The sequence below is a fragment of the Lytechinus variegatus genome, chromosome 4 (genome assembly GCF_018143015.1).
Source record: "Lytechinus variegatus isolate NC3 chromosome 4, Lvar_3.0, whole genome shotgun sequence".
NCBI lineage: Eukaryota > Metazoa > Echinodermata > Echinoidea > Temnopleuroida > Toxopneustidae > Lytechinus > Lytechinus variegatus.
Window position 1 is genome coordinate 43937767 of NC_054743.1, and position 271818 is coordinate 44209584.

General features: G+C 36.4%; 8 protein-coding genes across 9 annotated transcripts; 4 read left to right on the forward strand and 4 right to left on the reverse strand.

Annotated features, from left to right (window-relative positions):
* Positions 1–633: 633 nt before the first annotated feature.
* Positions 634–30794, forward strand: LOC121414140 (nucleolar pre-ribosomal-associated protein 1-like). Its single transcript, XM_041607208.1, has 29 exons — positions 634–838; positions 2592–2734; positions 3211–3498; positions 4447–4543; positions 5543–5754; positions 6866–6996; positions 8046–8241; positions 9246–9383; positions 9903–10061; positions 10581–10719; positions 11263–11519; positions 11967–12065; positions 12217–12487; positions 13266–13454; positions 13979–14163; positions 14727–14930; positions 15404–16270; positions 16603–16765; positions 18494–18734; positions 19228–19414; positions 20280–20544; positions 21186–21360; positions 23296–23458; positions 24258–24360; positions 25493–25653; positions 26228–26446; positions 26968–27111; positions 27628–27737; positions 28777–30794. The coding sequence occupies exons 1-29, from the start codon at positions 643–645 to the stop codon at positions 28901–28903; spliced, it is 5829 nt and encodes a 1942-aa protein (XP_041463142.1). The 5' UTR covers positions 634–642; the 3' UTR covers positions 28904–30794.
* A 3104-nt stretch (positions 30795–33898) lies between these two features.
* Positions 33899–42851, reverse strand: LOC121414141 (smad nuclear interacting protein 1-like). The gene is made up of 2 exons (XM_041607209.1): positions 42671–42851; positions 33899–34804 (listed from the first exon to the last, which is right to left on the reverse strand). Exons 1-2 carry the CDS (start codon positions 42812–42814, stop codon positions 33914–33916), a joined length of 1035 nt encoding a protein of 344 aa, XP_041463143.1. The 5' UTR covers positions 42815–42851; the 3' UTR covers positions 33899–33913.
* Positions 42852–51662: 8811 nt separating this feature from the next.
* On the forward strand, positions 51663–107366 carry LOC121413006 (protein MMS22-like; the record flags this gene model as incomplete). The annotated part of the gene is made up of 34 exons (XM_041605768.1): positions 51663–51712; positions 53480–53605; positions 71556–71614; positions 72913–72991; positions 74162–74345; positions 75156–75246; positions 76135–76232; positions 77236–77349; positions 78128–78197; positions 79557–79654; positions 80737–80796; positions 82703–82825; positions 83254–83306; positions 84766–84825; positions 86496–86603; positions 87032–87143; positions 89558–89636; positions 91769–91862; positions 92394–92527; positions 93053–93143; positions 94190–94263; positions 95413–95533; positions 96450–96530; positions 97141–97351; positions 97873–97959; positions 98426–98596; positions 99145–99267; positions 100675–100773; positions 102417–102461; positions 103250–103296; positions 104173–104316; positions 104883–105017; positions 105815–106006; positions 106755–107366. Coding segments are annotated over 34 exons (3519 nt in total), but the record flags the coding sequence as incomplete, so codon positions are not given.
* Positions 107367–110886: 3520 nt separating this feature from the next.
* Positions 110887–138654, forward strand: LOC121414142 (citramalyl-CoA lyase, mitochondrial-like). Its single transcript, XM_041607211.1, has 7 exons — positions 110887–111344; positions 113289–113480; positions 114507–114702; positions 115464–115577; positions 116260–116313; positions 120328–120452; positions 138420–138654. The coding sequence occupies exons 1-7, from the start codon at positions 111069–111071 to the stop codon at positions 138519–138521; spliced, it is 1059 nt and encodes a 352-aa protein (XP_041463145.1). The 5' UTR covers positions 110887–111068; the 3' UTR covers positions 138522–138654.
* A 6190-nt stretch (positions 138655–144844) lies between these two features.
* On the reverse strand, positions 144845–169803 carry LOC121414143. 2 transcript variants are annotated; one of them, XM_041607212.1, is made up of 5 exons: positions 169615–169796; positions 162743–162815; positions 159863–159919; positions 153953–154099; positions 144845–146764 (listed from the first exon to the last, which is right to left on the reverse strand). In XM_041607212.1, exons 1-5 carry the CDS (start codon positions 169641–169643, stop codon positions 145619–145621), a joined length of 1452 nt encoding a protein of 483 aa, XP_041463146.1. In that variant the 5' UTR covers positions 169644–169796; the 3' UTR covers positions 144845–145618. The 2 variants fall into 2 exon arrangements, with proteins under 2 accessions (XP_041463146.1, XP_041463147.1); XM_041607213.1 differs by lacking the exon at positions 153953–154099 and having other exon boundaries at positions 169615–169803.
* Positions 169804–174476: 4673 nt separating this feature from the next.
* Positions 174477–204034, forward strand: LOC121414144 (moesin). Its single transcript, XM_041607214.1, has 15 exons — positions 174477–174586; positions 175207–175333; positions 178132–178215; positions 179519–179614; positions 193432–193536; positions 194723–194889; positions 195337–195420; positions 195777–195923; positions 196858–196954; positions 198691–198854; positions 199264–199373; positions 199756–200009; positions 201257–201487; positions 202224–202410; positions 203448–204034. The coding sequence occupies exons 2-14, from the start codon at positions 175322–175324 to the stop codon at positions 202389–202391; spliced, it is 1719 nt and encodes a 572-aa protein (XP_041463148.1). The 5' UTR covers positions 174477–174586; positions 175207–175321; the 3' UTR covers positions 202392–202410; positions 203448–204034.
* A 10527-nt stretch (positions 204035–214561) lies between these two features.
* LOC121414145 (cylicin-2-like) lies at positions 214562–239497 on the reverse strand. Its single transcript, XM_041607215.1, has 7 exons — positions 239325–239497; positions 226736–226967; positions 225291–225434; positions 221813–221905; positions 218762–218863; positions 217428–217520; positions 214562–215997 (listed from the first exon to the last, which is right to left on the reverse strand). The coding sequence occupies exons 2-7, from the start codon at positions 226922–226924 to the stop codon at positions 214744–214746; spliced, it is 1875 nt and encodes a 624-aa protein (XP_041463149.1). The 5' UTR covers positions 226925–226967; positions 239325–239497; the 3' UTR covers positions 214562–214743.
* An 11457-nt stretch (positions 239498–250954) lies between these two features.
* Positions 250955–265750, reverse strand: LOC121414146 (superoxide dismutase [Mn], mitochondrial-like). Its single transcript, XM_041607216.1, has 5 exons — positions 265602–265750; positions 255918–256117; positions 254994–255110; positions 253382–253561; positions 250955–252414 (listed from the first exon to the last, which is right to left on the reverse strand). The coding sequence occupies exons 1-5, from the start codon at positions 265628–265630 to the stop codon at positions 252266–252268; spliced, it is 675 nt and encodes a 224-aa protein (XP_041463150.1). The 5' UTR covers positions 265631–265750; the 3' UTR covers positions 250955–252265.
* Positions 265751–271818: the final 6068 nt, after the last annotated feature.

Genomic DNA, 271818 nt, shown 5'->3' on the forward strand with positions numbered 1-271818 from the left:
TCGTTCCAACTACATTTCTCTTCCGTTCTTTCTCTTTTTCTCCTTCCCCCTTTTTGCCAGAAAATTGCCCCCCCCCCCCGTAGTAACGCCACTGTCTGACAATGGTAGAAAGTTAAATTCCCCAGACGTTCATCAAAATTGTGGTAAAATTAATTGGCACAAATATAGCATAATCATAATATAATATAACATTATAATGAACAACAATTTCTTCTTTACAACTACATTTCTCTTCCGTTCTCCCTCTTTTTCTCCTTTCCCTCGCCACTGGATCTGACTTGGTACTTGGTAGGAATCCTCCAAAAGACGCCATAAAGGTGTTTAAACTGGAGGTGACAATGGTAGAAAGTTAAATTCCCCAGACGTTAATCAAAATTGTGGTAAAATTAATTGGCACAGACATAAAATGTTTCTTAAATGCAATATAGCATAATCATAATATAATATAACATTATAATGAACAACAATTTCTTCTTTACAACTACATTTCTCTTCCGTTCTCTCTCTTTTTCTCCTTTCCCTCGCCACTGGATCTGACAATGGTAGAAAGTTAAATTCCCCAGACGTTAATCAAAATTGTGGTAAAATTAATTGGCACGGTACGGTGCCAGGTAGCGTTCCATAAATAATTAACATTGCAAAATGGGTCGAGAAGATGGCAAACATGTGCGCCAGAAAAAGGCTGCTAGAAAACGTAAACATGCAGCAAAAATGGATGAAAGTGAGGAAAATGAAGAGATCAGTACCCCGGAAACTGACCGTAAGAAGATAAAGATAACTTTTGATCCTACAGACTTCATCAGCCAATTGAAAAAGGACAGCGTTTTACTCTCGGAAGGTGAGTGATCAGTACACGAGATGGTGAGAGAATCGAGAGGGCCAGACACGGGGTAGAAGTTCAGCTAGCTCCGCTGCGCTGGTGAACTACTGCGGGCGCCGGTCGTCCTAGCCTGGGGCTGGGGCGTTTTGGGGACTGAAAGTCATATACTGTACGTATGGTCACTCCCCACTTACGCCTGGTACTCTTACCTATATTTCCCCACATACGGGTACAAAACCAGAAACTTTCGCCCCCGAGAATTCTACTTTCTCAGTAGAGGTGCACGGCCAATATTGGAGACTGTCTCCAATGTGGGAAATTATCTCCAATATCAGAGACTTTTGTAAAGAATTTGGGTATCCAATTTCAGAGACAGTCTCCAGTTTTGGAGACTAATTTCCTTTGTTTACATTTGCGGTAAAAGGATTACCTTGGCGGCAAATAAAAATGTGATAAGCAGATTCCTCATGACAAATTACCCCTTTTCACCGTCTACTTTGAAAATTCACCGTCTACTTTTGTTTTGATAAGGATTTTTGTTGTCAATCACACACAAAACAAATGGGCTTCTGACCTCAGTGAGACAAAATTTTGGGTAGAAAAAATCATGCTTTTGTTGGTGTTGTTTCTTTTGTCCTTTTGCAAAGTAAGTCTCCAATGTGGGAGATTGTCTCCCCTATTGGAGAGAGTCTCCCATATTGGCCGTGCACCTCTACTGTTTCTCATTGACTTTCCCTCTAAAAGATCTAGCACTAAAACATGTACATGGGGTCCAACTTTATTTTATTTCCAACATTTCTGCGATATTATTTCATTTTTAAAGAAGAATTCATTAAAAAAACGAGAGATTAGTCATGGAAAGATGGGAAGAGCTTACGGCCGTGTTTACGTCGCCATCTTGATTTCTTTGTCTTCCGCTTGGTGACAGCACGCGATTTGCGTGCTGTCGCCAAGCGGAAGACAAAGAAACCTGAAACCTGGAAATCAATTTACTTTGTACACGTTGCGATTAACTCTACAAATTCCAACAAACACGATGCCATATCAACGCTAATTCATAAGATTTTGATGGAAAAGCAACGAAGTAATAACTGAGGATGCGATGTGAGGGTGCTATGATGACACAATACACATACATATACGATACGTATGACCGAGTGGTTAATTACAAGTACGACACTGAAAAGGGTTACGACTTGCAAATGGGTTACTGATGATACAAAACAGTGACAACAACTTACACTTGCACAAACGATGCCACACGGTAGAAACAGGAACATACTGTATCTGCAGACTTCTAATAACAGACCATGGCGCTGGTGGGGATGCAGCTGGGTGGCGTGCGCCCACACTCAATGGCGTCTCGGGGTCTTCTCTCTATGATGTCTGTCTCCAATCTATGTTATCCCAACCAGGCACCAACTTGTGTACATGCTGTGCAACACACAGCACGTAGAAGGCGACGCACGTAGAAGGAGTAGTAGCATATCAAGGCTGCTCCAATCAGGAGCGCTCCTCGCATACACACAGCACACACACAGACTTAATATAAATGAACATAGACTTATACATATAGGCTACTACAGGTACATGGCCCAATTATTATAGCAAGAAGTAATTAAAATTCGCTTACCTGTGCGGTATCGATAAACAGTTCTGCTCCTGTACTGTCTAGGTCTTTCAAACACCATTGATTGTGGCTCTTTACCAGCCTTTTGCTGCTAGATCTGAATTTAAATATCTTTTCTTTTCATTGCTGTGGCTTGTGCAGTTCTAGGAACCTTCGTCGCCTGTGCCAAGGCATTCACATGCGGTGAAGGTGACATTGACGCCGTGCAAGAATATCTTCAGCATTCACCACAATGTGCAGAAATCACAGAGCTCCTCACCACTGACAAGAGGCCGAATGCAGAGGTAAAGAATTCACCTTAGAAAATAGGTTTCTTTTAATGAAACTTGCCATCAAATCCACCCTAAATTTCAAAGATAAAATTAGCCCATTAAGTGTGAGTATGCAAGTAACTTGTACCATTAGTTTTATGAAAGGAAGCAGGTCTAGTTAATTTTAGAGCATTGCAACTTTCAAGTAAATTTGTAGAACATATTCCATTTTTTTTTACTTAAAAATTTTTGCCAAAATTACTGCAATTGATACAGCACCACAAATAAAAAAAAGTTTGGTATATCTGTCTCATCAGTATTTTGTATGATCAGAAAAGAAAATCAAATCAATTTTTTCAATTTATCTGTATATGATCTTGCATCTCGCTTTCATTTTCAGTAAATATACTTAATAATTGAAAATGCATGATTGCACTTTCAATAATTACTACCCTATTGTTCTGAATGTTGATGATTTTTTTTCAATTATGTCATTTCTTGTCTTGCAGCTTCAACTTATTTTCAACTGCCTGACCTCTATCATCCTACGGCTAGCCGATGACCTCCATCACTTCCGGTCCCTCTTCCTCCCATCCCTCCATGTTCTTCTACGCATGCACATGCGTCATGTCTACCGCGCCCTCAACCCAAAGAACACGGCCAAGGTCATCATGGCGGCCCTCCGCTTCCTGACTGCTGTGGTGGCGCTTGATACGTCTTCAGCTCATGAGGTTTTGAACGTGTTCAAGTTTGACCATGGATCCCTGACTCCACTGTATAACAGGCGAAATAGTAAGGTAAAGCTGGGAAGTGGGAGTTACTGGGTAAAGCAAAGAGTGAATGTCAGAATAAGGTATTATATATCCCCCCAGGAGATGTCAAGTGATATCTTCTTCTACGTAATCAGACTTCAAGATGCAAGGATATTAGTAGCTTTAAAGGGGAATCCAACCCAAATAAAAACTTGTTTTTATGAGAAAAAGAAAAATCAGACAAGTTGATAGGTGAAAGTTTGAACAGTATTGGACAAACGACAAGAAAGTTATGAATTTTTAAAAGTTGTAAATATTGGTAATCACTATACTCATGGAGACTTCAAATTGGCCGCATATGGGATGTCATAGTGATGTAAGGCAAGGACTACTCTTCCATGTACTCCAATACATATTATGGCTAAAATTTCATTTTTCCCAAAAGTTTTATTTCAAAGTATATTTTTCTTTCATGAGGACATTAAACAATATACTACCTGGGTTATATTTAGATTACTGCCCCAGGGGAACGGGTATTTAGGAGAAAACCACAAATCCCTGATAATAAAGTACATGGCCTATGGGAAAGTTGTCCTTGCCCCTTGTCATAATTTACTTACCCAGTTGCCAATTTGAAATCTACATACTATTAGTGATCGCAATTTTAAAGCAGCTATAACTTTCTTATTGCTTGACCGATTTCTTTCAAACTTTCACCATTCTGTTTAATTTATTTTTCTCCTTCCCAACACAACATTTTATGGCCAAGGCTGGATTCCCCTTTAACATGATGTCAGTGACTATCTCTGACAAGATATTTAATGAAATAATGTCGTGCATATGTTCACTGACTCCTGGGGGTGTTTTGGGAAAGGACTTGTTGCTTTGTTGTAACTATATGTATTTATCTGTTGTCTATCACAAGAACCTTCCTTTTTCTTCTCTTTGATTTGATTTCTTATCTTTTAAAAATACCATGTGTTCTTTTTGTAGGCGGAGGAAGATGTTAGAACATGCCTGATGAGATTTGCTGTGGCTTTCCTTGTTTCTGGCGACCAGCACACTACTACGCAGTTCTTGGCCAACAAAGGTAAGTTGATTCCTGCCGGGAATGTATTCGTTAAAACATGAAAGTGGGTAACAACTACTCTGCTAATTCCAGGGTAATTATGCTCCATAATTGTAGAGCATTTAAAGAATCATGATTAAGCAAGTATGATAATTAGTATTGTTATTGAAAATGTACACCTAGATATGTATTTGATTCTTAAGTTTATAAAGCATTTCAACATGCATGCTGTAGAGAGGGATTGCTTAATCAAGTAGTACACCCATAGTCTGATTGCTTCAGAATCAACTACAAATTGTGTCATCTTTGACTTTAGGACAGGTATAAAATAATCAAACCAGTAATATTATTCCCCAAAAGACAGAATTTCTTACTAAGCATTTTTTTTGCAAAAGCATTCAAATGAAGTTTATTTTCAGGATTTAAGCCATTTTTTAAAAGCCCATCATACTAACAGGGACATTTTTAATTCAGATTTGGTCAGTGACTGATATTTTCACACTCATTTGACAGTTGTTCATATACCATTTCTCCCACCATTGTACAAAAATATGTCTACTTGCTCTTACAGTGTAGTCAAACAGACACGTTTGGTATCACAGTAGCCAGCTTCACAGCTCTGCAGCATATACTTACACACACTGTCCTTTTTTTTCTGTGTGAACTTCATCTTTTTTTCATTTTTTTTGTACAGGTTTCCTGGTGGGTGTTTCATAAAGCTGTTCGTAAGATACGAATGACTTCACGCACGACTGGTGATCCTTTCTTGTGCTTAATGATATCCCTGTATAATGGATATATGACCGAAGAACATATTCCAGTCGTGCGTAAAGTTTTTCGTAACTTTACGAACAGCTTTATGACACACCCACATGATCCATATTTGGTTCATTATAATCCAAGCTGCTATTTTGTTTGTATTATCGTAGAAACCAGGTTGAAATTGCTTTGAAAGTAGTAGCTGAAGTACTAGTATAGTGATCTCTAAATTGAATTTTCATTTTAATCCTCCGCGATTAGATTTCTTGAAAGGTTTCTTCAAAGGCTTGGTGGAAGATAGAGCGTCTACTCTTCAACTCTTCCTCAACGCCCTCCTAGAGCATCTTGTGCGCAATCCTGATGTCACAAAGACTCAGAAACTACCGGTGTTGAACGAGTTCACACTTTTCCAGATAGCTCACCTCTACGGCAGATGGAAAGGAACGTATGATATACAGGATGAACAAGTAGAGGTAGGTTTTTGACTTTGTTCTCTTTTCTTTTATTTTCTACTTCTAGTTTTGTGCTAGGTATTGTATACTATGTAGTAGATACCTTGGTTAACTTAGTATTATTGTAATCAAACCCAGGATTAACCTGGGCAGAAAAAAAATCTTACACCATGTTGATGGATATTGCTATTCATCTCTCTCATCAAACATTCTTGACAAACATATTTTTCTTCAGGGCCCCGTCTTACAAAGAGTTGCGAGTAACGTCAACATCTTTTATGCATGTTTGTTCAAAATATTTTCTAGCTATGATGTATATTCATGCATTCATCTTTTTCTTGAAAATTCACTGTTTCTCTTTGTTTACAAATACAATGGACATTTTGCAAATTTCCTGTAGAAAAAATATGACCCTGGTGGATTTCCATAGAGGTACGATTGATTGGATCCAATCCAATCTTCCACTCTTTGTAAGACACGGCCCAGAATTCATTCAAATTCACTCCATATTCAGATTATCATCATCTTCTCCAGTCATTTCATTCTCTGTGCTATTTACCTCAATGATTAATGAATTTGGCAACAAGCAATAAAAATAGTTTGGTGTAAGGTTAACTAATCAGATAAGATTTATTAACTCTATGGACCCCCTTTCTGGGTATGAGAGTATAACAAAATATCGTAATTGCAATGATTTTATATTTATAGAATACGTAACACCAAGGCTGTGAGATCACACCCCTTGTATTTTTATGCTTTAGTCAAGTGTACATTGATACTCCTAATTGAAACAACATTTCCTATAGACAGAAAAGTAAACATAAAATCTACTGGTATAAGGAATGCTTTAATACAAACTGTATTGAAAATTATGTTCTGTTGATTGTTTTAACCCTCTATAGCCTACTTATAATAAGCATGATAATGAATTGAAATGACTTGGAATGAATATGCAACAATCTTACTCAAATCTGTTGATTACATTGTGGGTGATGTCTGTGCTGTTGCAATTTCAATGTAGCCTGGATGTCTTGGACGATATTGGGTGAAAAAGGATTTCAAAATAGATTTGGGTGAACGAGATCAAATAACACAGTTAAATACATCTTGTGAATCGCCCTCTATCTTGTAGGCAGCGGAAGACCCAGAGCAGGCCGGGAGAGAAGCTGTCCGGCGCAAGGTACATTCATTCCTGGTAGAAGTCACCACCTCCACCAAACATGGCATCAACTTCCTGGATAAATCAATAGGACTTGGTGGAAAGTAAGACATCTCTCTACTCTTTCTGCAACTTTGGCCTTATTTCATTTAGAAAAACTTAGTACATATGAACGTGGTCTTAGATAATTTTGCAATCATCTTTTAAGCATAAAATCAATGGAGAGTTTTTTCAAAGTACAAACCAAAACGACTTCTGATTAATCTTCCAAAATTGAATTAGAAACAACAATTTTTTTTTAGTCCAAAACACGTTTTTTGTATCTCACAATGTGTTGGCATTGGCACTATCAACTGAAATGGTGCAGTTAATTGATTAGTAGAAATCTTGTCATGAATTTTTTGCCTAAATTCATTTCAGATTTTAGAAAAAGATTACCGCGCTTTATAAATATATTGAAGAAAATACTAAAAATTTTAACTATGTAGTAATTTACCAAATTGAGTGAAATCATCTTCATTGATATCATCTCTATGGTAACGTAATAATAATAATAAGAATAAAAAGCATTTAATATGAAGTGCCAGTTATCTAGTTGCCTATTGAAATCTAACATTAGAAATTAATCATTGATGAGTTGTTAATGTCTGTCTGACATTTCTCATAGCAGCAGCCAGTTACCAGACAGTGCCCTTCAACCAATGATAAGTGTTGATTTCATAGAATTGCCAAAGAATTACATTTTGTCTGTGCCAAAAAACTTTGTGGAAATGTTGCCTATGGGAGCATTTGATGAAACCCCCCAATCATGGTTTTTTTTTACAAGCTACTGAAATCATTGCATCCGATTGGCTGAGAGCCAGCATAGTGAAAATAACTGCCCAAACTCTTCATGAGATTCTCCCCTGTCTCTACTGGTCATTTCAATTGCTCTCTTGTGATTCGAATTGTAATTGTCATTCTCCGTAAATTAACAGTAACAATTACAACCAAAGAATAGGGGTTTTATGAATATTTCAAAGAATAGCAATTTTTAAGTCCTGTTGACTTTTGTAAAACAATCCTTACTGTATTTTTGGTACATTTATTTAATTCTTTTTTCTTAAGAACTCTTCTATGAATTAGTTCTTTTGTACTTTGAATATCCAAACAGGAATTTAAACAGTGCCCTCTTGAAGTTCCTCCAGATGTTGAAGACCGCAACAACAGATGACCTTGTTGCAGACCTTGTGGTCCATATCTTGAAGACATGTCCGGACCTGTTATCCAAGTACCTCTCCTCTTGTCCTTTCTCCTTCACACCGAGAGCGTCCTCATCGTGGCTGGCCAACGTGGGTTTCATCGAGAAGGTAGGTAATGTTGATTGGACAAGATATTGGAGGGCTTAGCCATTTTAGCAAGAAGTAGAGGTAGATTATTCATTGGTGGATCCAGGCGGGGAGCAAGGGCTATAACGCCCCTTCTATATTTTTATAATTACCCATGAAACATATATTGATATAGAGAAACCTAAATCTAAAATTGTAATCAAATTGGCTATTTGGGGTCCCTCTATTTCAAAATCCTGGATCCACCCTGGGTACTTGACCTGTGGCAGATGTCACAACAAGCATTTCAGGCTACAGACAGCTTTTCAGTCTCTCTGATTGCCAAAGAAATGGCTAGTATTTGAGCCTGATGAGAATCCAATAAATTGGCCATCCAAATGTAATAGTAGGGCCTATATATCAATAGATATGTGCCCAGTGATTATGGTTAGAAAAATGTGTAATTGCTATGAAAGTAGTAAACTAAACATAACATTTTAACCAGAGTGTAGGGGACTTTCCCAAGCAATAATATTGCACGGTCCCTATTGGTGTGGGGGTCTTCATTGTGCTTGTTTTTCATATATTTCCTTATTACACAAAGTTACATTTTTGATAAAGTTATTATATCTGGATTTAGAATTATATGATGATAATTGACGTTGATTTTAAAGAATGACTTATGACATCATTTGGCACCACAGAAGTTTGTTTGAATTGGGTGACTTTCAACTTAGAAGATGTAATATTTGCTTTGCATTTTAGTATGAAATATTTCTTTTACTTGCAGTGGTTATTCTCATTTATGAAGGTCAACTCATGCAGACCCAACAGTATTGCAGTTGAAAGCCAGATATTTGGAGAAAAAAACATTATTACAATTGATTTCAATCTTTTGGTAGCCATTTCAACATCACAGGTTTTGAATTCAACACATAGATTTAGCATCTTACAGAGTACTCAGTATTTCCGCATATGATCACCTAGTTTTACTACCGTAGGCCCTCACTTTCTGTCTTGTCAATTATTTTTCTTTTACTTAATAGATATTTGATGGGCAGTCTACTGTGAGTCCTGCCTTTGCCAGGTCGGATAAAGTGGGTGTGTCTCGGCTGGTTTCCATGGTGATGGTGACTACAGTGCCTGCTGTGGCTAATCATGCATTCTTGCTGCAATGTATCAAGGTATATCAAGAGAAGGAATAAAATGTGATATCTGACTTCCACGCAGAGATTGTTAAGATATTAAGATATTGTCAATTTGGAGATTGTGATGGTTTTGGATTGGTGGTGATAGTGGTAGAGATGATAATTCAGGGAATAATTTTCCTGGTATTGCATTGCAATTTTCTCCACATTATTTTAAAGAATGCTACAGAAAAAGTATTTTGTTTAGCAGATTTCTACATAGAACTTAGTTGAGAGTGTTTCTCTGATGACCAAAAATGCTAATAAAGTTTGTAAAACAACATTTTTCCTTGTAATTGAATTAATGAAGTATATACATGTATTGGTGACATTCATGCTATTACCACGCACTGCTAAAACCAGAATTCGTATCTATCCACCTTTGTTATGCTCTTTGGTGCTTGCTTTCCCCATGACAAGCTGTCAAATCACCTACATGTATTTCCCAAACTTGATATTGATATATGATTATTGAATTCTGATTGAATTTGTTGTATAATCTCTCTCTTTCTAAAGCACCCGAGCCCTCTGGTGTGTCTGACAGGTTTACAGCTCATTGATAAAGTGATGCAGAAAGCAAAAGGCAACATGGAGCAGAGCAAAACTGCAGATGCATTACTTTCTCATACAGAGAAGCACATCTTCGTGAAGCAATATCAGGATTCACTTTTAAAGGTCAGTATTGCAAGGATGCATTCTCAGCCCCTAAAGTGTATTAAAGTCACACGATCTGTTGCAATCAAATTTTATAAGAAATTGTAATAGCATTTCATGTGATAAATATCTGCATGTTTTTTTTCTTTCTGGCATAAGACTGGTGATTTCAGGATCTAATCTTTTTGTAGCTGTCTGATATCCAGTAACTAAATTTGTAAGATAAGTGTGCATTTAAAAAAAGTGGAAACAGTGGAAACATAGATGCGAAACAATGCCAAATTTGAATTTCTGTTTAAACAAGATTCAATGGCCACCTTTGCACTGGAATTCAGATGATAGTTGAGCATAATTCACATTAATGCCTCTTTACCAAAGCTTTAGCAGGGCTTCAAGCAGTTGTTTTAACTTCGTTACTTATTATTCCCTGTATGTATTTTGAAATATCAGGTTCTACTGCATACATGTTCTCTTTAATGCTTTTTCATTTCAATCGTTTCTTTGGTACTAAGTTAATCAAATATTTCAAAATGTCATCAGGTTCTACCGGATGTTGATACCTTGTTGTCGTGCTGGGAGAGATACCTCATCAGAATAAAAGAGGGCAGCAAACACAACACAGAGAACATTGTGTCGGATCAGACGCAAGCTTCACAATCAGATCAGGAAATGTCTTCAGGTAAAAAATATGTCAGGATTAATTGATACTGGCAACTAGTTGTTTTTGTTGTAGCTAAAGGTTGGGTGCAATCCAACACAAATATGCTGTACATGGAGGTGTTTCACAGAGATTTAAGTGTGACATAGATTCACACTTAAATGCTGACATTTATATGATATGTAATGCACAATCTTACTGATTAATACGCAGTGCATGTCCTGTTGGCATGATCTGACCAATGTGGTCATGCCTTATATACTGCACACAACTAGGCATTTACCCCCCCCCCCAAACTCACTACTACATGTAGTTTATTATTTCTTACATTCAGTTCAAATATTTAAATGTATACAGATATAAAACCTCTCAGTTGAATATATGAAGTAGCAATTTGTAGAAGGATTCTGAAGTTTTGACTCCATTAAATGAGGGATCATGGTACAATGTACCTTTTCAATTGTTGCTCCTGCTTTATTTATCCCATTCTTTCACTTTTGGTTACATTTCTTAAACAAGGATGAATTAATGAGTACTTAATGTTTATTCATTTGTTTAATACAGGATTAGCTCAGCCAGAGCCGGCAGAGATTCTCGTACACATCATGAGAATCCTGGCTGCGTATACCATCGCTCTCCCATCGGCCTTCCTCCAAACGTCATTTGACTTCAGCCGGCTCCTTCACGGAATATTCCACTCTGATCACATGACTGCCAAAGAGGGCAGTGCTACATCTACCCATCATGCCTTGCAGCTTCAGTACGAGACCATGAAACTTTTGATGGGTTTTGATGTGGGCCGTTTCCGTTGGTTCAAGGAGGTTAGCAGTTTGCTTTTAAATCATTTTCCTCTTTTACTATGAGATCCAGATGATCTCTACATTAAAGCTAACTACCTTTATTTGCTGCAAACAAGGATTTCATTTAAAAGTCTGAAAAGTCAAGGTTACATGTCACTTTATCATAGTAGATCTATATCTGGTACAATTATCAAAACATTACCGTATGAAATCAAGAAATCTATGCTGAAAAGTGATCACACTGAAGATCACAAACACAGATAAGCACTTGTGGGACAGTGTATTATAATTGGTCTGAAAATGACACCTGGCTGGAATATGCTTATTTTGTCATTTTTACATACAAAAAAATGTGGTCGTCATTTTATGGGACTCTTTCAAACTAATTTCAGATTATTATTGCAATTATCATTCATGTTTAAGCAAGTTTCTATAAATGATTGCTATTTTTATTCTCTCTCTTTTTAGGTCAAAGGTGAAGGGTCAGCCATGGGTCAGCTCCTGACTGTTTTGATGACCTCTTCTGATTCTAAACTGATTCATGTATCCAAGCAATTAATCTGTCAGGTAAGTCTGTTATACTTTGAACCCTTATATCTTTTCTGAGAGATGAGGTGATTTGCTTTCATTTTGATAGAATTTTTTTATACTTTTTGTTGGTTTTATTTATATTTTTACCAGAAATTGAAATGGAATAGGAATCTAATCTTCATTCCAGGTCCTGAAGCACACCGGACAGTTTGACCAATGCCCCGATGAACCAATCATCTGGCTTGATGCGTTCTCCGCCCCGACCTCGGTGGCCCATGACCCGAAGGTCGTGACCGGCTTCCTGCAGCGTATCCTCAGCAAGGTGGTGAGGAATCCGTACCCTCACAATGATCGCATCATGGAAGCTGTCACTGAGATGGAGATGAATGAAGAGGAGGATGGGAAGATGGAGGAAGCGGAGGAGGATTCTAGGAGCGTCTCTGAAGCAGGATTGGCAGGTGAGATCAGGACCCTCTTTCATAAAACTTTGTTATCTGTAACAAGTTTTGCTAACTGTTTTAAGCTCATGCAAACATTGCACTTGGTTGGGGGATTGCAAGTTTTTCAGACTTGCATGTGTGTTAATGTTTTGATATGGTGGAGAGGATTAAAAGGAGGAGGGGGGGGGTAGAAGATGGATAATGATGATGATGATGATGATGATGTTGATGATGATGTTGATGATGATGATGATGATGATGATGATGATGATGATGGTGATGATGATGATGTTGATGATGTTGATGATGATGATGATGATGATGATGATGATAATGATGATGATGATAGAATAAGACAGATAAAAATGGATGATGGTGATGATGATATAATAAGACAGATAAAAATGGATGATGGTGATGATGATATAATAAGACAGATAAAAATGGATGATGGTGATGATGATATAATAAGACAGATAAAAATGGATGATGGTGATGATGATATAATAAGACAGATAAAAATGGATGATGGTGATGATGATATAATAAGACAGATAAAAATGGATGATGGTGATGATGATGATGATGATGAAAGAATAAGACAGATAAAAATGGATGATGATGATGGTGATGACGATGAGGAGGAGGAAGATAATGGTGATAGTGAGGAGGAGAAGGATAATGATGATGAGGAGTTAAAAAATGTTTAAAATATCCTCTCTTCCTTATTGAAGAGCAGTGTCTTGGTCTTTGCAACATACTAATTTACAAGTCTTTCTGTCCCCTTGCATCACAGCTATCTTAGACATGGATGAGATACCAATCATTGCTTCCCATCAAGATGATGATGTCATGCAAACTGACCAATCACAAGACAAAGAGGTGATAATGACCCCTGACCTGGGTCAATCAGGATCATTACCCTGCAGTGCCCTTGTACCAGCAGCATTAGAAGAGTTCAGTGCAATGGAGGAAAATGGAAAAGGTATTTGCTTTTAATTGTTCCTTATGGAGAAATAAGAGAAAAAAACAACAGTTATGATATGTTATAAGAATTTTAAAAGAATTTCACCCTGACATGCATGTACCGTATAGTGCAAGCTTAGATAGGAATGAGACAAAAGACAACGATGAGATCTTTTCCTTTGATATCATATTAGGACAAATGTTTCTGAAGGTTTGGTATAATTTACAATTGTAGCAAATGCATAGTTAGTGTAACAGCCTATATATGTTAGCTTTTGAACAGTCAAGGCTACTGAACAAAGGATATTCCTTAATTACTCTTCCGAATTCAGTGTCAAATGTGCACATACAGGGCTAGCTTGAATAACTTGTTAACATGATACCTCAGTGGTGGAGCACCTTCTTGTGGCAGGAGATTTTGGATTTGGGTCTCTGGAAGACTAGCATATAAATGCAAATTTGAGTCATTATTTATTGAATCTAGATATGTGAATAAGTCATTTTCTTTAACCAATTTATTTATTGCAATTTCTTCATTCTCAGTTGCTGACTACCTTTCCAGAGTCCTCACATCAATCCTCAACACACAGCATGGTCCGAGGGTCGTCTGTCACCTGGTTTATCAATCCAGCCAGAACCAGACCAAACCGGTCACATCCAGCTGGAACCGCCTGCTATCATATTGCAATGAATGGCTTCCAAAGTCAAGACAAATCAAATTATCCAAGGTAATTATTTATGCTATTATTTTGTGGTATAAGATGATGATGAAGCACAGCATTTGTATAGAGCCATATATCTGTCAGAGACGTTAAAAAGCGCATATTTATATACGTTTATTTTGCTGTATTTATATTTTGTGGGATGACATCATCTTGATTATTGTCATTGTGTTTTTCAATGTTACTTTATCATTAGAGGCCTATTACCTTTAAATTATATAAATATATCATAAATTTCTTGATAATACCAGTTCTGCCTTCTCAGGACAGAAGGAAGCAGTTCTGATTTTTTTTTCTGACTTTTTTCTTGATATAGGAAAAACTTCTATATGCTCTACATGATGCTCAAAGGTTAGAGACATATAGTACCCAATTTGTGAAATATAGACTTTTTAAAAGCAAGTATCTCTAAAACAATGACAAATTTTCCTAATTTACTCAAAATTTCTTACCACATAGTTGCATGGGACAGCAGAGTTATCTGTGAATGATGCATGTATGTATGTATATTTTTTTACCTTTTTTTAATTGTTTTTTCCAATTTCAACATTTTTTCTCTTAAATTTTAGCAAAAGGCCAAGCAGTCATCATTATCACCACTTAAGACATTATCATCTTTACTCCAAGAAAGCTTCATGAATAGGGCAAAGCTAGAGAAGGATGTGAACATAAAACAGAATATCATTGATAGTGTGCCCTCTATTGGTCAGGATGCAGTCCTTCCCATCATACAACAGTGTCTACTTTATGTAGGATCATGCACCAATCACGAGGTCAGTGACTTTTGCTATTTGTTATCAATTGCCACTTTTTTGTGACTAAGTGGAATAATTTGCTTGTCATCACATCAGTCATCCGCAATATGGGTTTGTTTGTTTTTTCTTAACCAAAGCTTGGTCAGGGACCTATGATATAAAGTTTAGCGACTGATCATAGGTCTGATATCTGCAATTGATTTACATTGATTATTATGTGTGAATAATTGAAAATTAGCCTTATGATCAATTGCTAAGCATTATGTGACAGGGCCCAGTTCTCTCAATGTAAATTGTCCAAGTTAAGTGTTCAATAACCATCATCATTCAAATTTGATTTAGGATTAAATAATTTTCACATTCACTATCTTGAAACTGAAATCCTTGATTCTTTCACTGTGATCATGACAAGAAAAATGTTTCTATCAAAAAATGAAATTTGATATGACAGTTATGATGCCATCTTATGCTTTCCTATTGTTTTGTTTTAGAACTCCAATGATGCTGCACAGTTCTACACTGACATATTTATAGCTGTACTTCATCAAGCAAAAGAAAAATCCAAAGATATCTGCAACAAGCTAAAAGAACAGTGTGAATCGGTACAGGAAAGTACTGATGCCATGGATATCCAAATAGACAATGAAGATAGCAATAGTAAAGAAGACTGTGATTGGCTCAAGTTGAGTACTGTAATCCTGAGGCATCCAATCATATGTGGGCTTAGATACGACCCATGCACAGAAAGGGTCAGGGAGGTGTTGACTGTGTTGAATGAATTTGTATCCCAAGTTGAACTTGAGAGAGAACTGAGGGTACTAGTTGCAGCTGCAGAGGAGATGCTTCGGACTTTGTTGGTGCCATCTGAGAATGAGACACATTCCAGAGTCGTCACTGATCTCTTGGTTAGTCTCAAGGGTTACATCCATCCAGGAAGATGTCTTAGTATCCTCAGGGAAGTTGTGTCCTTCATGAAGCAGGAAATCACCAAGGACCAAAGTTATGACTTTGAATCCAGAGGACTACTATGTCTAACAGGGGAATACCTCCTTAGAGCATCAAGGATATCATCTTCAGAGACCAATTACAGGAGCCTGGATCAGAGTAAAGTCACATCCTCCAGAGGCACTTTTGCAGCTGTCGATGAAGTGCCACACCAACATCCCTCAGGGTCAGACTGTTTGAACACTATAAATGTAAAGGATATCCTAGCCATAGCGGTTGAACGGAAGTCATGGACTTTGTTGAAAGCCATTGGTGAACTCTTGAAGGAGCACACTCACCTGTTGCCGTTAGACTCTGATATGAAGGGAGCCCTCTCACTTTGCTTGGAAGCTTCCAGACAGCAGCGTAAGCAGGTAAAGAGTTCTAATCCATGTTTCCTTTGAACTTCATAAGCAGAAGAAAAAAAGGGTTTGAAGATTGAAAAGAAAATAATTTGAAGATGTAATGTGGAATGTTGTATTAATCAACTTTACACTGAAAAGTGAAATTAGATTAAAGTACATGTATCATTATCAGCCGCTTTGTCCCGAAGTCCTTACAAGTGCTAACATCTTTAAAAACTAATTAGAAAATTTGATTTACCCTGTTATGAATTTTATCTGTACAAACTAGTTGTCTATATTCAATTTATGTATTGATATCATTTCCCCTCCCTCCATTTCTCTGCTTTTCCTTTTTTTTTCAGATGGGAGATGAGATCATTCCAATTCTTATCAAGACCAATCCTTGTCAATTTGAGGATTGGATTATGGAAAGCTCAAAGATGAAAACAAGAAAGGACAGCATAGCTAGTTTGTACCCATCAGTAGCAGCTTATCTGTCCAGAGCTGGAGATGATAATAAGCGAGGTAAGTTCAACCTAATACTGGAATATTTCTTTGACGATAATGGACACCTCTTGTGAATTATCTCTCTTAACCCTAAAAGGACTAGGCTATTCTTTAGGTTTTCAGGACTGGGGGATAGGGGGTTGAGCAGGTTACCCCCTTTTCGATTTTGACAGCAATTAGTTATAAATTCTTAACAAAAAATGCAAATTAGTGGTAAAAAATATTATTTGCACATTTGACACCCAATTTCACTTGAGATTTCCATTTTTTTGTCTCACCTGCGAAGCAAAGTGAGACTATAGGCGCCGCTTTTCCGACGGCGACGGCGGCGGCGGCGGCGGCGTCAACATCAAATCTTAACCTGAGGTTAAGTTTTTGAAATGACATCATAACTTAGAAAGTATATGGACCTAGTTAATAAAACTTGGCCATAAGGTTAATCAAGTATTACTTAACATCCTATTAGAGTTTCATGTCACATGACCAAGGTCAAAGGTCATTTAGGGTCAATGAACTTAGACCATGTTGGAGGAATCAACATCGAAATCTTAACCTGAGGTTAAGTTTTTGAAATGTCATCATAACTTAGAAAATATATGGACCTAGTTCATGAAACTTGGACATACGGTTAATCAAGTATCAATGAACATCCTGCATGAGTTTCACGTCACATGACCAAGGTCAAAGGTCATTTAGGGTCAATGAACTTTGGACGAATTGGGGATATCTGTTGAATTCCCATCATAACTTTGAAAGTTTATGGATCTGATTCATGAAACTTGGACATAATAGTAATCAAGCATCACTGAACATTTTGTGCAAGTTTCAGGTCTCATGATTAAGGTCAAAGGTCATTTAGGGTCAATGAACTTTGGCCGAATCGGGGTATCTGTTGAATTACCATCATAACTTTGAAAGTTTATTGGTCTAGTTCGTTAAACTTGGACATTAGAGTAACCAAGTATCACTGAACATCCTGTGCGTGTTTCAGGTCACATGTCCAAGGTCAAAGGTCAATGAACTTTAGCCGAATTGGGTGTATCTGTTGAATTACCATCATAACTTTGAAAGTTTATGGATCTGATTCATGAAACTTGTACATAAGAGTAATCAAGTATCACTGAACATCCTGTTCCAGTTTCAGGTCACATGATCAAGGTCAAAGGTCATGTAAGGTCAATGAACTTTGGCCATGTTGGGGTTTTTTGTTGAATAACCATCATATCTCTGTAAGTTTATTGGTCTAGTTCATAAAAAGAGGACATAAGAGTAACCATGTATCACTGAACATCTTGTGCGAGTTAGAGTAGTATGCAAAGTCAGCACTGCTGCTATATTGAACCGCGTGATGCAGGTGAGACGGCCAGAGGCATTCCACTTGTTTCTGAATAGAATTGAGATAAAAGGCATATTGAAATATGCTGTTTGTTTCTATGATTATCATGAAATTTCATCTTTATAGTCTACATATATGTATTTATGGATCACTTTGTTCTTCTACTTTTGTTTTGCTCTTTTTTTCAATAAAATATAATAACAGGCCATTAAATAACCAAACCTAATGCTAAATTGAATTAAAATAGTTACCCTTTAACGAATTGCATCTATCATTTACTCTGTACTTAAAGTACTAAAATGAGGCTCTTTTGGTATAACATGCCTTATCCCGATTTTATACTCGTATAACACAATTTTTGTTTCAAAATTTGTGCGCTATTTCAAAGATTACCTTGTTTCCTTGTCAAGGTCTCCGATGCAGGAAGCACCTCCAAAAACTCTGCTGGACACCTCTTGTGAATGATATCATAAAAGATCTTGGTAACCAGGCCAATGATGATGATGCTAGTACATCAACAAACAGAATTCCTGATGCAGCTTCATCACAAGTTCTGTGTCTTCTTTTACCATATGCACCCCAGGGGGAGCTGAGAGCCTTGTTTGATGCGATAGTGGATCTACCATCGTCTCAAAACAATTCACTGAATAAGTAAGTACTGGATTGAATGCAATTCCGAATTCTAACTTCATTGTTTGATTATTATAAATTTCCTTTCTTGCATCATTGCATGTCAGTACATGTATGACAAGGCTATTTGCCAGAAATGTAAAGTAGCTACAAAGTTGATGAATTATATTTTATGAATAGTAATAGTAATGCTGGTTTCTGCTTTTATTGTCTACAAAATTTCAACTGAACAACAATTGAATTGAACAGCATAACAACTTGATGTTAGTGCTTTTGAATATACATGTAAATAATGAATAATAGAAATGTAGCAAATGTGATGGATTGAATTGTTAAAAGTACATGATTAATATGATAAGGAAGTTTAAAAAAAATCAATGTACTTGTAACTGCATATCCTGGTGGTTCCCCAGCATATAAAAAAATTTAAGGAATTCAATAATACCCTAATCTTTAATCTACATGTAGTGTTGTTGCATATGTTTAATTGCCATCATTTTGTATGTTTTCATAGGTCCCAGCTAGAGGTCTTGAAAGGAGTCATAGAAATTTTACTGAAACAGGATATAGAGAGAAGAGAAGATCTGCAGCAGAAAGCTCTTAACTCTGTTCTTCAGAGCCTGGTCAATGAATTCAAGGGCCCCACAAAGGACCAAGACCAGTTCCAGGATCTGTTTACTCCCATCAAATGCATGCTTGAGGTGAGACTTAACCTTCACCTTGTATTCTGAACTAGGATTAATTTAACTCTGGGCCCCGTCTTTCAAAGACTTATGATTGATCCAATCATTCGCAACTCTATGGAAATCCATCAGTGTCATATCTTTTCTATGGGAAATTTGCCCAATGTCCTTTGTAAACAAAGAGAAGTACTGTGAATTTTCAAGGAAACATTGAATGCATGAATATACATCATAGTTAGAAAATATTTTCCATGTATGCAACAAACATGCGTTATAGATAATGACGTTGCTGGCCATCCATAGTTGCAATTGATTGGATCAATTGCAATTCATCTTAAGAAGGGGCACTGGTCTTAAGTTTTGGTTTTTCTATGGATAACCAATGGCGACATCAATCTCTAAAAGTATCTGTTTAAATTATCTGCCCATTGACATTTAAATGATTCATATAATCTGGGAATAATTACTAGAATGATTTTTTCACCATAAAATCACAGTGAAAGAACAGGTGAGACATAGAAAACATAGTGTGTAAACAAAATGTTCACACTTTCGCCTTCCTTTACTTGAAGTAAAAATTTTGACCATGGTGTGAGGTAAACTGAAACTTTAGAATATAGGCCACAATATTTATTTGACACTGCTGATGACAAACAACTCAAGCAGAAAAAAATCCTCAATAAATTGAACACAGCTTGAAAAAAAAAATATTTTGTTAAAGTTACAACTACCACTATTTTTAATGGCTCATTATCTGTAATGAAATCATTTTTTTTCCAATTAAAAGTTATATTGACAGTGTATGGCACATGGCATCAGCCTTTAATAGTTGATTTATTGTCATGTAGTTCATAAAATTTGAATATTTGCTCTCCTAAAATAGCATCTGAAAGATTTCGAGTCGAATCGTGACCTTGCGGTGACCTGGAAGCAGTTTGTGATCTCTGGATTGAAGACCCAGTATCACAACCCAGCCTTCTTGGATCTACTAACCCAGTTGGTGGAGCTAGTCTACTGTGCCAGTCACTCCGGTAGAAAGTTTATGCCATTGAGTAAGCTCTACCATGCAGTCGTGGGACATTCCAAGTTCCTTCCAACCATGTTGGGGCCTGGTCAGGAGTCTACTGATGTACCCATTGAAGTGAAAGGTGAATATTACAATTTTGAGTGAAGAAAAAAGTTTAGTTTTATTAAGCTGTTTTTATGCTGAGAAAAGAGGGTTACTATGAAACCTTATATCAGGATTTCAAGGTGCTTACATGGACAATACTGTATATTCACTTTTTTTTATATCATTTATAATATTAATTGCGATTTGTGGGCAGTCGGAGGGAAATTTGCACAGTCTTTTTATAATTATCTCTGTTTATCTATGTTGGTCCATTTAAGCAATTTCTCATGATTGATAAGAAATTCACATGTGGCCCTTACTGCAAAGAAATTACTTGTTATCACAATATGAAGTTAATTTCTTGTGGCAATGATATGCAAATCTAAACAAACACTCCATGTCTTTGCATTGAAATGTTTCTAACAAGGTTCAAGGAAATCACCCCCACTCCAAAAAATCATGATTTGCAGTGTTTTGTTATACATCTGTCAAGCAAATTCTTCTCAAATAAAGGAAAGTTGTTAAATGGAAAATGTATAATACATTAAGATTTGGAATGTGAACATCCAATGCAAGGCATGTACAGGCATGAAACACATTTTCCTCTTCTGAACAGACCTGCCATTGCTACCCATGTTTGACCATATTTTACCCCATATCTTCCTTGTGATTTTACAGGTGCACTGGTGAAACTATTACTCGCTGTGTCCCAGAGAGAACCGTCCTGTTGCAATACTGTCCACTTCACCATTCTCCTAGGTGCTTACACTGCAAGGAGGACACTTTGTGACAGGGGACTGCTTTCTCTGATGCATATCTATGAGAAGAACAATGCCCACATGTGGGAGTACAGGTAAGACCAAGGTCAACGACCTTAGTGATTTTCTTCTCAAACCTTTCTGTGCATGGTAGGAATTAATTAAATGTCAAGTCAACCCCAGAAAATATCGGTCTGAATAAATAGAAATTTCTACAGATTTGACAATAAGGACCAACATTACTGAACCTTACAGTGTCAAAAAATGCTTATTCCACATGTTCAGGGAGGAATTAATCGTTGTTTCACTTGACAATGGGGAGAAAATTATAATATTTCATATAATAAAATACAAAATAAATAGTGAGTGGATGACGTCATCAGTCTCCTCATTTGCATACCAACCAGGATGTGCATGTAACTATTTTGTGAAGTTAAGCGAAACTTAGATATGTAATAACTTTATTATTTCACATCCGATTTTGATGAAATTTTCAGTGTTATGCTTGTTGGATTTTTTTCTCTTTCAAATCAACTTTTTGTTGGGATGGACTTGTTAAAGAAATGAAAAAAATAGCCATTTAATATGACAGGGCTGCCAACTCTCACGCAATCTGTGTGAGTCTCTCGCATTTCACCCGATTCTCACACTCTCACGCTGATCATAGGAATTCTCACGCTGAACCCCGAAAATAGAGAGAAAAAAAGTTTATTAGCCTATATCGGATATTCAATAACATTATAACCCGGCCAGGCGAAAGTTTCAAAGTTTTTAACCACACAAGCGCAAAGCTAATATACCATCAATGCAAATTGGTTTCGGTTTGCCGCGCAAAGACAAGATATTGAGTTGCGATTGGCTTACTGTATTCCGCGTGTGAGTGCGGGTGGCATCGAAATTTTACTATGAAGCGGGGGTTTTGTGCGCACGAGGCACAACGAGCGATCGAGTGTCAATGCAATGCCAGCAGCCATGCCATGCGATAGCCCGCCGGCCCGGCCGGCACCGGCACGGCGCTGAGATGCCGCGCCGCGCAACTCAGTATACTTCTACTTCAGATTTCAGCCGGTAGGTAAGTTGTCTCTTGTCTTGTCTTGAAAATATGTTTTGATCAGATCCTTTATATGCCATTATTATGATAGTAAGAATGACTTTGGAAGGATGCTTGTATAAATTACAACAAAGCCCATTAGATTAATTTAACTGGATGAGAGGTAGGGAAATGGCTTTGCTAATTGACACCCAGTATGGACAGCCATCATAATGACCACTTGTTCTAGTATCGTCTTGGGGAGCAGCAGATAATCACAGGTTGAGGTTTCACTGCTATTATAAAGAGAGTTGATATGGAATAATGCACTTAAAAATGTGGATTTTTTTTCAAGGTAAGTGAACTTCATTAAAAATAATCAATTAACCTATTTGAATCCTGCCTTATGTATTTATGGAATCAGAGTTAAAAGTATGTGCCAGATTGCACCATTTAAATTGCAAAATTGTAAAAGCTCCCTACCGTGGAAGGGGGGACACCCCCCTTCCACACCATCCCCCCTCGGGCGCTCCGCGCCCTCGGGCTTGGTCGCTTCGCTCCCTCGCAATGTCTCACTCCAAACTCTTCTCAAAGGTTGGCAGCCCTGATATGAATACCAGTAGTTATTGATTTCATAGGGCATACGTGTTCAGCATTAGGGCTTTTAATTTAACTTATTGGGGCTACTCTTGGGCTCAAATCGTACAAATTAGGTAAGCAGATAGCAAGTTGATAGCCTCCTTGACCTGTACGTTGCATAATTTCCTGTTTTTTTATCGCCTTGTTCCTTAATAAGAGCTAGAAGGCAGTAGCATAGCATTCAGCCAAAAAAAAACCCTTTGGTAATATTCAAAGGTTGGATGAATTCAAATAATTATAGTCATAATTATACTTGCTTATATAGTGCTTAACACTAACTATAACTTTATCAGAAGTCTGTAAGTGCTCTTCAGTAATACAGCATAATTACATTACCGGTATTGATAATCATCCCATCCAGGCCTTACATTTGGGGCAAGGAGGCAGTAACGCAGCATGCAGCCAGGAAAGCCTTGGGGAGGACCTTGTGGAAGCAGCCAAGTGTGGAGGATGTCCTCAAGCTTCTGGACACCAAGGTTCTTTACGATTCCATGCTAAAGTTCCCACTAGACCAGACATTACATGTAAGTTGGTGATTATTTTTGTTCAATTTTGTCTATTCACTATATAAAAATATTCAAAATACAATACAAAATAGAATATAGAAATACATATACGTAGAAAAAATAAATACAATTTACAGATTCATATATTAGACATATAGTAAGAGGCAACCAATTCGATTCGAAATTACTTTAGCCTTTACTCCAAACAAGGGCTTTAATGAGTCACATGACTGTAGAATTAATTTTGCTCTAGGTCAGTGCTCTCCATCTATTGTGAATTACACATTCCTACTTGTTTACAAATTTTCATCCAAGAAATTACTTGGTAGATTTCACCCTTCCTGTAATCTACATCCAGTACCACCTGTTGTTCTGCATACCATTAATGTGAATTTCACATCAGTGGTATGCAAGTGTAATATACAACCTGTCAATCAAAGTCAGCTGATGAACTTTGTAACCTGCTTCTACTTCTTACCAGTCTAAGGGGGTGTTGCAAGAAAGTATTTGCAATCAATCACAAATATTCTGTTGCAATCAATCGCAAATTTTCTGTTGAAATTTTTCAGTTAATTGATCACTTTTAACTTCAGCAAATCAGATTGCACTCCTTTTTTCATGGAGCAGATTAGCAATCAATCGCAAATTTGTAATTAATTGCACGGCATATGCTTGATTTCGGGAACGAAAATAGACCTGCAATTGATCGCAAGTTTTTTGCAACACCCCATTAATCAGTTCAAATGTGATTATGTAATATTTTTCATTCTATGATTATCAATCTTTTTCCCCCCATCTCCCCTATTTCTTCTCACAGCCCATTGTGACAGGTGAATCATCCGGAGGGGATATTGAGATACAGTCACAGTTTTATGATCCTAGTTTTCTGCTTCCTCTTTTTAGTCACCTCCTCCAACCAGGTAATTTATCATTCTGCCAGTTTTTAGCAGTCCGAAATGATACTAGTATTTCTTTTCATATTTTGTGTAGTTGATTGCCATATGCATTTATGTAGCTTCCATTTTTAATTTCTCGTTTCATATGTTTGTTCACTAGTTCAGTTAATAATCACTTTGATACATGTCCACCTTTTGTAAGAGCACTACTTATGCTAATTAATATTTTAATCACTGTTTCTACAATTTAAATTTTTTTTATGTATGTTTAGGTTTTTGTAGCAAAGATTATGAGTATTATCTATTACAGAGATCTTGAACCCTGTTGAAAATATTATGATTATGGTAGCTTCACCATTAATAGTCATGGAAACCTTTATATTAATTGGTAGTTGAGTCCTATTGCCATTTTAGGTGTACTTGAAATTGCTTTGAAATGTGGAAAATTGCTCCCATGGACTTACTAATAAATATGCATATTAGACACTGGTAAATAAATGATATTCCTCACTTTTTTATTGCTATGGCAATGAAAATAGGGTAAAACATGAAGTGTTTTCCTGGAAGTCCTGTAATTTACTTTCATTGTTTTCCCGTGATGAATTGTGTTCTATAGATTTACAAGAATTCTGAGAATTATTGAATATCTTAATTCAGACATTTACTTTTGGTTTTCAAATTTTTTAATAATAGTAAGTCTTAGACTTTTAGCAGGCCTCATGAAATACCAAAGCTAACAACCTCATGAATTTATGTTTCAAAGTATTAACTTCAGGCTTTTCAGTCTTATACCAGTTTCCCTCACTTTCTTCTACTATATATACTCGGCCAGTCCGTTGTTAATTACGCAAAACCCTCCAGGCCTGGTCTGTCCACGTCATATATAATTGTTTTTCCATATAAGCTGCTTGAGTGATTTCAAACCGTGCATTCTTTGAAAGATAAGCAATAAATAATGGCACTTCGCATGATTATTTTTGTCTAAAACCCATATTGGGCAAGTTCCAAAATAGGCCTACTTTACCCCATAGATTTGTGAATTAAATGCCACTTTAAATAGCCATGTGGTTTGTAAAGAAAACCTAGGTACTGTTTCAAGTAACCTACTTGTGTATTGCCTGAATCTAATATTTTATTCCATCATTTATAATTTCAGAAAATCTTGTGCCTTGCCAGACCTTTGTGGAATCCAATGCCTTAGGTTTTGTGATAGCCTCTTTATCCAGTTGTCATGACGATGTCAGACAAGCAGGGTATCACATTCTCTCATGCTTTGTCCAGCATCTAGAGGGCGCCAGATTCAGAGGAAGGAGGGAGGTGGGTTCCATTTTATTTCATACTCAGATATTAAAAAAATAAATCATAACAATATTATATTTTGAATGACTTCATAAGGCATGAAGGAAGAAAAAATGTTCTGTGGGCTTGAAAGTTTGGCTTTCTCTAAGGTATTGTTGGTGATATATGAAAAAATGAAGATATTTGCTCTGCATTGTTTGAAATGACATTCTTGTATTGCTTTATTCATAAAGGGCAGTTATGACGACATAATCCTGCTAGATAAATATTGAAGTTTAATAGGTATGAGTATTTGTGTTTGAAAATTTTAAATACTATCCATTTCATGTCTTGTGATTTGTTGTTATGTTGAAAAAAAAAACGAGTTTGAACTGGACTTGATCAAGTGTCAGTATGCATGAAGTTTAACCTGTTACCTATGGGAAGCAGGTGTTCCCTGTACCAAACCAATGGGAATTACAGAATTCGGAAGTCAACAGGTTAACCCATTTCTTACTGGAACCAGGTGATCTATGCACAAAGCCTTAGGAAATTACAGAATTCAGTAGTTAACGGGTTAATATAATAAAATCCTATTAATCTCCCATCCCAGATTGCCTTCATCCTTGGAATATTCCGGAACTCGGTGTCCTCCTCGACCCAGTACATCCCATCTCTCCTGACGGTCTTCCTGGCTAGATCCATCCATCAGATGTTACAACCGGAGAGCGCCCTCTATCCGATACTTATCTCATATCTTATGTTTAAACCTCAGCTGAACCTCGCCAAGGTACCGCTCTTTCCAAGGCTCTTTGTTGGAGCAGAAATGCAGGTAATTTTTATCCGTTAACTTTTCCTCTCCCCAACTATCTCCTAGCCTTGACGGAGGCTTCAGTTTTTGTCTTTGTCTTATAAATCTGTTGCTGTTACACGAAACGTCAGCAATACGTCTGACTACTTACAAGCCACCAACTTTACACTCCAATATTGGGTATGAATGAATCCGAATAAATTAATGAATCAGTGGATTGATGGATGGATGGATAAATTTTTGATTGAATGAATTAATGAATGATTGCTTGCTTGATTGATATGAATGAATGAATGAATGAGTGAGTGAATGAATGAGTGAATTAATTAATCAATCAATCAGTACAATGAGTGATTAATTAATTAATTGATCAATCAATTGAATGAATGAATTAATTGATTAATCAATTAATCGATACAATGAATGAATGTATAAATGAAGTACTCAATCAGAGATTTAATCAGTAAATGAATCAATGAATAAAAACGAAATCAAAATAAAATATATTATTATCATTCCTTCTTTTCTGTACATATTCACAGCACAAGAGTGAGAAGACCTGGTTCCTGTCCTTTCTAACGGATGGTCTACGTAGCCCTACTGATTTCAAGCTTTGTGCCAAGTCCAACGTGTTCCAAACCCTACTTGCTTTCTACGCATCCCCTCTCTGTGAAAAGGCTATTGGGGTAAGCTAATGAACATACATACCCTTTATACTTATACCGTATATATGATACTTCCTGCATTAGGATACTAGGAGGTAACATTCAAATATGCTCATGAAGAATGGAACTATTTTCAGAATTATTGACTTATTTTCCCACCCATCTGAACTTTGATATCAGGAAGTATTATCTTTTATGTAATATTGACTGAAATAAATGCTGCTGATGATGATTACATACATGAACTGCAAATGTATTGCTACTGTGTCTAAGACATTGTAAAAACGAACCTTGCCTGGAAACTGTGTCTGCCATCAGTAATGACAGCTAGACAAGTGCTTTGATCACTGAAGAATAGATCCAAGAGCTTTTTAAGTTGGATAATTATCATTAGTAGTAAAAAAAAATAATATTTGTTGCTTCTTCTTGAAGAATGATATATGAAGTGAAATAACAAAATTGATGAATTCAAATGATGTAATTGAAATGTAATGTTAAAAGGAATTAATAAATTATTTATTTTCTCTTTCCAAACAGGACTTGATCATAGGTGTATTAGTGAAGGCTTGTGAGATCCCAGAGGGCGCTGTTCAACTTGTCAAACAGAACAAGATTCTAATCTGGATTCAAGCCCAGAAGGATTTGAGGTTTGTAATGTACCCAAATCTCATTAGCAAGGATTTTCTTCTCTTCTAAGATCTTCTAAGATGTTAAATCCAGCATATTTTGATATCCTTATGTGTTAAATTTTACGGACAAATACGAGAAAGCTGATAATAGAAGGTTACAAAAAAAATTGTAAATAAGAATGGTTCTGAATGTTATAGACAAAGCATGTGTGAAATAACTAAGAATCGCAAATTCACAAACAAAACACATGTAGCTGTGCCCACACAACAAGATTATAACATTACAGGACAACAAATTCAAGCAAGAAAATTAAGAAATCCTACTCAGTTCTATTACTTTCATAACTCTACTTGGATGGTAAAAGAAGTTTGGAAATATATTATGTGAAAGTTTTGATATAATAATATCATTGATCTAAGAAAGTATAGATCTTAAAGTGGTTGATTTTTTCAAATCTCTGGTGAACTGAATTTTGTATGCAATTTTTCTTTATTTCACTGGTCCATTGATCTCTGCCCCAAAAATCACCTGCAGTCACCTGTCAATGGAAAAAAAATGTTTTGACTCGGTCCTAGATAGCACCATGTTCACATCTCATGCTTGGATGCAACCCTGAATTTCATTCCTTGTTTTCACCTGTTTTTCTTCAAACTTCACTACTTTTCTTTTAATTTCAATTATCTACCTGTATAGGTCATTGTTGATCAGTGTAAACAATTTGTATATCATTTTATGCACTGGTGGATCCAGGGGGGGGGGTCAAAGCCCGGCCGTGCCCCCCCCCCCCCCTTTAGAGAAGCAAAATTAAAATTTGTAATGTACAAATGCCGTTAATATAGAAGTGTGCCCCCCCCCCTTGAAAGTGAAGACCCCTTTTTTTTATTCTTGTCCCCCTTTTGGAAAATCCTGGATCCACCCCTGATTTTAAGCTCAGTACATGCTTTTTCAAGCTCAATGGAAATATAAAAATTCATTTTCTGTGACTTATTGTTGGTATTAGATGGCAGGTCACGTTTATGCATTGTATGTATTTTTCCTTTTCTTTGATGTTCACAGTGCTGTTGAAGGTGTAGACAGAGTGCTTCATGCCTTGGAGAAAAGCTTCATCAGTCTAGACAGTGAATCAAATGAGATAAAAGAAGCCCTTCATCAAATAACACTTCTCAAGTCCAGCGTAAAATGATAGAAATATGTGAATTTTCTATGCTACCCATGATCAAAGTGTTTGTTTTCACAAAACCTGTGAGGAATGTGAGAGGCCAGTCTTGTGTTAAGATCTTAGGATGATGGTTGCCAATAAACTGATTGGTGAGCATATGTCAACCAATGCTCCTTTCTTCAAATTTGCATTGCTGATGTTTTCCATCGTGCTGCACAGAGATCTGGTATAAAAAATACTGTATGTAAAAAAAAAAATCATCGCTTCAGAATTCTGTCATTAACACCAATAGAATTTGATGAAATGTGACCATAGAACTACTCTCTTTTATTTATTTGTTCTTGTAATGATAGCATGTCCACCATTTAATTTGAAAGCTACATAATTTTAATTTAAAGAGGTACGCTCTGGCTTAAATCATGAATGAATCAGGGATAATGAATAGGTTTAAAATCAAGTTTAATTCCAGTTGTGGTAACAGTTTCTTAAAGAAGTTTGTTCAGAATCAAATGAAATGATTGACAAAGTGTTTATGAAAATATGTGCCAAAGGATTCTGGAATAAATAGTGTAATTGCTGAGGAATAAGAAAAATAAGCATGACAGTCTGGTCAGGTTTTTGGTCTTTTCCCAAGTTTTCCAAGTTATTACATAGTATAGCAAACTGTCCCTCATGATTTCAAAACTACATTCAATTTATCTTTACTAAAATATGCAAGCATGAAAATATCTTTTCCAGGAAATATCAAATTTTTAAGGGCATGAGCACCCTTAAGTTAGGTCTATATTGATAAAAGCAGACAGATAACAGGAACGTATCAATAAAGATTTGATAATAGTTTCATGTATGAATTATTTGACAATTTTTTTGTGGACTCCTAAAATTGAGAAAAAGGGTGAGATAATTTCAACAGCCACCCTCCCCCCTTCCACACCCATGTGATTCAATGAAGAGGATTATGAATTCCGATAGTACTATAGATATAAAGATAAACTTTGTCTGTATTCATATCATTATGACCATGATTATGAGAAATTGCATTTATTTTGCTGCAAGCCATATTGTGATATGCGACTATATTACTGATGTGATTTATCATTTACGAAGGTAATAAATATCATGATCAACTAATACTTTGGTGTATAGAATCCAATTTGTGTGTTGGCATCATAAGGGTATTGATCCAAGTTAATTAATTCCAAACTGACATCATGTTTCATTGACGTAAGTCACCTTTCAATTACATGTACAGTCATTAGTGAAAGTAATACATTTAGGCGGGGGGCGTGGGAGCAGAACCTTTAGTATTTTTTAGCCAACCTCGGCCTAAGCACTACATGTAAGTTCATTCTCAAATATCTACATTTTTAAGACATTTGAAACTGTTTGTCTGTTGCAATCATGTGGAAAATAAATTGTAACCATGCAAATAGTTTAAAACAGTTGCACAACCAATTGTGGCAGCCCTGTGCAACTTATCACTTTCTTAGTATTTGAACATTGTTGAACTGATATTGAACCTCTAGAATGTGGAGTAGAAAGAATTTTGCAGGATTTGCCACTCATAACATGCAAGAGGTTAATAATAAATTCAACAATGTACACATATAGGAAGATTATCAGTTTCATAGAGCTTTCATAATTGTTTATATGACAGTTATCAACAGTATTTCGATTGTATGTTTTGAACATGATTCGCAGCAGTCTCAAATATTCATTGATTAATCCTGGTACATGTAGCACCTTTACATGTATCATAGTCCTTTCCCTTCTATGTCTATTTTATTTTACTCGAATTTGGTTCTAAAGGGAATGAAACACGTTTTCATCAACATGGGATTCAAGAGGTAGAATAGCCTTAGATTTATTAATCATTGGGAATTGTGTTCATTCGTGCATGAAAAGATATGTGATCTGAGCAAAACATGTAATTCTAATACCTTTCTGTGATCACTAAAGCATTAGTTGCAATTGTTCAATGATGATTACTTCATGAATTCAAAATTTTGATAGCCATATTGGTATAATTTCATTTGATACATGATTCTTTACATTGCAAATTATTAAATTCATATTGACAAGAACTAATATCGAGTATTGGGGATAACCCATGTACAAATTCAATGGAGGAAGGTTTCACTTGATTTTTATTCGTCAAACCTTTTTCCAAAATAATAAAGTCAATTGAAATGCTTTGAATCACATATCAAATTAAAGAATATTATTTTCTTGGTCAAAAACCTGAATGAATAAGCCAGAATCAAAGAAGCATTACAAGTTATGGTTTAGTGATAACAGAAAGGTATCAAAATAAGATTATTTTGCTACCAATGGGTATCAGTTCATGCATAAATGAACATGATTCCTAATATTTCAGATCAAAGGCTTGTCTTGATGTACAGGCATGTTTCATTCTATTAAGTGCCAAAACTTGAAACTTTGCAAATACATGCCAAAGTCGAACCTTACTTGACAAAAAAAAATATGTTTGGCTTGGGATAAGTTCACCTAAGAGGAGGTATATACCGGTAAATGCATTTGCTGCATTACCTGGTTCTAAAAAAATGCTTCAACTTGAGACTTATTCCTTTTAAAATGGAAGATTGACTTGTACATGTTTACCTTATTTCTGTAACCACTACACAGACACTTCTTGAACATAGAGAATCTATAGTCAAAAGGCTGAAGCCCTTCATGACAAAGCAGTCCGTCGAAAATTTGTGAATCAAAACAGTGGTATGGTCTGTAACTCTGAACAAAACATATTTGCAATGTTTTTGTCAGATTAGAATTTGACGAAAATCAGCTGTCTCGGCTCACCAATTTTTGGCAAAGACCTCTTAGCTGTCCATTGTGATTTGATGGCCATTTTACATAAATTTCCTATGTTGTAGAAATCTGTTCCCATTGCTATACAACTATAGGGGGGTTAATAATTCTGCTGACAACTGTATCCAAATAATGGGAAAAAAATAGAGGGTAAACTACAAAATCTGAATCAATAAAGCATGTTGAATATCAGCTTTGTATCAAATAACATTTATTTCTCTTGATCATACTGTCCATGTAAAATGGAACATGAATATGCATGAACTGTGTTGAAAAAAACAATTATTAGAGTAGACTCGATTTACATACAGTATACACATATCATTCATAATTTTTGTTGTATCCAATATTGAATGTAATTATTTTTGGGGAAACTACAGTCAACACGTACATGTATACAGTACACATACCTGAGAAAGTCTGACGGTCTCTTAACAAATTGAATGTTCAGAGTAGGACTATATGTACACGTATGTACTACGGCAAATATATTGTACAGTCGACAACCAGCTTAATGAGGTTGGCACTTAATATTTCAAATGGAAATTGAACTTGTCCATAACTTGATGGCGATTTCCAGACATCAGGGGCCGTTTCATAACGCTGTTCGCAAGTCAAGAGTGACTTTAAGAATGACCTGTGATCCTTTCTTGGTTTCTGGTAGAAAATGATATTTACCATCAAATGTTTATTTGTCATCATTTAGCGAGTACAATAGGTTCACCAGTCACTCATAAAGCCGCTCTTAACTTAAAAGCAGCTTTATGAAACACCCTCCAGGCCTGCTACATGTAAATCTCCTTCCCAATACACCCCTCCCCCTTCTCCCAGAAGACTGTTTTCCATGGGCAAATTGTGCTATAATCACAAGAACATTTCCTTTCATTTTGCTACTTTCATACTTTCAAAATTGAAATAAAGTTACATGTACATGTAACACTGTAAAAAAAACATGCAACACAACATGTTTTCGGATGCAGTGCTCACTGCTTAGCTATGCTTTTTAGTTTCTTTTGTTAATTTTTATTTTGGTTTTCATGAAAAAAATTCTGGTGCACATGGAAGTATGTCTGGAGAAAGGGTTCAGTCAGGGAGTTGAACTCCAAGTCAAAACTGGTGAAGGTAAAAAGTGAAATACTAATTTTCTTGACTTTAAAGTGCTTTTCCTTTTTTATTCACTCTTCTTGTATAGAGCATAATGCGCTTAGAGATCGATTTATGTTGAAATGTCTACTAAGGTGTTCCCAATATGCTGTTAAAGAAAAGCTGTCAAATTGAAACCAAAAAGTGGCATGGCCAGTCATTTACTATTCATAGATAAGCTTTTGATTACAACACTAATGTACATGTACCTATAGATGAACAAATTTTAAGAGTTTGATTTCTTTCCAAAGCAAATTTAATAGATTTGTAAGTCCTGATTAAGGCCTCTTGGAGTGGAAGTGTTTTAACTGTTCTTTCTAAATTTCCTATTTTACATGTAAAATATTTCTCTTAAACAGGCTACATTTACAACTCAATGTATACTGACAATGAATTAAGGTGTCAATAAACAGGACTTCCACAGTTTTCCTAGTTTTTGAGGTATAGATTACAACAAAAAGAGCCTTTACAAAAACATTTTACATGCCCTATAAAAGGGAAGTTCACCTTGATGATAAGTTGGTTATAATGGTTATAATAAAAGCAGAAAATTTTGAGAAAAACATTGGTAAAGATTCAGTGAGAATCCATCTATATCTAAGAATAATAATGAATTTTTCAAAATTAAATTCTTTGACATCATATGAAAGCTGCTCCCCCGTATCTGATCCCGAAACTGATAAATGAAAATATTTTCTGACAGTAAGGGGAATAAAATGATGTGTCTGAAGATATATTTCCTGCAAAAATGAAATTCCTTTCACATTCTCTTTTTAAATTGCATTATTTTCATAGAATTTGTACAACAAAACAGATAAAGGAGCTGCTCATCTGTGATGTCGCAAAAACAAAACTTAAAAATGTCATAACTCATTTATTTTCTTATATACATGTATTGTCCCTTCACCAATATTTTTCTCTTTTTTATAACAACTTATTGTCAGGGTAAACTTACCCTTTAAAGTTAAAGGGATTTCATGTTCTTCCATCCCAAAATTGTTAATACAAGAAAAATAGACAAATAACATTATTTCATTACGGTATCCATGTATTCATATCCTGTCAAATTTCTCCTTCATCTTCAATGTCCCCTGCGGTTGTTTTATCATGAAGGACAACGTATTCTCTTGAACTAAATCCAAACTTGAGCACATCTTTTTCCTTCATCTCATAGTACCTCTTTGGCTCTATCTGCTTGTTGTTCAGAAATGTGCCATTGGCTGATTCAAGGTCAATGATGTAAGGTCTTACTCTCTTGCCCATCGTGCCGTCATTCTTCTCGTACTCAACAAGCCTGTATTGGATGGCTGCATGCTGCTTGGAACACGAGGGATGGTCGATGGGCAGGTCCGCTATCAACCTCTCTCGACCCAGAAGGTAGGCACTCTGTCGATGGATGTACAATGTGGGCAACTCTTGGTCTCCCTTAAACACATAAAGCCGCCATCGCAGCTTTGGCTTTCGAGCCTCCGGAGGCTCATTGTACTTGATCACTATCCCACGGAATGTATTAGTGTCTTCAGTAAGGGCTCCCGACAGCCCAAAATTGGGTTCTTCCTTTGGTGCAGGAGGAGCATTTTCTCCTGCATTCTGATCAGTTGTTTGGAACGGATTTGCATCCCCGACCTGCTGCCTATGTTCTCTCCTCCGCTCATCATTGTGCTCACGTTCTTGTTTTATTCTGATCTGCGGTACTTCCTGCCTACTACCTCTCCTATCACCACCCTGTCTTGTGTTCTCTACCTTATCATCATCGTCCCATCGACTTCTTGATTCCTTTTCTTTCTCCCTTCTCTCAGGAAACTCATATTTTCTATAGCCTTTATCAGCTGGTTCAGACTTGATTTTCCTCACTATCGGCTCTTCTCTGTCTGCTCTTCGGTGGTTGTCTCCTTTTCTTTCTGGTTTTCTCCAGACATCTTCCTCTCTCTCTGGTCTTCTGTGAGAACCACTCTGTCGACAAAGAAATAATGACGTATGATCAGTCACATAATTACTAAAGATATGCAAATGTATGGCGACATGAAACAGATAAATTTTGATCGCCAACTTCAATCAATTAGTAGTAGAGCTAGGCGCCGGTCAGATAATATGGATGATCTGTTTACATAGACTGTCTATTACTTTTTTAATATATTTTCCACACAAGAAATCTAGGTAAGCCAAGTCATTCAACAGTCAAGTGCCGACACCAATAAGTACTGCCCAACTTTGGCAAAAGGAAGAAAGTTTAAGTTTTTTCTGAAAACACCCTTTGTCTGTTGCAAGTTTAGGAAAATTTGGGGAAGCAATAATCGTTCTATAGAAAGATATTGAAAAATATGCTATTAAATTGCATTGACGCCTAGGTAAAATGACGAACACGCACTGCTCATTTACAACAAATGATACTTTTTTTACTTGCTTCCTTTTGCCAAAGTATGGCAGAATAGGTTTCACAAACAAGGTTATTTGTAGTACAACAGTATTCAAGTCATGAAAATACACAGAGAACTTAAGTTGGGGGGTGCAAGGTGGGTATTGAGGTCACAGAATCTATTTTTAGCACTCTTGTCTCAGAATATCAGTTCCCTTATCACAATGAATTGTACAGGAAACCCGCGCATGCGCAGTACGATCGTTCGATCGCCAGCGTAGTGCGTGACGTCATGTTTCATTCACAAATCTTGAGCTGTGATCTCATTGGGTGTTTTGGCTCTCATTTGCATATTTTCCCATAATACAAAACCTATGTAGTGCGAGAAGATTCTCTGCGAACCACTGATCAACCTCATACTAAACACGACATATTTCCTTCAAGATTTCGAGTTGAAAATCTCATTTTCTTCGTACGGTGTAGCTACATTACCTCGGAAAATCTGATGATATTTTGCGGACTTCTCGTCATTTGGTAAGTCATATTTTTGAAGATATTTACCGTCGAGAAGTGAAAATCGCATGACTGTGTTCGTTGTTTACTGTGTATCAATGTGTGCAAAGTATATGTGAGCGACATGTGTATGTACAAAGCGACATAGTGAAAACTGTCTCCACCGATGTTGATTTTGTGGACTGCTTTGCGGTGGTGTTAGTGCTAGTCCGCATGGGGTCCTAAAGCTACGCACCACTCATCGCGCATGCAGTTTTCAATGGCAAATGCGCACTCTGTGTGTGGAACTGTGACTGCAGAGTGATGAACAATTCCTATTAATTTTTTCTACAGAGGCTGCAGTAAATCTCTAAATGCAGAGAAAACCAACAACTGTTAGGAAGTTTGGAGTTATTATCGCTTTAATTTTATTTTATCCTATAATAATTTGAATATATTTTAGAAATTGAGGCACAGGAAATACTATTTTTTTGCATGATAAATCGAGTGCGTAGCTTTAGGACCCCTTCTACATCGGGCGGCGAAATCAAGAGGTGTTCGAAAAACACGACGGGATTTTCGTATTAGTGAGTTTTGTGATATTTTCTACTTGGCTAATGATCTTTAGAATGTTTGCCACAAATTAGTGAAATATAATTTGTTGAGATATTAAAATTGGGACAGTTTTTATTGTTTGAAAACAAAGTGCGTAGCTTTAGGTCCCCCCATCATATATCAAGCATGGGAGCGGTGCGTTGTGATCGGGCTTCGCTCGGGTGTTCGTGAACGGCCGTGGAATGTGTGTGTGTGGAGCTCGGCCATGCGGCCTTGGGGCGTGAATGTAATATGAGTGGCAGCTGCAGCTGTTGTTTTGTATGCCTCTGAAATCGAAGCTCTCTCTTTGTTCAGGGCGAATGTAGTGTTTATGTTTTAGGAATATAAGTTTGGGCATTTTATTTGTTGGAACTTTGATACTGATGTGATACTGATCTAACTTCTAAACTGGACACTGATTTTAGTTTTTTTTTCGGTAAGGCCAGGGAAAATCAATGGAATTGACATTTAACATCAACAATTACAGACCCTATAGAAATAGTGGAAATTAAATTGAAAAAATAATGCAATTTACAATCACTGAAGTGTGGAAGTGTACCAAATTGATATGGATGGAGATTGGTTTTGATTTTGTTACCTTCAGTATTTTTTTTTACAAAAATCATAAATATTTTCCTGCTCTGTTCTTTTTCTTATCTATTTTTTTTTAATCTTTGAATGACCAATTATGACATTAGCAATAAATCAAACTCAAAAGTTCAAACTATGGTCTATTTTCATTGTATAATCTACAGCATAAATCCGAAGATGACTGACTGACACTGGTTGAAACACTGTTGTTCACAAGACCCAAAGGACAAAGGTTGAGAGCTACAAGTTCATATCACATTCTACTCAAGAAGGTGAAAGATTTGGGGATCACTAAAACAAGACCGTCGGATATAGAAACAATTTTATTTTATGAGATAATCTTTCAACTTTATTTTTACTTACTATTGTAGAAGAGAAAAAATCTTTAAAAATTATGAATATGATGCTGAGAAGAGTAAAACCATTTTCTGTCAACAATGATGCACTGTAAAAATACTATTATGTATTGTCATAATATTCTTGTGATTTATTTGTAATTAATATGTTGTTTCATTGTTGTAAATAATTCAAACAACGTTGTTTAATATGTGAATTGAATATTAGTTTAAACATTTTAAACAAGTGTTTAAGAACTTTATAAACAACAAAGTTTAAACTCTAATATTTAATTATCAATAAATAAAGCATGGTTGTTTCAGATTTTAAACACTTGTTTTAAAATGTTTTAGTATACAGCATTGTTTAGATTATTTTAACATATATATATATATATATATATATATATTCAATAAATTATTATGCATTAAATCTGCCTTTACTAAGAGTTTTAGTTCAGTATGAATTATAAAAAAACATGGAATTCTTGAAGGACATTCACTTTCACGGAATACATGCAAAACACTGTTATAACTAAAAACTATCATGGTAAGTAAAATGAAGATCATCATAATAAATTAAAGCCAAACTGTAAAGTGTAAGCCAACCCCTATATCATGATTTCTTTTAATAAATATTTAACAATTTGCAACTGCAACAACTATATTATTTTATGTCATTATAATACCCCAGTCACATTTCCCCTACGGCGGCCTTACGGCAAGTCGAAAACAGCAGTTAATAGAAATATTTTTTATCTGTTTATACATGGTTTGAATAAAAATGAATAAAACGGCAACGGCTGTTTTCAACTCACCGTACGACCGGCGTAGAGCAAATGTGAATACTACACTAATTAAGGCCTGCATCAAAATTTGTAGAACATCTTTTAATGGAAAACTGGAAAAGATCGATATGAAGTCCAACAAAGTTACTTAAAGCCAGATTTATTCACATATTGATCAATAAATTTACCACATACTTTCTACATCTTTTGATATTGTGATTTAATTTTCCGAATGCGTGTTTTGGTTCTGTCAACCATTGTTTTTCACGTCTTTGACAGACTTGTACCTCGGTCATATTTTTGCCGCACGTCGAGTCGAAAACAACATTATTATTCATTTTTATACATGTACAAACCACAAATGTAGCTGGTACAAAAACAATATTAAACCGACTGTTTTCGACTCGCCGTACGGCCGCCGTAGAGCAAATGTGACCGATATATAAGGACCATAGCCCCTTGGTCCCGTCCGTGAAATCCTAAGATTAATTGTTCTGAGGCTTCCAAATAATTAATGGACATCTGCATTCATTAGACGGGGTCCCAAACCTCTCTGTATAAATTGAATATTTTTAATTTTCGGATAAATTATAACTTTCATAATTAATAGCTGTCTGTTAAAGTTTATAATTCGTATCCAATTATTTCATTTTCAACATGAATTATCAGTATTTTCATTTGTATCAGGGGCGGATCCAGGATTTTTTTAAAGGAGGGGGCACGTTTTCCCGTGGAAAATTTTTACAAGCAAAAAACAAAGTAAAAAATTCAACCCAATATTTAAATAATTGAGAGGATTTTAGTCTTCATTTTCTAGGGGGGGGGGGCACGCTTCTGTTTCAACAACATTTTACATTACAAATTTTACTTGTGCCTCTCAATGGTGGAGGGGGGGGGGCGCACGGGCCGGCTGTGACCCCGCCCCGGATCCGCCAGTGATTTTTATTGTTTGTTCACCCATGATCTCGAAGGTTTTCAAAATGCTTACATTTACCTCATGATTTTTTAAAGACGATTCTAAATGTTAGGAATTAGTTCGAAAGGCCTAATTCTTTTTTAATATACCACACTCATATGGAGTTACTGTTGCTACTCTGCAGTCTGCATCAGCGTGTAATACACGAGAGAGAAAGAGAGGGGGGGATGGTCGCAAAGAGCGATCGAGCATTAGACGAAGGGGTTATGAAGAGGGGATGTTGAGAATTGAGATCAGTGTTGGGAGGGGGGGGGGATATTCGAAGCGAATGTTGTCACTGCTGATTACGACGATGGTTGATTAATCTTTACATCTTAATTTGGGCGATTTGGGAATTTTGACAAACAAAAAAATGGAAAAGGGTTTCAACCAAAAATAATTAAGGGGATTTCGGTTTTCTTGTACCATGGGTGGGGAGAGGTGAGTGATTCAGTAAATTTCCATAGAAGTGCAGTTTTAAAGTTACAGAAGAGGATTTCACCCAATGACGGGAATTCGGGAAACACCATTTTCAAGCAATACAATTCGATCACGTGCCATCGGCTTTAGGGCCGAGTGTTCTCGTTCACATTCCAACTATCATTTCATAAATAGGCACTCTTACAAATTAGGCCGATGTCGTTGTGATTAAGATGACTATTTTTTAAGTGTTATTCAGATATAAAATATATAAAGACAATTGAAATTGAACAATTAATCGAAACGATATTCAAATAAAAATAGTATCAACTCGTGTAGATCTCTAGGGATGAAACAGACAAACCAATTAAATGTAACTTTCGATTAATTGTTCAATTCCATCAGAAATATTCTTCATGAAGTCTTTTCAGACTGTTGAATGTGAACTTCTATTGGAATTTATTGAATCACGTACCCCTCCCGATCCAGGTAGATTTCCCAATCACCATACATAACATACGGTCACATACCCATGTATTAATGATATCGTGTTACATTGTTAGGTATCGACGACATCTTCATAAATATATTCACAATTATTCCATGAAATGTCACCATTGCCGTGGCTATGACAAGCCTGAAAGCTTTGACATAAAACAGTTTTTGCACTTTGACATAGAGGTCAGATATTCTTGTCATCTAATATAAACATTCCATTGTGCAACATGTTTAAAAATGGGTAAGAAAATTACATTACCATCGGTATCCAGATAATGAGTCCATGATTAGACCAGGATCATCGGAGTCTACCCCTTTTTTGGGGGGGGGTAATTTCTTCTTTTTTCAGCACATCGAAGTGAGGAAAAAACAATACCAAAACCCTATATTGGTATTAAATGATAATCACGTTTAGGACTGAGGGAATTGGGGGAGAGGGTATGGGGAGGGAGAGTATTTCATTTTCCAATAAAGTGCAAAAGTACAATATTTTCATGAACACGAACGAAATAAACAAAATGTTAAATGCACAATATTCATATTGCATTGTTCAATAGAACAATACTAGCTTTAACAATGTTAAAAACATTTCAGTTATCATTGTTATTACATGTGTTTCATCAATGTCAATATAATAGAAATGATTTTTTAATATAGAAAATATATTTTATATGACTATTGTGAATTTGAAATAATCCCATTTTAGATCGTACATGTATATTAAAACACCTTTCTGAAAACAATCACTTTGAAATCTCCTGTAAAATAAATTTTAGATTTTCTGTTAAAATTGATTTCTAAGATCCTGTCTAAAAATTGATGAAATACTCTAGCTCGAGTAGAAGTGCATAATACAAAGAAAAATGAATATACTCAAACTCTTATAATGATATTGTCCACCAAAAAAAATGTCAAATAGTTAATGAAAAATAATTGAATTATAAACAATCGAGTCAAAGGGAATATGAAAATTATAACACAGAATGCAATCACGTCACATTCGTTCTCACTCTCGTAGTTGCAGGGTGGGGGGGGGGTCAGGCGTCCGGACACTATATTTTTGAAGCATTCTTTTTTGTCTTTGCATTACACTAAAAGTATGAATTCAATGGTTGTAATCATCTAGTTCTCCATAGTATTTCCTAATATCTTGAAGTAAAAATTGATGAAACTTTGTTTGTATTATTTCTCCAAATGACTTTCTAAAATTGATCGTCCAGACACACAACCTGTCCAGACATACAACTGGGTAGATTTAGCTCATGCTAGTCTAGAAGCACTCCCACACTCCAGACAATATGTCACAAGTACATGAACTCTCGTTTGCACACAGAAAATATAAATTATATGCTCCAATAGTTAAAATGTACTGCCTTTCAAGGTTCAAATATACATGTACACTCTTTTTGAACATCTAATTATTCTATTAAAAAAACAAAGTTAATTTATAGGACATTAATATACATGTATGAAGTCTGCGCCGAGCATCTAATCGTAAGGCAGTCTACCAGGAAATTCACTTATCGCTGGGGCAACGCAGAATTCAGTACAGACAAGTATACATGTACATTATAGATACGCTGTGCACTGTACTCCACGCAAATACAATTTATGCAAGCGGCCTTCAGCATTGCGTAACCCGATGAAAACCACATGTTTATCTTTAGACTTCGGACACTGCCTGCCGAAGTGCCGATATCATCCGAAAATGCTCCCGAAATCTACACGCTGGCATCTTTACCCGACAGAGTGTTGTGCTCCGTGAGTTAGCAGATCGCGTGGTGTAAAGATTCTCACACACAGCGCTGGCCGAGGAAGGGAAGAGGGTCGCGCGATCAGCCAATCAGCGTGCAGGGATTCCGTCTACTGTGTGTCTATGGGGAAAGTTCTATGTGCTTATTTATTGCTATGTCCCACAGGGGAAAGTGATTTTAAAAAAATTTTTGTTTAGTAAACAAAGACGATCTCAATTTATCAAGACATGATTTCTCCTAGTTCACTAGAATTTTCTTTTTTTAGACCATATTTTTTGCAGAGTTCTGGACAATCCTGGTTTTTCGATTATTGGCCTAATTTATTCTAAGTTAGCCATCTTTAGCTTTCGTCTCGTACTAAAGTTGAAACTAGCGAAGACAAGGTCTCATTCATGTGACTTTGAGTCTGAACAACATTTCAAGAACACAAGAAAACGATTTGACCCTATCTTTAGCAGCTTTCTGGATGATCCTGGTTTTTCAACCAGGGCAGAGGCGTAGTCTGATCCAAGTTAGCAAACATTTATTCCTGTTAAAAAGCGATGTTAACCGACTAGGCCTACTGAAAATCCATAGTGAAATCAAGTTCGTAGTGCAAGGTACTCATAGCATGCTAACCTTGCAACCAGCCCTTGTACTGCCTTACGCCAACGCTAAAAAGCTGACTGAAACAGACAAATAAAAAATGACAAAAATGTCAAATATACAATCCAATTATTTTGGCAATCTCTTAAATTCGGGCAAAAATTGAGTTGAAATGGTTTTCTAAAATTCTGGGCAAAACAGTGTACATTAATGACAAATAAGAAATAACAGTCGGAGTTTCCATCCACAGGCTATACAATAGCTTCGGCTTTTGAAATTGGTTTTACCATACCAGCCCGCCACTGCAGCGCCAGCTGCCCTGACCTCGCGCCTCGCTCGGGCTAGGGCCGGGTTAATTTTTTGTGCATGTGCCATAATTTCGAGGTGTCGCCGCCGGCAGCCGGATCTGATATCTGTTTGATCTGAAATTATAAGTTGCTCCCCTACGTACCGATTTTTCAGAGCGATGGGATTTACCATCCTTTTTTCTGTTTCTAATTTCCGGACTTCTACTGCGAGATCTTGGTCTATTGTTACGATGTCTATCGTAATCATCGTGGCTTCGATGTTTTCTTGAGTCCGACTTTGACGACATTTTTCTCAAATTTCACCAAGAAATGCATGTGTCAATGCCCAACGGTAGATGGCGCTATAAGATCGTATCTCTGTGAAATCAAAAGACCGATTATAATCTCAGTCGTGGGGGAAAAGATGAAAGAGAAGACAAAGGAATAAGAAAGAAGAAGAATAATGTAAGAAAGAAGACGAAGATAATGATGATGAAGCGACGGCGACGAGGATGATGATGATGACGATGATGACGATGATGACGATGATGATGACGACGATGATGATGATGATGATGATTAATATGATGAAGATATGACAGGGGCAGATCTAGCTTTTTTTTAATTAAGGAGGGGATTTTGACCGGGAAATTTGACAAACAAGCAAGCAAAAAAATGTGGGTTTTTTTCAAATGCAAAGAAGGTCATTTGGGTACCGAAAACTTTTTTTACCAGAAAAAAAAGGTTCACTATAAAATGAAGCTAATCAGGGGTTAGTTCTAAAACGTAGGTTATTACTTTTTTTTGCTTGGCAGCCAAAGAGGTTAAATACTTAAACCCCAATCAACTGGGTGCCAAACAAAATATTAATACATGGGTTTATCTTGTATATGTAATGTGAACTAGCTAAGTATGCTTTCCAGAAGGTTCCCAGTTCATTTAATTATGCTGTATCATAATTCACTTTTCTTTGTAATTTTGTTAAAAATTTGAAATGAAATTAATTTGTTTTTAACCAATCAAAACGGAGTTAAAATGGTAAATCAGCTCAGATTTCTTATTCATGAAAAATTGTTTTTTACTTTGAAAATTCATGAAAAAAAAACTAACTGGCAAAAATTATTTTATATTTCACATTATATAAATCCCAAGAATTTTCTGTAATCTGAAAACACTTTTTGCCAGAGTATCAAATAAGTATTTTCATTTTTCCCCAAGTAATTTATGGAATCGAATAATAACATATAACACTTTAAAAAAAACAAAATATGAAATCATGAAGAATGAGCTTTCAGCATAATTTTTTAAAGAATAGTCTAATAAGAGTGTTTAGGCGCTTTGAATATTTGAAAATCTGATAATATACTTGAAATATTATATATTGGTTGAAATCTTGAAAATCAGCCCCACAGTGCGTATGCAGTTTACACTTAGAAATAATGCTGTAAAATTATAGATTTGTAATATCCTGAAGCTTTTTTTCCACACTTAACCATTTGTACAGATCTTCTAAAGCAAATGTAGATAATAACTGTGAGCATTACTTACATTTTGAATAATACGTGGAAAATGATTAGCGCATGCAGGGCTTGGAATAGACACTGTCATGAAGTTGTTGTTTTTTTTAGCTAGGAAGATTAATTTGAATGTATCTTTAATTGCATTTGGTGTGTTTCCTTGACCAAAACACTTCACAGAGCGTCATTGCCCCTTGGCCTCCCCACACACCGAGGGCAATCATGATATTTGCTTTTCATGCACGAAGTTAATGGCTTAGGCTTGATTTTAGGTTTGTTAATCATTTTCAAGCTTTGGAAAAGTGTGGAGAAACCCCGAGGGAGAAACAAGTATGAATGAAATGTGGTCCCACTTTAAATGATAAAAACATACTGCAGTGGCATGCCGCATATGGAGATGTCTGAAATAAACTTTGGTTTACATTCAGTTGTGTCCTCAGATCCAGGTGGCACAGAAAAGGAATAAAGGTTGAGCTTACTGTTTTTATTTCAATTCGCTAAAAATACAAAAGGAAATGTATTAGAAATGTACCACATCGTCAATTTGCTTTCTCCCTTTTTGCTTCAAAATGAGCATTTCTGTGCAAACCGATTTCTGCAAGCTCAACAAAAATCAATGGACAGTATATGCACTCATGTGGATAAAGGTATGCGATGTTATACGCCTTTGCCTTAATCATTTTTAAGCAGTCAATCACTCGATCCACCATTTTAATCACCCAATGAATTATTGTTTCAGGATAAATGACTGTAAACAGACCGCGCGTAAATAAAAGATAAATAATGTATATATATCAGCCTAAAAGGTTAATAGATTATCAAATGAAACTGTTAACGCCAGTTGAAACAGCCCGTCATGTCAATATCACGACTGGTCGACACGATGGGAATTATGATGAGCCCGTTTGGCTTTCTTAGAAAGCGTGACGTTAGGTGCGCAAATTTTTCCACATACTTTACATGTCACTTTTGTTTTTGTAGATTTTGATTTTTTTTCTTTCAAAGTCAACGGGTATTAAAAGAAGAAAAAAAATCCCGGTTTAATACTGGTCAACCGTTTGGTCCAATCCAACACCAGTCTTTCCTTTTTACACTCCAAGATTATTACAAAATAAATTATTGATTTTAAATCATAGTTTTTTGAGGGCGCTGACTTCCCCTCTCCTAGTTTAATTTCCCCAAATAGTGCACGGATCATTAATTTTTGGTCATCGAGCTTGTGAAAAAAATTCAAGATTACAGTTAGACGAGTCGACGTGCGGGCATCTAATGTATGCAGCGCAAACTTTGTCATTTTATTTTGATTTGTTGTAGATACCGTACCTTAGGAAAGTGGCGGGTGTATTTGATTTTAGTTTCGGTAGAAATTATCTCTTTTTCTGACACATCCGTGAGAGGACAACATCTGAACTTTAAACCAGAATGATGCTGTTGAAGTTTCGATGAAATATGTAGATATCTGTGAGTTTTGATTATCTTAGACCATCACTTCCCTTTCGTAAAAAGGGAAGTTGATTTGACATTTTTGCCAGGGACAGGGTGCCGCGCCGCTGGCAGCCGCGGCGCGCCCTCGCGCTCCCTGACCCTGCCTCATCATCACTCTAACGTTTAATAAGTCTAGAATCCAATTAATTCATAAATAAGATAAACCAATAAGGAATGGGATGAAGAGGATAAAATTAAATATATCTGGGTGATTATGATGGAAGAGAAACTAAGGAGTCGGGTGAGGGATGGAATGAGTGGAACACCTGAATAGAAAAGGAATTATGATGACATTAATGTTAATAATACAGTCAGAGGAGCGCCAGGTCCAGGTTCTTCTAGAGAGTAAAAATCATTTATTACTAACGTAAGCTTACTCTCATACGAAGCCAGGTCTTCCTGGTCATTGACCCACACGACGGAAGCCAAAACCTGAAACTTTTACCCCCAAGATTTCTACTTTCCTTCTAAAAGATCTAGCCCTAAATCATGTAGGCCTAGGCCTACACAATACATGGGATACATGGGCTTCCTATTGTTCTTCGCCAATGTTACCTGACGCACGCGTCTGTAATGTTGGCGAAGAACAATTGGAAGCAAGATGGCGGCATAAACATCGGGCAAGTCTCTTCCGTCTTTTCACAATATTTTTCTCATTTTTTTGATGAATTCTTTTTAAAAAAATAACGAGAGTGTAGAAACATGAGAAATGACGGACATGAAGTTTTATCCCATGTACATGATTTAGGGCTAGATCTTTTAGAAGGAAAGTAGAAATCTTGGGGGTGAAAGTTTCAGGTTTTGGCTTTTGAAAAGTTTTCAGTGATTTTCTTGCTAACCCAATACATTGCAGACGAACTGGCCTGCCTGTGTGAGGCAGGATACTAGCTAGGCAAATAGGATCGGAGCAGATTCTCAATGGTGCAAACAGTTACATGATAAACAGTTTTTTCACCAAAATAATCACAAGCTCGGCGGGAAATTTGTATAGATTCTTAGATTACTGATGATTTGGAGATGTAATCGGAGGAACAAGTTATTGAGTTCTCATAACTAATCTAGTTGTTTCAGCCTTCGATTTGAGTCTTAATTGTGTATTAACTATTATGCTGTAATGTTTTGTCTCATTTTTAAGTTGACAATGTTTCACTTTGAAATTTTATTCATTTCTAAAACATTTTAATTTTTAAAATTTTGATAATATATTTGAAAAACACCAAATGTCATGATTTTTGTAAGATGATTGGATTGATTTTGTTTGCTTGAAGTTTGAACTCTTTCCGTTTTCTTTCTTTTCTATCATTCTTTCTTCATCCTTCTATCCTTCCTGCTTGCCCTTTTTTGTTCTAGCTTTATTTCCTGTTTTTGTTTCTTGATCCTTTCTGTGTTCTGATTTTCGTTCTTTCCTCCTTTCTCTTACCTGCCTTCTTTATTAAATTTCCTCTTTTGTTTCCTTCATTCTTTCTTTTCTTAAACTTTTCTTTGTTTCCTTCTCCCTTCCTCTCCTTTTTGTTCTTTCTCTCCTTCCATTACTTTTTTTCATTCTCTCCTCCCTTATTCTTTCCTTCCTCTCTTTCCCCCTTTCTTTCATTTCTTATTTCATTTTTGTCTCACCTGCGAAGCAAGTGAGACTATAGGCGCCGCTTTTCCGACGGCGGCGGCGACGGCGGCGGCGTCAACATCAAATCTTAACCTGAGGTTAAGTTTTTGAAATGACATCATAACTTAGAAAGTATATGGACCTAGTTCATGAAACTTGGCCATAAGGTTAATCAAGTATTACTGAACATCCTATTAGAGTTTCATATCACATGACCAAGGTCAAAGGTCATTTAGGGTCAATGAACTTAGACCATGTTGGAGGAATCAACATCGAAATCTTAACCTGAGGTTAAGTTTTTGAAATGTCATCATAACTTAGAAAATATATAGACCTATTTCATGAAACTTGGACATAAGGTTAATCAAGTATCACTGAACATCCTGCATGAGTTTCACGTCACATGACCAAGGTCAAAGGTCATTTAGGGTCAATGAACTTTGGCCGAATTGGGGATATCTGTTGAATTCCCATCATAACTTTGAAAGTTTATGGATCTGATTCATGAAACTTGGACATAATAGTAATCAAGCATCACTGAATATTTTGTGCAAGTTTCAGGTCTCATGATTAAGGTCAAAGGTCATTTAGGGTCAATGAACTTTGGCCGAATCGGGGTATCTGTTGAATTACCATCATAACTTTGAATGTTTATTAGTCTAGTTCATTAAACTTGGACATATGAGTAATCAAATATCACTGAACATCCTGTACGCATTTCAGGTCACATGACCAAGGTCAAAGGTCAATGAACTTTGGCCGAATTGGGTGTATCTGTTGAATTACCATCGTAACTTTGAAAATTTATGGATCTGATTCATGAAACTTGTACATAAGAGTAATCAAGTATCACTGAACATCCTGTGCGAGTTTCAGGTCACATGATCAAGGTCAAAGGTCATGTAAGGTCAATGAACTTTGGCTATGTTGGGGTTTTTTGTTGAATAACCATCATATCTCTGTAAGTTTATTGGTCTCGTTCATAAAAAGTGGACATAAGAGTAACCATGTATCACTGAACATCTTGTGTGAGTTAGAGTAGTATTCAAAGTCAGCACTGCTGCTATATTGAACCGCGTGATGCAGGTGAGACGGCCAGAGGCATTCCACTTGTTTCTAATTCTTTTCCCTAATTCTTAGTCCTACCTTGCTTCCTTCCTTCCTCCCTTCCTGTTTTTCTTCTTTCTTTCTTTGTTTCTCTCAAAGAATGAAAGAAACATTTTTTTTCTTCTGTCATTCTTTCTGTCCCTTTTCTTCCTTTTTCTTCCTTTTCTTTATTTTGTCTTTCACACACAGTATATTCATCTTCCATTCCTTTCTTTTTCTTTCTTTTTTTATATTCAAATCAAAGAATGACGGAAACCCTTTTTCTCTCTTATTCTTTCATCCTTCTTTATTAACTTTCTTTTATTTTTTTTTATTTTTCCTTCATTTTCCCCTTCATTTTTTCTTTCTATCTTCTCAATTCATCTCTTTTCTTTCGCCTTTTCTTTCTCTCCTTCATTCTTTCGTTCACCTTTCCTTCCAAATCTTTATACTTTTCACAAGTCTAACATTTTTGTGGCCTTTGTTCTCTTATTTTGTCGATTGTCCCGTATTTCATTTTGTGAAATCTGGTCACCCTGCACTCAAGTGGGTAAAAAAAAGAAGAAAAAAGAGAAAGACAGAAGGGGTAAATTGGAGAAGTATTTTTTTTAAATTAGTGGAGGGGACATATGGAAGTCTTTCCAAAATAACTTACAAGTTATAATTCACACAAGAACTAAAGTGATTTGGGATGATAATAAGCTCCGTTTTGACAAGAAAATCTTTGATGACATTTTTTCCCCATACCATGTGTGTAGAAAAACTATCAGGATCACGATCTGAGCACATGTATAAAGCCTACAGAAAAAAGATGTAGTATAGCTGCACACATACCATGCATGATACAGAAAAAAAAGTTTGACAGAATTATAACTTCAAGAATTTCATTAAAATTTTTCTTTGACATTTGAATTGTATGTAGTCTTTTTGCAATTTTCATTTTGCCAAATAGATAATGATATTTTTTTCATTTTGTTATTTTTGGGTGGCCACCCGTGCGACTGTTCTGACATGTTCGGATGGCCTGACGCAGTTTCGGGTGGCCATTGGCCCCCAGGCCACGGTTAAACGCGAGCCCTGACTAGCCTTGATTTATAAACTGGCCTTTTGTTTTGTTCTTGTCTTTACAGTTTGTTGGTCTGAACTTACAGTGTACACTTTTTATACCCATGTTTGTTATGTTCATATTTTTCTTGTAGGGCCTCCAAGGACAACAGTTTACCAATTTCTGATGAAGTCACCCTACTAAAAAAAGATTCATAAATAAGTGACCAGTCTTTCAAACCCACTCATTTTTTTTTGGATACCCTTAACAGGTGCATGTGGGGCCCAAGTCTAAGACTGAAAAAACACCCTTTTAAATATGTATTCTTGGTCATGCATGTGTACAGCAATATATTTGACTGCCTCTCCCCCCCCCCCCACAACACAATTAGCTAAACAAGAATGTCACTGGCATGCTAGCAGGTTGCCTTCATTTGACAGCTGGTCTTAAATGTAATACGGGAGCAAATGGCTGCAACCTCCCGGCTGCATATCATATGCGGCACAGCACAATACATCGGCTCTTGCATGCACTGACTTTTGAATTAAAAATAGACTAATATATTCATCAAACATTGGTGCAAATTTTATTTTGTGAAAGACATTTCAGAATGAAAAAATTGCAGAAAATCGTATTGCTTAACCTGTTGAATTTCAGGCAGGTTACTTTACCCATTTCTGCATGCTTTATAAATTCACTGCCAATTCAAAAATGTCGCATTCGCAGTCACATGTATCTTTCCTTCCACTGGTCATGCATACTTTTGGTTGCAATGTTTCCGATCCTGCTTTCAGGTAAAAAAAAGGCGAAACAGATGTTGAAGTTTGAGTCAAGATCTGAGGAAAATTTGCAACCAACCTTTTGAAATTGGGATTAATGATATCTACAGTAAATCAATAACGGTTTCATTGAATTTTCCCCCTTTTTGCAGTGTGGGTGTATGATACTTGAACTTTGTGTACGACAACCAACCAAGGATTGAACTGATTTGATAGAATGGAGTCTGACAGTCTCCCATTTTCTGTCACTCTCTCTGATGACATCACTCCACCGTTGTCCCCTGTCTTACAAGGAGAGGAACAACCTCAGAAAAGAATGAAACTCAGCCAGGATATTGGTGAGCACACTCTCTATGGAATATACATGATCCACTTGGTCTATTAGCAGATGGTCTAATTCTTGGATCAGTTAACACTATCATGGAAAAGTGCGGCTTGGTCTACCATAAGTGTAGTCAAATAACTGCTCAAGTGGTCCAGTCGTCACTTGGTCTAATGCTTGTTTTTGTGGATCCATCTGGGTTTTAAGTTGCATACCATTCAGATTTGAGCATTTAATTTGATAGTCTAATGATACGTATAATGCCCAGGTGATCTCATTTCCACTTTGTCAAATGAAAATTTGGTTCTTCTTTTTTTTTTCATAGAGACTAAACGGTGTTCGGCCAAGTGGATATTGATTATTAGTCAAAATGGTTATTACCTAACTGGAAAGTAGACAAGTGGTAAATGTGCTATAAATGGCAAGTAGACAAAGACCATGTGGGATGAGACCAAACTGAGATTCTGCAATGTGGGCGTAAGCCAAGTGGTTACGAACTATTTCTATTCATCTGCATCGTATCTCAATCTGTGGGGGACAAAGTGACCATATTTTGTGGTTATGCCTATTAAATGTGGAAGCAGATCTCTTCATATAATACCTATAAATCATTGCAACTAAATCAGCTAAAAGCAAGTTCTGAGATTCCTCACAAACTCTTGCTTGTTTTAATTGCTTCGGTGATTCCAGTTTGATGTTGAGAGTGTCTCTTAAACTATTGAATTGGAAACATGATGAAAGTAATAAAATCCATAATGTGCTAGTAAAAAAAAATAAGTGATTCTTTAAAGGTGTGGCCTAGTAGAGAGAAATTCTACCCATTGCTTTTAATTGCATCTTTTTTAACACCAGGGCTCCGTTAACACAAATACTTGCGATGAATTGCAAGTATGTAAAAAATGCAAACTGATTGGTTCCTGGTCAGTGTTATAAACAAAATGCGCATGTAACATTGATATTGATTGGTCAGTTCATTTAGCAGTGTTTTTCACATTGGAATCCTGCAATCATCTTCTCATCACCGATCCTCACATTCGTCATAGACAAAAAAATGGGGAATGTGAGAAAGTAGCTATTGCTACTGGGCCCTGAACATTAGGTTTTGTGATTGATCATAGTACTGACTCTAACAATGGATCATACATAATAATCAATGCAATCAATCATAGAGATCAGCCTCACGATCAATTGCTAAGCTTTATGTAACAGGCCCCAATCTTAATTACCTTACGGAATGTCAGGAAGGAATATTTTTGTTCTTGACACCTCTTAAAGATATTCCCTGGGCACCTCCAAGGTTTGAATGTTGTCGTCATAGAAGCTCGTGGTCACCTGATAACAACGGTTTCCTTGCATCAAGAACTCTTAGCAGGTCAGTGCCACTAACTCAGTGAACTGTGATTACCTTCCAAAGACCAAGGTGTTACATTTACCTTTCGTAGGGATATTAACCCTATGGGGACTAGGGGCTGAATAGTTCTTTCCAGAGATTGCAAAGAAATTTTCTGAGGAAAAGTTGGCAAATGCAAAATTGTCAAAGGAAAAGTATAAAGAACTTAAGATGGCAGAGGAAAATATATCAAAAGAGGTAAAAATTGTAAGGATACATCTGGGAGAGGGAAGAAAGACATGTAAAGATGGCAGAGGGAAGAGATAGTGCTATCCATCGTTATTCGGCTGATTGGGTGTGATTGAGTGAGATAGCTATCCTGATGATTGACATTCATGGAAACTATTTGAATGACAGCTGAGCAAAGGTGCCATAACATTTTGATAGCAATTTGCAATGCTCATGGCCAAGATTGGGTTTGGAGTCTTTGGACCAATTTTTTGTCTCACCTGCGAAGCAAAGTGAGACTATTATATAGGCGCCGCTTTTCCGACGGCGGCGGCGGCGTCGTCAACATCAAATCTTAACCTGAGGTTAAGTTTTTGAAATGACGTCATAACTTAGAAAGTATATGGACCTAGTTAATAAAACTTGGCCATAAGGTTAATCAAGTATTACTGAACATCCTATTAGAGTTTCATGTCACATGACCAAGGTCAAAGGTCATTTAGGGTCAATGAACTTAGACCATGTTGGAGGAATCAACATCGAAATCTTAACCTGAGGTTAAGTTTTTGAAATGTCATCATAACTTAGAAAATATATGGACCTAGTTCATGAAACTTGGACATAAGGTTAATCAAGTATCACTGAACATCCTGCATGAGTTTCACGTCACATGACCAAGGTCAAAGGTCATTTAGGGTCAATGAACTTTGGCCGAATTGGGGATATCTGTTGAATTCCCATCATAACTTTGAAAGTTTATGGATCTGATTCATGAAACTTGGACATAATAGTAATCAAGCATCACTGAAATTTTTTTGCAAGTTTCAGGTCTCATGGTTAAGGTCAAAGGTCATTTAGGGTCAATGAACTTTGGCCGAATCGGGGGTATCTGTTGAATTACCATCATAACTTTGGAAGTACATGTATGTTGTTCTTAGTCATAAAACTTGGACATTAGAGTAATCAAGTATCACTGAACATCCTGTGCGCGTTTCAGGTCACATGACCAAGGTCAAAGGTCAATGAACTTTGGCCGAATTGGGTGTATCTGTTGAATTGCCATCATAACTTTGAAAGTTTATGGATCTGATTCATGAAACTTGTACATAAGAGTAATCAAGTATCACTGAACATCCTGTTTGAGTTTCAGGTCACATGATCAAGGTCAAAGGTCATGTAAGGTCAATGAACTTGACCATGGCCATGTTGGGGTTTTTTGTTGAATAACCATCATATCTCTGTAAGTTTATTGGTCTAGTTCATTAAAAAGGGAAATAAGAGTAACCATGTATCACTGAACATCTTGTGCGAGTTAGAGTAGTATTCAAAGTGAGCACTGCTGCTATATTGAACCGCGTGATGCAGGTGAGACGGCCAGAGGCATTCCACTTGTTTTTTCATAGGAACAAGCTTCAGCAATCAACCACAATTAAGGTTTCCATTGCAGTTAACATAACAAAGTTCCAGTGAAGATAATCATGTATATCACTGCTTATAAAGCAATGTGATCCATATGCAAAATATGTTGTTCAAAATGTAATTTTATGATAAAATGCAAGTGAAACGTATTATTTTTTTCAGGCTCTTGGAGGGTAGTCTAGTCGTGGTAGACCAGCACGAGGGATTGACGACTCAGCTGTTTGGATGTTGTTATGTTACCAGTACAGCTCTTCTTGACCAAATATCACATCTTTTCTCAATATTGAGGTAAAGTATTGAGGAAGCTAATGGGGAGCTTACAAAAATAAGATCTTGGCCAGCCCTGTAACGTAAGATATACACAGAGCTTCCAAGTCTCCCGGATCCTGTGGGAGAATACTGGATTGCGATCCAATATCCCGTACTCCCGACCCCATGCCAAAATCTCCTGGATAATCAGGATTTTTAGCAGTTAAATTGTAAAATTCATGCAAACGACTGTTTTATACTAGTCTAGCGTGTTTAACTCCCTAACACCCACGTGGAACCTCCTTATCACATTTTCATTTTACCCAGTAACTTTTGCCAGTTTTTGTATAATCGTACATTGATTTCCAATGTAAATGAAGATAATTTTACTGAACGACTGGTGAATTAGTCTAACAAGTGGAATGCCTCTGGCCGTCTCACCTGCATCACGCGGTTCAATATAGCAGCAGTGCTGACTATGAATACTACTCTAACTCGCACAAGATGTTCAGTGATACATGGTTACTCTTATGTCCAAGTTTAATGAACTAGACCACTTTTTATGAAGTAGACCAATAAACTTACAGAGATATGATGGTTATTCAACAAAAAACCCCAACATGGCCAAAGTTCATTGACCTTACATGACCTTTGACCTTGATCATGTGACCTGAAACTCGAACAGGATGTTCAGTGATACTTGATTACTCTTATGTACAAGTTTCATGAATCAGATCCATAAACATTCAAAGTTATGATGGTAATTCAACAGATACACCCAATTCGGCCAAAGTTCATTGACCTTTGACCTTGGTCATGTGACCTGAAATGAGCACAGGATGTTCAGTGATACTTGATTACTCTAATGTCCAAGTTCAATGAACTAGACCAATAAACTTTCAAAGTTATGATGGTAATTCAACAGATACCCCCGATTCGGCCAAAGTTCATTGACCCTAAATGACCTTTGACCTTAATCCTGAGACCTGAAACATGCACAAAATGTTCAGTGATGCTTGATTACTATTATGTCCAAGTTTCATGAATCAGATCCATAAACTTTCAAAGTTATGATGGGAATTCAACAGATATCCCCAATTCGGCCAAAGTTCATTGACCCTAAATGACCTTTGACCTTGGTCATGTGACGTGAAACTAATGCAGGATGTTCAGTGATACTTGATTAACCTTATGTCCAAGTTTCATGAACTAGGTCCATATATTTTCTAAGTTATGATGACATTTCAAAAACTTAACCTCAGGTTAAGATTTCGATGTTGATTCCTCCAACATGGTCTAAGTTCATTGACCCTAAATGACCTTTGACCTTGGTCATGTGACATGAAACTCTAATAGGATGTTCAGTAATACTTGATTAACCTTATGGCCAAGTTTCATGAACTAGGTCCATATACTTTCTAAGTTATGACATCATTTCAAAAACTTAACCTCAGGTTAAGATTTGATGTTGACGCCGCCGCCGCCGTCGCCGCCGCCGCCGTCGGAAAAGCGGCGCCTATAGTCTCACTTTGCTTCGCAGGTGAGACAACAAGTCATTTTTTTTTCTGGTTGTGCAACGTGTGTGATGGCAACACTACAGTGGCACTCCATGCACATGCCCCCAAATGCGCGCTGGTGTGGCCCTGCCTTGTGCCCAGCCGGCCGCACCGCGCCAGGAAGCTTTGAGAAAGGAAGTCCACGAGCACTGTGAAGCATTTTTGTAAGCTTGTGTGCGCTTTATTCGAGCTGAAACTGGAACAACAATGGGATTTACAAGTAGATTACTCTTATGATTACACCCCGACTTTCACGAATGATGTTATTGACAATCCTGAAGAACAGAAGCAAAGTGGAGATTTCATCGCCTACTTTCACTTGGGTTGATCGGCTTCGAAAATTTTCTCTTTCATGAGTGAGCTCGAATATAGTACACAGAATTTTGCCCAATAGCACCATCCCCTTAAAATTTTATTGCCCCTAAGTACTTCTGTTCACTCCCATATCATGCTAGCACACATGCTGAACGTCCTCTTTTTTGCTCTCTTGGAGTGAAGACGTCTCCAAGATAGTCTCTTCTTGAAAGAGCTAATAAGTACATTTTTAGGCCATATTTTCTTGCTTCTTTGCAACAAGAATCATTGCTAAGCCTTTTACTTTGGTATTGTTGGTTTGGTTTGTTTAAAAATTTTCTGAGCGCGACTTTTTGACCGATTTTCTTAATTGTTAAGTCCTTTTTAACCCAGTGTACCGCTTGTACATGGTGCCTATGCAAGGTCTTCTTCATTCTACAGCTTCCCGAGGCTCTCTTTTGCATGAAAGCTCTTTTGTTTGACGCCTGGTCTCAAGTTATTCTCGTCTATTGTTACGCAAATATTTCCTCCATTGCTTCCAAGCTGGAGCTTTGGTCTTTCAAAGATCTCCCTTCTGTGGAATGGGGGCCTACATATGGAAGTGTGCTGCTCCCCTGTTGGGGCTTTCTTATCATCCAATTGGCTTAACTCCTTGTAGTTTTTGCCTCTTTACCTTACCTCTTTACTTTACCTCAGTACCCCCTCCCACGCACCTTTTTAGGTGTTGAAATAGCCTAGTTTTTCTGAGGGTTCATAGCATGGCTTGGAGAAGATGACCTGTGAATTACGTGCCTGCAGGCCTTGGCCCGTTAAACTATTATATGTGTGCCCAGTCAGGTTTTATATTTATCTTTTTTAGCAGAGTTTATGTCAAATTTTGCTTGATGATTGTGTCCTGTGAATTATATGTCTACCGGGCAACATTCCTTGAACTGTAAGTGAATGGCCACTCCCATTTAGATGATTTATTTTGGATTGTTGCCAGGGGTGGGGGAGAGGGAGCGGAAGGGATTTTTAAAAATAGTTTTAGTACGTAGTTTACATACATTTTCGCTGGGAGATTGTGTCCTGTGAATTTCATGCCTAGTGGGCATCGTCCCTTGAACTGTAGGTGGACGGCCGCGCCCAGTCAGATGATTTGTTTGGATTGTTTACCAGGGAAGATGCAGGGGGAGGGATATTCTTTTAAGAATTTTGATACTATTTTGGCTGGGAGATGGTGGTCTATGAATTGTGTGCCCTATGAATTGTGTGCCTACAGGGGCATGCATGACTGTGGGTGAACAGTCATGCCCAGTCAGATGAGATTCTTGCCGGGGGGGGGGGGGGGGTGAAAGGTAGGCAGATGGATTATTTTAGTTGTTCTTTTAAGTTTTATGTCAATAGTATTTTATTTATTCCAAAGAGGCTGCAGCTTTTTATTTTTGTTATGAGTCTAATGCTCTTAAGCGAATCGTCAGCAAAGTGTCTTCATATGAATGTCTAGTGGCAGGTTTTTTACAACAAAAAACTGCCAATTCCTATTTGACAAAAACAAGGTAATGCTATACCATTTTTTTGAGTATGTTTATTACATAGTTCATAAACATTTCTGCTGGGAGGTGGTAGTCTGTGAATTATGTGCCTACCGGGCAACATCCCTTAAACGGTAGGTGAACAGACGCGCCCAGTCAGAGTGGGAGGGGGAGGGATGTTTTTGATAGTTTTGATATGTAGTTTACATACATTTTGACTGGGAGATGGTGGCCTGTGAATTATGTGCCTACCGGGCAATGTCCCTTGAACTGTAGGTGAACGGCCACGCCCAGTCAGGATGGGGGGGAGGGATGTTTTTGATAGTTTTGATATGTAGTTCACATATATTTTGACTGGGAGATGGTGGCCTGTGAATTATGTGCCTACCGGGCAATGTCCCTTGAACTGTAGGTGAACGGCCATGCCCAGTCAGATGATTTGTTCGGAATGTTTACCAGGGGTTGGGGAAGAGGGAGGGGGAGGGATTTTTTTGATAATTTTAATATGCAGTTTACATCCATTTTGGCTGGGAGATGGTGGCCTGTGAATTATGTGCCCACCGGGCAATGTCCCTTGAACTGAGGTGAACGGCCACGCCCAGTCAGGATGGGGGAGGGATTTTCTTGGATAATTTTAATATGCAGTTTACATCCATTTTGGCTGGGAGATGGTGGCCTGTGAATTATGTGCCTACCGGGCAATGTCCCTTGAACTGTAGGTGAACGGCCATGCCCAGTCAGATGATTTGTTCGGAATGTTTACCAGGGGTTGGGGAAGAGGGAGGGGGAGGGATTTTTTTGATAATTTTAATATGCAGTTTACATCCATTTTGGCTGGGAGATGGTGGCCTGTGAATTATGTGCCTACCGGGCAATGTCCCTTGAACTGTAGGTGAACGGCCATGCCCAGTCAGATGATTTGTTCGGAATGTTTACCAGGGGTTGGGGAAGAGGGAGGGGGAGGGATTTTTTTGATAATTTTAATATGCAGTTTACATCCATTTTGGCTGGGAGATGGTGGCCTGTGAATTATGTGCCCACCGGGCAATGTCCCTTGAACTGTAGGTGAACGGCCACGCCCAGTCAGGGTGGGAGGGGGAGGGATGTTTTTAATAGTTTTGATATGTAGTTTACATACATTTTGGCTGGGAGATGGTGGCCTGTGAATTATATGCCTACCGGGCAATGTCCCTTGTAGGTGAATGGCCACGCCCAGTCAGGGTGGGAGGGGGAGGGATGTTTTTAATAGTTTTGATATGTAGTTTACATACATTTTGGCTGGGAGATGGTGGCCTGTGAATTATATGCCTACCGGGCAATGTCCCTTGTAGGTGAATGGCCACGCCCAGTCAGGGTGGGAGGGGGAGGGATGTTTTTAATAGTTTTGATATGTAGTTCACATATATTTTGGCTGGGAGATGGTGGCCTGTGAATTATGTGCCTACCGGGCAATGTCCCTTGAACTGTAGGTGAACGGCCATGCCCAGTCAGATGATTTGTTCGGAATGTTTACCAGGGGTTGGGGAAGAGGGAGGGGGAGGGATTTTTTGATAATTTTAATATGCAGTTTACATCCATTTTGGCTGGGAGATGGTGGCCTGTGAATTATGTGCCCACCGGGCAATGTCCCTTGAACTGTAGGTGAACGGCCACGCCCAGTCAGGATGGGGCAGGGATTTTTTGGGATAATTTTGATATGAAGTTTACATCCATTTTGGCTGGGAGATGGTGGCCTGTGAATTATGTGCCTACCGGGCAATGTCCCTTGAACTGTAGGTGAACGGCCATGCCCAGTCAGATGATTTGTTTGGAATGTTTACCAGGGGTTGGGGAAGAGGGAGGGGGAGGGATGTTTTTAATAGTTTTAATATGTAGTTTACATACATTTTGGCTGGGAGATGGTGGCCTGTGAATTATGTGCCTACTGGGCAATGTCCCTTGAACTGTAGGTGAACGGCCACGCCCAGTCAGGGTGGGAGGGGGAGGGATGTTTTTAATAGTTTTGATATGTAGTTTACATACATTTTGGCTGGGAGATGGTGGCCTGTGAATTATATGCCTACCGGGCAATGTCCCTTGTAGGTGAATGGCCACGCCCAGTCAGGGTGGGAGGGGGAGGGATGTTTTTAATAGTTTTGATATGTAGTTTACATCCATTTTGGCTGGGAGATGGTGGCCTGTGAATTATGTGCCTACCGGGCAATGTCCCTTGAACTGTAGGTGAACGGCCATGCCCAGTCAGATGATTTGTTCGGAATGTTTACCAGGGGTTGGGGAAGAGGGAGGGGGAGGGATTTTTTTGATAATTTTAATATGCAGTTTACATCCATTTTGGCTGGGAGATGGTGGCCTGTGAATTATGTGCCTACCGGGCAATGTCCCTTGAACTGTAGGTGAATGGCCACGCCCAGTCAGGGTGGGAGGGGGAGGGATGTTTTTAATAGTTTTGATATGTAGTTCACATATATTTTGACTGGGAGATGGTGGCCTGTGAATTATGTGCCTACCGGGCAGTGTCCCTTGAACTGTAGGTGAACGGCCATGCCCAGTCAGATGATTTGTTTGGAATGTTTACCAGAGTTTGGGGAAGAGGGAGGGGGAGGGATTTTTTTGATAATTTTAATATGCAGTTTACATCCATTTTGGCTGGGAGATGGTGGCCTGTGAATTATGTGCCTACCGGGCAATGTCCCTTGAACTGTAGGTGAACGGCCACGCCCAGTCAGGATGGGGCAGGGGGCAGGGATTTTTTGGATAATTTTAATATGCAGTTTACATCCATTTTGGCTGGGAGATGGTGGCCTGTGAATTATGTGTTTACCGGGCAATGTCCCTTGAACTGTAGGTGAACGGTCACGCCCAGTCAGAGTGGGAGGGATGTTTTTAATAGTTTTAATATGTCATTTACGTACATTTTGGCTGGGATATGGTGGCCTGTTAATTATGTGCCTATCGGGCAATGTCCCTTGAACTGTAGGTGAACGGCCATGCCCAGTCAGATGATTTGTTCGGAATGTTTACCAGGGGTTGGGGAAGAGGGAGGGGGAGGGATTTTTGGGATAATTTTAATATGCAGTTTACATCCATTTTGGCTGGGAGATGGTGGCCTGTGAATTATGTGCCCACCGGGCAATGTCCCTTGAACTGTAGGTGAACGGCCACGCCCACTCAGGATGGGGGAGGGATTTTCTTGGATAATTTTAATATGCAGTTTACATCCATTTTGGCTGGGAGATGGTGGCCTGTGAATTATGTGCCTACCGGGCAATGTCCCTTGAACTGTAGGTGAATGGCCACGCCCAGTCAGGGTGGGAGGGGGAGGGATGTTTTTAATAGTTTTAAATGTAGTTTACATCCATTTTGGCTGGGAGATGGTGGCCTGTGAATTATGTGCCTACCGGGCAATGTCCCTTAAACTGTAGGTTTAAGGCCACGCTCAGTCAGCTGATTTGATTGGATTGTTGCCAGGAGGGGGATGGAGAAGGTTGTGTTGTGATAGTTTTAATACAGTTTTAGTTTTATAGTTACATTTTGGTGGGGAGATAATGGCCTGACAATTATGTGCCAGCAGGCAACGTCCCTTGTACTGCAGATTAATTTTTTGTGGGATGTTGGGGTCCTTTGAATTATATGCAAGCAGGCAACGGGAGCGGAGGGATTTTTTAATAGTTTTAAATGTAGTTTCCATTAATTTTTGCAAGGAGATGGTGGCCTGTAAATAATGTGCCTACCGGGCAACGTCCCTTGAACTGTAGGTGAACGGCCACGCCCAGTCAGATGATTTGTTTGGATTGTTGCCAGGGGTGGGAGGGGGAGTGGGAAGGATGTCTTTTAATAGTTTTAAATACAGTTTAATTTTACATTTTTGCTGGGATTGTTGCCAGGGTTGGGAGGGGAGATGGATATTCTGATCTGGGAGATGGTGGCCTGTAAAGTACATGTCTAGGTGAAAAATAGGGCCATTACGTCAGTTTTTTTTTTAGGTTTTGTCTTTTAAACTGTAGTAGCAGTGGCAATGCCCTGTCAGATTTTCTTCTTTTTTTACATAGGTTTTGGCTTGGAGATGGTGGCCTGAGAAATACTTGCCTACCACAGGCAACCTCCCTTGAGTGTAGCTGAACGGCCATGCCCAGTCACATCTATTTTTATTGTCTGCATAGAATTAGGATATGAAGGTTTATAAAGTATGTGTCGAGGTTAAAGGCAAGGCCACTTCATCAGTTGATTATTTAATAGTAGTAGCAATACTCATATCCAGTCTGATTATATGTAGCTTAGATTAATTACCTATGGCCTCTGAATTATATGCCTACAGGACCTTGCCCAATAATTTGAAGTGAATAACCATGCCAAGTTAGTTGATTTGTTGGGATTTTTTTCATAGTTTGGATAGTGAGTTTGGCTGGGAGATGGTGGCCTGTGAAATAAGTGCCTTCAGGGTTTTGCCTGGTGAACGGCCACGCCCAGTCAGTTGATTTGTTGGGAATGTTGCGAGGAGGGGGGGGGGGAATAAGTGGGTTAGAGAGTTGGATTAGTTGAATTCTGCTAAGTTCAATTTCAATCCCATTTCATTATGATGTGCCAACCAAAAATCGAAGAGGTTGCAGCTTTCGTCTATGTTCTGACTCTGATGCTGTTACGCATAGCCTAACCAATGCATCTTATTGACAAATGTCCAGTGGCAGTTTTTCGTAACTAAAAATCTGCACCTATTCCTAGTTGATAAAAATAAGTAACTCAAGACCGGAGTGTTTAGGCAGTGGCAGCTTCACAGCCATAGTCTTTTCTCCAGAAGTATTGAGTGCCTTTCACAAATTAGCATCAGACTCGTAAAGGCAAACACAAAAGCTGTAGACTCAGCCTAGAGCGTATGCTAATGATGCCCCTCATTAATTTCAGCGACCTGCCTCGTCCAGTCACTTGAAGAGGTTCATATAGCTTCGATTGGGTGATATCTGGCATGTACAGCCCTGCATGTTAAATTCTAGTAGGTGAACAGTATGAGATTTTTAATATTTATGTTTTTAATACTAGTAGTTTATATACAGTTTGGCAGGGAGATGGTGGCCTGTTACTTATGTGCCTGCTGGGCAACGTCCCTTTTTTATAGTTCGCATAATTTAAAGCTATTCTGGTTGGGAGATGGTCGTCTGTAAAGTATGTGTCTAGGTGAAAGATAGGGCCACTATGTTGATTTGTTGGGCTTTGCCCATTAAAATGTAGAAGCAATGGCAATGCCCAATCAGATTATATGTCACTTAGATTTAATACTTAGCTTGTTTGTTCTATGAATACCTAGCTTGTATATGGCCTGTGAATTATGTGCCTACCGGGCAATGTCCCTTGAACTGTAGGTGAATGGCCATGCCCAGTCAGGATGGGAGGGATGTTTTTTGATAATTTTAATATGCAGTTTACATCCATTTTGGCTGGGAGATGGTGGCCTGTGAATTATGTGCCTACCGGGCAATGTCCCTTGAACTGTAGGTGAACGGCCACGCCCAGTCAGGGTGGGAGGGATGTCTTTGATAGTTTTGATATGTAGTTCACATACATTTTGACTGGGAGATGGTGGCCTGTGAATTATGTGCCTACCGGGCAGTGTCCCTTGAACTGTAGGTGAACGGCCATGCCCAGTCAGATGATTTGTTCGGAATGTTTACCAGGGGTTGGGGAAGAGGGAGGGGGAGGGATTTTTTTGATAATTTTAATATACAGTTTACATCCATTTTGGCTGGGAGATGGTGGCCTGTGAATTATGTGCCTACCGGGCAGTGTCCCTTGAACTGTAGGTGAACGGCCATGCCCAGTCAGGATGGGGCAGGGGGCAGGGATTTTTTTGATAATTTTAATATGCAGTTTACATCCATTTTGGCTGGGAGATGGTGGCCTGTGAATTATGTGCCTACCGGGCAATGTCCCTTGAACTGTAGGTGAACGGCCACGCCCAGTCAGGATGGGGCAGGGGGCAGGGATTTTTTGGATAATTTTAATATGCAGTTTACATCCATTTTGGCTGGGAGATGGCCTGTGAATTATGTGCCTACCGGGCAATGTCCCTTGAACTGTAGGTGAATGGCCACGCCCAGTCAGGGTGGGAGGGGGAGGGATGTTTTTAATAGTTTTGATATGTAGTTCACATATATTTTGACTGGGAGATGGTGGCCTGTGAATTATGTGCCTACCGGGCAGTGTCCCTTGAACTGTAGGTGAACGGCCATGCCCAGTCAGATGATTTGTTCGGAATGTTTACCAGGGGTTGGGGAAGAGGGAGGGGGAGGGATTTTTTGATAATTTTAATATGCAGTTTACATCCATTTTGGCTGGGAGATGGTGGCCTGTGAATTATGTGCCTACCGGGCAATGTCCCTTAAACTGTAGGTGAACGGCCATGCCCAGTCAGATGATTTGTTTGGAATGTTTACCAGGGGTTGGGGAAGAGGGAGGGGGAGGGATTTTGGGGATAATTTTAATATGCAGTTTACATCCATTTTGGCTGGGAGATGGTGGCCTGTGAATTATGTGCCCACCGGGCAATGTCCCTTGAACTGAGGTGAACGGCCACGCCCAGTCAGGATGGGGGAGGGATTTTCTTGGATAATTTTAATATGCAGTTTACATCCATTTTGGCTGGGAGATGGTGGCCTGTGAATTATGTGCCTACCGGGCAATGTCCCTTGAACTGTAGGTGAACGGCCATGCCCAGTCAGATGATTTGTTCGGAATGTTTACCAGGGGTTGGGGAAGAGGGAGGGGGAGGGATTTTTTGATAATTTTAATATGCAGTTTACATCCATTTTGGCTGGGAGATGGTGGCCTGTGAATTATGTGCCTACCGGGCAATGTCCCTTAAACTGTAGGTGAACGGCCATGCCCAGTCAGATGATTTGTTTGGAATGTTTACCAGGGGTTGGGGAAGAGGGAGGGGGAGGGATTTTTGGGATAATTTTAATATGCAGTTTACATCCATTTTGGCTGGGAGATGGTGGCCTGTGAATTATGTGCCTACCGGGCAATGTCCCTTGAACTGTAGGTGAATGGCCACGCCCAGTCAGGGTGGGAGGGGGAGGGATGTTTTTAATAGTTTTGATATGTAGTTCACATATATTTTGACTGGGAGATGGTGGCCTGTGAATTATGTGCCTACCGGGCAATGTCCCTTGAACTGTAGGTGAATGGCCACGCCCAGTCAGGGTGGGAGGGGGAGGGATGTTTTTAATAGTTTTGATATGTAGTTCACATATATTTTGACTGGGAGATGGTGGCCTGTGAATTATGTGCCTACCGGGCAATGTCCCTTGAACTGTAGGTGAACGGCCATGCCCAGTCAGATGATTTGTTCGGAATGTTTACCAGGGGTTGGGGAAGAGGGAGGGGGAGGGATTTTTTGATAATTTTAATATGCAGTTTGATAATTTTAATATGCACATCCATTTTGGCTGGGAGATGGTGGCCTGTGAATTATGTGCCTACCGGGCAATGTCCCTTGAACTGTAGGTGAACGGCCACGCCCAGTCAGGGTGGGAGGGATGTTTTTGATAGTTTTGATATGTAGTTCACATATATTTTGACTGGGAGATGGTGGCCTGTGAATTATGTGCCTACCGGGCAGTGTCCCTTGAACTGTAGGTGAACGGCCATGCCCAGTCAGATGATTTGTTTGGAATGTTTACCAGGGGTTGGGGAAGAGGGAGGGGGAGGGATTTTTGGGATAATTTTAATATGCAGTTTACATCCATTTTGGCTGGGAGATGGTGGCCTGTGAATTATGTGCCCACCGGGCAATGTCCCTTGAACTGAGGTGAACGGCCACGCCCAGTCAGGATGGGGGAGGGATTTTCTTGGATAATTTTAATATGCAGTTTACATCCATTTTGGCTGGGAGATGGTGGCCTGTGAATTATGTGCCTACCGGGCAATGTCCCTTGAACTGTAGGTGAACGGCCATGCCCAGTCAGATGATTTGTTCGGAATGTTTACCAGGGGTTGGGGAAGAGGGAGGGGGAGGGATTTTTTTGATAATTTTAATATGCAGTTTACATCCATTTTGGCTGGGAGATGGTGGCCTGTGAATTATGTGCCTACCGGGCAATGTCCCTTGAACTGTAGGTGAATGGCCACGCCCAGTCAGATGATTTGTTTCGAATGTTTCCCAGAGTTTGGGGGAGGGGGAGGGATTTTTTTGATAATTTTAATATGCAGTTTACATCCATTTTGGCTGGGAGATGGTGGCCTGTGAATTATGTGCCTACCGGGCAATGTCCCTTGAACTGTAGGTGAACGGCCATGCCCAGTCAGATGATTTGTTTGGAATGTTTCCCAGAGTTTGGGGCAGGGGGCAGGGATTTTTTGGATAATTTTAATATGCAGTTTACATCCATTTTGGCTGGGAGATGGTGGCCTGTGAATTATGTGCCTACCGGGCAATGTCCCTTGAACTGTAGGTGAACGGCCACGCCCAGTCAGAGTGAGAGGGATGTTTTTAATAGTTTTAATATGTCATTTACGTACATTTTGGCTGGGAGATGGTGGCCTGTGAATTATGTGCCTACCGGGCAATGTCCCTTGAACTGTAGGTGAACGGCCATGCCCAGTCAGATGATTTGTTCGGAATGTTTACCAGGGGTTGGGGAAGAGGGAGGGGGAGGGATTTTTTTGATAATTTTAATATGCAGTTTACATCCATTTTGGCTGGGAGATGGTGGCCTGTGAATTATGTGCCCACCGGGCAATGTCCCTTGAACTGTAGGTGAACGGCCACGCTCAGTCAGGATGGGGCAGGGATTTTGGGGATAATTTTGATATGAAGTTTACATCCATTTTGGCTGGGAGATGGTGGCCTGTGAATTATGTGCCTACCGGGCAATGTCCCTTGAACTGTAGGTGAATGGCCACGCCCAGTCAGGGTGGGAGGGGGAGGGATGTTTTTAATAGTTTTAATATGTAGTTTACATATATTTTGACTGGGAGATGGTGGCCTGTGAATTATGTGCCTACCGGGCAATGTCCCTTGAACTGTAGGTGAACGGCCACGCTCAGTCAGGGTGGGGGAGGGGAGGGATATTTTTAATAGTTTTAAATATAGTTTACTTACATTTTAACTGGGAGATGGTGGCCTGTGAATTATGTGCCTACCGGGCAATGTCCCTTAAACTGTAGGTTTAAGGCCACGCTCAGTCAGATTTGATTGGATTGTTACCAGGAGGGGGATGGGGAAGGTTGTGTTGTGATAGTTTTAATACAGTTTTAGTTTTATAGTTACATTTTGGTGGGGAGATAATGGCCTGACAATTATGTGCCAGCAGGCAACGTCCCTTGTACTGCAGATTAATTTTTTGTGGGATGTTGGGGTCCTTTGAATTATATGCAAGCAGGCAACGGGAGCGGAGGGATTTTTTAATAGTTTTAAATGTTATGTAGTTTCCATTCATTTTTGCAAGGAGATGGTGGCCTGTAAATAATGTGCCTACCGGGCAACGTCCCTTGAACTGTAGGTGAACGGCCACGCCCAGTCAGATGATTTGTTTGGATTGTTGCCAGGGGTGGGAGGGGGAGTGGGAAGGATGTCTTTTAATAGTTTTAAATACAGTTTAATTTTACATTTTTGCTGGGATTGTTGCCAGGGTTGGGAGGGGAGATGGATATTCTGATCTGGGAGATGGTGGCCTGTAAAGTACATGTCTAGGTGAAAATTAGGGCCATTACGTCAGTTTTTTTTTTAGGTTTTGTCTTTTAAACTGTAGTAGCAGTGGCAATGCCCTGTCAGATTTTCTTCTTTTTTTACATAGGTTTTGGCTTGGAGATGGTGGCCTGAGAAATACTTGCCTACCACAGGCAACCTCCCTTGAGTGTAGCTGAACGGCCATGCCCAGTCACATCTATTTTTATTGTCTGCATAGAATTAGGATATGAAGGTTTATAAAGTATGTGTCGAGGTTAAAGGCAAGGCCACTTCATCAGTTGATTATTTAATAGTAGTAGCTTAGATTAATTACCTATGGCCTCTGAATTATATGCCTACAGGACCTTGCCCAATAATTTGAAGTGAATAACCATGCCAAGTTAGTTGATTTGTTGGGATTTTTTTCATAGTTTGGATAGTGAGTTTGGCTGGGAGATGGTGGCCTGTGAAATAAGTGCCTTCAGGGTTTTGCCTGGTGAACGGCCACGCCCAGTCAGTTGATTTGTTGGGAATGTTGCGAGGAGGGGGGGGAATAAGTGGGTCAGAGAGTTGGATTAGTTGAATTCTGCTAAGTTCAATTTCAATCCCATTTCATTATGATGTGCCAACCAAAAATCGAAGAGGTTGCAGCTTTCGTCTATGTTCTGACTCTGATGCTGTTACGCATAGCCTAACCAATGCATCTTATTGACAAATGTCCAGTGGCAGTTTTTCGTAACTAAAAATCTGCACCTATTCCTAGTTGATAAAAATAAGTAACTCAAGACCGGAGTGTTTAGGCAGTGGCAGCTTCACAGCCATAGTCTTTTCTCCAGAAGTATTGAGTGCCTTTCACAAATTAGCATCAGACTCGTAAAGGCAAACACAAAAGCTGTAGACTCAGCCTAGAGCGTATGCTAATGATGCCCCTCATTAATTTCAGCGACCTGCCTCGTCCAGTCACTTGAAGAGGTTCATATAGCTTAGATTGGGTGATATCTGGCATGTACAGCCCCGCATGTTAAATTCTAGTAGGTGAACAGTATGAGATTTTTAATATTTATGTTTTTAATACTAGTAGTTTATATACAGTTTGGCTGGGAGATGGTGGCCTGTTACTTATGTGCCTGCTGGGCAACGTCCCTTTTTTTATAGTTCGCATAATTTAAAGCTATTCTGGTTGGGAGATGGTCGTCTGTAAAGTATGTGTCTAGGTGAAAGATAGGGCCACTATGTTGATTTGTTGGGCTTTGCCCATTAAAATGTAGAAGCAATGGCAATGCCCAGTCAGATTATATGTCACTTAGATTTAATACTTAGCTTGTTTGTTCTATGAATACCTAGCTTGTATATGGCCTGTGAATTATGTGCCTACAGGACCTTTCTCTGTAATTTGGAGGTGATTGTCCATGACCATTCAGATTTTAATACATTTTTTAAATAGCTTGGATAGTTTACATGTATGTAGATTTTGACTGGCAGAAGATGGCCTGTGAATTACATGTATGTGCTTATGAGGCAAAGTCTTCTACTCTGTAGACGAAAGGTATTACCAAATCAGTCAGCTGATTTGTTGGGATTGATGCCCAGGGGGGTTCATAAGGAAATCTTACTCCACCTATCATTTTAAGGGGACTTTCAATCTGTTTGGTTAGGCTTTCATTTTAGCCCCCCCCCCCCCATTTTGTCTCACCTGAACGAAGTTCCGCAGAGACCAGTGATCACTTTTGCTGTTGGTCCGTTATTAGCTCAGTCACATTCAAGTCCGATCAGGTTAACGATGTACTTGCGATGTGTTTTGGGGGCCATTTTGGACTGGTGCCGACCAGACGCTTGTGATCATCGTACGAAGGCTGAGGCTCTCAGGTAGCATCGTTGGGGTGATCAGACAAAGATACTGGGAGATAAAATTTTCGAATATCTCCACCAATCTTTTGAATCGCCCACCCATCCTTGACACATCGTTTAAGTATCGTCCAATGTCCAGCCGTGAATCGACCGGTGTTTCCAGCATCGGAGGTCAAGTCCTTGAGAGCAGATATCAGTCAGATATTGGCCGATTATCTATTACCTATGTCTGTCCGGACATTAGTCGCTAACCGATGGATGTCCGCCCGGTATGCATTGATGTATGACCAATGTGATTGACATTGGACGGACAATGGTCGGTGATTAGAGATGCATCGGGGGCCCTTTAAAAAGCTCATCATTTAGCATTGATGTCCGTAGGATACTTGATCAATAATCTTACGATGTCCGGTTCATCCTCTGGCTATCGCTCTGATTAATTTGTGATTATTATCAGGTGTCCAATTGATGACCGGACGTTGATCGCTGCCTCCCTGGCCCAAAATAATTTTGATGGTATGGACGCGACCTCAAGATGGCAATTGTTACTGTGATGTGTTACTTTTTGGCCGGTGAGGACTGGTGTTTAAAAAAAATGGTCACCCCACCATGTACCCCCTATGTGCTGCCATCGGCCTGCGAATGTGACTTAATATGTTGTCTGTTGGTCTGTTAAAAAAATGTCCAGTCTTTGTTCAACTTGCTCTCATTTCTTTATTTCTGCATCAGTTATGTTCATACATGGTAAATACGATCCTTGGATAATACCACACACAAGCCTATGAGAATGATGGGGCCAAAGGTAATTTAGGAGCTTTAAAAGGTCAAATGATATGAGGTCATGTTCATACATTAACTAATTTTCGTTCAACTTGCTCTCATTTCTCATTTCCATCACACTTGTTTGAATGAATCCTTGGGTAATAACACATGTGTGTTGTTGAGGATGATGGATCAAAGGTCATCTAGGGGTCAAAATATTAAGTTTTTGTTCAATTACTTGTTCTCATTTTGTTATTTTTGGATCAATTATGCTCACACATGATCCATATGATCCCTGGGTAATGCCACATGTGTGTTCATGAGGATGATGGAGACAAAGGCCATCTAGGGGTCAAAGGTCAAATGATATGAGGTAATGTCCATATCCTTTTTTGAAGTTTTTCATGCAACTTGTTCTCATTTCTTTATATTTGTATCAATTTTGATCCAATTTGGTAAGTCTCGGGCAACTTTTGAGACCAAATTTGCAACGGGTATAGTGTCACGACGCCACATGACTTTTTATAAGACAATGTCATGTTGAAAATGGCTCATTTTTATACTTTGTGTACAGTCTATGGGAGATAAAATTCATAAAAGGGTGATTATTTTCAGATCTAATTGGTCTGCTTAAGTAATGTAGGGTTCAACTCAGTTGTTAAGTGTTCTGTAATAATTTCCATTAAAAAATACAATGGCAAAAAAGATGAAGAAATGAAGAAATACATAAAGAAAATTTTGGCTTTCACAGTGTGGAAACCTTTGATTAAAGATTGCAAGAAAGATGACATCTGGGGAAAAAAAATAAATTTTTAAGTGAAATCGGGTGTTATATATGCAAATAATGCTTTTCCAAATTGAATTTGCATAGATCATAATAAATTTTAAAAATTTTGATTTTTTTTACCTGTAGCTTTGTATGTGGTAAAAAATGTGCTAAAATTCGACCCAATTGCGCAAATGGCAGGTCATGATGCCCCCTCCCCCCACCATCCTCAATAGCTGTACGTATCTCAAATAGCCCAGTCCTTTTAGGGTTAAGCTGCTCTCATTTCATTATTTCTGCATCAATTATGTTTACACTTGGTACAAATGATGATGGGATCAAAGGTCATCTGAGGATCGAATGATACAAGGTAATGTCCATCCTTTTTCAATTTTTTTTCAACTTGCTCTCAATTCTTTATGTCTACATCAACTTAGTACAAATAATCACTGGGTGAGACCACAATGTATTCTTGAAGATGTTAAGGTGAAAGGTCATCTAAAGGTCAAAATATCATATTGCATATTTTAGTGATTGCAAATCAGGCGAGACTTGTGGTTCATGAACCACCTTGTATAAAACTTTCCCCTACACGTAATTGTACAGTGCGTCCCAGAAAAAACGAAACCGAGATTTAGTGATGATCTATCATAACTTAATCATAAATAAAATAGACAAATGACCTACCATCGTAAAGCTTAGAATTTCTTCTTTCATCTGGTACTACTTAGATTATTCCTCATTCATGCATGAGTGAGCAAAAACAATTCAAAGAAAGGATGCCAAAAACTCATTTGGCGGGGTATCTAAATTTCGAAAAGAAAGTCACATTACTAAAAAGTTAAATATCTGCTCTTATATTTGATACCTTAATCACAAAAAATGGGCAAGAAGTAAAAAAGTTATGGTCCCTCAAAACAATGCTTGTATTTCCATAATTTCATTAAATAAACGTGTTTTCACCAGTTTCCCACAGAAGCTATCGCACGGTAACAAAAGAGTTAATGCATGGCTGATCGTCAACAAAACAGAGTGTCAAGGGAGTTTAAACGCTAGCCTGTAAAACCTCTTCATTTTATGAAATTATTGATATTCGAGCCTTATTTCAAATAACCAGAACTTTGTTATTCCTTTACCATTTTCTGTAATTGAGGTACCAAATTAAAGAGCAGATATTGAACTCTTTAAAAATGTGGTTTTCTTTTTAAAACCCAGATACGGCCCGCCAAGTGACTTTTTGGAATCCCCTTTTCAAATTGTTTTTGCTCACTCATGGGTGATTGAGAAATAATTTAAGTAATTCCAGATGAAAGAGGAAATTCTAAGCTTTAAAATAGTAGGTCATTTGTCTATTGTATTTGTGATTAAGTTACGATAAATCATCGATAAATCTCGGTTTCGTTTTTTGTGGGACGCACTGCATATGCTACACAGTTTTTTTTTTTTTTACATTTATTTCTAATTTTCTTTCCAAACAATTTCCTAACTGGGTTGGGTCATCTTTGAGAAATTCCCTCAAAGATTCCAACAAAATTACTACTTCCCTGTATGTTTTTTCTTCCACCTTGTTCTATATACTGTCAATCAGGCAGGTGCTTGGAAAGATAGAGTCTTTACTGGGGAAGCAGAGTCATTGGTCTGTAACAGGTAGGTAATCAAATAACTTTTCACAAAACTGTCCATCAAAGCTGTGCATAATCTTATGAACAAGTGGAGTATAGCAAGCAAAATGTGTGTCTCAGTCACATATTAAAGGAAACTAAAACCCAAGAAGAAAAGAAATCTTATTGGAAAGAGTAAAATGAGAGGAACAATTTTAAAAAAGTTTCATCAAAATCGGGTTATGAAACAAGCAAGTTATGGACGATTAAAAAGTCTTGTTGTACTTTCTACGTGTATGTGGATCCTCAAATTGGCAAACGTGCTTCAAAATGGCTGATTTTGTGGACAACTCTCCATTTGTCTTGTACACAAATTTTCAGATTTTCCTCATTATCTTTCAAATTGCATCTTGCCTCCTTCTGAGCACAACATATGTCATGGGAAAATATAATCCACACCATATATGTCAAGGTCAGGAGGTGATAATGTAAAATATGTAAATTAAAGGGAAAAATCTGAAAATATGTGTACAAAACAAATGGAGAGTTGTCCACAAAATCAGCCATTTTGAAGCACGTTTGCCAATTTGAGGATCCACATAGAAAGTACAACAAGACTTTTTTAATTGTCCATAACTTGCTTATTTCATAACTGATTTTGTTGAAACTTTTTTAAAACGGTTCCTCTCATACTCTTTCCAATAAGAATGCTTCTCTTGGGTTTTGGTTTCCTTTGATATTACTTTAAAAATAAAAAATACTTTTTCTTGAAAATAGTAAACAGGCAGCTAAAACTGCTCTGTGACCAATTGTTAGGACCAACAGTCAAATGTGACCACAAATTTTGGTTTCCTCTGATTATATTTCCACATTGAATCATGCAGATTACCTCCTCGATAATATTCTTGGGCCCGTTGTATAAAAATTTTTACCTGAGAAAACTCGGGTTGTTTTTACAGGAGTTTTTGCCCTGTCCTGGCGGAGCTCAGACTAACCTTAGTTTTCAGTTTTACCAGAGTTTTCTCAGGTAAAAAGTTTTATGCAACAGGCTTCTTGTCTCTTTTAAGTTGTTTTTATAAATGGATTGTTAGTGTACATATGAAGTAAATATACAGCGATAATTTCTTAACATTTCATGACAACAGTTGAGCTTACAGTTTTTACACTTCATAATTCAGTCTATTGTAAAGTTATGCATGATATAATAAAGCTGTATGAAAGATTTTGTATGATATTTATAAAATGTTTCCACTAAGGTTTTAGGTTAATGAGAATTAAAATTGGGTTAATAAAGCATGCAAAGAGTTGAGTGACTTTAAAACTGATTTCATTTCCACCCTACAGATCCACTCATAGAAGCCAGCAACAAGTTGAGAGAACAGGTCTTACATTTCTTCTTCTACGTACATTCTTTCATTCAAAGGTTTGTATCAATATTGAAGAAGACTGAAGATAGATTATAATATCATTCAACAAAAGTTTTCAAAGTAAGCTTTCAACGTTTGGTATTATTCACTGTATAAGACATCTGAGCAGGGCAACTTTAATACATTATTGCTTGCTTATGTCTGTGATCAAATGGTCGTTCAATAAGTTTCAAATTGTTTATCCACAGACCAAATTTATTTCCCGCTCAGGAAAGTCAGTGAGAAAATGTGTTAGCGGGCAATTAGGTAGAGCTAACATCCGGGCATTCTACGCGTTTTTGTACGCTTCCTTGAAACCCGCAGTGCTATATGTCACAATGTTAATCAAGTTGAGACAACGCTGGAAACTGCGTCCCCTGGCCAGGGACGCTTCATTTCAATTACGTCACAATAGTCAAGTTCAGAGGCCCAGTCTGCTCAGGACGACAAAATAGATTCCCATTCTTAAACTCTAATATATATAAATTTTAATGATTTTTGCTCTAGATTTCTGATTTAGTTAATAATAATATAGCAATATTGACTGGCCTGGGGGCGAAACGGCATATATCGTCCTCACTAAACTAATATCACCTTCGTCTACAATTCTACTACAATATAAATCTAGTTGAGGCGATACCTGTTGTATCGCCCCGAGGCCAGTCAATATTGCTTTATTATTCCTCAACAAAAGAGCATTTGAAGACAAACTGGAAGCAAAGAGTTTAGATGAATTACCATCCTGATTTTCTGATGATTTTTTAGTCTAAAGAGAAAACAAAAACACAAGTGCACATCCAAAAGAAATGTTCAAAGATTCCAAAGTTGTCTGCAAGGGCAACAGTTGTTCATTCAAGCAAGAAGTTATTTTTAAGAATGAACTGACAACAAACTGCAAATTAATTTATACTGCATCCCATTCATAAAAAGAAGTAGAAGAGAACACTGTAGCCTTTGATGGTGACAGCTGCATGAGCAAAATGAAAAGTGCTTTGTGTTGAAAATCAATAATTGGGGATTTGATTTGATCAAAAGACATGGATATTGAACATTTGAAAATTATATATCAAACCTTTTTTTGTCCTGAAATTGGGTGAAATATTGTGTGATAACAGTTTTAGAATCTCAAAGAAATAACTTGGAATTTGACCATTTTAAATAAACATTTTACAAATTTCCATTTGCAGGTATTTGGCTACATCCAGGTTAGTCTCTTCTCAAGACTTAAATGTGGTGCCATCTTTGTATAGTCAGCAAGTGGAAGGTTTTCCACTAAGACTAGCAACTGAATTAGATAATGTATCTATGTTTATTGGGAGGCTGAATGAACTCTCTTCGTCCAGGCAGTATTTCACTTCTCGTGATAGACAGGTATTATATTTATATTTATTTATTTATTTATTTCTTATTTAGTCTTGTATTTTTTAATCAAATGGTCATATGAATTTGACATAGCATAACATCTTTAAATGTGCGAAGTTATGGAATTATCTTGCATCTGAAATGAAAGAAATTCATCCAAAATATGCCTTTAAATGTAATATAAAAAAAACTCTTTTTACTTCCATATTGATCTTACAGCTCTTTCTAGTGTTTTTCTGTCTGTTGTTTATGAGTGTGATTGTAATTGAATTTTTGAATATGATTGTTGCTTTCTTTTCTTGATTTTCTGTTTTGTATGTTTTCTCAAGGGAAGCGTTTTTTACAAGCCATAGGCTTTTATTGCAATTCCCCAGCCACATTAAATTGTATAAAATTGCTTTGTATTTTATATGATTAATAAATGAATTGTATTGTGAATTTAATCAATATGACTAGTTTATTTGTTTATTCATTTATTGATGCCTTTATCTATTCATAAATATGTCTATGCATGTATTAATTCATTGATTCATTTCGACACATTTCAACAAGTTTTCCTGTCGTCTTCAGAGGAATTCTCGTGAAGACGACAGGAACACTTGTCGAAACGTCGAGTTTGGGTGGTCCTTTTCAGGACCAACATTTGCCCAGGAAAGATACCGTGAAACCTACAACACTAACCAACATACTGTACACAGCATCTGAGAGCACCCAGCTGACAGATCACCTGGATGGTCCAGCATGCTACACACTGAGACCAATCACCAATAATATAGTGAATTATGAAAATAACAAATATGTGTATTTCTCTCCTTTTAGGCATCACATGATCATCTTCTTCTTCATTGTCATCTAGATGTCAGGTGGTACATCATACAAGTTCTTCATCATCTTCATGTTTCTACCACAGGTAAAAACATTGCGCTCAAAACACAAAAGGCTGAATTCACAAAGGTTTCAATTCTGTGGTTAGAAACCATGAGCTATTCAGATTTCTTGCATTGATTACGCCTATGTTGTAATTCAGGATATTAATCATACTTGCTTACATGTATATAGCGCTTAATACTTTATCAAAAGTCTCTAAGCACTCTACAGTAATGCAGCATAATCCTTTGCGATAGCAAAGCAGCTGTTATGATCTCTGCGTTTCAAGGAATAAATTCCTACCAGGTACCCATTCAATTCACCTGGGTTGAGTGCAGCACAATGTTGATGAATTTCCAGCTGAAGGAAAACATGCCTTGGTCTGGAATTGAACCCACGTCCCTCAGATTGAAAGACAAGAGTCATAACCACTAGACCATGATGACGCCCCCAATGTATGTACTGTATATTGAGAAAGCATCCCAAAATGAATGTGTGCTTTTAACACATCACACTATATTGACACTTATTATTTAGGTTACATCGTTATTGAGCTCACTGTTTTGAATTAAGGACTCCACTATTTGTGTAAATCAAAGGGCAAGTTCACCTCAACATGAAGATTAATTGAATAAAAAGAGAAAAATCAACATGCATCTCATTGAAAATTTCATCAAAATCAGATGTAAAATAAGAAAGTAATTATTTTTTTCGCTTAGTTTATAAAACAGTTATATGCACATCCTGGTCGGTATACAAATGAGGGAACTGATGACATTACCCAGTATTAGTTCATTTTTGATTCAATTGATTTCGTAATACCCTCCCCCCCCCCCCCGTCTAACATCCTTTCTCTATATCTGTCTGTGTGTTTCTATCTTTATGTAATATTTGCTCCTCTCTCTTTCTCTCCTCTCACCCTTTCTCTTAGGTTCTTCTCATGAGATTGAAATAGTTGAATGTTTTAACAAGCAAGTTGATAGATTAATGCAAGATCTTCTCACCACTGCTACAATACGTTACAATCAGGTTGGTAATTTCGTTCATAAGGATGATGATGATAATGATGATGATGATGGTAAAAAAATCACCACTAATCAGAGTTTGTCTTTGAATACCACTATGCCATTTGCGTCTTTTTGTAAGATGTCAACGTACCCTTTACTACTTCCCACCCAGGTGTTAAACACCAGTAGGTTGCTTAAGCTAGTGTAGTATGCTCTGCAATTTGATCTTGGAATCCCTCACTCCCCAGGGAGTAGAGGAAGGCATACCTCATGTGTGGGCTAGCTAGAATTTGATTGCAGGGTAGCTGTTTAATAATAAATACAAATACATAAAAATTAAGGGAGCACTCTAAATGTGGGACAAAATGCTGTTAAGCAAAGAAATATGTAGAAAAATGAATTCTCAAGACATGTTTACAGGAATATGTACTAAATAGCAAAGAATGTAAGTGTCAAAACATGATTACTAGAACTTAATTCTAGGTAGAAATACAGTATAGAATTATCAAAATTATGCAACTGAAGTACAAAGGATTGATGTGTTAATCATTCCTTTCCATTTACATTTTCATGAATACGCATGACTGGTGACCTCTTGTGCTGAATACTATATCATTATGTACCTGACTGCCGTACTTTGGCAAAAGGAAGCAAGTTACAAAAGTATCATTTGTTGTAAATGAGCAATGTGTGTTCATCATTTACACCGGCATCAATGTGATTTAACAGCATATTTTCTTCAATATCTTTCCATAGAACGATCATTTCTTCCCCAAATTTTGCCTGAACGTGCAACATACAAAGGGTGTTTCAGAAACCACAGTAACTCAGATTTGACTCGTGTGTTACTTGCTTCCTTTTGCCGAAGTTGGGCAGCTGACTTTAGCACCTAGGAACATGTACCAGTGATCATGCATTACTTCATGAACAGTGTTATAAAACACCATCAATGGGTTAGGATAAATCTATATATATTGTCTTGATGTATGAAGTGCTAAATAAAACCATAATATTTTTATTTGCAGCTATCTTTGAATGAAGTCCATCAGACGTCTCTCTTCCCTTGTAACTGTTTGAAGGAAATGTGGATCCTTCTCATCCACCTTCTTGATCACAGACATATGAATAACTCTGCTACGGTAAAGGACACATACTGAACCCTTTTCATAAAACTGCTCTTGGGCCTGTTGCAGAAAGAGTTGCGTTTAAACGCAAGCCAAGAAATCAATCGCAAGTCCCAAATGCACGCTGTTGATTGGTTGAAAATCAAGTTGTGCTTGATTTAGCTGCAACAGGCCCCAGATGTTGCTTCTTTATCAATGACTTTCTTGTGCTAAATGATTAACCTAATTTTTTCCCCTTTTTAGGTTGTATTTCCTATTGAATAGTCATTATCATTTTTTTTTTCATGATACATATTTTTTAGTCTATTTTCTGAAGAAAATATCTAATTCAGATGCTTAGTAACAATGAGAATTGTAGTCTTCAATGATTTGATTTCAACTCAATTATTTTGGAATAAAAATGATGCAGTCATTTTCAAAGTCCTATGTAATATTCATAAAGCTCTCTGTATGTTATGCACAACTTTACAAATGACTGACGCCCCTTTCATGTGCTAAATTTTCCATTTTAGGAGGTAAATAGAAGTATATTTTGTTGTATTTCAATGTTTGATAAAGATTTGTTATAAGTTGCACATAACTATGAAAAAATGGTGATCCTTCTGTGCTCTAAATGTGATAGTGAAATATCCCCATTTTGAAATAAATAGAGGTCAATTTTGTTGTTTTTCCCTATAAATGTTTTCTTAGATATAAACTCTTTTACATGTATGAAAATATATTTGTGGAGCTATAAAATTTTGTATATTTGAATACTGCTTCATAAATCTTAACTTTGAAATTTTTTTTACAGTCATTTTGGGGAATCATTCATCAACTGTTATCTCCTATATTAGAGAATGTGGATGGCCAGTCTAACAGAGGTAAGTCTTCTTGCCATGATGGTAAATTATTACCAATTTTACTTACTTATAAGCTCTGTCATTACCTTTCTGCAATTTTATAACTTTAAAGGCCACCGCACACCTTACAACTGTTTGCGATCCGATTTTGGAACAAATTGCATTTTGGTCATTTTCCGACAATGTGAATGGAACATGTCAATTTATTTGAGGTAAGAATTAATTGAAATAATAATACTAATATAACAATTTTGAAAGATTGCAAGCCTTTATTTTGGGGTAAAGGCCAAATAAGTTACAGATCGTGGCCAATCGTATGACTGCTATGACGTCATTATGACTAGATATTAAATTCGCTTTTATTCTAAGAAGGATGATAGCACAGTCACAGGTTTGAACATAGGTATTGGTACGATGATCTAGAACATTACACAGTAAGATATTCCAAGTTTCAATATTAGCATCAAATTCTACTACATTTTATTCTGAAATCGGGTCGGAGTTCAATCATAAGGAGTGCGGTCGCCTTAATAAATGAAGCATACTTGTATACTCCAAATCCACTGTCATACTTGATGGTCCTCTGTTCACCCCTTGACTTCATCTTTTCCCTCCCATGCTCCTGCTGTGTCTGCGTGTGTTCCTCCAATCATCTGCCTCTATTCCTTCCTCCTTACATTGTTAACTCCCTCTGCTCCCTGTACCACTCCTCCTCGGCCCTCCACTGTCTTCTCCCCCTCCCTCCTCCATAGTTCTCTTCTCTAGCTCTTCTCCTTCCTCACCTTGTCTTTATCCCCATCTTACCTTCCTCCTCATCTATCCCTGTCCCTCCTTACATCCTCTACCTCACCCCCTCCTCCTTTTCATCCTGTGCAACCCTCCATCTACTTCTCCCTCACCCCTCCTCCCCTTTCACGCCTCTCCTCCCTAGCCTTCCCTTTTTGTCCCCTTCATCTCCTCCCTATTTTTTTATTTCTTTATTTTTTTTTTGGGGGGGGGAATAATAGAATTCATTACTTATACTAATTTCTGTGTGAAATTATAGTTTATACATTTTGCTTTTTTATCACTTGCCTCTTTATAATATTTTCAAATATTGTTTTATCATGTTAAATGTATGATTTATCTTGGATGCAAATAAAAGGCCATATCAGCCAATCAATCAAAAGAAATCAATGGAGGTCTGACTACATAATGCTATTGGTATTGAAACACTAGTTCTGTAGCAAATTCAAATCCAAATGCATTACAATATATAATTTTTCCTATTCATTTTTATCAGGTGTTAATTTCCTTGTATGTTTTTGTATCTTTTTTTTTGCTTTTTCATTCTCAATTTTCATTGAAATTCATATTTATCTTTTGAATACTGTTTCTCAGGTGCGACAGCCAAGGATCCTGAAGGTTTGTGCTTCTGGATACTTCAACAGTTATCTTCTCTCTATCAGTATGACAAGACGGGACAGGAAATTGGCCAGGTAACTATTCTACATTTAAGTACGACGTAGATACGCACAATGCCTAGTTATGTGCAGTATAAAAGGCATGACCGCATTGGTCAGATCATGCCAGGATGATGTTCACTACTGCATATTGATCTATTAGATTTTGCGATGCATATCATGTATGCATTGGCATTTAAGTGCGACTCTAAATCATACTTAAATCTCTGTGAAACCACCCCCATATCAATCAAGTAACCAGTCAGATAAGCTAGTCAGGTAGCAAGTCAACTTGCTAATTAGTTAATTAGTCTGGTTAATAGTCTGGTAACTAGCCAAGGTACTTGTAAGGTATTTTGCAAACTAGTCTCATTATTGGACAGACACAAGTAATCATTCATTTTACTAGTCGTGTAATCAGTCGTGAATCGCACTGGTTTCATTAGTCAGGGTATGAAAACCATGATACCTATGATACTTTGTGGCTTTGCCTTTGTCTTTAGAACTCCCAACCATTACAAAACGTGACAGGGCTGATAAAAACTTGTATCTCAAAATTTAGAAATTTGAAGGCAGCTTAGTAAAGGCTGTATTTAAAAAATATAGCAATGTTGGCAGTCTCATATTGCCTGAAAACAGCCTCCTGCTATCCATGGAGAACTCTTTCAAGGCAAAAGAATGTTGCTACCCATGTTAAAACTCTAAAATCTAGCTTATTCAGAGCTGTCATCAAACTATTTAAAATTTGAGATACATGGTTTTATTAGCCAAGCAGCGAAAAGTTATTTGCAACAAAATATGACAGGAATACAAAATACGAATGGGCATCCCAACAGATAAAATTCAGGGCCAAAATGGGAAAAGGCTGAAAGAGGGGGCAAAGGAGCTACTTTTGTAGTGTGAATACGTACACAGACACTATATCAAAGGTTGAGATGGGTGGAATGTTAGGAAAATGTAACGAAAAAATACCTTCAATATCTTAGAAGAAATCATTATTTGAAATGTCATTTTGTTTGTATGTTGTAAAGATCTCACATGAACAGTACAGATTTTCGATAATATTTTCTATTACCAAACATATTTCTAATACGCTGTTAACATTTTGTTTTCTATAGCCCATTGCAAGGAGCCATTGGTACTTGGTGGAAGATGTTCTCAAGAAAGTCTTGTCAAAGGTAAAGAATGAACAAGAATTCTGGTCTAATATAGACATAAGGGCCCGTATTCTGAATCAGGTTTAAGTTAAACTGCGGCTTAAAGTTTTGGTTTAACCCTATCTAGGCCGGGGTATTTTGGGAGTTCATATGGCCGGGGGGGGGGCCTCCCAGGCCCCCCCTAAGATCTCGGCCGTCGACCGCGCGATCACGCCGAAAATTGGCATGCTGGTTGCCTGGGACATAATCTCCAAGATTGTATAGTAATTTTTTTCGTGGGAGTCGCTATTAAGTGATTATGCTAATTTATGCGTAATTAGTATGCGAAATCATACTTTATCCTCTAACTCCCTAAATAAAGCTCCAAATGTACTAATTTTTGGTATAGAAACTCTTTGTGGTGTTCTTAGCAAGTGTACATGAAAAAAATTGCGATATCAAATCATTTTCTTATGTATTTTATTGTTTTTTGCAATTTCTTATGTATTTCTTTGTTTTTTGACCTTTTGTTTTTCATTGTTTTTTCAATGAAATTTGTTGGGGACTCTTCTGTGATCATAAAAAGCATAAAATAAATACATTTAGAGCAGCAAAACTAAAAATAATCATACATTTATGAATTTTGGTTGAAAACACTATTTGCATTGACTTTGTACACGAAATCACGTTTTTGAGCAATTTTCGGTCTGACATGCACTTACATAATGTTGCGTAATTTCGGAACCACGTACCCGGAGGACGCAAAGTTGGTCTCAAAAGTTGCGCAAGACTTGAAAGTAAAAAGTCAGCAAGTGGCGCGGTCAAAAAATTTCGCGCGGCGAAAATATTGCGCGATTTGTTGAGGGGGGGGCCTCCGAGGCCCCCCCCCGGCCTAGATAGGGTTAAGTATGGATAGCCAATTGTTACAGAAATCACTAACGGGAAAGATATAATATTTCACCTCATTTGGCTCTCAAATCATTCACAATTGTGTCAAAAATACATGTATAAATAGATGATTGTCTTCACCATCAATGAATCAGGAAAAAGTACAGTAAACATAAGAAACATATAACTTAATAAAAATTTTGAAACTTTTGGCTTCCCATAATTTTAGCAGAGTTAGACCATGGTCTAAATTAAACCTGACTTCAGAATACAGGCCAAGGACTGCTATGTACATATATTCATGTGTAGACTCTGCTACTGTCGGGCCTCACTTCATAGACTCTGCTGTAGGACCTCATCCCCAAGCATAAGTTGATTTTTAGAGGTCCTGGCTACATTTTTGTAATTTTAAATGACAGTGATTTTCAGTTTTTGTGTGGGTGATTTAATTCAATTTAAGACTCGCATACCCAGATTCATAAGATGATAATCCTATTCTAACCTATGCGGAGGGCACAAATTTATAACTTGCGCAGATAAAAGCAACATGCTCTACAAAAATGAGAACCTAGTGTGCATGTGGTATTCTGAATTTCGCGCAGTTAAGATATTTTGCAGTAATTAGTATACGTGCAGTGCACATAATTTTCTCTTGACATAAGGAACGCTTCTATTGGTTAGGCACGGAATATAAAGTGTATTTTGAATGGTAATATCTGAAGATGAAAGAGGGGCAGTCCTTAAAAAAAGAGAAAAGAACTAGAAGATTTTCAGAATACTGATTTGCTATTAGCGTCTTCCAATCTCAGAGAGAAAAGAAAAGAACGGATGTATGTTTTCATTCATCCAGGAAGAAAGACAAATTATGAGGAGATAATAAATCTGTTCATCTGGACCTTACTGTTATTGAAACAGAGAACAGTTTGACGTCCGATCCTGGATGCTTCTTCAGCTTGTCCGAAGAACGTTTTCAGAATACCAACCCTAGTCTGAATGCTCCTTTGTTGTGTGAAAGCACCCATTGTAATGTGAGTATTTCAATGAATCATGATATCCACAGGATGCAGGGACTGCGGAGGCATCGCTCCAGTCGTACCTGAAGCATTTTCTGGTCCTGTGCCACCTCTGGGAACCACATAGCAAGATTCTCATTACCCTTTGGGACCATTTCTACAGGAAACTGGTATGTAGCAATGTTCTCCTTTTCTGTGAATTGGTGACATGACCTTTGCTCCAGTGGCGTTTGCTCCAGGCTTTATTTCATCTAAGATATAGGGTCAGGGTTGCAATAGGGTTGGTTTAGGTTTAGGATAGGGTACAGTGTTAACTCCAGGGTTGAAGTTGGTCATTCCGTTAGTATGTCAAATTTACAGCAGAGCAACTGTTGCCAGAGCAAAAGTCATGAAACCTGTTCATATGGCAGGTCCTGGCACAAAGATTGAACGATTGGTAAGTGTGACCAAAAAAAAGCGGTGATGGAATTACAGTTCACATTCAGAATTGCCCTGATCAATAATTGGCAGGTTTTTACCACAGTGACGCTTGCAGACTACACCAACATTCCTTAGTGAGCAATGGAAGCTTATTATTATATTTTTTTCTTGAATCCAGAATCATCGCCTCACTGCTCCTGGGCAAGGCATCCAGGGCCTGGCAACCATCAGGTATGTCACATGTCCCTATTCAGAATCAACCTTGATTTATTGGCCAGGTGGGTGTTACATAAAGCTGTTCGTTAGTTAAGAGCGACTTTAAGAATGACTGGTGATCCTTTCTTGTGGTAAATTTTATGTTCATTGGCGATGGTTAAGCGCATAGGAAAGTTTCACCATTCTTAATTCACTCTTAACTTACGAACAGCTTTATGAAATAGCCCCCAGATATACATGTAGTACACCACTCAGTTGTAAATTTTATTTCAAACTGCTATTCTTGGGTGTCCACATCAAAGGGTAACCCCGTTGAATTATGTTGATTACCTTGCATTGTTAGATCCAATGGATTTGGCCTTCTAGGAATATTGGAACATTATTGCCACCATATTTGATTCATTTTCATGCCTCCACCTTCCATGGGGCCGTTTCATAAAGCTGTTTGTAAGTTAAGAACAACTGTTGAACCTTTCTTAAGCTCTTAACCATTGCCAATTAATACATAATTTGCCACAAGAAAGGATCACCAGTCGTTCTTAAAGTTGTTATTAACTTATGAACAGCTTTATGAAACACTCACCAGGAGTGGTTGCCTGTGATGGTTGATGGAGACAGCATTTTAGGGTTGTTGAAATAGTATACAAATAATAAATGTTTATGAGTGCAATGGACAGAATACTTCATTAGGTGAAAGATGAAATGATCACACCTCGTTGAATGGATCATTATTTCATCTTTCACCTCATGAAGTATTCTGTCCATTGCACGAATGAAAAAACATTATTTGGTTTATATGACACCAAATTTTTTTTTTTTTCATATGAAATTTATTAATTTTGATGCAAAACTTGTTCATGCAGTGCGAGTTCGATCTGTTGATCGTTACGTCATTACAACATGCGCACTGCTGGTGCCTGCAGCTGCAGCAGCAGCAGCGTATGTGCAGCAGTCTCGGTGCGCGCGTGCAATGGACAAAATTGTATGGATCCAAAATTGCACGATGAATGGATCCAAAATTGCACAGTTGATGACGTCATTGCCAAATGGGCTGAATGAACAATATCAAACAACCAATCAAATCACAAGGATCTATCCAGGTGTCATATAAAACATTCTTATGATGAAGAACTGAACCGAAGAACCATTTTGAGTTACAATTATCTGATGATATTATGGGTCACAAGGTCATAGGTGATTGAGGTTTTTTTATCCTAAGCTTTTAGAAGTTGGGTGTATACCGTAATATTTTCATGATCTGGCAGAGCCATTGATTTTAACTGTGTGCAGTCAAGCATTCGACCAGCCTTTAGTATCAGTGCTTGAATTGCTATTTTTGTGGATATGTATACCACTCACAGTGTTGATTACACTAAATATTCATACCCTTCAAAATGCTTAATTATGTCATTCAAAGTGTATTCTGATTTTGTTGAATTCATGTGTATTGTGTCATTTTTTACTTGTCTTACAGTAAGTCAGCACTAGCTTGGTTTCAGACCTGCAAGAAACGTTGTGATGATCATAATACAAGGTACATGAAGATATATTGCCTCAAGGATTGCATTCAATCCAGTGTACAAATAATAAGACAACCCAGAATATTGGTGTAAATCGTATACATTACGAAAATTTGTGTTTAAAAATGGATCTCATCTGACACCCCAATTTCAAATTCCAAGCTACTTTCACTCGCCCCCCCCATCCCCAATATCAACAAGGAATGTTTATCCGTAAGTAAACAACCACGCACTCTCCCAGATAATCCACCTTCCCCCAAGAAGTGACCGTCATAAGGCCTGGCAGAGAGAGAGAGAGCAAGAGAGAGAGAGGGTGATTTTTTAAAACTTATTGTTATTTCGGCAATTGTGGGTCATTTTGCATCGTTCAAAATTTCATGTCGATCTTCATCTAAATTCCGGATCGTTTTTAGATATGCTAATGTCCTAAAACAAATAGAATACAAATTCATTCTTTCAAGATTAATGTCAGCCAGGAAGCTCTGAAGAGTTTGTTTATACTATTACGTAACAAGGACAGCTGCAATCCCACTCCATGCTGTTCATCAGCCTGTTGTGGTGGCAGGCATCGGTGTTATCGGCTCTTATCAGCAGCAGCAGTCACCCCACCCCAGTTTAAACGCGAGAAATGCAACTTTCCCAAAAAACTGAAATTGGGGTGTCAATACCCCACTTGAGATCCCATTGACTAACACGCAAGGCATTATCAGCAGTCAGATGAACCCCACCCCAGTTTAAACGAGAGCTCTCCCAAAATCTGAAATTGGGGTTTCAAATACCCCACCTGATCTCCCATTGACACAACACGCAAGGCAATGGAGTTCCTGTGTTATAAGCTGGTGGGGTATTTTTTAAACACAGGATTCGCGTAATGATTAATAGTCAACTGTCAAAAGACGGTTTCAGCTAGCAGAGACAAATTATTAGATAAATGTATTTTGATAAGGGGAAACTACCCCCACCCTTCTACTATCTTTTGTGAAGTATTACACAACAGAGCCATTGTGTTGTTTCATGACATACATGTATTTCTTTCAAGTACTAGTTTATATACATTAAAATGCAAGTTGGTCAACCAAGAATATTGGCACAATCTACAATATACTTTCAGAAGCTAACTGGTCAACCAAGAATGTTGGTACAATGTTCATTCAAATGTTTGTCGGCCACTCTAGAATACTGGGTTCAATGCATTCATCCAGCAATGGTCAATACAGAGATGCCAACCAGTTCGTTTTGGGCGTATTTAGTACGTTTTTGCAACCAAAATACGACAGTACGTATTTTCTTTTAAAAAATACGATTTGTATTTAAAAAGAGAAAAATCATCTCTATTTCATAAAACTTATACAAATATGGTTATTGGATCAATGTAATTTCTGGTAACTTTTTTTTTTCGTTTTGTTAAAACCAGGTGAGATATACACATTTTTCAATGTTTTTTTTTTTCATCTGCAAGAGCAGTGGACATACTAGCTTGCAAGCGGCTTGAGAGTCATGATGAGGGCACGTGCCATGCATTTTATTATGAAAAACAGTCACAGATTACATTTTTTCATTCCCAGAGGATGGCAGGTCTGTCTAACTCAAGTTGCCCCATAGTTCTGGGTCAATTCATATTACAAATATAAAATCCACTTATTTGGTGACAATTTATATAGGTATATGATCTTTATTCTTTCAGTGGTGGACAAGAAACAAGCTTTCATCTCTTCCTGCGGATCTTGGCCTGTAAGATGAAGAAATGGAACGTGGCTAACAACACACAGGCGTGGAAGCAATTCCAAGGAAGGTAGGTTGATTGTATAATTCTAAGCATTAACCGTAAAAGACTAGGTTGATGAGGCAAGGGCTGACTTCTACCTATGCTATTTCAGCAATTGTTTTAGGATTTACATGTACTCTCAATTATGAAATGATATATAAATAAAAAGGGAATAATCTTCGGCAATATGTCAACTCTGTGTTAAATGAGTAGCCAGTAGGATGCTGAAGGCGATGACTAGCATTACAGCTGGAATGCTCCCCAGAAAGTGGAGATATGCTTTGTGTGAGACATGCCTTCCCATTGTATAACCCATCAGAGATCAGCATAACACCCGTCTCCTATAGACCAAGCCTGTCCATTCTCAAAAGAGCAAGGGCTAGCGCCAGATATTTGATATTGCACACTGATGTTTGTGAGTCTTGAGATTTGTCACCATTTCTATGTCCTTTCAGGTTATATTCCAAGTTTCACAGTCGTACCATGCAAGAGCTTGGTGATACTGGTCTGCAACATTTCTTTGACCTCTTCTTGACCCTTGCCCTCATGGTTGACCTATCATCATTGGTAAGTGAGCTTCTTTGCCCCCCACCCCTGCCACCTGTATTTAGGTATGGTATGTATCTCAAGCAGGGGGGGTGCTTCATAAAACAGTTCGTAAGTTACGAACAACTTTATGAATGACCAGTGACCCTTTCTCATGAGTTACTGTATAAGCTGTTATTTTCGCGGATTTCGCGAATTGCCGATCGGCCGCGAATTTAACAACACGCGAAAATATTGACACATTTCTTAGTCAGTGCCAATGCCCCCAACAGCAAAGATTTGCTATTGAAAACTTCCTGCATAGTTAGAAAATGGAGATATGCACCTCTATATGTACAAAAAATAAGGCTTAGAAAGTACAGTTAGTGATTCAAAAAGTTAGCTAGAATTTCACTTTTTTAATGTCTCGAACGAAATCAGAGCCTAAATTATTTTCTAACATTATTTTATCAATATTTATACACTCACTGTAATAATAAAATGTATTTTCCATGAAATAATTTGATTTTATTGTCATCTGATTGACTCTATACACACGTATTGGTAGCTATTTGCATACTCATTAATATTCATAAGTCACATGACCAGAATTTTTAGGGTGAAGATTCTGTTCACAAAATTCCACAAGTTTGCACTTTTACCAACTTTTTGAAAAATTAATCAAACAAAACACAAATTCCAAAGATTGCTTAACCCTATTAGATCCTGTGGCATGATGATTTTTTAGATCTAAAGGTTAAAAAAGTGAAATTTAAGCCACCTTTTCCATAATTTCTAACTGTTTTTACAGGGACATATTTATGTACAAAAGACATATCAGCATGAAGATTTGAGTGGTAAAGATTTGCACATGATTTGCACTGGATTTACTTCTTTGAAATGCTGTGAAATGATTCGTACATCTTCCGATCGCGAATTTAACAACCCGCGAAAATGTCGGGACACCCGCGATTCGCGAAAAATTCTGTACGCGAAAATATCAGCTTTTACAGTAAATCTGCACCAATAAAAACAATCACTGCGTTATTTATCATAAAGGTTCACCAGTCCATCGTAAAGTCGTTTGTAAATAACTAACAGCTTTATGAAACACCCACCTGGGGGCCATTTCATAAAGCTGTTCGTAAGTTAAGAGCGACTTTAAGAACGACTGGTGAACCCTTCTTATGTGCTAAACCATCACCAATTCAATATACCATTTACCATAGGAAAGGATCACCAGTCGCTCTTAACTTAACCCTAAATAGACTGGGCTATTTTGATGCCTAAGTAGACTGGGGGGAGGCTGATTCAGCCCCCTCCTTATGATCTCGGCCATCGATCGCGCGATCGCGACGAAACTTGGCACGTGTGTTACCCATGGCATAATCTACAAAATTACAAGATCAAATTCTGTGAAATATCTCATTGCTAATTTATTATGCTAATTTATGTGTAAAATCGAAAGTTTGCTTTAATTAACTAAATAATGCCCCTAAAATAATAATTTTTGGTAAACAGACACTTGATATGAATCTGATAAAATGTACTAAAAAAAATTGTAAAATCGCATTTATTTTCTTATGTATTTTATTGTTTTCTAAATTTCTTATGTATTTCTTTATTTTTTGACTTTTGTTTTTAATTGTTTTTTCAATGGAAATTGTCAGGGACTTTATATGGACCATAAATAAGATGGAATTAATTGATTTCAATCCGTAAAAGGAAAAATAATGATACATTTATGAATTTTGTCTAAAAACTCTATTTGCATTGGATTTGTACACAAAGTCACGTTTTTGTGCAATTTTGAGTTTGCATGCACTTATGAAATGTTGCGTAATTTCGTAACCGCGTACCCAGGGGTCGCAATTTTGGTCTCGAAAGTTGCGGGAGACTTGAATGGAAAAAAGTCAGAGAGTGACGCAGTCAAAAAATTTCGCGCGGCGGATTTATCAAGAAAAATGTCGAAGGGAGGGGCTGAATCAGCCCCTCCCCCCCTCAACATTTTTTGGGTTAAGAAGAGCTTTATGAAACACCCACCTGGGGTCCGTTGCAGAAATAGTTGCGTTTAAACGCAAGTAAAAAAAATCAGTCGCAAGTCCGAAATGCGAGCTGTTGATTGGTCGAAAATCAATTCATGCATGATTTTTAGAGTTGCGATTAATTGCCACTCTTTCTGCAATGGGCCCCTGGTCCTCATCTTCCACTCGCCCACAGATGTAAGGAAAAAAGAGTGCCCCCAATATTAGTCCTAATCAAGATTACAATAAAATAAGCAAAAGTTGCCCTTTTCAAAATTTTGATCATCTCTCTATATCTGTTTCTCCCTCCCTCTAAATGAAAATTATATTAAAATATGCAAAAAGTGACGTTTTTAAATTTTGATCACCTCTCTCACTCCCTCTTATCCCCCAACTCTTTGTTTACATCTCTTTCCTAATCTTTTGTAACAGACAATGAGAGTACTTGACTTTGTAGATCTGGTTCCAGTGAGCAATGTGAACATCAGCAGACGGCTCTTAATTTGGAGAGGTATGTAAACCACAATCAGATCAAAGCTATTTCATTATTTTCAAATTCTCACGGCATGTACCCAACACTCAGTGATATCAACTATCAATAGCAAATTCTTTTGTGCCGTGAGAGGTACTTCCGCTGCGAACAGCCGATCGATCCATAATTGTGCAAACAATAAAAAAATTGGTTGGTAGATCTAGAGGAACGATTAAATTTGCATTTTCACAATCAGTGGAGCTACCTAGATGTAAACAGTAGCACTGATTAGCTGCTATGCTAACTGCTACCAGGGCCCTGTCTTACAAAGAGTTACAATTGATCTAATCAGCCTCAATTGTGTAGCATTGTGGCCCAGTGGATTAGTCTTCTGACTTTGAAACAGAGGGTCGTGGGTTCTAATCCCAGCCATGGCGTAATTTCCTTCAGCAAGAAATTTGTCCACATTGTGCTGCACTCAAACCAGGTGAGGCGAATGCGTACCCGGTAGGAAGAAATTCCTTGAATGCTCAAGCGCCCGATCAAGGTAGCCGTGCTAAAGCCGGGGTAATAATAATAGCAGGGCCCGCTGGGAGAACAGTTTTCTGAACTGAAGTGGATACCCTGGGTAGATATACCTATATTATTATTATAACTGTATGAAAATCCATCTTCTAAGCCATTTTTTCTAGAGGAAATTTGCACATTGTTCTTTGTAAACAAAGAAGCACGCTGAATTTTTAAGAAAAGGATGAACGTGTGCATAATCATGTCTAGAAAATATTTTGAACGAACTTGCATTTTAGATGTTGCTGGCCTTCCAAAATTAGTGGTTGATTGGATCCATTGCAACTCTTACTGAGACAATGTCCACAAGTGCACATCCCAGCAAAATTATCTTGGATGTTGATATCAGTTGTTGCTACTGCTGAGTATTGCCTATATGCAATATTTAAAGAAAATTACATATCATCGTTCAGTTTTAATTTTTTAAATCTTTCAATGATATTTATTAGAAATACTTCATAAAAACGAAAAATAAACATCATATACATACATTCTAGTTTCAGTTTGGAATTGATGTGACTGCGATGTGATACTGGTTACTTGTTTGCCTGATATTAAATCAGAGATAGATACTTCTTAGGGAAGGGTTTTGTTCCACATAAACCATAATATCCATCCATCAGTCAAGGAATATAACAGCTACTAATAATTGTAAGATACTGGAATTCTTCATTGGTCAAGTGTGAATTTGGCCTAAATGTAGCATTTGTTCTCAAAGCCAAATTTAATTGAGCCTTGCCGCCTTGTAAATATAAAGGGATACAATCAGCACTTACAATTTGTAAAGATGCAAGACATCTTAATAAATGATACTTTAGTCCATGTTTACCGAGTCACGTTGTTCCTTTATTCGTGTCTAAAACGTACAGTGAGTCTAGCTGATCACTCTCAGCATAATCACATAGCATAGACTATGGTGTCTTCGAATCACAACATTACACAGTTCGGTGCATTCACAATATCGTGCGCCATCTATCGGTTGCAGCAAATAGGCCAAATTTCTAACTTCGGGTTCGACATCGAGCGCAAGCAGCGCACAGTACTAGTTCTTCAAAAACGGAAACCATGTGGCAAGAATTCACCATAAACGGTCTAAATTTCGCAAAGAAATATGCAGGCAAATTTCTCTCCTACCTCCAGGACCCTAGTAAACGGCATATCCGGTCGAGCCGAGTCTGCCAGCGCTGAATAATCGCATGCATGCTTTCACTTTGGTACTAGTACACGCAACAGATGTCAACTTGTTCCCATAATGCATTGCAAACCATAGATGGCGTAACATATTGTGAATCCACCGAATTGTTTGCTATTTCAGGAAGGAGAAGACAGGAACAGAGGAAGGAGGTGGTAGAATAGGAAGAAGAAGGGGGTTCAGATGAAGAAATTACAAAGGGAAGATGGGAATGCAGGAAAGTGGAAAAGAAGGGAAAGATTGAATAGGATGGGAAAGGAAGAAGATGAGAAAGAAGGAAGGAGAATGGAAAGAAGGAATCAAAGGAAGATAAAGACCATTATTATTATCATTTTTATAAGGAAAAAGAATAGATGAGGAAGCAGGAGGATGTATGTTTAGTCCTTGATTCTTATTCATATTTTTTATGCAGGATTACTTGCACTTTGTTTGATCCATGAAGAACGTCAGTTTGATCTCGAGCTTGTGGCTGATAAACTGATGATTTCCTTCAATACTGTTGTGAGGTAATAATAGGTTGCCAGTTTTCTGGAATGGATATATTTAATGTTTTGTGTTTAGATTATCCCGATGCAATATGAGTGACAATGTCTTTACACATCTAACTTGATGTAATTTTAGAAAAATCTTACGACGCATCATTTCTATTTATTGTCTGCTTGTTGGCATTGGTTGTTACTGATTTGCTTGGTACACCTGGTGATCCTTTATTGCATAAATTTTTGGTTTGTTATTCTGCCTTTTACTGCATGTAAATTTGTGATTTGATTTACTGTTACTATCTTTGTTTTATTGTAACGTCACTTAGTGTATTTTCAGAAAAGGCACCTTGAAATGATTGTATTACATGTACTATTACTCTTATTCTATTAAACTTCTGGCTAGATTGACTTTGATATCAATTGATGATGATATACAAAATAAAAAGTGATCTGATAAAGGAGGTCAGATTACTGGAGCCTTGTTTTGCCTGGAGGGATATCGAATTTCATATAAATCAAGTTTAATCTTTATTTTATTGAATTTCGATTGCTCAGGGCATACAATCAGATCAAGAGTGATCCACTGAGGAAGTCAGACTACTGGAGTCTTATCGTCTGCTACCTGGAAGGAGTTCAAGAAGTCATTGATTCCAGTAACCTTCTCAATCTTTCAGAGGACAAGTTCATTGGTAAGTTCACAGAGTATTGCTATCTCTAGATCCTTTTATTTTTTATCATAACCCTTCTTTCATTGATGAAAAAGATATATATCAGATTAGAATTATATTGAGAATGCATAAACTTGACTTTGAATCAATTAAAGATTGAATAAAATGGAGTTTGAATCATGGAATTTAAATGAGAGATGTGAATTAAGCTAAGATTAGAACCAAACTAATATTAGAATCCAGTTAAGTTTGGAATCCAACTAAGATTAGAATCAAATTAAGATTAAAATCCAACTAAGACTAGAAGCAAATTAAATTAGAATCCAACTAAGATTAGAATCAAATTAAGATTAGAATCCAACTAAGATTAGAATCCAACTAAGATTAGAATCAAATTAAGATTAGAATCCATTTAAGATAAGAATCAAATTAAGATTAGAATCCAACTATGTTTAGAGTCAAACTAAGATTGGAATCAAATTGAAAATGAATAAAACTGAGATTAAAGCTAATTTTGGAATCAAACTGCTTTTGTTTTTCTTTCAGCCAGTGGTCTTGGAGAACTGTTATCATCGTCAGGGGACCAAGAAATCAGATCGGTTCTTATGTTTGTGCAAACTACTATGGCAAGACATAGGTAAGACTATGTTCCATCTGGGGGATTTTTCACAAAATCTGTAGAGTTATGAACGGCGCACTATCATCTATATAGTGTTCTAGCGATGCATTAAAAGCAGGTATTTTGGTCTGCATCAATTGCCCATGCAGTATCAGAGCGTATCCCTAAAAGGGCCCGAAATCCGATGAATATCCCATAGGCTCCTGTACAAAATTTGCTATTGAATATGAGAGCTTGTTCAACAGTTTAGGGATTGCGTGAAATATACAACACGTACAACAATGAAAGCAATGCGATGCGCAGCATAGAGCACAGCTACATCTGTATGCTCCATGACGTCATAATGAACTACATACAAGTCGCATGTCAACGACCAAAAATGATCCTATGAAGGGTTAATGGCATAAAGTGATGTGATAAATCAAATTTCCCCCTCTTTTTTTGGGGGGGGGGTGGGATAAATGATAATGATTATATTGGATGGCATTATTTCATGAAATACCAGAAATATATCACTCATCTGCGATTCGAGGAATAGTTTCCTGAACTTTTGGAATATTTCTTGTGTTCCATTCTGAGCCATCCAAAATAATATAAATATCTCAGAATAACTGAAATATTGAGATTCACCAGATGATGGAAGTCTTTTCTTACTTTGAATTTTATACACATGACAAGAAAGAAGCTCTCAATCAGCTTGCAATAAATGGCCATATTGATAAGTAGTTTTCCCCCATTAAGAGTCAGTCTATGTATTACATTATTGGAGAAGGAAGAAGAAGAAATACTTAAGATTTCATTCGCAAATGTTTAACATGTAAAGACATCCTGTATTGTTCTGTAATTTACATTGATTTGTTAATACATAAATTCTATAAATTTAGTGGAATGTAGCAAGAAGGGAAAATGTCACTATTGGCAATTCGATAATACAAGCTGATCAAATCAAGCTACTTGTACTAATATTTTTCATTGCCCTGAATGGATAGACATCACATTAGTGTAATAGCTTTAAAAAATGCTAATTCTACAATATACATTGTAATTTGAATTTGATTTTTCAGAAGCCTTTATAAACAGCTTACCAACCAAGCAGCAAATGATAAAACATCAGGTCCACTGATGACAAAATACAAAGGTGAGAATATTCAATAAAATGAAATATTTTGTTTCTTCTGGAATGATTTGTGTTCCCAAATTCACTACTCATGCAAAGTAAGTGGAATTCAGCTATTTGTAGTTAGTTAAAGGACATTGATTGATCAATAGATACATAGATTGCTTTATCAATTGATTGATTTGATTGATTTACTCATTTATTCATCCTTTTATTTATAAGGTATTAAATATGCATCATTTGATTAATCAATAGATAAATTGAAGGACAAGTCCACCCCAACAAAAACTTGATTTGAATAAAAAGAGAAAAATTCAACAAGAATAACACTAAAAATTTCATCAAAATCGGATGTAAAATAAGAAAGTTATGACATTTCAAAATTTCGCTTCATTTCACAAAAACAGTTATATGAACGAGCCAGCTACATCCAAATGAGAGAGTCGATGATGTCATTCACTCACTATTTCTTTTGTTTTTTATTGTTTGAAATATGAAATATTTTTATTTTCTCGTCATTGTCATATGAAATGAAGTTTCATTCCTCCCTGAACACGTGGCATTCCATTATTTTAACATTTTGTGCTTCAGGCAAGGAGGTCCTAATCATCAAATTCGTAAAAATTGAAATATTGTATAAATCAAACAATAAAAAACAAAAGAAATAGTGAGTGAGTGACATCATCAACTCTCTCATTTGGATGTAACTGGCTCATTCATATAACTATTTTGTTAAAAATAAGCGAAACTTTGAAATGTCATAACTTTCTTATTTTACATCCGATTTTGATGAAATCTTCAGCATTGTGCTTGTCTGATTTTTCTCTATTGATTCAAATCAACATTTTTCTGAGGTGGACTTGACCTTTAAATAAGTGATAAAATATAGGATTGATTGAATAGTGAGTCAGAACAAATTGATCAAGCTGATGGTTGATAATTTATTGCTTTACTGATTTGTTCAATAAATCGCTTTCTGTTCTGTATTTTGTACATTTGAAAAAAACTGAAAATACACAATTTTCCTCTTGTTTGATGATTCATTCAACTCAATTCAGTCAAGTCACTTCAATTAGATTCCTGATCAGTTTATAGTTGGTGTAATAGTGGTCAAATCATTTTATTACTAGATGAACTTATTGGTTTTGTTAATTGATATGATTACTATAGTAATGTCGGATGCCCTATGGAGTCACATCTATCCATTCGTGAAGCAGCATTCTACCACTCTGACCCCGCCCTCACAGCTTGCTGATGTAGCTGCCGGATTCACTCTTCTTGCAGCTGATATGTAAGTTAATAAGAATCTATACCCTAACTAGGCCCGGCAATCTTGGTAGTGTATGAAGTCAGGGAGGGGTCTCTCAGATCATGTCGAAACTTGAACCATGTATCTGATCATCACAAATTTGGCCTCCAAAGTTGCTCAAGACTTCAAAGAAAAAAGGCGGGAGACAATGCAGCAAAATCTTTCAGGGATTTGGACTTAGCGAGCATACTCAGCATGAAGCCAGCCGAGCCCATGGGGTTGGTGCACAGTGGATTCCCATTTGGCATATCAAATACACTTATCATTCGCTGCACTAGTATGCCTTTTGCACAGAATTTGGTATCAGTGGATGTTATGAAGTTGCGACGTGCTACACTTAGCAGATGAAATATGTGTTTGTACCTTCAATTTGATCAGTGCAAAGAATATTGTAATTTCAGGAGAATAATATTGGTGATCATGAGGCAGGATTTATGTTTTATTTCCAGAAAACTCCTGATGTATTTGTGGATTTTTCATGACAGCATGACTTTCCAATGTTTTTAAAAAATCTGTGGATATTTGACATTATTTGAAAAGTGCAATCAGGGTTCCCACAGTCATTGAATGGACAGGGAATTTGTAAAATTTGTGAAAAGTCATGGAATTGCATTTACCCCTCGGCTATGGCAGCTTTCCAGTTTGTCATGCAACTCTCATACTCTGTGGTCATACTCTGCTATTACAATTGGTATCCATGATTTCACTGTTTTCCAGGTTTCTGACGTCCCAAATTGTACATAACTCCCGGGATGTCATAGAAAGCAGCAATTTAGTCATGGAAATCTGTTTTCAAAATTTCTGTGGGAACCCTGAATAATACCAAATTTGACCATTGATAAATCCAACGTCATGATTAGTAAATATATTGTTTTTTTTTGTGTGTTTTTTTTTCTAGACCATCAGGATGTGGACCTGAGACCCCGGTGTGGAGTCTCTTCCAGTATTTTGGTTTACAAACCAACAAGGTTAATCCAAGGTATGATTTATCCCTCACCTCATGTCAGTTACCAGCTATATTTCAGTGAATAATTTGGAAAACTTATTTTTAAAGTGTTAGCTCAATGTAACAGTGACAGGACATTCGCTGTCTGGGATACAGGGTTAGGCTTAGTGTTGCAATAGGGTTTTATGCTAGGTTTAGGATATGGTATAGTGTTAAACCCAGGGTTGAAGTTGGTAATTCTATTTGTGTGAGGAATTGATAGCGCAGCAAAAAAAAAAAAAAATCAAATCAAACATTGCAGAGATTTGAGATAATAGCCCTGGTCACGTCTTTAGGATGGTAACATTAAATGTTGGTCCCAGACATTGATAATCATATCTTATTAATGTCTGACAAAACACAATCATACACACAATAGAAACCGTGAATGTAATAAGTGTGTGGGTGTTGACTTTATTTGGAATGTTAAGATATTATTTGGTCAAAAACAAAATTGAAATTAATGTCTGACAACACGCAATCATACACACAATAGAAACCGTGAATGTAATAAGTGTGTGGGTGTTGACTTTATTTGGAATGTTAAGATATTATTTGGTCAAAAACAAAATTGAAACCACCTACATACACGGTTCTTTTGCAGCATCCGGACCCGATACCTGTGCCACCTTCTCCCTAACCAAGCCTTCCTGGAGACCCTTGATCCCCCAGCAGGAGCCGGCTCCCTGGATTGTCTCCTGGTACGGGCATGGATCCATGCCTCCATCCAGCTACCAGGAGCATCGGATCAGATGCAGGAGCTTGGACGCCTTGTGATGAAGCTCCCACAAGTGGTCAGCATATCGAAGAGTATGGTATGCCACTCGATTCAATTTTATGTAATTCCACGTTCCATAAATTTTTGAAGGACTGTCAAGTCTCCCCTTTTGTCAGGGACACTCTCAGAAAATTGACTGGTTTTTTCAGGCGAAAAACTGCAGATTTGCAACATCGTCCTGATTCATTCATTGATTTCTTTCATTAGTGTGTAGTCAAGAAAAATCTCCCTTTCTTCAGTAAATTCCCACTAAAAGGCAGCTCTGTAGTCATAGTAGGATCAACATAATTTTGATATCATTATGGTACATGGAAGTTGTATTCTTCCATCATTATGAATTCTTCCTCTGAGAAATTAATTGTTTTTTCTGAAATAAAATAAAATAGATTCTTCAGAGTAAAAATTTAAGACTCATTATTCTTGATGTTGATGTTGTATTATAAGCTGCAAATATATTTTAATTTTTATCATCTTATGTGTACTATCACTGAAGTGGCTGTTCTAGGTACATGTAAATAAGATGCTATTCTTTTCATGGTTTATCATCTTTATTGACAGGGAGTAGATGAAAGCATGATGGACGCAAGCCAGCCACCGGTTTTCAGGTTCTTCTACATCCTTGGAAAATATTCCTCATCAGCGCAGGTAAACAGTAGATCTTAAGACTGAGTTAACTCGGTTCGTGTTTTAAATATTACATATGTCAGGATGAAGCAAAGAAAAAACATATCTTAAAGAATTTGAGCATTGAGGATAAATAAAAGAAGCTTCAAAAAGGCCTCTTTGGTTGCATTGGAAAAAAATGTCATCTTCTATTCAATTCCTTATTACATGTGGAGTGCCATATGGTTCTCTCCTTGGCCCTATTTCATTTCTCATATGTATTAATGATTTTGCTCAATCATCCAAAGATCACATATATGAGGATGAAGCAAAAAATATATTATCTTAAAAATTTTAGCATTCAAGATAAAAAGAAGCTACTAATTTATGGGTTGAATTAGAAAAAAATGTTCATCTTCTTTTCACTTTCCTATTCCTTATAAAGTATACATATGGAGTGTTAAAACTGGCATCAGTATTTTTAATGATTTTTTTTTTATTCACACAGACGTACCAAGAGAAATTGAAACGACGAAGTACAGCCCTGCAGTACTTGGGTGACTTAGTGGCACTGGTTAGAAGTCAGGTCAGAGGTCAAAGGTCAATAGAGGAGATGAATCGGATGTATGTTGTTGTGGGTCATGCAGTCAAGTACTGTGGCAATGTTCTCTATTCACAGGTTAGTCATGACTTGGTGTGTGTGTGTGTGTGTGTGTGCGAGAGTGAGAGGTCAAAGGTGAATAGATAGGGGAAGTTCAGTTCTCAAAAGCCACAGCTAAAGATGTTTCCATGTTTCAGGAAGCTGTAGTCTTCAGCATGTCTTAAGGAATGACTCAGAATTGAAGTGCTAAAATGCACACCAAGAATGTTTCCTTAATTATGATCAAAGTCTAATGTAATATGTAAACAAAAAATTCTTGTTGTTTTAATGGCAAACGAGTGCTGTGTATTAAAATATGTTTTACCAGAGCGGATTTAAATCAGAAATCTGTATATATTACAACTTCAATATGTGATCTGAAAAATTGGGGTACCATATTTCCAGTGATTTGTGGCTGAGAAAATGGTTTTCAATATTTCCTGTGATTTATAATTGACAAAGTGGCTTTCCATATTTCCCTTGATTTGGAAATGTTAAACAAAACATTCCAAGGATGCTTTGAAGTATAGTCAGAAAGACATTGTTCAATTTATCTTAAAACTTACATTGTCTATATTTTACTGCAGGGATCATCGCAGTCCCAGTTGCCTGGTTTACTGACTGAGCTTATCCTATTCCCTGGTGTGTTCAACCTGAAGAAACCACTTCCAGCAAACCAACACACAGCCATCAGGGAAACACTGCATCTGGTAAGGGTATAACAAGGATAGGATGAGTAGAAGTAGTAGTAGTTGTGGTGGCGATAGTAGTACATGTAGTAGTAGTGGTAGTGGAAGTGGCGGTGGTAGTAGTAGTAGTAGTAGTAGTAGTAGTAGTAGTAGTAGTAGTAGTAGTAGAAGTAGTAGTAGTAGTAGTAATAGTAGTAGAAGTAGTAGTAGTAGAAGTAGTAGTAGTAGTAGAAGTAGAAGTAGCAGTAGTAGTAGTAGTAGTAGTAGTAGTAGTAGTAGTAGTAGTAGTAGTAGTAGTAGTAGTAGTAGTAGTAGTAGTAGTAGTAGTAATAGAAGTAGTAGTAGCAGTAGTAGTAGTAGAAGTAGTAGTAGTAGAAGTAGTAGAAGTAGAAGTAGCAGTAGTAGTAGTAGAAGTAGTAATAGTAGTAGTAGTAGTAGTAGTAGTAGTAGTAGTAGTAGTAGTAGTAGTAGTAGTAGTAGTAGTAGTAGTAGTAGTAGTAGTAGTAGTAGTAATAGTAGTAGTAGTAGTAGTTGAAGTAGTAGTAGTATTAGTAGCAGCAGTGGTTTCGATGGTGGTGGAAGTGGTAGTAATATTATTAGTGGTGGTGGTGGCTATAGTGGTACTACTACTACTAGTTTACAATTAGCGAATAGGCATGAGTATGATGGTGCAAGATTTGGCATGAGGTAAAAGAAATATGCTCTTTTCAACGAAATTGTGGTTGAGTTGATTAGAGTGTCTCTTTATTTAATTAACCAAATACAAAGTGTCATACCATTGCATAAAGAAGAATATTTGCTATTTGAATTGTACAACACCTCAAAAGTTAGTGAAAATGCCCCAAATCATCAAATTTTTCTTTGTTTATCTATTAAAATGAGGAAAGAATTATTGAAAGCAAAAAGCATAATCATTCATGTGCACATCATATCTGCGGCATCAGTGCGTTTAGCCAGTAGACTCTTCGCATTTTGCATCTGAATTTGTTTACCAAGTGCAATGAATTGAATCATATTGTGACGTCATCTCCGAAGCCGTGCAACAGTACATTTGCCTACTTTGTTTGCATACAACAAGGTAAGCAGGCATTGTACAACAGTAGTGGTGGTGGTGGTGGCGGCGGTGATGGTGATGGTGGCGTGGTGGCGGTGGTGGTGGTGGCGGTGGTGGTAATAGGAGGGGGAGGTGGAGATGCTTTCTGCAATTATGATTCTGGCACAAGAACATGTCAGAGTGTACATCCATTTTCAGAGTACCTTATTAGGAACACCTGGCAATTCTTAAATGCAATTGTAATTTGAAAATATAGCAGAACATGATTCTTGGTAGAATTTTTTTTGTGGGGGTCATATGAATCTTACTTAAATACTACATGTATCTCTCCTTTTGATGTGAATTTTGACTCTTATTTTTGTTCTTGTTTTCAGTTTGTAGAAGGAATCGGTCTCCATGATGTTTCAAGAGATTCTTACATTCAAAGAAAGCTGAAAGAAATTATGTGTCATTACTTCATCAGATACAAAGTGGTGAGTTCCAGATGTCTTTACTCTTCTTTCTTCTTATTGAAAGGCTTACAAGGGCCTGTTTCAGAAAGAGGTGCAATTAAAGGCAACTTCAAGAATCAGATACTACTTGAACTAATGTTATTATCGGAAGTACATGTACACATTGGGTGATTTCAAGTCGGGTGTTGGCCTTGGTGTTGGTGTTGGTGTTGATGTTGAAATTTAGATTGCTTCCCCTAGCTCCAAAACTTATTTAGAGTTTGTAAAACTGTTCCAGATCACGTTATTGACATCTCAATAGCTAGTGAGTGACTTGTAAGGACTGTCTTGATTTTACGCTTGGTGTTATAATCGTGTAAAATTGACCTAACACCAACACAAAAAGGTCAACGCTGTACTTGAAATCACCCATTTAAGACTTGCATTTGATTTAAAGGTGCACTTAACATGCTATGCTCTGTCAGTTAAAGGGGAACTGAATTCTACGCAGCTCAAGCATTAGAATATTTTTTAGTTATACTTTCACACAACAATCATACAGCACTATTATCTTATACCAGTGATGTGTCTGATGCAGGGAGACTACAAACAGTGGCTGACTGTCTTCTTGCTTTAGTAGTTGTTTTCTTATCAATGATGTCCTGTGGCAGTTTTGCATACAAAAAACCTGCACAGAATCGATGAAAAGAACAAAAAACTACTAAAGCACCTTCTTTGTAGTCTCTGCATCAGATGCATCACTTAAAAGCGTAACAACAGATATTTGGCTACTGCCCCAACTTGCTTACATGTATATGCTAAGTATTAACTTAACTCTGCATAGTTAAATTGTAGCACATTCGGGGCCGTTTCATAAAGCTGTTTGTAAGTTAAGAGGGACTTTAAGAATAACTGGTGAACCGTTCATTTGCGTTAAACCATCGCCAATGAATATACCATTTGCCACTAGAAAGGATCACCAGTCGTTCTTAAAGTCGCTCTTAACTTGCGTACAGCTTTATGAAACACTCACCAGAGCTGTGCAGATATTGGATGTACAGTATTCCATTTGTACTTTGTTACAGTGGTGCTCAAAAGTTAGTGAAGCCCATTAGAAAATGAACACATTTGAAGTGTTCAAGTTTTGCCATATATTAGATTTGATATTGTGAAGTCAGGTGAAGAAATAGTAAATTCAATAAAGTTTGTTTCTCTGGGCTCGCCTGAACATTGTTGTATTGTTGTCTGCATTCAACACTCAGCATGAAGGAGTGCATTTTGTGGTGGAGTTCACTAACATTTCAGCACAACTGTATATGAAGTGAAGAATATTTCAATTTTCTAGCATACTAGCGATGCACATGATAGAGTGGGATATTAGGAACTATGTGCACAAGGTACCTTTGTCTTGGTTTAGACTGCAACCGTGCAGGTCCACAGACCCAGGAAAGAAACACGTGCACCGTCTGTAATGGGAAAGGGGGAGTTTCATAGGTTTATGTATGTTTGAGAAATGTGCTCTGTATTGTAAAATCTTGAGCGAAATAATGAAAGTGAGAAATGGCAAATACCTGCCTCATTGTGTATTTCTTCTTACAATATATGCACTCAATATACTATGGGGTTGACTAATGTGGCATCCATTTGTTTATAACTCAAACCAAATATTGTTTAATTTGTTTTAGAAACTTTCTTCATCTGGATTTGGTGAAGGACTTCATCCTCTTTTGGTAAGCCAGTCAGTTTATAAAAAAATATCTACTGTGCATATCACAAACCAGGGATTCTAATAAAAACACAAAAAATGTCAGTCATCAGTCATGCATAAATTTCGAACAATTTTGTTTTAACACCAACATTTTATTTAACACATAGTCTTGTTGATAACTTTATGCTAGCATTCTTCCCCAGACCGTGATGTGATAATCGCAGTAATATGTTAGATTTACCAAAAATATGTGAATTTTAAGGGATAATTTAAGTTTTACTTAAATCTATGTCAACGCCAAATTTATGGATTTTTTTTATGGTGATGATGACTTGGTATAAAGTACTTTGAGTCAACTTTTTTGCTTTATTCTTAGGCTATTTTGTTGTTACAAAAATTTCAAAAAGTTGCTTATTTACTAGTCAGAACTTGAAAACTATGGTTATGATAACCAGATATGAAGTAATTATTTGATGTAAAGGCTATTGAAACTTTTTATCCAGGGGGCTACTTTTAAATAGCACATTGTGTAATATACCAAACAATGAAAATGATAATATTAGGATTTAAATGAACTTATATTTTTGATCTTTTTGGTATATCTAATACAAATCGTTAATTGTTGAAGAAAAATAATATTTCAAAATTGTTGTAGTAAATTTTTGTTGGTGACTGTCAATGGTTGTTCCAAACAGCTAGGATTAGTGGATTCTATGGAGTATTTTGGGGTGCATTGAGGACAAAATTGTGCATTCCCTTGTGTTATTTCCTACTTGGATGATTGTGATGGTTGTGCTTTTTGTTTTACAGAGAGCATTGAGTAACACATTCAGAGGTCATGTGGATTCAAAAGACAGGTTGGTAGTTCTTCTCTTTGCAGTATACTTTACTGATTTTCTTGCAGTGCACCTATTCCATGTATTATTATGTGCATTAATTTCAGAAAATGATTGACAAATGTTAGAGTGATTTACATCAATTGACATGAAAAGAATAAACAATGGTAGAAGGGAACTTAATGAATGAAATGGAACCACTGTATGTGACAAACATTTGATATGATTCTGTCTATAAAGTCAATCTATGAAATATTAAAAGAAGAAACACTTTCATATCTGAATGCACTACAAATAGATATATGTACATGTAATTAGGCAGTTGCTGTACTTGTCAAAAAGGGAATTTATAAAGTGAATAAGGTTGGTGGGAAAACAAATGTAGATACTAATGGTAATAATAATAATATCAATTCTTACATACCCAGGATAGTCTCTCAAGTTCTTGTGAATTTTTCTCGCAGCAGGCCCTGCATCTCATATTAAGTTATTGGAGACACATTTGCTTCGGGCTTTATTTGGTCTAAGGTATAGGGTAGGGTTAGGCTTGCAATTGGGGTTTGTGTTAATTTTAATTGTTTAAGATAGGGTAGAGTGTTGAATCCAGGGTTGAAGTTCGTTATTCCATTAGTGTGTGAAATTTAGAGTGGAGCAAATGTCATGGAAACAAGTCATGATTAAGCCTGCTCCGTTCTCATATGTCAAGTGCCTGGCTATCGGCAGAATATCTCAGTTGTCTAGTCTTTGGGATGACTTAGCTGTTGATCCAACCAACGACCTCCTTTCTATTCATGAACCGGACCCTCTACCACCGGTCATAGGTTTCCCACAATTCAAGAATCTGTTAAAATCTTTGCAATCCTTTTCTCATCATGTAAATCTATCTTTCTCTGACAGCACACTGCGGAGGTATATGCTGAGTGAATTCAAGGATAGGTTCTTATCTGGCAATCCACAGCAAGTAGGTCCACACACTTCCCAAGCTATTGCCTTTATTCAGGAGCTCTTACAGAGGACTACAAGCATGGCACAAATAACCAGGTATTTAATTTATTTATGTCACTTTTTAAGTATCAAAATATGTTTTATAGAGCTTGAGCTCTTACAGAGGAATACAAGCATGGCACAAATAACCAGGTATTTAATTCATTTATGTCGCTTTTTAAGTATCAAAATGTGTTTTATAGAGTTTTAGATAATTTTGCAAGAATATTTTTCATTGTGCTATTAATTAAGCCAACCCCTTTAAATGAGCCCAAGATCTCCCTTCAGCAGTGACACCATTAGCCAATTATCAGTGAGCTCACAAAGGGAAAGTGGTATGTATCTTCGTTCTAGCTGACCATCTGTAATAACAGTGTTAAACACATGTGTACTTCCCATTAGTTAGAGATCCAATTGTGTGCTTACCCTTTCTGCAAAGAACCCCAAAGCCATTAATTTTGAACAAAAGGGTTATAGCAGGTCAGACCAACAATGAGCTGTTTGAATTTTGAAAATATCTTTTTTTCTTCAAATGTTGTTCTGTTGATTTATGATCCATGTGTGTTTATGTGATTCATTAGTTGATCTTGCTTCACAAATTCTCATTATTTGTTTTACTTTAGGGACACAGTTGTCCTGCTTGGTGCTGTATTGGACTTCATGTTGCTTTGTGAGTCAACATCGGTCAAAGGTCAAATGTCACAGATTCTGACCCAGATGATGAACGCATGCAAGGTTGATACCCCACCAGAACTTGAGTGAGTTTTTTTTTTAATTAATTTAAAAACTAAATAAAAAGGCACAATCATATTTCATTTGGTTGAAATTTTGTTTAAATACAATTTTTTTTCAGGTTTGGAGACATTGCCAAGTCATCAGCATTTGTATCCTCTGCTTTTTCTTTTATGGAAAGGTTTAATTAAGCCTACAGTCATCTGAAGGTCTATGCATATAATTTTGTTATATTTCTAATGCTTCATTCTTATTGTTGATTTTATATTCAAATGACTTTTTTTCTTATCTTTACTGACCAAAGGCAGTTTCTGGGGTAATTTATCAATAATATGGCCAGTATTTGACACAGACTTGCCGAGAAGCAGTCTTTTGGGTTGAATTGAGTTTTCTGTGAGCTAAATGAATTTAATTTGATACGACTAAGCAGCCAAAGGGCATCGCATGATACATTAACACATAGAACTTGAGCTTCTCTAGCTATTTAAGAAGGTACATATACACGGCTTTTATACAGTGGATATAGGTTAATCTGCTTTTGCTCCTCATACTGGGAATAGTTGTTGATTTCCCATTTATTTTCATACTCAAATATGGATATATATGGATATATATGGATATATTTACAGAGTTGTAACGAATAAAAAAAATTTTCACAAAAATGTGCCAAATTGGAACAATGATTTTGTTTTCATGACGTTGCCAGTTAAGAGTGTGTAATGAATGGACTTTTTACGAACGGTACTCAGATACTGCACTGGAAATGGTCTCATTTGTTCAAAACAAACCCATTAAGGAGGGAAATTCCTTCTTTTTTTGTTAGAGTGGAGCTGGTGAGTGTTGTGAGAAGCTTTTTGTCACGTCACATTCATCATCATCGTAAGGCATCGTTGGGACGGCTGGAGTCCCTCGCTGTCTTGCATCCAAAGCTAATGATTCGCCTCATACCCGATGCTACGAGACTGATTGAGGAATGTGAACATCGCAGAGCAGTTGGAGTAGATACTGTACTCAGGTAATCTTGTATTAGTTTATAATGCATTTCCATCGGTATGAGTTCATGTAATAGAAATCATTTGATTATATATGTGTCCTCATCCTTGTGATCATATACATTGTGGGTCTAAGATGTGTTTTATACTATTGACATTTATCAGTATTTGATTTCTGAAAACAAAATACAAAAGAGCTACGTTGAAGGGATACATATAGGCCGTAAATCAATATTGTGTATTTAGCTCAGTCTGCATAGGATGATAATATAAAAATTGAAATTTGAATGAATAAATGACTGGTCAATATTCTGATGTCCAGATTATCTTAGTACATGGTACTACATCTGCATTTAAATTATGGGAGCTAAAATAGTAAAACCTGGAGTTATATTGTATTTTATGTATTTTGTGTTCTTTGCTCATGGTTAAAGTTTATTTCCTAGTCAGTTATGAATGATATGAATAAGAATATGCTTGTGATGTGACCCATATCAGGGACCATAGCCAAGGTCTGAACCACATATCTAGACCAGAGTTTTCATCAAAAAGTGGAGTTCAGAATAAAATTCATTTTTTTTACCATTACTATAATATCACCTTTCAATATATATAGAGAATCAATGTTTCAAAATTCAAAAGAGCCTCAAGGATCTGTGAGATATATCTAAAAAAAAATATATATATATCTAAGATTTGTGAAACTCCAGTCATCCCTAATCCAACTAACCAATGTTTTTTGTATGTAATTAATATTCTCAATATTTGTAGACAAGCTTATCATAAAGTCCTGAGCCATCTTGGACCAGAAGGGCAGAAAGAGAGCCAGAGACTGCAGTCCCAGTCAAAGATAGCTGAAAGCCTGGATGTTATCTGAGCCATGTTGCACCCACCTCTGTAGTTAGACCTTGCGGATGATGAGAGAATCAGAGACCTGAGGAATGCCTCTGAACACTTTATTAACACCTGTCTACTGGCAACCGTCAGTGCTGACTGAGTTTGAGGTCGTTGATTGGCTGAGAGACACGTGCCAAGAATGATAGTACTGATAACTTTCATAAAATGGTACCTCGTGTCTGACTGTTGCTATGCGAACTGTTGGATAATAACGTCTTTTTTAGTGCTGAAAACTTGCGAAAATATCCCCCTGTATTTACCAGCCAGTATCATGAGCAGCTTCCTTAAGGACATCTTCAAGAGAATTGCCTCTGAAGCTTCATGCTTCCCCAATAATGTTACAGTCACTCCAACGTAATTGAATCCAAATAGACCAATCAAAAATATATATTGAATTTTGGTCATTCATTTTATATTGAAAAACATGTATGCTTGGAAGCATACCAAAGCATTTTGTTTATTTGCATATATTATATGAATGCTGTAGTGAAAAGGCAAAAATTATTCATTTTGCTAGTGGGTATAACAAAGCTTCTTTATCAGAATGTTGCATGCTGGGTATTGAGGATCCAGGAAATTGATCCACATTGTGCTGCACTCAACCCAGGTGAAGTTGAATGGGTACTCGGTAGGATTTCTTCCTTGAATGCACAGCGAAGAAACAGTAGCTCAAGCTAAAAAGTTTAAATATTTGAAAATCCATAATTTATTGTTCGAAGTAGATATCTGGAATATGAATACTCCGAAAAATTTATTTTGCCCAATTGATCATGGGCTTAGCAGCAATCGTGCTGCGCTAGATCGACGTTGCTCTATCCCTTAAATCATTAAATGACGGGATAATGATAATAGTGCACCTCAGAATACCAGTAGATTATTTTTCGATAGATAGCGCTATATAAATGCATATTATTATTGTAATTCAAAACTGTATCTCAAATTAAGGTCTTGGGTTTGTGCGTGCTGTCCATGGTGGCTGTGGGATATTGGCATACAAAGCTATAAATGCACACTAAAGTCTGCACTGTACTTGTGTCATTTGCATATTCTAACTAGAATTCATCCTAAATCAACAGGTGGGTTTTAGTTGTTTAAGTTACAAATGACTTTACACTTGAATGGTGACCTTTTAGGTACTATATGATTTAGCACCGAAGAAGATTTTCCACTCATTTATAAAGTCATGCATAACTTTACATGTGCATAACATTACAAACAGCTGTATGAAACACATACCTGTGCCCCGTCTTACAAGGTGTTATGATTGATCCGATCACAATTCTATGAAATCCAGTATTGTCATACTATTTTCTACAAGAAATTTGAAAAATTTCCTTTGTAAACAAAAAGAAGCACACTGAATTTTCAAGAATACCATGGATGTATGAATATATACATCATATTTAGAAAAAAAATTGAACATCATGCATTTCAGATGTTGATGTTCCATAGTTGTGGTTGATTGAATCAACCGCAACTCTTTGTAAGACGGAGCCCTGGGCATCATTGTAAAAAGAGTTCTGATTGATCCGATCAACCTCAACTTACAGAAATCCATCAATGTCATAATTTACTAGAAATTTACACAGTGATTTTGGAAACAAAAGAGAAGTACACAGAATTTTCTACACCAAAAAAAAAACATTGAATGTATGAATTTGCAGCATATGTAGAAAATAATTTGAACAAACATGCACTTTAGATGTTGACGTTGCTGGATTTCCATAGTTGTGATTGATTGGATCAATCGCAACTCTTTTTAAGACAGGGCCCAGGTGTCCATGGTCCCGAGAGGTTGTAAAGAGTGACATCTTGGATAGATGTCAATCAGATGCTTGGAATTTAATACAATTGTCAGTCAGCATGACTGACAATACAGCATCATAAATGCATCTTCTGGGCGACAACCACAAGCTAGTATCCATTTTAAAGCAATATAATGTGACAATACACGTAGGGCTTATTTGACTTTTGAAAACCATGCATGACCAGTTATAGTGCGTCCACTTTATAAGTACACACTCCCTTATTATTAATACAGTTTTAATACAAATAATTGAGTTTTCCTCTGGGTATGAATTTGATTTAAAAAAATAAATTTTGTTTTATTGATAAACTGTTTCTTCCTTTCTTAATGCTGACATAGATATGTTTTATGTGCAAAATGGAGAATTTGTTCAAATGTATCACAAACTGTTTCATATAATTGCAATAAATCATGGAAAAGCATGGAGGCAAAAAATTCCTTTTGAAGAGCAATTCTCTTATGTGTTGTGTAGATGGTTTGTGTTAAGTGGAAATGAATGGTTGATGATTAATTGTTCAATAGAGGTACAGTTAGGCAATTCCATGAAATGATTAATCCCGTTTTAGTCTGATCCACATATTTCTCTGTTCTTTCTTCACCTTACAAATTGCTGAAGCAATTATGAATTGGATAGCATTAAAACTTTTCATGTGAATAGAAAAAAACAGAGATTCTTCAGGAAGATCCCACATAGTCGGTTGGACGTATATACTGTGTGGATTTGCCCTGTATGATATGAAATTATTGTAAATGTGAGAAGTCTAGCTTACATATCCCTTGTAGCATATCCCAGCCATGGTGTAATTTCCTTCAGCAAGAAATGTATCTATATTGTGCTGCAATTAACCCAGGTGAGGTGAATGGGTACCCGGCAGGATGAATTCCTTGAATGCCTGAGCGCTGAAAGGCAGCTCGAGCTAAAGCCAGGGTAATGATAATAATGCGCCTCGGAATAGAATATTTCTAGATAGATGGCGCTATATAAATGCCTATTATTATTAGCAGATTTGATTTGATTTTTTTAGAGATAGGGGAGAAGGTTAGAGGGGGTAGAGAGATAAAGAAGAATGACAGAAGTAGAGGGAGGGAAAGGGAGGAATGGAGAAGAAACAAATGAAAGTATCAGAATGCCAAAGAGTAAAAATATGGACAATGGGGAAAATGAAGAAAGTGAAAGATCTTTTTTTTAAAGGGAGAAACAGAGAGAGAAGGGGAGAGGCAAGCACACAAGAAGTATGGTAAGAAAGAGGTGGGGTGGTGTGTGGGTAAGGTACTGAGTAATATATGTACCAACGACAGCTAGATAAATTGCCGTGGTGTAGCGGTTCTGACTCGCCTTTTAATCAGAGGGTCGTGTGTTCAAATCCCACCATGGCCTAGCGTCCTTTGGCAAGGTGTCAATCCACACTTTGCCACTCTCACTCAGGTGTTAATTGGGTACCGGTGGAAATAAACATCATTGTGGTTGGTTTAGCAAGTGTGCGCCTAACAGGCTGCTTGAAATGCTATGAATCCAGTGACCGGGTAACAATTGTGAAGCACTTTGAGCAGTCATAGATTGATAAAGCCCTATATAAATGTCAATTATTATTATTATAAAGACAAAATAAGTCAAAAATAGAAAATGAAGTTTAAGTCTTGTTATAAAAAAAAAACAAAGTCATCAAAATTTGTAATTTGACTGATTTATATACAAAAGAAATTGTTTTTAACTACTCATGAGGTTTAGGATTTAGGCTGATACATGTATATATATAAGTTTGGTAGGACCAAAAAGCAGATTGCATGAAAGGGTCTTTGCAAGACTTTCTTTCAAGGGGCCAATTCAATATGATGCACCCCATACGAGGCACATTTTTTTAATGCATTATCAATTATCAAAATTAATTTACTCACATTTCATTCCATTTTTAGTGTTATGACAGTTTTTTTTTTTTATAAGGACTGGGTAAAATAGATTTTTAAATAAACTAGGTACCTCATATGGTGTATCATACTAGTAATAAATCTGTGACACAAGAGACAGTCATCACAAAGACCCTTCCGTGCAATTGGTCCCCAAAAGGCTGCAAGGTTAAACTTACACCAATGAAAAAAAGAGCTCTCTTCACACAACCAGTTTTAAAATATATATATATATATATATATTTACAGTCGAAAATATAGGCCTACCGTTAATACACTTGGCTTGCCATAATTTATCGTTCACGTTTGTTTGGGTTGAGCCAATTCGATCTGCCGACGGACCTTATTTATTTATTCTTTAATTCCATTCAGCTTAGCCTAAATCACAAGAACGATTAATGAGTGACTTTCTGTCATATGGAACTAGGCTATATCGAATTTTAGGAATTTAGACTATCGGGATTCAAGTATTAATCATGTTGCGGACCGCCCGAAATTTGTTGAGATGTACGGGGCGGCACTTGTCCGACGTCGGGAGATCTCCGGTGGAGAAGGCGGTGAAGAACCGCTGGGTTGCCTTCAAGCGACCGTGCTCAACAACCGGTGCTGTTGATATTGAGGGCAGCGGAACACCACGGCGAGCTGTGTTGTATGTGCCAGGTCATAGTGAGAAGATGTTAAATAAATTGACTGATCTTAAAGTCGACTGTGCCGTTATGGAATGTGAAGATGGGGTTGCAATCAACAAAAAGGTAAAGCTTAATTGTCTTGAAATAAAACCAATGAAAAAAGCCATAAAAAGATTAACAAAAACATACCGGTACATTGATTTTGAATTCAATGGTCTAAAAACTTAAAATTTTGTAATTTTATTCATTGACAATGACATCAGTGGAACAAGATGATTTAAGCCAAGAGGATTTTCATACTTTTACTTATATATTGACCAATTTTATTTTACACAATTGAAGGGGGATCCAAATAACAATTACAAACAGGAATGAGTAGTCGAATATCAGGCAGGTATTGAGAACACATCACAAGCTCACGTTAAATTGGTTAATCAGCCAAAATCTGCACAGAATAGATGGTCAAATATTCTACAGAGAAGAGCTCCATTTTTATTGCACCGATCCTAAAACGATTACATTATCAATATCAATAATGCTTATATATACAATAATTTGTTGTTATTTAACGAAATATTCAGTCTCAACCTGTCATTGTCAGCCAGACTTCTGGGTCCCGTTTCTCAACACAGGGACAAGTTAGTCATATCTTTATCCACCAACCACGGAGTTCATTCCAATCTTACTAAACCTGTTTCTCGAAAGGCTTCCTAACTAGAATACCTTGATATCGATACTATCGGTAAAAGGAGCAGACGAGACGTAGCCTTAGTCACAAAATAGCATAATTTTCAAAAAGAAAAATTATGACGAAATTGCAAATATTGTGATGATTTGGGAAATAGATCTTTTCAAAATAATAGCACAGGTGAATTATGCATCATACATACTTAGACCATGAAGACTGGAGCATTCAATTGCAGAGATAATTAAATTATGAATAATTCATTTCATGATTAAAAAATCACTTGTGGACGTTGAGATGGGTACCCCCGGGATATCCAATTTTAATAGTTTACAAAAGTAAACCATAACGGTTTTCTTTGTAAAACGTTGATAATTATACAGTCTTTTACAATTCCAAACGTCATCCAAATATAGTTTGACAAAAGATTTTTAATCAATGATACCAAAACATACAATTTTTTTGACAAATTATATGCATAAATTAGAGATAGAATTTATCCAACTGTTAATAAGGGTCTAAAAACAACAAGTACGAGTTCAGTTATGGATGGCCTGACGTGGTAGAATCTTTATAGATTAAATCATTTCACTATTTCAAAGTGAATGGTTTTGTGGTGTTTTACCAACAGTTTCTATAGTTTCTTTGTATTGCAATTATCATTGAATGCATTAACCCACTTGTTTTGTGATGTAATTTCAACCTCTAGATTGATTACGTAAGATTATAATTTCAAAATTTCTAGGCACTTTTGCATGTCATAGTCTACCCACACGATGCCACTACGTCATTAAGAAAGAAGTTATGACAGGTTAGGAGGTGTCATAAATATTTAGTGGAATAGTTGTACACGATCTTGGTAAAGAGGGCTTCGTGAAACGGTAAGCGGACAAGTAGCTCACTATCTCCGACTTAGTCAAGAAGTTAGACTTATGATGGTGTTGAGAAACGGGCCCCTGACTGCCTCCAGTCCATATCCAGACTAGGGGGGGGGGGAAGCACTTGAACAAAAAAGTATGAAAATATTTAACTACACTGTACTAACAAAGTTATTGATCAATATAAACAATTGGAGTATATAGAAGGCAAGATTTCTCAATATATTTTATTGTAATTCAAGTTGAATTTTGTAATGCAACAATGAGATTGCATTTTTTAAAACAAAAACTTGGTCAAGCTTATGAGGAAAATAGTTTAAAAAACATGCTGTCAGACATTTTTGACATCCTATTTAATGCTCCATACTCAGCCATTTATAAGTCATATGTAACGTGACAAATGGCTTCGAGAAATGGCCACTGGATTATTAGCAAGGTTGAACTGTATTATTGATAAGATAATCTTTTTATTCGTAATCTTTTATTTATACTTTTATTATCCAGGCTGAAGCTCGAGAGACTGTTTGCCGGATGCTGGATTCCTTGGAGCTACCACTTGTCACTGACATCGCAGTAAGGATCAACTCCATGGAAAGTGGATTTGCAGAAGATGACCTGACAACAATCCTCAAGGCTCAAAGACTACCAGATACCATCTTCTTTCCCAAAGTGGATTCGGTAGAACATATCTATTGGGTGGGTAAATATTGAATCTGTTTATAAAAATGAAGCTTAGAAACAAGAGAAAACTCAAAGAGTTTTTTTGGGGATAATAAAATTATTATTATTATTATTATTATTGCTGTTATTGTATTCATGCTGTGTACTAATTTGCAAAAATGGGGATAATAGCTGTTGTTGTTTCCACTTTTTCAACTGTCCCTCTTTAACAAAATTCAAATATAATTTTCTCAGTTGTAAAAATCTTAAAATGAATTTAGAACAGAATCAGACGAAATTGTTAGTGTGCTGAATTATCCTAGTAGAAATGGGTCAGTAATTCAAGCAAAATAACCATAGCATTCTGTTGATGAATGGCTCTCCAGTATTGTACAACGCCTACTTAGCTTGTTGTACGCGATCAAATGCGAGGCTGAATGTCACACATTCGTACTGTTGCACACAAGACGTACCATCCAAAATGTACCATTGCACGGCTTTAGGGGATGACGTCACAATGCGATTTCATTGAATAAGGAAAAGATACTACAATGCGCGTATAGCCCGCTGGCTAAATGAGCAATGTTGTCCAAGATCATGTGCGCTTGTCGCTCGTGGGCCCAGTTTGTGGGATTTTGCTTTTCGCTTTCAAGATTTTGCTCCTTATTCATAGATTACTGGAGTGAAAAACTTTTCTTTTTTTTCATACTTTTCGCTAGATTCCGAGGCGTTGTACAACACAAATAGCGAATATTCTTATTCGTGCAATGGTGCAAGATTTCGCATTCGGTGAAAGAAAGAAACGCTCTATTCAACTCGGCTAACGCCTCGTTGAATAGAGCATCTTTCTTTCACCTCATGCGAAATCTCGCACTATCGCACTCATGCCTATTCGCTATTTGTATAATAAGAGGTATGCCCCATATAATTATGCCGACTTGGGGATCCTCAAGATCTATGACGATATGGTAACATAGACCTCTATTGATTACTTGTACAATATTGGATTTAGCTTCTAAATCCTGAAGCTTGCTTTGAACACCTTTCTCTTTGTTTCTGCAGCTGGTGAGACAACTGAAGTCAAACCTGAGAGACAGAGACGTGACTACACCTATTAAGATCATCATCTATGCAGAGAGTGCTATAGCATTGTTGAGACTACCTGAGATCATCAGTGAGGCCTTAGAACTGTTTGACTCTGAGCCATTCTCTTTGGATGGTGTGGTGTTCGGATCCGATGATTACTGCGCTAATATTGGTGAGAGTGTACTCAAGAGTAGTGTTAGGACTGCTTGTTGTGGAAAGTTTTACCAAAAAAATATTTTGAAATTTGATGGTTAGGGAAGTGGAATGAATGAAAGTATCAATAATCCTCAGACATGTTTGAATTGGAATTTTTTTACTCAGAACCTTTGTCTTTGGACAGTGTGGTATTTGCATCTGATGATCACTTAGTATAAGAATATACTCAATATGGCATGTCATGGAAATTTCTACTCCAAAGACTTTGTGTAGAAAATGTTCTTATAAACTTACTTCTGTGATAGGTGAAAGTGTACTTTTAATGAAAAAATATTGACAATAGCCCACTTACAAAAAAGGAATATTTTCTGGCCATCAATCTTAAAAGACTGTCTATCAAAATTTTGGGGAAAGGGGAAATGAGGAATTTGTTTTGTACCTTGATTTGGTAGGCCTTGATTTTCTACATTCAAGGTGACACTTTTTGACAAGTCGCATTTGAATATTACGTGACAATTGAATAAAAGTGATAAGTGGCACAGCAATTCTCCAAGGCCAATGAGAGAGACATTAAGGCCAGTCAACAGGGTAGCCAATGACCTTGGATTGATATAAGCCCTGGGCTGCATTGCATAAAAATTACTGTTCTGGTAACTTTGCCATCCATTGGTTGATTTTCATTTAAAAGTATTAGTGGTTCATCGGAATGGTCAATGCATTTGAGAAAATCATGAGCTTAAGAATTGGCTTATTTTATCTTCTTTTTTTTTGTGGTAGGAGCAACCCGGACTCCAGATGGCAAAGAACTCCTGTATGCAAGACAGAAGGTGGTGTCTGTAGCAAAGGCTTTTGGACTTCAGGCGATTGATATGGTACACATTGATGTTAAAGGTATAGTTACTGGGCAAATCATGGTCTAGTGGTTGAGACCCTATTCCTTCAGTTTGAGGGTCAAGAGTTCAAATCCCAGCCATTGCTAGTGTTGCGGCTCAGAGGATAATTCTCCTGACTTTGAACCACAAGGTCGGGGGTTCAAATTCCACTGCAGCACTCGCATCCTTTGGCAAGGTGTTATCTACATTTGCCACTCTTCGCCCAGGTGTTGTACATGGGTACCCGGTTTGAAGGAATCCCTTGAATGCTCGAGCCCCTGATCAGGGTAGCTATGGGTAATAGTATGCAGCGCTAAGAAACATTTGTATTAAACGCTGTATAAGTGTGGCTTATTATTATTATAATTATCTGATGTAATTACAGTGTGCCACAGAACAGATTATCGTGATATAGATTGATGGCACCATATACATTTGTAAATTCTTATCAATATTGTAATTACATATTCTCAGAGGGTATTTTGCTGTACCGAAAAGAATAATTAGGGGCTTATCAAGGTCCTGTCATTTTGAATTCAATTCCAATTGAAATTCGTAAAAGTATTTGCATTGATATATATATAGTATACGCTCTTCTATTTCGTATTATAGTATAATTTTGTTTTGTCCAGGGTTAGTTGGGCTTTTTGTTGTCTGATATTACAATTCTCAAAAAATATTCTCATGTTTTATTTTTTCAGATCAAGATGGTCTACAAAAGTATTCAAAAGAAGGTGCAATGATGGGCTTCACTGGTAAGTCCATTCTGTACACAACTTTAACACAAGCTTCAATTTTAGGACTGAGTTTGGCAATTGATTGCATTGAAAGTTGTGCATAATCAATTGTACAAATCAGCTTTGCAATCAATTGCTAATATTTGTGTTATGAGCCTCAGTGTCTATTACATTCATTTTGATTTTGAAAATTGAAATGAAGATAATCAATGATTTGTTAACAAATTATTGGCATTACTCCTATTTGTTTAAGATCGCTATGCTTGATCTGTAATGAAAGAATTGGAACCTGTGGAATTCGAACCTGCAATCTACTGCTTTCCGGGCAGCGACTTAACCACCAGGCTATTCTGGTTCATGGCTAAGCCATGATGAACTGGAATTCAAATACCCTCGATCCTCTTTTTTCTGACTCATTAATGTGCAAATACTGTCCGCCATGGAAATAGATAGTAAATAAAGAGGCTTTAATAGGAGGAAATTAATTAAATAATTTGTTAACAAATTTTCGGCATTGCTCTTATTTGTTTTATGATCGCTATGCTCGATCTGTAATGAAAATCATGAATAAAAAAAAAATGCTCACAGAATGAAGTGACGCCAAGGTTGATTATGATAATCATTGTTATAGATTATCACATTTAAAACAAAATTGTCTCTCATGACAAATTCTGTTTTTGTTTTCAGATTTACCAAGCAGGGGCAGCAGAATGTTTGTAAAAGTGGGGGGGGCGACCTTGCAAATTGTCACGATCAGATGGTCATTTTAAAGTTTTTATACAGAATCCCTACCAAGCACTAACCCACATGATCTGAGCCCTTGAGGCCGTTTCATAGAGCTGTTCGTAAGTTAAGAGCGACTTTATGAATGACTGGTGATCATTTCTTACGCGCTAAACCATCACCAATGAATATACCATTTACCTCAAAGAATCACCAGTCTTGTCTTGTCTTGGGTTAAGTCGGCATATGCAGACTTACTGTACTCCGCCAACTTTATTGATGTGTGTGAGATCACCAATTAAGCAGGTCACTCACTTACTAGGTTTTTGAGTGAGTTTGGATTTGAAAGAGTCCAATGAGTTTATCAATGTTGTGTCCCTTTTGACTAGTAGACGCCGGAGCTTGATACTATTTCCTCTAGTCTACCTGGAGGTTTGTTGGATGAAGTTTTTGGGGTTGATGGCAACAAGACCTTTTATTATTTGGAACATTAGGCTCAGTCTACTGTGTTTCCGTCTGTCTTCCAATGAGTCCCATTCTAAGGCCTGTAAAATGGTTGTGACACTGCTGGTTCGTCTATAGTTCCCCATACAGAAACGAGCTGCCTTTCTCTGAATGGCTTCTATCTTCTGGGTATCCTTCTTATAATGGGGATCCATGCAGGGGAGGCGTATTCCAGGATTGGTCTCACCAATGTTTGGTAGGAAAGTTGTTTTATTTCCTTAGGAGCAGACCAGAAGTTCCTTCTCAGGAAACTGAGTACTCTGGAAGCTTTGGATCAGACTTTGTTGATCTGGGCGTCCCAGCGCATCCTGTTATCCATTTCAACACCAAGAGCATGTAGACACTTCTTGTAGTTTTGGGCCACAGAAGGTGTAATCTCTTTCTGCAGGAATCTGTACTGCCTTCGATGGTATTTTCATGACACATTTGGCTGGATTGAAGGACATGGCCCATTTATTCTGCTACTCTTCTAGTTTTGACAGATCGTCTTGGAGGAATTGAATGTCATTAAAATTTTTGCCTAAAGTGTAAATGATGCAATCATCGGCGAACAGCCTTGTCGTTGACAGGAGGCCATCAGGTAGATCATTGATATAGCCAATAAAATTGGTCTTCTATGTGTTAGGTTAAGTTGACACCATATAATTTCTGATCCTTTCTCTATGTCAGGTCTTCTCACAATTCATGAGGAAAATGCCACCATGGGCATCGCTTTCTCTGTCCTTTCTATGCACTGTATAACCACTAGGCAAGAATACAGCATCTAACACTGAGGGACTCGGCCATGTTTCAGTACCAAACACAACATCTGGCTGGTACATATGTATCAGTGTTTCCCATTCTGCTTTTTTATTCTTGATACTTTGAAAATTTATACAGAGGCAATGCAGTTTATTAGTCGATAACTTCTTTGTATAATAAGACTTTGTTTCACTCATACTATTGTTTGATCTATCATCACTATCATCAGACGTTGCTGTTGAATTGAGCTATTGTAAAAAAAAAGAGTCTGTGAAGTTAAAAACTTCACACTCTGGACACACCCATTCAAAGTTATCTATTGTTACATACTTGTCATAGTCGGATTCAGTGACATCACAACAATCAATGTGAGTCTATCTAATACAGCGGTCACATTCTAGTGCCTTTTGACCGTATCTAACAGGCTTGTTACATAAAGTGCAAGGTGATACACATTCTGGACATATCCAGTTATTCTCGGATAGTATCGATTTATATTCATGAGTATTAATGTTTAGACAACTCGTGTGATTCCATTTTTGGCATCCACTACAATTTATCCATCTCCTAATCTTGGTCCCTACTCTATGGCAAACGGTGCAGATTCTATCCATTGATAAGCGTCATTATAATGAGCAAATGAAAAAAACAATAATATTTATCCAGGGGTAACTTGAATTTTGAGTTAAAGTTTGTATCGAGTCGAGTTGCTGTAATATTGCACAAAATTTACCAGACCTCTACAGACTGCACAAAAAGTCACCTCAAAAATATGTAGTAGGGCTCCTACTCTTTAAAAAACATCAAACAATCAAAGTACTGAAGAGTATAAAAATCTGTTTCATAAAAAAAGACTAGAGTATAGATATCTAGATCTACCTAAAAATAACAGTGGGAGATTAGCATTTGCTATAGATTCACCAATGCATTGTTTGTAAGGCGTTTTGTCGTCATCAAAACACTAAATGACTGTTACTTAGACCAAACTCGTTATTGCAAATTTCCTTATAGTTTGGGGTCTAAGTTCCAGGTTGATGACATGTAGTTGAAATAAGATAGCAGACGTAGTATATGGGCTACAATGCGTTTGAACTGCAGTAGTACTCTCACAAGCCAGGACAATCAAACAGTCATTTGTTCAACATTCATTCTTCAAGTTCAACAGCATTCCAAAGTAAAAGTAATAAATACAATTGAAGAAGACGAAGAAGGGTGAAAAACATGAACACGTTCAACTCTGCAATAAGAATAAAAGTCGTTCTTAAAGTTGCTCTTAACTTACGAACGGCTTTATGAAACACCCACCTGGATCATCTACTGCAGGTATCTTATACTGTCTTCATATTATTAAGTCAACCCTGAGAAATTTGAATAATGGTCTAAAGACAAAGTAGCCTGATTATACGAAACATGTGTTATTGACTTCTTCAAATTTCACCTGTGTGGAAAATCTGCACAGATTTATGTGGTCCTGTAACGGTGTATGTCACTTGTGTGTATAATACATGAGGGTTTAACTTTCACATGTAATTTGGGTAGTAGCACATGATGCAGAAATGCCAACCAGTGCGTTTTTGGCATATTTAGTACGTTTTTGCAAGCATCATACAACAATGCGTTTTTTTCTTTAAAAAATATGATTTTGTAAACAAAAAATTGTACAAAATCGTAGTTTATATAGAAAAATCATCTCTATATTGGATGAATGTAATATTAGGTAACTTGTTTTTTCTTTTATCATTTTGTTAAAACCAGGGTGAAATATACACATTTCAATGTTTTCTTTTTTTTTACATCTGCAAGAGCAGTGCACATTATAGCTTGCATGCAGCTTGAGTGCCACGATAAGTGTGCACTACGATTGGAACTCCTTTTTATTATTTTCAAATGTTGGCAGGCCTGCTATCTGCATAGCAGTGTGCATTTTATTATGATATAAAGTTTTTTTGGGGGAAAATACATTTGTTTAACACTGAATACAATTTTTCATTCGCAGAGCTTGGCAGGTCTGTCATCATCATCATTGATTATTGCTGATGTTATTACTATATTTTTTCTTTACAGGTAAACAGGTCATTCATCCTAGTCAAGTACCTATAGTCCAACAATCCTTCAGTCCCAGCCCTGACCGTGTAGAGTGGGCAACACAACTCTTAGCTGGATTTCAACAACATCAAGAAACTGGTCAGGTATGTTAATACTCCTACATTCATTTCATCGATTGGTCAAAGTTATACCCTATCCAGCTACTGGTATTTCCAAGTGCTCTCTTTATAACATGCTTCCTAAGACTTGGGAGGCGCTGATTCAGCCCCCGCCCCCTCAACATTTTTCGTAATAAATCCGCTGCACAAATTTTTTTGACCGTGTCGCCCGCTGACTTTTTGTCTCACCTGCGAAGCAAAGTGAGACTATAGGCGCCGCTTTTCCGACGGCGGCGGCGGCGTCAACATCAAATCTTAACCTGAGGTTAAGTTTTTGAAATGACGTCATAACTTAGAAAGTATATGGACCTAGTTAATAAAACTTGGCCATAAGGTTGATCAAGTATTACTGAACATCCTATTAGAGTTTCATGTCACATGACCAAGGTCAAAGGTCATTTAGGGTCAATGAACTTAGACCATGTTGGAGGAATCAACATCGAAATCTTAACCTGAGGTTAAGTTTTTGAAATGTCATCATAACTTAGAAAATATATGGACCTAGTTCATGAAACTTGGACATTAGGTTAATCAAGTATCACTGAACATCCTACATGAGTTTCACATCACATGACCAAGGTCAAAGGTCATTTAGGGTCAATGAACTTTGGCCGAATTGGGGATATCTGTTGAATTCCCATCATAACTTTGAAAGTTTATGGATCTGATTCATGAAACTTGGACACAATAGTAATCAAGCATCACTGAAAATTTTGTGCAAGTTTCAGGTCTCATGATTAAGGTCAAAGGTCATTTAGGGTCAATGAACTTTGCCGAATCGGGGGTATCTGTTGAATTACCATCATAACTTTGAAAGTTTATTGGTCTAGTTCATTAAACTTGGACATTAGAGTAATTAAGTATCACTGAACATCCTGTGCGCGTTTCAGGTCACATGACCAAGGTCAAAGGTCAATGAACTTTGGCCGAATTGGGTGTATCTGTTGTATTACCATCATAACTTTGAAAGTTTATGGATCTGATTCATGAAACTTGTACATAAGAGTAATCAAGTATCACTGAACATCCTGTTCGAGTTTCAGGTCACATGATCAAGGTCAAAGGTCATGTAAGGTCAATGAACTTTGGCCATGTTGGGGTTTTTTGTTGAATAACCATCATATCTCTGTAAGTTTATTGGTCTAGTTCATAAAAAGTGGACATAAGAGTAACCATGTATCACTGAACATCTTGTGCGAGTTAGAGTAGTATTCAAAGTCAGCACTGCTGCTATATTGAACCGCGTGATGCAGGTGAGACGGCCAGAGGCATTCCACTTGTTACTTTTAAGTTTTGCGCAACTTTTGAAACCAAAATTGCAACCCCCGGGTACACGGTCCTGAAATTAGGCAACATTTCGTAAGTGCATGTAGACCCAAAGTTAATCAAAAACGTGATTTCGTGTGCAAATCCAATGCATAGTGTGTTTTCAGTCAAGATTCAAAAATGTATCATTTATTTCCCCTTTTACTGATTAAACTCAATTAATTTCATTGTGTTTATGGTCAAAATAATGTCCCCGACAATATCCATTAAAAAGAAACAATAAAAACAAAAGTCGAAAAACAAGAAATTCATAAGAAAGTTAAAAAACAATAAAATACATAGGAAAATGATAGTGAGCAAACTTTGGATTTTATGTATAAATTAGAATGGAGATTTTAAGAAGAATTTTATAAAACACTTTTGTAGACAAAGCATTCTGAGATAAAAAGAAATAAAGATCAAGTTTGGCGAAGTAGAGCCTTACTTACAGGTAAACTCTAGAAGCACACTCTTTTTCTTTTTTCGTGCTGTGGAGATCTTCCCATTGACAATGTGAACAAGAAGTTTGATGTGATGCACGAACAAGAACAACTTTCCTTTTGGACATTGAAAATATACCCCCAAAATATCTCTTTTTCCTTATTCTTATTCATCAGCGTTATGTTGTAAAACCTGTCCTCTATTTGATCTTGTGATTTACTCGATAAAAGAGAAGATAGAGAAGATAAATAAAATTGTACAACAGTGATGGGGAAGTTATCTGACATCACAGATCTTGGCTTCATTGCCAATGGCGAATGTCCATATCATTATTGATCTCAATGTTTATTTATTGTTGGGAGATCCCCCCCCCCATTTCTACCTTGCCCAAAGGGGGATGGAAAGTTCATTAACCCATTCTTCAGTTGATACCTTCATATAGTGGAGCTACTATCTATTGGTTTAAATTTTATTTTTATCCCCTATCTTTATCCTCCACAATGATTGTGACATACCCTCTGTATGCCATCAAGGAATATATTACAGGGGGGCTAGGTGGCGATTTAGCCCCGAAATGCTTAAGAGCCCTAGTGGATGTTTCATAAAACTGTTCGTAAGTTAAGAGCGACTTTAAGAATGACTGGTGATCCTTTCTTGTGATAAAGGGTATATACGAAAATGCTCATTGGCGATGGTTTGGCGCGACTTGTGATCATTTCTTGTGGTAAATGGTATATACGAAACTGTTCATGGACGATGGTTTGGCGTGAAGAAAGGATCACCAGTCGTTCTTAAAGTCGCTCTTACATGTAACTTAGGAACAGCATTATGAAACGGCCCTCGGGAAATCCCCATTCATTGCAATATTAAAGCTTATCCATTGTTGCAGATTTAGACAGTAAATTGTGAAAGGTATTAGCCCCTGAAAAAAAAAAATTGCCTGTGCCATCACCAATATGACGAGATTGGTACATTGTGTGGCTTTTTTTTTTAATTTCAGGCATTGAGGTCGAGGGCATGTTGTGTGTAACATGTATTTGCTTAACTGATTGAACAGAACAGTCTCATGAGGAAGGACTAACTTTTAAGGAAATAAAAGAAAAAAATCAAGAATTTTCATTTTTAAAGCTACCCTGCTTTCTCTTCAGCAGTGTATATAGATTCTTTGGATTGACCTTTGAACCTTTGCCTCCCTAATAAATCATTCTTTCTAGGAATGTGAACATTTATTTGTACGGTGTAACAAATTGACATTACCAGCATTAAGAAACCAAAGAGTCACATTTTTAAAGGGGAAGTCCATTCTGAGATAACCTGGGGCCTGTTGCATAAAGGACTTACAACTGTTGTAACTTTGCCATTATGGCAACTACCATAGTATCCTTGATTCTGATTGGCTGCCAAGCCCTGTTACCATGGTAGTTGCTTTTTATTGGATTTCAATCAAGTTTTCATTATCTACATAATGTACATCTGGGGCCCATTTCATAAAGGACTTGATACTGTTGTAACTTTGCCATTATGGCAACTACCATTATAGTATCCTTGATTCTGATTGGCTGCCAAGCCCTGTTACCATGGTAGTTACCATTATGTAACTTTGCCATTATGGCAACTACCATTATAGTATCCTTGATTCTGATTGGCTGCCAAGCCCTGTTACCATGGTAGTTGCCATTATGTAACTTTGCCATTATGGCAACTACCATTATAGTATCCTTGATTCTGATTGGCTGCCAAGCCCTGTTACCATGGTAGTTGCCATTATGGCAAAGTTACAACAGTATCAAGTCCTTTATGAAATGGGCCCCAGATGTACATGTAGATAATGAAAACTTGATTGAAATCAAATAAAAAGCAACTTGTGTGATTTGTTTAATATGTTTGTGATCCGCTTATAAACTAAGGATGGGTGATTGTTAAACCTACCTCCCTGAATATGGGGAATACCAAAAGCCACAGAGGCTTATTGAGGTTATTCACAATTACCAATAACAATTGAGACAATTAGAAAGAGATAGAAATCGGAGGGGGGGCAATGACGAGAGAGGGAGAGAAATAAAAAACAAAATAAAAAAATAGGTGAAAGAAAAGGAAGGAAGAAAGAAAGAAAGAAAGAAAGAAAGGAGGGAGGGAGGGAGGGAGGGAGGGAGGGAAGGAAAGAAAGAAAGAAAGAAGGGAGGGAGGGAAAGAAAGAAAGAAAGAAAGAAAGAGAGAGAGAGAGAAGGAAGGGAGGAAGGGAGGGAGGGAAAGAAAGAAAGAAAGAGAATGAGTATAGATAGCGAAGCAGAATAGTAAAATATGTTGAAGAAAGTACTTTTTTTCATTTTCGGATGAAGCAAAAATAATGTGTAAAACATAATACATGCCGATGAATCAACCTATATTTCCATTATTATTTCGTAATATTAAAAAGTTCATTTGTGCTTCAAAGTAAAGAAAAAAGAAAGAAAATAAATTTCGACTAGACACTCATACTGATGATTATTGCTGGAGGCATTTATCTGTCTGAGAGGATATACTATACTTCAGCGCCGTTGCGTCTTGCCATTGTATTGCATTCATTCAAAAGAAATTAATGAAACGATTTGGGGGTCCGGAAATATCATTTTGGAGATACAATAGTGCCAAGCTAAGGGGAATTCCACCAAAATTGCCAATGAACGTTCTATGATGTAGGAACTATTAAAAGACAGTTTGTAATAAATGACTACGCTTTGCAAATATTTCAGAAGTTAGACCCCCCCCAAAAAAAAAAGAGAGAGAGATAATTTTCTTTAAAAACGTAGATTTATTCATATAGCATAAATCTATGTATTCTCACCTCAAAAGGAATTAGAATTATTTGACATCACCTCTCCATCCCACCCCAAGGTGGACTCATGACCAAGAAAGAAAGAAAGGAGGAAATGAAGTTAATACAAAATAAAGAAAGAGAAAAAAGAAAGAAAAAAAGAAAGAAAGAAAAAGATATTAGGAAAAGAGAAAGAAAGAAGAAATTCTTTACAATGTATGATGAGAATAAAGAAAAAAAGACACACATCTTTGGTCACATGATCATGGTCAAAGGCCATTTTGAGCTAATGGACATAGTACAATGTATTTCATTATCATATGAATGTTTTCTTTTGTGAATAATTATTCAATAGCTGTTTTCAAAGTCAGCATTACTGCTATACAAATTGCATAATGCAGGCAAGACTGCCAGAGGGGTTCCACTTGTTAAAAGGTTTTAAATCTGAATCATCCTCTACTCATCATTATACACTAAAACGGGCAGATCCAGGTTTTTTGACAAGCCAAAAAAAAGAGGAAGGTTTTTATCCAAAATTTAAAGTCATTCCATCTACGGAAAATTTGACAACTATACAAAAAAAAGTTCCTTTCTATCAAAGGGTGGGGGGCACACTTGTTATAGAATGGTAAATTTACATTACAAATTTGTATTTTGCCTCTCAATGTGCCCCCCCCCTTGATTCGCCAATGCACTAAAAAGTGTTTTTTTGTAGCTTCATGTAAATATATTTGACCAATTTTTCTATTCCTTAACGTCCCTTATCTCCCATTGATCCTTTAAGCAAAATAAATTATGAGCTTTTTTTGCTGGCTGACCTTTTGCGGTGAAAATTAACATATGAAACGGTTAACTGTCTCAATGGCCTATTGAATACTAGTATTAAAGACCCTGACCGGTGTAAAAACAATCATATATTAAAAGAAAGGCAATGATTCATACAATACAAATATACCAAAAATATTCTATACATCTCCTTCCATTTTTTAGAAATATTAGATAAAAATCAAAGAAACTGCTCCTCCAAAGTACGCTTCGATTGAGCACCCCACGTCGCCTGGAAAGGATGACGTCATGTTGTGTCTGGAGGGTTGCGATTCCATAGGTTTGTGTACAAAAGCATTGGGTATTTTCTTCCATTTCTATATTATGAATCCAATTTTTTTTTTCGTTTTCAGATGAAAATGGCACTCACAATTATTCACTGTTGAAATTGATGGAAACCTACAACTATTCACTGCCTTTTTTGTGACTTCTTTGTTTGGCTCTTATTGGGCCTAAATTGCTATGTCAGGAAAAGTTGTGATACATAATCTGAATGCAGATAGATTTGAATTCTACGCCAAATAAGCAGGAAATAAAATATGGCAAAAACTAGTTCAAAACTGTAGATTTCGTAACTTAAGTATGTAGGAAAAAATATATGTGATATCACTCTGTGATGGAAGTGAAGAAAATGAAATGCGTAATCTGGAAAGCAAAAAAATAACCCAGTTTTTCTGTGTACAAACCTATGGAATCGCGACGCTTCTTACACAACGTGACGTCACGGTCTCGAGGCATTTGAAAAGCACAATAAAGCCTATTTTCTAAGCCGGGTTCGAAGCCCGATAATTGGAATATTCTTAAGCAAAATACTCAGCTGGGAAGGGTGAAAATGAATAAAGCTCACAATGCTGTATTTAGTAGCTTATAAGCTTTCGATTGGTATATAATTTGTCAATTTCATTTTTGGGTCCGGTCTGGGTCTTTAAATACATCAGCTCTGATGTGTACAATTTTGGGCCATGTTGCAAGGTAAAAGACCTTATGTAAACTTGTAAAGCTTTTTGTGTGATTTATACATGTCATTTTGCAATTTTAAAAAATCAGTACAGTTATAAAAGTCAAATAGCTATTTGATTTGAATACTAGGCTATTTTCAGCCATGATTTAAAATCTGCCAAAGAGCTGCCTACGTCAACCTTGTTTGATTTATTTTCATCATTTCTCATTTTATTTGGACTTCTGTATGAATGAAGGCTAGTGTATGTATTCAAAGAATTTAACATCTTAATGTACACATATAAAAGTGTCCCTCTTGAAAACGCCGAGAATGAATCATTCCGTTTCACAAATGCAAATATTTATCCACCTTTAAAGTTAAAATAAAGGGCAATTTGCAGGGTGTATTCTCCCTGCCCGGCTGCCCCCTCCCCCCAAAAAAGGGGGGAAGCAGAGAGTAATTACCATTTTTGAAATTGCAATATCATATGCGTCAGGGAAAATGTAACTCAGAAATAAAATGAAAATACCTTTTCTTCCAATACTTAGCTAAATCAAATTGAATTTTGCACTAATAGCAGCCCATAGTTAAGGATTTCTCATTGTTATAAGCTCTATAGCTATGCTCTGCCATATGAAGCATTGTTTACAGCAGACAGGTAGCTAAGTGTACCAAGCCATGAAGAACCGTTAAAGCTCGATCTGTAATCGAAATATCCTCCATGCATTAATGCAGAACTCTTTTTATTGTGTCTTGTTGGCTTAAGAAATCCCATCATTATTGCTTGTCTCTTTTTTTTCCAAATCATTACACAAACTAAATACTTACAGCTCTGCAATACAAAGCTTAGTAATTTATTGTAGCATAGTGATGAGTATGCTCTTTAATTTTTTAGGAATTTGCTGGTTTTCTCCCCCAGACACCGAATTACCAGGTGGCTGTAACCATTTCTTTCCTACCTCCGTGCTCTTACCAATAAACTCCTATATTGATCCACATTGCATTTGGGGTACTAATAATACATAATAATACTTATTTGTATAGCGCAGAAACTATGTGCATGTATTCTTCTGCGGTCTTATTAAGAGCTCGTGAAATGCTTGAAAAATCAAATTTAGGAAAGGGAAAGGAAAAAAGGTGAAGGGGAAGGCGGGGTAAGTTGAGCCACCACCCCCAGGCCAATAATGAATATGAGTCAGACATTGTGGTGGTGTCATGTATTGATGACCATTGCATAACTCCTAACCCCACCACATTGTTTTCAACGTTGAAACAAAAAGTTCTTTTTCGGAGGGTAAAGTACAATTTCAGGCTTTTTTCAGCCAAAAATTATTTTTAAAAAGTATAAAAATAAATAAGTGCTTTTTACCCACACACACATCTTTGAATATAATGAGGACATAAAAAAACATATTGTTAGTTCAGGTATGGATCCTCATTCTTGTCATAGTCTTTCATGATGAATGCATAATTAGGCGACCGCACACCTTACGACTGGTCTGCGACCCGATTTTAGAATAAAATGTAGTAGAATTTGATGCTGATATTGAGACTTGGAATAGCTTACTGTGTAATTTTCTAAATCATCGTACGAATACCTATGATCAAGTTTGTGACTATGCTATCATCCTTAGAATAAAAGCGAATTTAATATCTAGTCCTGATGACGTCATAGCAGTCGTACGATTGGCTACGATTTGAAACTAATTTGCACTTTACTCCAAAATAAGGGCTTGCAATCTTTCAAAATGGTTATAATATTATTTCAATTAATTTTAACCTCAAATAAAATGATATGTTCCATTCACATCTTCAGAAAATGAGCAAAATGCGATTTGTTCCAAAATTGGATTGCTAACAGTCGTAAGGTGTGAGGTGGCCTTCAGATACGTGTATGTGTGGATATGAAAATATCACATTAAATTCGGACAGGGGTAAGTTAAGCCAGCCAACATGGGGCAAGTTGAACCATGGTAATGTAGGCCTGTATATAAAAAAAAACCTTAAAAAGCCATTGATATGCAGGCAGAAAGGGCCAAGTTCACAAGAAAGTTGTTTTACTTTTAGAGGATGTTAAGTATTAATTGAGAATTAGCAAGTGAAAAGACTGAATAAAAAATTGTCGTGCTGGTTCTTGTCCCATACCTTTTGTACATAATTTCTGTGGCTCAGCTTACCCCATAGATTGGGCAAGTTGAGCCATTTGACTTTTTTTCAAAGTTGACAATGACTTTCAGTGTTGGGGTAAAAAGTTACACATACAGGTAAAAATATTTCCCAAGATACCTATTTCTACAAGATTATTAGTCATATCAGTTCTAAAATGTGAAAAGCAAAAAATGGCTCATCTTACCCCCCCCCCCCCCTTCCCCTCTGGAAATTGTTGGAAAAGATAGGTTTCAACTCTAAGTTTGAATGTTTCTACTGAGAGGATGGCAGGCCTTTCCATAATTTTGGGGCTGCGCAGGCGAATGCACGATCTCCCAAAGTTATCTTTGTTTTACGAGTGGGGATGTGAAGTAGCAAATACTAATCCAGGATTATAGAATACAACAATTTAATTTGTAAAAAGAGACAAAGGAGAAACTATTCAGGTATGTTTTAGTACTGTGTTTTACCTGATCGCACTCCTGACCAGTGTGAGAATAAAGTGAGGGTAGCGGGCAATTTCACCCTCATGACAAACCAATTCAACCCTAAGGCCCAAATTCACAAAGGTGGTTTTGAAAACCCACGGTTGAGTCTATGGTTTATGCAGATTTCCTGTATAAATTACGCTTAATTAAGCACATATCGGGTGCGTGTATAAAAAATGTCAATTCTGATGCGCGCTTTTGTCACAGTGCGCCAAATTGATGCCTGTTGCCGTGGTTATTTACACTATTTTATTCATGAGTCCACTCTTCAAACAGTGGACTCATTAATAAAATAGCGTATCTAACCATGGCAACAGGCGTCAATTTGGCGCAGTGTGACAAAAGCGCGCATCAGGATTGGACATGTTTCATACACGCACCCAATTTGCTCTAAATTAAGCGTAATTTATTTAGGAAATCTGCATGAACCGTGGGCTCAACCATGGGTTTTCAAAACCACCTTTGTGAATTTGGGCCTACATGTAAGTGTCCCAAACTTGAATACTTTCTATCTGGCGACCATCTTTTCTGAATTCACCTCAAGATCTTCCACAAATGGTAATCATGTTAAGCAGGGCCCGCCGGGAGAACAGTTTCCGGAACTGAAGTGGCTACCTTGGTTGAAATATGACATTATTATTATTGTTATTAAAGAAAGTTTAGAAAATCAAAATTCTACATACAGTAGAATTAGAAATGCATCTACAGCATTCATGTATTTGCTTGTTGCACAAGAAATTAGCCCTTTAAATGAAAGAAATAGCCCCTAAATTTGTGCAGTTACCTAAATGTGAATAAATAGCCCTTGAAAATAAATTTTCCTACCCCAACCCAGCTCATACATTGGTGTTGAATAGAGAAGGTATCAGTTCTTTTTTTTCCTCCAAGTTTTGACAAGTGAGCCATTAGAAAACCTTCACTGATTAAAGGTAAATGCTACATGTAGTTTTGGTAACGATATCAAAATGAGTTCGTACAGAATCCAATGAAATGACCACCAAAGTGTCTGTTTGTATAAATAAAATGCATGTGCCAAAGGATTCTGGAAGAAATTGTGTAATTGCTGAGAAATTAGCAAATAAGCACAGGATTCGGGTAGAGCGTCGGGCAATAATTATACATTGTCCCACGTGCGCTTATCTGTGTTTGGGATCTTCTGTGTGAACATTTTTCAGCGTAGATTTCAAGATTTCACAAAGTTCAGTTAATGTAACTTTACCAGATCTAGATCCTCGATGATATACTGTCAATTAAGCCTGGTTTTACAGACTTTCTCATGAAATCAGTGTTTACTGCAACTACTGGAATTTCTCTTTAATCAGCTAAGTGATTTCTTTTTTGCTGTAATTTTGAATTGCCCTTTTGTAGGATATGTTTATGAATGCAAGACTAATAAGGTTGTAATAACTCCTGTTCACTTTCTATATATTCACCCGTTAAAAAAACCCCCAATATGAAACATATTTTCTCAGTCTGGTGTAGAGTCAGTGGTGCAAGTAACAATATCAGGGTTACTTTTTCATATTTTGGTAAATTTGATGTTATATTCATCATTGATCTGTAAATATTGGCCCTCTATATTTCTTATACCTCTAATCCAATTAGCTGTGTATATTTATTTAAACAAGTGGAGCACCTCTGGCAGTCTCACTTGCATTACACGATTAAATATAGCAGCAGTGCTGACTTCGAAAACTACTATAAAATGATTATTCACAAAAGACACCATTCATGTAATGATACAATAATATGTTTGTTGACCCTAAATGATATTTGACCTTGGTCATGTGACCTAAGACTCATCAGTGATACTTGATAACTCCAAGTTTTATAAACTACAACAATACACTTTCAGAGTTATGATGGTAATTCAACAACTACCCCCAACATGGTCCAAGTTCATTGACCTTTGTCATGTGACCTACTCGCACAGGATGTTCAGTGATATTTGATTACTCTTATATCTAAGTTTTATGAATCAGATCCATTAAACTTTCAAACTTATGATGGTAATTCAATAAATACCCCCAACTTGGCCAAAGTTCATTGACCCTAAAGGACCTTTGACCTTGGTCACATGACTTGAAACTTAGGCAGGATGTTAGGTAATACTTGATTACCCTTATGGTCAAGTTTCATGAACTAGGTCCATATACTTTTGAAGTTATGAGGAAATTTCAAAAGCTTAACCTTAGGTTAAGATTTTGATGTTGATTCCCCCAACATGGTCTAAGTTCATTGACCCTAAATGACCTTTGACCTTGGCCATGTGACCTGAAACTCAGGCAGGGTGTTTAGTAATACTTGATTAATCTTATGGCCAAGTTTGATTAACTAGGTCTATATATTTTCTAAGTTATGCTGTCATTTCAAAAACTTAACATTCGGTTAAGATTTGATGTTGACGCCGCTGCCGTGTGATGAATGGATGAGTTGGCAATAGACGAATTGGCATTTTACCACCCTACATTGCAATGACATCAAATATTTGATCAATTTGTAAATAGGTATAATGATTAAAAGTTTTAGGAGTTAGTGAATTTCATAAACTTAGTATTGCTTGTCCAAATGTATTTTTCTTTTTCAAACTTTTCACCAAACCATGTATTTTAATTCATTATAAATTTTGTTTCAAAAGAACTCTTGTATAGGTTCTCTTGACTAATTGACTTGGCTTTACAAATTAATAGGTACAACTTGATCTTCTTCACATTTTTGCCTGTTGTTTTAGCAAAATCTGGAAGAAATTTTTTGAATCACCCCTATAGAAAATAATAAATTTTGTATTGAAATGCATTAAATATAATTAGCAAAATACATTTCATCTTCAACTGATGCAAATTAAAGTGGTTAAGAATCATGATCATGCCCCAGTTGTTAATAAATTCATGCGTAACTTATAAACAACATTATAAAACAGTCCCAGGATCAGTAGCGGACCATGACCCGGAGGAGACAAAGCATTGGGGGGACTGCATTGGCTGTGAACAATGCTTTGTCTCCTCCGGGTTACGGTCCGCCACTGCCCAGGATCCTGTAATGCAAAGGTTAGCAATTGATCATACGCATGATTTTCATGATTGATTATACATTGTGTTCAATGCAATCAGTTGTAAAGATATTCTTCTATGATGATTGCAAAGCTTTGTGTTACGGGCCACAGGACTCTCAAAGATTTATTCACAAACAGTATTTCTGTGAAGTTTGGGTTTTTTTCTGTGTTTCCACTACATTACATGTACCTTCAATCAAAGTGCTTAGTCTGCATTTGAAAAAAATATATATATATATATAAAGTGTATCAAGAGAATTTAACCTAATTCTTTCTGAACTCTTATCTCAGTTCTAAGTCTCATCTCTCTTATGAGATTGAGAAGAAGATTAACTCTCTAAGTTAATTCAAAAGGTTACTTCTTTGGCCTCGAGCTAGCAGTACTTAGCTCTAACCAAACACACTTTATGTCAGAATTTCTGGAGCTCCTTTCCTTTTTCTTTTTCTTTTTTTTTTGGGGGGGATCTTAGGTTTCATAAGGGGAGATTTGTATTTGTGTCTCTATTATTTTTTTTTGGGGGGGGGGGTCCTAAAGGTGTACTTTAAGTGCTACTATACGTCCATCTGTGTCTTCTTTATTTTCTTCTCATTCTATGATTACTTTTTTTTAGCTCAGATGAGCTTATGCCGTGACGTGGCGTCTGTTGTCTGTCTACAATTTCAAAATGCTTCTTCTTTGTCATTTCAAATTCAAGTCTGATTTCGGTTCTTTTTGCTTTATGTGATTTCAAGTCTGATTTCGGTTCTTTTTGCTTTATGTGATTTCAAGTCTGATTTTGGTTCTTTTTGCTTTATGTGCTAGCAATAGGTGGGGGATTCAAAACTTGTACTCAGAATTTTGAATCTCATTTAATATGCCAATCTGTGCGCATTTTTCAAAATTCACAAAAATGCTGCTTTTTTATTTGTGGACAGATTTTGATTTTTTTTCTTCCATCTGGTAGAGCTTCATGAAATTCACCATAGAATTTAGAAACATTTCTATGCTAATTTATCCATGTTTTTAAAAATTCACATAAAATTCTTGCTTCTCCTTCTTTAATTGTTGAACAATTTTGATTTTTTTTTTTCTAACGTCAGGTACAACTTCATGAGGTTCACCAAACTTCTGCACAGAATTTTTTTCAAAACTTATCTGTAGTTTCCAATTTTCTCTGATATTATTTGTCATTCCTGTACATATTGTATATATATCATTTTTTATACTGAGAAAATCAATAAATTGAACTGAACTGAAATAATTTAAAGTAGAAAAGTGTGTATGCTAATTTATGCCAAATTTTGTCATAGATCACAGAAAATGCCTCTTCTTCTTTACTTGTTGACTGATTTTGATTTTTTTTTTCATCCATCTGGTATAGCTACATTATGGTCATGGTCACCAAATTTCCACACAGAATTTTGAAATTTTGGCTAGAAAATTATTTATGCTAATTTTTGCAAAATTTATTCATAATCACAAAAAAATGCTTCTTCTTTATTTGTTGACAAATTTTGATTTTTTTTCATCCATCTGGTATAGCTACATGAGGGTTACCAAAGTTCACACAAAATTTTGAAATATTGACTAAAAATATATTTTTGCTAATTTATATGAAATTTATTCATAAATCACAAAAATGCTTATGTCATTTCTTCATCAATTTCAATTCTGTTTCCTCAATTTGTGTCACCAATATAATTCACTACAGTGTCAACTGGGCTGAAATTAAAAATTGTGTTAAATTTCATTATGAGATGACGGATGAGCTACACATTATTGATATGCTAGTCAGTTCTTTTTCATTTTGATTTTTCTAATTTCTTGTTTTCATTTGTTTATTTTTCTTCTTCCATTTAAGTTTTTTCTATGCATTTTCCCTCATTTTCTTCTTCCCCTATATCCTGAAATTTAGTAAGGTATCTAAACCAGAAAAAGGTGTAAGTTTGAAACATAATGAGTATGAAGCCCTAATTGGTTCCTACTATTACAAAATAAAGCTAAAAGCTTCGCTTTTTGGGTATAGTAAAGAGAGTCTTTTTCTTGTTTACGAAATGCTACATCCTTCCTGTATTGTATGGATTGATGACCTTGACTACACTCTTTGTTGTCGTGATGGCTGTTGTTGTTATTTGAAAGTCTTCACTTGTTATGAATTTAAGGCACAATATTGTAGGACTGTTATTTTGACATTCGGTTTCCTTTTATCATTTAGTTATTTACAGTTCTATCTTTGGTATTTTGTTCAGGTTTGTTTACATTCTTGATGCTTCAGTTGTCACCATTTCCATTTGACTTTCAACCTGTTTGTCGGTCATTCCTTTCCTATTCAGGTGTGCTCATTCATGTAAGACTGTTTTTTGACATTTGGTGTCTAGTTTAGTCCCAAGTTTAGTTATTTGTACTTCTAGCTTTGGCATTTAGTTCAGCTTTATTTACATTTTTTGATGCTTTTGTTGTCATCCATTTCCTTTTGACTTTCAACTTGCTTCTCTTGTCATTCTTTTCCTCTTCAGATGTGTTCGTTCATTACATTCCTACATCTGATTCTTTTTGTTCAACATTCTTATTATGTAATCATCCCAACATCTTATAGACCAGTTCGTAGTTACTTCATGGGCAATTTTGGTCAAATGACCTTTCATTTCTTTCATCATGATAGGCAGATTTCAAAGCAAGATATTACGTAAGCTTGCCTTACATAGCAGGATGAAGAAATTGAATAGACCAGGTGACTAGAATAGCACACTTAATGAAGGTATTTGTTGCATTCCTACTTTGAATGCATATCTTAGCATGTTGCACAATGTACTTGACAAACTGAAATACCAGTCGTTCGTGGAAGCATTGTTGTTTTTTGTGGATGTAAATGAAAACGACAATTCAAAAGAATATATGAATAATCAAGACATCAAAGTTGGTGCTTATCTCATTAGATTTTAAAGCACCATGTCACTTTAGTACAAATGACCTTCTTCTGATCATGCGTAGAATCTTTTGATCATGCGCAGAAAGGAACTACGAACTGGCTTATTCATCTCCATCCATTATCTCATATTGGTTATTGTTATGAAGTATACTCTTCCACTTTTTGTTGTCTCCTCCATTCTTTTTATTTTGATTGGTTGACTTTGCTTAATTTGAATATATGTAAATTGTAGATATGATTTGAGTTCTGGGCCCCGTCTTACCAAGAGTTCGATTGATCCAATCAATCATAACTCTATGGAAATCCATCAGTGTCATAATTTTTTCTACAGGATGTGTGCAAAATGCCCTTTGTAAACAAAGGAGAACACACCAAACTGTCAAATCAATGAAATTATGGATATACATTCCTATCGGCGGCGGCGGCGTCATCATCAAATCTTAACCTCAGGTTAAGTTTTTGAAATGATATCATAACTTAGAAAGTACATGGACCTAGTTCATGAAAATTGGCCATAAGGTTAATCAAGTATTACTGAACATCCTGTGCGAGTTTCAGGTCACATGATCAAGGTCAAAGGTCATGTAAGGTCAATTAACTTTGGCCATGTTGGGGTTTTTTGTTGAATAACCATCATATCTCTGTAAGTTTATTGGTCTAGTTCATAAAAAGTGGACATAAGAGTAACCATGTATCACTGAACATCTTGTGCGAGTTAGAGTAGTTTTCAAAGTCAGCACTGCTGCTATATTGAACCGCGTGATGCAGGTGAGACGGCCAGAGGCATTCCACTTGTTAATTATAGTCAGCTTTATTCCAAATGATTTCTGATCTATTCATTGATTATTGAAATGGCATATATTTTATTATAAATACATAGAGTGTTTTTGATTGACTGTTGCAACCAAGTTTGATGAGGTAGAGTGCTTATTTTCTGTAAATTGGAAGAACTTTTTAGTCTTAATATGCACAGTATATTACGGCACGGATATGTTTCGTTCTTCAATGTCTATAGAATTCCATTGCGTCGTTTATTGCGTATTTGCAAACTTAGTTCAACTCGGAGTTTTCAAAGATCCCGCGCATAAATGAATTCCCCAGAATGACAAGATTTACTGACTCGGAGACAAACTCTGATTACAAGTTGCAATAATAATTATCATCAGATACAATTACAGTAATTTTTCTTATTTTCATTATTACAAGACAAGGGCCGCGGAAAGGGGGGCGATGGCTTCAGCCCCCTTTGTTTTTATTAAACCGTGTACAAAAACGTAAAAATGTCCATAAAGAATTGATTTTTTGCGTGGTCAGACCCCCCCTTGCCTCGGCCCCCACTTTGATATCCGTCCCGCTGCCCCTGCTAAAGGCATGCATTATTTCATCTGTCAGTGTCATTCATTTATCTATTTTGTTTAATTCCATTTTTTCGTTAGTGGTGTCGAGTTTTCAATGATCCTGCGCATAATCAATGAATTCCCGAGAATTCCCAAGTTCGTTAAAAACTTCGATTAAAAGAGATAATCATCATCATTACAATTACAGGAATTATTACTATTATTATCATCACACGAGATATGTATTGTTTCGTTCTTCAATGGCTATAAAATTCCATTGCGTCGTTTATTGCGTATTTGCAAACTTAGTTCAACTCGGAGTTTTCAAAGATCCCGCGCATAATACATAGAGTGTTTTAGCAATACATTAAAACACCTATTTTGGTCTGCATCAATTGCCCGGGCAGTATCAAAGCGTATCCCTAAAAATCTGATGAATATCCCATAGGCTCCTGTACAAAATTTGCCGTTCAATCCCGGGGGGGCCACTTCCATTCACAAGTGGATACCATGCGCGACCATGAGGTCTCGAAAAGCACCCTAAACACGTAATTTCCATATTCTGAAAATGCACCCCTTAACAAGTATTGGCATGTGGAACCCTACCCTTAACAAGTATTGGAAACAAAATGCTACTCTTGGCAAACTTCCCTGAAATGAACCCCTAAACAAGTACAGGAATGTTTTATTGTTACGGGTCCTTCGGTCGTCGGCTTTACCTTATTTGGTTTAGTACGACCCCACCTTTTACACCTCGCGCAAATCGGACTCTAAACACGTAGTGCTGGGGCAAAAAAGACATCCTTTATAAAACATTTGAATTTTGTTTTATCATCTCCTCAAATTAGACCCTAAACACGTAATTTTCCTAGTGAAATAGATACCCTTTTTTCATTATTTTTGTGTTTTTGACACCCTTATCACGTTACGTACGTAACGTGCCCTATCGTGAAAAAGACATCCTTTTTACGTGTTTTTTTGGTCGCGCATGGTATCCACTCGCCAATGTAAGTGGCCCCCCCGGGCGTTCAATATAAGACAGTATTCAACAGTCTAATGTGCACAATATGCGAATGCATGAAATATACAACACGTACAACAATGAAAGCAATGCGATGTGCAACATAGAGCACAACTACGCTCAATGACGTCATAATGCATGTCACATGTCAACGACCAAATTTGATCCTATGAAGTGATGATGCCATAATGTGATAAGTGATATGACTTGTTCAATCATATTTAAAGATGTGAAATGTACTCTCCTAGCAATATTTACGTGTTTCGTGTTCAATTTTCAATATTAAACATGTTTAAATTGGAAAAATGGACATTCTACTAAGGTTTTGTTCCGAAAGGAGCTAAATCCATGAAATTAGACATTTTCAAAATTCTTAGAAATCAATGATAAATGTTAGATTTTTGAAAACATGATTTAATCAATTTAAGATGATAGCACTATCATATACATCAGAATAAAACAGCAGTGGAAAAGGGAAAGTGGTGAATTATAAAACCTTGATTAAAAAAAAAGGCTATAAGTGGATCTAGCTCCTGGATTAACACTCTTCTTCACTCACGATATCAGGCAAAACTCGTGGTTCGCGAACCACCTTGTCGAATATAATTGACTTGATTCAACACTGCCTAGGAACAATTTTTTGAAATGGCCCATCTTTGACCAAGTTTGTTTGTTTTTTATTGGATTTCCAGGGAGCATTCATGTTCAGAGGAAGTATGATCGACATGCCCCTCGTGTTACAAGCAAAAAACATCATGGAACTGGCCAAGATAGATGACCCATCAGCGAGCTGACCAGGGTGCGTTCACATTCATTGATGGTCACGCTTGATGGTCTTACAAGAAACATTATTGTGGAGTGTACCAATCAAGATTGCCCGTGTAACAGCTGACCAGGATGTGTTTATTTTCAAAGTGAGGATTATTGACATGTCCAAATGCATTCTTATTCTGAGACAAGTGCGATTGACGTTGTCTTAAGCTATAACAACTAACACCTATTGGAGGTAGCTGAGATATATCCTTTCCATGTGATATCCTTTCCATGTGTATTAAGCTGATCAGGGTGTATTCGCTTGTAAGGACGATGTGATTGATGTCGTTATGGAACAGAAAAAAAATGTGGACTTTCGCAAGGTGGACATAATGTATATTGTCCATGCAGAAGTGGGTGCATTCACATTCTAAGAGTATGTTTACTTTTAGTCTTGAACAATAGGAAATTTTAAAAAACATCAGAAAGAGATGAAATGCCCATCAGCAAACTGACCAGGGCAACATTCATATTGAAAGAAAATATGACTGATGTTGACATTTAACAATATTATTGTGGAGTTTGCCAGGATGGTTCAACTTCGTACAAGCAAAAGTGGGTGTGTTCATATTCAAAGACCTACCAGGTATGCTTACAGCTGACCTGGTCCCTGTGACAAAAATCTAAGGCCTGAATTCACAAAGGTAGTTTTGAAAACCCACGGTTGAGTCCATGGTTTATGCAGATTTCCTGTATAAATTACGCATAATTTAGCGTGTATCGGGCACGTGTATAAAACATGTCCAATGCTGATGCGCGCATTTGTCACAGTGCGCCAAATTGACTCCTGTTACCATTGTTAGATACGCTATTCTATTCAGGAGTCCACTGTTTTTATTCATGAGTCCACTCTTCAAACAGTGGACTCATGAATAAAATAGCGTATCTAACCATGGCAACAGGCGTCACTTTGGCTCACTGTGACAAATGTGCGCATCGGCATTGAACATGTTTTATACACACGCCCGATACGCACTAAATTAAGCGTAATTCATACAAGAAATCTGCATAAACCATGGACTCAACCGTAGGTTTTCAAAAGCACCTTTGTGAATTCGGGCCTATGAGTTTGATCTTGGGCCTGGTTTCTGTGATTAATTTCATTGATTACTGTGTAAGATTGATTGTAAAAACCAGCCCCACAATCAATTGCTAAGTTTTATGGCCCAGGGTGTGCATTCATTCTCAAAGAAAAGGTCAATTCCACCTCAGAAAAATGTTGATTTGAATCAATAGAAAAAAATCAGACAAGCACAATGCTGAAAATTTCATCAAAATCGGATGTAAAATAAGAAAGTTATGACATTTCAAAGTTTCGCTTATTTTTAACAAAATAGTCATATGAACGAGCCAGTTACATCCAAATGAGAGAGTCGATGATGTCACTCACTCACTATTTCTTTTGTTTTTTATTGTTTGAATTATACAATATTTCAATTTTTATGAATTTGATGATTAGGACCTCCTTGCCTGAGGCACAAAGTGTTAAAATAATGGAATTCCACGTGTTCAGGGAGGAATGAAACTTCATGTCACATGACAATGACGAGAAAATCAAATTATTTCATATTTCTTTTTATACAATAAAAAAGAAATAGTGAATGAGTGATGTCATCACTTCCCTCATTTACATACCGACCGAGATGTGCATATAACTGTTTTGTGAAATGAAGCAAAACTTTAGAATGTCATATCTTATTTTACATCCGGTTTTGATGAAATTTTCAGTGTTTTGCTTGTTGGATTTTTCTCCTTTTTTCAAATCAACTTTTTGTTGGGGTGGACTTGTCCTTTCATGTATTAGATTAAAAGATAATAATTGTAGTTTCTTATTATTGATGGCCCATCTACAAACTGGAGAGGATGTTTTCATATTCAAATAGAATGTGATCTACCTTCAGTAGTACAATCACATTTAAAATTCTGATGTTTGCTTATGAAGCTGTATATGATACCAAACATGTATTTTGTTTGAATTTTCCCAATCTTCTATTTTGATTTTTGTTTATATTCTACCTTCGTAACATGCTAATTGTTTGTATATAAGGGGGTCCCCTTTTAAACTTCATTGAAAGTTTGGAACTGTAGTGGAATAAGTGCAATATTATCTTTGGATTATACTATTTCAAATTTCACCAGCATAACTTTGTTTATGTCATTTAAAAAAAAATGCACTGAGATGACAAGGTAATTCTGGACAAGATTATAAAAAATGAATCAACTTTACAAACATCTATATAAAACACCACCCATGATTTTCTTTGATTTATTTTCTAGTTTTCTTCTGACAAATAATCTCACTATCCAATGGACTGGGATTTTTATTTTGAATTATTAATAATAATAATAATAATAATAATAGTCAGTTCTTGTTAGGCCTAGTTCTTGTATGGCAAATAACACATTATGAATAATGTCTCTATGCGTTTCCAAAGGACTTGGATATTAGCATTTATTTTTTATACTAATTTTTCAGATTTATATCATTATCTTTAGATTTAAAACTGCAAAACACTTAATTGTTTAAATACAAATGTAGGTTTAAACACTTGGGTAGTCATTTGTTGAAGTCTGTTCAAAGTTAATTGGTGAAAGTAAACACAAATGGAATGCATGTCTATTTAAGTTTTCTGATATTGGTGTAGATTATGTTTACCAATTTTCCCTCAAAATTATTATGAGGTTTGCAAAGCTCAAATATGGTTTTGAAACAGTATGAAAATGAAACTAAAAGTTCATGTTGGCCTTGGTAAACTTTGAGACTGAGTTGATATTTTTAGTTGTGAGCATGTAGTTTTGAAACACACATTTAAATCTTAATGAGTCAAATAATCTGATTTAAAGTGCAAGTAATTTTTTTCAGACCAGGGCATGGTCCATCACTCCAAATCTAGCAATAAGTTGTAGAATACGCATTCACAAATGATTCAGATCAGTTACTTAGCTTTGTGTATATGAGACGAGGGGGATGTTTCACAAAGATTTAAGTATAATTTAGAGCCGCACTGAAATAAATGCCGAGTTGCATACAGTATGAAATGCTTGATGGTATTGGTCAGATCGTGTCACGAGGATGCGCACTACTTTGTATCTATCATTAAGATCACGCGTTGTATATCATGTATGCATAGGCATTTAAGTGCGACCTAAGTCATACTTAAATCTTTGTGAAACACCCCCCAGAACATGCAAACTATGTATTCTATTAAAGTAGTCTTTCAAGTCAAATTTTCTGTTAAAATCAAAAGGGTTTCTATGCTCCAAAGAAATGGGATTTACTGATAGACAGATTCACATGTTTGTTCTTTGAATACATTAGGTAGTTCTTGCAACTGCAACGGGACAGATTCAAGAACACAGTAAATCTATTGAAAATGACCATCAAATAACAAAGAACAGCTGGGAGGTCTTTGTCGAGAACTGGTGAACCGGAAGAGCAGTTTCGTCCTAAGTTTTGTTTGTCCAGAGTCCAGGATGAAACTGCCGTTTTGATTCACCAATTATCAACAAAGACTTCTTGGTTATGCTTTGTCTTGACGGGCATTTAACAATACATTTTCTGTGTCCTTGAATCCGCTGTCCGTCATGGAAGCGAGAACTCTTAATTATCATGTGCATCAGAAATAGTGATATGTTTACAAGTGAGCGGAGATGGTATGCTTTACTCCTGATTTCTCCCTTTTCAATCTTGGTATGAAACTGTTAAACAACCTTGAAGGTAAAACAATAAATCCAGAGTACAAATGTCCAATTTTATTGAGTTAAGTTTTCCATTTAATCTTTTTCATAATACTCTGTGTATACATAATTAGCATATGATGCCAATAGATCTGTTTAACAACATTCAAATGTTATATATCCTTTCTTACATAAGTTGTTCTTGTCTTCTAACCTGAAAGCTTGACTAGGCTTGCCGTACATAACACAAAAAGTAATGTACGTGAACTGGATTCCAAGTATTATCCTCTATTCATTACAACATGACGGCCTTGTTACAAGGTACCCCAACATAGAATAATCCATAAATTTGAATCAAGTTATAACAGGTTTTTTAATAAGTTATTAAATACGATATACAAAATAAATATACAGACATGTAATGTGCCCCTACTTACAGTGTACAATATCAATACTATCACATCAAAGCACAGTGGAAATTGTCATTACTGTGTAGTTCACACACATAAAAACGTTAGTAACAGCGGAAGAAGTACATTAAGTTGATTATTTTCATCTTTTTTCAGTTAGAATCATGAATATAGATTTTTGGTGGGTTTTTCAGTCTTACTAGCACTTTTGATGAGGCAACTGGACTTGGATCAGATAAGAAACTTGATAAGGACAAATGAAGTTATTAATAAGGATATTTTGTTTCTATTTGCAATTACAATGACATACATGTAGACGAGCTTATAGCATGAACTAAAAAAAAAACCATGGCACAAAAATAAGTATCCCTTAACTATTAAACAGATTATATACTTTTCGGGCCTTGGTGTTCTAGTTTAAGATAGATAAGACACATATCCATGTCTGGAACGTAATTTTAAGCAGTACTCCTAGACTTGTATCATCTTTTAAAGACATACCGGTACATAATTTTAGATGAAATTTTAGCACTACTTTAGGCCTAAAGCCATCGTACTAAGATCTCTTGGATGTTGTAAATGTACAAAATTGATGTCTTCTCTTCAAGTTTCACTTATTCATAATGCACATGTAGCTTACTATTTGATCTTTCAAATCCTACTATATGATATGTATATATTTGCTTTACAAACATGATATTGCTCTTGGTTACTGAAAAAAATTCTGTTTAATTAATTTGAACAAAGTGCAAAACAAATTGATAAAAAATGATATAAAAATATAAAACAAACTGAATAAACATACAGTGGTATAAAGAGAACCCATACTTAAAAAGGAAACAAGTAATATTGCCATTCATCAGGACCAACATTCCAATATTTCGATGGATTTTATCATACGTAAGTAATAAAGCAGTCATTGATAAAAAGAAGCATTACTGATATGGTTAGCATACTGTTTAATTCATGTAATATCGATTGCCACCCATGTCTTGTGAATGGTGGTCTCCATCAATATGGTGGTCATTTGGAATGACAAAGTTATGTTCAAACTTCTCACATATAATGTGATGTGTCAGTGTTAGATCAAAGAATTACAAACAATCCCCTGGTTAGATGAACTGTTACATATATTTGCACCATCTGAGAGTTATGAATATATTCCTAGTATCATTTATTCACATTCAGACTTTATACAACATTGTCATTTAAAAAGGCATCATTTTAAGAATTTTATAAAGTTCTAGTAAAACTTCGCATGTGGTAGAAAATAATTTACCCCTCCTGTTATTATATTTTTAATTTTTTTCTTTTCTGGGAATTTATTTATATAATTCCTGAGTTATTGTATTGAATCTGCCATTTTCAGATTCATCATAAATCCTTACCTCATACTACCACTGTACAATAAAATATGAGAGATGAGTGCCTACAATACATTGACATTTTAGGTTCGCACTTCTGGGATCCATTTCATAAAACATGTTGTAATAATAAATTTACAATTACAGTTTATAAAGCTACTGATTTCTGTCATTTTATTGGCTTAAAATAAACATGTTATAGAAATTGCAAATTTTTCATTGTAGCAAGTCTGAAGGAATGGATTCCAGTCACTCATTTGTGTTATTGACGCATCAAGACATATACAGACGGTTACACTTCATAATTCCGAAGGTTCTTTATTCCGAAGGTTCGTAATTCCGAAACATGTAAATTGCCTATACCTCGATGTTCGTTAATCCAAAAACGTAAAAGGGTTCATTATTCCGAACATTTGTGGCATTATTCCGAAGGTTTGATCATCCGAAAACAAAATAAGGTTCTATGTTCCAAAGATTCGTTGATCCAAAAACGAAATAAGGTTCTTTGTTCCGAAGGTTCATTAATCCAAAAACGAAATAAGGTTCTTTGTTCCGAAGGTTCATTAATCCGAAAACGAAATAAGGTTCGTTAATCATTTAGTTTTCGGACTAATGAACCTTCGGAATTACGAACCTCACTTTGTTTTCGGACTAACGAACCTTCGGAATTACGAACATTCGGAAATACGAACCTTCGGAATAATGAATCTTTGGAATATCCGAACCTTTGGAATAACAAAGCTTCGAAATTAAGAATGTATGCGATACAGACTGTCCGGCAAACACACTCAATTCAGATCACTCAAAGAATGTTGTACAATTCTTGGAATGATTTGAAGACCTTTTCGAATGTTCTGAAATTATTTACCGATTTATACTATGACATGTTCAAATGAAATTTGATGAAATTGTCCTACAATTTTAATTGTGGCCACTCAAGCCTTTTTAAACAGTACTTTGACATTTCAGTTTGCATATCGCATAAACTTGATTTCAGTACGTGAAATTCCAGCTGATGTAAGTCTTAAGTACAGAATAACTTGCATGTTTTCCTGGTTTATTTTACTTCCTCATATATCGGAGCACACAAAACTTAAAGAGGTGGGCTTCAGACACAAATAAAAAATATATGACACATGTAAAAATGATAATTGCACCTTTGTTATAGTACACAGCTGGTGACATTAATCAAGTTAATTTTCTGAACAAAATACAGCCAATGTTTTAAATAAACATAAATAAGAATCTAACATAGGATATTTTGCCAGAGGGTCTACACAGACTAAAGATTGAAAAACTTCCTAGGGCCTAGAAAACCTTTGAACCTTTTGAATTTTCTAATTGGCCACATCATTATTTCATCGTTTGGAATGATACAATAAATTATGGATAGTAATAAAAGTCATATTAAGAGACACCCCTCCCACCTTCCCCATTATTTTCAAAGAGAAGTAGTGCTCTTGTGTGGAAAGAAGCAATCAAAGGTTAATGCCTCGATAAATGACACTACTTAAGCTTATGCAAGATTTGAACCAAGGACCTCATGATCAACATTGCAGGAACACAACCACTAGATAATCACGAAGATGTATACAGTACTGAGATGATTTGTTAATTTCATGATTATTATAGGTCAACCTCGTCAGGACTGCTTGAAGTTTCTGAATCACAAGCTTTCCCTGATTGGTCCAAGATTTCTTGATCTTTTTCGCTTTTTACGGACTGATCATCCTCTGAGCTGTCTTGACAATCTATGCTCTGGACGTCCAAAGAAGAATGTCCATGGCTAATCTCATTGGGACTAGGAACGGTATCTGAAACTAATAAGTTCCCTTGTTGGTTCAAGGTGTCTCCATCTGCTGAGTAGCCTTGATCTTCAATGCTTTGTTTATCCACTGATGAAGGTTCAAGGTTGGTTAATTTGAGATCATCCAAAGTATCTGATGCAGGTGAGTTCCGAAGGTGGTCCAAGTTATTATCTTGGTCCTGGTTAATGTGTTCATCAACTGAGTTGTCTTCTTTGTTGTGGACATCCACTGAACAATGTCCAAGGTTTATCTCGTTAAGAACATTCACAGTATCTGACTTTGGAGGTGTTTCTTGGTGCATGTGGTTCAAGGTGTCTTTGTCCTTGTCACTCTGTTCACTGACAGAGCTTTCTCGGTCTTCTTTGTATTGTATATCAGACAAAGTACACTCAATAGACTTAACGGAACATTCTATAGGATTTAAACTGGGAGAGTTTCCTTGATGGCCTTGATCCTCTTTGCAGTGGACATCCACAGAAGCCTGGTCCAATCTAATTTCCTCATCGAAACCTTCACTGTCACGGATGCTCCCCTCATCCAGATCATAGACATATCCATTGTTGTCCGATCCTACGTCGCATCCACTGTCCTTACTGATCAACGACTTCTTGCTGATCCTCTTCAGTTGATACTCTTTACCTTGGGTCTTGTCAAGGTCCTGTGTGCCCTCTGGTTCTCCCCCATCCTTCTGCTGACAGACGCCTTTGGACTTTGCCCGACCCTTCTTCATGTACATGTCCCTTCGTCTCCTTCGCGCTGCTTGCCTCAGGTCTTCCTTCTGGTGTCTTCGATTGAAAGGGGATGGGGTGTAGTTGCCTTCCCTGAGGTAATCTCCAAAGTTTTCCCGGATGTAGATCTCGTCGTCGTCGTGCTCGCATGTCTGTGGTGTGCACGTGTTGCAGCAGTGGTGGCAACAGTAGCAGAAGCAACAGCAAGTTGCTGTGAAGCAGAATGTAAATAGACCCTGCAGGAATTAAAAAAAAATGTTTGGGAGATCGTTAATCCTTGAGGATTTTCGACTTAAATTAATCTATTTAATTAATCCAGGAGTACTGAATTTATCTACATAGTTATAATATGTCATTCTTGTTTAGTTGTTTTAGTGGCATTATAGAAAAGAAGGTCATAGTTTCGACGATCAAGATAAAAAGGCTATGTTATTGACTTTTCCATCCGTTTATTCACATTTGCATGCAAAATCTTGTGACAGAATTACCCACGTGATCAATGGTCAGATCAGATGGGCAAATGCGATAATCAAAGAAATGCAAACAAAAGTGATTTCATATCGCGTGAGAATAATGTTTTCAAAATGATACTTTCATAACAGTAGATGCGTATACTTTTAATAAACAATGAATTATTTGAATGGACACAAATGCAGTTGAAGTCAAAACTTGGCATGCCAACACAATTCATTGGCTAAAATAGTAAATCCATACCTCTACAAAATATTTGTCATTATCATAACTTTTGCATTAAACGTAAGAATTTATCATTCTTTTGCCTGAAGTATGTACATCTCAATATTATTTCCTCCATTTTAAATTTTTATTTCAGCAATTTTTCATATCAAACCCTTGCCAAAATATATTTTATTTCAATGCAAATTTCTTCACCAACTCATGTTAACATTAAATTTTTGGATCATAATTGAAACCATATAGATCATTGACTAATAAGATGGTGAGACAAAGGGACAACAATTACTCAGCAAAAAATGAGCAAAAATTAGAGGAAATAGTAATTACTTTCTTCAACAAGACTTGCATATTTAAAGGGATGCTCCGGGCTGAAAATATATCTAAATAAATAGAGTGAAATTCACAGAGCAAAATGCGGAAAATTTCATTGAAATCGGATAACAAATGACGAAGTTATAAATTTTTATAGTTTAACAATATTTTGTGAAAACAGTAAGTTATATGCACTTCGTCATGAATATTCACTTGGTAGGCTGATGATGTCACATCCCCGCCTTTCTTTTTCTATGTTATTACATGAAATCATAATAATTTGTTCCATTTTTTCATACATGTGTAAATGATGTGTCTCCATTATAATGAAATAAGTTTCAGCAGTAAATAGCTAATGCACTTAATCAGTTGCCAATCCAACTGTTTTAGCTCTTGGTAAAAAAAATGAATAAACCTGATTTCATAGAATTAAATACAAAAGAACAAGTGGGGATATGACATGATCATCAGCCCACCTAATGAATATTCATGAAGACATACGTAGAACGGTTTCACCGGAATTATGCATATCTTTAAACTTCAATAACTTCGTTATTTGTTATCCGATTTTTAACAAATTTGCAGCATTTTGTTTTGTGAATTTTTCTCTTTATATTGAGATATAAATATATCCAGCCTGGAGTATCCCTTTAATTCTGTCATTACCCCCCCCCAAAAAAAAAAAATGTTTTGAGCAAAACTCATATTTCAAAAAAAATCAATGATTATTGCATGCCAGTTGATGTTAAGCGCGGGATCATTTTTTGTTTATATACGATACGAAAATTGTAGTGGTAGCACAAATATTTCCGAAGATAGATTTTGTGAGCTTTGTTCAAGAGTGGACTCTTTCTTTCTTTTCTTTTATTATGGTTTATGAACAATTTTGATCCCAAAGAATGTTCCAGTATTTGTTCTATTCATGAAAATATACAGCACTGGCATACAGATGGATGGGAGCTCCCCCCCCCCCTAGACCGCAAAACAAAAGAAAGGAATGCCGGATATATAAACTATAATGAGAGTTCGAGAAGGGGTTTTCCCCTTTGAAGTGGAGTCGCGGACATTATGCAATTACTATAACCGTTGATGCGCGTGAAAAACTATTGAACAATTCGAACTGAGGTTATTCATAGTTATTTATGTCACATTTAACATTTCATTAATAAATCTATCGCCCAAACGTGGAAACGTAATTATTACGTCATACTTTAAATAAAATACTTCAACAACGATTCGCGGTAATTGAGAGAGAGAGAGAGAGAGATAGACTGCAACAACCAAAAAGAAATGAAAGAGATAAAATGTTAGCAGAAAATTGGCTGATAACGAAAAAAAGAGCGTTTGCTGAAAATGAAGCCAAAAACTGGCGAGAGAGAGGGTAGAGGCCGGGGGTAGAGGGTTGAGAGCATGGGTGTCGATCACGGGGGGGGGATGGGGGGGATATATCCCCCCCAATATTTCAAGTGGGGGGATGGCCTGTATTATCATCCCCCCCAATAATTTAGGGTAGAAAAATAATAATGATGATGAAAAAATGAAAAGTTTGATCATGATGATTATAAACTGATTTATCAATCAGTTTGTTTCCCTCGCAATTTGTGTATATTGTTATTAAATAAAAACATTCTTTTCAGGACTATTAAACAGATGGGTGGAGGTTCAAGATGAAAAAGAATGAAATGTTTATGTATCTGATATTTTTTAACACATGACATAAAAGGACCCCAACGAAAATCAACTTTTATTGATAGGGTGTTCCATCCCACCAGTGGTAAATAAATCATTAATTCAAAAGGGTGGAAAAATAAACGGGAGTAAAAGGGTGGCAAGATAAATCTCTAAGGAATGACAGTAAGCCCGATGGCGCACGAGAAGCCACACAGGTTGTAATTTGTGCTAGTCTTAATTGGTCCGAATCTGCATTTTATCATCATGCATTAAGAAGAATAAAGATATTGCCAGTCAGGTTAGATTTAAGAGAGAAGTTGTATACACAGAGGCGTCGATCCTGGGTGGGAGGGGGGCAGGGGGCGATCGCCCCACCAATGAAAATATTGGGGGGCAAACATATCGTTTTGCCCCCCCAATAATTCCGCATGTGCAACTAAAAATAAAATCAGATTGTAATGCTACACTGAAATCAGCAAGCGAGATTGAGATACCAACTCGGATTTTGATTTAAAATCGTGCTCAAAATGTCTGCTTTTCAGATTGGAATATAAGAATTTTCAGCTCGCGCTTCGCGCTCGCATCATGGACCAAAAACCCATACTTTTCATGATTATATAGGTGAATAGAATGTCCCGTTTTCACTTCTAAACCTCAAAAGAACTTTGATTAGCAATAATCTTTTGTTGGAGTATCTTCCATTAAAGTGTCTTTTTTTCCAGATCAAAATTTTCAGCTCGCGCTCGCATCTTTTGTTTTTCTAGATACCCATCTTAATCATTGGTATCAAAAATGCTTAGAATATCAAGCTTTCAGGTCAGAATATAATGAAATTTCAGCTCGCTCTCTAGTGAGATACATGTATCGACCCTCCTCATGAGTTAAACAAACCTAAACAGGTACATTTTTCCTGTTTTCATGACATACTAAAAAAAATGTTCGCGCTCGCATTGTTGGTGAAGGTGAGATATGTGTCTTTTTCTCATGAGTTATATATATATATATATATATATATATATATATATATATGTATATATATATATGTATATATATAGGCCTATGTGTGTGGGGGTGTGTGTGTGAGTTTGTTCGTTTTTTGTGGTCGAGCGCCTTTAGAACGTTGATTCATAATTTTGCCCCCCATCTGAAAAATGGATCGACGCCCCTGTGTATACATCATGCTCAATAAACAGATCACTATGTACATGGTCCAGTCAATTTTTGTCATTTTTTTCTCGGTATGAGTTTAGAATAGGCTTACTTGTAACGCAAATTGAATTTTCAAAAAAATTATACAAGTATAGTACACTACAACAATGAAGGAATTTCCAAGAACACCATGCATATCAACCACTCCCAAATGTCCTAACTTGTGAATTTAGTGGGGGTAATGTTGAAAGATTCCCATCCACAAGAACATTTGTGTCAATCATCCCCCCCAACCAAGAATACCGATCGACACCCATGGTTGAGAGAGAGCGAGATAATGGAAGAATGAGGAGGGAAAATTCCCATCCGTTCCTTTCCAAACAATAAAGAGTTTGTTTAACACATATTAATAGGTGGAATTAGACTGCATCCATGATTATGGTTTGAAATTACCAAACAGTGAATCATTTCTTGCTGTGACACGTACGGCACGCGTGATACGGGATGTAGATAAATCAACATACCATTGTCCCATTGCTGTTAGTCCAGACATGCATGAGTGAATCTCAAAAAGCGGATCTATTAGAATATTTAAGGGGAAAAGATTCCTCAATGGGAAATGGATTACACAATAATGAATAATCAATTACATTCGCTTCTCTTGCATTTCTGAAGACATGATCATTGTCAAACGCAGAGCGATTCTGTGAAGAATGACATTGGCATTCATGACTTGTGTTTGAATTTTCGATATTCATTTGTTTGTTCATCGCTTACTCAATCTATTTATTAGGGTACTGCTCTGCGTTCGTGCAAACTTTCATATTGCAAGTGGAAACGAATACAATTGTAAATTGATTCAAGATTTCTTTCTTCTCAATAATTTTTCACACGTTATACTATATCAACTTGGAAGGGAAGTTGTCCTTACAGCGTCGAATATGAATTTCAAATACCAATATCATAAATTAGTGCAGTGAATACTGATGGACCTATTCATGGTATTCGTATACTCGTCACAACCTGATATTTATTTATTTCTACTGAGTATAATCAGTCAATCGTAGCGTTCTGAGGCAATGACCTCAATAAATGTACAACTCGTAGTTATTGCATGATGAAGTCAAAGAATTATTGCCCTTGAATTTCGATCAAAGTATCAAACCAAGTAGTTCACTTAGAATAAAAGAAAATAAGGAGGTATAGCAATGTATAGTGAAACCATTGGACCAAACTGGAATGGAATGCAAGCTTTTTATGCGTATGTTAAAATACACGCTAAGAGAAATCATAGGAAAAAAATTAAGAGGCTGTAAGAGGAATTGCTTGAATAGATATAGGCCTACAGAGAAAGGGGTCAACTGGCACAAGAATGGGATCGAATAAAAGTGGAGAGAGAAGAATAAATGCAAACAGACAGTGAAAAGTCAATAAGAGAAGACAAGAAGGAAAGTGGTCAACAACTCCGGTGAAGAAAGGGATATAGGCCTATATCGTGCGTACACTGTAAAAAACTGTGCATGGTGTTAAAACTGACACCACTTTGGTGTTAATAGAGGACCACATCGTGAGGTGTTAAAATTGCACCATTGAGATTGAACATAACACCAAAGAGTGCAATTGAACATAACACCAAAGAGTGCAAATAACAGCCAAAGGTGTTGTATAACATATATAGGTGTTAAACTAACACTGTCAATTTAACACCGGTGTAAATAACTGGTGTGGCCCTCTATGTACACCGGTTAACACCACAGTTTTTGCTTTTGCAAAGTCATGGGAATTGAAAAAAAAAATCATTATGGGGATAAATTTTCACATTATATTCTTGAGTTTGGGTCTCATCTATCATTATAAAAGTAAACAATTTGACATAATTTTTGTAATGCTCGCGGAAATCGGTATGCGCAGAAATGCTCGTTTTCACTGCTGACGCTTTGTCAAGGAAAAACAGGCGAAAACAAACTGACCAAGCGGAACACTTCTCACACATTTCTCTTGCATTGAATTTAATTTCAGCCTCTTGAAATAAAACAGATACATTTAAATATTTTGTAACTACTTTGCCACCAAAATTAACATTTTAACCCTAGGTAAGCACGACCTTAACCTTTTTGTGCCAGATGGATCTGAGGACATAGCTGAATTTAAACGAAGCTTTTTTTCAGACATCTCCAGCATTTTCACTAAGTTTTTATCATATAAAGTGTGTTTACATTTCACATTCGTTTAATACTTGTTACTCTACACTTTTCGAAGAATGACAATGATTAACAAAAAGAATCACAGCTCTGTGTAAAGCAGATATCATTACGATGGCCTCATGTGCGTGGGAAGGGGGAGGCGCAGTGGCACTCTGATTTTTTTTATTAAGATAACAAGTTAACAAGGAAAAATATATCCTGAAATCAATCTTCCTATAGCTAACGTCTTCATGATAACGTATAGGCCTACTTTATCCATTTAACAATTTCCAAGTTCTGCTCAGATCATTTTTCACGAACTTTTCATAAGTAAGTGGTGCTCACTCAAGCGGAAAAAGTTTTTCGACAGTCGTATCTTCATTCGCTTAAAGAGATCTGTACCATTGTTTGAATGTGCATGGAAAAAGCTTCAAGATATTAAAAAAATATAATTTTACAGGATTATTTCTAAGTGTAAACTGTTTTTGATACTAGTCCGGCAGCCAAACCCTGATTTGGGGGTAAGGTTGCATTGGAATGTCATAGTTTTTTTGACTGATTTTGAGTGGTGAGACCTTCTATTTGAAGAATCTACACGCTGGAGCTCTGTCAGCATTGAGCAATTTGAGATATACGCGAAAATCCAAAATGGCCGCCGGCAGCCATCTTGGATTTTCTGTTTACTCACTTTAGCATACCAAGATGTTTAAAAACTTGGGAGTTAAAGGTTTTAGGGGGCGGAGAATTCAAATCTGAAGTAATTTTGAGGAAAAAAACATGCATTGATGTCAAAATATACAGATAGCGGCCATTTTTCAAGATGGCCGCCATATAACATGCATTATATTGTTTATTTCCTGTATAGGATACCTAGAATTTTCAAAACATGGAATATACTGGTTAAAGGGGATGGAGAGTCCAAATCTGAGGTTTATTTTGTGATATAACCATGCTTAATCACGATATATTGACATGGTCACAAAATAAAAACAACCACAACATAAGTTATTATATAATATCTTTTAAGATTTTAGATGAATGTAGGCCTACCTAATTTGTATGCGCTTGAAGAGACAAAGAATTTTCAAACATTCCTGGGATTCGGTAAACGTTTAAAGTGCACTGTAAAAACTCCGGTGTTGATTTACCACCGACCCGGAATTATGTCCACACTAGAGAAGTATTGAAACAACACCAGTTTGGAATCAACCGATAATGTTTTAATACAAATTGGTGTCCTATAAACACATATCTGGTGTTATAGACCAAAACCAAACTGGTGTTGTTTAACACTTCTCTAGTCTCTGGGTGTGGACATTAATCCGGGCAGGTGGTAACTCAACACTGGATCGAGTTTTTGTAGTGTAACAAAAAAGAAATGACATTGAACTTATTTCGATTGTCATTACTTACTTTTACGGCTGGGCTACGTTTATCGAGAGATTCTGGGGAGAATTTATGCCGAATCTTTGCCCACCATTGCACCGTTCCATGTTTGTCGTAAATCGCTCGCTTCGACGGATCGCCCAGAATGCCATAAGCCTTCTCAACCTGCTTCAACTATAACAATAATAATTTTTAAAAATTACAAAAGAGAAAGATAAATAATACCAAACTGATAATTCAGTTTAAAGGTCAAGTCCACCTCAGGAAAATGTTGATTCGAATCCATAGAGAAAAATCAGACAAGCACAATGCTGAAAATTTCATCAAAATCGGATGTAAAATAAGAAAGTTATGACATTTCAAAGTTTCGCTTATTTTTAACAAAATAGTTATATGAACGAGCCAGTTACATGCAAATGAGCGAGTTGATGATGTCAATCACTCACTATTTCGTTTGTTTTTTATTGTTTGAATTATACAATATTTCCATTTTTACGAATTTGATGATAAGGACCTCCTTGCCTGAAGCACAAACTGTTAAAATAATGGAATTCCACGTGTTCAGGGAGGAATGAAACTTCATTTCACATGACAATGACGAGAAAATAAAAATATTTCATATTTCATATAATGAAATACAAAATAAATGGTGAGTGAGTGATGTCATCAGTTCCCTCATTTGCATACCGACCGAGATGTGCATATAACTGTTTTGTGAAATGAAGCGAAACTTTAAAATGTCATAACTTTCTTATTTTACATCCAATTTTGATGAAACTTTCAGTGTTATGCTTGTTGAATTTTTCTCTTTTTATTCAAATCAAGTTTTTGTTTGGGTGGACTTGTCCTTTAATTTTCATAGGTTGCATTGAGCAGATAATACAATATTTGAGTTTCTGCCGATGTAGGATTATGTGGGCAACTGAAGAGTGGATAAATGTTTCCCATAAAAATGTAGTAGGTCCATGGACATTGGCAGTGCCAGGGTATTTTAATAGGCGAGAGAGGGACAAAGAAGAAGGTGACAGACAACCTGTATAAAAAAAATCTCACTTGAATTAGAGGGGTAATATTATAGAGTTACAAGACATAAGTACCTCCCTTTTTTCCACCTTATTCTTCTTTCCCTTCCCCCCCCCATTTCTTCTTTTAATTTTTTTTTATTTTGTTCACCTGCTTGAAAAATTATAGGTGGCACTCCTTTTGCCACCCCCTCTCCCCCCCCCCCCCCCCCTCTCCCTCTCTCTCTCTCTAGTAGTGCCCTACCGGGAGCTTGGGTACTTTGGTAACACGATATAGGAGATGCTAATTATATCTCTATTGATTTGTATTTTCACATTTACACAGGTAGTTTTGAAGATATGGGTAATATACGGACCTGGGAATGATTTTTGAAGAGAGGTTGCTGGTTTGGAAAAAGAAAGAAAAAGGCTTTCACTCCAAAGTGAAAGTGATTTTGATCAAAACTTTTACATTTCAGCATACCAACATGATTTCCAGTGGTGCTTCCTGTGTTATGAGAAGCACACCAGACGCCATTGCTTCAGTGCATATGAATACATAATAGGCATACGAAATTGGCATTAATTACTTATCATCCAATTCTTTATTCATACAATTTTCCACCTACCCCCCCCCCCCCTTTCTATTCTGTTTTATTTCAAATCTTCCCGTACAGGTTGATGTGAATTAAAAGAAAAAAAATCCAAGTATCGAATATAAAGTAAGAACTTGAGCCACAACGTTCATAGCTTGCGACATTTCATCAAGTATTGCACAATACAGAAGAGCGAGTCAATGACATCACACAATTATTATTTTTTGTAGTTTATTACTTTCAATATGAAATATGTTCCAAAATATGTGAAATATGTCACCTTTTATTGTAAGCATGAAGTAATGAAGTAAGAGCTTTATTCATTAAAAAATATACGAAAATTTAGGATTAATTTCATATGTAAAAAAATACAAAAGAAAGTGTATATCGTCATCGACTCTCGTTTTCAAATCATGTGCTTAAACGTTATATAACTTTCCGATTTTATATCCAATATTGATGAAGTTTACCCGTTTTACTTATCTGATTTTCTGTAGGGGTGGAAATGAAACCAACATACTTGCGATATCCGGTGTTACATCATGTACATAGAGCCCATTGGTCAAGCTATTGCCAGTGTAGGAAATTGGGAGGTCATTTTTTTATAATCCGCGTAGATTTTAATTATTTCTCTATTTAATTTTTTTCGGAAGGCTTATTTTTTCTTTGTATTAAAAACATCGAGGTCCTCCTCTGTCCAATGGCATAATGGATTAAAATAATAAGAAAGTTGACAAATTTTCACTCTGCTTGACGTGTGGAATTGTGAGAAGGCGAAGCTCTAGAGAAAATAATTTGATATTTTGAAAGAGATTGTTAATTCTTTTATAGATTCGGCATTTTGTCGTTTGATTTGAATATTCCAATTACCCCCCCCAAAAAAAAAAAAAATAAATAAATAAATAAATAAATGAAATGAAATGAAAAAAATAAATAAAATACACTCTAAAAAATGAAGTGCTAATTTAGCTCTTAAAGAGCGTGTATAATGACTGCACTTCGGAGTGCTGATTTGTCTAGTTCAAATTTGAGCTAAATTAGCACTTCATTTTTTAGAGTGTAAGTCCCTCAACCAACCGAGTAATAAAATAGCATGAACTCCAATAGGAAAAGGGAAATCCTATGCCTTAATGACGAATAGTACAAGTTAGCAGAAATCATGACTCATCACAGTACCCCCCCCCCCCTCGGCCCGCCCACAAATACGCGAATACATCTCTTTGAACAATTAAGAGTTTTAATAGTTTTCGTCATGTGAGAAATAGACCTTCCAATATAACTTTCCCATCAAAGACACGTGGTAATTCTTTTATATTTTTCCAAAACAAGCTAAAGTGGGTTGGAAATTACAGAAACTGTCATCCGACTCAGATTGTTTCCGGTAATCCGGTTCGAACATTCTCATTTTCAAGTTTCCGGTTGACCGGTATCACAATCATCTGATCAGGATCTTTACATCGTTTTAAGGTCTGTCAATAATGTGGCCATGCAAGTATAAAGAAAGACTGAATTTCTTTATTTGATCGGTTTTAGTTAATGATATCATCCCAAATCCTGGTCCTGGATTCTGACTGAATTCAGATTCGGTGCACGGGGCGTCCACATCCCCCCCCCCCCTTCCCCTAAATTGTTCCCAAGTGATTACGAAGATGGGTTAGGTGGCCTAAAAAGGAAGAGTTAAAAAGAGTTTGCTTTATCGCGAAACTATATAAAATATTATGACACACCTATATTTATACTTCATTTGGTTCCCCCTCTCTCCATATACATTGGCGCCATGCATCCCTGATTAAAACAATGAATCTTGGCTAAAGTTTATTGTGGTAAGCCTCTCTCTTCCCAGGCCCCTACACTGTTAAAAAAAACCCTGATTTTACAGAAAAATAAAAGAAGATTTTGCAGAAAGCAATACCAGAATCATTCTTTAAATTCATGAAACAGGAATTTTTCTGCAATTTAACAGAACAGGTCTGTTAGAAAAAGGGGAAAAGAGTGTTTTATTTAAGGAAATTTGTAAGATTACACACACCAAATACCAATTTCCTGTAAGATTAGGCAATCTGGTAAGATTACAGGTGTTCTCGAGACTCTGCTGCAGGAACTTCTTTTAGTTTAAGGATAAATTTTTTAACAGTGTATATGCAAGGCGGAGTGTGGGGGGGGGGGCTATTCTGCGCTTATATAAGAGCAACCACGCCCCATCCCCCACAACGCATTTATATATTTCAAAAAATCCGTTTGGGTGTTTTTGTAAATGTTATCCCTATACAAAATATAATCCCGTGAATTATTGCAGAGAAAGAATAAATACGAAAAAAGAAAGCAAGAAAGAAAGAAAGAAAGAAAAGAAAAGAAAAAAAGAAATTAAGGAAGGAAATGAAGCAAGCAATACAGAAAGAAAGAAAGAAAGAAAGAAAGGAAAAAAGAAAGAAAGGAAGGAAGGAGGGAAGGAAAGAAAGAAAGAAAGAAAGAACGAAAGAAAGAAAGAAAGAGTAGATAGCGAATCAGAATAGTAAAATACACTCTAAAAAATGAAGTGCTAATTTAGCTCTTAAAGAGCGTGTATAGTGACTGCACTTCGGAGTGTTGATTTGTCTAGTTCAAATTTGAACGAGAAAAATCAGCACTCCGAAGTGCAGTCACTATACACGCTCTTTAAGAGCTAAATTAGCACTTCATTTTTTAGAGTGTATGTTGAAGAAAGTACTTTTTTTCATTTTCGGATGAAAAAAATAATGTGTAAAACATAATACACGCCAATGAATCAACCTATATATTTCCATTATTATATCGTAATATTAAAAAGTTTATTCGTCCTTCAAAGTAAAGAAAATGAAAGAAAATAAATTTCGACTAGACGCTCATTCTGATGATTATTGCCGGAGGCATTTATCTGTCTGAGAGGGTATACTATACTTCAGCGCCGTTGCGTCTTGCCATTGTAGTGAATTCATTGAAATTAATGAAACGATTTGGGGGTCCGGAAATATCATTTTGGAGATACAATAGCGCCAAGCAAAGGGGAATTCCACCTAAATGGCCAATGAACGTTTTATGATGTAGGAACTATTAAAAGACAGGTTGTAATAAATGACTACGCTTTGCAAATACTTCAGAAGTTAGACCCCCCCCAAAAAAAAAAGAGAGATCATTTTTTTAAGTGTATATTTATTCATTTAGCATTAATGTATGTATTTTCACGTCAAAATGAGTTAGAGTTATTTGACATCACCTCTCCATCCCAGCCGAAAGGTGGTACAAATAGGCCGAGTTATTCGAAAACAGCTCTCGCCCTTTACCCCCCCCCCCCCCCCCATATCTCCCTCATTCCATCTCTCCTATAACTATCTGGTTTAATTTATAAACTTAAGCATAGTTTGCTTCATAAAAATCTGATAACTCTATACCATTCCATAATTTTCCCTTATTTAAAATATTGCAATATTGTCTGGTCTACCAATGTAACCTCATATGAATTGGACTCAATATTCAAAATTCAAAAGAAATGTTTAAGAATAATTACTAATTCCCATTACCTAGCACCATCCGCACCTTTATTTAAGAAATTGTCTTTACTTAATATATATGATATCAATAAGCAAGAAATCGCAATATTTATGTATAAGTACAAAAAGAGGTTGTTACCCACTCCTTTTTCAGATCTTTTTCAATATAATAATCAAATTCATAGCCATAATACCCGTTCTTCCAATAAATTTCATCTATGGTCTGTCAAGTCTTGTCACGAAGCTAAATCATTAAGTTATGTAGGTCCCAAACAATGGAATGAGATTCCCCAAATAATATCTAATTCACAATTTATATCTTCCTTTAGAAAGCAGTACAAAAATTTTCTAGTGAATGATTATTAATTTTCGCAGTTGATATCAATGCATTATTTGTACCCTATCTACCCCCCCCCCCTTTGATTCGTGTCTTTTTGTATTCTTTGTTTTTTTCTCTGTCCCTTTTCCTTCATTGTATTTACTACAATGATATGATATTCTGGTTTTTCTTTTTTATTAATATTGTTGTCCTTTTACTATGTTTTGGCGATCCAGCCTTACAGGTTTCTGATAACCTTCATGGAAAGCCACGCAGTGTATTTTATTATCTAATCACATTATTTGAGGTTTCTTTGTATTTTTATCCTATTTTGCGAAATAAAGATTGAATTGAATTGAATCTGGTTAAAAAATGTCTTTGTTTAAAACTTCTTAATCCCACGAAAGATTTCAAAAGAACGATCTATTTCACACAAAAAATGATATCTTTGCGTGATTAAAGGGGGTTTGTGATTAGAATTATAAAAAACGAATTCGTAGAAAACCAGAACATACCTTTCTTTTAGATCCTGTCTTTCCTTCATTTACATCCTGTTTGTATTTCTTGTGAAGCTGAGAGAAGAAAATAAAAGAAATTATTAAGTATATAAAAAATCTATTTTTGTAAGACATAAAACAATTATAAAGTCATTATCAGCAAGTAGGTCATAAAATTATATGTCCTCATAAAAATATAATTTTGTCCAACATCAATTTGTATGCCATTGTTGCTTTCTATTGCTATTCAGCACGGATGTCACTTATAATAATTTTATTAATGGAATAGTATTATCATATTCGGTTTGCCAAGTTCGTTTAATAATCATGATTGTTATTCATCAAACCTGAAGCAAGAAAATAAAGGAAACTCTTAAGTATATAAAACATAGAATTCTATTTTTGTAAGGCATAATACATTTATACAGACATTATCAGCAAGTAGGTCATAATTATGTCCTAATAAAAAGATAATTTTGTCCAACATTTGTATGTCATTTGTTGCTTTCTATTGCTATTCACCACGGATGTCGCTTATAATTTATTAATGGAATAGTATTATCATATTCGGTTTGCCAAATTCGTTTAATACGACTGTCATTCATCAAACCTGAAGCATACCAAATAAAAATATCCTTAATTTATTAATTAGTTTAGTTAACTATCACATTCAATTTCGATACATGATTTAAATAAATCAGCATTTTCGACCTGAATGTTTCTTTGTATATATTTCGTTGTATTCAGTTTGCCCTTTTTTTTGCATAACCGCAGTGGCGTAATGAGCCAAAAATTGAAGGGGCCTGATATGCCGTATCGGGCAAAAATTATAAAACGCTGCGAGAAACGAAGTTAGCGAGCAAAAATTTTGACATTTTTAATACAATAATCCAATTTTGTGACAGATTTTGATATATAATATTCATTCTTTCATTTTCTCTTCTATTTTTTTTCTTGGTCTATCGTAAATGCTTGGACGCCACTGTATGACCGACTTGAGAGTTCTACCTCCATCACATTGTTAAATTTTTAAAATTGTATTAATGATTTTATCTTTGGAAATAAAAGTTGAATTGATATTGATCTATTTAGCTATTGGGCAATGCCTAGTGTGTTTGTGCTGTGACACACAGCCTTACACAAAATATCATGATTGAGTAGCCACGTACAATATTCACACCAGTTAATCTTTATTTTGTTTGAGAATAAAAGAAAAGAAAGAAAACAACCATATGCCAGTGATGAATTTTTAATAAAGAAGAAGTCCAAATTAAATTACTCATTCATTGGAGTAAGTCAATAAAATCATTTTTTTTTTTTACAAAACCGAATACATTCCGGAAAAGATTTCCTTTCGGCCTATAATTCATTTCTGAAAAACCGCGTGAATCCTTAATCTAAGCATTAATAATCCAATTGTTTCCTTTCGTGCGATTTTGTGGCTTCTTCTTATCCTTGTCCACTTTTCGCAAATCCTTCATGGGGACCTTTCTTAACACATTCCGCCAGAAATAAAGGAAAATGCGCGGGGAGTTAATGAGATCATAATTTTTTTTATTTGCGAGTAATCTCTTATTAGTGACGTAGTAAGTGAGAACGTGCACGTATCAGAGATTTATCACGATCAATAATCACGGCAGTGGAGAATAATGGAAAGCAAGGACATCGACAATATATTTTCTAGAATGAATTGAATTAAGGTAAATGCTTGAAACGGTTATTCTGGTTCGAAAATTTGAAGGGGTACTATACTCCAGACTGAAATTCATAATAAATTGGTACAATAATATTTAACACGGCGTGCAACACTTGAAAACAAATAAGACAATTTCAGTTTTCATACTTACTCATGCAACAAATAAGTTAAATGGTATTTTACTTATTAACTATCGAGTCGTTCTTGTATTCATATATTCTTGGATAGAAAACAAGACCAATGATTGTAATTTCGTGTCATTAAACACAAACAAAATTAATACGCTTTTTCTTAACCTCATATTGATCCCAGAGTATATCCTTAACCCGATACTAACTATTTTTTTTAGACTGTCATTCTCAGTGGCGGATCCAGGGGGGGCACAGCCGGCCCGTGCCCCCTCCCCCTTTTGAGAGGCACAATTAAAGTTTGTAATTTAATATTTGCCGTTAAAGCAGAAGTGTGCCCCCTCCCCCTTGGAAGTGAAGACCTTTTTTCGCTTGCTTGTCAATTTTTTCCTCGAGAAAATGTGCCCCCTTTCGAAAAATCCTGGATCGACCCCTGGTCTTTCTTAACCCTATTTGCTGAGCCTAGATTGGTGATCGCGTTCCACCCTGTAAACGCCTTAACCCTGGACTGTCGCAAAACTCTTGAATATGGATGACTTTATCAATTAACTGCATTAATTTTCATAGCCTGATTTACTAAAATATGACTGATGAAAAGTAATACATGTGTGAATTATAACTTCCATGATTATGTTTTCAGTATTTTATCAATTCATTTTTTATCTTACTGATTTTTTAAAATCACCTTTGCCTTGCAAAATTCACTGCTTTTTACCAGGGCCACCGTACTATTTACCGTGGCCCACTTTGGTGAAGCCGAAGTGGGCTAATGAAATTGGTGGGGCTAATCGGACCCAACCCCCCCCCCCCCTTAACCCCATTTCAGTGTGAAAAAATATATATTACATCTTATCGTATAAACCTCACGATGACACACACGGAAAATGAAATCATGTGAACTTTTAAAATGCAAAAACTTCATTTTTCAGCTGATTATGAGGAAGAAAGAAAATATTATTTTCAAACAAAACAAAGAGTCAAAATCGGTAGAGTGACTGACAGTGGAGGGTAAATGCAATCAAATATAAATTTTTAATCCAAATGAATTACTGATGTCAAAGTCAAGCAACTTACCAATATGTATGCCCTTTCTATGTCATCTTGGCTTGCCTTCTGTGTTACGCCTAGCGACACGTACAAAGATACACTAAAAATAAAATAGAAATGAATATAATTATATTCATGACATTTCGGGAATAGAAACAATTAGAGCCGATGAAATTCGATATCAGCGTTATTATGTGATAAACGTCCATTCTACATACATGATAAACATAATTGCGATTTTCTTCGCTATAGTTTTAAATGTGCTGCTTGCACCCCCCCCCCCCCCCCCCGGCATGGGGAATCTAGCAACAATCGATGTCAGATGGGGTATTTTGAGATTGTTGAAACTAGTGATTATATAATTATAAGTATGTAAACTTGGAATTATTATACACCACTATGATTCCCCATTCGGTTTGGTGTTGGTCGGCAAGAATTGACAAGAATACAAGCAACGGAGAGCAGGGTTGGCGGATTTAAATCACGTTGATTTAAATCGTGATTTAAATCGCGATTTAAATCACCATGATTTTTTTTTTAAAAATCATTGATTTAAATCACTTCCATTGAAAAATGTACAAATCATGGACAAAGTATTTGTTCAATGCAGTTTTAATTCTGCAAGTCAACTGAAAAACTTTGAATTAACTTTATATCAATAAAAGATCAACAAAGTCTTCATATCTACTTAAAACAAATTAAAATCAGGTAATTCCTTAAAAACTACAGATGTATGTTGTCAATAGGTACTCATTTTTTGTAAATTATGTCGAGTTTTTCTTCTGAAATTTTACATTCTTTGTCAGATATTATTAGTCAATTTCTTTCTTAACGTAAAGTTTTCACACAATCCAAAGACTTTTCAGAGAGCAGTTTGTAAAAAAAAATATATAATACATAAAAGTCAATGAGAAAAGGTTTGTTGGCAGTTTTCCAGTTTTGATCCTTCGCCTACACATAACTACTTCTGTCATGTAAAATAAAAAAATGATACCTGCATGTAATCAACATATTTACATGTAACATGCCTCTTATTTCGTATTGTTACATTTATCATAAATTTGATGTTTTGAATAACATAATTATAAAAATCACATTAACATAATCTAGTACAGTCATAATTTGACTGTTGAGAAAAGCTTTCTCTTATAAACCTTTTAAGTCACTGCAGCCCATTTTATGTTCAGTGCTACAAATAATGAAAGTTTTGTATCTGCATGTAATAATGGAAAGAGCTCTATAACAACAATTTGCAAAACTCAGAATAAACATTTAACACTGCATTTTAATGTTAAGATGCAGGTACTTCAGTTACAATCATTGGCAGTTGTAAGCTGTGTCTCATTTAAAATAAAATACTTCTTTTTGTAATACATATGTTTTAATTTAAGCAATTTTGCAGTTTTTATCCTTTAAGTTAAAAGTAAGTAGATTTTTTTTCATACTTCATGGATCAAACAGATTTTTTTGTAGAGAATATGGGAATAAAAATTGTAGATTAATGTAAAAAAAATCACAGTAACAGAATGTAGTATAGTCACTCTTTGACAGTTTGACTACCGGTAAGCTATCTCCTATATTATTCTCCAAAACTGAGAGATTTGCATCTATATCTGTAGCAAGAGAAGAGCTTTTTATCAAAAAGATCCTAAACATATACAGTTGTAGTCTCTCTTTGACTATTGTAAAGCTGTGACTAATTGAAAAAAAATCATTGATTTGAATTATTTCTCTTACAATAAACATGAATACTAGTAATTGGCAAAGGGTTTGTTGGCAGTTTGATAAGGGATTTTTTCTCTTGGATTTTTTAAATATTTGAATGAAAAATCCCAGAGGGGAATTTTCTCTACTCACTGGGAATTCCCTATGGAATATTCCTTCATAGGCCTATGTATGATAGAATTAAGTTCAGATACATGATTCCTCAAATTTATTTTTAATTGTCCATTTTTACTGGATTTTAATTACAAAATATGTGGTTAAGAACAATATTAGGCGTGAAATGTATAACATCAATATTGATGTCATTGTAAGAGTAAGGGGGGAGGGATAATTACCCTTTTTTTCGAAGGAACTTTAAAAAAATCAAAAAAATCAAAAAAATCTGATTTAAATAAAAAAACTCTGATTTAAATAAAAAAAATCTGATTTAAATCAAATAAATCCGATTTTTTTTTTTTTTAAAATAAAAAAAATCGCCAACCCTGACGGAGAGTGAGGCAGTCGATGTTATATCTTGCAATTCTTGCATATCAATAAAATTTAAAGTTCCTACGCATAAACTTTAGTGTTGTATTTCCCTTTTCATTCAGACATATACAATTTACGTTTCTGTGGTGCGCCCTCGCCATCCCCCCCCCCCCCGTTTCCTCTCTAACCATTAAAGGGGAATTTCACCCTCACAAAATTGTAATTGTAATAGCAGAAAAAAAACTAACAAGTAAATTAATACAGTTAGAAAGATTATTGAAGGTTTGAGAGAGATTTGACATTTTATTAGAATTTCATTTTTTTAATTTGTGACGTCATATGGGGGCAGCTTAACGTGTATTGTGAACAAAAGGTTTGTTGTAAAACAAGAAAAAAAATAAATGAAATGTCATTTTCTAAAAAAAATGTATCAACAGGCAAATCATTTCACACCTGCTCTTGAAACGAGAATCATGAACCAATATATTGAAATTACATAATTAAAGAGCATGTGGGGCAGCTGCTCGTGTAATTTATGACTTAACAAATAACAAAAAAATCTAATACCTTTCTTAACTTTAATGGATTTTCCTCACGCGTAAATTCAACGATATTTTTCATTATTTTTTGTCTTGTTTTACAACAAACCTGTTTTCGCGTTGAACTCCCACTTTAATCAGGCCCCAATGCGGGTGAAATACTCTTATCTAATCCAAACGACTTTCACTTTTCAAATCGGAAATGCTGGTGAAGGAAGTTCTTTAGTGTGATCGATTTATTTAACCGGAACAGAAGCCCTAACAAACAATCAACTCCCACCCTGGATCCAATAATGATAATCATGGTAATAATTGAACCAAGATGAGCTTTACACATTTCAAGCCTTAGTCAAGGACAAGCTGTTTATCTGTGTATCAACAAGCATCTGTAAATGATTTTCATGCACTTCTTAACAATAAAATATTTTTTGCTGTTTGGAGTGTTTTCTGATGCATTATTTTGATGTACCAATTATAAAAACGATGCTTTTCATCCATGTGTAACATGCATAAAAACACTTGTTTGCAGAGGCGTCGATTATGGGGGGGCAGGGGGGTCGATCGCCCCACCAATGAAAATATTGGGGGGCAAACATATCGTTTCGCCCCCCCCCCCAATAATTCCGCATGTGCTAAAAAAAAATAAAATTGTACTGTTACACAGAAATCAGCAAGCGAGATTGAGATACAACTCGTTCTTCGTCTAAAATCGTGCTCAAAATGTTCACTTTTCAGATTGGAATATCAAAAAATTTCAGCTCGCGCTTCGCGCTCGCATCATTTCTGTAACAAAACCCATTCTTTCCATGATTAAATAGGTGCATATGGTCCCGTTTTCAGTTCTAAACCTCAAAAGAACTCCCACTTCGATTTGCAATAATCTTTTGTTGGAGATATATATCTTGTTCTTTATTAAAAACGTCCATTAAACTCAATTTTTTTTCAGATCGAAATATTAAAATTTTCAGCATATATATATATATATATATACATATAGATATGTACATATAGGCATGTGTGTGTGTGTGTGAGTTAGTTTGTTTTGTCTGATCGAGCGCCTTTGGAAAATTTATTCATGATTTTGCCCCCCCCCCAATCTGAAAAATGGATCGACGCCCCTGCTTGTTTGCTGTTTGGAGTGTTTTCTGATACACATTAATTTGATGTACCCGTTAGTAAAACGATGCTTTTCATCCATGCGTACTTCTTAACAATAAAATATTTTTTGCTGTTTGGAGTGTTTTCCGATACATTATTTTGATGTACCTATTATAAAAACAATGCTTTTCATCCTTGTGTAACATGCATAAAAACACGTGTTTGCTGTTTGGAGTGTTTTCTGATACACTATTTTGATGTACCCGTTATTAAAACGATGCTTTTCATACATGCGTAACATGCATTTCTTAATAACGAAATTTACTGTCTTGTTTCTGATACATCATTTTATTTAACCGATAAGTTTTTTTTTTTAATCTTTAACATGTTTATATGCATAGTTGTCATAGAACTACCTGATAAAACACACTCTGGTAAAAAAAAAAATTACAATAGCTCGTTAAAAATGTATAATGAAGAATGGCTAGAACCTCCTTATATAGAGGTAATTCAATGTCCCGTTACCATAAATGTTCATCCACCTTAACAAGCATGTTGAGCATGAGACCAACAAGTTGAAATGAAAACACAAGTTGAAATAAAATAACAGGTAGAAATGAAAACACAAGATGAAATTAAAACACAGGTAGAAATGAAAACAAGTTGAAAGGAAAACGCAAGTTGAAATGAAAACACGAGTTGAAATGAGAATGTTTGAAAATTCCAACAATATCGGATGGATGTATCATTTTTTTAAGTTATGTATTTTGAAGTTTCAATTTATAGTTTCACAAAATTTATTTCATTTTGCTCTACGAACAAGTGTATATAAAAATAACGAAATAAATAGAAAATAAGAAAAAATTGTATATTTACGTAAACAATTATTTGGAGCACGAAGTGGAATTCTCCCGATAATCAAGTGCACCCATGCATGCATGTATAACGACATGAAATGATTTCTTTATTAATACTTTATCAAACATGACGAAAATATACATAAAACTATGGAGAATTTTTCATTTGCTCTCTTACACAACGCTAAAAAAAACTTTAAAAGAATGGATTTTAAGAACTCGTTCTTTGTAATTCAGGAATAATGAATCCAAATTCTAATGTTAGGTTTACTTTGTAGTAATATAGTAGTAGTAGTATAGTAGTAGTATAGTAGTAGTAGTATAGTAGTAGTAGTAGTAGTAGTAGTAGTACGGTCAGTAAAAACGCTGTTTAAGATTTTATACAACGCTGTTACTATACACAAGTCATGTAGCATAGTGGTATATTTGCCTTACATCGTGCTATCTGTCTTCAATAATATCTCTTTCAATATTTCATATTCTTATGCCTTGCTATCTCTCTGCATTTCTCTTTATTTATATTCCTCTATGCTATTTCAATCTTCCTGCTCACATGTAAGCTCACATGTAGTCTTATTGAGACATTACAATCTCTCCAACAAGTACCAGTATTAATCCATCATAGTCATCCCAACAAGTCTCCATTTTGTTTACAAATAACCCCCTTGGTTTTGTTATTCTTTACAATAGGCTCCCCAATTTCTTGTAAGCCTTTGTGCACAAAGTGCCCTCTTTGTTCCCCTACACCAATTGCCCACACTATGAACAAAGTACTTTAAGACATAAATATTGGTTACTGGTACTGATGAAGCTTTACCTAGAACCTATTAATGAGCCTTGACTAGACAAATTGCTTGAAACATGCATCCCAGCCTTCCTTAAACTTGACCAATGAAAAGTATAGTTTTATTTAAATCACGCACTCCAGCAGACATCCCTGTCCAATTAGAAATGAGTTTAGTGAATATGTAATAAGGTATAAAAGATGACCCAAAACTAGTTTTCCTCACTTGGACACCCCCATCTGGACCCCTCACTTGGCGACCCCCCCCCCCCCCTCTTATTACCCCTCCTTGTTGCCCCTCTTTTGGACCCCTGTCTGCTCCTTCACCCATCATTGTCATCATCATCATCAAATATTCTCTATTCTTCAACTAACTACTAATATATTTGGAGCGTATAGAAGTTCGTCAGACGGACAGAATATTATTTTGTGCAACATAAAGTGGACTGCTACAAAAAAAAGTACTTTTCAAGTAATTCAGACGGTTGGCAACTGGAAACCTTCATTCCTATTGTAATATCATAAGTTGAAGGGAAGGGAGAGGGGGGGGGAGAGCAACTTGCAAACCTTCTTGCAAGCACAGAATAGAGTCTTGAAAATGAATAAACGGAGCAATCTAATTCAAGGTATATAGAGAGGGAAAATAAATGTCAGTCAAAACAAATACCTAAAGCATCATACGCTCAATCAACTCATTCATTAATTCACTGAACACTGATGGAATCAGATATCACACTGTAAAAACGCTTATTTTAAACAACGTTGTTTATTATATGAACCTTACAGTAGTTGTTTAAGAGTTTAAACAATCATGTTTAATTTATTGAAGATTAGATATTGAAAATAAAACTTTGTTGTTTAAAAATTTAAACATTTGTTCAAACTGTTTAAACAATTAAGGTTCATATAGTAAACAGCGTTGTATAAAAATTTTAAACAGCGTTTTTATTGTGTAGTAGTAGTAGAAGTAGTAGTAGTAATACATTCTAAAAAAGGATTGGTCAAAATGACCAATCTGTTGGTTAATATGTGTCCGACCGATAAAATTGGTCAAAAGCAACCAAATTATTGGTTCAAATCGACCAAAATTTTGGTTGATATTGACCAATTTTATCGGTCGAACACATATTAACCAACAGATTGGTCATTTTGACCAATCCTTTTTAAGAGTGTAGTAGTAGTAGTAGTAGTAGTAGTAGTAGTAGTAGTAGTAGTAGTAGAAATAGTAGCAGTGGTATATATTAACCTTGTTGTGGTATAGTACCATCTTGGTCATGTTCGTAGTCTTAATAGGCCTATATATAAACTTGACACGAAATAAACTCAAAACGAAATATAAGTGGTAGTATATGCTTGGAGTTCAATATTACCATTGTACCATTGTAAAACAATAAAAAAAGAATACAGGTTTTCAAATCGAACAATTACCTTGCCTTTGACGATCGAGGTCGGAACATATCTGTCACTTCACACTAACTTGAAGACACCCACTGGTTTCTAAGTGCTATCACTCAATGATGTACAGCGGATATGAGTATCCCCCAGCGCCTGGTCGAACTCAAATGAGCATTATCTATTGAATAAGTCTGTTTCACAAAAGGATGCACCTATTGTATTCGATTTCTTTGGGAAGGTACATATGCAAGCGTGCGCGTTCATGAATCCTCTCGACATGCCCTATATCCCGATGAATGAGGTTATCGTGTCTGTCTGTCGATACGCAGTACGGGCGCTGGTGTACAAGGCCCATTTTCTTTGATGAAAAGTATATAGGGCCAACCAAATAAGCTATTTAAATCAATGATCCGTAACTTTGATTTCGTCCTGTTTTTTCGTGTTTATTGTTTTTATTCGGGCAGGACACCAGTTGACGCGTATACGACTGCAGGACCAAGGGGGAAGGTGGGGGGGGGGTCAGGGGCGCACGTACCCCATTTTCACTGGCGGATCCAGGGGGGCACAGCCGGCCCGTCCTTGGGAAGCAAAATTAAAATGTGTAATGTAAAAAATGTCATGAAAATAGAGGTGTGCCTCCTCAGTTTGAAAGTGAAGATCTTTTTTTTGCTTGTCAAATTTTCCCTCCGGAAAAATCCCCCCTCCCCTTTTGGAAAATCCTGGATCCCCTGCCCTTTTTTTAACCTCGTCGAAAAAAAGAAAAAAGGTAGAGGTTTGGGTCATCAATCTACTCTATCCTGTCGTATGTGTTTTCTATGAGATAAAATGACGTCAGCTTATGACCCTTATTGCGATGCCCTTGCAAGACACCTGTAACTCATATCGCATAACCAACCCGACTAAATTGACAGAAATGGTGTACATGTATTTGTATCTATATTGCATGAATTGAATTTATATTACCAGTCCATATTTTGATATGTACACGTTTGTTTATTTTGTTTTTGTTTGTTTAAGCAATGTTTGCTCACTGTTAAGTGGATCTGTTCTTCGATTGTTGTTTGTTTGTTTTTATATGTTCCTTGATTCATTATGTTTCATTTTATTTCAATTTTGTAGGGGGGTCCTGCTTATATATTTGTTCAAAGTACAATCATGAATTAACATATACTATAGCCCACTTGTGTTTTATCGGCAATTTTACATTACAAATTTTAATTGCGGCTCTCAAGGGGGGGGGCACGAGCCAGTGATCATTTCATTTTCAGGATTAACGAACCTTATTTCATTTTCGGACTAACGAGCCTTCGGAATAACGAACCTTATTTTGTTTTCGGACGAACGAACCTTCGAAATAACGAACCCTATGTTGTTTTAGGATTAACGATCCTTCGGAATAACGAACATTTGAAGATATGGGGCCTACCCATGAAGAGGATACAAAAATGCGAGCATGAAGCGTGAGATGAACATTTTATTTAGATTTTCAACACTATCATGAATTTCCTTTATGCATGACTCTCTGCTTCATACATTGTCTGAGAAAGTTGGCATATCTACTTCTGTTTTACGCCGAAATTAGGTTTGAATGTTTCAGAACAAAAATCAAATGAAAAAAAAAATTGATTAAAAAAAATCTAACGACTCGTGGTAATAGGACAATGGCAAGTGAGGGTAGATGAGTATTTGACTTGCATGTTATCGCAGAGGACGCTATTCAATCTAATTGTCTTTTGTTTGATTGATTTATGAGTACAAAGCATTTTTGAAAATAATTATTCAATATATGAAAAATTTGAGCCCTATATGCTTTAATTAAAATCTTCCATACATTGTTCTGAATGCATTGCTTTTAAAAAAAATAAGAAGGAAACGAAGAAGAAGAAGAAGAGAAGGAGGAGGAGGAAGTAGAAGAAGAGGAAGAGGCGGAGGAGGAGGAGGATGTAAAAGAAGAAGAAGGAGAAGAAGAAGAAAAAAAGGAGGAGGAGGAGGAGATGATAAAGAAAAAGAAGGAGGATGAGGAGGAGGAGAAAAATAAGAAGAAGGAAGAAGAGGAGGAGGAAGAAGAGGAGGAGGAAGGAGGAGGAGGGGGAGGAGAAGGAGAAGAAGAAAAATCCCATACAGGAAATTGTACATTTTTAAAGGACAAGTCCATCCCAACAAAAACTTGATTTGAATAAAAAGAGAAAAATTCAACAAGCATAATTTCATCAAAATCGGATGTAAAATAAGAAAGTTATGGCATTTTAAAGTTTCGCTTCATTTCACCAAACAGTTATATGCACATCTCGGTCGGTATGCAAATGAGGTACTGATGACATCACTTACTCACTTTTTCTTTTGTATTTTACTATATGAAATATTTTTGTTTTTTCGTCATTGTCATGTGAAAAATTCAACAAGCATAACACTGAAAATTTCATCAAAATCGGATGTAAAATAAGAAAGTTATGGCATTTTAAAGTTTCGCTTATTTTCAACAAAATATTTATATGAACGAGCCAGTTACATCCAAATGAGAGTGTTGATGACATCACTCACTCATTATTTCTTTTGTAATTTATTATATGAAATATGAAATATTTTTATTTTCTCGTCATTGTCATGTGAAATGAAGTTTCATTCCTCCCTGAACACGTGGAATTGCATCATTTTAACATTTTGTGCTTCAGGCAAGGAGGTTCTAATCGTCAAATTCGTAAAAATAAAAATATTGTATCAAACAATAAAAAAACAAAAGAAATAATGAGTGAGTGACATCATCGACTCTCTCATTTGGATGTAACTGGCTCGTTCATATAACTGTTTTGTTAAAAATAAGCGAAACTTTGAAATGTCATAACTTTCTTATTTTACATCCGATTTTGATGAAGTTTTCAGCATTGTGCTTGTCTGATTTCTCTCTATTGATTCAAATCAACATTTTTCTGTGGTGGAGACTTGGCCTTTAAGTTATGAACACAACGCATATCTAATTATCATTGCGTTTGCAAAGTGATGAAAATATCTAATTTAGGCCGACTGTACTAAAAAGGAAACATTTGTATTACAAATGTTTCCTTTTTAGTACAGTCGGTCTATATTAGATATTTCATTTTGTAATAATATTAAAGGAATGTTTGTTGGAATTCATGAAAAGAACACATATCTCCCTAATCAAATAATGCGAAGCGCGTAGCGCGAGCTGAGAGTTTTTGATATTTGATCATTTTTAAATCACAAATGATGCGTATCTCGTTGAAACAAATTAACTTTTAAAACTCGACTCGCGAACAGAATATTTTTTCATCAAATCATATTCATTTTAAAATATCTTTCGAGCAATATAAAACACAAAATTACATAAAAATATAATACAACAGTGTATGGATTAAACATACAGCATAATCAAAACACTGTTACATCTACAGCAAAATTATATTCCTCCATCAACTATCAAATGAAAGAATTTATTATTTTTAACATAAATACAATGGTCAACAGAACTCGTAGTAGATATGAAGCATTTAATGAAAGTGTTTTTCTGGATTTGTTTTGGATGATATAACATTTGGCGAACGAGATAAAGTGAGCTCCTATATTTCCTTATGTATATATACAATGTATAATTATAATGTAATGAAATGAAATATATATATATATTATTTAAAGTACATCCATAATGAAACCTCGAGTACTTGGATAATCCCAAAATATATGCTCTATGAGTTCGGCAGAGTTATAAATCGAAATGTCAGTATTTTAAGATACTTTTTTGTTTTGTTGATCCCAAGTACATTATAATTTGTGCATCATATTGAAAAAAGAATACTATGAGACCCATGTTTTTGTATTCTCTTGAGCAAATTACTATCTCACTCAAGCCAGTGCGAGCGCGAACTTATTTTTTTGTTTTCAATGACCTGGATTTGTTTTTCTTATTAATTTTGATCACCTCCCCTTATTTCATTCACTTTTCTTCCCTTTTCCCAGTATTTTTTCCCCTTTTCCCCCCTTTTGCGTCCCCCATAAGGGGGGGGGGGGGTCCAACTAATTGAGAGAAAATAAGATCGTCTTGCCTCGAATGGCCCACCCCTATTTTATGAAGAACAATTAAGTCAATAACATTAATGAATGTGCTTACAAAATTATTAGGCTCATAATGAGCCCGGGTGTCAAAAATTCAAAGGCATTTTTTTCTTCCTTTTTTTTTTCTTTATCTATTCAAATGGGTTCAAATCATATTTAATATGATTTGAGTTTTCAGCCGGGAGTAGCCTACAGGGGCCGCGGAACCGGGGGGCTGGGGGGGGGGCTTCAGCCTCCCCCCCCCCCCCATTTTTTTTCCAAAACCTGTACAAAAACGCAAAAATTACCATACAATTTATTGTGATTTTTAGCATGTTCAGCCCCCCACTTTGAAAACCGTTCCGCGGCCCCTGTACCTATACTAGTGCCTCAAATATATTTGCATGATAAGGGACAGAAGGGTTTAAATGTGTACCTTCTCTGCCTTTTATTTTCACCATCATGTTCCAACTGGGTCAGGTATATGATCCTGATGATCCGAAATCAAGACCTTGTCATCTCATCTCCCTCATGATTAGATGTAGACAGGAGATCTAAGCTAGATCTTGTCATCTCTCTAACGGGATCGAGATCTCGTTATCTCAAGCTTTCCCTAAGAGATGTAGACATGACGAGAAGATTATATGAACATCTGGGTGGCACTTTTAAATTTCAATCCCGGGTTTCAATAAATGTACTTTTACTTCATAATCTCATGAAATTACTACTGAAAACAATGGTCAAGTTTTAAATTGCAGGTACGAGCCATTGTCGTAACCCCCAATTGAGCGATATTTCCGCGAGGGGGTACGAGTATTGAAGAATTTGATTGACAGATAACGTCACCACACCCATTGACTGCCATTTTGAATGAAGTGGCAATACAAATCCCGGCCCGATATATTTTTCGGCCAGCTTCCGCACAGCTGAATGAATTAACCGGCACAGCTTGTCAACGGTAAGTACCTGTTGCATCTGTTCTTAAGATTAAAATTATTTATCTTCGGAATAGTGGCGTTTCAATGGAAAAGGAAATGATATGAAAACCTCGTTATGTTTTTGTTGGACTGACATATTATAGCTGCCGCAAGCTAAAACACGTTTTCTAACTCGAGTACCGCCCACCTTTCGGGCGGGTTTAAGCAATGGTGGCCGATGCAATCGAGGCCAGCAGCGGGGCGGCGATACCGTATGCCTATGCTCTCCACGCAAGCTTGCGGTTCTCGAGCTCGGGGACGAGAGTGTGTGTTCGTACGTAATTTGCGAAGCCATAGAATTTGAATTGGTTCCGCATATCCGTTCGTGAGAGCTCGATTGCAAGAATGAGATTGGATCAGCTTGCAGGTGGGTGTGTACATGTGTATGTTTGGATGAATCATACTGTATGGTATTCCTCATTTGACTCCACCTATTCCTAACACTAAAACAAGGTTTTGTCAATTTGAGATCTAAAAGAATCAAACTCTCTGCAGATTGGATTTGCTAATTATTTAAAAACTCCTAGTATTTATAAGATGAAGTTACCTAATTGAAAGAGTTCATGCTTGATATTTGTTGAAATTGCACTTGTCTTTGCAGGAGGGAAGAAGATTTGATTGAGCTGCTTACAATTGGAATAAAACACCTTAATTGAGAGAGTGAAAGCAGAGATAGTCATACTTATTCGCATAGTTGTCAGACAGAAGACACCAAAATGCCTCGTGGGGTGAGTATGATGATTTCAGCTGGTTGAAATTTTTTTTTTTTTACTCTTTTATGATAGTAGGAAATACATGCATGACATGAGAGCGACAGGCAATTTAACCCTCACGACAGCCCAAATCGCCCCTAAAATTCCCCACCGAAATGCATGCTTTGGGGCGACTATTCTTTCTAGAGTCGCCCCAAGATCTGTTCCAAACAATAATTAGATTGCTTTCCTACTACGTTTGATACATCGTGAGACAACTGGTTATTTCTTCTACTCAATCCTTCACCACGATGAACCTTTTCCTTCCACATCAATATTCAAGATTATTTAGAAAATCAGTTTTTGAACTGGCAATAATATTTGCTTTTACTGCACAATTACTTTTTACCCTTAAAAGTAACCCTTCAAATGAAAAAATAGCCCCAAAAATTAGGGACCGAGATTTTCCTGTCCTAGAAATTGCCTTTTCCGTTGAAAAAATCTGAAATTCTGCTTCAGATTGTCAGAAAATAGAAATTCTGTTTCCCCATAGACTTTGTGCACAAGAAAAAGTGATAATTCTGTTTGCATAAAGTCAATAGAAATTACCGGGCGGTATAGCGATACAATACTCACGCTAGGCAAACACAGCAAAAAGACACGAGACAAGTATAGTGAGTGATTGTATTACCGACCGGCCTTGTATTACCGAACGCGCGCATCATGTGCATCAGAAAATAATCAAACACGCTCAAACCTTTGCAACATCCTTTCAAAGGGCACTTGAATAGAAAAATGATCAAAAGCACAATTTCGAAGTCTTTATATCCTCAAAACAATAAAATATGGTCAAAATAGCTCATCAGTGACTTTGTTTTCCCAGCTTTTCCATAGAAAACACACGTTCGGTAATACGATACCTTTTTCAAGTGACCAAAATTTCACTTGCGAAGAGAGGTCCGATTGGAAGCTGATGTCGTAAAAATGAAAAATAATTTTGGCAAAATTTCTGCATATTTATATTTTGTAGGTATTTATGGTGAAAGTTTGGTGAATTTGATTGGAATATTGTGTTTGATATGATCAAATTCATGAAAAGTGTTCCGTAATACGATCCACTACCATACAATTGAACGGAAAATGGAATAGTCCAGATTAGAATAAAGTTACAAGGCAACATATGAATTCAGAAAAATTCATTCAAACCATAGAAAAATGCATCATCTGGAACTAAACCAGTATTTAGCATGACCCATCTGAATCTAGCCATGATCAAATTTATTGTGTAAGGACTGGTGTATGTAATCAAGCTAAGTATCAGTAAAGTAGTTTTTGTATAATTATACCATCAAGTAGATTAATGTTTTTACTCGTCAATGGATTTATTAAAGGTGTGATCTCCATGCTATGCAAAGTGAATAGTCCAGATTAGATGAAAGTTACAAGGTTATTGTGCACATTATGTCTTCATTTTTAAGAACGTAAAAGTCATCTTTCTTGTGAAGATATATTGCATAGTTCGCTTTTGGTACAATTATATAGCCTCTTCCATGCTTCTTTGTGGAGCAAGCCACCTCTTGAAGCTCTTTGGTAGTTCAATTACTGTACATTGTAATTCCATCAGTCACACCAACATTTTTCTTGGTACATGTAATTCCAAAGCTAGGACAAGGATGTTTAAGGGATCTGTTTATAGAGAGTTAGAGACTTCAATGTTTTGAGCATCTCATTGCCGAATGACCTCTCTAATGACCTCTCTAATGAATGGATTAATTGTAGCCCTATAATTTCAAGCACAATAGTTCTAATTTCAGTGTGTACATGTACATGAATGATTTTTTTCCAAATTCATAGAGACCTGAGATCTGCTCTGTGATTTCTCTCTTCAAAACTTGCCGTAAATCTTGACCTTTGCACTAATGCTGAAATCACAATTGTTATTGTTTGTTGTTTATTATAAATTGGCTATGCTGTTAATGATTTTAAATAATGAACCCTTTTTGAATACTTAATATGAATCATCTTGTTATAAGTCCTGTAAGTTACCATAATTGAAATATTTACAGTATGCTTCATATACATTGCTTACATTAGAAAAGGACACCTTGCACATGCACATTCATGCATCTTTGTATATTGCTCTTTAAAGCTTAATTAGAAGTTAAGTTAAATTACACTTTTGAATTACTAATTACATGTACCGGTAGTTACAATTAATCTAAACTATCATCATGATGAATTATGATGAAAGTCAACGATAGCTTGATGGATGGTGTGTGTAGTCCATCAGTGTGCTAATAGGAGACTTTGCTTCTGATCATCCTCCACCCTCACATGTTGCTAATTAACCACTAGTTTAGAGGGGGAAACAACATTACTTTTAAATTTTCTCTTTGATATGACTGTAATGCTCTCATACAAGATCATACATACTGATACTTATCAGCAGAGAAAATTAAAGGAATATATACCCAAAATTGTTGTGCAGATGTCACAACTCCACCTATTTACTGGCCCAATTCAAAACACATGGCCATCTTCCGGTTTATTATGTACATCATTATCATAGTCATTAAAGATTGCATCTGAACAGGGTTTTCTTTCTGCTTGAAAGTAAAAATGCCTACGTGTAGATAATACACTGTACAATTTACATTCTTAATAAACTTGACACCTACATGTACAGTAGTTTGCTCTGTCCCAGTACAAGCCTTATTTCAGGTTTGTTGTATACACCAGGGGCTGGTGTTTTTCTTTTAAGTCCACATTAAAAGCTAATTGATTTTGCTCGTTGGATTACATGTATGTCGTTTACATTCTATTTTCCATGACAGGTTGCAGTGCGTGTGACTACTATGGATGCAGAGCTGGAGTTTGCCATCCAGCCCAACACAACAGGCAAACAGCTCTTCGATCAAGTAAGAAACAGTTGAAAGGGTTAATTAACCCTCATCCTTTTCTGTAAAAAAAAAAAAGACCAAATTCAAATGTAGATGCATTGTTACATGTATGAGAAACCTGGGAACTTGTTCCATCCCCACCATTCCAAGATTGTCGATATATTTGGCTTACTTGTAGGCCCCTCCCCCCAGTTTATTTCCCTTCAACTCTCAAATGCCAAGTGAAGCCCATCTCATAGACCAATAATGCAAGTGTTATTTAAAAAATCCTTTGATAGTAAACTTTTAGTGAATTCTGCACTCCCACCTCCCTTTCCAAATTTCACTGGGAGTAAAAAGCTGCTTTTTGCTATATGTACGGTAATACTCCCCTCATTTGTTAAACTAATAATTCCAGCACCCCATCTTCTGCACTTTTGAATGCAAGTTTTATAAGGGAGTGTCCCAAACTGAACTTTGTATGCAATGTTTGGGTGTATCCCATATAGATAGGTCAGTCGTGTACAATTACCTATGGTTGTGACTCATTAGATACTGTTGGCTGTGGGGGAGGTGGTGTGTTGATAGAAACAGATGAAAACATAACCTGTGCTCCCCTGCATAGTCTTTTAACTTAAAAAATGTCAAAGTGAAATGCACTTAGCCATTCTGAGATTGTCTCTTTGGATTAATACTTTTATTTAAGATAGACTTTCAGATGTGTACAGTTAGACACTCAAACCTTTTAACATGGATCTTTTTATCTTTTATCTCGACAACTTTGTGATGTAATGGTACCTACAGCTACAGGTAGTACTTGGGTATATCTGTATCTATAAACATGCAGAGTAATAAAATTGAAATTTAATTTATTTCTGTACATTTTATGTGATAGTACAAATGCATTTCGTAACATAAACTGTTGGAAAACAAATTTCATTAAACCCTGAAAACAATGTAATTTTGCAGCGGGGGGGGGGGGGGGGGGGGGGGGGAGATGACAGTACTCATGAAACTGTTTATATATTTGATTTTAGTAATGAATTGACCCCCCCCCCCTCACAGAACATCCCATTCTTGACCATCTAGAAACTTGTTGAAAATCAAAAAGATTTTTTTTTAGAATCAAATACAAGGTACCGTATTGTACTATTGTTACAGAGATAAGTGAGATATCACATGTCATGTGTGAACTGGCACTTTTAGTAATTCCTTAACTCTTTGAAACATCTCCATTCGACCCCCTATCTTGCAGTACTTTTTTGGTTTATGTTTATATTGAAGTGTGTATGGTTAAAATATTTTTATTTGATGATTTTATTGATATTTCTTATCATGATAGGTTGTGAAAACAATAGGTCTGAGGGAGATCTGGTTCTTTGGTTTGCAGTACATTGATTCAAAAGGACTTGTAACATGGCTAAAACTCAACAAAAAGGTAGGCATCATGATGTCACTTTTTTTCCCCACAGAATTAATTTCGGGGATGATTATGACAATTGTTTTCATGTTATTTTCTTTAATTCAAGATTTACATATTACACCAGTGATACGTATTATTATTATTATATAAATGTTAATAAAGAACTATTACCTTTTATTAGCTTGTCTAATTGGAAGGTAGGGGAGAAAACTAATTATTATGATTGGTGAATTTTATGGTACGAATGTGCAAGATTGCAACGTCAGCGCCCAAAGGGTATAATGCAACTACTCTGCACTCATGCAGATGAATATGTTGAATATTTTCCGAGTCTTAATTGGAGACTCAAGCTATGCCCTGGGATGTCAATTACAAGACATTTTGTAGGAGACTGCAAAATTCTACTATTCTGCAATACTACAAATGTATTCACGATGATGAGGACGGCATGCAATATATGCTCTACTCTCATTTAATGTATGAAAGTTTGACCTTTAAGCCCCTGTTGTATTGCAGTATTTGCTATATACACAAAGATGCCCACAGTTTTCACACAATTATTTTGTACTGTTTTAAAGTTCTGTAGTTTTCATGAAGAGTAATACTCCCATTCTAAAAGAATACTCATTCCAAAAGTGCCCCTCAAAAGTAAAAAAAGTTCATCAGACACATTTTCTCAATATTGCATGAAAACATGAAAACGGTTTTACTATTTAAAAAAGTTTTTTTCCCCATCCTTCTATATGTAAATACTGTGATTTTCTTCTTGAGATTCGCATTCGTGAATATACAATGCATGTTCATGTATGTTAATTCTAAACTTGAGAACCCTCTCACTCTAAAAACGTTCTTCCTGTTATGAAAGGTAATGTGATACTTTTGGTCAATGGTTATAGAATTCAGCCATTTTCACCAAACAAAATGTAGCAATTTTCACTAGTAAAAATGTCTTCTAATCTTAAATTACAATTCCTATTGGTAGTATAAGCTCTGGTCAATCCAAGAATTTGGGTATACATTCACGATTTGTTTCTTGTATGAATTGGAGAACGATAATTGTGTTTTCTCTGGAATTGTCTATGCCCATGAATAAGTCTCAAGAAAAACATCTCCCTTGACACAAACAAAGTTCTGTACATGTGTTCTCGCTATAATTGTGAACTTGTTTGACCTGAAGAGCTTAGAAAAACAAGAGGATAAAAGTGATTTTCCAGTGAATTTTGATACATGGAAGTCTATTAAACTTCGCAATATAATTTTGATTTCAAGACTCCATCTCTAACAATATAAATTCAGTGATGTATTATTCATTTATATGTTTATTTATTTGTTTGTTTATTTATTTATCTATTTATTAAATTTATTTGATGTTTATAGTTCAAATATGGGTGTGGTAGTGTCTCTTGACTTTACATGTAGACTAATTATAGTACACATTTTGAAGCTACTGTATTAAGAACATTCAAGTGTTAGCACAAATGTTCAGAAGTTTCTTGTGAATTTATGGATAATGTAAATTACATGTAGATATCATCTCTAGGTTAGGTCTTATACCCTTTTTACACAGGATTTTCTTAGCCCCGGACTATCGCTAACCCCATACTATCCTTAACCCCGTACTATTTTTTTTCCTTTTCACACATGCCAAATTTTTATTGCTAACCCCGGATAAGGAATGCTTGCTTTTCACACACGAAACACGCTAACCGCGGACTAGTAGTAGCTCATGAATATAGTACTTCACTCGAACCCTTTTTAAAATTTCCTTAAACCCATACTATTAAACTTAGCCCACTTTCGTTTTACACTAGCGATATTAACCCAGTACAATCGCTCTTAGCACCGCAATTGCTGGGATAACCCTGCTTTTTTGCAGGGCCAAATAATCCCTTACTAAAGGTGGGGTTAGCCCACTTTGCAAAAATGCTGTGTAAAAAGAAAGTGGGCTAAGCTTAACCCCGTACTATAGGTGGGGCTAAATGGCAATTTAGCCCCACCTATAGTACATGGTTAAGGAAATTTTAGCGTGTGTAAAAAGGGCATTAAAGTGGGTGCTTCGTATTTTAAGCTTGTTCATGAGTTAAAAATGACTGGTGACCCTGGAGTTAGCTAAACATGACTTCCCAATGCAAATGAATTTGCACCAAAGAATTTGTTCTAATCATGTGAAAAGTCATGCTTTTTACCTTTATGAACAACTACATGTACATGTACATGCAGGCACTAGGGTTCGGTTCTAGGAACTTGATAAGGAAGATCTGGTCCAGGCTTTTTATCAAAACTGTTACTCACATGCTATCAATATCATCATGTACATGTAGTATAAAGCTACTAGCTATTGATGTGTTGATATATGCAATTATGTGTGCATGTTTGATGGCTTATCAAACCTTATCCACGATCAGCTTCTTCTCTATTTACTGACTGGACTATAGCACAAAGGTTTCAAACCCCTCCCAAAGGGCTCATTTACATTGGGCAAAAGTTAACATTTAATACACTGGAAGCTGGTTTTGTAAAGGTTAGTTTGAATACTGCATTAAAGGTAAAGGTCACCTTCAACTGCAAGTGACTTTGAAAATATAGAGATAATTACATCAGTCAGATGTAAAATAAACTTTAAATTAACACTTAATTTCACTTTAATACAATGTACTCGTATATACTTGTGTATGTGTACACACATCTAGGCCAGTATAAAGCAGATCTATGAGTGAGTACATGGTATTAGTACACTCACTGTTTTGTATTTATGAATTTTTTTTATATAGATTTTGCGATAAGGAAGTATGTGATTGATTACATTACCTATATCTTTGTACAGCTATTGCAATTCTGTTTTCACCGAGAAATCATACCGGCCTTTTACTTGGTGTTTCGTAAATTGGTTCGTACATTATGAATGACTTTAAATAGTATGATTGGCGACCCTTTTTTATGCTACAATGTACATGTAATTGATGTAAATGTCCGAGAAATGATATATCCCTCTGGAAGGCCTAAAAAAATGTTATGTTGCCCCATCTGAGTGTGACCTACATGTACGGATCGCTCGACTGGCAATTTTTTTTTCCAGATCCAAAATATATTAAAGAATACAATGTTTTTGTAAGAAAATATCCGATTTGGGCAAAGAATTTGCTCAAATTTATATGACTTTAAAAGGCTCTGTTTATATGTATTTTGACTGCTTTAATGAGTTGTCTCATGCACAATTTCACTTTTGCAACACAGGAAGGTACAGTATACATATTGACCCGCCTGTCTTATATTGGGCTTATGAGGGCAGCATAGCAATTACCACCTCCATGTACGTGTAAGAACATGCTCCAGTTGTTCGTTCAGTTGTGTGTACCGGTAACTTGACAAAAACATTTTATTTTAATGAAACGCCCACCAACTGTATCAGTTGTATGACCAGCTGGCTCGATGTAAAAAAAAAGTAGCAATACAGTATGCTTTACAGTTATTTCATTATTCTCATCAGACCTCTTGATCTTTCATCTTGCAACTTAAACTTTTCAATAAAAATGTTACCTTCCAATAATATTTTTTATTCTGTGCAGTGTGAATGCCACTGATATCCTTTTGAACCCATTATTATGTGTACATGTTCATAAAGTGAGCTTTATATACTTGCAGATTTTACTATTCAATTTTGCATTCAGCGTAGAGAAAAGTCATTAACCTATTAAACCAGACCGGGCTTTTTTTTTTTTTAGTTAAAACCCCGGGTGGGGGGTTAATCAGCCCCGCCTTGAGATCTTGGTCGCTGATTGCGCGAACGGTGTGAAAATTGGCATGATAAAAGTGTGGGATGTAATATACAAGTTGATTTTTTTCTCTGGCGCATCGTTTAAAAGAAAATGTTTATAGAAATAAGGCCATGTCACAAGTCGCCCACATGGAAAGTATCTTACATGTACATGTAGTTGCCCGCAGTAGCACACGCAAGTCTGATTTGCACTCAGAAATGCTTTGAACATGCTCCAAACTTTTTTGCGGGTGAATTGTGGGCAATTACCCACAACTCACCCACAAGTCTTGTATGGAACGATGTGACAGCCTTTATTATACATGTATGTACTTAAACCACAAAAAATGGCCTTTTCCGTTTCAGAAAATCTCAAATTCCGTTTCAGCATGTCAGAAAACGGAAATTCCGTTTCCCCATACACTTTGTACACACGGAAAAGTGACAATTCCGTTTACACATTGAATAGCAAAATCACAGCGCATACACTCGCACTGGCCAAAATTTGTATCTGCTACTGGACCAACAACACAATAAAATCCGTTCTAATCGGATCAATGCGAGTGCATTTAATAATTTTTCAATCATATTTAGCATGCATACATCCTCACCTTTCATATGATTAGCATTATTTTGCAGTGAAATTAAATTTTATCAATAATTTTGGGGTTTTTTTTGGACATCGTTAACATCAGACAACGGCTTTCGCCAATCCGCCATCTTGGATTTTAAGACCACGATATCGTGCTGTTACATCTTCAAACGTAGAGGGCAGCAACACACGACCGTGCAGTTGAGCGATATGAAGCGATTAGAAGCTCAACCCGGCCGGCCAGGTACGGGCACGGGGTACTATCGAGTGTGATGATGTCGAGAGCAGTCATGATTGTAGCGAAGTGAGATCGTGTTTTCTGGGGTTTTGTGGCCATTTAATACTCTCATTTTGTTGTTATTTTGGAGTAATTTCTGTTGCTATTCTGTGTATATTGAGGGAAAATACGTTTTCCGTGAATTTCCGTTTGAAATGCCACTTTCCGTTTCAAAAGGCCTTTTCCGTGAATTCCGTCCGCTTTCCGCGATCGCGGAAAATCACTGTCCCTATTCATAAAACGTGGAAATGAGAGTAACCAAGTATCACTGAACATCTTGTGCGCGTTATAGTAGTTTTCAAAGTCAGCACTGCTGCTATGTTGAATCGCGTGATGCAGGTGAGACGGCCAGAGGCATTCCACTTGTTTCATGTTGAGACCTACATGTGTCAATGTGGGTGTGTGCGTGTCGACATGTAAACATTTAAAATCCTTGTATGTCGACATCAATGTCGATATGAAGCCTATCGACAACAACACTAATGTACAGTACATGTATAATGTGCAAACGATCACCTATCAGGTGTGCATATTTTCTGCCTAAACTGATAGATGGCCAATTTACATAATTAAGGTCATCCATGCTATGCAAAAAAAAAATTTCACCCTGATAATCTTTGACCTTTTTGCCATGTGTTCAGTATTGTTAAATTTGGACAAAAACACTTGACTCTGATTAGGTTCAAGAAGTAAATGATGGTGAATGTGCATGTAGTCAATGGCAGCATATAAACGGGCAGGCCTCCTTGTACTGTACTGTACCTTTTTGAATCAATTCTTTGCAAAGTTGCTATCATTTCATATCAAAGGGTGTTAACAGAGCAACTTAACATATTATGTACATGTACATGGACAGACTTAGGAAGTTCTACATGTAAGATCCACTATTAAAGGGGATTTTTTTTATTTTACTATTTACTCCCAAGAGTTATAAAAGACAGTTGTGACGAACTAGTTCACTGTAGGCCTTATATGCATTGATGTACATGTAGGTCTACATTTATCTTATTTACATGTATACATGTACCTTCACAACGCAAAGTTTTTCCCATTTACATGTAAAGAAGGTTATGGAACTAGCTTGTATTAAAGGTCATAATAACCACACCTTGATGTGGAGGTTACAAAGGTTATGTCATCAGCATTAATCTAATCTGATTTAGATTGCTTATCACTTTTGAATATTTCCACATCATAAAATCTTTATTACCAGCCAAGCTGGCATGTTCAGTGTGGTACATGTAGGCAGCATTTCATATTAAAGCTGCAAAAAGATGTTATCTAATTTTAAATGAAGTTAATTGTCTCTGAATTATCAATCATATCTATTGGGACCGATTAAAGTTGACTTACATGTAAAGAAATTCATCATGTTCATTTGAACATTCCTCTGAATCTCTATGGAAAGCTGAAATTTATGAAGAATAGGTATCGGTCCTGATACATGTATCCTGAGTACTGTATTTGCTGCTGTTTCTACTTTTTATTGAAATTTGTCCATCCCAAACAAGCACAACAGTGACAACACTGAAAATGTCATCTACGGTAAATCAGATACGTAAAACAAGATAATGTAGTTTATGACATTGATAAGGTTTTAAAAGAACTAGTCGTATGCAACTGAGAGAGTCAATGATGTCACTCTATCACTATTTCTCATGTATTTTTATCATTTGACTTTATACATACAATTGTTCACTTTTTCAGATGAGACAATAGTAGGGACAGTGATTTTCCGCGATCGCGGAAAATGGACGGAATTCACGGAATCGGCTGTTTGAAACGGAAAGTGGATTTTCAAACGGAAAATCACGGAAAACACGTTTTTTCTCAGAATGAACAAAAAAGCACAGAAATTAATCCCAAATCCTCAACAAAATACTAATATCAACTGAAAAAACACGATCTCACTTTGCAACAACATTCATGACAATCAACACATCGTAACTTCACCCCGAACTACACTCGAGCCTCTCCATCACTCGATCGTATCCAAATTAGTTTACACTTACATCCGCATAGAAGGCAGAATCCGGCCGTGTGTTGCTGCCCTCTGCGTTCGGTCATAATATAATGATCACGGTGATTCATCAAATCCAAAATGGCGGATATATTCGGAAGTCGTCGACTGCTCAAAATGATGTCCGAAAAGTCCCCAAATCAGCGATAAAATCCCATTTAACAATAAAATAATGCTAATAATATGACAGGTGAGAATATATTAATGTTGATTATGTTTCCCTAATTTTTTTTTGAGCTCGAATCTCTTCGATTGAAATGGATTTTAAAACGATGTTAGTACATTGGTAGATGCAAATTTTGAGCAGCGCTAGCATTTTGACATCGCTACTCGTTGCGTATTGGTTTTCTATGTAAACGGATTTGTCAATTTTTCTTGTACACAAAGTCTATGGGAAACAGAATTTCCGTTTCCAGACATGCTGAAACGGAATTTGAGATTTTCTGAAACGGAAAAGGCAATTTTTAGAAACGGAAAATCACTGTCCCTACAATAGGTGGTTTCAGACCGCCTCGAAGTTTGTCAGTTCAAGGTATTCTCTGATTGAGAAATTTACCCCGATCAGAAAATACCAGGTATTTTGGTAATGTGAAAGCAAACTACGCGTAATCTCCCCGAAAGAAAATACCCGCTAAATAGTAGGTACTTGGCGAAATTACGAGAACTTTCGCGGGGATTTTTCCAAGGTTGCAGGTATTTTGGCGATGTGAAAGCAACTTACGGGAACTTTTTAGCCCAGTGTGACGTTGGGCGCGGAAACTGTGGGTGGCTGCTGGGCTAGTGATTTTGAATCTCGCACCTTGCCTGCTCATCAGACCATACTATGCGCATGCTCGTAACTTCAGGAACTTATCCCGAAGGGTATGTTTCGGGGCGGTGTGAATGCAGGAATAATTAATTGGTATTTTTTAGCCGAAAACAGTTCCCGTAATTCAACGGGGATTCTTGTGATCGAGGCAGTTTGAAACCACCTACTAAGTTGACTCTTCATGAATCACAATAGGTTTGGTATTAAAGTCAACATGTGAAGGGAGGAATCAAACTTCATTCCACATCATAACTAGGAGAAAATTGGAATATTTCATATTTGATGTAATGACAATGAAGTACAGTGGGGGATCAATGCCATCAGGTTCCTCATTTCAAAACCAACCAGGATGTGCATTTTACTTTTTGTTGTGAAATCATAAAGCAAAACTTTAAAATGAAATAACTTACATATTTCGTATCCAGTTTTGATGGATTTTTTTTTAGTAGTGTTATTGCTTGTTTGTTTAAATTATCTACTAAAATCAAAATAAAAAGTAATTTCAAAACTGCAAAGAACTACATGAACATGTGTACGTAAACATTACATGTACAGTACAGCTGTATGTACACTGTAGGTCTATGAGGGCTTTCATTTGTAATTATATGTACGTGTATACCAGTATTAGATTTCTATTTCACATGAAACCATTTAAAACCACAATCCACAAGTACTTTGAAGTGAGGGTACAAGATCAATTGAAACTACATAAACACATTCAAGGAAAACACTGCCAGTACTTCTACAAATTACAATGTAGATGTACTGTGTAATAGGCCTGCATATGAGAGATACGTGTACTTTCCAGTGGGTCCAGCATGGAGAAAATCTTTAGTCAAGATTTATGTACTGTACTCCTCATAATGGCTGCTTTATTGGTGCAATGTACAGCGATTGCATGAAGTTACCATTATGGGGTACCTTTGCCATCCAATGGTAACTTGCATGGAATCCTTGATTCTGATTGGTGGAAGACTGATGAGCATCGTTACCATGGTAGTTACCATTAGTTGGCAATAAATTACTTTTGCTACAGGGTGTGTACATGTATGTAATAGCCAATGAGTCTATCAAATTTTTCAACCTTAAACAAAAGTTAGAAAAACATTTTCAAAGTGAATGCCAATGCCATACATGTACTTCATATTATCAGCCAGACTTGTTCCATTCTCGTGAAAATGTATATATTTTTCATTTCAAATTCAAGGTTCTGTTGCTCCATCCTGTGGTTTTAATACATGTACACTGTATGTTATTGCTTGTGTGATTACAAGTATTCCAGATGGCATCATTTTGTTATTCCTTTCGCACTATCTTGTATTCTTGGGACAAAGGATCCAGTCATAGGACCTTCGCCAGACTGGAATTCTTGTAATAAACCGGGGGAGCATTTCACCAAACTTAAGTCATTGATTTTCACTGAGACTTTTATAAGTTAAAAAATCCTTGTATCTGATTGGCTTAGAACAAATTCGTCAGTGAAAGTCAGTCACTGTTCAATGCTACTTGAAAAAAAAACAGTAGTGTTCTTTTCTAGATTCCTGGGCCCTGTCTTACAAAGAGTTACGATTGATCTGATTAATAGTAACTCTATCATGGAAATCCATCAGCGTCATAAGTTTTTCTATAGGAGATTGGCATAATGTTCTTTGTTAATCAAAGAGAAGCAGAGTGAATTTTCAAGAAAACAATGATTGCATGAATATACATCATAGCTAGAAAATATTTTGAACAAGCATTCATAATAGATGTTGACGTTGCTGGCCGTCCATAGTTGCGATTGATCGGATCAATCGTAACTCTGTGTAAGACGGGGCCCTGAAGTGTAACTTCAGATGTGCCATTTAGCCATGTGTACTTCATACTCCAGCAGTGATCAAATAGAACAGTGAAATGAGAGATTACATGTACTTGTAGGCAGTGGATATTATATCCAAAGAATTTGATGAATTTATATTTGACCTCAACAAAATATTCCCTAACAACCTTCTTTTTTTTTATTAATCGCTTATTGCTGATTTTGTTTCCTGTTCACTTTGATGCATGTATACAAGTATCCTTTGTTTTCCTTATTTGTTTTGTGGGCTTTTTGTGTACCGGTACATATTTTGGAAATTACATATTTTTTCATTGACAATGTATCAACATTTGCTGTTCAAAATGAATGGGGAATGCAGAGGTCAAAACTGTTCGGAATTGTGAGGAAAGAATCTGAATTTCTTTTCAGAGCTCTTTTGTCTTGATGGATTTTCCAATTTAAAAAAAAAAGATTGCAGGAAATGGAATATTTCTCCTAGTTTTGAGCAAATTCTTCCATTAGTTTTCAATGAGAATAATGTCTTGGAGGAAGGATAAATTCAATGAAAATTTTGAAAATCACAATTTTATGAAATTTAATCATAATATTCCTATTTCATACATCAGAATGAAGCGCTTTGATACAGATACATGTATATTTCATTTAATCTTTGCTTCCCTGCGCAAAATGCATGCATTTTCTCCTCTCCCTGGGGAGCATTCAACTTTTTTTTACTGGATTCTTTTAGTTTTTGCTACATTTCAATGTAATGCAATGGGGCAGATTATCTCACTGTGTTTTGAACACTTTGCAAAAAAAAAAATTGCTGCTCGATTGGTATTCTACAGTATGAAATAAACAATGCTAAACCAGGAAGCTGTTTGAAATGAGCATGAATGTTATTTTGGTTCAATACACACATGAACAGTACAATACGACAGTGTACTTTTAAACATCTCACAGGATGTTGCCCCAGGCTGGGGAAGGTTTCGTAAGGCATCTTAATATCTATTTTGTCTCACATCCTTTGTCCCAAAACCAGGATTTCAGTAGCTTGTGGAGACATACATGTAGATCTAGATCATCAGGTAGACCACTGACTTGTTGCAAAGTTACAGTGGACATGGTGAATTTTAAAACCCTATGAATCAGTTTTGAATACCCAATTAAAAAAAATTAAATTAATGTTTAAAAAGTGGTGAATTTAAATTCATCTCAATTCAATTCACAGACAGATTCCATGGAGCTGATGATTCTGTTTAGAAGTGGGAGTAATAATGACCTCTGACCCCTGGCTTTAACCAGCCAGTGGGGTGCCTGCATTCTTCGCAAATTGGGCAGTCACTGCGATTTTGAGCGGTGCATTATTGAACAATATCACACTGTGTAATATACAGAAATGGGGGGGCGGGCAAAGCTTGGTCAACCCTACAGTAGGTCTAAATGCAGTAGCAGACTTGCAGTGAGCAAATGACATTTATTTCAATATCAAGAGTCTTTGAAATCAAGTTAATATTTATCATGTGATCACAATACATGTAAATGTATACATTATGAATTATTTATGTAAGCAAGGCAAATATTAGAATAATGAAAACTAGATAGGAATATGAGAGGTGCAGCTTGTCATTACATTTATAAGGCCTACATGGCAAATAAACTATAACCATCAATATGAAGTCTGTGGAATGCTTAAAAAAAAACAACTTCCAAGCATCATTCTCAAAGCAGTAGGCCAATAGAACAAGTGACCAATCACATTGAAACATTTTTATCGATTTCAGCAAAATTTCTCTTGTCGGATGATGCCAATCAATATGTTTGAAAAAATAAATGTAATTGGAATAATTTCATTAAAAACTTAGACAGAAACGCTTAAACGTTCACGAAATACACTTGGCGGGAGCTGAGGGTGATCTAGCCTCAACAGTTCCAGAAAAAAATCCCCGATATAACCATTTTGGAAATGAGATCATTTTTGAAGACCGGGAGGGGGGATGTATGTTACACAAGACAGGAGAAAGTATGACTTAGTCTTCCCAGAGTTGCACTTCAATGAAGACGCATACACAATATTAAACGCACGATCTTATTATGCAGTATTGCGCGTTGACCAACTGGCATGGTGATGCCTTTTATACTGCACGCAACAAGGCATTTAAGAGCGACTATCTTTCTGAACCCCCCCTCCCCCCCCCCCCCCCCCCCCCCCCCCCCCGAAAGCAAGGAAAATATCCTCCAACTATATGTACAGATTAAAGAGAGGAAGCCTCTTTGACAACAGCATTCTAGCATTCCCATTGTGTTATCTACCAGTATGATTTATAGGTTCAGCAATCAATTGATGCTTGCGGGATTCTTGAAGAAAAGACGCAACTGACTTTTGGTAAAGCGCCAATACCGTGTGGACCTACAATGGATGTGTTGCATCGAGTTCTACAGTTATAACATTTACATGTCAATACAGCAGGAGCAGACTGCCATTTTATTGGCTGCTTTATAGTATTTTATGATCATGGAGCAAAGTCGTGTCTTCATGTTGACATGTCAACAACTTTATTGAAGGGGAGGATGGCTGTAGAATCTGGACAAGCGATAGAGGTGTCCATGTGCAGGGGACTTCACAACATCATAGAGAATACTGTGCGAAACTGCAAGGCACATAGATCTGCAAAAATAAAAATTGCAAACTAAGTTTAACCAGGGTTGTTTTTGTTATTGTTTGCTAATATTATTATTATTATACCCCTCCAAACAAAGTTTGAAGGGGGAATTTAGGAATCAGCGGCCGGTCGGACCGTTGCAAATCTTGCGCATGGAACTACTTCCTCAGTTTTTAACCAATTCTCATGAAACTTGGAACACATTGGCTTTGGGGTGGAGATATGCAAGACACACTTTTCGCATGTGTCGGAAATTGTGTTGCCATGGTAACGGTATATTTTGGCAAAAATAAGGTACAAATCTTGCAATTCAACCACTTCCTCACTTTTTAACAATTCTCATGAAATTTGGTTCACACATTGGTCTTGAGGTATAAAAGATGTACAGGACATATTTTTTCATGATATTTTTCTCACACATGGTCTTGGGGTAAAGATGGGCAAGATATTTCTTTTTTCATGTGTTGGAAACTGCTGCCATGGTAATGGCGTAGGGCGAGGGTGCTTGTATTAATCATCTTCAGTGATACATGTAGTTCTAGTTATTACTATTATCATTAAATTATTTATTATTAAGAATGTATATTTATAACATTTATTGAAAATTTATTATTAGGTCAAATTTTGTACGTGTTTGAACACAGACAGTATCTTTTTAGCTTAATTACATTGTATTGCACCATACAAATCATCAGTATTATTGTCTCAGTATACAGTAAACATGATTCTGATTATCAAAGAGTTTGAAAGAGTTTCCGCCTTTCACTTGATATCTACACGCAGGTTGACTCCCCTTGTAGAGTAAGCCCATTGAAGCATGTCATTATTTATTCACCATTCCTCAATACAATAGGTAGAAGGTTGTACATGCTCTTGGACTTTGAGCCTTGAGTGTAAGCCTGCGTAGTACAGTACTGCTTGTATATTCTACCATATACATGCATGATAATTGAGGACAATTCTAATTCTTGCGCTGTAACATTGCAAAGAGTTTATTGCCTCATATCATGTGTATAAAGATTCTCAGTATGAATACATTGAAAACGAGCAATGGATTTTGAAATTCTTTTCCAAGTCAAGTTTAGGGCTGAATGCACACTCTCTTTCTTGAGAGATGGTCATAAGTTCAAAACATTATCAAAGTAAAATGTACTGTCAATATGCTGTTCTTTCATCTTCTATACATGAAGATTTATGAGCTCCCACCTGCCTGCCCATCCATCTCTTTTTTTTTGTTCTCACAATTATGAAAGGAAGTTTCATGGATCAACTTCAAACTTTTTAATAGTTCACATGTTCATGAATATTGGGATTATGATTATGATTTTGTTTTGGGGTATCAAGCTTGTACTTGCAATAAAATCCAAGAACCGTTCAAAAGGCCACCTTCAAATTTGGCTAATGTATATGTGATAATGACCTGATTAAATTTTGGGATCATGAGACCTCATGATCCCAAAATTTAATCAGGTCATTTGACCTGTCAAATGTCACAAAGGATCTTACTCATTAGGCCTGCCATTTACATTTTGGACTATTTCTTTCTGGCATGAGCCAAAGAATTTTGTTAGGGATCATCAAACTTAAACTTGGGTCATACTGAATTATGCCATGTCCTTTATTATTTTGGAGTTCGCAAAGTCCCTCAAGAAGCTACTTCTTTTTTACTTTTCTTCTTTCTTCTTCTCCCCCTACTTTCTTACTGCTCCATGGTCCTTCTTTATTCATTTTCTTTAAATCCTTTTTCTGTTCATTATCCACCTTCCCCTCCCCCTCCTTTCTGCCCCCCATTTCTTCATCACCCTTTCTTACATTTTTCTAATCGCTTTCTCCTCTTCACCCCAAAAGTTTTCTGATACTAATTTTTTTTACTACTGGTAAATAACACTTTATAATATGTTTTGTTCTCTCACTCACTAGGTGGTTGCACAAGACCTGAGGAAAGACAACCCCCTTCAGTTCAAATTCAGAGTCAAATTCTACCCAGAAGAAGTAACAGAGGAGCTCATTCAAGAGATTACACAGGTATAAATCTATAGACTATAGCTTCCACACACACACACATTATCACAGAAAAAAAATACAGGGGGCTCTTGGCAATTTAGCCCTCGAAATTATTATTAATTTTTTATTATTTTATCTTGTGTGAGTGAATATACAGTGTTTTGATATCCAGTCTGTGTAATCCAAATCTGAGGAGTTAATGAAAACTCATCAGCCTGAAGGAGGGTGCACAAGACAATGAACCAGCTGAGCATAGCTCAGTCGGTTAGAGCACATGTTTCGGATAAGATCGTAGATCTCAGCGTGAGGGGTTCGAGTCCCGCTCATGCTGAAACGCATCCAACAAAAAATCTGATGCTACCTATATAGCGTTGTGTGTTAGCGTGCCTCACTACTGTATTCAGTGCAGGTGTGAATGCAGTTAGAAAACACTCCGTCCATTGGAAAGGACGCAAATGTTGGTCCCGTTTATAGGAGAGTCACAACCTATGCATGTTATGACCAATACACTGTTCGTCAAAGAGTAGGGTGTTCACCCGGTGTATTGCACCTGCCGGCCCCCGGTACTACAATACTGCAAGAATGTTCAGGATTGAAGGAGGCAGTCAGCGTTGCTTGAAGAACTTGAAGAAAAGTCTACTACATGTACATGTAATAAATGCCCAAATTGCAGTAATAGATAATCAATAGGTTTGTACACCATCCTAGTTTGAACCAGAGATTTTGTACAATTGAATGTCTAATTCAGCTTTATTTGGTGAGGGTGTATAGGGGTCTGTCAGTCACTCTGTCTGGCCATATATTTTGCAAATCTTGTAGGAAGCGCAACTCCCTCGATTTCGTCCCAGTGCTCATGTGTAGCTAGCACAGTATTTGCGAGTTGAGACATTCAACTCGCAGACAAATAAATTGAATATACAAAATACATTCAATACATTGCCATGGTAACAAAATGTGGAATAATAAATAAGGGATAAATCTTGCAGAGCAAACTACTTAGTTTTGCCCAGTGTTCTTGGGACCAGGTACATGTAGGAGTACATTAACACACATTGGTCATAGAGTGAAGAGTACAAGACATATTCCGTAAGTGTACGATCTAGGGTATCTGATATTTGTTTGTTTTTATCTGTTGAAATTGAATAAGCCTTTATGTCCGGCTGTACATGTAATAATGTATTTTTTTCTTCAATTTTTCTGTCATCAGCGGTTGTTCTTCCTGCAAATCAAAGAAGGTATCTTGAGTGATGAGGTCTACTGCCCACCAGAAACCTCTGTGTTGCTTGCATCATACGCAGCACAGGCTAAATATGGACCTCATAGCGCTTCAACAAAGGCTAAGCTTACAGAGGACACTAACATCCTACCTAAAAGGTAAGGCAATTCATGTAACATGTCGAGTGCCATCTAAGAGAGTTATATCTTGCAAAGTTTTGCCAGTTTCTGGAAACCTGTTATTACGTTTCAAGCTTGATCTCAAACAGTAATTCTGTTTTGTCATAGAAATTGTACACAGTGAGGACATAGATCCCGTTCACAAAATTTAAATAAAAAATTTCCACATGAACATTGATGAACCAAAACAGATTTTCTGTTTTCATTTACAGATTAACAGGTAACCACTGCCCTACATATTAATAACGACATGCAAAGACCTGTTCCACCAAAAGAATGCATCATTATCATTACTCATTGATTTGGTATAATAGTTGTCAACGCTCATCTCTGATACTTTAATAATACTAATGTTGCCAATTTGATGAATGAAACAGAGTAGAAAGAGCTTCAAATAATTCTCTGCATTGTACGTTTGTCTTTCAGAGTGATAGAACAGCACAAGATGACGAAGGAGCAGTGGTACGAACGTGTCTCAAATTGGCACCAAGAGCATCTGTCATTATCAAAGTAAGTCCTTGTTCTTTCACATACTTGTACCTTATTAGATTTCAAACAACTTGACCATGAAGGCCTAGATGTTTTCTACTCCATGTCCGATATGTTTAGTATACAAATAGCAAATAGGCACGAGTGTGATGGTACAAGACTTATCATGGGGTGAAAGAAAGCTCTATTCATTGAGACGTAGCTGAGTTGAATAGAGCATCTCTTTCTTTCTCGCTAAAAGCCAATATTGGATATGATTAGCTCAAGTGAATGGAATAATTTTGTATTCATTATTATTAATGTTGTGTGGATTGTATTTATGTATCAAGACTTAGCATCACTACCATTTTTTTTTCTTCAATTTTTCGTTTGGACAGGGAGGATGCTATTACCGAGTATATGAAGATTGCACAGGATCTTGAGATGTATGGTGTCAATTACTTTGAAATCAGAAACAAGAAAGGTACTGATCTTTGGCTAGGAGTCGATGCGCTCGGATTGAACGTTTACGAGAAGGACGACAAGTATGTACACCCCTTCTTTAAGCACTTGCACACTATGCAGCATTGTACTTGTTCATTGTATAAGGGGGAAATGGTGAATAGAAATGCCTTGCTGATGGTGCTGTGGTAGAGAATTGAACCCAGGACTCGCATGTTTGGTATCAGGTGCCGTAGACCACTCGGCCAGGGCACCTCCATACATGATTAGCCTCCTGACTTTGAAACTGGGGTCGTGGGTTCAAATCGTAAACACGGTATGATTTCCTTCAGCAAGAAATTGATTTACATTGCGATGCACTCAACCCAGGGGAAGTAAATGGTACCTGGCAGGAATTTATTCCTTCAGAATGCTTGTGTGCTGTAAAAGGCTTGCTTGGTTAAAGCCAGGGTAATGATAACAGGGGTGTGAGAGTTCAGATTTTTATCTGATTTCAGAGTTTTTTTTTTTTTCAGCTGAATTTCAGCTTATATTTGGCTTTCCTCTGTACAAAAAGTATGGGAGCTCTTTTTATTTAAGACTTTTTCAATACTCTTCAGCTTTTTTCAGATCTTTTTTATTTGTGACCACTCACACCCCTGTGATGATATTTTTTTAGATTTCAAGGAGGAAAACACATGAATATAGAATATATAAAAAAGATTTTATGTGATAAAACCATGCTGAGATTGGAGTTGAAAAAGATTGTTTTGCAAAAAAAATATTAGATTGTCCTGAACTTACTAAACAAGTGTCGAAATATTCAGATTTAATTTGCATTATTAAAAATAAGATATTTGAATTTTCTTTGTGCATATGACATCATGTACATTGTAAAAGGTATTGTCAGAGATGTGCCAACTGCAAATTACCTACTCATGCAAGGGAATGTTGTCAGCCATTAAGTTGGCCTTGAGACAATGTCCGTGCATGAGGTCTATAAATTTCTAACTGAGTATGTACATGTTATTGCCACAGATTGACACCAAAGATTGGCTTCCCATGGAGTGAAATCAGAAACATCTCATTCAATGACAAGAAGTTTGTTATCAAGCCAATCGAGAAGAAAGCTCCGGTAAGTACATCAATTGACAGAAAGAACTTTATCTTCCAGATTATAGATTATGCCTTGGGTGTGTGTTTGCTTATTTTTGTGGCAGTCGACAGCGGAGATCATATTTCGGCCCATATAGGCCATTATTTTTATGGTTTAGCCATTTTCTTTTTAATTTTGTTCAAGCTCTTTGTTTTTTCTGCATTCAATCAAGTACTTTCATGGGTTGTTCGCCAATTTTGACAAGTTATGTATCATTTTAAAACTTAGGATGTGCCTTTTCAAACTCGCTAAAATCTCAGAATTCACTTTTGGCAACTTAATGTTGGTGATGGGATGGCTTGTCAATTTTAACTTTCCTGCATGGATCTTCCAAACCCCCATTTAGAAAGACATTTTACAAGATATTGTGTCATTGCAGATTCGTTGACTGTCGCGCCTGTTTCCGATGGCTTTTGACAGATTTCTATTCTGCATATAGTGATTCGCGGGTGCTTGTGCCTCTTTCACTATGTATTCTGTGAATGGGATCCCCAAGCACTCACGGACAATTAAAAGGGTCCACTAGTTAACATAAAGTTGATCATAGTAGCCTGCTTTGTTTTCTTTGTATATGAGGATCACATTTTTAAACTAGATCTACATGTACATTACGACACTTGGAGGATATGGGGACAAAGCCACATGGTTTGGATGGTTTGACTTTTTACATCCTGTCAAGAAAGTGCAGATACAATTGACATACCTGTCAATATTTCCCCTTTTTTTGTGACAGTTTATAAACAAAGTTACCCAAATAAAGAAAATATCGGGCAAAACACCCCTTGAAATGAATTATTTTTATCTAGAAGCCATCTGACATTAATCATTCAATGTCATTAATAAAGTTTGCTGTGAAAGAAAAATATTGCTCTTCATATTACGTTATTTCATTTATTTCTCGCCTGCATAGCAGAGCGAGACTTTAGGTGTCATCAGGTCTTATGATCAAGTCCAAAGGTCATTATGGGTCAATGAACTTTGACTATGTTGGGGTTTCAATATTGAAATCTTAACCAAGTTTAAGTTTTTGACATGTCATCTTAACTTCGGATGTATAAGGATGTCTTTCATGAATCCTTAAGATATGGGTAATCAACTGTCAGTGATCAACTGGATTGAGTTGCAGGTCACTTGATCAAGGTCAAAGGTCATATAGAGTCAATGAACTTTGACCATTTTGTGTTATCACTGTAAATAACTTAATGAAGGTTAAGATTTTGAATTTTCAGAGTAATTTTGAAAGTGTAGGTTCCTTATCCATAAAACTCAATATCTTGATGATCAATTGTCAGTAAAATGGATGTTCAGTATACTCAGCAATGGTCAACTCAAAGGTCATCTTGGGCTCAATAAACTGATATTAACTAAAGTTAATCATAATGTTACGATTATGAAATTTTTAAGTTTCTTAGTCAAGGTCAATCAACTTAGGGGTTTATCATAAAATTGTGTTTTTTCTCTCTCTTGTTTATGAAAAAGATAATGCATCTTTCATGTAATTGAAAGTCAGCCCTGCTACCCTATTGCATTGTGTGATGCAGGCAAGACTGCCAGAAGCATTCCACTTGTTATTTGTTTAAATCGTGTCTAATATTATAAAAATAAATACTAAAACACTATTTTCCATTATCTTAAAGATATAAAAGCATATGATAATCTCTCACAAGTGTTTGGAGATTGCCTTTCCCTCAACTATACTCTGTTTTATTTGACAGGACTTTGTTTTCTACGCTTCTCGGTTGCGAATCAACAAGAGAATCCTTGCCTTGTGTATGGGCAACCATGAACTTTACATGCGCAGACGTAAGCCCGATACCATAGAGGTGCAACAGATGAAGGCACAAGCAAAGGAAGAGAAGCAAGCCAAAAAATTGGAAAGGTAGACAACTCTCCTTGTGTTTTATTACTTCTTTTCCATTATTGTAATGATGGCTATATAATTCAGTTAATGATATAAGATAAAGCAAGAATAGGTGTTACAGATATGTCTTGTGTTTTGTCCCGTGTCCTGTTATATTTGGGAGACATGGTTTCGAAGTAAAAGAAGCATTCATCATCATCATACCATCAACACTATCATCACAAATATCACCATCACCACCTTCATAATCATGATCAGCATCACCACGACCACTATCATCATAATCACCATCATAATAATCATTATCAGCATCATCATTATCAGCGTCATCATAGTCGTCCTCATCATTGGCAGCATCAGCATCATCACAAGTCTTTATTTTAGGGCTGTACTAATCCATGGCTATCTATGTGATGTTATTTTACAGAGAGCAGCTAGCTATTGAGATGAAGAAGAGACAGGAAACTGAGGAGAAATACAAACGATTACAACAACAAATACGTGAGAAAGAATTAGCTGAGGAGAAGAACAGAGAAGGTTAGCTAAACGAAATTTATTCTGTTTCTAAATTCAAACAATGGATATGTTTTTGTTTGTTTTTTTTTTGTCTCATGTGCATAGTAGATATGCACGAATAGAAAGGTTTTGCATATTTAATGAGCTGGTGGCAGATCAAACACCTTTTATTAAATACAACAAATAAAAAAACACATTTAGGGTTAAATGTCACAATTTAAAGATATTAGCAATTAATTTCTTGTAACTTTTGTTATACAGTCTTGTATTTTACATCTGTCTCTATAAAAGATTTTAGGCAGTCACTGATGAAAGAAAACACCGTAATTACTTGGCCCTGATTATTTAATTCCTATTCACTTCATGACTGTTACGACTTTTGCATTTTATGTTTAAATCACAGATTTGAAACGTTGGGAAGAGGAATCAAGAGCAATGCAAGAGAAATTGAAGCAGCAGCAGATGGAATCAGAAGAATATCAAAGCAAGGTGGCTGCAATGGAAATGCAAATGAATGAGGCAACCCTTGAAAGGGAGATGACCGCTCAAGAGAAGGAAGAAATGAGAGCAAGAGTAGAGGCATTAGCAGAAGAGAAAGCACGCTTGGAACAAAGTCGAGAAGAGTCGTTAAAAGAATCGGCTGAATTTGCAGAGAAGGTAATCACTGTTCCTTGGCCTTATACAGGGGTGTGAGAATTCAGATTCTTATCTGATTTCACATTTTTTTGTTTTTCATTTTCAGCTTATTTTGGGCTTTCCTCTGTGCAAAGAATATGAGAGGTCTTTCTTTTTCAGACTTTTTCTACACTCTTCAGCTTTATTCATTTTTTTTGTGTGACCACTCACACCCCTGCTTATATCAGTTACCCAACTTCAGCTCCTGAGTCCATTTGCTCCGGCTTAAACTGAATACCACCAGGGGAAGGAGGGGGGGGGGGAGTCCGAAGGTCCGTTTACTTTTGTACTTGAGTGTGAGACAAAAGATTGCTTTTACCACATGAACTGAAAATCACATTTTTTAGTGGTCCTTATGATGTTGCAGATATATTTGAGGCCAAAAGTCTATATACACCCATGGAATTCAGTGAAATTTGTTCGTTTGCCAAACATTGAAAATTTACTATATCTTAAGAAATATATAGACTACCATGACAAATTTGGTATTAAATGAAAGGGCGTATGAAGCTCTTTAACATGACTGGGATGCCCTTGCGATTTAAGTATATTTTAGGTGGAATTTTCTTTGAAGAAAAAGAGTGATCTTTGTGCCAAATGTATTCTATTTGTTATATCTTCAAACATTGTTTCAAAGAAGTATATAAATGTAAAATCTATGATTTATATTACATTTATTATCATGATGTGACCACTGAAAAACAAAGTGTAGTCTGAAATGTTTGTGTTGAGAATTAACTAGCACAAATATGAAAAGTTTTTGTCAAGTTTTTATTTTTAATTTGTCTAAAATATGAAGATTTCTGGAGGAAATCACACCTAATCATTTTTCAGCTCCTGATGACAAAGCAATGTGATGAAGAGGCATGACATACTCATTTGTTTGATATCAAATTTGTCATGATAGCACAAATATTTCATAAGATTTGGTGAATTTTATGATGTTGGGCAAATGTCAACTTTTCATTGAATTTCTTGGGTGTATGTAAACTTCTGGCCTCAATGGTATATATATTTAATGAGTATTTTCCAGGATAGAACGATATCATATTGAATAGGTCCAGAAAAATGCGCGAAATTTCATTCACATATGGCAAAAACAATGAGCAAGTGAATTTTCCATGAAGAAATGGACCCTTGTCTCCATGATTTTGGATGTCCGTTGATATTCAAAATATTTTGGGATTTTCCGCCGAGTTTATTGCCATGATATATGTTTGTTTTGACAGTTGAGGTTGTCACAGGAGAGGGAAAGGGAGCTCCAAGAAGCACAGGAGGCAGCCGCTGCTCAGCATGCTGCTCAACTAGCTGCTCAACGAGAGGCTCAACAATTAATTCCTAAAGACGAAGGTGAAGAAGATGAACAAGATCACGAATTGGAAGTACAGCAGGATGACAACGATGATTTAGATGATAAAGAATCCTATCTTCCAGATAAGCATCTCCTAGACAAATTACAGGTAATTTGCTAGTGAATCAGGGGTTACAAGCCCATCAGGGAATTAGAAAAAAAATTCAGGGAGAAATAAGGGAATTTGATTTTTACAAATACCTTAAATCAGGGAAAATTGCTTCAAATGAGGAAAAAATCAGGGAATTTTGATCAGCTCAACAGTCGAAAGCAGGGTAGTCAGTTTGACTCTGTTATATTGTTGTACATATCAAAACAACATCCATTGAATGACTGGTTATGGTGGTACTAACTAGTTTTACATTATTCTTTTTTATACCAAAAAAAATTCACTGCGGCAACTTAGAAAACATGCGAAACTGGAATGGGTTTTAAACATTTATCAGGGATTTTTTTTTTAATTCATCAGGGAATTTTGTTTTCTTGAAAAGCTGGAAACCCTGTGAATTCTACCAACAAACAATAAGAACAATCAATATCAACTCAATCTATACTCATTGCAATCCAAAATTGCCCCAGCTCTTGCCTGTTATTGATTTGGCCCATTTGTGTGTTTTTTAATATTTGATAAATTTTTCTCAAACCTTCACCAATATTTTTACATTTTCTTCTGCTGTCTTTACATTAAAGTTTTTGTCTGGATGAAGTTCCCCTTTAACTTTAATACACAAGCAGTAGAAGCTATATTATTCTGTTAACTATTAGTAATAGTTTGTGAGTTTTCTGCCCAAATGTCATCATACCCATTGCTTAAAAATCAACTCGATAAAATTCCTTCATGACAGAAACTTCAGTCGGAGTTGCAGGCCATGAAGGATGAAAGCAAGGGTGAAGATAGGTATGACAAGATACATCAGGAGAACATCAGAGCAGGTCGTGACAAATATCAGACGTTGAGAAACATCCGAAGCGGGAACACCCGGCAACGTATCGACACTTTTGAGAATATATAAGTAATCACACATCTATGAAGTAAGTTAGTCATAAATCTGTTCATAATCATGTCTCCTGGTTGGCGTTTCATGAAAGGACTTGTCGAACGTTTTATCCGACAAGTCCCATTTTATCCGAGAGTTACCATAGGAACAGTGCCTCTCAGCCAATCAAAATCATGAAAAGATGTCAGATCTGACAACTTTTCGGATGAAAATATTAATGAAACGCTCCCCTGGAGTGTATTTATGTAATTAGCAACAATCTACAAAAGTTAGTTGGAAGTTTTGTATGTTAACATGAGCAAGATGTTTTATGATGAGCTCAAACAACGAGCAGTAATTTCATGAGTAATCTTCAACCCTAAAACGACTGGGCTAATGTGATGCCTTAGAAGACCATGTGATCATAATGAAAATCGCTTTGCACATTACACATGGCATAATCCTCGTAACTCTAAGATCAAATATCTAAACAAATCTCAGTACAATTATGTTATGGTACGTTTTAATCAAAGGTTCTCTCCAAAATTAAAGTACCTGACTTACATGTAGGTAGGTACAACAATAGATTATAAGCTCACCTGCCGTAGCTATTGCTGGTCCATTGTCGCATAATCTAATACATTGTAATGACATGAAATGACAGTGCGGATCTTTCATGTGTGGATTTTTATACCCGAGTCATTACGTTTGTTTAGAAAAACGTTCATGCACTCCATTATTAAATTGGCACTTACGGTTAACCATTGGGGGTAACAAAAAAAAAAACCTTCCCGAAAATTTCAAGAAACTTAACATAGTTTGAGAACTTTCAAGAAAATGATGAATATTTACCTCTTTCTTGACGTTGATAGATTATTTTACAATGTTACACTTAACACCATGATAGCCTATATGTAAACTTTTTAGGGTTAACAGTTTATCGAAGAACCTAAATCTTTATGTATGCTTAATTGGATTGACCACAACTTGTGATTGGTTTTGAAAATCAATTGTGTGGTCGACCCTTAGCTTTGTAGTTTGGGACCAATCACTAAATCCACTTTTTCTTGTTATGTTTTTCTTTTTATGCAGAGAGAACTCAGGATGTATCAGCAGCATTGGCATGGATGTAGCGTTGGTCCTGTAACACAAATCATACTGATCAATCACAATCCCGATATTTACAAGTGATTGCATTGAACATTGTTCGTAAAACAAACGCAAATATCAACTTTACTAGCAACCAGTAAATTTTATGTTTGTACAGTGCCCTGATAAATACATTAATTTTGGAGGGGGGACACTTGTCGTTAGTAAAGTTACGTATGACCTTCAGACGAGTGGGATATAAAGTGCTAAAACTTGAACCAAATTTATTTTTTTTTTTTATGTTTGAAGGAAACTAATCTATACTACCAAGCCTTTTAAGATCATGGCATATACCACCATGATTATCTCAAGTCAACACACACTCCAAAAATATCCTATGGTTATTGTTTAAAAACCCAGCAAAGCATCAGCACATTAAATCAAAATTAGTCTATTATTATATCTATGGCTGTGACATTTTTGTTGAGCAGTGGCTTCAAAATGTCATAGGATATTTGCATTATATGACTCCCTTTCAGTGAGAACGACTGGGCCTCTGATCTATACAGTCAAAATGCTAGCTTTTGATTTAAAAAAAAGTATGTCATCTCGCCTCGTCAATAAAACTAATGATAATGATGATTTATGTTTAAGCCTATCTTAACTGGGCTATTTTAACCAGTATGACCCCCCCCTCTCTCAGATCTCGGCCGCTGATCACGCGATAGCCGTGCAAATTTGCACACGCGTAGAGCCGTATCGTAACTACAAGACTGTACGGTAAATTTTCAACAAATGTATTTTTCGTAATTATGCAAATAAGCCTATGAAATTTGCCCTAAGTTTGTTTTTTGGGGTATGTTTTTGCCTTTAACTAAATTTATATAGCTAGTAGAATGCTAATATTTGGTGGGAGTGTCAATTATTACATTTCTGACAAAAATCTACCCAAAAATTGCAAAGATATAATTAATTTCTTTATGTATTTTATTGTACTTATAATTCTTATGTATTTTTTTTCAAACCTTTGTTTTTTCCTATGAACTTTGTCTGGGACCCTTTTGCGATCATAAATAGCCTAAAATAAATCCATTTAAACCAACAGAGTAAAACTAATCATACATTTCTAATTTTTGGTTGAAAAACACAATTTGCTTGAATTTGTACACAGAATCACAATTTTGACCAATTTTGGGTCTGACATGCACCTACAAAATGTTTTGAAATTTCAGAACCGCGTACCCGGGCATGGCTAATTTGGTCTAAAAAGATGCGCAAGACTTGAAAGTAAAAAGTCAGCGAGCTGCGTGGTAAAAAAAAATTGCGCGACGGCGTAGTGACGAAATTTGTCCCCCCGTTTAATAAGGGTTAAAGCAAAATAGTCCTTGTTATAAATCTTATGAAAAGACCATGTCTGTCTATGTACTGTATGATTAGAAAGACTGTATGAATGGCTGAAATTATTGAGCGATAAAATTACTCGGTGCGTAACTAGCGAATGTGTCATGTATATTAATATCATAGTGTTAACCTTAAAAACCTAGTTTATTATATATTGATGTTACAGTTGGCTTAACATCCATTGATAGTCATGATTATACATTCGTGAATTGCATTGTCTGCACTTGTCACGCTAGGCATGGGAATGGGTGTCTGTAGCCGAGGTATTAGATTTAAACAAAAAAAATCCAGAGCTTGATATTTTCATCGAAATTAGGGAAAAAAAGACATAATATCTTCAGCTTTCACTGGAGAGATAGATGATTATAATTTGCTGACCCACAGAACTGTGAGAAGAAGTGGAAATAACTGTAATAGAGTTGCATGATGTGGAAGCAGCTTATCTCTCGGGCTCCTACATTGCTGGCCATAGGGAGAGGGAATGAAGACCCCATCTTGGATCACCCAATGGCATCAGAATTACCCTCGAGTGCCGATTGTATTAGATATTGCCTTGAAACGGATATTTATCATAAATTAGTGAGATTTCTTCAGAAAGGTGAGTAACGTTTCTTTCCCTTAACATTCCACTTTAGTCGTGGTAAAGGGTCCTTCATGATTGGTTGTGCGACAGTTTGCTTCAATGTGCTGCACATGCAGTCGCAACGGTTGCAATAGTCGTACCACTAGTCGGAAGACCCAGTTGTGATTCTTTGTTTTGTAGACAGGTATGGAGGAAAGCTTGTTGGTTTTTTCTGCTTTGATAAGTTGGTGAAAATAGAGTGTAACTTGTGTGAATATATATATAAAGGGCGTAGCATTTTAAATGGCTTTCATATAAAATGGTTGATAAGAACCAAGTGCCTTGGCCTTAAAAAAGCTTCTGTATAACATGCAGCTATGGGGCTAGTATTTTGAGTTTTGTACAAAGAACTGCATTCACCCTCAAGTTACACATAATGTTGTATATAACATGTATTTAATGGCACACTCTTGTACAACAAATTTCATAAGAGCTAATGGAGATCATAATTGCTGATTGTAGTAGTGATGGTTCTGGTTTTAGTGTATGCTAATATATGGTGCTGTATTGAAGTTTGGGTCAATTTTAAAATCTCTTCAATCCTACTTGCATTTTTATTGTTTTCATGCGTATAATCTTTGCTTTGTCTTGGATTATCCAACACCTACATGATACTTAACAGATTTATAGCTCAGCAGCAGCACCAAATTCATCTTTGAAGTTGACGTATTCTAGTAAGATCTCATCAGTCTTATGATTGAAACCATGCAATCATATGATGTGATTGTATTTTATGTTCTCAACAGTTTTTTTTATTGAAGTCATGTAATCGTGTTTTGAATGCAATTCATTGTTCCTGTCAGTCTTGATGGTGCAATCGTGTTGTGATTGCCATCTATCATAACTTGTGTGGTTGCAATCATGTGATCGTGTGATCAGTGCCAACCGTTATCAATCTTAGGTCTGCAAACCTGCTATCACGTGATTGCAAGTCATTTGATTGTTAATTTGATTGCAAGCTGCTGATCAGAAGTCAAGACATTAATCATTTGATTGCTTGTCAAGTCTAGTGGTTGCAACATCAAAGTTATCATCAATCTTGTGATTTTAATTAATGTGAACTTATATCATGATGTGATATGAAATCAGTGTAATGATCAATCATTTTATTATTCATGTGATCATGAATCATGTGATAAGTCATGTGACTATAAAGTCATGACAATCCAACAGAGTGTCAAGCAGATAGAAGGATGATTGCAATCAAGCATAATCCCTCTGAGAATTAGACAAAATCAAATGAAATACGACGGGTGTCATAAACTTAAATGTTTAGAGTAAAAATACATATTTCCAAATGAATGAGAACCATATTGAGTTTGTGAAGCTGGTGAAGATGTACTTAAATAACATGGGTTTACTTATTGATTTGATACATATACCTGTTGCCTGTATTCTTTAGAACACAACAATATATTGCGTTTTGTACAATCTTATACAAAGAGGTATTCAGAGCTTGATATTTTGTATTTAAATTGTTTAACAAGTAATGGCCATTTTTTTTAATGATTGAGTAAATATATTTGTTGTCGCTCTAGTTGCAAAAGCATATACTTTTTATATGAATGCTAGATTATTTTCCTTCAATTATGTGGCGTTAGATTGGCTAAGCTAATTTGTATATTTTAGGGTTGATGAAAAGAAATTTAATTTTTTTAGAGGTATACTGTATATGTATATGAATTAAATATCAAAATTAAGTAGGTGTATTATTAATAGACTGCACATTTACCATATTCATGCTATATTTTATGTCCAGCTTCAGTTATTTACAGAAAATATCACCATACATTTTCATGTAGTGTAAATTATTATTTTCTAGACAGTTTTGTCATTAATTTTAGGTTTATTTTGTTGTTTTTTTGTTTTTCACTTTAGTTTAAACAGAAAAAGAGCTGTATAGAGAAAAAAAAAGTAATGACAGTTCCCATATATTATACTTGTACATGGAAATCATTCACATAGAGATTATACTGTATCATATCTTTTATATCATTTGTGTTTATTAAACATCGATGGAGTAAGGAAAGGGAAGATAGGATTTTAAAGTGGATATTCAGCATCTATCCTGAAAGAATGTTTATTGCACTGTATACGCAAGGTGTGAGGTAAAATGCATATCATCGACTGTCATGTTGTATCAAAATCAACGAAAGTGATCAGGAGGATAATCAATGAAACAATCGCTTAGTATTCATACAACAAATAACTTTGGGTTATAGCTGTACAAACTATTAAGTTAATATACCCTGGTGGGTGTTTTCATAAAGTTGTTCGTAAGTTACGAATGAATCTATGCTCAACTGGAACCCTTTCTTGTGCTAAAGGGTCCCTAAGTAGGGAGGTATTGGTACCTTGGAACATATTTCAGTCGTGTGTGATGTCATGCATAAATGTACCATCAGCTTTATGAAACACCGACCAGTTTGTCGGTTCAGGAATTAAGTTCACTGGGTACTTAATAAAAAGTACTAATATATATATCACAGTACTGTAACATATCTAGTTAAAATGAACATTTTTTGAGAAAATCCATTCTTAATTTGCAAACATTACGTGATACAGTACATTTATCTCGTAGATTTTTTTGTTTATTTTTTTCCTAAGTATATTTAACTTTTGCTGATTGAGAAATAATTTGGAATTGAAAAAAAAAAAAATGTGAAATAAATTGAACTATTGAGTTAAGCGACAGTACTTATGTAATTGTAGGCACTTCCACATGTAATGTGAATCGTTCATATTTAATTATAAAGTTTACAAAAAAGAAATCATTTGTATGAATGATGTAGGTTGGATATAATATAGGAGTGATCGAGATGAAATGTAATCGTGTCAGATAATTGCATTGAAATAAATCACCTTTCAATGAGCTGGTCATCTGTGGTGTCTTTACTGTGTAAGCGTGCTTAATCCTAAAGAGGCTGACTGAGGAGGGGGGGGGGGATATTCAGCCTATGCCTACGTCGGCATATGCTGGCTAAAATGTCCTGGGTCCCTTTTCATAAAACAAATTTGCAATAACAGTTCAAAGCTCCTCCAATCTGATTGGCTGATAGTACATTCGTTGTTATTATAACAGGTCTTTATGAAATGGGGACCCTGGTGGGTGTTGTCGGCACTGATTAAATTGTCAGTGCTGACAGTTTCAGTGAAATCCTTGCTTTTGATTGGCTGAAAGGCATTGGCCTCTGACTGTTACTATGGTAACTGTCGGAGAAAGACAACTTGTCAGTGCTGACAACTTTCATAAAACGGTCCCCAGGGGGGCGTTTCATGAAAGGACTTGTCGGACGTTTTATCTGACAAGTCCAATTTTATCCGACAGTTACCAATCCATAGTAACAGTACCTCTCGGTCAATCAACATCAGAGAAAAATGTCAGATCTGACAACTTGTTTGATGAAAATGTTGAAACACTCCCCAGGTGTCACAATAAAGGAATAAAAATGTAAAAGTTGTACATTTTGTGTGTGTTGCGGGGAGCGAACTGACCCAACCCTGAATATGAAGAGCTCGTCAAAACATACTTTGGTGATAATAAATTATAGCTATTAGTGCAGAGAATGAATGAGCTTGAAATGAAGGGAAACTAAAATAAAAGAGGAAAAGTGCTTGTATTGGTGCAAGGTAACATGATTGTAGAGTTTTGTATGTAGTAATTTAAAGTTGGCCTGTATCACTAGACTATTCTACTCAGAATGTTGCATTATGGGTAAGGAAACTAGACAGATTTGAATAGTTGAGGACTTTGGTGGTGATATTGCTAGTTCTTCAAAAGAAAGCCCATGGATTGGGTATGAACTGAGCAATGAATACACAGAGAATGACAGAGGGTGGGAGAGAAACGTGTGTAGAGGATGAATGAATATAGTATTTTATTATTTTTTTGCTGTTTAGAATAAAGAGAAGATAAAGAGGTTAAAATAACGATTGATTTTACTTTATATTTCAATCAGTTACATCTCTGGGAGACATCGTCTCCACATACAAATTTATCGCAAAGACTGTCTTGGGCCTGGGCTGAATTGACCTCGAATATATAATTGTTTTAATGTTCTTTTTTTTTACATGGGTAATCATTCCTTGGCTTCAGTGGCACAAAGCAGGTCATTCACCAATGCATATAAATAATAATAGCTGGATTTATAAAGCGCTTTTTGCCAGAGGATACAAAGCGCTGCTATCATTATGCATAATGATAATCTGCAATTTAAACAATAACATAAACATTAAAAAGGACGATAATACGAATCTTCAGTGACTGAAATGTGACACTTTTATTGAAAAAAAAGAACGATGACGTTTGAATGTATAGAAAAGATAGTACATCACTTTCTGTCAGATTTTAGTACAGTAATTTGAAACAAGCTTACAATCATCCCCCATGTAACGTGTCATGCGAATTGTATCAACAAATGAAATGTACGACCAAGTTGCCAATAAAGCACCATATATCAATATCATTGCGACGAGGCATTACGAGTAATTGGCTGTTAACTCGGGACCCGTTGCATAAATAGTTGTGATCAAATTGCAACTCTAACGCTACTTGACTTTCAGCCAATGAAACACACGTAATAGGGACCTGCGCGATTGATTCCTTGGTTGCGTTTAAACCACAACTGTTGATGCAACGGCCCCTGGAAAGCTCCAACCTCGTATGCCAAAAATAAAATAAATTAATAAATAAACAAAAACAACTCTCCAGATTGTCATTAAATATCTTAACAACTGATGACGGGGATTCGAACCGCACACAGGCGTAACGTGGGGGAGGTGGGGCTTTTGTCGAAAGTTCGTGGCCGACCGGGACAGCATCGGAACGACATATTTGCAATTGTTCGTCCGGTACAAATCTTCGGATCATCTGCTGTCCCAGCCCACCAACTTTCGACAAAAGCCTCTCAGCTCTCCATTGTGATTTTAATTGCATTTTCAAAGGAATCGATGCGTTTGTAGAGAGTTTCCCCGTACTATATGCGAAAACTACACCTAGTGGCGGATCTACGGAGTTAAGGATGCAGTACGTCGCAGCTCATCGTTTATGGGTCAAACCAATTGGTCAGACCCCCTCCTTTAATAGCAAAAAAACGAGACTCGCCCCTGCCGAATGATACTTTACAACCCAGAGACCTATCCACAGGACCACTCACATCAGAACGGGGCGGAAGGTGTCCACAAAGTTTAACCCATTAACCATGGTCAGGAAAGACTGGTAACCCATTTGGGGGCTAAATTAAATACCCCCTATAAAATCGTTTCACATGGGAGTGACTCTCCTGTATCCCTCAAATTTTGATTGACCTGGTATTTTGCCGCAGAGAACGTGCATGCATAACAATTTGGAGCTTTTCCATCGGAGCAATTTTCGCCGGAGCAAATGTCATGGAGCAGTGCACAGTACTAGCCCCAATGATTTTAACGAGGTTCCATGACATTTGCTCCGACGACAATTACTCTGAAGGAAAATCTGCACGCGGTAAGCCAACATAATACTTACCTCCATGCATACACTGTTAAACCTGCGGTGTTAAAACTGACACCAATTGGTGTTAATAGAGGACCACACCCTGAAGTGTTAAAATTACACCCTAGGGATTAAACACAACACCAAAGAGTGTAAATGTAACAACAAAGGTGTTGTAATAACACATATAGGTGTAAAACTAACACCACCAATTTAACACCGGTGTAAAATAACTGGTGTGGTCCTCTATGTACACCGGTTAACACCACAGTTTTTGCTGTGTAATAAACCCTAATTCCTATCTTTACATTATTCTGAACCAAACACTCTATTATAATCCTAACTCTAACCCTATGTCCTCTGAGATATTAAGACCGGAGTAAATGTCTTGGGAGCAAATTGTGGATTTGGTACATGGTAAATTCTTAAAAAGAACGATAATAACTTAGAAATAAAATACAAACTAAAATATATGATTCAAAGCACACGGTAATACAATTTAGTACAATTACAATCAATAATAATGCACATAATAATTACACGAGTATAAAAATTAAACAATACAATAATCATTTCAATATACTCTTAAAAACAAGTAAGAGTGTCACGATTCACTGAAAAGAGTGAATTGCGAGAAAATTACGAGTGGATGTTTTGGATTGAGTGAAAATTTTTATCATTTTCATTAAAAGTTCACTCCAAATTTGTCCGTTCTTCATTCACTGCTCACAAAGAATTCCCACAGTTTTTCGAGTGTTTATAAGCATGCAGACATAGCTTCACAGTACTGATATAGAGACGTGCCCATGAATAAATAATTTATCACCGTCGTAAACTAATTTTCACAAACATGCAAGCTGGATCCACATCGAGCCATAGTGCACCTATATGACATGCATTTAAAAAACACACATTTTTTATTAAAAAGAATAAGGTACAGTAGAATGATTTTAAAGGTTTGCAGTTGTTAAATGCCAATGACCAATCAAAATCATGGTTGCTTACGCACTTTGTTAAAAAGGCAGACCAGGAACCAATCGGTGTAGTTGTTTCATAATGATTGGCAAATCATAATGTTACGGGTCCAAGATGATGATTTAAATTCTATTGGCGAGGTGAAGATGCGAATTATGACCCAATTAAAATCATTCGAATCAAACACTTCTATACAAATCAATTTAAAGGCCAAGTTAACCCCAGAAAAAAATATTGACTTGAATCACTCGAGAAAAATCATAACAAGTATAACGTTGAAAATTTCAACAAAATGTGGTGTAATATAAGCTAGTTAAGATGTTTTAAAGTTTCGCTTATTTTTTCATATGCACAACTCAGTGATATGCAAATGAGAGAGTTGTTGATGTCCCTCACTATTTGTTTTGTTTTTATTGTTTGAATTATGCGATATTTCAATTTGTACAGATTTGACAATAATGACCAAGTTGACTGAACTACAAAATGTAAAAACAATGGTAATTCCACATGTTCAGGGGATGAAACTTTGTTTCACATAATAATGAGAAAATCAAAATATCTCATAAATCATACAAAAGATATAGTGAGTAAGTAGTGTACCCTAATTTACATACTGACCAGGATGAGCATGAAAAATGTTTTGTGAAATAAAGCGAAAATTCGAAATGGCATAACTTTCTTATTTTACATCCGATTGTAGTGAAATTTTCAGTGTTATACTTAATTGATTTTTATGTTGGGATGGACTTGTCCTTTAAGTACTTTAACGAAGTACAAATTATGATATCTAGATCAGTCTTGAGAGGTAAATCTTGGTAACGTTCCATTTCATTATTTTATTCTGATATTTTCTTGTATGGATTTTAAATCTGCAGCTCCCGTGCATGACTTGCAAAGAGAGAAAAAAATGCTTTAAATCGCAAATACTACACAGTTCTTATAACAAACTAAAGTCTTTCATTTTATTCCTACGAATCAAAGTCACTCAGAGTGTTATATTCGATAGATCGCGCAATATTGATATTCACTATTATTATTACAATATTCACTATATCACATAAAAATAACAAATCTGTTGTTATCAATTGATCTAATATTAGACGGTAAATCTTATGCATTCTCTTAAAAAATATTATTTATGGCAAGAATTGTTGTGCTTTCAAGATGAATAAAAAGTACAAATGATTAAATAACTCAAGTTATTAATATTATAAAGGTTTATTATATTATAACACTATAATAATTTAACAGCACACTCTTAAAAATATTGGGTAAAAATGTTCCATGAGGGTAATTATGTATCCAACCAACATTGGGCATTTCTTTTAGGCATTGTTATTTATCCAATGTGATGGAAATTTTGCTCATTCTAAAGTAATTTCTGCTTATATTTTAACCTTACTGGACAATATGCTTCCCGCATTGGGTAAAATACTGCCCAAAATTGGTTGGATACATAATTACCCTCGTGCTGGTTAAAATTTTGCCCAATATTTTTTACAGTGCACAATGAATTAGTGTTAAACGGAAAGAAATCCCTGTATGGAAAAACCTTGATTCCTCTAGGGGCGGCCCAAAAAATTGGAAGGGAAGCGATAATCGACCCCACCCTAAAATTTTCAAGTGATTAGAAAGGAAGCAAAATATAGACGAAGTGAAAAGAGTATGGAACTGTATATATCATTCAGATAAAATGAAAACACATCACATGCATCGCCTAACAGTTAAGAGTCCAACGGATTGCAAGAATAGGCCTACATGATTGAAGATGATCGTTTTGTTATTGGCACTTACACAATTTACATCAAACATAATGCTATGAAAATACTTTAACCAACTGAGAGAAATATAAAACAGCGCAAATATACAGATATTTTGTTATTTTTTGGAAGAATAGTGACAAATTTTATGTTATTCTACACTCTTAAAACAAATCAGTCATTGACGAAACCAGCAGTAGTCAGCTGGGTGTACTGCAACTGATATGTGTAGTCACATTTCTGACATATATTCTAGTCAGAAACAACTCTGTTCTAAGTAAAATACGACTAGAAAATAGTTAAATATGACTAGAATAACAGTTGCACACAGCTGATCCTATTAACTAGTCATTTTTGACTGATTTTTTTAAGAGTGTATACAATCAAGTTCGTATACTTAAGTCAATCTCGAGTCAAGGCAATCAAACTTTTCGACCTAATTTCTTAAAGACAAGGAAGGGGGCATGGGCAAATCCTTGATAAAGCAGCATCCGGGAAAGCACTAAAATCCGTCTCAAACATTCCCGTTGCAGAAAGAGTTATGATCAACGCAACTCCAAGTTTATCAAACGCAACTTGACTTTCAATGAAACGCGCATATTATAGGGATTTGCGATTGATTCTAAGAACTCTTTCTGGAACGGATCCCAGCTCTCTGTCCATCTTTAATTATGATGCTTTCATCACATTAAGCTTTCATTCTATTTAACTTCCCCTCTACATCTTTGCCTTAACTGTGAGAGTCACACTATCATGGGACACCGCGTGTCTCTTTTGGGCCCTTGCCAAAGACCTTGTCCTTCCCTAAAAGATATGACACTTATGTCGACCAAACATTATTTTTCTTATTTGCGATTGCTTCATTGCAAACACAAAACATGCGCGTGATTCATGCAGCGAAATGTGAAATGTTAATCATGAGCATTTTCCTATTTCACTTCTGAAAACAATTATGTTGAACTATCAATATTAACTTATTTATTTTTATCTGTTACAATATATTTCACTAGCAAGATTATCAAGTGAATTATTAATAATCATTTCAAGTGCATTATGAGAGATGAAAGCAGATTAGTTCGTTGTTTTGCCATCGTCGTTTAAATCTCCGTTTAGTTTCAGGTTATCTGGCTCATTCTCTTGAGATTTAACTTGTGTGCTGTCTTGACTGACGTTTGTATCGATTTCCTCTTTCTTTCTACTCTCCTCGTTCTCCTCACTTTCAGGTTCTTTCATATTGCTGGATTCATCTGTCTTTGACTCTTTCTCATTTTCATCCTCTCCGACCTCATCTTTCTTTTCATCCTTCTCCTCCTTCTCTTCTTTCTTCTTCTCATCCTGTGTATTATCCCCAACCTCATTCTTTTCATCCTCTTCTTTCTTTGAATCAACACTATCATCGTGTCCATTTTCCTTCTCCTTTACGTCCAAGTCCTTATCTTTCCCCTTTACGTCATTGTTTTCTTTCGCCTCCACACTTTCCGTTACGGGAGCTTTGTCGCCGTTCTCTTTGCTATTTTTAAGCGATTTATTCGACTTTGCAAAGAATCCTTCCATCTCATTAATAACAGACATATCCATCTTCATCTTCATGGAGGTATCTGGTTTAGGTTTAACTTCTGGTTTCTGAAGGTTGTAACTGTCAGTTTTCTCCATCTCGAGCAGTTCAGCTTCGCTTAGGTTCTGGAGCGTGGTCCTTAGGTTCTCAGCGGCCTGTTCGATGTTCATCTCGGAGTCGCGTCGGGACAGTGTCCGACTAGTCCCCGACGATTCCTCGCCACTGGAATCGCTGTCGCCTTGAAGCCGAGCCGATTTCAGAGCTTCGGCTTTCGCCGCAACGAGCTTCGCGTTCTGAGCAATCGCCGCAAGTTCCATGATGACCTTATCGTGGCCCGACTTGGTGGCGGATGGCATGGCGTGAAACGTGGGGCTTAACTTAACCTCTTCTATCGTTTCCTCTTCTTTGATTCCTTCTGTCTCTATCTGATGATCCTGTCCATCAGCTTTCTTGGACCCTGTTCGTTGTTCGATGTTCTTTGACTGTTCGGTTGATTCCTCTGTGGACTGACTCCTACTCAGGGCACGGGAGATCCGCGACCCAAGTCGACTAAAGAACGAAGCATTCTTCTCTTGTTTGGAAGTCTTTGACTCGCCTTTCTTTTGTTTCTTGAGCCTTTGGAGCGTCGAGACCTTCTCAGTCTTTGGCTTCGGGTCTTCCTCGATATCCACCAAGCATTCGTTGCTCTCGGCCCGTCGCTCGACGCTCTCTTGTGACGTAGGAGATTGCTCGATGACCTCATCGATGGAATCGCCATCGAGTTTGTGCACCTGTAAGAAATGACAACGGTAAGGAGATTATTAAAATGTAAGAAATTGTTTCTTTCTCTGCATCATACTCTCGTGTTTTATCTTACAACCACTGGTAATGATAAATCGTTCCTCCATTTAAATAGTGAGGATCGACATTGTCTTTCTGTTCCTTTTCGTTCTCCTCCTTACAAAGAGTTGCAATTCTCCTTCTTCTCTTCCCCACCCGACACCTCGATTACATCTTTTTAATTTTCATCTTATTTCTCACCTTCCTATATGCAAGGCAGTTCTTCCAGTTTACCTATATAACCACTTCATCATCACCCATTATCGTCTTCTTTTCTCGATCCTCATCACCATGACCATCTCTATATATTATCATCATTCTTGTCAAAGATCATTTCATTTTCCCTTTACCGAAGCCTCTCTATTGCGTTTTCAATAGTTTCGTCATCACTATTATGTTGCTGTCATCATCATTTTAGTCACCACCATTACTATCGTCATTATCATCACCATGACTTCCGATAGACTGCTATCATCAGAGTCATGTCACCTTCGTCATCTGTCATATAGCCATCGTCGTTGCAACATGCAAATCATGAAGTGAAATTTAGTGGATTCGTGTCGACCAATCAATCATCACAACCCAAACCGCCGCTACTATATAATAACCATCACCACCATCACTATAGAAGTAGTCATCAACACCACCACCACGCCACATCCGTCATCAACAACATCGTCCTCCTCATCATCATCATCTCCATCATCATCATCATCACCACCATCACCATCATCACAACCACCACCATCATCATCATCACCACCATCATCATCATCACCACCATCACCACCAATACCATCACCACCATCACCATCATCATCACCACCACCACCATCACCATCATCATCACCACCAATACCATCACCACCATCATCATCATCACCACACCATCATCATCATCACCACCTCTACCATCACCACCACCATCATCATCATCACCATCATCATCATCCTCATCATCATCCCCATCATCATCACCACCACCATCACCATCATCACAACCACCACCATCATCACCATCATCACCACCACCACCACCATCATCATCATCATCACCACCATCATCATCACCATCATCATCGCCACCATCACCATCAACATCATCACCACCTTTATCATCACCATCATCATCATAACCTTCATCATCATCACCATCATCATCATCACCACCTTCACCATCATCACAACCACCACCATCACCATCATCATCATCATCATAACCATCATCATCATGACCATCATCATCACCACCATCACCACCACCTTCATCACCACCATCATCAACATCATCATCATCATCACCACCATCATCATCACCATCATCATCATCACCATCATAACCACCACCACCACCATCATCACCATCATCATTCCTACTTACCGTGCTATGTGCTGCTAATAATTCTGATGATGCCCCTACTCCGGAGTCCGCATCATCTCCAAAGCTACTGATCTCACCGGTCGGTGACGTGACCTAGGCAAACATGATCAGCATATAATTTAATAAGTATAGTGACGGTAATAATAACATGAATAATAACTTTTGACGATTATGACCATCATTGCCTTGCTGAAGAAGAAGAAGGAGAAGAAGAAGAAGAGGAATGAAAAGGAGGGGGAGTAAGAGAAAGAAGATGAGGAAGAAGGAGAAGATGAAGAAGAAGAATAAGAGGAATGAAAAGGAGGGGGAGTAAAAGAAAGAAGATGAGGAAGAAGGAGAAGATGAAGAAGAAAAAAAGAAGAAGAGGAGGAGGAAGAAGAAAATATGAATGAAACGGAGAGAGAGAAGAAGAGGAGGAGGAGGAAGAAGAAGAAGAAAGAGGTGAAGATGAAAAAAGAAGGAGGATGGGACGATCAAAACGGAAGATTGAAGAACAAACATGACGAAATAGAACGTGTGAAATATATCAATATAGGTTTTGGGGGTTCTACTCGGCGGGCATGCTGTTAATTTTTTTTTGTGGTTGTTGTTGTTGCTGCTGGCTATGTTATTTATTAATTACTAGGTTCATTGCTTCGTTTTGTCTCTCATAGCAACTGACATTTTCGATAATCCTACGTTAATCCGGAAACAAGACATATCTTCCGTTACATACACTTCCCCAAAACACAGAGGAAACCCTGCCTGCTATTACTCGTACTTGATTCCGCTTAAAGGGACAAAATAGTACTGATTTTGTACACAAATATATTTACACTTTCTCAGACGAATTTATGCATTAATGACATTTATAATCAGATGAAAAGTTGATTTTACAGATGAAATGTTTGATGAAATCTATCGTTTTTCATAGTTTTCTTGTGAAAATCTTTGCCCAATTTAGGAGTTATTCTTTGGAGGAAATTTTCAAGAGACGTAAACATTTCTTTCACATTGTTTACATTAGTTTTACATTTTCAAGAGGACCCACAATTTACAAGCAATGGTTTGAGTGGACCCCTTCATTTCCATATTTCTTTCCTTTGAAGTGTCAATCCGTCAATGTGTATGTATATGATATATTACTTTGTAGTATTTTTATGTTCTTTTAAAGAAAATGAAAAATGAGGAATTGAATTGAATTAAGGAGTTGAACATTCGTTCAACTGGGGTATTCAATACTACATTTATCATTCTCAATGCGAGAACAAGACGGTAACAGTAAATCTAAACACAATGCACAGAATGAATAATTAAAATTATTTAAAGAATTATCAATATTTGATATAGTTTACCAATGCTCTTGATCGATGCCCCGGTGGTCTCCTGCCTGGATTCTTTGGCCTGGTCTTTACAATATGTGTGAGGGCGCTCGACGAAACTACTACTTCATCAAACTGTAAATACCAATAATGAATACATTATAAGTAATTTTGATTTGGAGTCAAATAAATCGATCTGTAATGTAACTTTATAAGGTTACCCAAGATATCATGGCAGAGAAATCTCGTCAGAATGGGCATTTGTTTTATGCGGTTAAATAGGGGGAAATAATGTTACCCCCAATATCGCAAGCAAATTACTTTTATGATGAGCAAAAAACAACCAACAAGAGAAAACCATCTAAATTCTTTCGGGGACAAAACAGGTACGCTAGTGCTGTTGGTTTCGATAACGCAAGTAAATGATGAGAGTTGCATGCCATGCAAACTTGACGAAATATTCCCCAAGAGTTGACGGAGACGATTCCTACTCGGTATACTCGTGTAAGAAAAATGATAATAAACGCGTAATTTTGCATTGGGCGTCATAAACGCGCACTCCAATGCACTGAAAACTTTGCTCCATCGCTTCACTCACTCGCACATCAATAAACATTGGTCGTCAAACCAAACCAAATTGTAAAATATGTTTTAATCAAAAGAAGTTTATGTCACAGCTAAAGATCGATGAAGACACACATTTCAAAATATACCTAAACTGCACAAGAAGATAGAGTTAGTAAGGCCTATCTGCAATCTAACCTGATTTAATCACTGATATTGTGAGCAAAAAGTATCCCTGAAGACAGTATCCAATTACCCTGGTCCGAAATTGAGGCTTTAAAGTGATCTTTCGAATTTCACAAGGATTTTAAAACAAATCGTGCGTACGCATTTTGAATTCATTTTGATTTGTAGCCGAGTTGTATACTCAGAATGAATTCACAATGAATAGCAATCGCCAATAGATAGGCCTATCAATAAAAATTAATGAGACATAGCCGGGCCAATATTAGGCAGGGGCAGGAAAGTATAAGATGGCGACCCCAATATAATTTTTTAAATGGTTAAAAGTAGGGTGAGGATGGGAGGGTAGGGTGAAGTAGGGTGAGAAAAGGAGCGGATTAGTGTATAGTATATATGCTAAACAGTACCTGCATATATTTGTTTAGAAAGAAATAATAAAAATCTTCCATTCGATCATTATGCCAATTTCGTTATCATTAATTGTCATGCGGTTTTTCTTTTGACCTAGTTTCATTTTTCATTTTTAAGCGATTTTACTCTGATGATCTTATGCCAAACAGCTTCAGTATGTCGATCAGTGTACTATTTTTTAAGAATTGATTTATCGTAGTCACTATACAAGAAAAGTTTGGGGCGTGCTTTATATAAGTATGTTTGCTTCTTTATCTTGAATTTGTTGTTTTGTTTTTAAAGGTTGAATTGAAATAGGACAAAAATAACAAAATAAGATATAACAAGACCTTGATGAAAAGGGGACATGAAATACAACAATATCAATTGATTAAATGGGTTCATATAGAAGTGAACGAACATAACCCTGAACAAATTAACGTATAATATACATCAATTAAAACTTCGGGTTTTAGGCTATATAGGGGATACTATGATTTTTATTTTGATTTTCTATTCAATGATTTTGATTTTTTTTTTAGAATATCGTATTAGCGGGTAACAGATTCCCTACGTTGATACTGTTAAATTCATATCCTATGAAAAATACATTTTACACGAGTCTACCATGTCCACAAGGCTCATAATAATTATATTGCGAATTTTAAGAAATCCAGTAAGCAAAGCTTTACGTGAACAAACCCTAAATAATCCAATAATGAACACGACTGCTGTTAGCTTATCGATGAGTCAGAAGCGCGCACAGTTTCATGAAAAAGAATAAAATCGAGGTGAAAGCCATGACCTAGCGCAGGTATTAGGCGGTATAATGACCATGAACATGGAATATTTTTGAGTAGTGAATTCTTTGAAGTATTTATTTTTTCATGGGTTGTACATCAATCAAGAAGTACTAGCCACCCTGCCCCCCCCCCCCCTATCATGCCTATTCAACTTATTCTTAAAAGCTGCGATGCATACGCTAATCCGCTATACCTATTTGATTTTTCAATGGACAATACATTGTACAATCTATAATATCGGCCAATATAATGATTACTATCGTTGGAAATTGAAATAAACAAATGAAATTTAAATGACGTGAAATTGAAAGTTTAATTTATGATGAAGGGTATACACTGATGCTTTTCCGGAGTATAATATTCAAATCCTAAAATATTATATAGCATTTTTATGTAATTTTCAAAATTTCTGGGGCAATATAGGGGCAACGGTTCCAACGGGGGGGGGTCCAAATGTCACTATGCCCCCCCCCCCGGTGCCGTAACTGATTAAACCTGATAAGCCAACCCTGTTTAACTATCATGAAAATAAATAAATGAATGAAATCTATTCATTTCATTATGTAATGAAATAACTAAAAAGAATTAAACTTGTTCATTTCATAATGAAATGAACAATTTTCATTCATGTATTCATTTCCATATATATTCACTTTTACGTCCGGGCTCTCGGGAAAATATCAACATCGGCAATCGGGCTCATGCAGGTATATTGGTAAATCAAGAAACATTTGAAATAACAGAATTATGAGAAGATGAGACATGGGGTTTGGGCCATGAATGACGGTGAGAAACCAAGACAGATTAGAACAGAATAACCTTCGGGGTGAAGCGAAGTTATCGACCATGAATTAAATAAATCAATAACCGAGCTCTTGACCTATCGCCTGGCATGACTAGAAAATCTCCTTATAATAAATAGAGAAAATTCCTCTGCGAATTGTAATTAGAAGAAGAAAAAAAAAACCCTTCGTGAATTATATTTGGATGAATTTTTTTTAAACAAATGTCTGTACAACCCTCGCTTGTCTGCCTTGTATTTGATTTTCTATTAGGAACGAGGTCTGGGGCATTTAATACTCGAATGATCACACTGACTCATAATTTCTTTCATATCGATTTGCGCCAAAATGTCTGAACTCACCGCTGATTGGCCGGTGATGGTTCCATTCATGACGTCATTAATGATGTGCACCCACCGATCCCGATCCGCTGGATTAACACAGCCAAATATGATCTGAAAAAAAAAGATGAAAGAGATAAAAAAATATGTGAATAAAAATAATTCAACATGGTTGCTCGAAGATCAATTCCATCTAACAAGAGGTCAATTTGAAAGAAACAGAACACTGTAAAAACTGTGGTGTTAAAACTGACACAAATTGGTGTTAATAGAGGACCACACCCTGAGGTGTTAAAACAGCACCCTAGAGATTGAAAATAACACCAAAGAGTGTAAATGTAACAACCATAGGTGTTGTAATAACACCTATAGTTGTAAAACTAACACCACCTATTTAACACCGGTGTAAAATAACTGGTGTGGTCCTCTATGTACACCGGTTAACACCACAGTTTTTGCTGTATACAAACAAGCATCACATTGATATTTACACAAACCAATTATTAATGCACATTACGGGTGGAATGCAAATAAAAAAGAGTAAGTGATGACACACACTCATTATATCTTTCGTATAAATCTTAGAATATTTCATTTTAATTTAGTATATCAAAAAATATATAGGACCTATGATAATTCTAATGAAAGCAATTTAAAAACGTAGGCTTCCCCTTTAAATCATGTATGAAAGAAATTTTCCCCTTCAACACAGATTATCTTCTTAAGAGCACTAGAGTTGTATATTATGCATTCTGTTTATTTATATTATTATCTTGCGGACTGAGCATATATTGAGATCTAAATCCGTTCTTATTCCTTCTTGATAATAATCATATATTTAATATATAGATGTTATCTACATGCATATATGAAAAGAGGAATTAACTTTGCAATAAACAGAATTACTTCCTCTTACAAAGACAAGTCGTTTGACGGACAGGAAACATTATGAGCATCAAATGTCATGAAAATGATGCAAGGGAAATCTGTATGTACTTTATGCCTTAATTACAAAAAAATACAACCATAAAAAGAACATTAACCAAAGCGATACGTCAAGTGGAAATCACTCTAAATCGTTATGTCCCATGCAGTCATATCAAAAATTGAAGTCCAAAATTTTAAAATAATGTCAGGACGCTACACCTTAACACTTTCAATTAAGTGTATGGGGGGAGTTCCCCGTTGTAATGCTCGCATATTTGTCCCAAATTTAATCTTGTAATTCACTATAGTCTAGGATATTAAAGAACGTGAACATACTAACCTATACATAATAATAACAACATACGTTCTGGCTCCAGAATACATAAAAATGGAATAACAATATAAAGTACTCGAATGATGACTATGATTACTTAGTTTTCTTCATACTATATAGTATTGGTGAAGTGAGTGAATGTCACTTAATATGACAATAAATCAGCCATGTTGGTTTGTGTGGTGAATCTATATTGTTCAAGGGGGGGGGTGATCTATTGTTTCATACCCACTTGAATAGTATGACGTCACGGATCGACACCAGTGAAATATAAGATACATTTATGGTAATGGTTAATTATAGGTATACTTTGATTAAATCAACAATTGAGGAAATAAAATAATATCTCATTAGCATTTCCATAACTTCAAATGTTTTTTAATGCTTTTTTGTAGTTCTAACTGTGCATTTATCATTATCAATGTAACGTTATATTCTGTTTATTTATTTCTTGTAAAGCATGGTGAAAAATAAAACAAACGCCGGTGTGAATGTTGAAATAACATACGGTTTGAGTACCATATAGTAGGTATACTTTTCTGCATGTCATGTCATGTCATCACAATCAATTCAAGATCAATCAACTATCACAAAGATAAGATAGTATTATCAAGCAATAAAGTCTCGACAGACATGTCAAAACACGCCTTAAAGCAAATACATTTTGAAGTAATCACAATTATTTATCAGATTATACTTTTAAATCATAATATATGACACCATCCAATAAATACATTTTATCCCTCTTATGATTGTATAAGATTTCATTTATACAGTCACAATGGTACTCTAAATGATACCATTATGTACATTGAATTTACATCAAGAGCTTATAAGTCATTAACATGATTGATATTTTCCTAAAGATGGAATGAAACGAAAGCGCTTGGCAAAAGCACATTTGACAAGCTACAATGCTGTAATATAATAAAAGATGACGGGGCGGTCAACAAGCCGCTCGTCTATACGCATATCAGTCTGGGATCGCCAGGCACTCATCTCATTATTACTCCGTTACCATGACACAACATCCATTCAACATCTCATTGGTATACCCAGATACTAGCCGTGAGCAACAAAGAGGGTTGTCCAGATAGAGAGAGAGGGGAGAGAGAAAGAGAGAGAATAGGAGGGGAAGAGAGGGGCATGCATTTTAGCATACTATGTTTTAGAAGGTGATGTAGAATGATACTATAGGTCGAGAAAGCAAGAGAAACGTTGAAGGAGGAAGAGGAACTTATAGAGAGAGAGGGAGGGACAGAAAAGGGTAACATGAAATGAAAGAATGGATGAGAGGAGAGGGAGAGGGGTATATCAAAAGGACGTAATTATCGTACGTTACAGACAGATCACGAGGTTTAACAACAAGAAAAGCAAGGCAATCTGACGGACCTGAATTTCTGATGGAAAGTGAAATAACCACAAAATCTATTTTTTTTTCATAATAATAAAAAAGAGATGATATAGGAAGAGACTGTTGATTTGCAGGCGCTACACTTAAAATAAAAATCTGAATTGGGATCCTTATCATGGTGGGTTTTTTTTACTGCTAATTAAAAAACGACTGAAGCATGAAGAGAGTCTATTCAAAATGGGTAGAATTTGATAATTATTAGCAACTTGAGTACCTTTTCAGAGACGCGTGATATGCAGTTTAACGGTATACCATTTAACCTGTATAGAATCCGGTTGAATTGGATTCTCGTAGAATTTGAAGAGTATTTTTTTACAATATACAGGAAAGAATGAATGGGAAAGATGTGAACAGAGAGAAAAGGAAGAGATGAAGAAGAGGAGAGGGGGTGAAGAGGAGAGAGAACAGGGAATAGAGAGGGAAGAGAGAACTGAAGAAAGGGAGAGAGACCATGAGAAAAGAGGAATAAAGAGCAAAAGGGAGAGAGGGGAGGGTAAAGGGAGAGGGAGAGATAAGAGAAAGAGTAAGGGGAACAAAATGCGAAATGAGGGATGAAATGGTGGAAAGACCATGAAAGAGAGAGAAGAGAGAAACAGATTGGGCAAATACAATAATGATGATGATGGTGAATTGCGTCGTCGGGCGAATTCGCATCTCCTCTCCGCAACAATGGATCGCATCGCCTGCGAAACACATTCACTAAACAGACTGACATCAACACATCGACACCGATACTGAATTTCTATTCACAAAACAACTCATTATTTCGCGCCTCTTTGATAACAATGCAACCTGATTGAAGTTTTATGAGCCACGTTGCTTACCTGACGACTGGAGCCAGCATTTGGGGTCTTCTGAATGAGAAAGCTATTCCGTTTCTTGCTGGTCACATCTGCTCTGCATTCGACAACCTGCTTGAGTTGTATTAGGAGGCACTCCCCTCGCTTGCCCGTAGAATTGGCCGATACCTAGTATGATTCGAACAGGACGATGAAGAGAGGAGAAGAGAGATATGATCACTGAGGGCGTACGTAACGCACACATCCCATGACATATTATAAACAAAGGATGATTATCATAAGAACTGAGTAATATTCACGATGTCGAATGCATTGGGATTGATCAGGGATTCTTTTAAGTGAGTAGTTTTCCAAGGGAGCGTTTCATGAAAGGAATTGTCGAACATTTTCGCAGTCAATCAAAATCAAGGAAAGTCGTCTGATCTGACAACTTGTCGGACAAAAAATGTCGATGAAAAGCTCCCCAGAACTCCCTCCTAGCCCTAATTCCCTCCGTTCGTCTGCCCATTTTTCTTCCAATTTCCATTATTTCCCCCTCGATCCGTCCCTTGATCCCATCATGCACTACACCCCTCCTCGATCCACCCTGCACCCCTCCCTCCCCTGGCTCTCTCCTCTCTGATCTCAATGCACCCCCTCTAATCCCTTGATCCCCTAAACTACAATACGTTTTTGCTACCTCTCTTCCCTTCACTCCCCCACTCCCCTCCCTACACCCCCTCTCCATATGCCCTCCACTCAGCTATATCTCATTGTTCCACCCCTTCCACCTAGCATTCATTTTCTTCCTCCAATTCCATTAGTCATAAGATGGCGCTCTTCACCATGCAGGAGAATGGAGATGGATAATAGAATTTAGCACATGACCAGTGGCTGCAGCTTTCTCTAATGGAGGTATGCAAATATTCCTCTTCAGATGACTATTGTACAAAGAGTTGCCCTCATACACGACTTCAAAGTATAAACGTATAAAGTGAATGTCAACTGATCACAAAGCGCCCATTTTGCAGACCTAGGCCTATGTTTTACTTTTGTTTTGATATATAAACTAGATACTACATGATAGGCATAATTCTAGTTGCATTTAAATATTTCGAACACTTTCTGCAACGGATTTCAGCTTTCTTGGCATATCAACAATAATCATTATTTTGGATTAATCTTTTTGGATAAACTTCTCTGTCTCTAATCGTCACTTTCGAGAGTAAAAGATAGATGAATCACTGAATTTCTGTATCATCTCCTTTACATTTTGTTTGTAAAGATAGGGTATTTTGCATTTTCTTGTAGAAAAGGAACTTATTTGCTTGTTCGAGGTAGCAATCATTCTTTATTTTGAAAATAACGGGATATTGTTATTTTTCCTAAACTGGGTAATGTTTTGTATTGTATACTGGTCTGCCTGATGAGGGGAATTAATTTCTTCTTTTTGTCAAAACCGTAGACAAATATTACAAATAAATACAAACCTTTTTGTCGTAGATGGCTAGCTGTTTGGTATCAGCTCGCACTTTGACGTATTTTGACTTCCATCTGGTGCAGAACATAATACGCGACTTGATACTGATAGCCCCTTCATGAACTACGATTGGTCCTCGTCTGTCAGGTGATCCCGTCTCGGTGTCATGTGACACCACGTCACTGTCAGGTGACATCATTTTGGATTGAGTGTAAAGCGAACGACGAACTCGAAATATGAGACTGGAAGTAAAAAGGGAAAATTAGAATCGCAAAAGTTTAAGGGTATTAACGGATTCATAATTAAAGTACTACAAAACCACAAGATTAAGAATAACACCTGAAACCGCTTCAAGGTAAGCAATAAATTAAAGGGATGGTCTGGGCTGAAAATATTTATATATTTTTACATAGAGTAGAATTCACTGAACGAAATGACAAAAATTTCATCAAAATCGGATAACAAATAATAAAGTTATTGAAGTTTAAAGTTTAGCAATATTTTTTTGTAAACAGTCGTCATGAATATTCATTAGGTGGGCTGATGATGTCACATCTCCACTTTCCGTTTTCTTATGTTATTACATAAAATCATATTTTTTAAATTATTTCATACTTGTGTGAGTAATATGTCTACCTTATAATGAATTAAGTTGCAGCAATAAATATCTAATGTACTAAATCAATTGTCAATCCAATTTTTCTAGTTCTTGGAGGAAAAAAATTACTCTGACAACCTTAATGGGTTCTTCGAAAGAAATTAGTGTGTTGTAATTATAAGCAGAAATATGATACAAACAAAACTAAAACTACAACCTTTATACTCGACAATCAAATTGGAGACATAACTAATGAGTAATTAAGTATTAATAGAAAAGTGGAGAAATATGAAATGTCCTGGTACTGAAGTTTATGAATGCGGAAATTCTAGCTTCTCTGAACAGCTGATATCGTTTGAAATATCAAGGTAATCTATAGCAATATTGAATACTACGGGTAATCTACAGTCCCCGTTTTCTTTATCATCCTTTTTATAATAGTTCATACAAGCTTTGATTACTTTTCGGCACCCCCCCCCCCTATTCCTTATAAATACTAAAATCACCCGAGGACCATCTTGTATTGCGTTCCCCATTACTTGCAATGTATCTGGCTTTGTAAAGTTAAGTTTATCATATTTCGTAAAAATGTGAAAAGGAAAGTCAATAAAAATCAATCGATTGATGCTGTCTTTTTTTTTGGGGGGGGGGAGGGGACCGTAGGGGTGGGTAAACATGGTAAGGGTATGATTGTGTGTTGATTACATTTTCTGAGAAATATTGTGGAAGTTTCTGGAAAAATCTCGGTAAAAGAAAATTCTCATAGTTTTTAGGAAAACGTGATCTCATGTCATATTTCATGATTAAAATTAATTTCAATTCTATAGCTACCCTGATATTCCAGATAATTACCACCCCTGCCTAACTCAAAGCACCCTAACACACACATGCACAAACACAAAATCAGAAAAACAAAACTAAACAATATCGAAGAATTCTCTTTGACTTGCATTTAGTTAACTCAGTTAAGTCTGAACTTCATTAATAATGAAAGCGAAATATATATTTATCTTTGTCTGTGTTAAGCATTGCAAACAACTGACGGGTACAAATAAAGAATTAAACACTTTGTTTCAGTTTCATGACGATTGTACCCCATCCATTGTGGTGAAATAGGCCAAATACAGTTTCGCTATCAATGACAGCCCATTTCTTTATTTCATTCTTCCTTATATGATCATGAACATGGTAACATAAAAGAGGAGAAACTGTTCAATTGCACTTGCGCTTTAGTTGGCTGGGGTTGCAATCTCAGTTTAAAAAAATATCGAAATGTTTGTATCATTGTTAGGTGGTCTATTTCAGAGGCGATACTCAAATGTCAAATGTTTTTTCTTGGATTCTTGTTGGCGAAAGAAAAAATCAATTGAACTACCGATTCGTTTTAGGGTAAAATTTTTATACGCGGGGGGGGGGGGGCTTCAGGATGACTAGATACAGAGGCGAGAAAGTGACATATTAAGCCAATTTCAATCGTTTGTTGTTGTTTTGCAGCGAAAAATATATTCTTTTCACATGACACAGCAGTGCTCTTATCAGCGGACACAGGGGCGTATCCAGGTTATTCCAAAATGGGGACCATTTTTGTACTAGAAAAAGTTGTCAAGAAATAAACAGGGTTCTAACTCCGCATGCATGACATATTCCCCGTAAAAAAACATTCTTTGTGTTTGCTTTTCAAGGGGGGGGCACGGACCTGGGACCCGTAACACAAAGTTTAGCAATGATCGTAGAACATTTTTCTACGATTGATTCCATTGACTCCAATGTACAATCAATCGTTAAAATCAAGCGTACGATTAATCGTTAACCTTTGTGTCACGAGCCCCAGATGTGCCCCAACATGAACTCCCCCCCCCCTAAATGGACAATATTCTTATCCTTCTTTTTTTTAAAGTGTTTTCACTTGAAAAACCTATGGACAGTCGCCCTTTAACCCATATGAATATGAATTGAAAACGGGGGGGGGGGTAGTTCAATGTACCCTTCATACTTAGGCAGCATCCAAACATAAGACTATACAATCATGTATCTCCAATTGACGTGTATCGTTCAAATTCAATTATCAGATAGGGCATAATTGTACTGGAAAATGCATCAAACTAGCATCATGTGCTTAGAAGAGAGTGGAATGAAATCTTTTCTATCGCACTTGAAGTATTTAACGAGCCCCTAACGAGCATTAAAAAAAATGCTGGGCCATTTTTCTCGAGAAATTCTATACCTGTAAACCATTATGTACAGAAGCACAGAAAAATTGTATTTCACAAAGCTGGTACGGCTCTGAGGGATTTCGATGGGGAAAGTTTACCCCCGACAGAATTTGGTGGCCTTTTTAATTATTGTAGTTATTCATTTATTATTAATTTATTTTATTTTTTGCTGCATGCATGTCAGAAAGTGTTTGCCCCTCTTGACGAGGTTTGTAATTTGTTATACGCCACTGGGTTGTATACTACAATATTATTTTGTTTTAAAGTCCATGGTTTCATAAACAATAATTCATGATAATGCACGTAGAATGAAGGTTTATCTGTAAATGTCTGGAGAATACGGTTTTATGGACAGTCGCCCTTTAACGTATATATGCATATGAATAGAAAATAGGGGGGTAGTTCAATATACCCTTCCTACTTGGGCAGCATCCAAACATAAGACTATAATAATATTGACGTGTATCGTTCAAATTCAATTATCAGATAGGGCATAATTGTACTGGAAAATACATCAAACTAGTATCAAGTGCCTATAGAGAGTGGAATGAAATCTTTTATATCGCTCTTGAAATATTTAACAAGCCCCTAACGAGCATTAAAGAAATGCTGGGCCTTTTTTGCCGAGAAATTCTATACCTGTAAACCATATGTACAAAAGCACAGAAAAATGGCATTTCACATAGCTGGTGCGGCTTTAAGGAATTTCGATGGGGAAAGTATACCCCCGACAGAATTTGGTGGCCTTTTAAATTATTGTAGTTATTCATTTATTATTAATTCATTTTATTTTTTGCTGCATGCATGTCAGAAAGTGTTTGCCCCTCTTGTCGAGGTTTGTAATTTGTTATACGCCACTGGGTTGTATACTACAATATTATTTTGTTTTAAAGTCCATGGTTTCATAAACAATAATTCATGATAATGCACGTAGAATGAAGGTTTATCTGTAAATGTCTGGAGAATACGGTTTTATTGCTTGGTTCTGGTTAAGGAAAATATTGCCTGCCCCCAACCCCAACCCCCCCCCCAAAAAAAAAACCGAAAAAACAGAACAAAACAAAAACAAATAAAAAACAAAACCGCCCCTTACCATAAATTATCTTTCATTTATAGTCCAATTTCAAAATGAAAGAAACGTTAATATTAATGCCGAAAATCAAATAAATGCGGAATATTGTTGTCCAGACATGATTACGTGCAAGGAGAAAGATCTAACGCCATAGCTTTCGACAAGAAACACAGCCTATGCTCTCTATTCGACGACGATGCCTTGTTTGAGCGTTGAGAAACAGCACTGATTAATTAATGTCTGTTGAATCTATTAGGTATATCAGACACAGATGTCGCTCATTATAAACTCATAATGTCCTCTTGATACGCTCCGTGAACAGCTATATGCTTATTGCTCCATCTGCTTTCTACCCTTTCTTCGCCAGTAGCCCCATCGATCCCCCCCCCCCCCCCACCCGCAGGACCCTTGCATCAACACTGAATCATTTCGAGATTCAAGATTCAACATTTATTTTGTTGAAAAGAAATGTTTAAGAAAAACGAAACAAAATCTGCATCCGTGAGATAAAATGATGAAATTACAACAAATAATTTTAGAAATCACAATTAATGTTATGGTTGTGAGTAGGCCTAATAAGTATAAGCTGACACCTTTTCTTTCTTGCATACATTAAAGTTATAATGAAATATAAAAAAGGTAATATCGTATAGATTCATTTTCATTTTGTAACGAAATGTATGTTAACTATGAGTCTTTGAAATGAGCCTACATTTTTTAGAGGGCGTGATATGGCGTATAGGGCAAAACTTATACAAAGGTGCGAGCGAGCGAAGCAAGCAAATATTTCGATATTTTTATTACCAAAATCCAGTTTTGAAATAGATATTTACATACAATTCAGAAAATAATATCATATTTCAACCTTCTCTCTTGGGTGGAAACACTACCAAGATAGTATACTGGTCATCCAGTGGAAGTAGGATTATTTTCATGATAAAATAATAATTCAACCTTCAAACGTGAAAAAATCTCAAGGCCACATCAGACTGAAAATGAAATTAAAACTTTAAATACATCTGAAGATTTATAATGAAAGTAATTTAACACTAATTATCTGGTAGATCATGCACATGACAAGGATAGCTTCGAAAATATTGCAACCATATCAATAAATGAATGTTTTAGTTTCTGTCATAACTGTCCTTGGAGACAGACATGTCCATTTAAGGGCACTCTGTTTCTCTCCCAGCACTGTGGCGAGAACAATGAGATAGACAGCTCAGTCTGCAGGCACCTTTGGTTTTCTTGTAGCGCTTAATGCAGAGTCTGAATGGTGAGACTAGTTTACCCATGGACTATGGCTTATGATTAAAGACACACATATGTAGTTAGTCCTTGTCTCTACCCTAGACCTGGTATTGTTTTTTTTTGTTATAAATTTGAGTCTGTGCTTGCAGACTAGCTCATTATCACGTGACTGCCCTAGCTATAAATGAAACAAGTGTGATGTATCGTAACTGATTTTGAAGTAAACTTGTGTTTACACTATTGATTTTGATTTATTTCGCTTTCATTTCACGACATGAACAAGAATGATAATAAAATAAAATAATGGTTTATGATATATGAAAATTAAATCATTCAATCAAAATAGGCATATTCCTGCTCAGCTGAAGTCATTATTTTCATTAAAATTTTACAATTTTACTGATTATTGAAACCCATTGATGCCCATCGTTAATTGTTCAGGTTGCTTCATTTTGCTGCAGGTTGCTTTATTTTGACACATTATCTCTGTCATGAGTCGTGGTTCAAGTTATTTCGATCGAACTCGACCCCCTTTTTCTGAAGTTAATTGGGAGTTTTTGCTTCCACTCCACTCGACGGATTTAATTAATTCACGATATATGTGAAGCTGCTCGCATGTGACGTCACAAGTAAAAAAATAAACTTTTGAAAATAAATCTTTGATTGAATTTCCTCAAACCATCACCAATATTTTTTTCAGCTATTCTTACTATAACATTTGTGGCAGGGTGAACTTCCCCTTTAAATTCGCATAACTGTTTAGAAACAAGGAAGCAACAAACTTTCAGTCGAAGATTCTAGGTTTACAAAAACTTTCATACACTACATACACTTAACGTATTAGTGTAGGGCCTGCAAACTATAGTGAGTCAATTGTGTCGTATTTCAGGGCCCTGGAAACAATATTCTAACAGGGGTGCTGATCTAAATTTTACAAGCAAAGAAAAAAAGGTTTTCACTACAAAATGACCGCTATTTTTGTCCCGAAAAAATTTGTTAAGAAAAAAAGGTTGACAAATATTTGGTCCTTTTGCTTACATTTCTCAATTCTTTTTAATTGTTTCTACATGTCGTATTTAATTTTAGCAATTAATCATGTGGAATTTCAAGTTCCACATTTCTTTTAAAAGTAAATTTCGAAATATGGAGTGACTCCCCATGCAAACTTATATTATTAATGTGACCCAAACGAGAGATTTTACATGTTTTATGAAATTCGATATCTAACAACAGTTCATCACTACTATAATCATTGAAATTAATGAAATATTGCAAAACAATGAATGGTTTGACTATTATGTAGGCCTATATATATTGCTGTTTCATTTTCACATTTTCGGATTAATTTTGATGACCAATTTAACAATTCCATTAGAGCAGTCTTAGAGCTATCTCATATACCTCTGAGAGGCTCTGCCCTCATGCATGAATTATGAATAACTAGTTTAATTTCACAGTGCAGAACAGTGCCCCCAAGAAAAACAGGGCTTAGTCCACTGACCATGGGGAAACAAAACAAAGTAAATAAATAAATGAATAAATAAATGAATGAATAAATAAATAAATAAAATAAATAAAATACTTTTGTGTGCTTTTCCTGCAATCAAATTATTATTATTTCTCTAATGTTGCTGTTCAATTATTTTTGCGAAATAATTAAACTCAGCTCATTGATTTATTCTCAAACACGGTGCAGGGGCGGCGGAAACGGGGGGGGGGGGGCAGGGTGGGCCTCACTTCAGCCCCCTCCATTTTTTACAAAAACGTAAAAATTACCATCTTGTTGCACCTTAGGGCATGGTCAGCCCACCCCCCCACACACACACACACCCACACTTTCAAAACAGGGGCCACGGAACGGTTTCCAAAGTGGTGGGGCTGAGCAAAAAGTGGGGGGCTGACCATGCAAAAAATCACAATCATATGGTCATTTTAACATTTTTTATACACGGTGTTGGAAAAAAGTGGGGGCTGAAACCCCCCCCCCCCCGGTTCCGCGGCCCCTGCGATGTTGGCCTATTTTATGATAATTGAGGTTGTTGCTTCAGCTCATGTATTTTCACACACGGTGTATATGCCTAAATTCTTGTTTACATATTCCTTTTTTCCTAGCATATAGGTCCCTCCGTGAGGTCAAGAGTTCTCAAGTACTATACTTCAGTTTCAGCATGGCCTCCTATATTGATTAGCATCAACGAGAATGTTGAGCAGGGGGCCATCTAAGGAAGTTCAAAATACATGTATGCAGGACGATGTTTTTTCTTAAAGGTCAAGTCTACCCCGGGAATAATTTGATTTGAATAAAAAGAGAGAGGGAGAGAAAAAACGAACAAGTATATTACTGTAAAATTGTTCAAAATCAGACGTAAAATGTAAACAACTCAATATCGTTTTTATTTCACAGGATGCAAATTAGCAAGGGCACAATACTCGGTGATACGACATAATTCTGATTCTGCAAATTATTGATCCAGGCTTTTTAAAATCTGAGATATTGAGTTAGGGTCAGTGGCGTACCTAGGATTTTCCACGGGGGGGGGGGGCAAAAACGTCCACCAAAAAAAAATGACAAGCAAAAAAAAAGGCCTTCAATCACAAAAAAAGGATTTCGTATATACCAGAAAAAAAATGACAAGCCAAAAAAAAATCGTCAGGGGGGAGGGGCAATAAAGGTCTTCAAACTCGTCAGGGGGGCAAAAAAGGTCTTTCAAGCTCGTCAGGGGGGGGGGCAGGGATACGTCCTTTGCATGGTTGTGGCTCGTCAGGGGGCAGACTGCCCCCTGCCCCCCCCCCCCCGTATATAGGTACGCTAGTGTTTGGGGTTAGGGTAAGTTAACGTTAAGGTTGTAATGCTTTAGGGTTGGGTTTAGTGTACGGTAGTATATTGAAGCCAGGATTCAAATTAGTTGTATGATATTAGTAAGTGAAATCCCGGTGTGAAATTGATAGCCAAGCAATAACCGAAGCAGATGTCATGGAATCCATAGTCACTATTCCTTCCTTTTTGTATTATATTACATGAAATATCAAACATTTTAATCTAATTAATGTATATTCCAGGATAAAAAAAAACTCTCGACTGGACCATAACAAATGATTGCCTTTTCACATTATCGTAGGAGTAGGGCAGCCATATTTTAAACATTGTCGGAGGAGAAAAATATATTTGACTTCACAAAAATAATCATACAACTTTACAATTGAGCATCTTTGTTCGAATATTTAGATAATATCGTTGGGCCAAACATGAACCGGATGCTCTTCAAAAGTTACTGTGTTCTCTCTTCTTCTTTCTTGTCCAGGGGTCCGTAGCAGAAAGAGTTGCGTTTAAATGCAAGTCAAAAAATCAATCGCAAGTCCCAAATGCGCGCTGCTGATTGGTTGGAAAATCAAGTTACGCATGATTTTTAGAGTTGCGGTTGATTGCAACTCTTTCTGCAACGGGCCCCCTGGCTCGATAGCGACCAGCCAGACATGACATACTCCCATCTGTTTGGGTCTGGCCATGGTAAAGCGTTATAGACATCAAATCTAATTTACTACCAATCTGTCCCTCGACATTACAGCTATGCAATGAATGTCGTTCATGAGGGTTTAGTTTACTATTATCGTAGGGTGTTCCGCAAAAAATATATGAAATGTAAATTTTCTGTTGAAAAAAAATATCTTGTTGTTTTTAGGAAAATGTTTGCATAACTTAGTAGGGGCCTATGACTTTCGCAATATGAAATTCATGGAATGTCATGATTTCAAATAAAGTAGATCTATGCAGTAGTGGTAGTTGTAGTAGTGGTGGTAGTAGTAGTAGTAGTAGTAGTAGTAGTAGTAGTAGTAGTAGTAGTGGTAGCAGTAGAAGTACGAGTAGTATAGTAGTAGCAGTAGTAGTAGTAATAGTAGTAGTAGTAGTAGTAGTAGTAGTAATAGTAGTAGTAGTAGTAGTAGTAGTAGTAGTAGTAGTAGTAGTAGTAGTAGTAGTAGTAGTAGTAGTAGTAGTAGTAGTAGTAGAAGTAGTAGTAACAGCAGCAGTATATGATGATGATAATGGTGATGATGATGATGGTGATGATGATATGGTAACAATAATATTAGTAATAAACGATGTAGTTTCATCTATCAATATATTGAAGGTCACACAGGCCTAATTTTAATACTTTGTTCAAATCTCGTTTTCATATTAAATCACATAACTTGAACTAAGCTAATTGAAACATGACAACCAACACCATCGCCGCCACAGCCGCTGTCACCACCATCTCCCTCACCACCACCATCACCACCACCATCATCATCATAACCACCACCACAACCATTATCATCATCATCACTACTACCACCACCATTACCACCATCATCATCATCACCACCACCACAACCATTATCATCATCATCACTACTACCACCACCATGTCCATCATCACCTCCACTGCCATAACCACCACCAACATCATCATCACCACCACCATCACCACCACAACCATTGCCACCACCACCACAACCATTGCCACCATCACTACCACCATCACCACCAACACCACCACCATTACCATCATCATCACTACCACCACCACCATCACCACTACCACCACCACCATCACCACTACCATCATCATCATCATCATCACTACATCAGCACCATCATCATTATCATCCACATCATCATCCACCATCACCACCACCACAACTTTTTCCACCACCAACATCACCATCTCAATCACCACTATCATCATCATCACCATCATCACCACCACCATCACCAACACCACCATCACCAACACCACCACCACAACCATTGCCACCACCACTACAACCATCTCCATCACCACCACCATCATCAACACCACCATTACCATCATCATCATCTCTACCACCACCATCACCACCACAACCACCATTATCATTATCAGCAGCAGCTGCAACATCTTCATCATCATCACCACCACTATCACTATCACTACCAACACCATCACTACCATCATCATCATCGTCCTCATCGTTTTCTGCAAAGATGTGTATTGTGTTCTTCTTTTTTTTGAACACCTTGTAGAGACAGTACAATGAGGTCGGCTCAGATCACTCGCTTCGCATTTCGAACTATTATCCTACATACTGATAGCCTCCATAATATACCGCATACTGTACATACATAGTTTTTAGGTTGGAAGTTCTCATGCTCATCCTACGTTTTACTCCTTGGCTTGAATGCACTCAAAGTGATAAGGTTTCTTTCTCTATTAACATCATACTCTACTCAATGTCGCATATTTCTAATGGACGTGTAAGTTATGATCAATATTATCAAGCAATGTCTTTAAAAAAATACACAGGGAGTACACCGGGGAGTACCCATTCTTGTCAAGACTCTCCTAAATTTTCAGTCCCTATAATATCTTACGAATAACACAACCAAATCATGATCATAATTGAATATGATTTTACCCCCACACCCCCCAAAAAATTAAATATTGTGATAAAATGTCAACTGTCAGATATTAGTATAACACCATGATCGACACTTTTACAGGTCTGTGTATTATGGATGTCTATTATGTTTATTAATGCTGAATTTTGTTATTTAGAGGAAGTGAAATATATTCAATATTATAATGTACGCAAAATCGAATATTCAATTTCAAGTATATTTTTCAAGTCAATTAAGAGCCATATTTCCTGCTTCCTTTTTACATTATTGAATAAAAAACACAATACCAGCATAAAATACCACATGCATATATCAACTCATTGGTAATTTAATTTGACCAATGCGGTTTGCGGGGGGGGGGGGGGTGAAAAGAACGGTGTACGACAAGACAAGGATAGTCATGATAATATCCCTTTTAATAGAGCCTAGGTTAGCCCTAATATGGCTCCACAAGACAATCCAATAACCCACTACAGGTTCAAATCACTAAGTGCAATACTAGTAGATAATTTAGGGGGAAATACGTACTCCCTCTACCCCATCCCCCTCATTTCTTTCGAAGCTTGTTATTCCAGCAAACCGATTTTCCTCTCCTACTTGTCTTTACAGGGAAATTCCCTTGTTTTGTAAGTATATATATATATATATATACATTCTTATTTTATACAGATTCATTTAATCCCCCCTCCCGTCTTCAGCTAACGCACGGATAGTAACAGACTCTCCCAAGAAGTAATAAAATCTCGCAGACCCGAGATAGGTACAGACTTATGGGAAAATATTGGAGAAGGGGGGGGGGGGAGCCGGAGAGAGGAGGAAATGGAACAACTTTGCATGACTATGCAAAGGGACTTGGGGGGTCCGAAAACATCGATATCATACCCGGTCGACTGTGAATTTAAGAAATAGTTGGAGATGTCGCCGGCGTAGGCCTAATTGGGGTCCAAGACGACACAGATCCATTTTCTTCTCATATTGAACAAAAAAATAGGAGTGTGGTAGGAATCCACACCAAGTCACCAACCCAACTGACTCTGTTTTTTAATCATCTTTCTATCTACTTTTTCACACTTATTTTCTCTATACTTTTATACCATTCCCCCCATCTATATCTTCAAAGGTAATACATGGGCCGACGCCCCTGTCCCCTGCGACCCCGCCCCTGCAGGCATGATCATCGTGGGTTGATTTCACCACGATTACATCGAGCACTTTATGTACAAACATAAACAAATCAACAAAATGTTTACGACTGAAATATGAGCACAATATAGGCCTACACAGCAAAAACTGTGGTGTTAACCGGTGTACATAGAGGCATGGGCGGAAATCCCAGGGGGGACGTGCCCCCCCTACTCAAAAAAATAGTAGGGGGGGGGCACAATATCAAATGTCCCCCCTACTATTTTGGGTCTTTGGTGATGCTAAGAAATACGTAACTCAAAATGGGAATAAAACGTGCGTTTTGGGACGAGATGACTTTTTTTTTTTGCTTGTCAAATATATTTTCGTCGAAATGACCTAAAATTTTAGGTAATAGCCTTTTTTTTTTGGCTTGTCAAATTTTCCAGACCCTTGTCCCCCCTACCTTTTGGGAGAGATTTCCGCCCCTGCATAGAGGGCCACACCAGTTATTTTACACCGGTGTTAAATTGGTGGTGTTAGTTTTACACCCATAGGTGTTATTACAACACCTTTGGTTGTTACATTTACACTCTTTGGTGTTATGTTCAATCTCTAGGGTGTAATTTTAACACCTCAGGGTGTGGTCCTCTATTAACACCAATTGTGTCAGTTTTAACACTACAGTTTTTACAGTGTACATTTTGCATACAAATACTGATGAATATCATTATGCAGTTGATAATAAGGATGGTGAAAAAATGTGGGATAAAGAAAGAGAAAGAAAGGACTTAAATTTCATGAACTTTATGTAAAATATAATCTTCTATGCAAAGGATTGGTCATGACATTACTTACGATGGCATGCAGTATGATTATCTAGCTAGTAAACATGACATCAAGAAGCTCATCTAATTAACTTACCCGAAATAGACGAAGATACGATGAAGAAATTGAGGCAAGAATGAGAAGACGTCTACGATATAATGCTTTCCATTATCATCCACACTAACTGAGCAAAAGTCACGTATATCACTTGGGCAATTTGGTATTGGCGTTGGCTAGAGTTCCAGGATTATTGTAGGAAATTTATGACAACGTCTTTGCACTCACACATTGAAAGTAATACTGACAGTCAATGTTAACTTTGCTGATATCAATATCCGGATAAAGAAATAAGCAATATGATCACGCGTGCACCCTGGAATACCATTTGCAACATATCTCCCGCACGTACGTTGTGTTGTTTATTAGAAAGCGCTCAATGAGAGTTTGAATGTGAAGAGCGAAAGTCCAGTCTGTACTGTGATGCTTTAGCAGACGATTATAACCTTGGCTATCTCAGGGTAAAAACTCAAGGAGCGCATCTTGTCTTTTTGACGTCTGTAGGCCTATTGTTGATTACCGCGTGCTGTCGTCCTTACCGATGTCGTCGAACACGCAATCATGGACTACTTCAACAACATCGTCGTCGTCATCATCAATACCTTATGATTCCTGCTAGCATGATGCTTAGAAGAGAGAGTGCCAGAGAATGGGGAGCGGTATACACGACTGTTTATATTGGCTGATGGTGTATCAGTAGAAATATGCGATCGGAATGTGTAGAGCGGATGAGCGGAGTGGCATGATGTTGATTTCAGATGGGAGAGAGGGAGAGAGATGGAGAGAGAGTGTGGGAGGAAGTTGGGGGGGGGGGTCGGAGAAGGAGATGGAGGGGATGGGTCCGCCCACTCGTTATTCGTGGAACCAGGGAAGTGTTATCCTGGTGGAACATACATGTAATTATACAACGCGGCTATAAAATTATCAAAACTTTCATAGAAGTTTGTAATGGCAGCTAAGATACTTGAAAAGTTCCGAGGAAAATAGAGGAAGTGGAATCGAAGAAAGAATAACTTTATTTATACTAAGAAGTCTAAGAAATATTGTAATATAATTACAGTAATGATGATAGATTTAGATTTTAGATTTAGATTTTATTCATTTTCCGTTCACAAAGCACAACAAAATCAAACAATACATAGTCAAATTTAAAGTACAACATCAATCGAAATAAGGTATAAACAATGAGAATTAATGCAAACTGCAAACTAAAGTAACTTTGACTATAATAACTATATAAAACAGAACGGAGGGGCTTGCCAAGAAAAGCGAAGCTTGTATGGGAGGCAAGCCCCCGTAACTTAGTTTCAATACGTATATTACAAAACTATAGTATAAAGGAGAGACGGAAGACAGTTTAAAAGGAGGCTATACAAAATATCGAAGGTAACAACGAAAGAGTGAACCAAATTAGAATAAATGATAATAGTAATAACAAAAAAAATAATAAAAAATAACAACATGGTTACAATAATTGTGATTATGAGGGAAGAACAGAGGCAAATATAGGGAGAGAGGGGGTGCAGGTACAATTGGAGGTGCAAAGAAGAGCATGCATGGCAGGTGCGGAAACAGGTAGCAGGCAAGTTGTATGGTGGGAGGAAAAAAAAATTGTATATGGTTTTGGTTATGTGGTAGATTGACTTGTTTGTGTAAAGTATTGGCAAATAAGCATCTTTTTAAGGTTATGTTTAAAAATTGTGATGCTTGGGGATTCCTTAAAGGCGTTGGGCAAGGAATTCCAATATACAGGACCAGAAAAAACAAAAGAATTTTTTGCAAGTAAAGTTCGGGTTGGAGGTAGGTGATAAGAGTTTCGTTGTCTTGTAGGATAATCGTGTACAGAGGAGTTTTTGCAGAACATAATTGAAAAAATTGCGGGGAGATCATCTTTATTTAGTTTGTACATAAATTGGCCGAGTTGGAACAGATATATATCATTAACTTTAAGGATTTTGTTTTCAAAAAATAATTTATCTGTGTGACATCTGAAATGTGTATGAAATATTATCCTAAGTGCTTTTTTCTGTAACAAAAGTATCCTATGTAATTGTGTTTGAATTGCACAACCCCATGCCAAAATACCGTAATTAATGTATGGTAATATTAAGGTGTGATATAATGTAAGTAGTGTACGAGATGGAAGGAAAAATTTGAGCTTGTTGATAATTCCAATATTTCTTGAAATTGTTTTGCATATATTATCGATGTGTGGTTTCCATGACAATTTATTATCAATAAGTACACCCAAGAATTTTGTTTCAGAAACATTTTCAAGGACAGTGTTTTCAAAAATGAGATTGCCAGGCAAACTATTTACTCTATTATTAAATAACATGTAATTGGTCTTTTGTAAGTTAAGTGAGAGTTTATTTGCCTTGATCCATTCAGTCACATGCATGAGTTCAGAGTTAACGATCCTAATAAGTTGGTTTATGTTATCGTGAGAAAAGAAAATGTTGGAATCATCGGCAAAGAGTATGAATGAAAGTAAATTTGAAGTTTTGTGGATGTCATTGATGTATGTGATAAAAAGAAGAGGGCCTAGTAAGCTACCCTGTGGTACCCCGCATGTAATTGGAAGGTTGGATGAATTGTGATTATTTATTGATACAAACTGAGTCCTATCTGTAAGGTAGCTCTTGAACCACTCCAAGGCCTTCCCCCTAATACCGTAATGAGATAGTTTATGCAAAAGGATTTCGTGGTTAATGGTGTCGAAGGCCTTGGAGAAGTCCAAGAAAATACCGACAGTATGACAACCTTTATCAGTGGAAGTAGTGATTTTGTTAATGAAAGATAAAATTGCATGCGAGGTGCTGTGATTTTCGCGAAACCCAAACTGAAAGTCCGAAAAGATATTGTTTATTTTAAAGAACGTACTGGTTCGTGTATGGACAAGTTTTTCAAGAATTTTTGATAACGAGGTGAGCAATGATATGGGACGGTAGTTGGAGACGAGCTGATTATCTCCTTTTTTAAAAAGAGGGACTACTTTTGCGATTTTCATAAGATTGGGTACCCTTCCTGTGTTCAAAGAAATATTAAAAACATGCACCAAAGGATCGACGATAGCCAAAATAATTTTCTTAAGTAGGAAGTTGGAAATACCGTCAAATCCCGGGCACTTTTTGGACTGCAAACTGTTAACAATATTTATAATTTCTCTTGAACTTGTGGGATTGAAAAATATGGAGTTTGGGTTTGGGTTGTCGAGAAAATTATTGTAAGATTTGTTAGTTTGAGAAATTTTGCTTGCTAATTTGTTGCCAACTTGTGAAAAATATGAATTAAACTCATTTGCTATTATGTTATTGTCATCAGTGATTGTATTGTTTGATTTTATTTTTGTAATTGTAGAGCTCCTCTTTTTATTGTTTAATACCCCATTGATGATTTTCCATGTGTTCTTCATATCATTTTTGTATAGATCGAGTTGAGAAGTGTAATATTCTTTTTTCGCAATACGAAGTAAAGATGTAAGAGTGTTTTTATATGAAGTGTACTTGTGGCGAGATGTATCACTTGGTTTAGTTATGTATTTGTAATATAAATTGTTCTTGCGGTTGATGGATCTTAAGAGTGATTTAGTAATCCAAGGGTGGATAGGGATCTTTTTATAATTTGATCTTCTGTTAGTTGTAAAGGGAACATGTGTATCTAGAGAAGATGTTAGTAAGGTAATAAAACAGTTGTATGCATCGTCAGCGTCCGAGGAGTCATATACAGTAGACCAGTCTGTTATGTTTAAATCATTAATCAAATTGGTTATGTTGTCGTCAGTTATCTTTCGGAATGAAGGATTAAATGTTTCTTTATGGAGACTTTTATTAGTAGATAATTTGGCAAAAATTGGAAAGTGGTCGGAGATATCACTAAGAATGATACCAGCTTTATGATTTTGTCGAATTGTATTACTGAAAATGTTGTCAATTATAGTGGCCGAGTTATTCGCCACTCTTGTCGGCTTAGTTATAAGGGGCAAAAAGGAATGCGATAGAAACATTTCAAGAAACTCTTGCGAGGTGCTATTAGAGTTGCAATTTACTAAGTTGATATTGAAGTCACCCATAAAAAAACAATCTTTATTTTTCAAAAGAGGATTTAGTAGAATTTCATTCAGTTTTTCTAAAAAAGCATTTGCATTTGAATGTGGAGGTCTATAAAATACACCTAGCATAAAGTTTTTACCCATCGGATTTATGATTTCAACAAAAAGTGTTTCTAAAATATCGTTAGATATTGTCATGTTAGCTATAGGAGTATAATCGTATTGTTGCGGTATGTAAAGTGCGACACCACCCCCTGGTCTTCTTGTTCTATTATTAACAATCAAATTAGAATTGGGGAGTGAAAAGAGGGAACATGGATTGTCCGAGAACCACGTTTCAGTTAAACCAATGAATGACGATTGCGGAAACTGGTTATCTAGAAATAACTTAAGTTTATCAAAATTTTTGCTTGCACTGCGAATGTTTATATGGAGAAGAAAGGGGTTGTCCTCCGCTTTATGTGACGTAACGAATGATTTGAAATGTTGTTCTGTGAAATACTGTGATGTAACGAGCTGCCCGCATTGATCATTGGAATCGAAATTGTAATTAAGATTAGCGGTATTGTTATTCATAAAATTTCGTATGTATGTATCGTATTTGGAATTTTCATGATTATCTAATGTTTGAGAAGTGCCACGTTGCGCCGAGAGAGACAACAAGTCATCATTGTTCAAGAAACTAAATGGAAACTTAGTCAAGTCGGTCATTAAAATGGGAGGAATTAAACAATAGTACCTAACGAATCGAATACACTATGCCATATACTTAACTACCTTTAAATAGTTTACAAAAAAAAAAAAAAAAAAAAAAAAAACAACAAAAAAAAACAAACAAACAAAAAATTGTGAAAAAAAGCAAGAAAGAAAGGAAGCAAAACGTAAGTGAACAAAACAAGAAAATAATATAGACAACAAATCTTCATCCTGTATCCGTCTCTCCTGTAAAATATGACATAATTAAATCAAGTGAGGATACATAAGTACAAATAAGAAAACCGTATACTAGTAACCAAATACAAGATATAAGCCTAAATGATCGGAAGAAAGCAAAAGAGATCGATCAACCATCAAGCGGACCGAGACTACAGATATCGGGGTCTCTATACTGTAAATTTTATATATAAAAAAATAATTTTTTTTTTTTTTTTAAAGGATGTTTTATTATATTCTCTCAGATCAACATACATACTTTGTACAAACTATTTGAAACATAATTATAAATTATACAATAAATCCATTACAATATAATTATACAACTTATACATCAAACTTCAAAAATACTAGAAATTAATATACTAATGCGTTTCAGCAATTACAAAATGAAATATTAACAAAATATGACATGATCAGAGAGAAAAAAGGATAAAAGAAAAAAGGATTATGATTTTTTTTTCTTTTTTTCTCAGCCCTTGTCATTCCCCCCCCCAACCCTCCCTTGAACACCCCCATCCCCTATCCGGTGGAGAACTGGCTCTGGGCTCCAGTATATGGTCTAATATAATTTAAGTTTTCCCATTTACAGAAATGGATTGTAAGAGTCCCCTTGTTTGTTGCTAATTTCTTTTCTTCTCTTTGATCCCCCCTAATACTATTTTTTATTTCAATCAATGAAGGAGGTTTTTTTAATTCTCGGTTTTTGTAAATAAGATATTTAACTAAAATCAAGACATGATTAATTAATTGATATTTACCTTTACTTTTCTCCTGCTTCCCGAAAAGAATTTCCTGCCAACTAAATTTATCTATTTCAAAATTTAAACTTCTTGCACATAGATCCCAAAGTGATTTTGAAAATTCACAAGTATAAAATAGATGTTCATATGTTTCTTCTTCCCTTTCACAAAATGAGCATAAATTGGTCGAAATAAGACCAAAACGGAAAAGGTGGTGGTTAGTGTATAAAATATTATGCAAGAGTTTATACTGGAACTCCCTTAATCGACTATTCAGTGTGCAATATCTTAGTCTTAAAAATATACTTTCTATTTCCTTATTGGTAAGATCATAATTCGTTCTAATTCTGTCAAAAATGGAAGGTTTAATTTCATTTTTGTATAACAGCTGTTCGTATATTTCTTTTGATTTTAAAAACATCAAATTAGTCATTTTCTTACCCAAATTGAAATCGATTCCAGAGTTATGCTTTGCATTCATTTCACTATTGTTCTTCCAACTAACAGGTAAACAGGCATAAATATGCTTAATCTTTTCAACATCATTTGCATCTAAATTCAAATTAAGAAAATGTGTATCACATTTTAGTTTACCGTTATTGTCCAAAATATGATGCAGTCTATAAACCCCTTTATCGTATAGAATCTTATCAAATATACAACTCCCTTTATATCGAACAAGCTTATTATTAAAAATCACCACTTTCCCAAACTCTGTACTTCTAGTATGTCTTATATTTACCCACTCTTCTAATAAGTCCATGTAAAATTTGGAAGCTGTTACTTTCAATAAACCTGGTATATAGTCACATGAAAATAACAAATCACCCAAATGTTTAGTGGCAAAATTAAAGTACCGTTTCCATTTCATATCTTCATCTTTATTTAAAAGTCTTTTAATCCACATTATTCGCTGTGCCTTTACCTGTACAGGGAAGTTTAACATCTTTAATCCTCCTTGCTTATAGTCTAAAAACATTGTATTCCTATTAATTTTGTCTTTCTTACCTTTCCATAAAAAATCAAAAGTTAATTTATCCAATGACTCATAAACCCACTTAGGAACAGGAGTAAGAGACGCTCGGAAGAGGACTTTAGAATAGATATGCACCTTCAATAGTTGAATTTTCCCCATGAGCGTTATATCTCTTAGCTTCCAAAAGTTCAAGAGTGTTTTAATTTTGCTTAAGATTTCTTTGTAATTAAGATCTTCTTTCTTATGTTCATCTAAGGTGAAAAATACTCCTAAAACTTTAAGAAAATCCACGGTCTCGCCGAAGGAGAAGTCATAATGCAAATGTTGGCATGAACCTAATTTTAATACTTTAGTTTTGTCATTATTGATTTTTAATCCAGAAAGTTTTTCAAAATCTGCAAATAGAACTTTTAGCCTATCCACTGATTGTACATTACGAGCAAAAATTGTCATGTCATCTGCATAAAGAGCTAATTTAATTTCCTCATCTCCAAATTTAATTCCTTCAATCAGATTATCTTTTCGTAATTTATGAGCCATTACTTCAATACACAAAATAAAGAGGTAAGGACTAAGGACTCATATCATTCATGGAATTACCGAAGATAATCGATTGGAAAGGTCTTGGAAACAAATTTAAAATGTACAGAAAAGACACTGCGCATGAATGGAGTCACGTTACAATCAAAAGAGATATACGGTCAATTCAAGCGAAGAGAGAAAACGAGGACGAGGGACCAATAGTCGTATGCACCGCCATGTTGACGAAAGACATGCTTCATTGCATGAAATGTTGTATCAAATTATTTAGTTCTTTTAAACACGATACATATATAGATTGACTGCACTTTTTTATATATTTATTTATTATCTATAATAGTGAAGTCATCTTGTTTCATATGTGGAAATATCATATTATCCAAAATCGTAAAATAGGCCTTCTATGCTGGAAAATATTTGTTTAAAATACTTAAATGATAATGATGATGATGATGATAACAACAACAACAGTAATAATTATAGTAATTTTAATGATAATAATTATGATAGTAATAATAATAATAATAATAATGATAATAATAATGATAATAATAATCACCAGGATTTCTAAAATTTATTAGACTATAAGTGATACTAGGCTAAACTTCAAATGCCTTAAACTTTCTCATTTTACATGATCTGAATTCGATGAAGTATTATGCTTGTCTGATCGTTCTCTGATAATTATGTTGCCTGGTGACTTTGGCCATTAATAAGGGCATGTTAGGGTTTATTCATAAGGTAATATCTCGAATAGGAATTTCCCGGTTTTATTATTCCCTGTTAACAGACTAAGAGATCATTATCATGATAACAGAAGCACAAACAATTTCTTTTTCAACTGTCTCTTTCGGAACATAAAAAAATCCATGTTTGAAAGAAACAAATGAATGATTGAATTATAGTCTATTACGAAGAACAAAATTGGTATTTGTCTCCTTAACTCTCCTCTGTCATCCTTTCTCACAGTTATTGTCATTTCCTGATCAACATATATACTCATCGTAAGTGGCGTACCGTGGGTCATGGCATTGTGCAGGGCACCAGCAGTCACTAGTGAGCGCGCGAAGCGCGCCCAGTTGCCAGGTATACTGACCTAATAGAGTCACTTTAAGGACAGTGCCATTAAACGGATATGTATTTCATTGGTCAAATAATGCGAGCGCGAGGTTAAAATTTTTGATATTCAGACCTAAAAAGGGACACTATAATTAATCTTTTGTAATCATGATACGTACCTGTCTCACTAAATAATGCGAGCGCGAAGCGCGAGCCGAAATTTTTATAAATATTGACCCCAACCAGGAAGATTTTAAGGACTATATTTTAGGAATCCATTAAGAGTATACACATCTCACCATAGTCATCTAATGCGAGTGCCAATAAGCGCTTGCTGATTTTGTTAGAATTACATCTAAACATGCACATAATGCACTTGTAATCATGATTAACATACCCATCTCACTAATCAAATCTTGCGAGCGCGAAGCGCGAGCTGAAAATTTAGGAAATTTAGACCTGAAGAGGGGCATTGTTTGTAGGAATTCACGAAGACCATACATAGTTCACTTACCATATGATGCGAGCGCGAAGCGCGAGCTGAAAATTTTTGATATTCAGATCAGAAAAAGGGACATTTTAAGGACTGATTCTAGGAATTCATGGAGAGCAGACATATTTCACCAATCCACTACTGCGAATGAAATGTTTTATATCAAGACCTTAAAATGGGCCAATCACTTTAAGTAGTCATGAAAAAGAAGCATACTATTGTACATAAAACAGTAATAACTCGAAGTGCGAGGAAATATATTTGGCAGTATGTTGTATATTGACTTGAAAACGGGAGGATTTAGACAATGCGAGCACCAGGAACAATGAAGACATAGGCCTTGAGCAAATTATGTTTCGTAAAGTTATGAAAAAAAATGTTTCTTATGTAATATAACATAACATAATTACGATATAGTATAACATAATATAATGAACAATAATATTTTTTCCCACTACGTTTATCTTCCTTTCTCCCTCTTTTTCTCGTTTCCCCATTTTTTTTTTTTGGTCAGCCGATGGGGGGGGGGGCACGTGCCCCCATGCCCCCCGGTAGTTACGCCACTGCTCATCGTGATGTTATTTTATCATGTTTTAGGGGTCCGAACAACGGGGGGGGGCTTCAGTTCAGCCCCTGTATTCATTGTGCTTCTGAATTGGACTTCCCTATTTTTTCCAAGAATAAATAATACCATGACAATATTATTCTGTAATCAGACCCCTTCGCATCCTATGCCACAATGTGTTTTTTTATGAGGATAAACGATAGAAAAGAAATGAGATGATGGTTTAAAGTAACATTTCAGTGGCATTGACGTTGATAAACCGCATACATGACTAGCATGACAAGGAAGTTTGGCCTCCTTCTTTAATATGGTTACCATAATATTTGATAAACAAAATGGAATTTTAAAAAATAGTTACAAATACTAATAAAAGTATTATGTATACCTACTGGTTACACGCAGTGAAAGTCTGAGCTCACGTATGAAAACGGCACTCTGTTTTCACTTCTAGCTCTTAAAATTAAACATCAGTTTCAGTTTTCTTTTCGGATTTTTATAAACATGTAAATTGTTAAAGATAGCAATTGTGTTAACATAACAAGACCAATTTATATGTTTAACTTGTCAAATAGTAAGAATCCGTGCAAAAAAATAATACCTTGATTGATTCTAGGTAATTTTTATACTCTCCCAATTGATTTATTGATTGATTTTATTTGTCAGGCAAAATATAACAAGTACATGAATAATGTGAAGTATAAAAAAGATACCTTGACAGGATAGCCCATGAAAGCCGAGATGGCTTATTTCTGATGGGGTCATACATCATTTAAGTCTAGACCACTAAATTATGATAGTAAAACTTAATGTATAAAAAACAAATAAGTTAGTGTGATAACAAAACTTTCAAGCAATGATTACTTGAAAGTTTTGATATCACACTTATTTGGGCTTTTTTATACATTAAGTTTCACAATCATCTTGTTTATTTAGTGGTCTAGACTTAGCAATCAACAAAGATGATAAAAATAATTGTAAAACAAGTTGATTAAATAAAGATCATAACTCCGCAATTTAAGATAAAAATAATGATAATATTCCCTTTACTTACATCGGGACGAATATCGTGAATCATAAATCTTTATATATATTAAAAAAAAACAAAGACGAATAAGTTTGACATCAAGCTTTACGCAATCAACAAAAGATGATGACAAAATAATAAAAACAAGTTGTTTAAATAGATCATTTAGTTCTATATAAGAATACACGATTCAAATTAAATTTCTGAAAATATGTTACTCCCTTTCTGCATTTCATTTCATTTTTATAATGTGTTATTTTTAGGTGCTTTTCAGGGTTTTAGGCAAAATAAGAAGATATCCATAATTCTGACAGGGGTAGCTTATTTAGTTGGTCTCTTGAATACCATTTATATTCTAATTTATAATTTGAAGTTATTCGAAAATTCTCTTTAAGTGATTATTTTTCAGTCGAATCATCCACGATGATGGTTCATAAAATTCATTCGTAGCTTTTTCCCCGGGCTTTTTCAATCAGCTTTAGGAATTATACAAGAAATAATATTCATTATAAATGCCACTCTTAGCCTTAGGTTCATCTGTTAGAATTATCACTCGTTATATATATATATGTATGTTTTTTCGTGATTTTCTCGATTTCTTTTGTTCCATTTTTATAAATATTTATAAATATAATCGTTACTTTGATATAATTAAAATGAAAATGGCGAATGACTCCGAATGTGTGTCTACCTCAACGTCTCTTATTCTCAATGTTCCATTTATTTTCTTTCTCAGTGTTTCCATCACCACTTCCTCTCAATATATCTCTTAAAGTCTCTATACTGTAAACAAAAATGTTTAATTTGAAGTTAAGCCCGACAAAACCATTGTTTAAACTTTTAAAGAATTGTTAAGTTTAAAAATAAGTTGTTTGAAAATATTTTAACAATTAATATTCGAAACATCCGTTGTTCTCTATCCCCAAAACTTTCTATTTTTCATAGTCTATTTGTTTAATAAATCTAACCACAATCAAATTTATCCTATCATTTTTTTTCATCTACTATCCTTTCCATCAATGAACGTTGAGGGCGTTAACACTCTGTTGCTTTCCAACTTTATCAGTCATTCCATCTCCACAGGACCTGTCTACATAGCCCTTCCTTTATTTTATGCTTTTATAATTGAAAGACTTACTGATCCATCCATCCACCCGCTCACTCACTCCCTCCCTCACACATTCATTCAACTAGTAATTTCGTTTATTTGTTCATTTATTTAGCATTTTATGTTATTATTATGGGGGTGACATTACAAAAATTCAAAACAAAGTACAAAGATGTTACTTTTCACACATTTAATGTGATTGGTGAAAATATATCCAAATAAAATTCTTTCAAAAATCTTTGATTCTAGGGTCCACTAAAACTTTTACAGTAATGGATTCAATGATCTCACATATTAAATGATCACATTCCCTTCACATGCAATGATTTATTTCACATCATACAGAATGGTCAATCAATAATTCAACAAGTCTATACACATTTGATGCAATATAGGCATTTGATGCTGTATAGGCAATTTTTGTCTGCAATTACGTGAATGTCAACATCTACCTATGTTCTTGTTTTCAATTTTACATTTACAGATACAATACACTTTTCAAGAAATGGGACACAACATAAAATACCTAGAAAATATAAGTGTATAGATTTCAAAGATGATTGTTTCCTGTTTTTTTTTTCTCTAAGCATGATTCACAAGATTTATCAGTGGTAGCTGAACTAATCAAGAAGAAAATCCCAAAATAAGTCAACAGGACGACTTCCACAGGAGGGTAATTCCCCCCACATACCAATACCATTCCAACCTGAAAACACCTCCCCCCCTCCCAGAACATGGATTCCCTAGGAGGGTGGGTTCTCCAAGCCCAAAGGGCTTCTCCACGCCGAGCAAACCTTTCCCAAAGACATATTCCATTAGTCCCAAGGCCAGGGGAAGTTGTCCACAAACCAGAAAATCAAATATTCATTTTAAAATTTCTTTGACATATACTAGTAAAATAATATTTCAATGAAATTCGTTTTGCATATGAGAGGTGAAACATATCACAAGTCAATACTTCACACATGAGTGAAATTTATGTATAGTCCCACATATTCATGCATGCCTATCATGGCGAGACCATAGTGAGAGCAATACAAGATTATGAACAGAGATGGCAACCCTTCTTGCATTGAAGACATTAAAAGTTCGCAATTGGGAACTCATAATCCATATAGATGATGTACTTAAATTCTGTTTCATATATCTGCCTTTAATCAAGATCCAATAGAATCTTTAGTACAAATTCCAGCAAGTTAACTGATCATACAGTGCTTAGAGAAAATTGATATTAAAATCTTGTACTTTTCCAGTACAATCATGCTTTTAGGTCCAGTGGACCAGACACAAGCTCATGCATAATATTATTTCAATTTCCACACTTTGATTGGCGAGATAGAGATATACTGAACAATACAGCAGAAGTGTCATTATATAATGATGAATAAAGCATGTAAAGCGACACTCTTGGACAGATTATACAATCTTGAGCGTAGGAGCTAGATAATCTGCCAAGCTTGGTCTTACAGGAGGGTCTTATCAAATGGTCTAACTGGTCATCGCATCTCTCAGTCTCCTCTCGACGTCAGCCCAGTTTGCAATGTTGAAGATGGCTTTGACGTAATCGGGGCGGACGTTCTTGTACTGTAGGTAGTAGGCGTGTTCCCATACATCAATACCAAAGAGTGGGACCAATCCTGTCATAGACAGATATAAAGACAAAGGTAGTACAACATATGACATAAAGACAAGTCTTGAAAGCTTTGACGCAATCAGGATGAACATTCTTAGTAGTAGTCTTCCTCTGAATAAAGCATGGCATAAGGAAATCTGTATAAACCATTGTTTCAGACAATATATTCAAGACCAATTCTGAGAGTTTGGGTCAATATTTCACATTCATTGAAATTCAATGTCTCAATAATTCAATGTCAAAATATTTCAATGTCACAATATTTTAATGTCACAATATTTCAATAGCATGGTCCCATCGTGCAGTCCAACAGTCACTGGGATAATAGGCACTTTATCGTTGGGGTTGTGGGATCCCTGGCCAGCCATGGTGTGTTTCCCATCAGCAAGAATTTTTTCCATATTGTGCTGCACTCCACCCAGGTGAGGTGGATGAGTGCCCAGCAGGATTGATTCCTTGAATTAATGCAATGAGCGCTGAAAGCGGCAACTCAAGCTAAAGCCAACTAATTGAGCTTTAGAATAGATTTTTTTTAGATTGATGAAAATCATGATCATGACCATGGTCATCATTATCAACATACAGTAATGATCATCATCATCATCATCACCATTCCATCATCATCATCATCATCACCGCCATCATCACCACCACCACCAGCACCACCACCACCATCAACATTAGCACCACCACCACCACCACCATCATCATCATCACCTTCAATTCATCATCATCTTTATCATCATCATCATCATGATCACCACCATTATCATCATCATCATCATCATCATAATCATCATCATCATCACCACCACCATCACCACCATCATCAACATTATAACCACCACCATCATCATCATCACCTTCAATTCATCATCATCTTTATCATCATCATCATCATGATCACCACCACCATCATCAACATTATAGCCATCATCATCATCATTATCATCACTATAATAATATCATACCCGTGGTAGCTTGGAGAGGATCCTGGTTAGCACACGTGGCAATCTGAATACTTCCTGTACCTTTGTTGTAACCCAACCAGCCCCATCCAGATCCTTGGATGGCTACGGTAGCAGCAGTCAGCTTGGCTCTCATATCGTCATAGGATCCAAAGTCTTTCTTGATCGCACTCAACAACTCGCCTAGTAGAGAATACATAGGTGACAAGAACATGGAGATAGAGAGGAAGAGAAGGGTGACAGTGAAAAGTAGGGAGGGAGAAAGTGGAAGAGTGATTGACAGAGGAAGGGAAAAGCAAGACAAGAAATAGAGCAAAGGGAGGGAGGGGTAACAGAAAAGGAGAATAGGGAGAATGACAGGGAGAAGGGAGGGGGATAGGTGGAGATTATATGAGAGGAGAAAGATGTTATGTTTTTTTTTAATCAGATGTCATTATTCAGATGATGAATATGAAGTAATCTAACAAGATCTGACATTTTTATTTATCAAGCAATGTAAAATGGGATGCCGAATTTTTTATTTAAGTGGAAATAGTGCTACAAAAATAAAAATTATCATTGTTATTACTTTGTTATTGTGGGGTCTTATCCTGGTGTGGGGTCAATGGACAATCTTGTGAGAGGGTCTTTTTCTTGGGTATGGTGGTAAATGATTCAAGGGTGTGGTCAATGGACCATCTCTGGAAGGGGTCTTGGGTGTGGTTTTTTTTTTCTTAGGTGCAGTTAATGGTTAAAGGGTGTGGTCAATGTACCATCTTGTGAGGGAGTCTTATTCTTGGGTGTGTGGTTAACGGGTCTTTTTCTTAGGTGTGGTTAATGGTAGTTTTTCTAGGGAGTGGTGGTAAATGGTTCCACAGTGTGGTCAATGGACCATCTTCTGAGAGGGTCTTATTCTAGGGTCTTGGTGTGGTTAATGGGTTTTTTTTCTAGGGAATGGTGGTAAATGGTTCCACAGTGTGGTCAATGGACCATCTTGTGAGAGGGTCTTATTCTAGGGTCTTGGTGTGGTTAATGGGTCTTTTTCTAGGGAGTGGTGGTAAATGGTTCCACAGTGTGGTCAATGGACCATCTTGTGGAGGGTCTTATTCTAGGGTCTTGGTGTGGTAAATGGGTCTTTACCTAGGGAGTGGTGGTAAATGGTTCCACAGTGTGGTCAACGGACCATCTTGTGAGAGGGTCTTATTCTAGGGTCTTGGTGTGGTTAATGGGTCTTTTTCTAGGGAGTGGTGGTAAATGGTTCCACAGTGTGGTCAATGGACCATCTTGTTAGAGGGTCTTATTCTATGGTCTGGGTGTGGTCAATGGGTCTTTTTCTAGGGAGTGGTGGTTAATAGTTCCACAGTGTTGTCAATGGACCATCTTGTGAGAGGGTCTTATTCTAGGGTCTGGGTGTGGTTAATGGGTCTTTTTTCTAGGGAGTGGTTAATAGTTCCACAGTGTGGTCAATGGACCATCTTGTGAGAGGGTCTTATTCTAGGATCTGGGTGTGGTTAATGGGTCTTTTTCTAGGGAGTGGTGGTAAATGGTTCCAGGGTGTGGTCAACGGACTGTCTTGTGATGGGGCCTCTGTCTTGGGTCTAGTTAATGGTTGATTTCTAGGGTGTGCTTCATGTACCTGTTGGTTCTCCTCCACCGTCTGGCGAGAGGTTCTGCCAAAAGATGGTATGGTTGATGTGGCCTCCCCCGTTAAATCTCAGTGCTGACTGCAACGATATGATTCCGCTGATGTCACCTAGGAATATGTCGAGTATAATGTAAATATGAACAAGGAGTACAACTTCTACAAATAACCCATTGCCTACCGGAACTGTGTCATCACCATACAAAGCAAAGATGGGAATATCAGAATCGGTAGTCAACAGGTTAACAATTATTCTGAACATTTAACTATTTTATCAATGAGAACATGAGATGATACTTTCTTCTCCAAATCTTTCCAGGGTCCCAAAACACCAAGGATTTGTATCAGTTAAATTTCATCAAAATCATTTTGCTTTTTAAAAGAGATATAAGTTTGATGAAATGCTTCATTGACTCATTCAGAAGCATTACCAAAGGTGAACAAACCTGATTTTACAGTGTAAAAAATATATTATAGTAATCCATTCAATTCAATATTTAAAATGAATTCATGTACGCATTACTTAGCCTGTACACTTGAATAATCATAATAAGAAGTAATTTTCAAACGGCTTCAATTAATGAAATCTATGCTAAGAACAGAGTATAGGCTGAAAATTTCTGCAAGGATATGTATGTGGACACGTGGAAAAAAACATGTCTACCATTCAGGCGCTGATCAAGCCGGTTAGATACAATAGCTATGGGAGGCAAGGTATTGTTCAAAAACAGTATGACCCCCGAAATGGTATCTAATTCAGCTGGATCCACGCCTGCTACCATTAACCATCAGTATGACATGCTTATTTTGCTAATTATTAACTGACTATTTTCAACACAAAGTGGGTTATCATTTTCATTGGATTCTGTTTAACTTAATTTTGTGATTGATACCATGGCTGGAATTTACGGTGAATACCTGCTTCAACTGCATGTTCCAACGTCTGCTCTGCAGTATTGAGGTTGGTCACATACGTATTATGATGTTTCTTATGGTGGAGCTCCATGATCTCAGAGCTGATGACTGGTGACAAGGCATTATAATCGTATGGAAGATCTGGCAATGTGTGAAGGGAACTCACTCCAGAAACCACTCTGGCTTGACTCCTTAGGAGTGCCCTTTATGAAAAAAAATTATACAAATTAAATAAAATTCAATTTATTTATAGTAACGTACTGCAATACACAAACATCAAGTTGTATAAAAAGCAGTCTAGCAATTGATGAACAAATTAATAGAGGTAAATTATAATAGCATAACATACATACATACATACATACATACATTTAATATTTATATAGCGCTTTTCCATGTAAACATGCTCAAAGCGCTTTACAGTATCATATTATAATTATGTTGAATATTCTGCTCTCCAAGTGCTAACAATATTAATCAAATGGATATTACAAAGAAAATAAATAGGTCTTTAGTTTGTTTTTGAATAATTGCAGTGAAGGACATGAGCGGATGTTGATAGGGAGATTATTCCAAATACTGGGACCTGTGAAACCTATGCATTGTTGACCTTTCTTGGACTTCATTCTTGGGACTTGTAAAAGAAAAGGGTCTGTTCTAGAACGTAATGAATATTGACTTTGTTGAACTGGGGAAAACAGACATGATATGTATTGTGGTGTTAGGTTATTCATGGACATGTAAACAAGCAATGCAATCTTATATGTAATTCTCTTTCTTACCGGTAACCAATGAAGTTCTTTGAAAAAAGGAGACACATGATCATATTTTCTAGCCATTGAAATAATACGAGCTGCACGATTCTGAATTCGTTGTAGTCTATCTAAGACGGAAACATTAATATTAATCAAAAGAGAATTTGCATTATCCAGACGGCTTAAAACCAGTGAGCGAACTGCATGATGGTGAACCTCATACGTCAACATTTTCCTGACCCTAGATATATTGTATAAATGAAAATTAAGTGTTTTACATAGGGAATTTATTTGATGAGTCATCGTCAGTGACGAATCAAATTGAACACCTAAAGTTCTGACAGATTCGGCAGGTTCAATGATAGCATCACCAATTAACAAATGAACACGGTCAGATAAATAGTGCCTAAGTTTCGGAGAAATTATCAAAAGAGACTCTGTTTTTTGTTCATTCAATAGTAACTTATTTCTTATCATCCATTCATTAATTTCCTGAACACATTTCTCAATCAAGGAAATGGCATTGCGAAAACTAGTTTGAGATTTGGGATCAAAAGAATAGTATAACTGAACATCATCAGCATATAAATGAAATTCAACACCATTGTTCCTCAGAATGTCCCCAAGTGGTCGTAAATACAAAGTAAAAAGCAGAGGCCCCAGTACAGAACCCTGCGGAACACCGTATTGCAAATTAACTGTATGAGATAAATGGTTACCAATTGATACTCTAAAAGAGCGGCCATCTAAATATGACTGAACCAATTAAGTACTGTACCGGACAAAAAGAAGTCAGATTGCAATCGACGCAACAACACAGTGTGATCAATGGTGTCAAAGGCCGACTTCAGGTCAAGCATGACCATAATAACACCTTGACGGTTGTCCATTGCTAACAGCAAATCATGCTTGACCCGAAGTAAAGCCGATTCTGTACTGTGATTTGCTTTATAAGCAGATTGTAACCTTTCATGCAGACCACAACGATCCAGATGCGCCACCAATTGTCGCGACACAACTGTCTCAAGAACCTTTGACAGAAATGCGAGATTTGAGACAGGCCTATAGTTCCCTAACTCAAAAGAATCTAAGCCGGATTTCTTGAGACAGGGTGACACAATAGCTTCTTTGAACTTGTCAGGGAACACACCACTTCTTAGAGAAGAATTTATCAGTATCACAATACTGGGTACAAATACATCAATGTTTTCTTTAAGTAGCCATGTTGGTAATGGGTCTAAAGAACAGCACTTGTTTGCTGATTTAGCAATAATTTTTTTGACATCAGATGAAGAAACATCAACAAACATAGATAACCCATTTTCATATTGCTGTTCCTCCATTGCCTGAACCAAACTACAGTTGATAGGAGTTTGAAGACTACGCTCCTTATCATCCAGAACAGTCCGTATCTTAGAAATTTTATCGTCAAAGAACTTAGAAAAACGGTTTGCTAACTCAAGCTGATCATTACTGTAAGGAAGGATCTTTCTTGATGATCCAAGAAGTGAGTGTATTGTAGCATACATGGTTTTACAATTAGCTTCAAGGAGCAGATTAGTGAAATAACTACTCCTTGATCTAATTATAGCATTATTCAATTCATTCTTTGCAAAGAGAAAAAGATTGCGATCAGTCCCTAGACATGACTGTCGCCATCTCCTCTCAGACTTTCTTTTCTTTCTCTTAAGCAAGTGGATATCTTCATCATACCATGCTCCACATGGTCTATCCTTTCTCATCCGAACTGAAACTGGACAGTATCGATCAAGAACACTGCAGACAGTCTGATTGAAGATATCAACCTGCTCATGAACATCATTTAATTGTGATATAGTTTGAAGGCCCAATTCAAGATCTTTACTAAAACACTCTTGATCAATGCAGCGATAATTCCTTGATGTGATTGCAGTTGTATTCGCATGCACCTTCTCTAAATCAAGAGTACAACTTACAACAAAGTGATCTGATAAGGTTTTGTCAAGAACCATACAGTTATGAACCATGTTATCAATACAACGAGAAATAACTAAGTCCAGTGTATGTCCTTTGTCGTGGGTTGGAACTAAGATGTGTTGTTGGAATCCCGATGCACTGATGAAATCAAGAAATTGCCGACTTACAGGAAGATCTGGTTGATCAACATGGATATTGAAGTCGCCAACGATGATGGTGCGACCACTTAGCATGGCACACTTCCCGAAGAACTCATCAATTTCATCAAGAAAAGCTTTTGTAGTAAAGCCATTCACTGCAGATGGAGGTGGTCTGTATATCACAAACAAGTGAAGTCCCTTACCCTCAACAACCACATGTGCTGACTCAAACGTTACAGATGGAAAGTCTGGTTTCATCAATCTCAAATTAAGCTGCGTCTTATACAGGATCCCGATGCCTCCGTGTGGGTCAGTGTCACGCGGAATGTTCAAGAAGGAGTATCCGGACGGCTTAATTTCCTGAATGATTGCTGGGTCATCCTCAGACAACCAAGTCTCTGTGATGGCTAATATATCCATATCTTCATCAATAGCATAGTCATAGATTTCAAACGATTTGTTGCGAAAAGATCGAGAGTTCATGAGATGTAAAGACAATCGAGAACTTGTATCAACTGATTTGATGAACTGAAGATTGTTCATGTTGACTCCTCTCTGGCCATGGTGAGTCCCATGACACGTCTGCCATGCTGACACTCTTTCGATGAACCGCTGTTTTCTCTGTCCACCCCTTATCCCACGTTGTCTCGCTTTGATGCCTAAGTCCTTAACTGTTCTCCATGTATGTTCATCAACCAACTTCCTATTCCTCGGAGTCCTGTAGATAAGTCTACTAAGATCATGTTCAATTCTCGCGAGAGGTAGATGCGACCAGGAAGGATTAGACAGTAGGAGAAAGGACCTATCATATTTGATGCGCTGTCTCTGCTGATCAATGCTAGAGGCATTCTGGTTCTGGGCAGGCTGATCACTTGGACCAGGGTTAGGATCAATGTCACCAGATACTAACAAACACAATTGAAATGTTGCTGTACTATTACAATAATATGATATTCTACACTTAGAGAACTTATTATTAAACTTATCAACCCTAACTACAAACTTACTTTTTACATTGACTGACATACATGCTTGTGAACCTGTACATGGGTAACATATAGACAGTAAGCCTATAAGGATCACAGAAAAGAAGAAGCAATGTGTCTCCATTGTATTGTACACTAAGTAGTTTTCAGCTGAGTGAACATGACCAGTGAATGTCACCTACACAGGTTTCTATACACTGGGGCATGTTCAAAATGGTAACTACACCTATACAACACAACCAAAATGGTACACAAATTTGTACCAGAAATATCTAAATACTACAGCAATTTTACGGACAAAAAACAGTTCAAAAACATCTATATACGTAATACAACCTGACTGTATGAATATATCTCCACACAAACAAGGCAAATACACAAAATGATATGCAACTTGGAGAGCAGTTACAAAACACGTCAGCCTGTTAGGCGACACACTATACAATACCATTTGCCGTAATACACATTTCTGCTGAGACCCGGAGGATGTAAACCAAAGTAAGTCTCTTGTCCTCTGGCTCTAGCTCTAGTTAGACAAGTATCAATATTCTTAAATCTCTAAAATATAAAACTCAAATGAAAAAAAAAAATCTAGTGCAATAAAAGAAAAAAATACTAACAATAACATACCAATTTTTAGAATAAAAAGCCTAACATTCAGGTGAAGACTACAAACAACTAAAGGCCCAAAATGTTTTCTTTATTCAATTAAAAACAGAATAGATGCCACAACACCTATCTGCCTAGACCCTATTTGAGTTTAAAGGCAATTTAAAAATGAAAATGGCGATCATGTCATCGTGGTTTAGGCCTAGACTAAAACTAAGCTTTAACATTAGTTTCTGTACATTCATTGTTCTGCTGAACTATTGTCTATGTTGGCTTCACTGTCTAGACCAAAACTCACAAAAGCTTCAGCCTCTGTAGACAGTACATTGGTTGTTCCACTGAAGTAAGATGTCAGAAACTGAAAAATAAATCCCCAGAAACGAAGGTTATTCTTGTCTAACAGTAACAAGAAGTTAATTGTCTCAATTGCAATCTTGAAGATGATCTAATACAATCTCATTTTCTCAGTTATTTTCCATTTTCTTATTCTAGAATAGGCATTTTTATCACTTGTTCACTGCTACCACCCTGCCTGTGGGGAATCTAAATGTAGATAGACTTGTAGCTATGCAGTGTGCAACACACATTTTAAAAATTCATTAAAAATAAAATGCCACTTTTGTAACCTAAATCACATACAGTTTGCAATCTATTATTCATTAGAGGCGTGGGGGTCATTTTTGTATTCATTGGAGTGCTACAAAAATGCAATTTTTTGCATATTTTTGTGTGGGCCCTCTAATGGTGAAAAATAAAAGTTCGAGAAAATTGTCATTTCTCAATCTCTATTTTTAATTTAGAAAAAATAATTAAAAGATTTAAATTCACTTAAAAACCAATATGTATGATGAATAGTTGTAATGGAAACTGACAGTGTCAAAAAATCAAGCATTTGTCCACCCGCCCAAACAAGAGAAAATAAGCCAACATTGTCAACCTTATTTCACCACAAAGGCAGACAGGGAAAAGTAACTAACAGAGAACAAGCCTAGGACTATCATATTCATAACCTTGTTCATTGACTGAGTGGTCTTTATCTTTTCTGGGTCATACATTAGTCTTAGAACTTGGAATAAGATTAAGAAGGTGTATGACTATGACGACAGATGAGTAGATGGTGACCAGACGTCCCGTATTTCCAGGATCGTCCCATATTTTGCTCCTTTTGTCACGACGAACCCTTCCCGGGAAGCCTATTTGTCCCATATTTCAAAATATAGTGAATACATCTAAGAAAATGACAAATTTTCATCAAATAACCAACAGATGACGAAGCGTAGACAATAAAATCGAAAAATGTAAACTTTTGCAAGATCTGCAGTGATTTTCTTGCAAACCCAATACATTGCAAATGAACTGGCCTCCTGCGCGCCTGTGTGTAGCAGGCTACTAGCTAGCCATGTAGGATCAAAGCAGATTTCAATGGTGCAAACAATCTCACATGATAACAATTTTCCACCAAAATAATAAAATCTGCGGGGAAATTTTTATAATCATATTATGGATTCTCAGACAACTGATTTGGACTGAGATGTAATCGGAGGAACAAATTATTGAGTTTTCATAACTAGATCTAGTTGTTTCAGCTGCGAACTTGTACTGGGATGGGAGAGATGCCTGTGTATGATGCCCTATGTTTCATCTAATTTTTAAGTTTGACGATGTTTCAATTTAAAATTTCATTCATTTCTAAAACATTTTAGTTCTTTAAGATTTTAAGAATATAAAAACACACAAAATATCATTACGATTGTTGTTAGATGATAGTATTTTTTTTTTGCTTGAAGTTTGAACTTTTTTCCCCATTTCTTTCTTTTCTATCCTTCGTTCTTCATCCTTCCTGCTTGCCCTTTTTTGTTCCATCTATCTTTATTTCCTATGTTTTCCTGCCCTGATCCTTCCTGTGTTCATTTTTTTTTTCCTACTTTCTCTTACTTTCCTTCTTTTTTAAATTTCCTTTTTTTTATTTCCTTCATTCTTTCTTTCCTTTAACTTTTCTTTGCTTCCTTCTCCCTTCCTCTCCTTTTTCTTTTAGTTCTCTCCTTCCATTGTTTCCTTTTTTCATTCTTTCCTCCCTCTCTTTCATCCTTTCTTTCATTCTTCATTTTTTCCCCTTCTGATTCTTTCCCTTAATTCCTTCCTTCCCGTTTTTGTTCTTTCTTTGCTCCTTTCTTTCTTTCAAAGAATGAAGATATTTTTTCCCTTCATTCTTTCTTTCCTCCTCCATTTTCTAACTTTCTTTTTTCCTTTCTCTCCTTTATTTTTTCTTTCAGTTTCACACATTTATTCATCTTCCTTTTCTTTCTTTCTATATTCATTTTAAAGAATGATGGAAACCTTTCCCTCTTCTATTCTTTCTTTCATCCTTCTTTTATTCTTTCTTTCAATTTTTTCCTTATTTTACTTCACTTTCCCCTTCATTCTTTCTTTCTTCTCAATTAATCTCTTTTCTTTTGCGTTCACCCTCCCTTCCAATGCTTTATACTTTTTTCTTAAGTCCCACACTGTGCAGTGTAGCCTTCTTTATTTAAGACCTGACTCGGTCTGCAGTGTGCGCCTGCTTTGTCGATTGTCCCATATTTCATTTTGTGAAATCTGGTCACCCTGGATGAGTATGATCATGATGAGGCCTTTTTGTTTTGATAAATTGATGTTGACTGAAATGAGGGACAACTTTTTCATTTTTGTGATTTTTTTAGAGTCTAGGCCTACTTAGGATCTAGGCCTACAGGATTTGTATTGCATGCTCATTATTAGATTTGAATTTAATCTAATAGAGATCTAAAAAGACGGTGTAGACTGTGCACCGGTACCGTACTCTATGGAAGCAGGAGACCGTCAAAAACATGGATATACGTCGTGTCGTAATTCAATTTACTACACGACGTAAATAATTACGTAGTGTAGCAATTCGAATTACTACACGACGTAAATAATTACGTAGTGTAGTAATTCAAATTACTACACGACGCTATTCCGAATTACTGCCCAACGATTTAATGTCATGACGTTAAATGAATTAGTGTCGCTACATCAAATAATTAAGGTCGTGTAGTAATTCGAATTACTACACGACGTAAATAATTACGAGTAGTAATTCGAATTACTACACTACCTAAATAATTACATTGTGTAGTAAATAATTACTACACGACGTAATTCCGAATTACTGCTCAACGATTTAACGTCATGACGTTAAATGAATTAGTGTAGTGACGTTAAATCAACCAATGAGACCGTTCGTTATATGAGCGCAATGCAAAGAGCTGAGACTACAGAGTATTGTACAGGAACGTACCGGCAGGAAGTTAGTTGGATGTTCGACATTTGATATTCAAACTGTGAAGTTGGTTTGATATTCAGGTTCGATATTCAAACGCCTGTGAAGCTGGACCAACATTCGATATTCAAATATATTCAGGGGTTTTGAAAGCTAAGGGGTTTTACAGGTGCAGCACGTCTCGGGCAACCATAACAACACTGGCGTGCCCAAGTACGAGGACATTTAGGGGACAAACGTCAGTGAATAAAAGGGCAAGAAATTTTATTTTTTATTTTTTTCGAGGGGCCCCAAGGGATACCCCGACGGCCTAGCCGGGGTAACACGTATCTTAACTTGTAGAAATCGACTCGGGCAACCATATAAACACTAGTTTGACCCGGTGCATGCACATTTAGGGGGCTCAAATTAACAAAATTAAAGGAATAAAGGGCTATTTATCGCATTTTGTTTATTTTTTTCCAAGGGGCCCCCAGGAATATCCCGACGGTCTATCCGGGGTAACCACCTACCCTAACTTGTAGAACTTGACTCGGTTACCCGGCGCATGCACATTAACGGGGGGCTAAAATTAACAAAACGGAATATTTCAAGCATGGGGAACCACGTTCCTGACTAATCTCTTGGTGCCGCCAGTGGATAGAGTAAAAAAAAACAAGGAAAGAGAGAATACATAATAGGAGAGAGAGAAGCGAAAGGGGGAGATTGGAAAGAAAAGGAGGGGGAACGGGAGAGAAGAACGGAGGGGTCATATCATTGTATGAACAGGATGTTTTATGATTGTGCCCCGAGCATTAGGGCAAAGCTCAATGCGTGATAAGAACAAAGAGGGGGCACACAATGGCGCATGCAGCAAAAATTTGCTTCGTAATAAGTCTCGAGCCAGCGAGAAAAAAAAACACCTTTAACTTTAAAGGGGAATCCAGCCTTGGCCATAAAATGTTATGTTGGGAAAGAGAAAAATAAATTAAACAGAATGGTGAAAGTTTGAAAGAAATCGGACAAGCAATGAGAAAGTTATAGCTGCTTTAAAATTGAGATCACTAATACTATGTAGATTTCAAATTGGCAACTGTGTAAGTAAATTATGACAAGGGGCAAGGACAACTTTCCCATAGGCCATGTACTTTATTATCAGTGATTTGTGGTTTTCTCCTAAGTACCCATTCCCCTGGGGCAGTAATCTAAATATAACCCAGGTAGTATAGGAGTACATGGAAGAGTAGTCCTTGCCTTACATCACTATGACATCCCATATGCGGCCAATTTGAAGTCTCCATGGGTATAGTGATTACCAATATTTACAACTTTTAAAAATTCATAACTTTCTTGTTGTTTGTCCAATATTGTTCGAACTTTCACCTATCAACTTGTCTGATTTTTCTTTTCCTTATAAAAACAAGTTTTTATTTGGGTTGGATTCCCCTTTAACTTTGATTTTGACATGGTATGCATAAAATAACGTATCTTTCATCTTTATATCCTTTATCATTTCCTATTGTTCTCGGTTGTAGAACTTTTTTTTTGGGGGGGGGGGCAGTACTATGCGGATCGGGTCCGTGGCAATATTGGTCCAGCTTCACAGGCATTTGAATATCGAACCTGAATATCAAACCAACTTCACAGTTTGAATATCAAATGTCGAACATCCAACTAACTTCCTGCCGTAATTATTTACGTCGTGTAGTAATTCGAATTACTACACGACCTTAATTATTTGATGTAGCGACACTAATTCATTTAACGTCATGACATTAAATCGTTGGGCAGTAATTCGGAATTACGTCGTGTAGTAATTCGAATTACTACACTACGTAATTATTTACGTCGTGTAGTAATTCGAATTGCTACACTACGTAATTATTTACGTCGTGTAGTACTAGTAGTAGTCACTAGTAAATTGAATTACGACACGACGTATATCCGTGTTTTTGACGGTCTCCTGCTTCCATAGTACTCACCTTCCTACTAAAGCAGATGCAGCAAGCATTTTTACTACAGCCTCACGTCAAATTGTGAATCCAGCTCCGATCAGCAACTTTCCAGTTGATGCTTACACCCGGTGCTTACACAATTCACAGGGCCTATGGCTAGGAGCCGTTATCTGCTAGCGCAACCTGGTCAAATATCTGGGCCAGCGCACACGGCCTAGGCAAGTGTTCGGGAATAGATGTTCGCGGATATGCCCGCGAACGAGGTCAGCAAATATGTTATGGTGTCGCGTATAAGGCAAATATAAGATCGAGTATGGGGGGGGGGTAGTGGTATGTGCAGCCCGTTGTAGAAGGGCGGATCAAGCTTTCGCCATTAAGGGGGTGGGTGATATTTTTATTCGCATTTTCCCCTGATCGGCCGTTGAAATTGATTGTTTGTTGCATTTCTTAGGGGGTGGTTCTTACTAACAAGGCCTATAATGTTAGGCTGAAAGAACGATCAGCATTTAGATGCTTAAAGAGTACCAATTCTTGGCTTTATCTTACAAACAAGGTATTTCATATCGCCTAAAAAATAATTCGAACACGAAGTGTCATCATGAAGTCATAATTATTTTATGTGTGAATGATGTGTCTCCCTTGTAATAAAATAAATTACAGCCATGAATATATATATATGCAGTTATTATTCCAATTTGGTTATTGAAGGAAAAATTTGAATTTATTCATAAAGACATGCCTAGAATTGTTTCACCGCATAACGCAAATCTTTAAAATACCATAACTTTGTCATTCTTCACCGATTTTGATGAAATTTCCCTTTTTTTGTCCGAGTTTTCTTAATCTGTTCAAATTATACTATTTTCAGCTTGGAGTACCCCTTTAATGCAAGCAAGACAGTGCGAGCGGATTATATTTTTTTAGTATATACTCAGGACCTGAAAATCAAGACATTTCAAGGACTGTTTGTGTTAATTCATGACTAATAAAAATATCCGATCAACCTCGTCGCGCGATTTATTATTTTTTTTTATACATGTTTATGCATTCAGCACATATTTAAAAAAAAATCCTGAACATGCAGGATGTGTATCTTGCCATAACAAAGTAATATCCGAATAATATCAAACTAAAATCGCGAACAGAATAATAATTTGACTTGAAAATGGAAAGTTCATGTCCCACGTTATCCTCTGTAGTAAATTATCCCACTCAACAGCCAATGGGAACTTAAAGTTCGAGCGAAATTTCAGTTAATTGTTAGTGAGTATAAGTTTTTATATTTTTCGATTCCCCTACCCTTATTTCACTCACTTTTCTTTCTCCAATTCTCTTTCTTCTTATTTTTCCACTAGTTTTCTTTCCCCCTTTTCGCTCCGCCAATAAAGAAGAGGCATTTTCATTCTTCCTGTCCAATCCCCAAACACAGGCAGTACTCCAGGCTGAAGATCAGGCCAGCAAAAAAAAGGAGACAAAAAGTTAGGAGAACATAATTATGAGACAAAATTAAAGGGGAGGGAAATAATTTAAAAATTAGAAAAATAAATCAGTTCGCGCTCCGCGCGTTCCCATTGCCTGTCTATGATCACTGCACAAAATATGCAATATACACATCACTGCATCACTTCAGCTTGCGTTTCACTTATTCTTTGTTTTTTTACTATGAGATATGCATTAAGATCTTACCCCAATTCTTACTAAAAGTCTTGAATATCACAGATCATATTAAAAAAAAATCAGCTCGCGCATATATATTTTATGTTTACACAAAGTCCCCTCCCCGCGAATAAACCCAAAACTGTTAGCTCTTTGATCATGTTGGGAAAAGTTTGCTGATTTTTTTTCGCCCCGCGCCCCCATTACAATATTGGATGTTTGTTGGGGTTTTTTCTCAGTCACCCTATCCTTTTTAATCTTTCTCTCGAGCCTCGCCAATGGTCCTTGACTCCTTAACTAATCATACAGATCATATATATAAGATCATAATACAGATCCTTATAGAGATGTAAAATTACTAGGCCTATATAGTTTGATATAATTCGATGAATCGTGTTTGCCAATGTGTTTTGCAGTCAATGCAGTGCCCCTCTATGCAACACGTACAGTGCGTCATGCGCGCGTCGCGATTATCGAGCGAGCATCAGCGTTCCGATTGAGATTTCGTTTCGCACAGCAGTTCCTGGTCCTCCTCTCATGCATGTCATGCATGTCATGCCACTCCTCTCTCTCTCTCCTTTCCTTCTTTCTTCACCAAGCCCCAAGTTTGATAAGTTTGAGAAAAAATAAGGAAATTATCGATCATCAGAGATAAATATTACAATGCAGTGGCGGATCCAGAGGGGGGCGCCCCGGGCGCGCGCCCCCCTATTTTCGCCTTTTTTTTTTTTGGGATGGTTATATTTACTGGATTGGTACAATGTAGTCAATTTCAAGGGCTAGATATAGTCAAAACTATATTTTAACTTACGCTCATGGCCTTTGTGTTCGCACAAATGCACCTCTGTCATACTGTATTGCAATATGTAAATTCCGGAATTCCAGGGCGCGCAAGTCGATTGGTTGGAAAGTTGCACCACTTGTAATCGGGAGTTGCAGTGTAGTGACCAGTGTGAAGATGTTGGATTGGATATCATTTTTTCCCGAAATTTTGTGTTTTTTGTAACATGCGTTTGTCCGTCTTTATGGCAAATACATGTAAATTGTAAGTAACAGATCGCGAGAGAAAGTGTCAACGATGCGAATGATAATGTCTATCCCCGAGATTATTCTTCACTCAAAGATGAAGCCCTATATCGGGCGCCACGTGCGCAGCATTATCATTCTGCCTTGGTCATGTACGTTTTCACTGAAATGTATAGGTCAGACATATTTGTATTTAATGTAAACTAACTTTTACACTTTCTGGTAGATTCAGAGGCATATTATCCAGGGCGCCCCAACTAAGTTTCGCCGAAGCAATCATTCCAACGAATTATCAAGGAGCAAATTCTCAATCACCAGTCGACCCCACTCCGCGTTTGCTGCATAGGCAGCTATATGTCAGCGTAAGGAGCGAAGATTTTATGTGACGGGGGGGGGGGGGGGGGATAAAAATACTTTCGTGCTGGGGAAAAACGTCCCGAGGACACATTGTGTATTGTTAAAAAGTAGAAATTGTGACATTAACCCCCCCCCCCTTACCCCATTTTTAATGTTTGATAATCTATAGGTTTGCTGATTACAATATATCTTTAAAAAAAAATTGCCAGCAAAATTGAAAACGTAAACAATAAAAATGATGAGAATCCCCTTAAGAAGCATTATATTACTTTGAGGTTGTGCAGAATGACTGGATTATTGAAGGTGATTTAAAAATAATACGAGGGAAAAGGTTGCTTACCAGAGGATGATGTCGTTTTTTTCTGTAGTAACAATGCATTTTGGGGAAAAGAGAACAAAATTTTATATGCATGTTGCCATACGACTAAACAATTCTCGTTTGAAACACACAATGTAAATACACAAATGACAATAAACAGAATGGATTATTCGGAACTTATCGATTACAAGTCTCAGTTTCGTATCATTTAAATTTGACGTTTCAATCACACGATGCAAGCAAGTGAAGAGCCTTTGCCAAATGTATGTTTTGAATGACCGCTTATACGGTGTGTGACTGGAAACCAGCTCCTAAATGAGTCAGTATGTGTCTTTTATTCATGAAGTTACAGTGATTTAAGTGTGCATTTTTCTTCTTAAGGTGCTCTCAAAATACGACTTTTGGACATGATTTTTTGAAAAAGTCCTTGCCGTGGGAGGGGGGTATCCCCCCTCCCACACCCTCCCCCCCCCCGCTCGGTCGCTTCGCTCCCTCGCCGCTGGCGCCCCCCTATTTCAAAATCCTGGATCCGCCCCTGCAATGTGCTGTCAAAATAATGGTGCAGGAAAAGATCGTTATGTTGATCAATGATCAGAGATGGAATTTCCCGGCAATTTCTCACCAAAGATTATACAACCTTAATTGGGTGAAGATCACGGGGGGTGGAGCTATCCCCCGAGTAGTTAAGGTTATAATAATAATAATAATACAATGCGTATATCAAAAAAAAAAAAACGGGACAGATTTGAAAAGTCTATAAAATGTTTGTTTCAAATTATGATCTCGATATTTTGGTGTCATTATAGGTGCCCTGAAGTCTTATCCTTCAAATGCCATAAAAATAATTTAGTTTCGTTCATGCTTGAGTGAACAAGGAATGTTTTTGTCTGGGGTTAAAAAGGAAGCTTGCGCCAAAATGGCATAAAATGATAAATATGATGGTCGGACTTCTTGCTAATCAGCAGACTTCCTCGTAACCTTTTCATGATCTTTGCCATAATTTTCGAATTGTGCGGTCAAAATTAATTTCCAAATCTACATATTTGCTTGAATAGTTCTGTTCTTGTTCCTTTTTAATATGTTCTCTTTGAGCTTTGAATATTCCTTCTTTAGGCAAGAACATTTTTTTAACCGAAGTGGGAGAGCGTGTTTTTTTCCCCAAAATCCTTTCATTGTGTGCTACGAAGGTTATGGTGCCTTTGAACAGTGGTATACTGATGGGTGGGGGCTCGGGATGCCCCCCCCCCCCACAAATAAAAAAAATCATGACCAAGCAAAAAAGTGTAAAGGAAAATAAAAGAAAACATTGAAAGTGAAATATGATATCATTTTCTGAATATCATGTCAAAATCACAAAATTTGGTACTTTTATTTAAAAAAGTTGATTTTTTTGCTTCCAACCAGATACCCATTCACCTCACCCGGGTTGAGTGCAGCATGACAGTGCATTTGCTGAAGGAAATTACGCCTTGGCTGGTATTCGAACCCACGACCATCTGTTTCAAAGTCTGAAGACTAGTCAGGTTGAGGATGACCAGTAGCTGTGCTACCCCCCCATAAGTTATGGTCGATCATATTTTGATGAATTATCATAATTATATGACAAAAATAGGGGAAGTATAATTATTATGATTATTATGATCATTGTCGGATACGCATTATCACTGATTTTTTTTACCATACGATATGTAGGAAAGCTGCTTGCATATGACGTCACAAGTCAAATATATAAACTTCTAATAACTTTTTTTTGACGGATTTTCTTAAACCTTCTGTAACATTTTTTTTTTATTTTGCTGCTATCTTTGCAATACACTTCTTTGTCAGGGTGAACTTCCCCTTTAAAATGTCCCGTTTTCTTAGCTCGCGCTTCGCGCTTGCATTTCCGGTGATATGTTTCATGTTCACAATTATACACTGTCCCGTTTTCAGGTAAATATTTCCAAAAATAACCCACCATTTTTGTTCGCATTATTTATTTGGTGAAAGAAATCATATTCACAAACTATTTAAATTAGTCCTCACGGTTCAATTCATAATTTCAAAACATAACCGTTCTACTCTCAATTTCCTTCAGACGGGCCTGAAGCTGAGGGAATTCCGGCCCTTTTGCCAGGACGTCAGTATTGTTGCTGTTTGAATTCAAATCAATATTGGTCAAGAATTTGTTATAAATTTTTGAGTATATACACCAGACATTCTTCTGACCATCAGTAGAAACGAGTGGCTCAGAAACCTGTATATAGGCCATGGGCGGCTACCCAGGAAGGGGGTACAGCGCCCTATATAAAAAGGGTCGTCTCGTCACCGCCCCTAACTCGGGCAGGATGTTCATTAATACTTCACTACCCTTATGTCCCAAAATCACTCCCAAGTTTCATGAACTATAGTACTTTCTAGCACACGAAAGAAAGGGAAATTTATTTCTCATAGTAGGGCTTAAATCCAAACGAAATGCAGCCTTGAATTAGAAATGTTTTTTTTAGTCTTTGTTCTACCTGTTTCATTATTTCTTTTTCTTGTTTCCTTTATTTTGTACTCTAGATATATACTTTTTGTAAATATTGTAATTTTCTTGATTTTTTCAAAATGAATAGGAATTCATTAAAAGGATACATATCTCATCAGCGTAATGCGAGCTTGAAGCGCGAGCTTATGTTTTTAAATCATGATGTATCCTCGCTTATAAGACGGAGGTATCAATCGCCTTCAGTGGAATTCCTTTTCTGCGTCTTTATTTCTTTGCCTTTTCTCTTCATTTTTGTTTTCCTATTCTTTATTTGCACCTCCTAGCTCTCCCCTTTTTTGCGTCCCCTGAAAGCGGCACCCGGGGCATGTGCCCCTAATTGACCCCCTTTAGACACGCCACAATGAGAGTTTAAGATC

Bases quoted from the DNA above. Each gene is read 5' to 3' on its own strand.
- LOC121414140 (XM_041607208.1), top strand. From the start codon at position 643: ATGGGTCGAGAAGATGGCAAACATGTGCGCCAGAAAAAGGCTGCTAGA. The intron at 4,544-5,542 runs GTAAGTTGATTC...CTCCGCGATTAG, and splicing joins GCAGTTCTTGGCCAACAAAG to ATTTCTTGAAAGGTTTCTTC. The intron at 12,488-13,265 runs GTGAGATCAGGA...CTTGCATCACAG, and splicing joins CTCTGAAGCAGGATTGGCAG to CTATCTTAGACATGGATGAG.
- LOC121414141 (XM_041607209.1), bottom strand. From the start codon at position 42,814: ATGTCGTCAAAGTCGGACTCAAGAAAACATCGAAGCCACGATGATTAC. The intron at 34,805-42,670 runs GTACGTAGGGGA...CTTTGTCGACAG, and splicing joins CCCATCGCTCTGAAAAATCG to AGTGGTTCTCACAGAAGACC.
- LOC121414142 (XM_041607211.1), top strand. From the start codon at position 111,069: ATGTTGCGGACCGCCCGAAATTTGTTGAGATGTACGGGGCGGCACTTG. The intron at 111,345-113,288 runs GTAAAGCTTAAT...TTTATTATCCAG, and splicing joins GGGTTGCAATCAACAAAAAG to GCTGAAGCTCGAGAGACTGT. The intron at 116,314-120,327 runs GTAAGTCCATTC...TTTTCTTTACAG, and splicing joins TGCAATGATGGGCTTCACTG to GTAAACAGGTCATTCATCCT.
- LOC121414143 (XM_041607212.1), bottom strand. From the start codon at position 169,643: ATGTTCCGACCTCGATCGTCAAAGGCAAG. The intron at 162,816-169,614 runs GTAATTGTTCGA...TTTTATTTTTAG, and splicing joins CCTCGATCGTCAAAGGCAAG to TGTATCTTTGTACGTGTCGC. The intron at 159,920-162,742 runs GTAAGTTGCTTG...TTCTTCTCTCAG, and splicing joins TAGAAAGGGCATACATATTG to CTTCACAAGAAATACAAACA.
- LOC121414144 (XM_041607214.1), top strand. The intron at 194,890-195,336 runs GTAAGGCAATTC...TTTGTCTTTCAG, and splicing joins ACTAACATCCTACCTAAAAG to AGTGATAGAACAGCACAAGA. The intron at 200,010-201,256 runs GTAATCACTGTT...TTGTTTTGACAG, and splicing joins CGGCTGAATTTGCAGAGAAG to TTGAGGTTGTCACAGGAGAG.
- LOC121414145 (XM_041607215.1), bottom strand. From the start codon at position 226,924: ATGATGTCACCTGACAGTGACGTGGTGTCACATGACACCGAGACGGGA. The intron at 225,435-226,735 runs GTTTGTATTTAT...GAATCATACTAG, and splicing joins TAGCCATCTACGACAAAAAG to GTATCGGCCAATTCTACGGG. The intron at 217,521-218,761 runs GTAAACTATATC...ATGTTTGCCTAG, and splicing joins GGCATCGATCAAGAGCATTG to GTCACGTCACCGACCGGTGA.
- LOC121414146 (XM_041607216.1), bottom strand. From the start codon at position 265,630: ATGCTTGCTGCATCTGCTTTAGTAGGAAG. The intron at 255,111-255,917 runs GTATTCACCGTA...ACATATTCCTAG, and splicing joins GGAACATGCAGTTGAAGCAG to GTGACATCAGCGGAATCATA. The intron at 252,415-253,381 runs GTATGATATTAT...TGTCTATGACAG, and splicing joins TCCTCTCCAAGCTACCACGG to GATTGGTCCCACTCTTTGGT.